Genomic DNA, 202,002 nt, shown 5'->3' with positions numbered 1-202,002 from the left:
GTAATATGTATTTGATGTATGTATTTGTGGTCTTTGGGAGGCTGGAATGTATCTGGGATTTGGGTTTAACGCACGTAATTCTAATTTTACTAAAGAATTTGACGTTGGCTTAAATTTTTTCCTTTCGGTGAGTGATAAAAGAATTTGGGCTAAATTGTGTCTAAGTGCTGTGCGAAGCAGGCCAGGACTACGCACCCAGGGTGTGAGGAGAGCGTTTGGAATCCAGAGTATGTGTTGTGACTCTAAGTTGATCCTGTGTCCTGGGTGGGGAAGGCGCAACAGCAATGCATCCTGGGAGCTCATTCTTGTACCGCTGTTCAGTGTTCATTCTTTGGGGCCATAAGGTTTTGCTTCCCAGCAGACAAACTTTGGGCTTGGAATAGAAACCACTGCCAGCCTCTGCTGAGGCTGTTGTTTCCAAGGGAGTGGAAAGGGGAATGCGACAGGCTGTGACCAAAACAAAGGCCTGGGAGAGCAGCTGTTGTCCTCACTGGCGCCTCCTGTTTGCCTGCCTCCTCTGTCCACGTGAGCCCTTACGTGTTTTTTCCTGAGACGCTGGAGTTAGGGGCCCACCAGCAAGCTGCCTGTCCAGGGCTCACAGCCCTGCCAAGAGTGGACACCGCTGTGCAGCTTCGAGGATCCTTCCCCTGCTCGCCACCCCACTCCTCAATTTCCCCAGAACCGTCTAGGCTTCCTTTCCTACCTTACCCTTGCTTTTTACCTCGTCCTCCTCCACCTGCCTTGCCCTGTTTTCAGAACTTGTTTCTCCTCTTGTTTTTATATGGTGATTACTAAACTCTTGCTTCCAGACTTGAGGGTAATTGCTACCAGCGCCTCTGGGTACTGTTTCTTAGCGACTGTGGTGGGCTGATAAAGAATTTCTCCACAGGGGTATAAGTGTTTGTCATTGGAAGGGGGTTGTAAAGTACAGGCGCACAGCAGGCAGCTGAAGGCTATGCCCTTGCCCTCCTGGCCTCTGCTCTGTCTGGGGCCCCTGGGCCTGTTCTTTACCCTTCACTACCCTCAGGCAGGGTGGGATAGGGCGCAGGTGTTGATGGCAGTGTTGGTGATCTTTGCTAATCAGCTTGCATCCTCGTATGTAGATCTGACCTCAGCCTTCCCTCTGAACTCTCAGAGGTGGTGGATCGTACAATGAAATTCAGTGAGTGGGCTTGTGGAAGTTAGGTAGAAAATGGTGATCTGATGCAAATTAAAAGTGATGGGGTATAAGAACAGCAAGAGTTGAATTCGGACGTTCTTTCAGAAAGGAATAGCCTGAGAGGAAGCATTGGTTGAGGCTCCTCTGTGGGCCCAGGTTGGACACACTGACTGCAGAAATGACCTGTGTTACCAAAGGGGTTGGATGGTAACTGCCCTTCCCCACCCCCCCACCTCACCCCGTTGTCTGCCCTTGGTTTGTCTTATGGCTGTGAAGGGACTCCTAGGACCTCTTAGGCATGCCAGGGCTAACCTCTCTGACTGTACTTTAGTTTCAGGAGGAAATGTTAACCTCTGGCCTTGAGCAGTACTTATTGTGCAGTGCTGACATTAAATGAAATGCCAAAACAGGCGTCAGGTATCTGTGGTATATTTTAAATGTTCACATTTAACACAAAAATACACTGATGCAGTTTGGAAATGGCAAGAGGAAGGTAGCAAAAATAAGAAAGATGTAAAGATGTGTGTCCCAGGGAGTGTGGCCTTGACCTTCCTCTGGGTGAGGAGGAAGCCCCCTCTACCACCTTGTCTCATGCGTAGGACACTGCCTGCTGGAGGCCTCTACCCTCCAGGGCCCCTCAGGGCTGCACCGACTTCCCTCTTCTTTTCTTTTAAATAACTCTTAGTTGAGTTTTCATGTTGTAAAAAGGGTTTATTATTGTAAGGTTTACAAATAAAATTGATATAAACAAAATCCTCAGTAATCTGTTGACAGTTGTTGGCATCTTTGCTTCTAGAGGTTTGTTCCCCTATGCATAGGATATATGCCTTTTTATACAGAAGTGGAATTATACTGTAAATTCTGTTGTGCAACTCTTTTCACTTAATATACAATGAACATCTTTTCCTGGCACTGGAAGCATCTTTTGTAGTGACATAATGTCTATTGTATGCCTCTATCAGTTTAATCTCATTTAGATGACATATGAGTTATTTTCCAGTTTTTCTTCTCTTAGGAAGTAATGGTGTGATGACCCCTGTAGCTCAAACTTTTATCACATCTGATATTTCTTTGGGATACATGAATACATTTCTACACGCGAATTGCCTATGTCAGACTTCTTAAGACTTTAGGTTCCTATTGCTAAATTGCCCTCCAGGGAGGGATTTTGTAAACTAGCATTCTCACTCTTGAGGTAAACCTAGCTGTCTCCCCTTTTTCTCAGAGTGGGTAGTGTCATACTAAAAACCTTTGCTTCCTGGGTGGATCCAGGCTGCTTTACCAGGGGGTGTGCGCACTGTTAGTGACACTGAATATCTGTGTGTCCATTGGCCACCTGCAGTGTTGTTATGTGCGTGCATGTGTGACTTTACACTTCCTAATGGTTCATTTTTCTATCGGTGGTTTTGTAAAAGCACTTACGTATTAATAATGCTTCGTATGTTTGATGCAAATATTTTTCCCAGTTTGTATGTTGCCTTTTCATCTGTTTGTTGTGTTTCAAACATACAAAAGTTACAGTTTTTCTGAGGTTGTCACTCTTTATGGTTTCTGTACTCGTGTTATGCCTAGATCTCTCCTACCCGGAAAGTATATACATATTAACCTGTATTATTTTGTGACAGTTGTGTGGTTTCATTTTTTACATTTAAACATCCAATCCAACCGGAGTTTACTGTGCAGTCTGTTGTGTGTGTGTAGTAGGGGAGGCTTGCTCCCTCCCAGTGCCCACGTCCCTGTGGCCAGATGATGGAGTGGCAGAGAGCGTGCCCTCAGCTGGGAGGCTTGTTGTCACAACGGGACGGTTCACCGAAGACCTGAGGGGCAGGTGGCTGCTGTGTTAACTGCGCCCAGCAGGCAACCCTGGGTGCAGGCGGGGTGCTCAAAAGCAGGTGCACACAGACAGATGTGGTTCTACTCCTGATTTGGGAGCTTTATGACTGGGAGCACATTACTGAGCCTCGCCGGGCCTGTTTTCCTCACCTGTGAAATGGGGGAAATGGGCGTCTATATTTCAGCCACTCCTCACTGAGCACGTACCGTGATTCCTTCTTGTCCTTCATTGCCCAGCCTCAGATCAATCTGCTTCCTCTGGTTCCCTCTCCTCGTCCTCTAGTTGCCTGCCTTGCTCTGGGCCCTTTATGTAGTGTAATCCGTGTGCGTGTTCTGGACTGTTCTGATATTACACTTAATTTTGTTTGCATCCACATTTCCATATATCAGCAGAGCCCACAAACTCATTGGAAGTGGTTTTTTCTCAGGATTGTTAAATTCTCCCACAGGAATTCCATGGAAGGCTTCTAGAGGTCTGTGAGTGCTCTGAAACTGTGTGTATTTTTCTATGGAAAGCATAAGCTTGCTGAAGGGGGCCATGACCTCAAAAAATATCATTCAGTTGCATCATTTTATCCTATTGTGCTTATGCTCTAGGATGTTGAGCCTGTCTCTTAAGTTGTAAACAGTGTTTTGACAATTTTCGATCGTGCTGCTATGGGCATCTCTGTAAGTTTTGTGAAAATACGTAAATATGTATTGGTACAAGTATATGCATACATTTCTGTTCTCTGGGGTGGCATTGCCTGGTCACTGAGTATGCATGGTTTTCTAACTCTTGCCACAGACTCTCGGATACTCTCCAGAAACCTTACACTTCTCTTGTGAGTTTATCCATTTCCCTTCATAATTGCTAACATCAGGTTTTTCTATGTTATTTATTGCTACTTTCTTAAAAGTGTGGTAAAGTATGCATAACATGAATTTCACCGTCTTAACCATATTCTACTGCCCAGTTCGGTAGTGTTAAGTATATTCACATTGTTGTGAATATAGCCAATCTCCAGAACGTTCTCATCTTGCAGAATTGAAGCTCTGTACCCATTAAACTCCTCATTCATTCCCTTCTCCCCCAGCGCCTGGCCACCACCATTCTACTTCTCTGTTCCTATGAGTGTGACACCGGGTGCCTCATATTAAGTGGAATCACAGTATTTGCCTTTTTGTGACTGGCTTAGTTTACTCCACATAATGTTCTCTAGGCTCATCTATGTTGTAGCATGTGTCAAGATTTTTTTTCCTTTTTAAAAGAGTATTCCATTGTATGTACGTACCGCATCTTGTTTCTCCATTCATCCGTGAACATTTGGGTTGCTTCTGCTTCTAAGTTATTGTGAATCATGCTGTTATGAACATGGGTGTACAGATACCTTTTTGAGACGCTGCTTTCAATTTTTCTGGATACACACCTAGAGGCAGTATTGCTGCATCATGGGGTGTTTCTATTTCTAATTTTTGGGGGAACTGCCATACTCTTCTCCGTAGCAGCTGCACCATTTTACCCTCCCACGGACGGTTTACAAAGTTCCACATCCTCACCAATACTTGCTGTTTTCGTAGCAGCCATGCTGATGGGTGTGAGAGGTCTCTCAGTGTGGTTTTGATTTGCACCTCCCTAGTGGTTAGTGGTGTTGAGCATCTTTTCATGTTATTTGGCCATTCGTATATCTTTGGAGAAATGTCTTTTCAAGTCCTTTGCCCATTTAAAAAAATGGTTTATTTTTTTGTTGCCGTTGATTTATGGGAGTTATTTATATATTTTGGATATTAACCCTTTATCAGATATGTGGTTTACAAATATGTTTTTCTGTTCCATAGGTTGCCTTTTCACTGTTGTGTCCTTTGCACAGAAGTTTCTGATTTTGATGTAATTCAATTTATCTATTTTTACTTTTGTTACCTGTGCTTCTGGTGTCACGTCCAAGAAATTGTTGCTAAATCCAATGTTATGAAGTATTTATTGCTACTTTAAAAAGTAGTTTAGTAGTCAGTCTGTACTTCTGTAATTACTGTCTGCTTTACCACCTGATTTACCATCTGCATTCTTCCTCTTGGACCATTTACCATATAAAATTTCTGTATTGATTTGTATAAAGATCTTGAAGATTTTGCCAGTAGTTGTCAAACTTAATCTCGTTTTTTCCTTTTGTATTTGTGCTCAAAAAGTATCTGTTATACAAAAACTTTTTAAAAATTGTTGTAACGAGTCTAATAATAACAAATGGGGTGTTGGGTTTGCTTCTGCTTACTTTTTCTGTAGTAGCTAAACATGTATGTACTGCCGCATTACGATAAGTGCTTTTCTCCATTTAAGGAGTTATGGATCCAGCCTATCGAGTGTATAATTAATTACACTGATAAAGTTGAACTATCAGACTTTTACTGAGTGAATACTGTCATTGCTCTTTTGTTCCAGGTCTTGTCAATAGCAGCTTCTTGTAATTATCTGCTTGAATCTGCCTCTCAAATTTTTAGTCTCTAGTTTTTGTTGTTTCTCATCAAATGCAATGAATTTTAATGACCGTTACTATTCATTAGGTTATAAAATCTAGTAACTGGAAGCTATGATACTCCTCTCAAGGCAAGAGTATTCCTTCTCCTTGTTGGAACTTGAGCACACAGAACTGGGTTAATCTTTGGTTCAAGACATAATATGGCTCTCTTTTATTTGGTTCCTTGATGTTTTTAATGTGGCAAGCATTTTTGAATCTTCTGTTCACTGTATAAACAGGACTTTAGACAGTAACTTCCTCTGCTTGTGTGGTCCTGGTCATCTCCCCCATCTCCCTCCCTGCCTCCCTCTAGGCCAAAGTAATCGTCCTCCTCAATGCTAGGTGTATCTTTTACTTGCTTTCTTCTGATATAACTTTGCAAAAAGAAAAAACTTACCTAAATGTGTTTTTTAAACTATAATTTTCATTTCAGTTGTTTCTAATTTTATAGAAAAGGTATTATGTTGTATATAAGCTTATGGAATTATTCTCATTTAATGATTTTAAGATTCATCCTTTACCTTGTGTGTAGTTCATTTGGAGTCTCTATGTGACTCTAACACAATTAATCGATTTTTCCCATTGCTTCTCTTACTCTGGTCAGTGTAATTGGGTAAGCGGTAGGTGGATGCTCTCATGTTATACAGAATGAAAGCCTGACTGACCGGGGCGGCACCACCAATATGCACCGCTGCCCTCACCCTGCCTGCTGCTTTTCCTGCCAGACCTTTTTCTGTATGTTTTTATCCACATCTAATATTCAAAGAACATAGGTGATAAGTGGGAAAATACTGTTTTATACTGTCTATCGTTATCAACGTGCTTTTCTCACTTAGCAGTAGGGCGAGTCACGTGAGTACATGTAGAACCGCCATCATTGTATAAGCTGCTGTGTAGTCTTCCTTCACCTGGACGTCGCACGAGTTATTTAGCCCTTCCGCTGCTGGAGGTTATTTACACTCTTTCCAGTCCTTTCGGTTGCTGTGTGATCATCGTCACGCGTGCTCAGTGTGCCCGCACATGAGTGCCCACACGTGAGAGTAGGTATCAAAAAGTGGAATGGCTGGGTCAGACATTTTGCTCCATTCTGCCCTGTCGTCCTCCGGAGTAGGCGTACCTGATCATGAAAGTATCTGTTTGTCCATATCCTCTTGGACACCCTGTATGGCAAGCTTTTAAATTTCTGCCAGTTGCCTTTGATCCGTCATGTATTCACAGTGACCCACTGAGTCTTTGATGGGCACAGGGGACTCTTGGCATCTGTGGACGTAACATCTGTGGGCTTGACGCTGATAGGGGTGCCAGAGTCCAAGGCACATGATCATTTGTGATTTTCTTGAGGTAATTTTTTAAATTGCTCATGTCGTGAGCGTCCCCAGCCAAACGGTCTGTTCCATGTCACACTATGGCTTTGTTCTCCACTTGTCTCTGCATTGCAGCAACTCTCAAAGGGACCAAAACTTTGCAGATTTGGGTAAGTTCATGGCTCATGTTACTATACTATGTACTGTGGTAATGGATGGGACTGTGGAGTGTATGTTTGTGGCAGAATTTATTTTAATCCCTTTATAAATTACTAACCTTGCATTTAAAATTTAAACACTATGGGAAAACAATGTAGAAGATAAAAGCTTCTCTCTAGTTCTTCTCCCAAGAATAATTAGTAATGGCAACTTACTTCATTTATATTCCTTCAGATATTTTCCCTCCATGGACATACAACAGTTTATCCTATTATTATTATGTGCTCTGAAATGGAGACGTACAGTATGTACTGTTCTGCAACTACTTTTTTTCATGACTCTGTAATATTTAATCTTGCACACGTTGGTAGAGTCACTTTAACCATTTTCCTGTTGATGGGCTTTTAAGGTTATCTCTAGGGTTTTCTGGCCATAGCAAACAGTGCTGCAGTGAGCTTCTTATACATACTTCTTCGTGCACATGCTATGCAAGCCCTCAGATCGTGATGCCTGCAGGAAACATGAGCTCCAGACATGCACACCTGCTCCGCACAGCCCCGCACTGCAGCTCTCCCACCCTGGTGCTGTCGGGGTCTGGGGCGCTCAGTCTTGTGAGGTGGGTTGCGAGTTTCTGCTGCCAAAGTAGAATAATGCTGGCCTTCTCCTAATGTGTCGGGGAATTCAGTTGAAACTGCTTGTCCATACCAGGTTTTAGCTTAAGATGGTGTCTGACTGACTTAGCACAAAATAAAAAGACCCAACAAACCTCAAAGTCCACTTCCCAGCCTTCTTCCCCTAAGCACGTTGAAAAACAAACTCTTCTAGGAAAGTAGTTGTGACATTTGCAAAAAGTAGCATTTAATTACGTTATTGTTTGTTTGTTTGGTCTCTTGAAGTCGTTTCACCTGGCATCTCTGTAGGCGTTTCTGGTCCTCGGGAAAGCAGTGCGTTCAGGTGGGGCACAGGCTGCTCCCTCCTGCCTTTCAGCACAGGCTTGGCTGCTAAGTACATGCTCCCTCTCTAAGAGGCCACCACGTGCCAGGAGCACAGGTGTGAACCCGCTCTCTCTGTCACTCACCTCTTAGGATCACGAGGGAACTAGAGGGCACAAGATCTATCCCAGCAGCCTTATTCTCTCCCCTCAGCTTCGGGGGTGATCCGTGCACTGTCCCCCATACCCTTCTGTCGATGAGACAACTGTGTGACCCGCCATCTGTATGTCAAATCAAGGCCCTGCCTCTGCCCTGAGCTGACCCCAAGGGCAAAGGCTCTTTTAAGTTGTTTAACTTAAAGGTGTAAAAAATGCTCAAAGTAATACCTGCAAGTGTTAAAGTTCAAACCCTGTAGAAGATACTGTGACGTCTTTCTCTAACCCCTGGCCTCCCTTCCCACAGAGGCAGCTATCGTGGCCAGTTAGTTGCTGGGGTTTCCTTCCAGAGAATTCTTGTACCTGTTTCGCTGTGAGGTCCTGGTATACCACATGCCCTGTCTTGCACTTTGGGTGGTTCAGTTAACAGTGCGTCGAGGAGCCCACTGTGTATCTGTATTCGTGGTCTGCCTTGGCTCTTCAGTGTCTGTGTGGTAGTGCGTGTTTGAATTATCCATTCCCCTTTTGAGGAACAATTAAGATTGTTTCTAGCAATTTTTGCTGTATATAATGTCTATCCTGAGTATCTGTCTCCATGTGTTTTTATGTACATGGCAACTATGTCTGTGGGGAACGTTTCCTTTGAGGGGAATTCTGGGCCACAGCCCATGTACTTTTCCAAACATGAGGGAGCTACCAGCTTACACTCTAGGGAGGCTGTTCAGGTTGACGGTTCCCTACACCTTGTGTTCTTGAACTAGATTATTTGTGTGTATGAAAAGTGAAAATAGTATTTCATTGTAATTTGATTTGCATTTCTATTGGGATGTGTACTTAGGGATTTTTAAGAGCTCTTAACATATTAAAAAAGTTAACCCTTTGTCATTTGTGCTGCAAATACCCTTTGTCATTGACCTTTAAATTTTATGCTTTAAAATTTTTTGCTGTTCAAGAGTTTTAAACATATTTATACTTATGTTTTCTCTCATGGCTTCTGGATTTTATGAGTAGTTCAGAAAGACTAATCCAGCTCAAGATTATTTTTTGTTAAACCTCGTGTTTTGCCCAGTTCTTTTAAGGTGTACGTGGAATGTCTAAGTGGAATCCTGGTCTAGTAACAAGCACCTGACCCTGAACTGCCTTTTTCTCCTGTCCACACCTGATGGACTGTTTACAAAATGTCTCGCTTGCTTTCCTGCCTTGTCAGAGAGATTACACAGACCAGAATTTGCCTTTTCTTTGGCGTCTCAAGGCCGCCATCCACATACCGTCGTCCAGTCCGGCACACGGCTGTGGCTTCAGGGGCTGCTGAGGTGGCCTGTTTGTCCCCTCACTGACTGTCCTCCCCAGCCCGGCCCTTCCTCGGGGTCAGCCCACCCCTCCTGTACTGGGGTCGCGGTGTCTGTACTTAGAGGCGAACCGAAGGTGCCTGGAGGTGAGGCAACAAAGCCTTCCCTTCGTTATTTTACTGTTTCACCCGTGTGTCAGTGGTGGCCTCTGTCTCTTCAGAGATGATCCGTATGGGCCTGTTTTTCAACCAAACACAATTCTGTTTTCTAACCATGATTTTTTCTGATTTACTGTTGGAACTTCACTAGGATGCTTTTTTCTCTGTTTTCTAAGACTGATTTTTTCCTTAAGGGAATTTCTTAACCGTGACATTACTGGCTCAGAGGACTTGGCCAGTGTGAAGGCTTTCGAGTCACGTTGCTAAGTGCCTTCCTCAAAGGCCAGCACAGCTCAGCCTGGCCCTGCCCTGTTTGTTTTTATCTTGGCCGACCGGAAAGTTTAGCAGTGTCTCGGTGTTCTAACGTGCACATTTTGACTCTGTACAGCTGAACGTGCGCTCTTCGTGTTTGCTAGCTGACCCGTGCGTCTGCTTTGTGCTTCACTTTTATTTTCATCGGTTCCTGAGAACCCATTTTTATGTGGAGGGCATTTACCCACAGATACTACGAAATGTTCTGCAAGTTTGTAGTTTACCTTTTAAGTTTACATCTTGGATCTTGCTGATGGTTTCTTGCCGATGGTTTAAAATTTTGTAGCCAAATCTGTCTAATTTTATTATTAGGGTTATGTACTTTGGTGTCATGTCTGGTTCTTTTGTGGTTTCATTTTTGACATTTAACTTTTTACTCCATCTAGAAGTTGTTTTGGTCTACAGTATGAGGTAAGAATCTAATTTAGTTCTTTCAAAATGGTAAACAAATTTTCCCACACTTTTACTGAATTGAAATGATTTGAAATGCTGCTTGTTAATTATGGGCTAAATACTCGAACTGAGTCTGTTTCTAAACTTTTCAGTCTGTTCCACTGGTATGTCTTTCCTCGTGCCAACCCAGTGCTTTAAGTATTTTAGCTTTATAATAACTGCTTTTAATAATATGGTAATACAGCCCCCTGCCATTCTTTTTAAAAGTATTTGGATTTTTATTGGGATTGAATTACATTTATAGATATGTTACTGAGACTGCCCATTTAGGAACTGGTCTCCCTGTTCATTCAGGATAGAATGATTTTCATGTCCCTCAGGAATTTTAGACCTCAAACAATTAAAGCACATTTACAAGGCTTGTTCCTGGAAATGCTGTGTTCTGTATTGTGGTTGAATAAGTTTTTCTATTAAAATTTCTGATTATGGTAGCCTATGGTAAGACTCGTTTTACATATGTATTTTATAAATAAATATGCTGTACTTCATTACCAGAGTCAGTTGAGAGGCAGTAATAGTATCTTGGCTAAGAGTGTATAGTCTTTCGAGTCAGATGACCCTGATTTCATGCTGGACCTGCCTCATTTCTGTGTGACCATCTCTCTGCCTCAGCTTCCCCATCTATAAGAGGGGATAATCTTATTATCTACTAAGAAGTGGTTGAGGAGTTCTCTGGCAGTCCAGTGGTTAGGACTCGGTGCTTTTCACTGCTGTGGCCCCGGGTTGAGTCCCTGGTCTGGGAATTAAGATCCTGCAAGCTGAGTGGTGTGGCCCAAAAAAAAAAAAAAAAAAGAAAGAAAAGAAAAGTGGGTGGGATAAGGGTTAATGAAGCAATGTAAGCATTGTACTTGGTGCTCTCCAGACATGGAGTGAGCACTGTTCTCTTGAGGTTTCCAAGTAACTAACATCAACTTTTTTAAAATTTAATTTATTATTATTTATTTTTGGCTGCGTTGGGTCTTCGTTGCTGCATGTGGGCTTTCTCCATTTGCCGCGAGCGGGGGCTACTCTTTGTTGCCCTGTGCAAGCCTCTCACTGCAGTGGCTTCTCTTGTTGTGGAGCACGGGCTCTAGGCACGCAGGCTTCAGTAGGTGTGGCACATGGGCTTCAGTAGTTGTGGCCTGCGGGCTCTAGAGAGCAGGCTCAGTAGTTGTGGCGCACGGGCTTAGTTGCTCCGTGGCATGTGGGATCTTCCCGGACCAGGGCTCGAACCTGTGTCCCCTACATTGGCAGGCAGATTCTTAACCACTGCGCCACCAGGGAAGTCCCAATGATTCTACTTTCCTGATATTGTCCTTTGAAATAAAATAAATTTATATTTTAAAAGTGAGTTGATTTAAGGAAAAAAATAGGACTGCTGAACTCAAAAGTGGCAAAAAAAAAATCTCAAGGTGTTGTGTGAATTAAGGTTTGGGAGAGTGTCTTCTGTGAACCACAGTTGTTTGGAGGCAGAGAAGAGAGTGCAAACCTTAAATCAGAAGCGCATGAGGAGTGCTGTCCCTTTGTGTGTGATGTCAGCTGGCATCACTGCAGACACGCTGGGGTCATTTGTTATTAGATTGTGAGGAAGTTTCTGTTTTATTTTTAAAATTTATTAAAATGTCTTTCCTGAATCTATGGAGATGAGCGTCACGTTTTTGTCCTTTCATCGTCTAATGACTAGTTGGATTGATGGAATATTAAGCCCTCCTGTGACTTCTGAAACAAACCTTTCCGGGACTGGAGCTCTATTTTGTCGACAGAGAAATGAACCAGAGGGTCCACTTTGACTCGGGGCCTTGCCAGGCAGGCAGGTGTCAGGATCTCAGGAGAGGTGGACACAGTCCAGGGCAGCAGCTCTGACCGCTGGTCCCTGTTCCCTGCTCTGCTGCTTATCAGCACATGCCTTTGGCCAAATTCCTCAAATTCTTGAAGCCAGTTTCCTCCGTGGTAAAATGGGGACAAAAACAGTGCTAGCACATCTCTCTCGATCTGTGTGAAGCTGAAATGTGGTGGCGCAGGCTCTGGGAGTGAGTGGGCCTCCACTGTTCCTGCCCCTGTTACGACAGGAACATGTTACGTTTCTGACGGGGCTGGCGGGACCACCGTGGGAATTCAGGATGGGACCCCCGGGGCACCTGAAGGCCTCCTGGCTGTATTTGGGAAAGAGTTCATTGTCCTTATTTCCTATATGCTTTGCGGTTTCAGTTCTGATGTATAATTTGACCATAGTTATTTAAGAGTATGCTTTAAAATGTCAAAAAAAAAAACTACTTAAAAAGGCAAAAGACTACTGCTTTTTTGAATCAATGTCTCCCTTTCTCCATTGCTTGAAGTGTGATTATTTTCATAAGTGTTCCATGGCAGTCGAGAAGGTATTCTCTGATACGTTCCATATTCTGGATTAGTCCCTTTGCGTGTTTTTTGGTCCAGTCCAAATCCACTGTATCCTTTTGTAGGTGAGAAGTGTGATTACATTCTCAGCACCACTTCTGGTTCTCTCCCCTCCCCCCAAGAGGGCTTGTCAGTTCTGTTCTCTGTCTCGCAGCAGCAGCATTGGAACGTTGAGATTCCGCCTGTGTGGACTGCTTTCTGCTTGGAATTCACTTTGTCTGATATAGGCAGGGCGGACCTGCACCTGCACCCCCCCACCGCCAGCCTGGCTGTGTCTTGTTTGCACTTGACTCACTTGACTGAAGTACCTGTCGAGAGTTATTTTCAACTGAAATTTGAAACTATCTACTTTTACATCTTTCTGCCCATGTATGTGTGTTTATTTTACACGGTTGTGATCGGTAGTTGCTTTGCTTTTTCCACTTCAGGTTATGTTTTGGGCGCGGTTACCCAGCTGAAATCATCCACCCGTTCTGGTTGAGGCCCTCTGGGGCATTCCGGGGTGTGAGCCTGTCACTGCTGCCTTGCAGGCCGAAGCGACCGACAGAGTCACAAACGTCTTGGGGCAAATCCCCTTGTATACCTCATGGCTGCTTCTGGTTTGCATTCCCCACTGGCCAACGGGAAGGGGCAGTTGCTTAGTCCTCCTTGCTCACTGCCCTGTGCCCTCCAGATGGCTCTAAGAAGCCAGCGACACACTTACCTTTGCTCATTGACTATGAGTGTGTGGTGGTTTCTTGAAGCCGTTTAATTTTTACTCTTTTAGCCAGTGCATATTTCCCTGTGTAGATAACTCTCTGCGTTTCCCAAGGTAAAAATTGCGAGGGCCTCGTCACTCACATGCTGAAGCGTAATGCTTTGCTCACCTTACAGAGTGTGTTTTGACTACCCCCACTTCTGAGGCCTTTTAATAAGGTCAGAGCTTTGTTGCTTCATCGTCAGGTTGGGACTTAGATGGTCGTGCACATCCCTCTCTCCTGCTGCAATAAGTAAGTGCCCGCCCTTTGTGGTGTGTTTGGGGGACGAAGCTGAAGGGAGGCTGTGAGGGGAGATGGGCTAGAAAGAGGGACCAGGGACGTGAGGGAGGTGGGCTGAGGGGGACGGAGGCCGGGCCCACGGGCCTGGCTCTGAGCCCACCTGATGGGCCCCAGACCTTGGGGTCGGGGTGTGTGTGTGAACGGGGCTCCACTCACGTTCCTCAGCCTGGCCTGATTGTTCTGTGTGACCCTGAGCAGGTGTCAGCCCTCTCTGGGCCTCAGCCTCTCATCTGGACCTTGCTGGGAAGAGGCTTCTGAACTCCTCAGGGCTGGCAGGAGGGGTGCAGGAGCGCTCCCGCTGTGAGAGGCCGGGACAGGACTCCTGGACGAGAACTACAGAGCTGGGAGCACGGAGGAGGGTAGCCCACTGGACCGTCGTGGGCCCAGGGGAGGCAGAGCCCGGCCCGGAAGCAGTGGGTACTGCGGGCCGTGGGCTGAGAGGGAGGCCTGGGGGCAGGTCCAGGGTGAGCTCCTCTGTAACCTCTCGGGGCCCTGGGGACTGCGACCTGCCCTCCCCGGAACTTCAGACTTCAGACTCCCGCAGAGAGTCGGTGAGAGGAGAGAAGGTGGCGGGGACGTTCCGGCCTCGTTTTCAAGTAACGGCAGTTCCCAGGAGGGGTCCACAGCTGACAGGGATGGAGAGATGGGGGCAGCAGGTGTGGCAGGTGGGCGCGTCTGCATGACCCCATGTGGCCGGGGCACGGCAGACCTGGAGGACCGCTGGCATTCAAGCTAGGCCTGAGTGCTCAAGTTTCCCCTAGTTCTCAGAGTTCCTGTTCTAACAAAGAATTTAAGATTTTTGCCTTTAATTATAAAAGTAATTTGCCTAGAGTTAAAAATTTAAGCCATGGAAAAAGTATAAAATGAAAGTAAAATTCCTTCCCCTGCCACCCCATCCCGGCCCTGCTACACAGAGGTGACCTCTCAGTGTCTCAGGATCTTGGAGGTTTCTGTACACATACGCATCTTGCCACTGCTGACACTGTCCTAGAACCAGCAGGACCGTAACTTGCGGTTCAGTCTGCCTGTCTGATTTCATGCGCTCCTGGGGCTGGGCTATGCAGCCAGCACGACAGGAGACGTGTGGCCATGCGGCTGAGGGGCCGTGTGTCCCCCGGCTGTGCCTTTGAAAGGGGCGTCAGGGGAGGGAGGAGTAAGCCTGGGGGGCGGGAGGCACGGAGCCGGCGCAGGTGTTTTTTTTCCTGGACGCGCTGGTGGCTGCGTCCAGGTTTTGCTTTTCACCTTTGAGTCTGTGAGAAAATGAGCAGGAAAAAAGCAAAAGGCACTGGTGGTGGCACGCCTGGTACTGCTGGGCCAGGGTTCAAGTCCCTGCAGTGTCCCTGCTTCCTTCCAGCTCCCTACTCCAGGCCCTTCCCACCCCGTCAGGGACATCATCGTCCCCAAGGAGAGAGGTGTCCGGGTGGGGTGCCCATGGCCTCTCTCCCAGGAGCCCTCACCCGCTGGAAGGGGGCCTGGCCGAGATGAGTAGACATGGATGGGGGGCTGGGCGCTCAAGGGCTCTTGGGGCTGCAGCCCCGCCCCCCAACCCCTGGGCCACATGTGGCTGGGGGGGGATGTGGGAAAGGGAGGACAGCCCGCCTAGAGGCTGTCCTAGAGGCCCCGCCTAGAGGCCACCCTTGTCAGGGTGTGCTCCGCACCCAGCCTTGTCCACCCAGGGCTCCCGGGATCAACTACCGCCCTCCTCTCTGCCTCTGAGGACCAGGAAGGGCTGGGCGGACGAGGTCTAAGAGGAGGAGGCCTGGCTGAACTGGGCAGGTCGTGGAGTGGCCCTGGGGAGCAGAAAGAGAGAGGCCGACAAGCAGGCGCTGGTGCAGGAAGTGCAAGAGGGGCCTGGGTGGCCCTGAGGGTGCTGAGCCTGCACTGTGCAGGTACCTGGGACCTGGAGGAAGGGACCGCAGGAGACCCCAGCTCAGGACCCAGCAGGGGCAGCTGTGATCCCAGGCAAGCTGACAGCGGCTGCCTTGTCTCTCAGCCTCTGAGCTTCCTCTGCCCCTCTCCTAGCTGTGGCCGGCCTCCTCCATTCCCCTCTCCCCAGAGGTCAGAGGATCACAAGCCATTTCGCTGGTCCTGATGCTGATAATGTCTGCACCTTGGAACAGGGCTGCTCAGGCTCCAGCCCGTCCCCATGATTCCCCAGGAGCACCTGCCCATCACTGCAATAGTCTTTTCCTTTAACAATCCACATCCCATAAGGAACAGCTGGAAGCAGGAGGGGAGGCGTGCAAAGTCGGCCAGGAGGCAGGGCTCTCAGAGCCCAGTTTGAACACCAGGCCCTGGTAGGTCTTCTCAGCCCAAACTCAAGTCACAGGATGGTACAGGTCCTCCCAGGAGAGCTGGGCTCCCATGGGGTGGAAGGGACACCACACCTGGACAAGCCCTGAGGGAGATGCAGGATGCCAGTCTGAGGGAGGGGAACTAGGAGACAGAAGAGGGCAGCAGCCGGTCAGCCTTGTCAAGAGAACCCCTTAATAAGAGGCGTGGCTTGGGCCTCATGAATGAGAGCAGTGGCTGCGCTGCCATCAACTGCAGTGCCTGAGCCCCTGGCAAGTTTTGGTGACAGAAAACCACCCTTTGGAGGTGATGTTTCTTGAGGGTGGTGAGAGGAGGCAGTGGAGGCCGTGGTCCCGCGAGCAGACTGTCCCAGCCTGGGTGGTGAAGTCGCGATGTCCACCAAGGTGCCTGTTTATCTGAAGTGCAGCAGCCACAAAGGCAAGAAAGAAGCTGCGGGAATTGCTGTCCTCAGACATGATCAGCCCGCTGGTGGGGGCTGACGGACTCATGCTCACGCATAAGCAAAGGCACTGAGGCACCGCAGTGCACTACAGAGAGGAGCCAACACATGGCAAAGACAGCAAAGGTCTCTGAGTCCAACCTAGCCTTGTGAGGCTCAGTTTCCCCATCTCTAAAATGCAGTCGGTGATACCTACCTAACAACCTTGCAGGGTTGTTAAGCAAGTCAGGGATAACGTTTATTAGCGTGCACATGGAAGGTATTCAAACATGGTTATGGTGTGAGACATAAAGGAACCCGGGGCTCGGGAAAGGCAGGACCGTGAAGCTGGAAAACTGGGTCGGAGTCGGCTTAGAACAGTTCTCCTTGCAAGGCTGAAGCTGAGGCCATGCGAGCTGCCGAAAGAGTTTAAGCAGGAGAGACGGGGGGTCAGACCCAGGTTTTAGAAGGGTCACCAGCCAGGCCGAGTGGGGAGACGGACCAAAGATCAAAGAGGAAGAAGCCGTTGCAGGAAGAGGGCTGGCTCCTCGTGGGGACAGTGAGGAGGGAGAGGAGGGGAAGGTGCTGGCGTGGGGCTTGGTGTCTGACTGGTACAGACCACGTGGGCAGCTGGAGGCCAATGCCGGCCTCGGTGACCCCTCTTCCATTCTCTGCTGGTTCTTTTCCATCCTTTTGATCCTGTGAATCCCAGAACCCCCCTCACCCCCAGCCTTTCCTGCTTCCAGTCCTTGCGAGATTTCATAGTGGAGGCTGAATTTCAGCAGAAGGCATTTTGCTTGGCCATGCAGGGTTTTCTTTTAATGTTTTTTAAAATTTTATTATATCAATAGATACACACACACACACGTATATGTATAACATAAAACTTGTCCTCTAATTTTTTATTTATTTATTTATTTTATTTATTTATTTTTGCTGTAGGCGGGCCTCTCACTGCTGTGGCATCTCCTGTTGCAGAGCACAGGCTCCGGACACACAGGCTCAGCGGCCATGGCTCACAGGCCCAGCCGCTCCGGGCATGTGGGATCTTCCCGGACCGGGGAACAAACCCGTGTCCCCTGCATCGGCAGGCGGACTCTCAACCACTGCACCACCAGGGAAGCCCTCCTCTAATTTTTTAAATTGAAATATAGGTGATGTACAATGTCAGTTTCAAGTGTGCTATCGATACATAATGATTTGACATTTGCATATATTATGAAAAGATCACCATGATAAGTTTCGTAACCATCAGTCCCCATACAAGGTTATTACAATATTATTGACCATATTCCTTATGCTGTATATTATATCCCCATAATTTATTTGATAATTGGAGGTTTATACTTAATTCACTTCACCTATTTCACCCCCCAGATATTTAATAATTTTTAAGTGTATTATTCAATGGCATTAATTACATTCAACCATCACCACTAATTCCAAAACCCTTTCATCACCCCAAACAGAAACCATATCCATTAAGCAGTTAATCCCATTCCCCCTTCCCTCCAACTCTAATCTGCTCTGTATGAATTTGCCATATTTTTTAATCCATCTATCTATTGACATTTAGGCTGTTGTCGCCTCTTGAACAGTGTGAACAATGCTGCTATCGACATGCACATACAAGCATCTGAGTCCCTAGTTTCAACCCCTTTCAGAAGGAGTGAAATCGCGGGGTCATGTAGTAACTCTATGGTTAACTTTTCGAGGAGCCCCCGCTGTTTCTCCCCAGCAGCTGCACCATTTTACATTCCCACCAACAGTTTGAAGCTTCCAATTTTTCCACATCCTGACCAACATTTATTTTCCTTTTTTAAAAAGATTATAGCCATCCTAGTAGGTATGAAGTGGTATCTCAGCTTCTTTTTTTTTTTTTTTTTTTTTTTTGCGGTACGCGGGCCTCTCACTGTTGTGGCGTCTCCCATTGCGGAGCACAGGCTCCGGACGCGCAGGCTCAGCGGCCATGGCTCACGGGCCCAGCCGCTCCGCGGCATGTGGGATCTTCCCGGACCGGGGCACGAACCCGTGTCCCCTGCATCGGCAGGCGGACTCTCAACCACTGCGCCACCAGGGAAGCCGTCAGCTTCTTATTTTTTAATCTGAAATTTCTGCCATCATTCAGAGACTAGGGGTTTTACTATCCGTAGTGGGATTTGAATCCAGGTCAGTGAGACCCCAAAGCCTGTACTTGATTGCAACCCTCTACTCCCACAGGGGTTCAGCTTCAGACCCTGGTAAAGTGTGAAGGCAAAGGGTGGGGAGCTGAAGGCCAGCACCGTCTTACCTGCAGGTTCCCCCTCAGGGCTTGGGTGACTTGTCCCCATCTGCCCAGGAGGGGAAGACAAGAAAAAGGACAGCTTCCTTATAGCTTCACCCAGCTGGAAGAAGGCACCACCTCACCCTGGACTTGAGGTGAGACCAGAGTGGCCATAAAGGAGGACATTCTTGTCCTGGTTCCCCTGGAACTGCTCCCCACCTGCCCTGCATCAGGCATCAGCCCAAGGGCCCTGGGAAATTGGTGGGCACACCATGGCTGGTCTCCCACCCTGGGGCCCTTCCACCCAGGGGCACTGTCCTCCAGGCCCATCTCTGGGCCAGCTCTGTAGGGCCCAACACCACCTGGCTGGGCACAGCGCAGGGGCTGAGCCATACTCACAGGAGATCACGGGGAGAAGGTCCTAGGAGGGGAAGGCCCACCCCCTCCCAGTACCACACCCACTTCCAGAGCTTAAATTTGCCTCCTGCTGGAGCTGGGTTAGGATATATACTCCCACCAGGCAGAAGAGCCAGTGGGCCTGCCCGTGAAGCAGGAGGGAACTGGACACGGGTGCCAGCAGCACCCCTTCTTGGCTGGTCCTGGTGAATCTCTACGAACACCCCTCCCCAAAGGCACCTAGTCACTGACCCCAGCCTGGTCTGCTCTCCTCCACTGTTGATCCCTCTGTGGGTTCCCACCCCCACCCTTTTCAGGGCAGGGCCTGGTCCCAAGGATCAGGCTCAATAGTTGTGGTGCACAGGCTTAGTTGCTCCATGGCATCTGCTTCCCGGACCAGGGATCGAACCCCTGTCCCCTGCATCGGCAGGCAGATTCTTAACCACTGCGCCACCAGGGAAGTCCTGTTTTTTGTTTTTTTGTTTTTCATTTTCTGTTTTTTGGTTTTGGTTTTTTTTTGGCCGAACAGCATGCAGGATCCCAGGTCTTGACCAGGGATTGAACCTGTGCCCCCTGCAGTGGAAGCGCAGAGTCCTAATCACTGGACTGCCAGGGAAGTCCCTATGTTCTTTATTATATCCTTTATAATAACGCAGTAAATGTGTTTCCCTGAGTTCTGTGACCCATTCTAGCAAATTATTGAACCCAAGGAGGGGGGTCATGGAAACCCCAACTTACAGCCAATTGGTCAGAAATCTAGGTGACAGCCTAGGACTTGAGATTGACATCCGAAGTGGGCGCAGTCTTATGGGACTAAGCCCTTAACTTGTGGGATCTGATGTAACTCCTGGCAGATAGGGCCAGGATTGAACTGAGTTATAGGACACCAGTTGGTGTTGAAGAATCACTTGATGTGTGGAAAACCCTAAAAAACTATTTTTCATTATTGATTTTCCAATCATTTGACTAATTGTCCACATTTAAATAAAATTTTTAAAATGAAGTGTCGAACATGAAGTGAAGTGTTGGGTGAGAAAAAAGGAAAACACAGGAGAGTTTTCCCCAGACACAGCCAAATACAGAAAGGCAATAGTGTAGTCATGTAAGATGTTACCATGGGGGAAACTGGGTGAAGGGGACTGACCTCTATTATTTTGGGAACTTCCTGCGTATCTATAATAATTTTATTTCCTGTTCACATAGAATGACAGCCCAAGGTACACGCAGGCTCAGTGGGCATGAGTGGGCTTCTCCTGCACTGTCCTGTCCGCTGGCAGACACTGCCATCCAGCACAGAAGGTCAGGGTCCTGCTGAAGACCTCCTGGTGGCCTCCTTATCACATCTCCTGTGGTCCACAGCCCACACCAGGGCTTTCCCACCACTGGAAGCCAGAAGCTCCCCAGAGTGGCCCGGCTTGAGGAAGCCCTGGTAATTCCAAGGGCTAATTGCAAGGGCTAATTGCAAGGGCTGGTAATTCCAAGGGCTAATTGCAAGGGCTAACCTTGCAGCCTCATCTCCTCCCCACCCCTTATGAGCTGACATTTTGCTTGACACAGGAATGTCCGGGAGCGAGATCCACAGGCTGCAGAGGTTCCTACGACCTGGAAGCAGACCCAGTAGAGGAGTGCATGCTCCAGCACCGACTCCACAACACACCATGAAATGTGTAGAGTCCCTCTAATTGAAAATGCCCAGCTCCTGGCAACGCCTGCCCAGGTAACTCTGTCTCCCAATGACATACAGAGGCCAGAAGGGTTCAGGAGCGCAGGAAAAGCTCAGCAGGGCTCATCAGGAAAGTGGAAACACACTAGAACCAGAGATACCATGCAGACACACGAGCAGAGCAAGCTGCAGAAAAGCCCGTTAGCCACACACTGGGTCCGCGCGCTGCAAGCCCTCCAGTTACAGAGCGTGGGAAATGAGTCAAGGTCATGCTGTCCCCATCTGTCGTGAGGGCTGAGTTGGGCAGAGAACCTGCTTGCTTGCCCTTCCCTCTCTCTTCAGCTCCTGTTTCCTAAACTCACACTGAACTTCAACATCTAGATTTTTGGAGCCTGTCTCTGTCCTTGTCCTCTGTTCCCCCTTTGCATTTCTTCTGGCCTGGTCTGACTCTGTTTTGCTTTGACCTTGACAACAGCTTTTCCCTTCCAGTCTAATGAATCTAGTGTTTGGACAACTTTGAAATACCGCCCAATGGTCCCTTCCAGTTGTAGCATTCCACAGCATGAGTAAATCACAGTAAACTGTCAACCTTTTAATCCTTGTTAAACCAGTTTAACAAGCATTTCCTGTTCCTTATGTACAATACAAACCACTTTACCTAAGTGATGTGAGAAGGCTTGTCTGAGAGGAAGCCAAGCGGAGGGTAGCAGGGCCTCATGGTGGGGAGCCATGGAGAGAGCTGGGGCCAGCTCTGGCGGAGACGAAGACCACCTTTGCGTTTTTCAATAACATAATACAATAAATATCCTTTTTGCTTAGGTCCTCTTGCGGTGGGGTGGGAGTTTCAGGTGAAACCGAAGGAGGTCTGGTAGACCTTGACCTGGTCCTAGTGCCCTAGTGCTGACTTGCCTTAGCTGTGCAACGACAGGCAACTAATAATGGGATGAGGGCATGTCTCTTGAGGGAAGAAAAAAGACCAGTCCTAGACCCGACCTACTCTGAGGGGCAGGAAATCTGAATTCTAGACTGGCTTCTTTCACTTCCGCACTGAGCCGTCTCTGGGCCTCTGCTTCCCAGTGGCTGTGGAGAGGCTGAGGGGTTGAATGTCCCGCCTCACTCTGGGAGCGGGTGTCTCCTGCCCAGGCTGCCAGCTGTACCACGGGCACCCGCTCCGCCGAGGGCAGTGTGCACTCCTCCACGGCACTCTCAGGGTCAGAACCAGGACTTGTGACTCAGAACAGATATATCCATTGCCAACTGATGAGATGGGAGAGACAGAGGAGGCCGGTGTACCTCCCCTACCAGCTGCCACTGATCTCTACAGCTGCCTGTCCCCAAGTGAGTGCCCAGCCCTGGCACAGTGGGAAGGCCCTTCAGGATTCAGACTTCCCCTCCGTGCAGCAAAGAGGGGCTCCTCCGTGGCCCCCACTCTAAGGGGCGCAGGAGGTTCACAGCCTGGACCCTGCTTGTTTCTTGGTCTGGAACTTGAGCCGCAGTCTGGCTCTGGCCACTGCCATCTAGTCTGGCTCCCCCCACCCCGGCCAACAGACACACACCCCGTGCTACTCTCCGTGGGCCTCTGTCTCACCGTTGTCGTGGTTCTGCTATTTAGAAATGATTATCCCCCTCCAGACCAAGTCCCCTGTCTGCAATGATGTCCTGCCCAACCTATCCACCAGCTCATCCTTCCTGGCCTAATTAAAGCACCACCCACTCTCAGAAGCCTCCTCTGAGCTCGTGATGGTGACTGTCTCCCTGACGCAGGTTCTTCCCAGCACCAGGTCCCTCAGCTACAGCGTTTGCAGGCCCACGCACGTCACAGCTATTTATAGATGTCTTCAACTCCCTGGAAGGAGGCTCTGACTCAACCCCCAAAAGCAAGTTCCAGAAATATGCTTAGGAAGGTAAAGAAGCAGCCTGGGAAAAAAACAATGCTGTTGCCGTGGGGCGGGGAGGGGGAGGGACACTTTTACTTTTTGCTTCATACATTTCATCACTTATAAAATTTATCAGTATTACAAGGTTGTAAACATTACATTATAACATTACAATGTTATAAAATAACATCTTCAGTAACTTTCTACATAAAATCTCACATATTTCTTTTTCTTTTTTTTTTTTTTTCGGTACACGGGCCTCTTACTGTTGTGGCCTCTCCCGTTGCGTAGCGCAGGCTCCGGATGTGCAGGCTCAGTGGCCATGGCTCACGGGCCCAGCCGCTCTGCGGCATGCAGGATCTTCCTGGACTGGGGAACAAACCCGTGTCCCCTGCATCGGCAGGCGGACTCTCAACCACTGCGCCACCAGGGAAGCCCTCACATATTTCTTAAATTTATTCCTAGGTATTTTATGGTTTGTGTTGCCACATTAGCACTTAAAAGAATAAGGTAGGTCTTATGTGCCAAAATAGAGCTCTAGCTCTATTTTTGAGAAAAAGCAAGCTGTAAAACAATATCTCCAGTATAATACCTTTTATAACTTTTTAAAAAAATAAAGTTATTTATTTATTTATTTTTGGCTGTATTAAGTCTTTGTCATTGGGTCTTTGTTGCTACATGCAGGCTTTCTCTAGTTGCGGCGAGCAGAGGCTACTCTTCGTTGCGGTGCGCAGGCTTCTCACTGCAGTGGCTTCTCTTGTTGCGGAGCACGGGCTCTAGGCGCACGGGCTTCAGTAGTTGTGGTGCGCGGGCTCTAGAGCGCAGCCTCAGTAGTTGTGGCGCACGGGCTTAGTTGCTCTGCGGCATCTGCTTCCCGGACCAGGGCTCGAACCCGTGTCCCCTGTATTGGTAAGCGGATTCTTAACCACTGTGCCACCAGGGATGTCCCTCCACTATAACACCTTTTATGGAAAAAAATCCCCAGCCACTAAAATGATAGTACATTTGTATATATGTGTATACTATATATACACATAGACCAAATAGTGTGTATATATATTTGTAAACATATACGTATGTATATATGTGTATATGTGTGTGGTGCGTATATATATATATATATATATATATACACACACAGCACATTATTTAATATATCTATGTTTTTGTATAAACATATATAAACTGGAGTATATATATATTCTACACACTGATATATATATCAATTAACAGGATAACAGTAGCCAACTTTAGGACAGGCCTAGGATGGGAAGCGATGGTCCAAGGGACTTTAACAGTGCTGTTTAAATTTTATAACAATAAAGTGTTATTTCTAAATAAATAATAATATAATAAAGACATCACAGGGTGGAATCAGTAAGTCTGAGGTGGGAGAGGCAGTGTTTCAGGTAAGCCCATGAAAACTTCAACAAAGTTTAATTGGCCCTGGCAGCTGAGTCCAATCGGACATCTTGGTGAGACAGTCTCCAGAAGTGTCACAGCATATAATTTTAAAAGCTAAAAGCATGACTCTCAGTATAGGGTATATGTCAAAGATTACTTAACGCCTTAAGGAAAGTACCAGTATGGTGGAAGAGCTAGTTCAAAGAGAACCGGGGAAACAGAAGTATTTAGAGGCACCAAAAAAAAGTGCTGGAATAAGATTGCTGGGTTACATACAAAGTGGCTAATGACCTACAGGGGTCACTATTACCTTGGGGGTCATGCTTTCTACCTGACAGTTATTTACAGCTTATCAATCTTCTTATCACCGAGTTGGGGCTGATAGCCACCCTTTTGCCTTTTCAAATTTCGAAAAATTTTTTCTTAACTGAAGAGTGTTGCTTAACCCCTTCTCCAAATCTTCTCTGCTGATCCCGAGGTTTCGCAGAGCTATTGATCTGAGTTGGGTGGAGAGTGGACTGTCCACACTTGGTGGCAGCGCTCTGAGCTACCCTGGTTCTGGGGCCATTGGTGCTCCTGTCTTGAGGGCTGAGCCGGGCCCCAGGGAGCAGGAATGAGTCTGCTCTCTTCCTAAGGTCAGGGAGCTCTGTGGCAGGACTCTTACTCCCATGTCTTCAAGGAGGCTGCAGGGCTGAGCTGAGACCTAAAGGCAAACTAGATTTCACCAGGATTGGGGACGGCGGTGGCTGGGGTGAGCCAGGAACACAAGGAGGATAAACCCAGAGGAGCCTGCGTTCACTCAGGGAGGCCTTGGATGGGATAGGACCAAAGACTGGTTTATCACAAGTTTCCTGAAGGCGATGATGTGCGGCTCAGGGCACAACGGAGAGAACGGCGAGAGGCCCTGGCCCGGGGGGAGGCCAGTCATGGGTGCAGGAAAGGGGGAAGTGGAGGAGTCAGAATCAGCAGGAGTTGAGGGCCACGTGAGGAAGCAGGGGATGAAAAGAGAACATCAGGCTGACACAGTGGGGACAGCGGCCCTGCTTCACCCACCTGCATCCCCGGGGCCTTTCCAGACCCCCCAGAATGAGGCCTAGCCACAGGGTCCTTCAACCCCCCTTCGGCCTCACCCCCTGCGGTCCTGCCCAGATCTCATCTCTGTGCCTTCGGGTCAGGGACCACAGTACCTGACCCACACTTTGAAAACACCAAGCTAGGGGACTTCCCTGGTGTGGCAGTGGATAAGACTCTACACTCCCAATGCAGGGGGCCCAGGTTCGATCCCTGGTCAGGGAAAGAGATCCCACATGCATGCCGCAACCAAGGAGGCCGCCCGCAACTAAGACCCATCACAACCAAATAAATAAATATTAAAAAAAAAAAAATCGAGCTGGGCCAATCCAGCAGGAAAAGCAGTTCTCAAAGGCTGACACAAACCCGGGAGTTCCCGCCCAAGGAGCCCCTCCTTTTCGGACGCCGCCCCAGCCTCCGGACATAGGCCACCCACAAGTGACAGACCAGGGAACCGCCCGGGCCGAGACGACCACGCAGTTCCGAGGCGGCCCACCCCGCCCCCGCCTCCCCGAGCCCCGGCGCGCAAGTCATGGGGAGGAGACGGGAGCGGGGAGAGGGAGGGAAGGCGATGGGTTTTGCCGAGCGGCTGTTTACTAGGACAGTCACGTGAGGCGCCTGGCTTACTGAGGCACCAGGAAGGATCTGGCGGGGCGCCAGCCTCCGGGCCTGGCCAACCTGCGGACCGTCTCTCCCGGCCCAGCGGACCCAGTGCGGGGTGGGGTAGGGGGGAGCCCAGGTCCGGTTCTCCTCTTCCCAGCGTCTCTGCCCTGGCCTTACATTTTTGGGAAACCCCAGGAGTTCCAGGCTGGGGAGGGGAATCTGGGGGCAGAAAGGGTATCTAGAAGGAGCCTGGAGTTGTCAGACCACGCCCCTCATAGCTGGGGTGCAGGACAGGTTTGGGGGGTCGTCAGGAGTCAGTGGAGGGAGAAGAGTGTCCCAGGTTTGGAGAAAGGGTGGGGGTAGCATCTTGGGAAGAACACTCTGGGAAAGACCCAGGATCATGCGCCGGAGAGGTGGAGAAGGGGAAATGTGCACCTATACACTCTACCTTCCCACTCACTCCGAGCAGCTTTCAAGCTCTTGCTGTGCCTCAGGGGACTCAGGCCTCGGCCTCTCCCACGTGGCCCTCCTCCCGTCCCATACACCTACAGGGCCAGCAGCCTCCCCTGGCACCCTGCTCCATCCACCGCGTGGCATCAGTCTCTTTCACATCCCAGCCAATGCGCTCTCAGGCCCTACCTTCTGCTCTGCGCACTCGCTTGCCTGTTCGACAGGGGCACTCTTACATGTCTCTGTGCCTTTGCACATGCTGTTCCCTGCACCCGGACTGCCCTGTCCCACAACCCCTCTTCTCTCGCTGGTGAACTCCGGAGCCAGACCCCATACCCACCATATCCAGCTACAGAGTAGTCCCTTCTGGAATGCCTTGTCTAGGAGCGTCTACCACCAGCTCCACTCAGCCCCACTTTTCGGCCTCCCTCAGACCAGGGGCCAAAGCGTGTGCGCGGGGCCTGTCACTTGCAGTGAAAGCGCTTTGAGACTGGGGAACCGCACAGGGCTGAGAGACTAGTGAGCAGGTCACTCGGCCTCTATGGGAATCAGGTGTCAAGGGACGCTGGGCGGGGTGCAGTGGGGACAGCTTCGGAAGGAAGGAGTGGTGTGGTGCTCCAGGGCTCTCCCAGCCCCAGGTTGGGAGGGGTTGTCCGGAACTGCGTACCATGCTGGTGCCCGCACCCCTCCCTTCCCCTCCTCCCCCAGCCGCCCGGGCGCGGGCGGTGGCCGCGGGCTGAGCTCACTCGGCTGCAGTGACTCGCTAGCTCCAATTGCGGCCCCCGCGGCCCCGCCTCGCCTCCCGGAACCGGAGCCGGCAGAGCACGCTCGCAGCTGCGTCAGCCCCGACGCCTGTCTTCTCCAGCCTGAGCCCCGCGAGCGGTAGACGCAGGGGAGGCCCTCCTCAGGTCTGGGGTTCTAGGAGGCATGACTGCGTGGACCAGGCTGACGGTTGCGGAGGCGCAGAGGGGTCTAGGGTTCAAAGCAGTTAAGCAGACAGTGTCAAGGAGTGTCAGTTGCTTTGTTTGGACTTGACCTCCCCACTCCAGGTTATTCAGAGTTAGCCTCACACCGCCCTGGGATGGAAGGCTCCCCTAGGCCCTCACCACTCCTTAAGGCAGGACCCCAGGCCAGTGGCCATCCAGCAGGTCCTTGGTTCCTCCCAGTAATAAGGAGCTCGCTACTAAGAACGATCTTAACACCCCCTGGCTCATTCATTCATTCAACAGATGTTTACCAGGCACTTACTATGTGGCAGAGACTGGGCACTGGTTTAGATAATGAGGATTTAGCTGTGACAAAACCAAGCCTTTTGGTCAATGTTCCAGGATTCTTCTGAGTGTGTGGATCACTTCCCCCTGGAAGCCCTCCTAGCTCTACCCTCTGAGTTAAGCCCCTCTTCTTTGCTCTAATAGTTCCCAGCCTTCCCCACCACCACCACACCTCCACTTCCTTAACCCAGAGAAGGCAGAGCCTCTTCTGGTTTGGACCTGACCAAGGTGTTTGGTGATGACTGATGCACCAATGCCCAGTGAAAGCTGAATCCTGAGCTTTGAGAAATCCCCACGGCTTTCAGCTCTGCCGTCTGGAGCTAGGCTGGTCCAGGGAAAACCTTGCTCCTGCCTTGTGGTACAGCCCCTAGAGCAGGTATCATGGACAAACATGTGGGGCAGGAAGCCAGGACTCCAGGAGCTGCCCGTCTGAAGTTAAGCCCAAGGGTCAGAAGGCCTGGGGCCCTCACCCACAAAGAAGGACATGGGCATGTGTTTTAACACAGGTGGTAGTTGAAATCTGGGGGCAGGAAGGCTAGCTGCATGTTTCACACCAAGGGCAGATGGCCATACTGGGAGACTTCCCCATGGTCTGAGGGGAAGGAACCCCCCTCTCCCCACTGGGGAACAGCCCACTTCCCAGAACAACATCTCTGTGACCCTGACTTCCTCTGTCCACTCCTGTTCTTTCTTCTGTCTGGAATCTCCCTATCTCTCCTCAAGGCCAGTTCATTCTCATCCTTCCACTTGCTGCTCAAATGTCACCTTCCTGGTCCACCCTATCTAAAATTCATCCCCTCCTCTGGTTCCCTTTATCCTACCACCTCACCTTCTTCAGAGCACTTACACGGCTGCTATTCACTGGGATTGTTGCCTGGCTTCCTCCACTAGAATACAAGCTCCATGAAGGCAGAAAACTTGCCTTTCACCTGCCTTATTTTTTTTTAATATTTATTTATATATGTGGCTGTACCAGGTCTTAGTTGCAGCATGTGGGATCTAGTTCCCTGGCCGGGGGTTGAACCCAGGCCCCCTGCATTGGGAACACAGAGTCTTAGCCACTGGGCCACCAGGGAAGTCCCTCACCTGCCTTATTTCCACAAGCTGTGCCCTGCGTGGAGGGTGTTTGTTGAATGAATGAAGTTTTGTTCCAGAATCACATAAAGAATGAAGCTAAAAGTCAGGAAAACCAAATCCTGGTCTGCTACTAATTTTTTTTTAAAATAAATTTATTTATTTTTGGCTGCATTGGGTGTTTGTTGCTGCGTGCGGGCTTTCTCTAGTTGCTGAGAGCGGGGGCTACTCTGTGTTGTGGTGCACAGGCTTCTCATTGCGGTGGCTTCTCTTGTTGCGGAGCACGGGCTTTAGGTGCATGGGCTTCAGTAGTTGTGGCACACGGGCTCAGTAGGTGTGGCTCGCAGGCTCTAGAGCACAGGCTCAGTAGCTGTGGCACACGGGCTTAGTTACTCCACGGCATGTGGGATCTTCCCCGACCAGGGCTTGAACCTGTGTCCCCTGCATTGGCAGGTGGATTCTTAACCACTACGCCACCAGGGAAGTCCCTCTGCTTCTAATTTTTAAATTTATCTCTTTATAGCTACCTTTTACACAAAGGATTGCCGTCAACTTTTAAATATACAGTAAGAGTGAAATAGGTAGGTAGCTAGATAAAAAAATCAGGCAAAGTTCAGGCAGGTTTAAAAGTAAAGGCCATAGAGTCATTTATCACTGCCAAATTTGTGCCTCAGTTATGGTTTTTAGCTTCCTGGGAGCTAAAGTAAAAGGGAACAGTATTTATTACATGATTCATCTTGTCTGTAAGGAAAAGCACCCCAGTTCCTCAGGGAAAGCAAACTTTTTTGCTGGTAGGTGACGTATAAGACATTTCTCACGCAGGCCTTCATATGGGGATGTGGTGGCTCTTGACAGCGACTCTCCCAACGAAAGGCCTGTGCACGGAGAATTGCGACATCAGCAGTGAGCAGGATGCCGAGAACGCCTCGGCACGCGCAGCTCTGCAGGGTGAGCAAAGGGGTTTTCTGGGGCTCTGGCTAGACCCAGGGCGTGAGGCCTAGAATCAAAGAGGGATGGAGGGACTGAATTCCTTTCAGAGCAGTGTGGCTCCCAGCTTTTGGGTTCACATAGCCAATAATTTTATTTTTAAGTTGGATATTTTCAATACCATCTATAAAATATTCCTGTAAAAAAAAAAAAAGGAACCCAAACTGGATCAAGATCTAATCGCCTCCTTATAAAAACTGCAGAGGGGGAGAGGGCTTCCCTGGTGGCGCAGTGGTTGAGAGTCCGCCTGCCGATGCAGGGGACATGGGTTCGTGCCCCGGTCCGGGAAGATCCCACATGCCGCGGAGCGGCTGGGCCCGTGAGCCATGGCCGCTGAGCCTGCGCGTCCGGAGCCTGTGCTCCGCAATGGGAGAGGCCACAACAGTGAGAGGCCCGCGTACCTCAAAAAAGAAAAAAAAAGTTGGATATATTGATATAAGGTTAGCCTTTTCTCAATTAGCCAACTTTTCCCAAATAAGAACGTGACAAAAACAACAACAAAAAGAACATGACAACAAAATAGCTACCATCTGCTGTCACCATCATTTCATAAGAAAAAGGACTTTATAACATCAAAGATGCAGTGAGGGCTGCAACTCTGATAAAGGCCAGTCAAAATGGAATGTATTTTGCTTTCTGGAAAAATCACAGCAGACAGTACCGTGGAGCAGTACTGGTGTGTGGGCCCCAGCTTCAAACAATCCTTCCCAAGCCTTGTGTTTTTCAAACACTAGCTGCCAGTCCACCAGGCTTTAAATCTAGACCTTGCCACTTGCTGGCTGTGTGACCTTGGACATTTACCTGACTTCTCAGGGCCTCAGTTTCCACATCTGTAAAATGAGTGGGAGCTGTAATAATGATCCTCACCTTCTAAGGTTGCTGTGAAGATTGAGCTGGTGCGTGGGCGGTGCCTGCCGCCTAGACAGTGCTCGGTGTACGGCAGTTGCCTGTATGTTTACCTCCCATGGGGATGATAAGGTCCACAGAGAGCAGGCAGGCCTTCAACTTAGGTTTATGGAATGTCAGAGCTGGAACGGGCCTTCTGAGATCATCTACAGAGGAATCCTCTTACAGAAAGAGAAAGGGAGTCCTTGGGGGGGGGGGCTATGTGAACAGCTGATGGTCCCAGTGACAGAACAGTAAGTGGACTTCAAAGGGGCCCCTGAGTCCTGGGGCTCCGGGCTTTGCTAAACAAGTTGGTAGGGCCCCCAACCCCACCTCATAGGGCCATTCCACTCTACGCTCATGTCAAAGCCGGTCAATTAAAGACACATGGCGAGTGCACAGAGCTTTAGTTTACAGTGAGCCTTTGCAAACTTACTCCAGCCCTAGAAGGTAGGGTGTCCTGGAATGAGTATCCCATTTCACAGAAGCCAGGGGTGGATTGGTAACCAAAGCCGTAAGCAGAGGCTCAGAAATTCAAAAGAAGAAGGTTAGGTCAGTATAAAATGGCTGCCACTCCCTCTGCCTTTGGAAAAGTACTTCAACTACAAAGAAGGCAACTACTAACTCCAAGGAGAGCAGAAAGGAAAGCAGTTGCTATGGCAACATCTCTGGCAGCCTATTTTCCATCTTCCTCTGGTTCAAAACAACAGCTTCCAGCAGGTTCTGGCTGGGGGGTAGGGAAGGTCTAACTCCAGCCCAGAAACAGCTCTTGGCCAATCTCCTGCTAGATTTCAGTGGCAAGAGAAGGTGGCAGCCAATGAAGAGGCCTGGAGCTTGTGTCATCGGCCTCTAGCCAGGTTGGAATAAGCAGAAGGCAGGCACACGTGACCGTTTCCATGGTGACCTCAGCAACCCGAATGGTCCTGTTTATGAGCACTGGAAAATTCCACCCAGCCTCTGGCCTGATTTTGTTACCTTCTCTGCCTCCTTCCTGCTCCAAGGCAAGGATGAAGTCACTGCCAATATTTAACCCCTTCCTAAGATGTGCCTGGCTCCAGTCAGATCTGGGGGTCTGGGAGGCAGCTGCATGCTTAGTATGCGAGGGGGGAGGGAAGGTAGTGACAGACACCATTTACAGGGCACATCATTTGAGCCAGGCACTGTAGTAAGCTCCTGTCGGCCTCACAACCTGAGAAGGGGGTACTACACGATTTCATTCCTATTTCCCTGAGGACTAAACTTGATTCAGAGAGGTTAAGTAACTTGCCACCATCACAGGGTACAGCCATTGAGGGAGGAACCAGGCTGAGACCAAGTGTGTGGGACTCTCAAGGCCGCTCTCTCCATGACCCCTCTATAAGGGTGGAAGAGTTGAAGAACCAGATGGGGTGGGCGACAGGGACAGGGTGTGGAGGGGGAGAGATCCATGGTCTTCTGGGGAGCTGAGAGAAGGCTGAGTGGAAGAACAAGGAGGAGATACCTGCTTGGCTCCCGGACACCCACATTGCCAGGCTGGGGCTGACGGCTGGTGGGCAAGGCCAGACAGGCCCCAGGGAAGGCTGTGGCCAGGACCCTGGGCTGAGTCCCCATCATTCATCCTCTCTGGGATCCTGGCTGGGGTGGGGAGAGAAGTCAAGCCTATAACCATTCCTGCCAAACTCCTGCTGGGGAAGTGCCAGCCTGGGCTGGGGATGGATCCTGGGGACCAGCAGCTGGAACCTGGGGTGAGCCTCTTAGCGTCCCCAGCACCAGCTGGAGGTCACACAGGACAGGCTGCGTAGATGCGGAATAAGCTGCGTGCATTGCTGGTCTGAGCCGAGGCGGGGCTGTGGGAAGACTGTGTTTGCAGGGATAAGTGACAACAACAATAAAAGTCATATACCATAGCTCAGGGTAACAACAGGTGAGTCACTGAGCGAAGGGCACGATCACAGGAGTGCTGGTGAGGTCACTGGATGATGACAGCCGCAGGCGCCTGTAGGAGGGACGGACCATTCAGCGGGGAGGGCTTCCTGCAAGGGGCCTCGATGTGGCTCCTAAAGAGGGGGCTCCCACTGGCCGGGAGGTTAGCCGTGTCCTTGGGGGATAGGTGGCAGGATATCTCATGAACTAGGGGTCTGAGAGCAAATGAGGCTGGAATAGACGGGACACAGCTGATTGAGGTTTATGGCCCGGGTTCAGGGTGGGGCAGTGGGTGACAAAGATCTGGGAGAACGAGGAAGGGTGACCCTTTGTGACCTGGATGGTTTCTAGCTCCCAGGTCTGTCTCTGCCTTGGGCTCAGCTGAAGCCTTTGCTTTGGCAGAACAGTCATGGAAATTTCCACCCAGGTTCTTTTCCCAGTGCTTTTCTTGTCTCCACCTTCTTCCCAGGCGCTGCTGAATCTAAACTTCTTTGGTTTGTGTGGGCTGCAGCTGAAGAGGCCTGAGGCAGCCTGAGACTGAGTGACACAGAAGGCACTTCTGGCGTGGACACGTCAGAACTTCAGTCATGCTGGGCATTGTGTTGCCATGGGACACGGGGGCTAGCCCCCCAACTGACGGTCCCAGGGGCCCCGGGATTCCTGCACCTGGGGAAGGCAAAGGGGAGGAATGAGAGCTTCTGCCACCATTTCACAATTCTTGAGCCAGGTCACTCTGCTGGGCCTGCTTCCCCGGAGTAAAGAGCAGAGGGGCTGGGAATGCAGGGACCGGAATGAGCTCTGGCCTTAGAGCAACAAGTTACCAAACGGAGCCAAGTGACATCTCTGCGGAGTTCTCACCCTTTGTCCACAGCTGGGACTCACCGCCGGGAGGGTGGCACAGACCCATCTCCAGTCTGTGCAGGAGAGTGAGCCCGAGGCCCCTCTGTCCCCAGTTTCAGCCTCCAGCAGTCGCACCCCATCCTCACTGCTGACCAGGCTGCAAACCCGGGAGTTGCCTTAACCCTCCGAAGAGTTAGGGGGACGTGTTAATGAACACGTATTCATCCAGGAAAACGTAGGCTGTGCTGTGACAGTGAGTAACTGTGGAGTGGTGATACGGGATGACTCTGGAAGTGCTGGGCAGAGAGGCCCTTGGCCCTTTCCCAGGCAGGGTGATGAGAATGAGTGTCATCTGAAGAGTGGGGGAGGTGCGTTCCGTGCAGATGTGTCATCGAGAGTAAAGAACATGAGTGTGGACTCACAGAGAACAAACTAGTGGTTACCAGTGGGGAGAGGGAAGTGGGGAGGGGCAAGATAGGGGTAGGAAAACAAAGGGTTATTACGGGATTATATGAAATCATGTGTGTTAAACTTTTTTTAATAAATTCATTTGTTTATTCATTTATCTTTGGCTGCATTGGGTCTTCGTTGCTGCACACAGGCTTTCTCTAGTTGCGGCGAGCAGGGGCTACTCTTCGTTGCAGTGCGTGGGCTTCTCATTGCCGTGGCTTCTCTTGTTGTGGAGCATGGGCTCTAGGCACGTGGGCTTCAGTAGTTGTGGCTCGCGGGCTCTAGAGTACAGGCTTCAGTAGTTGCGGCTCACGGGCTTAGTTGTTCTGCGGTATGTGGGATCTTCCTGGCCCAGGGATGGAACCTGAGTGCCCTGCATTGGCAGGCGGATTCTTAACTACTGTGCCACCAAGGAAGCCCCGTGAAACTTTTGAAAATTGTAAAACACTATAGAATTTAAAGGACCTTTCTTTTAATAAACATCTATTGAGTGCCTACAAACAAACAAACAAATAAATAAATAAAGATGAACATGAATGCTTAAAAAAAAAAGAAAAGGGGACTTCCCTGGCAGGGTCCAGTGGTTAAGACTCTGCACTTCCACTGCCAGGAGCACAGGTTCCATCCCTGGTCAGGGAACTAAGATCCCGCATGCCGCACAGCATGGCCAAAAGAAAAAAAAAAAAAAAAAAAGGAAGAAAGAAAAGAACATGAGTCTGGAAAGGGCTAGGTGCTCAGGAGACAGAGGAAGAGACCAGTGTGGGGAGCCTGGAGAGCCTCAGGCAGACCTCTACCTGTCTTCTTTCTCTTGTGCCATACCACCACCACCACCACCCCCACCACCCCCAAATCCAGGCCTCCACGACCTCTGGCCCGGGCTGTGAAGATGGACTCCAGGGCCCTCCCCTCTGCCGCCTCTCCCAGCTCAGCCACCTTGCAAAGAGCAGCTACACAATGCTTCCCAAAGCCAGGGCCTCTCCCAGCTCAGAAGCCATCCTTCTGTCCAAAGAACAGAGTCCAAACTCCCTCTTCAGGGAACTCCAGTCCTCCCAGACCTCACTCCAGTCTCCGCTGCTTTCTAGTGAGTTCCCATCACCTAAAGAGCTTTCAGGTCTATTCCACCGCAATCACTGCAAGCCTCTACTGTTACATCAGCCCCAGAGAAAGAGCCATAACGCCATGGGCTTCTGTTTCTACCTGGCATGTGCTGAGAAATACGCCTCAGGCAAAGATCCTAGAGCCGGGTGACCTCTACCCCTGTTCCATGAGACTTGTCTCTGTGGGATGTGGGCCACAGCTGGGCTGAGGAAGAATGAACGTGTGTGTGTGTGTGTGTGTGTGTGTGTGTGTGTGTGATCGGCCCGGGACCTCAGGTGGGTGACTGAACAGATCAGGGTTATAAGACTGTGGATACTGTGGATACGACCCACTGGGAAGCCTCACAGTTCCTTCAGGCTGTTCTGAAAGGTCCACTCACAGGCCCCGCGCAGTGCGGGTGAGACTGGACACAGCACCTCCTGCTTCCCGCGGTGAGGCCTCCAGCAGAGGGGCAGCAAGCCCTGAGTCCTGAGGGTGGGCTCACACCCCTGCGCTCTGGAGGCAGGAGCTCCACGGAGACCCAAGGCAGCCTTCCGGGCCACACCCTTCCCCACCTCTATGGGTCAGTCTGTCCACAAGTTCCGCAGTTTCTTACGCGGTACCGCTCAGTGCGGAGTTTACTCCATCCTGCCGGACGGTCGTGTTTGTGTCACATCTAAAAGCATTTTGTTCCTATCAAAGCACGTCAGCTTGTGCCTCTTCCTCACCACCGCGCTCCGGTACTTACACAGCGCAACACACAGCTGGAAACCTCAGAGAACCACTGAGCTCGCTTTACACAAGTGTCTCTGGACTGGACATTCCAGGATGGGGGACGCATTGTCCTTTCACAGCCCCTCCCGAGCTGGGTTACCAGTCACTCAGTCACTCTGCACTTATGGGGCATCTACTGCATGTGCTCTTTTCACTGTTCTGCCTGGTTTTTTAATTCCAAAAGAGATACTATTCCAATTTAGTCATTTAGTCATGATTCAGTAGGCACATTTTGAGCTCCTAATGTGTGCCAGGCACTAGTGATGCCAAGAGAGACAGCCCGGGCCTCAGTTTCCTCATCTGTCCAAGGGGTTAACAGCAGCACCTCCCTCACAGGGTGGCTGTGAGAACTGAAAAGAGATGGCTCATGGAACGCGTATGGCACAGTGCTCAATAAATGTTACAGAAAATAACGCTGCCACTGGATTTCCTGTCCTGCAGATGCACCAGGCACAATGCAGGGACTGAGGAAAGCGTGGTAGACTCTGTTCTCTGCCGGGGAGGGGGTCAGTAGACCATCTCCACCCCAGGTTAACCAGGACAAGAGGAAAGGCCGCAGGGAGGGTGGACGGCCTGGGGAAGGAAGGTCTGGAAATGCTGGGTGAAGCCAGTGAGGGGCCTTGCTGAGCTCTTAAGCTGGGGAGAAAGAGGCTGAGGCAGCTGGTCTGGAGAGCTGCATTCTGCCCCTTGTTGTCATTCTGTCCTCCCACACCCCACAGTGCTACAGCTGGGCTTCCACAGCCAGGCCTTCTGGAAAGATCCACAAACAGGCTGCAGAGCCCAGGGCCAAGGACATTACGTGGCGAATAAACTAAAGAAGGGAACTAGCAGCATGGAGTTCTCGAACTGGGGTTGAGAAATCTCTTTTTCAAGATGCTTTCTCCTGTGTTCTCCCCCAGAAAGAGAATTCTACCAACACAGAATCCTTCTGCTATGTCTTGGAGGAGGGTACACTTAAAAGACGGATGGTCTTCTCAGGAAGACAAGAGGAGAATGTTTCCTTTACTCTTCAGCCTAGAGATGTTCAGTGCTTGAGAGGGAGCGGCCCAGGCTGCCTCTCCCCAACAGCATTTTGGGGAAGGCTGATGACGCCGCTGTTTTTAGTTTCTGTAACTTGTTTTTGCTAGAATTGCCCTCAGCTCTCTGTGAGGTAATGGTGTGTCTGGTGGATTTCAGTGGTTGATTTTTAGACTTTCTCCGAGTACATTTTTAGTTGTCCAAAATCCCCTAGAAAACAATGACTTCTCTTCTGCATAATGGAGCTCTGAGCTGCGTCATCTCTGTGGGTTTTTCCTGCAGTGGGAGTTGGCTGCTGTCTAAGGAGGGAGCTGAACTTTTGTGCAGTCATTGTTCCAGAGATCAGCTCGGGGAATGTGGGCAGCAGGAGGGGGCTGGGAAATGCAAATTCCTTGAGTCTTTAGAAAACAAGAAAGTTGTTTATTGGGGACTCCCGTTGCCTTTTATTTCTGACCTGCATTTCCAAAACTGTCTCTGGCAATGAAGGATTATCTAAATAGCACAAGGTTAGGTAAAATGCAACAAAAGAGGCCTGGGGGGATGCCAGGTATCGCTGAAGACTCACCCAGACTGGCCTCTGAACCATAGACCGAGAAATGAAGGGCCTCAGAAACTTCTCTTGACTAAGCCTGACTGGCCTTTCTAAAAAGGGAAGGAGGTGGAGCAGATTCTGGCATTCTCTGGAAGTTTCGGGTCTGACGTGATTCAGGAGGGTTAGGTGACAGAAGGTCTGGAGGCCTGATTCTAAATTTTTGCTACTTTAGACCTTTTCAGGGCTCCACCTCCTCGAAGCCAGAGCCAGGAGGCCTAAAATCTTCCATGTTCCCTTCTCATCTCTGTTTACTGCATTTTATAGACTTAGCATCATCACTCCTTCCATCGAATCTCCTCATTTTACACATAAGAAAATGGCCAGTGAGAAGTTATTTGGGTTAGTGCCCAAGGTCACGCGCTGTTTGTCAGGGAAGTGATTGCCAGAAACCAGAACCAAGAGCCCCCTATTTTTAGCCTGGGCTTTTTTGAGGGTGGGGTGTGGGAACATGAGATGACCTGCCAGCTGAAATGGATTAGCCCTCCTATACCTGTGCCCTTAGGCCCAAATGAAGACCAGGTTTCAGACTGAGGTAGAGGGGAATATATAGGCTATTGAGAGCAGCTGCCTCAGGACGTTATGCAGTTAAAAGGAACATGGATTAGGAAAGGTGCCTTGAAGAAAATTTTGTTTTATGTTAAAGGGAGCCTTAGCTCAAAAGAATTGAGAGAAAGGCTCATAATCAAATGTATTATTTGTCTTCTCACCAAAGAACATGGCGATTTTAGGCCATCTTGTTTAAATATATCTTCCAGAAAAAAAGAGACTCACTACATCAAGAAGAGGAGGGAATTAGAATATTTTGGAGACAGCTAGTCAGTTTTGCGAAGCAAAAGCCAAGAGAGATGAAGGCAGTAAACCTTTGGGCCAAAATAGTAACAAGGGGATTAGTGTCCATAATCTCTAAAATATTTTTTACTTACCAGTTTGGGAAAAAAAAGGTAAGAATTTTCTCTCTGGCTTTGGCAAGCCATCTCTCCCACAAGAGAGATTCCTGAGTTCTGAGCTTCATTTAAATCTCTTTCCCCAAATTCAGGGAGAATTAGCCAAATACGACGCAGCCATTCTAACAGTATAAGGAAAATGCTACAATCTATGTGTAAGGGAACTGGAAATGACTAGTTAGCTACACTGACAATTATTTAAAGCACTTCAGGGCTCTTAACATTCACTTCGGCGGCTCCAGAATGGGAGAAAGGTCACAGATAAGAGGGGGACCTAGGTCCCCTCCCCGCCCAGCCCTGGAGAAAAGGGCAGTTGAGGAGGCCGACATAAGTACTGGGAGAGAGTGGGGGGAACAAAGGGAGGCACCATGAGGTTGTAATTCGCAGATTCAAGAATAGGTTCTGGTACTAATTATCTGTGTCTGATTTTAGGCAAATCACAAACTCCCCAGGCCCCCAAATCTCCATTTGTAAAATGAGGTGACCCAACTCAGGTTTTCCTCCTTCCAGCGCTAAAATTCTTCTAACTTTTCCAGTCCCAGAGCAAACATCAAGACTACGTTTGAAGGGAGCCATCTGCATCTCTGTAATATTCCACTCTTACAGGGAGAGGGAAAGAGTGATTAAACAAGAACAGCTTCACCAGGGTCACTTTAAAGTAGCTGCTCAAACTGGCCCTGCTTTATTGGGGGTGGAGGAGGTGGGAGGGTAGCATAGAAGACAGTACCCTAACTTGCTAGAGCCCCCCAGGCCTGCTCCTTTCACAACCACCGCCATTTATAGGAGCCAGAGGGGTTTTAAAAATACAGACTATGGACTTCTTACAACTCCTATGTCATTATTCAGTTGCCATCCTAACCTGTACCTTGCCAATAAACTCCGTCTTCCCCTCTTGGAATTTACTGCCTAAACACAAGGTATTGCAGAGATTCTAGAATTGAAAACCCTGGAGGTGAGAGGCGGCGAGAGGGTGGGTGTCGCCACCCTGTCCTGGGCTCTAGGCTTGAAACCACCATGTGCCCTGGAACGCTCCACGATCTCATCACCACCACTCCATTCTTTTCAAGGAAAACAACCCCGGCAGCTGCTAGGTCAGTTTCTGAGACCCCTTCCGCTTCGAGCATCCTAGACTAGTAAGATCTGGTGACATACAAACACTCAAGGGATGTTACAATAAACAGAACTAGATGACTACAAGGGGATGACGTACGAATTTTTAATAAACGGATGACTTTGCGATAATAAGGAAGCAATGACAAAGGACGGGGGAGGGGAAGGAAAGGCCGACACGGGCTGAGAAGAGAAGGAGGGCAGCAGCCCCTGGAAGGGAAGAGCAACCTAAACGTGGCGAAAGGTTGGAAGGGCGGTCAAACAGCCCCAACCGGCTCAGGGCCAGCTGCCACCCTCCCCCACGCCTTTCTCTTGGACAGGCACCGGCCCTGGGGGCGGGGCGCGCGTGCGCAATGGAACGCTGCGCCAACCGCCACCGCTCCCGGAGGCGGCTGGGACCGGCTGGAGCCGGTTAGAACAGGCGGAACCCGCCCGCGAGCCTACGACTCACAAAGGGAGCCGGCGGCTCACGACCAGCATATCCCTGCGCGAGGCGGGCGTGGGGTGGGGGGTGGAGGTGCGGGTGCGGTGGCCTTCGTGTCGCGCCCCTCCCCCCACTTCCTCAAAGGCCTCAGGCCGCGCCGGCCCGGAAACACACCCCTCCCCCGCCCGGGCAGCCCGAGGGTCCTGGAGGCCCAGCGGCCCCGGCGGGGCGTGCCCAGCCCGCTCGGCCTCTCCTCAGCATTTTCTTGCCGAGACCTCTTTAGTTGCGTGGAAGCCGGTGTCCGGGAAGTCCCCCCCAACCCCCAAGACTTTTAAAAGTCTCGAGAGTTAAACCGTAGATGACGCAAAATTTGTAAAACAGAAGAACGTGGGAAAGCAAACCCGCAAGTAAAGGTTCACAAAAATTTGAGAACTTGTTCCCTCGCGGAGTGCCTGCCCAAGGTCGCCTTGTCTTTGGAGGTGAAATCACTGACTTTTGTTATTGATACTTTATAAAGAGGACATGTAAACTTGGTTTTGACAACTTTAACGAGAGAGAAGCCTGGAAGCTTAGAAACGCTTCACGTTTGGAAAGAACAAGAAGTTAATCCCGGCTTGATTTAAAATGTCTAAGCAGGCAACCAAAAGTGTAGGGCTCTAGCTGACATTTAGTAAATACAGAATCGACAACAAAAGCATGTAGCATGTCAAGTAACAGGCCCACGCTGATGCCTCGATTTTAGTCAGCCTTTGAGATGAGTGGCCAGCACTGTTGCAGAAGACGACAATAAACTGTGGCTGTTGGAGACATTTTCGAGAAGTGGACTTATACATTTAGTAGAATTCTTAAGCAGATAACCTGGACCGATCGGATTTCATGAATAAAAGGGCAAACAGGCCGGTTGCTGTATAAACCTCAGAACCACCTCGCAGGACTTGAGGCCGTTGGGGGAAAAACTGCAACGCTTCGCTTCTAAAATGGCTGCGGTCTGTACTTGTGAGGCTGAAGCTCGGTTACATAATGGAAAGGCAGGCCGTCAGCAAACCTAGTTTAACCTTCCTTCAAAAAGCACTAAGTTGTACCCACTGTACTCCAAGGAAACACGAGAAGTATTTTAAAAGTTGCTAAAACATTCCCAAGTAATGGCTTTGAGTTTTTGTAAGCTGGTCTATTTAAATGTGATTTTCATTGTTTTTGCCCAAATTTTCAGCTCAAATCTACTTGTTAATAAGTTTTAAAAATCTGGGTACAGGGCTTGCGATCAAGTTGCACAAACTTAAGAGTCTAGAAAGTCTCGTCAACCAGATAATATTTTTACCCCTCCGGAGGAACTATTTTTGCTTCCCTCACAAAGGCGGCGGAAGGGTATTGAAATTCGGGGGTGTCAGCCGTCCTTCCTCTATAAATATGCCGCAGCGGGCGGGGTGGCAGGTATCGAGGCAGCGAGCGTAGAGGCTGCTGTGAGGGAGGAGGCGCTGCCTGAGGAGACCGCAGATAAGTTTTTCTGCTAAGATAGATAGGATTAGTATAATTCTGTAGGAATTATAAATAGAATACTGAGATACTGCTTTGCATTAAATTCTTAGAGTAACTTTGATAACTTAAGATTATTTTAGGGGAAATATGAAGACTTAAAGAGTAGGTTGGGAAAGGAAGAAAAATAATTTTAGAACATGGCGGAGGTTAGGAGCTGAAACTTCTTCATGGAGTGAAAAAAATAATTTTAAAAGGAATTGCTGAAAGAAATAGGACTGCACAGTACGGAATTTTCTTAAATGAAAGGCAGCCTTTTAGATTAACGTTAAAACGTAGGGTGACATAAACAGAACCTAACCGTCGTTTAAAAAAGTCAAGTTGTAGAGGATTAAAATTCTTTAAAGGCCGTCTTTTAAGAAAATTAACTGAAGGTGATTTAAGAAACATGCCTTCAAATTCATGGCGCAATAAAAATTGCGACATTTGAAGCCTACTTGATTATAAGGGCTTTATTTGCTAAAGCCGACGGAAATAATAATTAGGGATGGTAGGATAAAGATTTTGAGAAAGAAGAAATTTGAGGTGGAAAACTCGGAAGACAGAAGTACAGGAAGGCGAAGAAAAGACTAGAGAAGATAGGAAAAGTAGAAGATAAAAATATGCCTGTTAGAAGACAGAAAAACTAATTTTAGCCCAGAAGGTAGGAGGCGGAAGAAAAAGTAGACAAAACTAGAAGAGAGAAAGAAGGTTGAACATACGGTCGAGTATTTCAGATAGAAAATGAAAAACAAGCTATTGGACATAAGCATACCAGATAGACGTCAAAAAAAAATTAGAAGATGGGAAAGTTCAAAGCCAAAAAATTGGATAAAGTAAAGGAACAAAAACTAAGGAAAATAATTTTTTATAGTTAAAAGAATTATAAAAGCCCATCAACTTAATTCTGGTGGTGCAGAAGTTAGATTTGAGAAGATGAGGGCTTTTAAACTGCTGTAGGTCAGGACCAACTTAGAAGACTATCCCAAAACTAGAAGGGAAGTCAGTTTAAAATCACAGCAAAAAGCTACTAAAAGGACTGAAGTAATTTAAAAACTAAGAATGTTTTTGGAAGAGTTAAACATTTGAAAGGCTGTAAATACAGTAGCTTAGTTTCCTTTGGAAAATTTAAAGGACTTTGTAACTGAAGGAAATCCAAGAGCAAGAATAACCGTCAAGTTAACATTTTTGCATTGGACTTTGCGCTAAGATGAATTTTTAAATTCTGAGGACTAGGCGCTAATTAACAGCTGACCCAGGTGCTACACAGAAGTGGATTCAGTGAATCTAGGAAGACAGGAGCCGCAGACAGGATTCCAGGAGCCAGTGTTTGGTGAAACTAGGACTGAGGAGCAAGCGGCAGTTCGTGAATATAGGGAAGAGGAGCCCGGGAGCCAGTGCGATTTGGTGAAGGAAGCTAGGAAGAAGGAAGGAGCCCTAACGATTTGGAGGGGAAGCTAGGAGAGGATCCCAGGAAGGAGGAGGCCAGTGCGATGTGGTGATGAAGCTAGCGTGCGGCTTGGCTTGGCAACCACGCGGAGGAGGCGAGCAGGCGGTGTGGAGGATAGATAGAGGATCCTAGAGCGGCAGCCCAGTGTGCCAGGCCCGCAGGGAGAGCCAGTGGTGTGGTAAAAAAAAATCCGTGAGGTCGTCCGTATCGTGGGTGGTTTTTTTTCTCTTTAATTTTTTTTTTTTTGTAATTGAGTATGGTAATATCTTTGAATTTCCTAATGGTAATGGGGGAGTTGTGTACCTAAGCATAAAGGGTTTTATGGGGATATAGGCCGATTTTCGGGTGTCGTAGGTTTCTCTTTTGCAGGCCTATTTTCTCATGCATCTTTTCTGGAGCTTTTGAGGGCAGACTTCCAAGGCCCGGAGGAATGGTAGATGGCAAGTGTTTTTGTTTTTAACCAATATGAGGGAAAACAAATGGATTTGATAGAACGACTTTGAGAGGATTTCAGCAAGTTGTGTAAGCAGGTTTTATATTTAGCTTGGGGTAATGAAGCATTTCAATTTCGTGAATAGAGGACCTATTTTTCTTTCCTCACCCTGTATTATAAAAGTTTTCTGAATGTGTAGCTTGGGTGTGTAATTCTGGGGGGAAAGTTTTGGGGGGGCAAAATATGTTTTGAGTTTTTTTCCCTTTAGGTCTGTCTAGAATTCCAAAGGCAAATGACTCAAGGTAACAGGAAAAAAGAAAATCCAGTATCAGGACTATCAGAACACCACAGGTTTACAGTTTGTAGAAACGAGAGCACAAGCAGCTCTCATTTGAGGTCTGTGGCGGAGCTATCCATTGGAGAAATGGCTGGTAGTTATTCTATTTTTCCACCCCTTAATCAGATACTTTTTAAAGTACGTAACTGGTTATTTTTACTTGAAGTATTTTGGGGAAGAGGGCGGGGGAGAAAATGTTTCTCTGAGATTTTCCACAGATGCTATAGTACTATTGACAAACTGAGGTAGAGAAGGATTGTACTGCTACGCTGTTTGGCGCCAACACCTTCAGGGATTGGAGCAGCTTTTTCCCTGGAAGAGTATCTCTCCCCAGTGAAGCTGAAGGGCACACCAGCACAGTGCAGCTTTGGGTCATATTCAGTCATCTCAGCAGAACTTCAGAAGAGCTTGACTAGGCCAAATGTTGAAGTTAAGTTTTCAAATAATGTAACTTTTAAGATAACTTATTAAAGGGGAGGGGCACATTTTGGCAATTAGTCGGCAGTGGCTTATGGTTGGGATTGGGAGGGTTGGGTTTAGGTAATTGTTTAGTTTATGATTTCAGATAACTCATACCAGAGAACTTAAATACTTAGGATGGAAAACTAAAGAACTCTCAACTTCCAAGGTGGCAAGTAACTCCCAATTTTCTAGTTTCTGTTTTTCCCCAGTGTTTGAATTTAACAGCTGGGGAAGTTCATGAAGATTGACTGGATTTAAAGTGTAGGGCTTGGGGAAGGAAAATGGTGGACTGGGGGTTGGTCTAGCCCACTGGGCTGCCTTAGATTAAAAACTTGGGAATTTTTTAAATGCTTAAGTTGTTTGCATATGGTAGTGTGTGGTTCTCTTTTGGAATTTTTTTCAGGTGGTTTAATAAAACTTAATACTACTGTAGGAGCTTCAGAGCAAAGGAAGTGGCTTAATGATCCTGAAGGGATTTCTTCTGATGGTAGCTTTTATATTATCAAGTAAGATTCTATTTTCAGTTGTATGTAAGCAAGCATATTTTCTTAGTGTAGGAAAAACTTGTGTGTGTGACTGCAAAACAGGATGTTAAGGTATGATTCAAAATTATTGTAAACTGTCTCAAATTTGCATCTAAGTATTTGTAAATTATAACTGATAAGAGGGTGGGCTTTTGTTGATGAGGGAGGGGAAACCCTTTTTTTTTTCCTGTAGACTTTTTTCAGATAACATCTTCTGAGTCATAACCAGCCTGGCAGTATGATGGCCTAGATCGAGAGGGGAACAGCTCCTTGGTGAATGATAAGTAAAGGCAGAAAAGATTATATCTCATACCTACATGGGGGAAAAAGCATAACCCTGAGATCCTTAACTACTGATGAACACATTGTCTGCATATGCCAAAAAAAATTAAGCAAATGAAAGCTACCAATTTAAAGTTAATGGAGTCTACCACTTTAAAGTTTGGCTTATCAAGCTGTATCCACAAAAGTAATGATGAGAAATAATGAAATGATGAGAAATACAATGAAGATCAAATGTCCATCTCAATACTGCTTTTACAAAAGCAGAATAAAAAAGCGAAATGAAATGAAAATGCTACACATTAATCCTGGAATAAAAGAAGCTGAAATCATTGAAATGAGTGGGATCAAGTGGATTGAGGAGGAGGCTGTGCTGTTTGCCAATCTTTCGTTTGCCTCAGACAGGTTTCTCATTATCAGAAGAGTTGCTTCATTTCATCTGGGAGCAGAAAACAGCAGGCAGCTGTTAACAGATAAGTTTAACTTGTACCTCTGCAGTATTGCATGATAGGGATAAGTGCTTACCTTTGCTAAGAGCTGTGGAGGTCTTAGGTCCCTTACCTGAGGGATTTTCCTATCCAGCCTTTTAAAATGAGACAGGACTTGGTGTGCCTGTGGGCTTCCATGATGGGTTAGCACACTTCACTCAGAGGCTAGTAATGCCTTAAAGCCTCTTGAGATTAATAAAGGTAATGTGTATAATACTAAGAACATTTGTTTAGCACTGAGTCGCTGAAAAGCCTATTAAAGGGTAGCATAACGTGCTGTTAACCAGAATTCAGATTGTTAATCTTGCTAAAATTTAAATGTTATGATGTGTATTGTGCAGAAAACCGTTAAATTATTCAAAATAAAATACTTTATAGAGAATGTATGCTTTTAGAAAGCTGTCTCCTTATTTAAATAAAATTGTTTGTCTAGTTAGTGTTGGGCAATCTTGGGGGGATTCTTCTCATCTTTCAGAAACTTTGAACACTCTTTAACGGACAAGATCAGGAGTTGAGCGGAAGAACGAATTTAACTTAAGGCAGGAAAAACAAATTTTATCCTTCGTAAAAGTGATGAGCATTTAATAATTCCAGGCACATGGCAATAGAGGCCCTCTAAATAAGGAATAAATACCTCTTAGACAGGTGGGAGATTATGATCAGGAAAACAGGTAACACCTATGCTGTTTTCAGAAAGGAGTCCAGTGGTTAAACTAGAGTAATGAGAGATCTTACTGTCCACATTTCCAGTTTGCATGTTAACCTTAAATGCTTACAGTCGCGTTATCTAGTGGTAGCTGGTGTTTACACTGTTGGCCTTTTATATAGGCACTTGGTGTGGGGGAGGGCATGTGGGTTTTTTAAAGAATTTTCCTTTGCAGAGGCTTCATTTCATCCTTCATGAAGCTGTTCAGGATTTTGACTTGCATATAAGCACTTGGCTCTGCCTTCTGCTCTACTAGTGAGTGAGACCTTGCAGTGAGTTTATCAGCATACTCAATAAATGTTTCCCCCCTGATTTTGGAGGGAAGGGAGGAGAGGGTGGGGCTTACTTGTTTTAGTTTTTTTTTTGCAGACTACACAGAATGCAGTTGTCTTGATCTCAGGTCTGTCTGTTCTGTTGGCAAGTAATGCAGTACTGTTCTGATCCGCTGCTATTAGAATGCATTGTGAAACAACTGGAGTATGATTAAAAGTTGTGTTTTCCCCAGTGCTTGGAATAGTGATTGTTGAAGGAAAATCCAGCTGAGTAATAAAAGGCTGAGTGTTGAGGAAATTTCTGCAGCTTTAAGCATTCGTGTTTGTGATTGAAGCAAAGTCCCTTTTGCTGTGCTTTTAGGTAAAATGCTTTTTTGTTCACTTCTGGTAAGGGGGTGGGAGGGCACTGAAGCCTTTAGTCTTTTCCAGATGCAACTTTAAAATCAGTGACAAGAAATAAATTTCAAACGAACAACAGTCTTCACGAAATTTAACTGGCAAGTGGAAATGTTTAACAACAGTTCAGTGGTCTTAGTGCATTGTCTTTGTGCCGGGTTTCTCTCTCCCCTCCCTTGGTCTTAATTCTTATATACAGGAACATTCAAAACAACAGACGTATGCGAAGGGCCAGAGAAGCCAGACCCAGTAAGGAAAAATAGCTTATTTACTTTTAATAAACAAACCAAACATTGCATTTTAAATGTGGGGATTGGGAACCACTAGTTCTTTCAGATGGTATTCTTCAGACTATAGAAGGAGCTTCCAGTTGAATTCACCAGTGGACAAAATGAGGACAACAGGTGAACAAGCTTTTTCTATATTTACATACCAAGTCAGATCTGTTACGGGTAATTCAGTACTAAATGACCTTCCAGCTTTACGCTGGTGTCAACAGCACGAGCAAGTTGTTTGTTGGCCTGGGGGTGGAGGGGTGAGGTGGGCGCTAAGCCTTTTTTTAAGATTTTTCAGGTAACCCTCACTAAAAGCACCAAAGGCTTAAAGTAGGACAACCACGGAGCCTTCCTGTGGCAAGAGAGACAGCAAAGCGCTATTATACCAAGGTCAATCAGAATGGTGTCGGCCTCTCAACCCCATCTTCTGTTAGGAAATGAGGACTTGCCTCAACGACACCCTTTGCAGACAATGCATTGAGGCTGTCTTTTTGGGGAGTGAAGCATCCAAAGGAATGCTCGAGTACCTTGTATACCCCTGGGCTTGTCCTAACATACAACTCAGCTGTTTTTATAGCAGCTCTTAATAAAGCCCAAACCTCAAGAAGTGATGCTTGAAGGGGAGGGAAAGGGGGAAAGCGGGCAACCACTTTTCCCTAGCTTTTCCAGAAGCCTGTTAAAAAGCAAGGTCTCCCCACAAGTGACTTCTCTGCCACATCGCCACCCCCTGCCTTTGGCCTAGCGCAGACCCTTCACCCCTCACCTCGATGCTGCCGGTAGCTTGGATCCTTGTGGGCATGATCCATAATCGGTCTTAAGGTAATTGGTGCCAAGGTCTTCCGGTGGGTTGCACTACTAGAAATGACCATTGATTTGCCTGCAAATAGTTAATGATATTAAGACCACAACTAAAAAGCTCTAAGATGTTTCAGATGTGTGGCATTATTATCCAGTGATTAAAAGAAACAAACCAGTAAATGGAGAAATAACATTTAAGAACTGTCATGTTGGGTGGGAAGGTATAAACTGAAGTAGACAGGCACTTTAGCAGTTGAGAGGGGCTGTTGGGGGGGGGGGATTGCAAAAATTCTCTGCTAAGACTTTTTCAGGTGAACATAACAGACTTGGCCAAGCTAGCATCTTAGCTGAAGCAGATTCTCCAGTGCTCTTCAGTAGGGTTATTTATAAAGGTTTTTCTTTTCCTGAGAAAACAAAAGGTTTTGTTTTCTCAGGTTTTGCTTTTTGGCCTTTTCCTAGCTTTAAAAAAAAAGCAAAAGATGCTGGTGGTTGGCACTCCTGGTTTCCAGGACGGGGTTCAAGTCCCTGTGGCATCTTTGCTTGACTTTAACTAACTCTGCTCTCAAGACTCTATGTTTTTCTTCTTTTGCTTCGGGTGCTAGGCTCTAGAGTTAGGGGAGGTGGAAGATAAAAGTAGCTTCAAACTATATCTTTTCATTTGTCAGAAGCCTGAACTGGTTTGTATTTGTATTTACATAGGAACCTAATATAATTGCATTGTCTTTAATTTTCAGGTATTCCTCATGTATCTAGTGTTTGGAGAAGTCTCACTATTGAAAATTTTAATTACATATTAATAAAAATTAAAAAGCTTTTCATTGGTGTGATTCATTTGTGTACAAATCAAGCTGGTTTGGGTGGGTGTTTTCGTGGGTGTTCTACCTTGTTCCTGTTTAACTTGTCTAATAAGTTATACTGCAGTATCATGCAGTCTAATCTCCCAAGTAGAGCAGGGACCTGGAGGGGGGAAAGCGGTGCACTGGGTGAGCTGAAGGACCCAGCAACATCCCTACAGAAAAAAATGGACACTTCCTTTAAAGCAGCGTACTTTCTGCTGTTCAGCAGTTGGCTGTGAGCTGGGCTGGGATGGAGAAAAACAGCTGGGGGACATGGGGAGGAGCGGTATTACCATTTCTTCTATGAAAGTACTTAAAGCTGGTTAAAAAGCTCTCTGCTGTTCCCGCTGACGTATTAACTGACTCCGTTTTTTAATCAGTTGTCATTTCCCAAGCTACAAGCTGGTCATGTCACTTGTCCTGTGGAATGGCCTGTAAACCTGCAGATGATCCCTCTTGCTTGTAACTGGAAAACCCTCACGGTCCCACCCATCTTCTAAACCCCTGAGATGTCCTTGCTCCTCCCTGTATTCCCTGAACGAGTAGGAGAGTCTCCTTCCAGGAAACCTGGCCAGTGAAACCCAAGTGTGGGACACAGTTGTGAAGAAGATGCTCACCTAGCACCGGTCTCCCAGCCTGGCTACACCCTCAGCCCAGTGGAGGGGAGGGGCCTCAGCAAACAGCTTTGTCCTACATTACTGAACTCCTGTTAAGTTGCTCATGTGTTGCAAATGGGGAAGCAAGCTCTGACTGGGTCACTGGCAAGGCAGCAGGGCTGGAATTTGAACCCTGGTCCCCAACACTTGAATTCTCTGTTGCTTTTACTAAAGTGCATGAATGTGCATCAACTGTCCAACTACATAGAAAATAAACAAGGACCTACTGTATAGCACAGGAAACTATATTCAATATCTTGTAATAACCTATAATGGAAAAGAATCTGAAAAATATATATGTAATTATATGTATATTCACCTTGCTGTTCACCTGAAACCCAACGTTGTAAATCAACTATACTTCAATTAAAATAATAAAATCAACTGTCCAGACAGGTCAGCAGCAGACCAGCCCCCAACACAATGGTCCCTGGGCTTAAGTGCCTATTCTGAATTGATGCCCAGTTTCAGCATCTTTTGGAGAAGTCTCTGTTCTTGCAGAGCTGGAAGACTCCCAGGAAGCGCAAGGACTTCACTGGAGAGCAAAGGAGTAAGAGAGGAGAGGCTGGGGATTCACCAGGGGCTACATGTTTCCTGGTGCTGAGCAGGCTCAAAACTGGCCAGGATTGGAAAATGTCAAGGCCAGGGTCAGCGACAGGAAGGGGCAAAGAAGGAGGCCAGAAGTCATTTCCTCCTTCTGAGCACAAAAAGAGAGAAGGAGGCCACCATAAAATTCCTCTGAAGGTTATGTCCAAGGCAGGGGCCTAGATCTTTATAATATAAACGAACCCCAGGAAAGTCCTTTATTTACTCCTCCAGCTGTACAAAAGACTTTTTCACTCTGGGGTTTTTTTTCTTTTTTTTTGGATTTCATTATTCTGATAATTCCAGTACTGCAGTGGGTGACTAAAACAAACCTGAGTTAAGTGACAGCTCCACCATTTCCCAGCCTCTCCAAACTTGCCCTCAAGTCTCCCAGGCCCAGGGCTAGTTGGTTTGGATTTGGGAAGCAGATTTCTGACTTCAGTAAGGGTGCAACTAGGAAAATGAGAAGACTTGGAGGGAGGGGCAGGGTATTGGGGAAAGTGAGAAGTGGGAGTGTCTAGCAGGGTTTTTTTTGGGCTACGTTCGGTCTTTGTTGATGCGCACGGGCTTTTCTCTAGTTGTGGCGAGCCGGGGCTAGTCTTCGTTGCGGTGCGCGGGCTTCTCATTGTGGTGGCTTCTCTTGTTGCGGAGCACGGGCTCTAGGCATGCGGGCTTCCGTAGTTGTGGCTCGCGGGCTCTAGAGTGCAGGCTCAGTAGTTGTGGCGCACGGGCTTAGCTGCTCAGCGGTATGTGGGATCTTCCTGGGCCAGGGATTGAATCCATGTCCCCTGCATTGGCAAGCAGATTCTCAACCACTGCGCCACCAGGGAAGCCCTCTAGCAGGGTTGTTGATTCAGAAGCTCAGAAAATATAGGCGACATAGGTCAGATCCTGGCTCCTGGCTCTGACAAGTCGGCAAATGGAGTGTCACCTGCCCTTTCCAGGACTCTGTTTTTCCTGTTTAAATGGGAATGATGCCCTGTCTGCCTGCTGCAGTGAGAAGAGTAGCCACAGGAGATGCAAATGTATGGAACTGGAAATGAGTGGGCTTTTGACGCCATCTAGTGAACAAATGCAGTATTGCAAACCCTGTCCTTGGAATACTTCATAATACACTTGTTTGTTCAACAAACGTTTATTTTTATTGCTGAGTAGTATTCCATTGCATGGATATTATGATTTCAGTTACTTCCCATTTTTAGTAATTATGATGCATAGTTTTTAAGAAATTTCCAAGCTATTTCCCCAAGTGGTTGTACCATTTTGCATTCCCACCAACAGTGTATGAGAGTTCCAATTGCTCCATACTCACCATCATTTGGTATGATCATATCTTTATTTTATTTTTAAAAATAAATTTATTTATTTTATTTGTTTTTATTTCTGGCTGTGTTGTGTGTGTCTGTTGCTGTGCACTGGCTTTCTCTAGTTGCGGGGAGCAGGGGTTACTCTTGGTTGCTGTGCACGGACTTCTCATTGCGGTGGCTTATCTTGTTGTGGAGCACGGGCTCTAGGGCTTCAATTGTTGTGGCGTGCGGGCTCAGTAGTTGTGGCTCGCAGGCTATAGAGCTCAGGCTCAGTAGTTGTGGCACATGGGCTTAGTTGCTCCACGGCATGTGGGATCTTCCCGGACCAGGGCTCGAACCCGTGTCCCCTGCATTGGCAGGCGGATTCTTAACCACTGCGCCACCAGGTGATCATATCTTTAAATTTTAGCTATTCTAGTGAATATGTAGTTGTATCTCATTGTGATTTTAATTTGCATTTCTCTATGACCAGTAGTGCTGAGTATCTTTTCATGTGCTTACTTGCTATTTATATATCTTCTTAGGTGTAGTGTCTATTCAGGTTTTTTTTGGCCAATGTTGTTATTGGGATGTTTATCCTTTTATTGTTGAATTGTAACAGCTTTTTTTTTTTTTTTTTTGCGGTACGCGGGCCTCTCACTGCTGTGGCCTCTCCCGTTGCGGAGCACAGGCTCCGGACGCGCAGACCCAGCGGCCGTGGCTCACGGGCCCAGCCGCTCCGCGGCATGTGGGATCTTCCCGGACCGGGGCACGAACCCGTGTCCCCTGCATTGGCAGGCGGCCTCTCAACCACTGCGCCACCAGGGAAGTCCAGAAGTTTTAAATCTTGAACAAACCACTGATGTGCACAATAACATGGAGCAATTTCAAAATAATTATGTTGTGAGAAAGAAACCAGTTTTTTTTAAAGTACATACAGGGAATTCCCTGGCAGTCCAGTGGTTAGGACTCTTTGCTTTCACCGCTGACGGTGCAGGTTCAATCCCTGGTAGGGATTGGGAACTATGGTCCTGCAAGCTGCATGGTGCAGCCAAAAAACAAAAACAAAAAACTACACACTGTCTGGTTCCATTTATGCAAAATTGTCAAAAATAAAAACTAATCTAGGGCTTCCCTGGTGGTGCAGTGGTTGAGAGTCCGCCTGCTGATGCAGGGGACACGGGTTCGTGCCCTGGTCCGGGAAGATCCCACATGCCGCGGAGCGGCTGGGCCCGTGAGCCATGGCCGCTGAGCCTGTGCATCCGGAGCCTGTGCTCCGCAATGGGAGCGGCCACAGCAGTGAGAGGCCCACATACCGCAAAAAAAAAAAAAAAAAACCTAATCTAAAATAACAGCTGACTAGGAGTTACAAAGGGGCACTTGGGGGTGATGATCATGTTCATTGCCTTGATTGTTGGTTTCATGGATGTACACATGTCAACACTCATCAAATTATATACTTCAATTACTTGCAGTTTATTGTACATCGAGAAACTGTAAAATAAAGAATATACACACACATGAACAAGCATCTCTTGCACACTTACTGTGCGCCAAACGCTGGGAAGAGGCTGGGGATACAAAGAGAAACAGTGGGCTCTCTTCAGCAGCTCAAGTCTTGAAGCAGAGCCCTACATTCACCTCCCCAAGGCTATGGCGACAGGGTGTCTTCCAGGCCCTTCTCTGCTCCCTGCCCGTCCACCTCCACAGACTGCCTGTTAGGGTTCCTGTGCACATTCTGGCTGTGCCCACCTCACTGGCCTCTATCCACCCTCTGATACCCACACCCACTTGACCAGCAGTCCCTTCCTTCCCCTACAGGAACCACCCACACCCCACACACAGCCCCTCCTGTCCCGTCTCTGGCCTTCCCTCGTGCCTTTCCCCCTTGCTGGAATACTCTCTGCCCTCACCCATCTCCAGTGGAAATCCCACTCCTTCAATGTTCAGCTCAGAAGCTCCCTCAGCCCTTGCCTGGGCCGTCGTGCCTTGAGCCCCCTCCTGCGTGTTCCCCAGCCTCCTGGAACCTGTGTTCTGGTTTCCATCCAAGCCCTGCCTGGGCACTGACCCAGGGTCATGCTCTGGTTCACTCCACTAAAACAGGAGGACCACACCCTCCTGAACAGACATGTGTGTGCACAGCCCTGGTCACAGACCCTGGTGTTGCTACACACTTGCCAACTTTTCACCAGAGCCACTCTTACAAACGTATACCGCTTTTTAGACAGTGATTCCTTTTTTTTTTTTTTTTTGCGGTACACGGGCCTCTCACTGCTGTGGCCTCTCCCGTTGCGGAGCACAGGCTCCGGACACGCAGGCTCAGCGGCCATGGCTCACGGGCCCAGCCGCTCCGCAGCATGCAGGATCTTCCCGGACCGGAGCACGAACCCGCGTCCCCTGCATCGGCAGGTGGACTCTCAACCACTGCACCGCCAGGGAAGCCCAGTGATTCCTTTTTCAGTACAATTTCTCCCCTTCCCACACCGCTTTTCTTAGTTCCCCGGCAAGGGATCGAACCTGCGCCCCCAGCAGTGGAAGCGCGGAGTACTAACCACTGGACTGCGAGGGAATTCCCCCCCCCCCGCTTTCTTTTTTATTTTATTTTTAAAATTTTATTTATTTATTTATTTTTGGCTGCATTGCTGCGCGCAGGCTTTCTTTGGTTGCGGCGAGCAGGGGCTACTTTTCACTGTGGTGCGCAGGCTTCTCACTGCAGTGGCTTCTCTTGTTGAGGAGCAAGGGCTCTAGGCACACGGGCTTCAGTAGTTGTGGCACGTGGGCTCAGTAGTTATGGCGCACAGGCTTAGTTGCTCCGTGGCATGTGGGATCTTCCCGGACCAGGGCTCAAACCCGTGTCCCCTGCATTGGCAGGTGGATTCTTAACCACTGCGCCACCAGGAAAGTCCCATCTTTTTTATTTTAATAACCTTTTTATTTTATAATGATTTTAGACTTACAGAAAAGTTGCAAAAATGATACAGCAAGTTATAATGACTATTTTTTTTTATTTTTTTTTTTTTTTGGTACGCAGGCCTCTCACTGTTGTGGCCTCTCCCATTGCGGAGCACAGGCTCCGGACGCACAGGCTCAGAGGCCATGGCTCATTGGCCTAGCCGCTCCGCGGCATGTGGGATCTTCCCAGACCGGGGAACGAACCCGTGTCCCGTGCACCCGCAGGCGGACTCTCAACCACTGTGCCACCAGGGAAGCCCATGACTATTATTTTTTAACCGAGAAATGCACCAGATCAACTCACTATTACATGTGATACTTCAACTTTACGGTTTCAGGCAAAGAAACTCATCACTGAACTCAATGCAACAGTTTGGAACAATCTGGAACAAATGGAATCATGGACCAGATTTAGTAGAACCCAAAGTGTTTTACTTTGGACAGCAGTCCTGCCAAGCCCGAGAGTGGGCAAAGTGGAAACAGAACAGGTGGCCCTGGCCTCGCAGGCCAAGGTGGGGGGCGTCTGCCTTCACGCGAGTGAAGTGGGAGCTGTCGGAGGGTCTTGAGCAGTGGAGTCCGGTGACCTGCCTTACATTCTGTAAAGATCCCTCTGGTGGATGGAGGACAGGGGGGTGCAGGGGAGACCAGTGAGGCAGCTGCTACAGGGGCGCAGCAAGGGAGGCTGGTGGCCTGGCAGCTGGGGGAGGGGCAGCAGAGGTGGTGGTACCAGGTGATTGGAGCCCAGATCGCCTGCTGGTGGCCCTCGTGGGACAGGAGAGGAACCGCTGGGGTGAGCCTGGCTTCTGGCCCGGAAGGGTGGAGTTGCATTTGCTGCCGGGGGAGCCGGAGCCAGTTTGTGGGGGACTGAGAGCTGTCGGAGGGTCCGTTGCCTATCTGGGCTGGGCTCAGGGGATGGTCCCCACTGTGGTGGGGCAATGCAGAGGGCATGTGAAACCCCAGACTCCATGAGATGACCTGGGGTGACATGCCCTGGCCACACCAGCTGCCCGGCCTTAGACCTCAGCTTCCAAACCCTCCCCGGAAGCCACCCCCGTCCCTAGCCCACCTCAGCGCCTGTGTCCAGGGGTGGGAGCCCCAGAGGCACCACCGGGATTCAGCATCACAGACCGGCAACTGTGACACTGCCAATACCCAGCAAACGGTGTGGCCTCCCTTCCTTTTCCCACCGGGGAGGGAAGCCCATACCCAGCCCTCCTGGCAGCCCAGGTGCCCCCAGAAGGTGGAGTCAAAAGGGAGAGAAGTGAGGTGGTCCTGGCCTCCCCTGAGCCCTGGCCCCTCCCAGCTCCTGCCTGGAGCCTGGAACAATAGCAGAGGGAGTGTAGGGCAGTGGGGGGCCAACAAGCCTGGGAAGGAAGATGTGAGGACGTGGAGCAGGGGGGCAAGGCGGGGCGTGCTCTCACCCCCGCCTGACCTGGGCCACTTGCCCCAGAGAAGTGATTTTGGGGGAGGGAGAGGGGTGGTGGTGGAATTCGACCGGTTCCCAGGCCAGCCCACCTCAGAGCTGAAATGTCCCTGGGAACCAGACGTTCCTGGGCCCAGGCAACTGACAGACAAACAGGTGGCTCGAGCTGCACCCATTTCTGCCCAGGTGGAGCCAGGCCACTGGGAGACAATGCTGTCCCTTCATCCCTCTGCCTGACCAGACTGTCCCATCCTGCCTCCGCTCGCTCACTCGTAACACTCATCCATGTGCTCCCAGCAGTCACCGGGCTGAGATTTGAATCCAGGAAGCCTGGCACACACCCAACTTACATTCTCAACACACATTCGCCAGCCAGCTGTGCCTGGGTCCAGTGACAGAGCAACATGGGCCCTGTACTCAGGGAGCCCGCGCCATCAGCCCTGACATGCTCATGAATGCTGGGTGTATTGGCCCTTGTGGTCGGGCCAAGGGCCTCCGGGGCTGGGAGGAGGGTGGGCTTCCTGGAGTAGGAGGCATCTGAGTCGGACCTTGACAAAATGTTGGGACTCACTCATGTGAGGACAGGAGGAAAGTCACCCCAAGGGAGGGAAACAGCGTGAGCCAAGGCAGGAGGCTGGAAGGCTGTTTGTCCGTGGGGTTACACCCTCGATTCCGGGAGGTCTCTCTCCCCAGCCTACTCCTGAGCTTTGGGGACACCCCCCCCGGGCTCCCCACCCCACTCTCTTCCCCACTAGGGAAGCCCCTGGAGTAAGTTTTAAAATCAGAAAAGAGGGCTTCCTTGGTGGCGCAGTGGTTAAGAATCCGCCTGCCAATGCAGGGGACACGGGTTCGAGCTCTGGTCCGGGAAGATCCCACATGCCGCAGAGCAACTAAGCCCGTGCGCCACAACTACTGAGCCTGCGCTCTAGAGCCTGCGAGTCACAACTACTGAAGCCTGCACATGTAGAGCCCATGCTCCGCAACAAGAGAAGCCACCGCAGTGAGAAGCCCACACACTGCAACAAAGAGTAGCCCCCGCCTGCCTCAACTAGAGAAAGCCCCGCTCGCCACAACTAGAGAAATCCCGGGCACAGCAACAAAGACCCAACGCAGCCAAAAATAAATTAAAATAAAATAAGTAAATTTATTTTTAAAAAATCGGAAAAGAGTGAGTCCTCCAATTTTGTTCTTTTTCAAGATCGTTTTGGCTACTATGAATCCCTTGCAATTCCATGTGAATTTTAAAATCAGCTTGTTAATTTCTACAAAGAAGCCAGCTGGAATTCTGATAGGGATTGTGCTCAATCTGTAGATCAATCTGGGGAGTACTGCCATCTTAATAATATTAAGTTTTTGACCCATGAATGTGAGATGCTTTCCCACTGACTTAGATCTACGTTAGTGTTTCAACCATGTTTTTGTAATTTTCAGAGTATAAATTTTGCACTTCTTTAATCAAATTTATTCCCAAATATTTTATTCTTTTGATGCTATTGTAAATGGAATTGTTTTCTTAATTTCATTGCTAATGTATAGGACTTTTTAATATTGATCTTGTATCCTGCAAACTTGCTGAGCTCCTTTATTAATTTTAATAGCTTTTTCATGAACTCCTTAGGATTTTCTGTATAAAATATCATGTCATCTGCAAATAGAGATAGTTTTTTTTTTTAAATTTTTACTGGAGCATGGTTGATTTACAATGTTGTGTTAGTTTCAGGCGTACAGTAAAGAGAATCAGTTATAATATACATATATCCACTCTTCTTTAGATTCTTTTCCCATACAGGCCATTATAGAGTATTGAGCAGAGTTCCCTGTGCTATATAGTAGGTCCTTATTAGTTATATATCTTGTATATAGTAGTGTGTATATGTCAATTCCAATCTTCCGATTTATCTCTACCCCCCTTACCCCCGGTAACCATAAGTTTGCTTTCTACCTCTGTAAGTTTATTTCTGTTTTGTAGATAAGCTCATTTGTACCTTTTCTTTAGATTCCACATGTAAACACTATCATATGGTATTTGTCTTTCTGGTCTGACTTACTTCACTCAGTATGACAATCTCTAGGTCCACTCATGTTGCTGCAAATGGCATTATTCTGTTCCTATTTTATGGCTGAGTAATATTCCATTGCATATATGTACCACAACTTCTTTATCCATTCTTCTGTTGATGGACATTTAGGTTGCTTCCATGTCAAACAGAGACAGTTTTAATTCTTCCTTTCCAGCCTAGATGCTTTTTGTTTCTTCTTGTCTAATTGCCCTAGCTAGAACCTCCAGTATAATGTTGAATGGAGGTGGTAAGGTGGATATCCTTGTCTTATTCTTGACATTAGGAGAAAAACATCCAGTCTTTCACCATTAAGTATGATGTTAGCTGTGGGTTTTTCATAGCTGCCCTATCAGGTTAAGGATGTTCCATTCTTTTTTTAAGATTTTTTGATGTGGACCATTTTTTTTTTCTAAATTTACTTTTTAAAACTTTTCATACTTTTTAATGGCTGAGTATTTATTCCATTATATATATGAATAATAATTATATATAATTTATTCCATTATATATATAATGGATCTTTAAAAAAAAATAAATTTATTTATTTATTTTTGGCTGGGTTGGGTCTTTGTTGCTGCGTGTGGGCTTTCTCTATTTGCGGTGAGCCGGGGCAACTCTTCGTGTGGTATGCGTGCTTCTCATTGCGGTGGCTTCTCTTGTTGCAGAGCACAGGCTCTAGGCGCGCGGGCTTCAGCAGTTGTGGCGCACAGGCTCAGTAGTCGTGGCTCAAAGGCTCTAGAGCACAGGCTCCGTAGTTGTGGCGCATGGGCTTAGTTGCTCCACAGCATGTGGGACCTTCCCGGATCAGGGATAGAAACCATGCCCTCTGCACTGGCAGGCGGATTCTCTTTTTTTTTTTCTGGCAGGCAGATTCTTAACCACTGTGCCACCAGGGACGTCCTGATGTGGACCATTTTTAAAGTCTTTATTGAATTTGTTACAATACTGCTTCTGTTTTTATGTTTTGGTTTGTTGGCCCCGAGGTATGTGGGCTTTTACCCCCTGTGTTGGAAGGCAAAGTCTTAACCACTGGACCACCAGGGAAGTCCCAAGGAAGTTCCATTCTATTCCTAGTTTGTTGAGTATTTTTATCATGAAAGTGTGTTCGATTTTTATCAAATGCTTTTTCTGCATCTATTGAGAGGATCATTTTTTTTTGGTTTGTTTTTTTATTCCATTAATATGGTGCATTACATTAATTGATTATCAGATGTTAAACCAACTTTTCATTCTTAGGATAAATCCTACTTGATCATGGCATATAATTATATATATAATATATATTTATTATATTATATATATAATATATAATTATATATATAATTATATATATTATATATATATATAATATATGTTGCTGGATTTGGTTTACTGGTTTGGAGAGTTTTGCATCCATATTCATAAGAGATTTTGGTCTGTAGTTTTCTTGTGATGTTTTTTCCGGTTTGGGTATAGGGTAGTAGTGGCTATATAGAATGAGTTGGGAAGTGTTCCCTCTTCTATTTTTTGGAAGTGTTTGTAAAGAATTAACATTCTTTTTAAAATGTTTGGTAGAAGTCACCAGTGAAATCATCTGGGCCTGGACTTTTTTTTTTTTTTTTTGCGGTACGCGGGCCTCTCACTGTTGTGGCCTCTCCCGTTGCGGAGCACAGGCTCCAGACGTGCAGGCTCAGCGGCCGTGGCTCATGGGCCCAGCCTCTCCGCGGCATGTGGGATCTTCCCGGACTGGGGCACGAACCCGTGTCCCCTGCATCGGCAGGCGGACCCTCAACCACTGTGCCACCAGGGAAGCCCTGGACTTTTCTTTGCATGTAGTTTTTTGGGTTTTGTTTGTTTGTTTACTTTTTGGCCACACTGTGCAGCTTGTGGGATCTTAGTTCCCTGACCAGGGATCGAAGCCGCGTCCCCTGCATTGGAAGTATGGAGTCTTAACCACTGGACTACCAGGGAAGTCCCTGGTGTGTAGCTTTTTTTCTTCCTGTGTGGTGGCTTTTTTATTTATTTATTTTTTGATTGATTGCTAATTCAATCTCAACTTGTTATAGATCTATTCACATTGTTTCTTTCTTCTTGAGTCAATTTTGGGAGTTTGTATATTTCTAGAAATTTGTCCATTTCATCTAAGTTATCTAGTTTATTGGCATACAATTACTTATAGTGTTCCTTTATAATCCTTTTAATTGCTATGAAGTCATTAGTAAAGTCCCTTCTTTCACTCTGATTCTAGTAATTTGAGTCTTCTCTCATTTATTTTCTCAGTCAACCTAGCTAAAGGTTTGTCAAGTTTACTGATATTTTCAAAGAACTAGATTTTGGTTTCGTTATTTTTTCTCTATTGTTTTTCTATTTCATTAATTTCCACACTTTAAAAAAAATAATTGATTTTTTCCAGTTTTATTGAGAAATAGACTTAATTTTTTAAAGTTTCGGGTGTACAACATAATGATTCAATATTTGTATATATTGCAAAATGATCACCACAATAGTCCAGTTAACATCCATCACCATACATAGTTACAAAACATTATTTTCTTGTAATGAGCGCTTTCAAGATCCACTCCCCTAGCTACTTTCAAATATGCAAGACAGTATTAGAAGCTGTAGTCACCATGCTGTACATTAGCTCCCCATGTCTTATTCATTTTATAACTGGAAATTTGTACCTTTCAACCCCCTTCTACCAATTTGCCTACCCCACCCAATTTCCATTCTTAACTTTATTATTTCCTTCCTTCTACTTGCTGCAGGCTTAGTTTTCTCTTCTTTTTCTAGTGTTTTAAGATAGAAGTTTAGGTTATTGATTTGAGATGTTTCTTCTTTTTTAATATAGGCATTTATAGCAATAAATTTCCCTCTAAGCACTGCTTTGGCTGCATCCCATAAGTTTTGGTATGTTTTGTCTTCATTTTTATTTTATTAATTTATTTTTTAGTTTTGGCTGTGTTGGTTCTTCGTTTCTGTGCGAGGGCTTTCTCTAGTTGTGGCAAGTGGGGGCCACTCTTCATCGCGGTGCACGGGCCTCTCACTCTCGCGGCCTCTCTTGTTGCGGAGCACAGGCTCCAGACGCGCAGGCTCAGTAGTTGTGGCTCAAGGGCCTAGTCGCTCTGCGGCATGTGGGATCTTCCCAGACCAGGGCTCGAACCCATGTCCCCTGCATTAGCAGGCAGATTCTCAACTACTGCACCACCAGGGAAGCCCTGTCTTCATTTTTGTTCATCTCAAAATATTTTCTAGTTTCCCTTTTGATTCTTCCTTATTTAGGAGTTTGTTAGTTTTAATTTCCACATATTTAAGTTTCCAAAATTTCTTTCTGTAACTCATTTCTAATTTCATTTGATTGTGTTCAGAGAACACACTTTATTTTTTTTATTTTATTTTTTCAGAGAACACACTTTATATTATTTACATACTTTTAAATTTATCGAGGCTTATTTTTCAGCCTAGCATATACTTTATTCTGAACACTGTGCCATGTATATTTGAGAAGAATATATATTCTGCTGCATTGTATTTCTTTAATTTCAAGGACTCTTGTGATTACACTGGGCCCACCAGGAAAATCTAGCATGATCTATCTTTTTTTTTTTTTTTAACATCTTTATTGGGGTATAATTGCTTTACAATGGTGGGTTAGTTTCTGATTTATAGCAAAGTGAATCAGTTATACATATACATATGTTCCCATATCTCTTCCCTCTTGCGTCTCCCTCCCTCCCACCCTCCCTATCCCACCCCTCCAGGCGGTCACAAAACACCGAACCGATATCCCTGTGCCATGCAGCTGCTTCCCACTAGCTATCCACCTTACTAGCATAATCTATCTTAAGGTCAGGTGATTAGTAAGCTTAATTCCATCTACAACCTTAATTCCCCCTTTGTCAAGTAACATATTCACAGGTTTTGAGGATTAGGATATGGACATTTTTAGGGGGTCATTATTCTGCCTGCCACAACAGGCCAGAATCATGAACAGCTTCTTTTTTTAAGGCATTGTATTTACTAAACAAGCAAGCATAAAAACAAAACAAAAACCACAGAACAATTTTTTGAAATGTAATAGTAATGAAGGCAAAGTAACTTTTACCTTAAAGTTATTCTCATACAATTTTGCAGACTTTTAAATTTTTACTTTTTTTTTTTTTTTGACCACATCACGCAGCTTGCAGGATCTTTAGTTCCTCAACCAAGGATTGAACCCCAGCCCACAGCAGTGAAAGCGCCAAGTCCTAACCACTGGACCACCAGGGAATTCTCTAAATGTTTCTTTAATTATCAATTTTTAGACTTAGATTTAATTCTAAAATTAAATTTGGGTAACTGCCACATAAGATCCACCACTGTTTAATAGCAGTTTTTCTGTTTTCATGACTAAATCTCCTAAAATAAGTAGAAAAAACACAACTGATCATTTTATCCTGTGGTAAGTCATCAAGAAACAAAGCATGGACCACTAGCAAGTGGCTTTCAGAATCTTGCAGTGAGTTGAACAAGAAATATTTTCCCCTGAAGTCTTTGGAGCCCTGATAGCTAAACTTAAAGTTTTTATTTTATTGTAGGGAAATATACCTCAACAGGCAAAAGACAGGTGGAGGGGGGATTTTCCAAAGCATTCATACATGCATACATAATATGTACATTTATATTATATATATGTTTTTATAATGAAAAATATATAATTACACACATATAATGAAATTACACATATACATATGTATGTGTGTAAGTATATATATACATATATAGTTTCCTGTTTACAAAAGGAATTCACTTATTGTGAAAACTTCAAACATCACATCAAAGAAATAAATATTATGTTGAACTGTATGAATTTACCAATATTTCGCTATTTTTGACATATAAAGACAGCAATTTCATACTGTTCAATCTAATAATACAGCAAGGAGAACTCCCTGTAATCCCCATGTCCTGGAGGAAACCACTGCCGTTCGGTATGTATTCCTTCACGCTGGAGAGTATGTCTGTGCATATTTATGGTTGGTGGAGTTATTACCACAATGACATAACATGGATAATTTTGCAATCGGCTTTCTAAGCACTTTGTAGAGCAAAGCAAATCCTAGCACTGGTTGTGCTGCTTCCCCTCTACGGAGCCTCAGTTTTCTCACCTGCAAAAGTGAAACTAATGATTCTGTGCCAGTTATTAATTTATTGACTCTCAGCTCCAAATTCATCATGTTTGCCCGCTTTGTGAATATGAATCCGGGCCCTTTAAATAATTTTCCTTTGCCAGATGGCACAATGTTAAATTTTACCAGTAGAGGGCGCTAACAGACACTGCTTGATGAAGGTTTTACTTCCGGGTTTGAAGGCGTTCCTCTCGGCGGGCTTCTGCAGCGCGGCCAATTTCTCGACTCACCTCCCCAGGGCAGCTTTTCTAGCAACGGTTTCCTGCAGTGCAGGTGGCCAGCAGCCCTCAGCCCCCACCCTAGGAGAAGTGGACCGCTTCTAGTGAGTCACTTCCCCATGAACAGCTTTCCCCAGCACCCTAGAGGGTGGTTTTCCAGCAAGTTCCATGGGGTGTGCACAGCACTTGAGCAACTTCTCTACTATCCACTGAGCCCCAGCCATTCCCTCTCCAGCTAAATCTGGATCTCAGACTTGGGGCAGGAGGCGGGCTCTATCTCGGCCCTAGGGTTGGGGGCTGCTCCGTATACTTGTTATTCCTGTATTCTTTAGAGTTCTGTCTCTCTCTCTCTCTCTCTTTTTTTTTTTTTTATACATCTTTTTCTTTTCTTTTTTTAAAAATTTTTATTTATTTTTATACAGCAGGTTCTTATTCGTTATCTATTTTATACATACTGGTGTATATATGTCAGTCCCAATCTCCCAATCTTTTCCTTTTTCTTTTTTTTGTTTTTTCTCTTTTGGCCTCGCCATGGGGCATGCGGGACCTTAGTTCCCTGACCAGGGTTGAAATGCGTGCCCCCTGCAATGGAAGTGCAGAGTCTTAACCACTGGACCACCAGGGAAGTCCCTAGAGTTCTCTGTACTTCTTACTAGCCAATTCCTTGTTATTCCAATCCTGTTACAGTTAATAATTCTTTACATTAGACTTTCCTTGTTCAAATCACTTTGTGGTTTCTCTCTGACTGGCGCAGAGCCCCCATATTGTTATGAAGATCAGACAAGATCCTGTAGGGAGAGCACCTAGCTCAGTGCCTGCCATGCAGGGGGCACTCAGAAAACAGCTGTAGTATCTCTACCATAATCATCATTTCTCCATGTCAGAACCTGTAGAGAATCCTCTTTCTTACCAACTGTTGTTGTGGTTCCATGGTATGGATGGAATTTTGAATCACTCCATTCCTGATGGACATTTGGATTTTTCTAGTTTTCCATGATTACGAACAGCCCTATGATCCACAGAAGAGATGTCATTTATTGAACACTTGCTGCATCCTATGCACTGAAGCAATTACATATACTAACTCACGAATCCTCACAACATGCCTAGTGTATTAGCTCCTACGGCTGCTCTAACAAATTGCCACAAACTCTGTGGCTTAAAACAACACACATTTATTATCTTACAGTCTGGATGTCAGAAGTCTAAAATGAAGGTGACAGTAGGGCTGTGTCCTTCTGGAGGCTGCAGGGGAGAATCTGTTTCCTTGTCTTTTTCAGCTTCTAGAGGCCACCTGCATTCCTTGGCTCATGACCCCTTCCTCCCATCATTCCACCCTCTTGCTCCCATTGTCCACCTCCTACTACTCACTGTGATCTTCCTGCCTTCCTCTTACAAGGACCCTTGTAACTACATCAGGCCCATCCAGATAATCCAGGATAATCTCCCCATTTCAAGACCCTTAACTTAATCAAAACAGTAAAGACCCTTTTACTATGTAAGGTAACATATTCACAGGTTCCAGGGATTAGGATGTGGATATCTTTGATCATACCACACCTATGAACTAGATACTATTATTCCACCCATTTTACAGGTAAGAAAACTGAGGCACAAAGAGAGTAAGTAACTTGCCCAAAGTCACACAGCTCATAAGCAGAGAGCTAGGATACAGGAGGTCTGGCTTGATAATCCAGGCTCTAACAATTACATTGCTTTGTATAAATCTTTGCATACCTGAATGAGGGTTTGTGTAGGATACATTTCTAGAAGTGGAATGACTGGGGGAAACTGCTTAACAGGTATTGCCAACTTGTCCTTCACTACAGCTGTGCCAATTAATTCCCAGCAGCAGTGCCTGAAATCCCAAATTCTTCCTCATCCCAACTCTTGATGCTCTGAGGGCAGAATGTTACGTGAATACAAAGGATTTGTATTCAGAACCAAAGGATTTTTACTGCTTATCAACGTAGGAACTGAAAAATGTTTCTCTTCATGAAATGAGAGGAACATTACTTACCTAATAATAAAAAATTACAGTTGTAATAAAGAGCCATCAGTTTCCTGGAGAAAATAAAATCATTTCATTACCTTAATGTATTGCAAGACTGAAAACACTGGCCTGGCACTGACCGTGATTCCAGCTTCCTTTCCTCACCGAGACTTGTTATCGGAGGCAACACTTCTGAGAGTTTTATTGATATTTTCCACCTCCATGGGTTGTTTTCATCTCCCATGTCATCTCCTGAAGATCTCTGCTTAATAAATCACTTCCATCTTTAAGCCTTTCCAATCACCCTCTCTTCGTCTTGCATCCATGCCACAATTGTTGTTTACAGCTTCCTTTTCAAGGCTTTCCATTTCCCTTCCCAGTGTGCTATTTATATGGGGCCGAATACTTCTACTCACCACAGTGGCAAACACTTACATAGTTACTTTTATAATCTTCATTTTACACATGAGGAAAAGAAGTGAAGTGGCTGGCCCAAGATCTCACAGATATGGGATTCGAACTGAGGCATCTGCCTACAGGTTCTCCTGCTTGACATCCTACTGTATCTCCTCTGGAGCAACGGGCCTCCTGATGCACCCGTGAACCCCAGGCCTGCCTGCCCTGGGGCCTCCTAGGGTCATGGCAGGGCTGCAGGGCTGTGTGCGCTCATCCTGGCAGGTGAGGGAAGCAGCCAGCAGCACTCAGGCACTGCCACTTCCTACTGCGTAAGCCTTCAGAGCCTCAGTTTCCTCATCTGTAAGGTGCGAACAACATTGGTCCCCCACATAGGGCAGTGATGAGGAACTGGTATTATCCTCATTTTCTAGTTGATGAAATGGAGGGCTCACAATGTGAGGACAGGCTCAAAGTGAGAACTTGGGAAAGGGATGCTGTTCCTTCCTAGGCTGTTAGCCTCTCTGCACCAAGCTTTGCTGGAGAAGCAGGGTTACTTAGAGAATCTGGGAGGCAAATCCCTTTCTGGCTCTTCATTTGTAACTATGCTTCCTGGTGTCCTCTGCCCAGTCTGTTTTACCTCCTCGCTGCTCTGGGACTCCAAGATCTCCCCCCAGCCCAGTGGCCCTGCCCTTCCTGCACTGGTTTCCTCTCCAGATGAGGCGCCCTGCATGGCACAGGCCTAACATTTGGCAGGTGCATAGAGAATGTGCCACTAACTAAACACTACCACGTGAACCCTGTGTTCTTAAACCCTCCCCTCCAACTGTGATCTCTACCCCAAAACATCACCCCGCCCCAGCCTGCCATGTTCCATCATTCCACACTCACAAACTCATAGCTCAGCCTTCGGTAGGGTAAAGTTCCAGACTCTGGGACTTCCCTGGCGGCCCGGTGGTTAAGACTCCACGCTTCCAGTACGGGGGGCACGGGTTCAATCCCTGGTCGGCGAACTAAGATCCCACAGGCCACGTGGTGAGGCCAAAAAGTAAAAAAAAAACAAAAAATCAAACAGTTTCAGACTCTGTATTCTGGCATTCAAGCCCTCTGCTTGCCCCCCTCCCATGACAAGATGCTCCCCACGCTCCAACATTGCAAACTCCATATTCACAGTGCTGTCAGCATCCTCCTAGCGAAGCCGCAGAAGAATCTCTAGTTACCATTTCTGTTCGGCCCCGAGCAGCCAACGCTGTGTCTGATCCTCCCTCTGAGTGTCCTGCACAGGTACTTGGACAAGAAAAGGGAGACTAAGTCTCTGCTGAGCAGCTGTTTTATGTTAGGTGAGGCACCCCAATTTATAGACGGAGGAACTGAGGCTCCCAGGTAAGGTGAGTTCTCAGAGCTGGTGAGGGGGGCTGGGCTGGGATTCAAACCCAGCTCTACTGACTTTGGCATCCCTGCCCTTGAATCCACTCCCAAAGGCATCCCCACCAGACGTTTCATAATCAGTCCCAGAATCTATCCATGCTCCGTAGGGTGTGGTTGCGGGTCTGTCCCCAACCCTGGGTCCCCTGAGACCTTACCTGCAGAGGAGCCATTGCCAGCCCAGCCGCTTCTGGACAGTGGGCTCTGTCCAGCTGAGGGGCTGGGTCTCCATCAGTATGAATGGCATTTGAGCTTCTGACACCACTTTGCCACAGACAGCCCCTATCTGCACAGGCAACTGGGGGACCTGGAGGAGATTCTGGCCCTGAAGACCAGACAGCCAAGTCTGCTGGGCGCAGGAGAGCAGGGGCCCCTCCTGACCCCCTGGCTTCTTCTAGACTTGCTGGGCTGTTCCTCCTCTATCCTTCTCCTTTCCTGGGGTCACTGCCTTTTCCCTCCCCCAGGTCCCCTCCCCATCCCAGGGTTCCTAGACTTTCCCAGGGCCTTTGCTTCACTCTCTGCTCCCCAACCACGCTCATTTTCCGGGGCTCTGCTTCCTTGTGCCTCTCTCCCCTGGTCACTTCCTCATTCCACCAACACGATGCCTCATCGGATCCTGGAGGTGCCCACTGGCTGGTGGGACAGAGAGTCTGGCTTGGGTACAATCGCCCTCCCTAAGCCTTTTCCCCACTGAACACTGCTCCCCCTTCATGTCTGTCTGTCGACTTGTCTTCCAGCTGTCTCCCTATCTCTCAGCTTCCTTGCCTCGGTTTCCCCATCCTCAGCCCCTTCTCAAGCTCTAATCCTTATATAACGCTGGGAGGTGGACTCTATTACCACCCACATTTTAGATTTAAGGACACAGAGGCGCTGAGAGTTTGGGTGACCTGCCAGGGCGCCAAACCTGCTAATTGGCGGCTCCCAGCCAGCGCGCTCTATCTAGGCCCGGTGGCCAGCCGAGGGGTGGTCTCCCGGCTCCCCTCCGCCCATAGGCTCCGCCCCCACCGACCGTAGCCCCGCCCCCGATCCGGCCCCGCCCTCGCCCCGCCCCGCCCCGGCTCGGGCCGCCGGAGGACCAGGAGCTGAGGACCCCGATCCCGCGGCGGCGGCGGGGACGATGTGGTTCTTTGCCCGGGACCCGGTCCGGGATTTCCCGTTTGAGCTCAGCCCGGAACTCCCCGAGGGCGGCCCTCCCGGGCCCTGGGTCCTGCACCGCGGCCGTAAGAAGGTGAGAGCGACCCCGCTCCGCAGGCCGCAGCGGACCTCGGTCTCGCCTAGTCAGCGCCGCCGGCTCCGCCGCGTCGCGCCCGCCTGACGTGGCTGCGGAGCCTCTAGGGCTACGGGCCGGGGGAGGGGGACGGGCAGTGCCGACGTGGCGGGCGGAAGGACCGAGGGACCGACAGGCGGACCCAACCAGGGTTACGTGGGCCCGACTCAGTCCCCAAGGGTTGACTTGGGGAGAGACCAGGCCGGCGGCCCTTCCTTTCCGGCACTGAACCAGCTCCGGGGACCATCTCGGAGGTGGAGTGGTCTGCCCAGGACCCGGCCCACACACCTGAGGCCGCTCCGCCCTCCCACAGGCCACAGGCAGCCCGGTGTCCATCTTCGTGTATGACGTGAAGCCCGGCGTCGAAGAGCAGACCCAGGTGGCCAAAGCTGCCTTCAAGCGCCTCAAAACTCTCCGGCACCCCAACATCCTGGCCTACATCGATGGGCTGGAGGTACTTACCTGCTGCTCAGTCTGCCCCGTCTCTGCCCCTCACTTTTTCCCAGTCTCCCACTCCTGGCTTCTGCCTTCCTGCCAGTTTCCAGCCCTTCTACCCCAGCGCCCCCCAGATTTGACTTCCTCTTCTCCACCCCTCTCCCCATCATGTCTCTCATCTCGCCTTCCTCTCGCCCCATCCCTCCCTGATCCCCCGTGTCCCCTTCAGACAGACAGATGCCTCCACATAGTGACAGAGGCTGTGACCCCGCTGGGAGCGTACCTCAAGGCGCGAGCAGAGGCTGGTGACCTGAGGGAACTGGAGCTCTCCTGGGGGCTACACCAGATTGTGGTGAGGTGGGGGGCAGTGGTGATGAGAGCAGGGATGGGGGGCTGCAGCTACTGGGCTGTGATGGCTCCTTCTGTCCCCAGAAAGCCCTCAGCTTCCTGGTCAACGACTGCAGCCTCATCCACAACAATGTCTGCATGGCTGCTGTGTTCGTGGACCGCGCTGGCGAGTGGAAGCTTGGGGGCCTGGACTACATGTATTCCGCCCAGGGCAATGGCGGGGGACCTCCCCGCAAGGGGATCCCCGAGCTTGAGCAGTACGATCCCCCGGAGTTGGCCGATGGCAGTGGCAGAGCGGTCAGAGAGAAGTGGTGGGTGACTGTGGGGGGGTGGTGGTGGTGGCATGCCCCACCCTGCCCTATTCTGGAAGCCCCTGCAGCCTCAGGACCCCTAGATTAGCTGGTACTCCCCTATCCCCTGCCACCTGACTGAGGAGGAAACTAGGGTCCTCAGGGTGGGGCCCACTCCTTGCTCCCAGGATCCTCAGGGAGGTAGGGCAGGATAAACACAGGCTTTGGGGTCAGGTGGTTCTGAATTTTAAAGTTGTGTGACCTGGGGTGGATGTCCTTGCTCTTCTGAGCCTCAGTTTCCTTATCTGTCAAATGGGGCTAATGAAACGTGCTTCTCGGGGCTGATGGGAGGATTAGCTGAGGAACACAGCCCAGGGTTTGCCATGCAGTGAGTGCCTAGTGCCCAGGGTAGATTGGAGGCCTATGCTGGCAGGTGGCAGGGCCTTGAGCAGCTCTGGTCACTGCCTCAGGTCAGCTGACATGTGGCGCTTGGGCTGCCTCATCTGGGAAGTCTTCAATGGGCCCCTGCCTCGTGCAGCCGCCCTACGAAACCCTGGGAAGGTGAGTGTCTGACCCCACCCGGCCCCTCTCCACCAGCCAGCCAGCCCCTGCCCTGACCCTGACGCTTCTCCCACAGATCCCCAAGTCACTGGTGCCCCATTACTGTGAGCTGGTTGGAGCCAACCCCAAGGTACGTCCCAACCCAGCCCGCTTCCTGCAGAACTGCCGGGCACCTGGTGGCTTCATGAACAACCGCTTTGTGGAGACCAACCTCTTCCTGGAAGAGATTCAGGTGAGTCCCCTGCCCCCATCCTGGGCTCTGGCCCTACATTCCACACCCCTGTGTCCCGTCCCCACTTTATAGGCTCCCTGACCATTAGACCCCAGGAGACAAGCACAGACTGTGGAGCTAGGCTGTCTGGGTTCAAAGCTTGGCTCCAACTGTCATTTATGTGTGACTTCTCTTGGCTGAAGTTCAGTCCTAATAACAGCACCTACTTCAAAGGAGCAGGGTGAGGAGTCAGTGAGTTTGACTTGCATAGTGTAGTTCCTGGCACACAGTGGGTGCTTAGTGACTGCTCCTGGCACTCTGTTAACTGGCACTGGCCCTGAATGTTGGGCTGTGGTGTGGGTAGCAGGGTGGGGAGGGAGAGTCAGACCCAGATCCCTGCTCTCAAGGATCTAGTGGGGGGTAAATGGACCAGGCCCCCAGCCTTGGGGACTCTCACTGGGGGAAAGGGACAAAAAACCCATAAATGAGGAAAGCTGTGCTTCCTGGAATGTGGATAAGTGCCGGGAAGGAAAACAGTGAGGGTTGGGTGTTTAGGGAAGGGCTCTCTCAAGGGTGATGTTTGAGCTGTGACCTGAAGGGTGTGAAGGTGGGAGTCATGGGGATGGTAACTGGTGAAGAATGTTCCAGGCAGAAGGAACAGCAAATGGAAAGATGGTAAGGAGGGACCCCTCAGCTTAACCTCATTGAACCTCAGTTTCCATATCTGCCCAGTGAGAATAACTATAGTATCTGCTGACCCATAGCACTGTTGTAGGGAATGAAGGAGGGAGGCTCTACCCTGGACACCCGTTCTGACCCGGCCTTGTGTGGGGCACACAGAGAGGTGACTGAGAATCCGGAATGGGGGAGGAGTGACAGACACTTCCACAGACCTCGATGGTCTGTGGAATCTTGACTCAGATAGGGGCTGGGAGGCCTTCCGAGGATGGGAACATGAGCTGAAGGAGAAGGTGCTGGAAACGCTGAGCCCTGTTGCCTCCTGGGCAGTGTAGGGACAGCAGGAGCTCTGTTACGTGGAGTTCTTCTTCTCACGTGGCTGGCTCTGCCGGGCTGCCCTTCTCCGTAATATGTGCCCCACAGGAAATAGGCTTTCTGGCAGGTCCCGATGAGAGCGTGGGAGGGCAGTGCCCAGTGGCCCCTCTTCCCATCATTGAGCGCAGCGGTGGAGAGATCCCGGCTGTGACTCTCAGTGTGCGACCTTGGATGCGGTTTGGCCTCTCTCTGGGCCTTTGCTCCCCTGAACCCTGTCGTCAGAGCACCAAGCCTGCCTCCCACACTAGATTGAGCTGCTCAAGGGCCAACCAGGTCCTCCCCAACCCCAGTTAGAGATCACCTCTTCTGGCCCAGGCAGCAGCTCTGGCGGTGAGGGTACAGCAGAGAGCACAGGGACTTTGGAAGCATACAGGACAGGGTTATAATCCATGCCCTACCATTCCTGCCTGGTGACCTTGAGCCTCAGTCTCCTCCTTTGTAAATGGGGGAATGACAGCACTTCTTCACAGCCTGTAGCACAGCAGAGGTGCCACACCACCGGGTCATACCCTTCCTTGACGGCTTCTTAGCTGTGTAACTTTGGACAAGCTCCTTGCCCTCTCTGTGCCTCAGCTTCCTCATTGGATTATTTCATCTGTGTAAAGGTTTTAGCACATAACCTGCCTGGCACGTAGTTTGTGCTCAGGAAGTGTGAGTTGTGCGTATTACAGCCTCGGGGAGGTTAGGAGGACTGAAGGAGACCATCGAGCTGACAGCCTGGCCTGTTCGGGCCCAGTGGGAGGACGAGCTCTGGGGGTAAACTGCACCTCATCCCTGCCTTTCCACAGCCTGCCACGACCTCCACCCACGGAGCTGCAGGTGTGCCCAACCCAGCCAGGCCCAGGGTGCCAGAATGAGCCCCTTGGCCTCACTAAGCCTGTTTTCTCGTCTGTGCCATGGGGTTAATGGTACTCACACCTTGTGTTGTCCTGAGGAGCAGAGGCAACGCTGATAAAGGGCTTGATCCCCCTAGTGGCTGCTTTCACAGCAGCAGGCCAGGTGGCAGTGACAATAATGACGGTCACTGACTGAGCGCCTCCAGTGTGCCGGGCAGCTTTCATGTGCGTTTTCTGGTTGAATCCTCGGCACAGTTCTGTGAGACAGTACAGTTACTACCCCATTTTACAGGTGGGGGAACTCGCCTAAGGTCACACGGCTAATAAATGGGAGAGTTGGGATTTGAACCCAGCCCATCTGGCACCCCAAGCTTAAGTTTACCTTTGGGTTGGAGGTGACCCCCATCCTTGCCCGTGGCTGACAAGACCGTGACCAGGCTGATTTCCCGCTCCCTGCATCCTGTCCATGCTCCCCCAGATCAAAGAGCCAGCCGAGAAGCAAAAGTTCTTCCAAGAGCTGAGCAAGAGCCTAGACTCGTTCCCTGAGGATTTCTGCCGCCACAAGGTGCTGCCCCAGCTGTTGACCGCCTTCGAGTTTGGCAGCGCAGGGGCTGTTGTCCTCACGCCCCTGTTCAAGGTGAGTGGGGCCTGGAGCCTCAGGAACTGTGGGCCTAGAGACTGGCTGAGTAGGTTTGAAGGGCAGAAGAGAGGCCAAGGGCGTGGCCAGCCTCGCTGGTGTCCTGGCAGGGGCAGCCTGGTCAGGGAGATTCAAGCCCACGTGACGGGGAGCTGTTTTTTAATATATGTACTTTTTTTTTTTTTAATTTTATTTATTTATTTATTTTGGCCATGTTGGGTCTTTGCTGCTGCGCGCGGGCTTTCTCTAGTTGCGGCGAGCGGGGGCTACTCTTCGTTGCGGTGTGCGGGCTTCTCACTGTGGTGTCTTCTCTTGTTGCAGAGCATGCGCTCTAGGCACACAGGCTTCAGTGGTTGTGGCTCGCGGGCTCTAGAGCGCAGGCTCAGTAGTTGTGGTGCACACGGGCTCTAGAGTGCAGGCTCAGTAGTTGTGGCGCACGGGCTTAGTTGCTCTGCGGTATGTGGGATCCTCCCGGACAGGGCTCGAACCCATGTCCCCTGTATTGGCAGGCGGATTCTTAACTGCTTCCCACCAGGGAGGTCCGAGGAGGAGCTTTGACATCCAGTGGTTCAGCAAGTCAGGGTCACCTGACCAGCTGTCAGGGAGGTGGTGGGGACTTCTTGTCCCTGGGGAAGGGACACCCTGTGCCTCCAAAATTCTTTTTCCAAACACTCCTTCCTTCAGGCCCTATAGCCCTTCCTCCATTTCCTCAAGACAGCCTCCCTGGTCTGACCTGGGCACTCTGGTTCCCAGGGCCCAGGGGATCACCTGCTCACCACCTCACTTTCGTTCCTCCTTCCTGACCACTCGGCGCTTAGCTCTCTTGCCTTTTCGGGGCTGGATCCTCTCCCCCTCCTCAGACCCCAGCCCACTGTTACCGGGGCGCCTGCCATTTCCCGCTCGGTGGGAGAACCCTTTCCCCAAAGGAACTTGGCATGCGGGAAGCGGGGAAGACGGCAAGTAAATCTTGTGGAGCTGAGAACCCCCAGAAATTACAGGCAGAATTCTGTGTGCATGTGGTGTCTAGGTGCTTGATTATAGGGAAGGGCACAGAGCTTTTGTGAGCCTCCTAAGAAAGGCCTTGACTCAGAAGGGTTAAGGGCAGCGCTGACTGAGACGTACGGGCAGAGGGGCTGCTGAGGATGTGCCTGTCCCACCCCCCCGCCCTCACCCTGTTCCCACCCTGGGAAATCAGCAGGGAACCTGAGGGAGTTAAATGAGCCCAGTGAAGTCATCTCAGTCCTGTGGACGGAGCTGAGCCCCTCTTCCCACGCCTTCTCTCAGGTGGGTAAGTTCCTCGGCGCTGTGGAGTATCAGCGGAAGATCATCCCTGTCGTGGTCAAGATGTTCTCATCGACTGACCGGGCCATGCGTATCCGCCTCCTACAACAGGTAGGGGCCACGGCACACCCTGCCTGCTTCCACCCCACCCGGACCCCACCCTGGCTGCACGGGAGGCCCCCTCCTCACCTCCAGCCCCAGGCAGGTAGCTCAAGGCCCTGCGCCGGCTACACAGGGACCCCAGAAACCCCTCCCTGAAACATACACACCAGTGAGGAACCAGCGGGGCTGTGCTCTCAGGAAGTCAAGGTAATCACAGGGCTCATTGGCAGCTTTGGGAATGTCCCGCCCGCCCGGGCTGCAGGGCTTAAACGCCTCCCCCTGCGCCGCCCAATCTCCTGGCTCGGTCCCCTCTAGAGTGGGGATAATGTCTCTCTTGCCAACCCCAGGGCAGCTGGGAGCATCATACAGGACTGATGGGATCGAGGGTGGGGGCCACCCGTGCTTCCAGGCAACATTCCCTCTCCGGTGCTCAACACACCAGCCTTCCCCACAGCGCTTCTCTGGGCGGGGTTTGCACTCCTTTTTATAGACAGGCGGTGGAGGCTTTAAGAGGGGGTGTGACCAGTTAGCCTGCTGAGCAGGACCAGAGGCCAGGCCCTCCACCTCCCATTCCCAGGCTCTTCTCAGCACCCTCCTTGCAGCCTCACCAGTCCACATGGGCCTGAGGCCAGATGTGAGGTGGGGGCCTCAGGAGACTCCCCTGGCCAGCCAGTGCCTGCCAGGTGGAGAAACCGTGTTAAGGCTGGTCCCATGTCTCTGGTGAGGGGTAGAAGGGCTGACTGCCTTCTCATGCCCCAACCCGGACCACAGATGGAGCAGTTCATCCAGTACCTTGATGAGCCAACAGTCAACACCCAGATCTTTCCCCACGTCGTGCATGGCTTCCTGGATACCAACCCTGCCATCCGGGAGCAGACAGTCAAGGTGGGTGTAACCAGGCCCAGAGGGGCCACCCCTGGTTTTCTGAGGCTTAGAGGGGGCTCATCAGAGGACACACAGGCCTTGGTTTTGGCCTGTGGGTAGAGCAGGTTACAGGAGGGGCAAGCACTGTTCTGCATGTAGGTCCAGGCTGTGGGTACAGCTTGGCAGGTGGTGGGGGCAACAGGATGGGCATGACCAATAGTCCTCCGTTCAGCAGACACTCTTTGTGCCCGGCCCTGTGTCCCATGCTGGGATGCAGTATGCACAGGCAGACCAAGCTCCCTGCCTTCTTGGAGCTTCTTTTCGAGGAAAGGGGGAGGGGGCTTGGCAGACAATAAACAATTAGAAAAAAGTATATTATGTTAGAAAGCGATGGAGAGTGTGAAGAGTTTGCAGTTCTAAAAACAGTGATCAGGGAAGACCTTGCAGAGGAGATGTTGTTTAAGGAAAAAAGGTGAAAAGGGGTGAAGGAGGAGATTTGGAGGAAATATGTTGCCTGCAGAAGGAACAACATGTGTAAAGGTCCTGAGGCTGGCGTGTACCTGGAGTGTAGGAGTAGCAGCAAGAGGTTCAGCATGGCTGAAGGGGCATGATTGTGGGCAGTGTAGTCTGAGAGGTCATGGTGGGGCCAGGGCCTCGTAGGGCATGGCAGGAACCTGATGCATTCATGGGAGTGAGACAGGAACCCTGCGGGATCGAGCAGAGCACTGACCTCATCTGACCTGTTGCAAAACACTGTGTTGCTGTGTGGAGAACTAACTGTCAGGGCAAGGGTGGAAGCTGGGACACTGTTAAGTGCTATTACAGTGGCCCAAATGAGAGATGACAGTAGCTCAGACCTGAGTGGTAGCAGCAGGTGGAGAGAAGGGGCAGCATTGTGAAGGTGGAGCTGACAGTATTTGGTGATGGGTAGATATGGAGTCAAGGATGGCTCCAAGGTTTCTGGCCTGAGCAACTGGAAGGTTCAGTTGCCATTTACTGAGAAGACTGGGAGGAACAGTTTTTTTGTTTTGTTTCGTTTCGTTTTCTAAAATACTTATTTATTTGGCTGTGTCGGGTCTTAGTTGTAGCATGTGGGATCTTTCGTTGCGGCGCGTGGGCTTCTCTCTAGCTGTGGTGCGCGGGCTCCAGAGTTCACAGGCTCAGTAGTTGTGGCTTTCGGGCTTAGTTGCCCTGTGGCATGTGGGATCTTAGTTCTCTGACCAGTGATGGAACCCGCGTCCCCTGCATTGGAAGGCGGATTCTTAACCACTGGACCACCAGTGAAGTCCCTGGGAGGAACAGTTTTGCGGGAGGAGGTCAGGCCCAGTCTTGGCATGTCTGTTAGCCAGGTGGACATGCACTGGTTACGTGTGTGTGAGGTTTAGGGGAGAAGTCTGGGCTGCAGGTGCGCATCTGGGCACAGTCAGCTAACAAGGGCATTCGAAGCCGTGAGATGGGTGAGCTCGCCTAGGCTGAGGTGTAAAAGATACGAGGCTTGAGGAGTAGCTCTGGGGTGTCTGAACAGTAAGATCTCAGCAAAAGGAGACTGAGAAGCAGCAGTAGGTGAGGTCAGAGAACCAGGAGAGGGCGGTGTCCTGGAAGAACAAGAGACCAAAGTTGCGAGGAGGAGGGAGAATTCGGGGCTGTCAAAGCTGCTGAGGGGTCAAGTTTGGTGAGGATGGAGAATTGGCCTTTGGATTTAGCAACATGGAGATCATTGGTGACCTCAACCCAAGCTAACTGGTAGAGAGTGTATGTGGAGGTGTTTTTGTGAAAGTCTGAACAGAGAGCTGACGGAGAGGGATGGGAGACAGGAGGGCAAAGCAGTGGGGGTCACCTTCCTCAGCATTCTGGGTAGGGGCCAGGACCAGGTTGGGGGTCGGTTGGGGAGGGCTTTGGCGGGCTTTGTCTCCTCAGTGCCCAGGGCCACTGGTGGCCTCCAGAGTATGCCCGCTCCAGCCCACATTTTCCGCCGTCTCCCGCCCTGCAGTCCATGCTGCTCCTGGCCCCGAAGCTGAACGAGACCAACCTCAACGTGGAGCTGATGAAGCACTTCGCACGGCTGCAGGCTAAGGATGAGCAGGGCCCCATCCGCTGCAACACCACCGTCTGCCTGGGCAAAATCGGCTCCTACCTCAGTGCCGGCGTGAGTGCCCTGCACAAGTGCCGGGAGCTCTGTCACCGTCACGGGACCACAGCCAGGTCCCCCAGAGCCAGGTCTCCTTGTGTGGGGCCTGTCATCCTCCCAGAGACCTAGGCCCTGGGTGCTCCAGCCCAGTGTCTGAGGGTGGAGTGAGTTGAACCAGGTCACACCGCCAGTAGGTGGTGGGTCTGGGAACCAAACCCAGGCCTGCTTGCCTCCATGGCCTTGCATACCCTCCCCTCAGCCAGGGCCTGTGAATGCAGACGCCTGCAGCTCCCAAGCCCTTAAGAGGAATGAATGAGTCGGTCTGCAGTGCAGGTGGGGAGGGAGGCACTGGCCTCAGCCCTGAGGCAGCTGCTGCTCTGGCCCCTGTCACTCTGAGGCAACGTGAGCCCAGTGATTTGGGAGGAGAAGCCAAGATCTAGAGTTTTAAGTAAATTCTCCCCATTTGTTAGTGGTTAACTCACATTTCTTAGACTCTGGAGGCCCCGTGGATGGCATCTGTTCTGGGAAGTAAGGCCTGTCAGTTCTGGGCCCCGTACTGATCCTATACTCAGGAACCCTCTTCCCGCCCCACCCCAGACCAGACACAGGGTCCTCACCTCCGCCTTTAGCCGGGCCACTAAGGACCCGTTTGCACCATCCCGGGTCGCGGGTGTTCTGGGCTTCGCCGCCACCCACAACCTCTACTCAATGAATGATTGCGCCCACAAGATCCTGCCTGTGCTCTGCAGCCTCACCGTGGATCCTGAGAGATCCGTGCGGGACCAGGTAAGGCACAGCTGGGGCTGGGTCCTGGAGCTGGGGCTCTGGGGGATACCTGGGCCCTAGCTGGCCTGGCAGGCTCACGGGAACCTTGGAGGCCCCAGCTCTGCCCCTTGCTACCCCACAGGCCTTCAAGGCCATTCGAAGCTTCCTGTCCAAACTGGAGTCTGTGTCGGAGGACCCCACCCAGCTGGCCGAAGCGGGTGAGTGGCCCACACTCGTGTTCCCTGTGACTCTTGCCACATCCTTAACTGTCACCTGTCATGGCCCCCTTCTACCTCATTGGAGCATCGGAAAGCTGGAAGAACCCTAGAGGACAGACTGTACATCACTCCCCCACCCCCATCTCACAGTTGGGAGAACACAGTACCTGGAGAAGGGGGACGCCCACTGCAGGTTGCTCTGTTTCAGTTCTTGCCCTCCTACCACCCTCCCCATGGAAGCCTGAGGTGTCCATACCTGTCTCTCCTGTCACTGCCCAGAGAAGGACGTCCACGCAGCCTCCAGCCCTGGAATGGGAGGAGCCGCAGCCAGCTGGGCAGGCTGGGCCGTGACAGGGGTCTCCTCACTCACCTCTAAGCTGATCCGTGCACACCCCACGGCTGCCCCAGCTGAGACCAACGTTCCCCAGAGACCCGTGCCTGAGGGTGAGTGTCCCAGATCGGCTGTATCGGTGACTGAGAGGGCTTGGGGTTGCTGGCACCCAGGACCTGTTACTGATCGACTTCCCCCCGGGATGGTGATGGGGACATAGGAGACAGGGTACGGTCTAGTCCCCTTGTGAGCTTCCACTCTACACACCCCCAGCAACCTCGGCCCTGCTCTGAGACCTTCCTGGGGCCCAGTGTGTGGCAACTCAGTGAGCCTCTGCTCCCCAGGACTTCCTGCCCCAGCCCCAACCCCTGTCCCTGCCACACCCACGACCTCAGGCCACTGGGAGACACAAGAGGAGAGCAAGGACGCAGAAGAGGACAGCACTGCTGCCGACAGATGGGATGATGAAGACTGGGGTAGCTTGGAGGTGAGTGGGGCTGAGGAGGCCTACCGGGGGACCCCAGCTTCAAGGTCACAGGCTCCCCTGCCATTCAAGGAACTCATGTGGGCTTGGCTGGAGTCAGACCTGTCCTCACCTGCACAGCATCCTGGGCAAGTAGGTGTCATGGAGCAGCCCTTGCGGGTTAGAGCTGACAGCTGAGCCCCCACTCAACTCCAGAGGCCAGGCTGCTGGTGGTTGGCTCAGCCCACTGACCCTCCTTCCTCTCCTCCACTCCCCGTCCCTCCTATACCTGTTCTAGGGCCCACCCCGCCCTGTGACCAGCAAGGAGAGGTCACTCCCAGGCCTGCAACCAACCAGTCCTCCCTGGGGCTGGGCTCAGCATGGGCTGAGGTTGGAGTGGGGCTGTTCTGAAAGGAATGGGGGCAGAGCTCTGGGTGAGACCCCTGAGGCCACAGGCAGGGGTGTGGAACTCTAGATCTCATTCCCCAGCTTCATGGAGGAGTGACGACAGGCCAGGTTCAGCGTGTCCACTTTACTGAGGGAGACAGGGCCTGAGGAGAAAACGAGAGGGAAGGCAAAAGAAGAAAGGGTGGAGCCCATGGCTGGGCAGGGGTTAGGGGGCTTCCTTGCCCTTTTGGGTGGAGTACAGGGGGCCCTATGGTCATGTTCTCCTCCCCACACTGCAGCAGGAGGCCGAATCTGTGTTGGCCCAGCAGGACAACTGGAGTACTGGGGGCCAAGCCAGCTGGGCTGGGCAGGTGAGCTGGGTGGGACAGGGTACGTGTATGTGGGGTGGGGCCCTGCCCCTCCCTCCCTCCCTTTCTCTGGCACTATCTCCTCCTTCTCTTTGCAGACCAGCAACCCTGGCCACAAATCCCAGGAGTCAGACTGGAGCAGCTGGGAAGCCGAGGATGCATGGGAGCAGGGCTGGCAGGAGCCAAGCCCCCCGGAGCCACCCCCTGAGGGCACACGGCTGGCCAGCGAGTATAACTGGGGTGGACCGCAGCCTAGTGACAAAGGCGACCCCTTTGCTGCCCTGTCAGTGTGTCGGGAGGCTGGTGCCCAGGTACTTGGCACCTGTCCAGTGGGAGGGTGCAGGCCTGGGGTGGACCTCAACTGAGAGTAGGCCTCCACTCCAGCCCACGCTTCCCTTTCCAGCCGAGGCGGGACTCGTGGGGTGATGACAACTGGGAGGGCCTGGAGGCCGAGAGCCGTAAGTGCTTCCCCTGGGCTGGCTGGCTGATGGGCTAGGGCTACCCTCCTCTGGGGCAGGCATGGGCTGGGAAGCTGAGACTCAGGTTGTCCTGACGCCGTCAGCCCTCCTCCCCTTCTCATTCCCAGGACAGGCCAAGGCGGAGCTAGCCCGGAAGAAGCGCGAGGAGCGTAGGCGGGAGATGGAGGCGAAACGCGCTGAGAAAAAGACAGCCAAGGGCCCCATGAAGCTGGGAACCCGGAAGCTGGACTGAACCGCGGGTGTGGGCGCTTCCCAGCCTCGGAGAGCAGGCCCCGCAGATGTATTTATTGTACAAACCCTGGGAGCCCGGCCGGCCTGGCCAGGCACATTTCACATATACATAATCAGAGCCACAATAAATTCTATTTCGCACCCCCTGTGCTGGGCTCAGTCTAGCCCCTCCAAGTAGGCTGGGGTCTGGTGCTGCCCTTCGGAGACTGCGCCCACCACGGACATGAACATCAATTTACTTCGAAAACCCAGAGTAAAGAGGCACGATCTGATTTATCAGTTTCTGGGAAACGCCCTCTGGAAGGAAGGCCGGCAGCGCCAGAGAGACCCAACATCTGCCTATGAACCGGGTGGAGCTGGTATGGGCACCCTTGGAATATGGGGCTCGGGGAAGGGGTCTGCGGGCCCCGAAGGGTCCCTGGGTCCGAGCCCCGAGTCAGGGCACAAGCGAGAGGCGGAGCTCGCCCCAAGTGTCGGTCAGAAACTCCTCGGTGATTGCCGAGGTCCAGACCGAGGGTGGTGTCAGCGGCGGCGCTGGGGCACGCAAGCTCCATGCGGGCGGCTGCGCGCGAAGCCAGCTTTGCAGACGCAGCGGAAGGAACCGCTCGTGTTCACGCAGCGCTCGCTCTTGCATAGTAGCCCGCGCTGGTTCAGCTCTCGGCACTCGTCGATGTCTGGGTGTGGGGGTTAACAGGTGCGGACTTCGCGACGGAGCCGGAGCCGCGCGGCGCGCTGGGCTTCCGGTCCAGGCGGGGTTCTGCAGGGCCCCGCCCCGCCCGCCTGCCGCCCGCCCGCCTCTGGCCCCGCCCCTCCACTGCCCCGCCCCTCGGCCCTGCTCACCGACGCAGCGCGCGCGGGAGGCGTCTAGCTGGAAGCCACCAGGACACTCGCACACTGCGCCGCCCGGCCGAGGCACACAGCGGCCGCTCACGCAGCGGCACTCGTCTGAATCCTCCTCCGAGCTGTCCTCTTCTGCGCCGGGAGAATGCAGACGTCAACACCAATCCCAGCGATGGCCGCGGACCCCGCCTCTGTCCCTCCCTTTACACTCACCTCGCGGGGGCTTTCCCAGCAGCAGGGGACTCGCGTCCCAGAAGGAATTGCTCTCACTCTGCGACGTCGGGCAGTGGGACCCTGAGAGGGCAGGGGGCGGTCAGACGTCTGCGGCGTCGATTCACCCCGGCTCCCGCCCCAAACTCCCTACCGGGCAACCCCTCCCGGGCCGGCTCACCGGCGCCGCGCGGCGGGCACGGGCGGCACTGGGCTCCCCAACCTCGGCCCTGGCGACAGCAGCAGTCGTCGAAGGTGAGGGCGGGACCGGCCAGGGGGCCCGCACACATGCCGTCCTCTCCGCGCTGGCTCCAGCACACGTCCCGCCGCTCCGGGGCACGCTCTGCGGAGGGGGACCCGGCGTCAGGGAGGAGCGCCCTCCCCCGCTCCAACCCACCCTCGGGGGAACCGCGGCCCCGGGTCTCCAGGCGGCGGACAGGGCTCTGGAGAGCCCAAGATGACCCTTGCCCTCACCGGCCGGGCTCTCGGGGAGCTGGCAGTCGCGGCCAGAGGGCCCGGGCACCCAGGGCGGGCGGCACTCGCAGCGGTAGGAGCCCGGCAGGTTGACGCAGCGGCCAGGGCGGCAGGCTGCGGGGTCCTGGCACTCGTCCACGTCTACGGGCAGCGAGGGGATGATGGGTGGGTAGGGGTGGAAGTAACGGCTCGGCTCGGCCAGCCTCCCTCCTGTTTCCCCAGCTGGCCGACCCGAGCCTCACCCATCTCCTCTGGGCTCAGACACTGGCGCTGCGCCGGGCTGTACTCGGCCGGGGGCGTGCAGGCGCAGCGGTAGCCACCGCGCGTGTTCTCACACACTCCATTCCGGCAGTTAGACTCGTCCAAGCACTCGTCCACGTCTGAGGGGAGGAAAAGCGCGAGTGGTAGGAACCGGCCCCGAGTCGGGTGATTGTGCGTGTCTCCCGGCTGCTTTCCCGCGGCCACGGGGGCCGGCTGCACTCACCCACGCATTCCAGGAGGTTCCCGTCGTAGTAGAAGCCTTGCTTGCAATAGCACTCGTAGCCGGGCTGCGTGTTCACGCACTTGCCCTCCTTGCAGATCTCCGCCCCAAACAATATGCATTCGTCGATGTCTGCGGGGTGACAGGCCGTGGGCGCCCTCGCCCTCTACCTGCGGGGCCACTTAGGCCCCGCAGCAGAGAACGTGCGGTTGCGGCTTACGGTGGAAGGGACGAAAACTCTGGACGAGGGGCTTTTCCGAACGCTGACGTAAGAGTGATGGAGCGGGGCTTTGTGGAGGGGCGGGGCAGTCGGTGAGGGAGTGGGCGGGCCTTACCCCAGTACCCGCCACTGACAAGCACTGGCGGGATTGGGGCGGTCCAAACCTCGGCGGGCGGAGCAGGGCATGCCAGGTGGGCGGAGCCGTGTTGGGGCTTACCACGGTGGGTTGGGATGCCATAGTTGACAATGTTGTTGTCCTGGGTGTAGCCCTTACCGTCCGGGCAAAGGCTGTGGAACTCAGCTACAGCGAGATAGTGGCCGTGGGGAAGGAAGGAGGCAGGATTGAGCGCGTGTGTGCTGGCTGTCGGGCACAGGTCGGAGCTCTCGCCTCATTTCCCACCTACCCAGGGAGGGGCTCTCTCCCCCAGTCCGTTTCCAAATGAAGAAACTGAGGCTCTGAAAAAGGAAAGGGCCTGCCCGGCTCCTGACCTGAGCTGTAGACTGGGCAGGGATAGATCTCGCAGTGGTCTCCCCAGCCAGCCCCCAGGGAGCAGCAGCACTCCTGCTGGGTGACATTGGTGGCCAGTACACTGTCGCAGAACACGGTGTCATCGAAGTTAAGGTAGCACTCCTTCTTGTGATGGGGCTGCTCCACCTCTGAGGGGAGGGGAGAGCAGCTCAGGTTCCTGCAGAATGTCTTTGCCTGTCCACGCTGCCCACCAACCTCATCCCTCTATTTCCCCACATCCCCTGGCTCCCCTTAGCTGCACTGTGAAAGCCAAGCTCCATCCTCACTGTGGCATTCAGGGCCCTCCTGCGAGGTCTGGCCCCACCGGGCTCTCCCAGGCAAAAAGAGATTTCTTCCTGTTTGCCACATTCCAGAGGGTGGGACCAGGATACAACTCTGAGCCCCAGCTGCAGCTCAAGGGAGTTGTCTAGATTGAGGAGGAAGCCGAGAGGGCACTCACCCTCACAGCCGTGCTGGTCCTGGGTGGGCATGAAGCCTTCATCGCAGATGCAAACGTAGGAGCCCTGCAGGTTCTCACAGGCCCCATGGGGAAGGCACAGACCCGGGTCCTGGCTGCACTCATCTATGTCTTCAGGGAGTGAGGTGAGCAGAAAGAATCACTCAGAGGGAAATGAGCCCCTCTTTGCCCGGGAGTATGCCTCAAGGGCCTCACACAAGATCAGAACCTGAATTTCCACTGTGACTCCAAAGGACACACGACAGGAAATCCACTCGCGTCTGTCTGTGCATGTGGGTAGCTGTGTGCACACTCAATGTATTATTCTTCATAAAACCTAACAGAACGAAGTCCTAACTCTCAGCTCAGCATTTGGGGACTTTCAGTTTGGTCTCCCAATATCTTTAAGTCTCATCACCCTTTACTCTAAACCACCAACACCCTCAGCTCTGTGTTTAGGGCATAGGTGTCTACTCTCCCTTAAAACACAACTAGTTTCTTCCGGATCTCTGTGCTTTGCAAATACTGTTCTTTGGGCCTGGAATACCATCCCATGCTTTTCTCTGCTTAGGGAATCTATTTATGCTTCAGGGAACCCTATTTATGCTTCAAGTTCCAATTCAACTGTTGGAATAAATCACTAGTCCAGACCTCTTTTGGCACCCAGCACCCTGAACTGTAAGAATCAATTTACATGTCAGTCTCCCCCAGCTGGGAGCCCTGGGTCATTGCTCAGTATCTAGTATATAGCACAGAACCTGGCAAATATTAGATGCTCAGTAAACTCTTGTTGGATGAATGCATATAGGGGTGATTTGGCACACAGTAATAAGCACCGTTAATTACTGTCATTATCACTGTTGTTATTTTCAGTGAAAGAGTAGAAGGATGAGTGAGTGGATGGATGGATGGAAAGACAGATCAATAGTGTGTCTAGGAGATTACTGCTGCCTGCCATTGCTCCTTGGGAGCTCTCAGCCAATCCCCCCATACCTTGGCACTTCCGGCCGCCTACCAGCCGATGCCCCTGGGGACAGAGACATCGATAGGAGCCATTGGTGTTGATGCAATCACCCCCAATGCAGGCTGCGGGAAAGTCACACTCATCAATGTCTGTAGGGAATCAAAGAGGGGGAGAATCTCAGGGGCTAAGCCCAATCAAACACAGCCTGAGGCTTCCAAGGCTTCCCAAAGAGCCCTGGGTAGGGCCCACACCCCAGGCCTCATCTTGCATCTGGATGGGGGCTGGCCATGGGAGTGCCTGGCTTGTTTACAGGTAGCCCCTGGGCTTGGGGCCTGGGCAGTGGAGGTCTTGGGATAGGGAGGAACAGGTCAGCCCCCCAGCTCAAGGGCCCCCTCACCCTCACAGTGGCTCCGGTCCCTTGACAGATGGTAGCCAGAGAGGCACTGACACTGGAAGGAGCCTGGCGTGTTGGTGCAGATGCCGTTGTCACACACGTCCCCAGCCTCACACTCATCCACATCTATGGGGCACAGGGGCTGTCAGAGGGCCAGGATGGGATGGTCTTGGGCCTCTGCTACCCTTTTCCCACTCCTGCCCATGGCCTAGAGCACCAGAGCTGAGGTGAGTGGAGCTGGAGAAAAGCATGGGACCCTCACTCTGCTCCTGTGTGGCACACTATGCCCTAACGACCAGACCAGGTGCTGCCAGGAACCCTGGGCACGTATGATTCCAAAGAACTCAGGCCTCCCCATCCTTCATCTGTTCTCACCAAACAATCCCATTCTGCCCTGGGCTTCCTTTTGCCCCAACTGCTCTCACGGCTGCTCTTGCCCTTCTCCCACCTGCCGTGGCTGCCTTCCTTCCCATGTAAATAAGCTCCCCTATATCTTTGGTCTCACAGAATAAACTTGTTCTGCTTGTGCAGTAAAGGGACTTGGCTCTGAGAGCATGCTTCTCTGCAGTCCTTTCTGGTGGAAGCTGGTCGTTGCCCACACCCCAGACCCCTTTCAAACCACACTCTTCCTCTGAGGTGCACTTGGCCCCCACGCCAGCCTCTCTATTGCTGTCAGCACCCACCTTCCTAGCCCCTCTCCCTCTCTCTTCCTCCCCATCCTAGGAGTTTTCAACGTCCATTTGGACAGCCAGGCCCAGCCTCTGACCTTACAGTCCTTCATCCCTCAGTTTCTGTGACCTTCACCTCAATGCCAGCCACTCACTCTCGATACAAGGGGCTGGGATCTGCCCCCTCTTGGACATCTCAGATGCAGCTTCCTTCCCACTGCCTCCGCTGTTCTCAAGCCCCCAACTCTACCTCCTCTAGCAAGGGCCCATGAACACCTCTCCTTCCTCCTCACTGGTCTGGCAAAGTCAGAGCCCCAGCCTGCTTCTCAGGATCCTGGGTGCTGAGCGGAGCTGGAGCCAGCCACCAAGCTGAGCACCCTGGGCCACTCCACTCCCTCTGGCTTCCAGCCCAGCCAGATCCTCAGCATGGCTAGCGCTACCCTCTCCTCCTCCTCTCAAGCCTTGACACTCGAAAGCCCCTAGGTAGCCCCCGTGCTCTTGGGCATTTCCAAACCTCTACTGTGCCCCTCAGCCTACAGCCTACGCCCCACTCTGGTGATCCCAGGTCTCACTCCTCCTCACTTGCTGCCTGCATCTTCTGGCCTCCCGTCATGCCACGGAAGCTCCCCTGCCAAGGCCACCAAGGACCTTCTCGTCTCCCCAGCTAGTCCTTATTTTACAAGAAGCTCTCTGTTGCATTTACCTCATCCTCCTCTTCCCTGCATGCCTCCGCTCCCCAGCTTCTCAGCTAGTGCTCCCTGGGCCCTCCCACCACCTCTGCTCCGCCACCTCCTGCTCCGATTCCCCTGCCTTCTACCGACGTGGCAGTATCCACAAGGCTCTGCCAAGGCTCCCCTCACCGGACCCACCATCCTTGACTGCACCCCAAGGCTCCACATGCCCCCAGTTCACACCCCAAGACTCCACAGCTCTCCCCAGTGCCTACCCCGAGGCTCCATACACCCCCAGTGATGCCTCAAGTCTCCACAGCTCCTCCCAGGGCACACCCCCAAGGCTTCACACCCTCCCAGTGACACCCCAAGGATCCACACCCCCACAATACACAGTTCCAGTTGGGTGTGTCTGGCCCAAGGTTTCCAATCAGTATGGCCCACCCTCTGCTGGCATTGCCAGCTGAAAGGCCCACAGGGACCACCCGCTCAACTGTCCAACATGAAACTTAATGTCTTCCTTCTCAAACATGCCCCACCCCAGGGGACCCTATCCCAGTGAGCAGAACCCACTGACTCACCCAAACTGGAAACCTAAGGATCCCTTACTCCCCTCTCTCCTTCACCTTGACATCCAGTTAACAAGCAGCCCAGGTAACGCGTTCTAATATTTCTCTAATATCACATAACCTCATGACCATCCTTAGGCCTCTATTCTCATCAGGTCCACCACTGTCTCTGTCCTGAGTCCCCACCAGACCTCCAGCCACTCTCCACAATGGGCATCAGGGAACTTTCTAAAACAAATGGCCAGTCTTGCCATTCTTCCCCTTAAAATGCTTCAGGTGCCTCCTAATAACCTCAGGGTGAAGCTCAACCTCCTGGGCAGGGCTTAGGTGGGCCCTTCAGGGCGTGGGGACCTGCCCCTCACCGGCCAGCCTCAGCCCCCATCCCCTGCTTACACCTTACATTCCCTGTACACTCCGTGCTGGTGTTTGCCTCTGACTTCGCTGGCGCTGCGCCTGGCATGCTCTTCCCTCTCACCTTTCTTCGCTTGGTTAACTCCTGTTGATCCTTTAAGAGCACTCAGACCTCCCCTTCTCCCAGCCCCGCTGAGGTTTCCCAGGAACACCCAAACTCCATCCAGTCCTACAGCTCTGCGCTCTACAGTTGGTGTCTATTGTTCTCCAGTTTCTCTGAATCCCAGCCCTCAGCCTTCCTCCTGATACATAAGAAACATTAGTGTCGGGGGGACTACTAACATCCCCTTTCTTTTATATCTTTTTTCCCCGCTCAAATTTAAGTAACGTGCTTTGCAAACGCAGCTTCAAGCTTTGCCTCCTAAGATCCTTCCTACGTAGAAATTCTGGTCGCCCCCTCCTCCGCCAGGTCCGCTGACGAAAGTAGTGAGTGGATCAGTGAAGGGGCGGTGTCTGTGAATTAGCTACCTCCTGCCCACCCGTCCGACAGACGGGGTGACCCAGTCCCCAGCTTCGGCGCGTGAATGGGTGGCGGGTGGCAGGGCGGGGAGGGCTGGAGCTCACCCAGGCAACTGCGGCCGTCCGGCGCGGGCGCATAGCCCTGGGCGCACGTGCAGCGGAAGGAGCCCGGGAGGTTCTCGCACCAGCCGGGAGAGCAGGGGCTGCCCTCGGCGCACTCGTTCACGTCTGCAGCGGAGAAGGCTCGCCTCGGATTCCGCCCCACCGGATGATGCACTGTGAGGGGGTGGGAGCCCCCTCCGCCCGGGATGGGGGGATTCCTCTACTCCCGGGAAGGACGCCCAGTCTGGAGGTGACTTCCACCGCCATTAGCCCCGCTCCATCACAGGGGCGACTCCCGAAGGGCCCCGCCCATTTGCTTTCGAGGCCCCGCCCCCTACCCTACCCCGAACCCACGCCTCGCCCTTACCGCGGCAGGCCCCGCCCCCCTGGCTGCGGTAGCCAGGCAGACAGGCAATGCACTTGAAGCTCCCAGGCTTGTTCTCGCATTTGCCATCTGGGCAGGAGCTAGGGTCTCGGCACTCGTCGATGTCTGCACAGTAGGGAGGAAGACGACTCGTTTGGGGACAACGTGGCCGGCCAGGCGCTCAGCGTCCTCGGCAGGGCCTCCCTTCGTCACAAATCGACAAGGCGAAGCAGGCCCTCTGGGCTCCGGACCGAAACCTCTGAGAGGCCCAGAGCTGGGTTGAGACGGGGGTGAGGCCCTCCGCCCCCACCCCAGGCCAAGGGACCGCTGAGGATCCCCGGCGGTCTGGATGGGGTCTTCCCCACCTTCGCACACGGGCGGTCGAGAGGTTTTGAGCCGGTAACCGGAGTAGCAGTTGCACTTGTAGTGACCGGGAAAGTTGATGCAGAAGCCGCCGTCGCCGCACAGGTGGGGCTTGGCACACTCGTTCAGGTCTGAGCGGGAGGAAGGAGGCGCGAGGGGAGTGCAAGGCGGCGGAGGGGATTACATGCGGTCGGGAGAGCCCCCCGGGTCCACCTAGCCCCAGCGCCACCCCCGGCCCGGCCGTGCTCACCCACGCACGAGCGCCCCCCGGCGCCGACGTGCAGGCGGTAGCCGCGGTTGCAGTGGCAGTTGTAGGAGCCGCCGGTGTTCATGCAGATTCCCCTCCCGGCGCCGCACGGCTCCGCCTCGCACTCGTTCACGTCTGAGAAGGGCGCGCGGGCGGGGAGGCGTCAGAGGTCCGTCGGGAGCCAGGGCCGCCCCCGCGCCACTCACTCGCCACGCTCACCCACGCAGTAGCGGTGCTGCGGATGCGACCGGTAGCCCGGGTTACAATGGCAGGAATAGTCCGAGGGTCCCGGGACGCACTCCCCGTGGCCACAGATGTTCTGGTTCAGTCGGCACTCGTCCGTCTCTGCCGGGGTTGGGGGGTGGGGCGGTAGGTCAGGGGTCCAGGCAGGGAGCATTCACTTTCTGCCACGTCCCCAGGGAGGACCTGGATAGCCCATTACTAACGACCCGGATACCTGGGCCGGGCCGCACCCTAAGCTCGGGTGCTCCAATCCTAGGATTCCCTACACCTCCATCACAGATAACCCCAACATCACAACCTCCGGCAGCCCCAAACCATGACCCCAGGTCCCTGACATCCCTATCTCCTCAACTCCAGGAAACCTTGATACTTCTATCCCCACTTATGATACCCTGACCCCAGTAACCTCAATACCTCAAACCCTGCAGCCTCACCCACACAAACATCCTCTAGATCAGTGAACCAACACCCTTTGCCTTAGGGACCTGCCCCCCCCCATTCCAGAACAGTGGTTTTCCTCCCCCTCCCAAGGCAGACAGGAGCTGGTTTCCTGGGAATCCTGGCTCGCACATGGTTGTGCATAAGTGGTCAGATCCAGGAATCCTCCTCACCCTATTTCCTACGATTCCTAGTACTTCGTGCCTCCACCTCTCCCCGTTGTGGTCCCGCCCCTGAGCCCTGCCCCATGCAGCCCAGGCCTTGATGCTGAACTCTACCCTTTCCCAAACACACCTGGCCAGTGGGCTCTTGCAGGCTGTTCTCTTTGAGATGCCTCTCCCTAGGCATCCTTAACACCCCCTCCTCTGAGAAGCCTCAGCATGTGTCTCTTCCTCCACATTCCCACAGCCCCCAGACTGTCCCTGGGTGGTTCCTAGCCTGTGCAGACTTCCAGGGCAGTCACCTTCCACCAGGAGCTCATCTAACCTCCGGTTTTCAACCATGCTGGTGGCTTCCTTGTGGCTTTGGAGTCCACAGAGACATGGGCTTGAATCTGGCTCAGCTGTGTGACCTGGGACCAGTCCCTGAACCTCCCTTAACCGCAATTTTCTCATCTGGAAAGCGAGGCTAACAGTGCCCACTTCACAGAGTATGAGAAGGGTAAACGGTATTTAGTATGTAAAACTCTTCAGTCAGTGCCTGGCCCAGGGCAACTGTTCAGCCATAGCTAGCAATTATTACGATGCCCAAAACCCTGCAGACACTTCCCACAGCCTTTGGGATCAAACCCAAGCCTCTTAACAAGGCTCCCTGAGCCGGTCCTCCCCTAGTTCAGAAACACTGATCTGTGTGTGTGGTTTCTCCCCGCTCCATGAAACCAGGGTTTCATGTTTCCATGCCTTTGCCCAAACTTCTGCCCAAACTGGAATGTCCTTTTTCCCAACCCGCCCATTTCTTTCCCACTTCTCGTTGTTAATTTCTAACAATCTTTAAAGCCCTGCTCAGAAAGCCTTCTCTCATTGCCACCGTGCATCTTATCACCCCCCACCTCCTCCGCCCAGCCTTCCTTCCTTCTTCTCTATTTTTTTTTCATAGCATTTATGAGACATACCAGATTTAGACTCATTGATCTGTTTGTTGTCTGTCTACTCCACAAGGATAGGGAACTTTTGTCTGTTTTGCTTATTACTGTATCCCCAGCACTTAAACAGTGCCTACACATAGTAGGTGCTCAATAAATAGTTGTAGAATATATGAATAAATGCCTTTGGCCTGGGCTGACCACAATAATACCCGGATCAGTTGAGGGCAGAGTGGGATCTCTGCTGCACACCGAGGCTTCCACAGCGCCCAGCCCAGGGCCTGGCACACAGTAAACCCTGGATGTTTTAGTGCTCGGGAATGATTGAAGGGGGTAAGGGAGGAGGAAAACTGTTAGGGGCGTGGCTTACCTCGGGCGTGGCCTAGGTGGGCGGGTCTTACCTGTGACCTGAGTAGGGGCGATCTCTACCGCACTTCGGGACGGGGGCAAGTCGGGCAGGAACCAGGGTGGCGAGGGCCGGGAGATCAGCTCTGCGGGCAGCAGGGCACGCTCGTCAGCTGGTGAGGAAGCTGGGAGCGCCGCCCCTCTCTCCGCAGGTCACCGGCTGGGAACTTCACACCCAGCTTCACCGCCCCCTGGTGCCTAGACTGTGAACTTCCCTGGCAGTGACAGCCCTTGAGGACTGGTTCCTACGGTGCCCAGCTCACCAGGGTAGGGCCGGGCAGGAGATGTGGTGACAGGCGGGTGGCTCTGCTGCGAGGACTGCTCTTCGATCACTGGCTGCGGGTGACAGCAACATGAGCCCTCTGTGTCTCCTTGGCCTCCCTGCCCCTCCCACCTGGGCTCTCATACTCACTGAGTCTGTGCTCACCCCTAAAAGGGAAGAAGATGGGGCCATTAAGTGTTGGGCTGGGAGAAGGGAGTCAAATCTGGGATTGGCACTTGGGTATTTGTGGTCAGGGTCCCTAAGAGTTCAACGATCATGTCTGGATCAAGCATCAAGGGTTAGATCCTGAGGTCAGGGAGTGTTTCCATCACAGGTCAGTGAAGCAATGGTTGGACAAGGTCCTTGGCTTGGGAGGTTATAGCCAGGGTCAAATCCCTGGGTCAGCGGTCAGAAGGTCAGATCTAGGGGCAGCATTTGAGCTGCATTAGTGCCCTGGTCTGGAAATCAAAGGGGTCCTGGAGTCAGAAGATTGAATCTGGAGGGCAATAAATGGTCAAATTCTGTTGATCAGGGGTTAATTCTGGGGTTAGTTACAACATTGGTTAGGCGTCAGAGTATCAGCTCTGGGGGTCAGTGCTGGTCTGGGACTAGGAGTTAGAGGTTAGACTCAGGTCATATCCGTGGATCAAGGGTCAAGGTGTCAGACCTAGGGGTTCAGCAACTGTCAGGTAACAGGAGGGGTCAGGCCAGACCTCTCTCTTCCTCTGTGTCCTCAGGTGGTGGTGCCCGGCTGGGGCTCTCAGGGAGCTGCTGGGGCTTGGGTGGCCCATCAGGGTGCAGGAAAAGGGAGAAGTCACTTTCGCCCTGAATGGTGAGTGTCTGGTGGGAGGTGAGGATGTGGTACCCCTTCCCAGCTGGACAGATCTCCTTGAAGGCAGCTGCGGCCAGAGCAAGGGGCAGAGAAGTGAGCATTTCCTGGATAGGCACACAGACAGCCCCCCAGCCACAAATGCCCCAGGCTCACCAGTGCCATCAGCTGGGCAGCGCTGGCACCTGGTGCCCCAGGCCTTGCCAACACTGCAGCAGCAGAGTTGGCGGGTGAGGCGCGTGGTCAGCGGGTGCTGGCACTGGTGCTCAGGGCTGACCAGGCGGAAACATAGGCTCTTCTCCTCTGGCTTGTCCGCTGCAGAGGCCAGTGGTGGGCATGGGCATCTGGACCTGAACACTGCCCACATCCCCCTTCCCGTCTGCTCCAGACCTTGCCTCTCTGGCCCAGACAACGCTTAATCCTCATGTGGCCCCTGATCGCACGTGACCCTGAATTCATATGACCCCTGAAACCTGTGTTATTCTGACCTAATGTAACACCTGAAACTTCGGTGACCACTGACCCCATTGACCCCTGATTCTAGCTGCTCTAGACTTTATCCCTCCCACTCATCAAGCCCATGGTCTCATATGACCTTGACTCCATATAATCCCTGACCCCATGCGACCTCTAACCCCAGATCTCATGCAACTCCTGAACCCACTGATCCCTGACCCTATCTGCTCTGGGCCTTGTTTCACCTGCAGTCAACCCTTGACCTCACTCTGACTTCTGTGACCTCTGATCCTTACTGTTTGGAGGCTTAACCTCCCACCCATGCTTTGTGACCTCCAAGGATCCCCCAGTCTCACCAATGCACTGTGTGCGGGAGGGGCCCAAGCTATGGCCAGGTGGGCAGACACAGCGATAGGAGCCAGGGTTGTTGAGGCAGTCACCATGGCGACACATGCCTGGCATCGCGCACTCATTGATGTCTGTGGTAAGTGAGAGTTTGGTCCCTCCAGTCTGGGGCCATAGGGTGACAGCAAGCTGCTCCAAGAACCTCAGGGTTCTGCCCCTGCCCCACCGCCCCCCTTGTCCACCGTAGGACCTCCTCCAGTGACAACGGGCCTACCCCTCCAGCCCACAGAATCTCCAGCTGGCTGTACCCTGGCAGTGTGTGCTGTTGAGCCTCTTGTAGCCCTGGGGGCAGTCAGTGCCCACCTCCCCACGTACAGGCCCTGGCTTCTGCACCCCTGTGTCTGCAGAGAGAGGAGAGCATGGCAGGAGAGGACCTTGGGGGGCCTGCAGAGAGGGAAGGGAGGGCACTGGAGACAGGCAGGGTGGGACGCTGAGGGGAATTGGGTGGGCAGTGAGAGGCTCAGGCTGCTTGGACTGGAGTCTCCCACTGCAGGGCTGAGAGGGGTGTCGGCGGAACCACCCTGTGAGGAGTGGGAGGGAGGTCTCACTGAGCCGAGGCACTCACACTGCAGCTGGGGGCACTTGTGGCACTTGCTCTGGCCCCAGGCTGTGCCGATGCTTCCACAGCAGTCTTCCTGCTTGGTGAGGCCGGGGAGGGGATTGCTGCCACACTAGGGAGAGGAGTGTGGACAGGGGTTACAGGGTGCCCAGCCCCCACCTGGCCTCCCTCCTGAGGCCCTTTTCCTCCTCCACTCAACCTGCAGGACACCCCCAGTTTTGAGCAATCCGCGTGGGTTGGAACAGGGCAGCCCTGAGAGACTGAAGGGCCGGTCCAGCGGCGACTGTGGATTCACTCACGGGTTGCTTGGGCAGCGTGTCCTGGAAGCAGCGGCCCAGGGGCTTCTGGGTGGGTGGCCGAGGATGCGGGTGCTTGGGGTGCGGCAGCAGGTGCTGGGAGGGGGCCGGGCCCTCGGCGTTGGGCCCTTCGATGCGGTGCACTTGGACGGAGGCCTCGGGCGGGTGGTGGACGCGCACGTTCACCACAGGGGGTGGGGCCTGCACTGGGGGGCGGGGCACAGCGGCTTCAGGGCTGCCCCGCAGGGCAGGTTGGCAGTGTGGAGGTCCTCCAGGGCTGGCTTCCGCCCGGGACCTGCCACCCTACTGCCCACCCGCCTCGGCCTACCGGGGTCTGCCCGTTGCCTGGTACCTTCCGCTGAGATCTGTCCTGGCCCGAGGGGCACCAGGAAGGCTGCATGCTGGGCAGGGGGACCCTCCCCGGGCCCCGGCGGATCGGCGATCACCTGGACCGCGTAGATGGCGTGCTTGCTGGCCACAGACTCGCCTTCCGGAGCCAGGGGAGGCAGGGCGCCTGTGGACAGGGCCCCAGCCCGACCAAGCCCAGGGCCTGAGCCGCCAGTGCCCCCGCCAGTTCCTCCAGCGGGCACCTGGCAGAAGCGACCGGTGAAGTCCGGGGGACACAGGCACTGGTTTCGGGAGGAGCACTGGCCGCCGTTCATGCAGGGCAGAGGGCACACCACTGGGGAGGAAAGGTGGATCAGGGCCCAGGCAGACCCCTGTCCCAGCCCCCAGGCCCAGTCCCTCACCCACATCCTGTCTCTTCCCCTCCTCCCTGCTTCCTTGGGAAGTTCTGTCCTCCCTGGGAAGCTGGTTTTTGTAACACATCTCACACACACACACACTACCCTGTAAGTCCCCCAACATCCTTATACCCATGGGGCCACTGGAGTCTTAAGTCTTGGACTTAAATCCTAGCTAGGAGGCCATGTGCCAACTGTGTGGCCCTGAGCAACTTACTTCCCCTCTCTGTGCCTCAGTGTCCTCATCTGTAGGACTGGCCTGTCTATTAACTGGGGCAATGCCTGTACAAATGTTTAGCGTAGTGCCCAATACACAGTGGGTCCTTAATAAGTCGTAGCAAATGAGGAGGAGGAGGAGGACGGAATAGCCTTTCCCTCCCTTAGGCCTTTCCTGGAAATCCAATCTCTCTCTGGTGCTTCCTCCTCCTCACCCCTAAATTCTTCCCCTGATTCAGCCCTCTCTGGGCTGTCCCTCCCTCTCTTGGTCTTGCCATCCCAGGGCCCACACCTCACCATTGCCAACTTGAACTATCCCTCTCCGGGACCGCTCTTAAGCACCTCCACCCAGGGGACCCTGTCAGAAATCAGCATCTTGCCTCCCCACCTCCACTTGGCCTTGAACCACCACTGGGAATCCCCACCTGCCCAGTCACTCATAACTGAGCCTTGATACTCCATCTCTCCTGCTCCCACTCGGGCCAGTTCTGGCCTCTGTAATATCTCATAATCCATCTTCCCTCCTCCCCATGCCCTCTGCCACTCCCCTGCCTGTCAACATCCCAAGCGCCCCCAGAGAAACTTGCGTCAGGCAAAGCTCTGGCACAGTCACACCCCTGCTCACAGCTTGCTTCCTTGCTCTCCGTGGCCCAGAAGGAAACTTCTTTCAGCCCATCCCCCCCTGCTCTTTCCATGTGCACCCTATGCTCCAGGACTCATCTCCCATCCCCTACAAATGTACCACATCTTCTGCCTCCCTGACTTTAATCATGCCTTTCCCGCCCCCTCAGAGCCTTGTCCCCCATCTCTGCATATTCACATCTTATCCTTCCAGGCTCAGCTCCTCCCCCAGGAAGAGAGCCTTTCCTCAGATCCTACCCACCCTCTGCCTCAGCTCTGGGTGCCAGAGGAGGTGCTGGGGGAATGAATGAAGGAGTGGCTCAGTGAGAGGATGGGATCTCTGTCTTTCTGTCACACACTCATATCTGAAATCCAGCCTTGGGGACCTGAGCTCACACACCAGGCCCAGCCCCTCTCCTGCCTGCCACATAGCTGCCCTCACTTCCCAGGATGGGAAGGTGGGGCTGAGGCTCTCTGGACACCTGAAGGGCCTCAGAGGGATGGCCCACGTGCATGGCCATCGGGGCCTGGCTAAGAGCATCCCAGCCCAGCCCAGCCCATCCTGCCCGGCCCCTTGGGGCCAGTCTCTCAGGGCAGAAGGGGTGTGTCCTGGGCCGGGGGAGGCAGGATCCTCTCCTTCCTGCCTCCCAATGAGTCACCCATAGCGGTGAGGGTGACCTCCCTGTGACACCCGCCCACTGTGGCCTGGGCGCCGAGCCTGGGGGATGTGGGCAGCACGGATGCAGACAGCAGCCTGGGCAGGATGGCCAGGGGGCTTGGGAGGCCGGGCCCACGTATACTCACATGCACAGCCATCTCATCACACACACATGCACAGACTCATTCTGACACCAACAGAGGCTTACATAAACTCTCCCATAGTGATTGCAGACACGCACCCAAGACAGCACAAAGAAACAAGTACTTGATCCCAGTGCGCCACTCCAAAGCCGGGCATACCTCCGTGGGTGTGTCACGTGCAAGCACGCACGTGCACACTCGCACACAGACAGACACACATGCACGTCTCATGAGAACCCCACATCTGTGGGGTTCCTCAGGTCTGAGTGGGTACATGAGTATAGGAATGTGTAAGAGGGGCTGTTTTGCTGGTGCCATCCTCGACCTGGCCTAATTACCCTGTCCAGGAGGGTAATTACTGCTGGGACACCTCCCCCAGCCTGGCCCACAGGACCCTGAGGGAGGAGAGCTGAGCCCAGGCCTGGTCCTCTGCAGAGAGATGTTGGGGAAGGGGTGGACTCCAGGTGGAACTGGGAAGTTATCACGGCTTGTTGGGGGGAGACTCTGAGGCAGAGCTGTTAAGATTTATGGGGGAAGCATAGATGGGGCATCAGGAAGAGGAGAGGCTGAGGACCCAAACCAGCCCCTACCTCCAGGCCTGCTCCCCACTTGTTAGGCCTCAACACCCCTCCCCTCTAAGACCTTGCCAGTAACTAATTCCCTCACTCCCAGCCCTGACCTCAGCTCCTCCTCCCAGAGAATGCAGGTGTCTACCACTGGCAGGCCCTACTTCAGACAGTTTTTAAAGACTTTTCCTGTTTCTTCCAGCAAGACTGTTTCTTGGGGGAATACTTATCCCTTCTCTGAGACCTCCTGCCCCCGGCTCACATCCCTCAAAAGCCCCTGCTGCAGGCCCTGGCTCCCTCTCAGGACCCAGCACTTTCCTAGAGGCCTATGTCATCCAGGACCCCAGCATCACCCCACACCTTAGGCCTCAACGCCAACCCAAAGCTGTAAAGTCCAGGCTTCCATGCAGCCCTCCCAACTCTGGCCCCAGCACTCCAGCCTCCCAAGCCCCCTGAAGCCCCTGGGGCCCCAGGCCCTCAGGCTCTGCTCTCTCAACCCACGACCCCCAGGGTCACGTGGCCTACGTGGCTTACGCTGCCATGTACCCCGCATTTGTCCAGGTGCCTGCCTTCCCCGCTCCCCCTGCCCGTGTCCCCGGCCCTCACCCACGCGGAAGCCGGAGCCCGTGAGCGTATCGGTGCTGTGGCCGTTCTCTCCGATGAGCGTCATGTTGGAGCCCTGCTGACAACTGTCCCGACACTGGCCCTTGAGACAGGTTCGCTTGCAGATCACCGGCGCAAAGACCACCTTGAAGCGCTCGCGGGCCAGCGCCCCGCCCCCGCCAGCGCCCCTCTCGCCCGCCGGCCCCCCCTCGGCCCCGCCGCCCGGGCCCAGCAGCAGTAGCAGCAGCAGCAGCAGCAGCAGCGCCAGCAGCCCCGCCGCCCCGGCCCCACGCATCTCAGGGGCCAGGCCGCCAGCAGCCCCACGGGGACCGGGCATCCGGGGCCGCAGAGCCCGGGGGGCGCAACCGGGCAGGGGCGATGGTCCCGGCGCCCGAGGGGAACAGCAAGCCGGGAGCCCCGGGAGAGGAGTAGAGAGGGCAGCGAGGGAGAGGATGGGAGGAAGCGCGCGGGGAGGGGACAGCAGGCGCGGGCGCGGGCCCAGTGAGAGGCAAAGAGATGGAGGCTGGACTGCGGGGAGCCCAGAAACTTCCACCGCCCCGGGAAGGAGCCCAGCCACGAGCCGGGGCCGACGGCCTGCGGAGGCCCCAACCTGAGGCCGGAGCGAGGAGGCCGGAGCAAGTTGAAGCGGAGAGGAGGAGCGAGGGGAGAGGAAGGCCGGGCGGCCGGCCCGCTCCGCGCCTCCCCCGGCCAGGCTGGGCTCCCGCGGCCGCCGGGAAGCAGGGAGCGCGCGGGGCGGACTCAGGGAGAAGTGAGCAGTTGTTTTCCCTGGCTGGAGCACGGCGCGGCGGCGGCGAGGGGGGCTGGGATGCTGGCCCCGAGCCAGGGAGACAGTTTTTTTCTGTTTAAAGCGTCGTCGCTGCCGCCTGGGGGAGCGAGGGTGTGCGGGCGGGTGGAGGTTGGGGGGCGGTCCCCGCCCCAGATGCCCGCCCCGCCGGAACCCGCCGCCGCCGCCGCGCTGGGCCCGCTCCAGAGAGCCCTCACCTGGGACCGCTGGCCGCCCCGCCGGATTCCTCCGGGCGGGGCTGGAAGGCCCGCGCCCACCTCCGCCCGGCAGCATCAAAGTGGGAAACCGAGGCTGGAGTAGGAAGATGGGCCTTGCCCCAGGGTCGCGCGGATAGCGGGAGCAGGTGGGGCTGGAACCCACGCCCCTCAGCCCTGGCGCAGCCTCCCTTGCACATGTGGGGGTCTCACCACCCCGAAGTCACTTCTTATTAGTACTGGTCCACTCCCCCTGGAGGAGAGGACTCGAGGAGGGGGCACCCCTTAGCCAGGGCCCCAGCGGGGTCCCAGGAAGAAGCCCGCGGGGTCCAGAAAAGGAGCAGATGGAACAAAGCTTGAAATCCAGGTTCCCTGCCAACCCCCCTCTAAATGGCTTCCTGATGCCCACCCTGCCCCCGCCCCTTCGCCTTGTCTGGCCGGGCTGGTGGGGCTGGCTCTGGGCCTCAGACACTCTGGAATCGCCAAGGTCTGAGCTCAGGGCCTGGCCCCCTTCCCAGGCTAACAGCCGGGAGGAGGGGGGTGATGCTTGAGGGCCCCAGGGCTGGGGAGGGGCACAGCAGGGCCCCAGGGCAGGGGTTGGCAGGGGCTGGCGGGGGGGGCCTTGAGTTTGGTCAGGGCTGGAGAGGAGCCAGGCCTGTCCGCTAGTCTGGAAGGCAGGCCCTTGAGGGCTGCAGTGCCCTGGGGCCCAGGCCATATCCCGGGCACCTAGCCAGGAGACCCCAGGATTTGGTCTCTGACTCACAGAATTCAGCGGGGGTGGGTGTGACCAGGGCGCATCCAGAGTGGGACACAGACAAGTCAGGGTGACACTCTCTCTCCGAGGGGAACGGGGGCTGCAGGCTGACTGAGGGAAAGGGGCTTCAGGGACTTGCCTCCAGGCACACCCGTGCAAGGAACTCATGGTTTTCACTTTGAGGGTGGGCTCATTTGGGGGAACTGAGGGAGACTCTTTGGTGGACCCCTGCCCGAATTGCTCAGTGGGCTCAGACCCTGTTCACATAGACAGGTATTGCAGAGGTAGGATGGGGGCAATCCCATGTCCCCAGTGGGGCTGGGAGGGTGTGTAAGGGCTGCCCGCACACTCCCTCGGGGCTCTGGTCCCACACTGAGGCAGGGGGTAGTACTGAGTGCTCACCACTTGCCACGTGTAGGGCTGAGCATTTTCTAGTCATCTTTCCCCCATGCTCATCTGAACCTGGCCCTTGGAACACAGCATAAACAGACCAGGGTTAGAGTCCTAATCTCTCTGAGTCTCAGTTTTCTCACCTGTAAAATGGGGATCTATTCACTCAACAGACTAGGAACTTTCCGCGTGCTCCTGCTAACAAGTGGAACGAATCTCTGCCCTGCCGGGGCTTCTGTACTAGAGGAGACAGACATCTGACAAATCAATTCATACGTGGCTGAGGCTGGGACAGAGGCCGGTGCTGGGACAGAGACGACTAAGGAGCTGGGAACAAGAGAGGTGGTGGGACCTGGAGGTCCAGGAAGCCCTTCTGACAAAAGGACTTTTTTTTTTTTTTTTTTGCGGTACGCGGGCCTCTCACTGTTGTGGCCTCTCCTGTTGCAGAGCACAGGCTCTGGACGCGCAGGCTCAGAGGCCATGGCTCACGGGCCCAGCCGCTCTGCGGCATGTGGGATCCTCCCGGACCGTGGCACGAACCCGTGTCCCCTGCATCGGCAGGCGGACTCTCAACCACTGCGCCACCAGGGAAGCCCGAAGGGACTTTTGAGCCAGGAGCTGGAGAAGGAGCAGGAGTTAACAGCCAGGCGGTGGGGAGAGCCTGTAGGACGCCCGAGGAGTCGAGGGGCCTGTGTTGAGGAGACAATTTACACAGGGGCATGCGGAGTGAAGGGTAGGAAAGAGATTCATTTCTTCTAGGAGCTGAGAGAAGGCCAGCGGAGCAACGGGGTGGGGAGGTGGAGAGAGGGCATCCGGAGGCAGAGGCGGGAGGCCACGGTGAGGAATCTGAGTTTTATTTTCATTGCCATGGGGCTGTATCAGAGCAAGAGGGGGTGCTGATGCCATCGTCCCAGGAGAGAGGACTCGGCTTGGACGCAGTGGAGATGTGTTTGGGGAGTGGAATCTAGAGACTAGGTAAAGTGGAGGGTGCACAAGAGGCGGGTGGTGTGAATGGCTCCCAGGTGTTTGGCCTGAGCCCCTGGGTGGGTGAGGAAGGCGGCAGAAGAGAGGGAGACCTGGGGGAGAGTGTGGGGCTCTGTTTGCAACTTGCCAAGTTTGAGATGCTTGTGTCATCCACGTGGAGATGTCTCAATCCAGGGGTCTGGAGCTCAAACAGAATGTCTGCCCTGGAGACACAGACTTGGGGTCCTCCGCCTACAGGGGCATTTATGGCCATGGGAAAGGGTGGGCTCGCCTGGGGAGAGAAGAGGGCCCAAGGCGAACCAGGGAGGTCACGACTCCCAGATGAGAAAGAAGAGGCAGTGTCAGAAGTGACTTAGAAGGAGCAGCTGGAGGGAGCAGAGAGGAAAACCAGGAGTGTGATGCAGGAAGAGCCCAGAGGAGCGATTGGGAGGAGGGCACGGCCAAGGCTGTCTGATGCTGCTGAGAGTAGGATGGGGGGAAGGCAGCCCTTGTTGGGGGGCTGTTGAGGGGACTGAGCCACGGGGAGCCGTGAGGGCAAGCGGCACACAGTGAGTGCTCCATGAGTTTACCTACTGTCGGTGCCAAACTCCTCAGCTCATCAGGAACCCAGCAGTGGGCACCCTCCCGCGGGTGATGAACATTAACCTAAGTCTGCAGCCACCGGAGCTGGAGCCGGAAGGGGGGCTGCCCTGGGGAGCGGCGGCCTTCAGCACAATCCGGTGGGACCTGCCCTCGTGCAGCCTGTGGGGAGGGAGCTGCGGAAATAAATATTACCCCCGGTCTCTTCCTGTCCAGCTGGGCCCCCCAGGGGCCGAACCCCAAAGGAAGCCTGTGGGCAGGGGATGCTGGGGAGGGAACACAGCAGGCAAGGTGAGCCTCGAGGCATGAGGCAGGGCGGACAAGGATGCAGAGTGGATCTGCAGGGCTACTGCGACAGTCCAACGCAGGTAGTGTCCGTGGCCTGTGCAACTTTTCTCTCTGCATCTCCTGTGTCACCACACCCAGCCACCCCATCTTCCTTGAATCGACCAGCATGCCTCCTAGATGTGAGTTCTCCTGCAAGTCCAAGGAGACCATGACCTCTGTGGTCAGTCCAGATCACTTCTGTTGTCTAACGGGTCTCCCCACTGCCATTTCTGCCTGGCCCTGTCCCTCCTCCACCTGGTGCCAGAGTCACCTCTTAAAACCTAATTCCAGGGCTTCCCTGGTGGCGCAGGGGTTAGGAATCCACCTGCCAATGCAGGGGACACGGGTTTGAGCCCTGGTCCGGGAAGATCCCACATGCCGCAGAGCAACTAAGCCCGTGCGCCACAACTACTGAGCCTGCACACCTAGAGCCCGTGCTCCGCAGCAAGAGAAGCCACTGCAATGAGAAACCCGCGCAGCACAACGAAGGGTAGCCCCTGCTCGCTGCAACTAGAGAAAGCCTGCGCGCAGCAACAAAGACCCAATGCAGCCAAAAATAAAAACAAACAAACAAACAACCTCCCCTTAATTCCAGGGACTTCTCTGGTGGGGTAGTGGTTAAGACTCCGCACTCTCAATGCAGGGGGCCTGGGTTCGATCCCTGTTCAGGGAACTAGATTTCACATGCCACAACCAAGGAGCCCACCTGCTGCAACTACGAGCCAGCGCAACCAAATAAATTAATTAATTAATTAATTAATTTTAAAAAAACCAACAAAAACCTAATTCCAACCATGATCCTTCTTGGCTTAAAAAACCTCCAACAATTAATTTAAAAACAAAACAAAACAACAACAACAAAACTGTCCAGCAGCTTCTGTCTGCTCACCTGGGCCTGCAAGGTCCTCGGCGTGGCCTGATCCTTCATGTCTTGGGGTCCTGCCTCCAGAAGGCATTTCTCTAAAACAGCCATCCCCGGCCCTTTGGGTCACATCCCCGCTTTGTCTCCTGCTGGTCTTCAGCACAGCCTGAAACATTCTTCTTTGTGGGCTTGGTTACTTACGGTGCGTCTCACCGCCCTCTCAGGGAGGTACAACCTTGCCTCCAGATCCTAGTACAGGGCCTGGCAGGCAGAGGGTGCTGAAGTTGGCTGATTGACTGAATGGACTGAGACCACGGAACTCTGAAAGACGGAACAATTAGACTTGCATCATCTGGTGAGTAAGATGTGGGGATTGAACTTAAGCCGGCCTGATCCAAAACCTACACAGTGCTCCTGGGAGGGAGGAATGAGAGGGGTCCCACAAATGTCCTAAAGATAGGAGGGCAATGAGGGGCTTTGCTAGAATGTGGCAAGGAAGAGCCCTGGGACCCCAGCCCCGGGGAATGATCAGACTGCTTAAATGTTAGGGAAGGGTTCCTTTGTGCAGAGGGGTTCTTGAGGCTCAGAGATGGCAAGGGACTTGGCCAAGGTTTCATGGCTGGTTAACGGCAGAGCCAGAACCCAAACCCAGGGCTCCCAATGCCTCCTTAGGGGAACTGGCTGGACGAGGCAGCGGCAGCCTGCGTAAGGGAAGTTTCATTTCAGGAGGCAGCATAACACGGTGGTGGTTTTCTGGCATTCGATCTTCCTGCACCAGCTGTGTGCATTGGGGAAATTCTTCATCTCCCCTAGGCCTCCTTTCCTCATTTTTAGACAACGAAGCAAAGGAGCTGACATTCATGAAGCCTTGTTGGATGCTGGGCATATGGTAAGTCCTCAGTATATGTTAGCTCTTTTCATCATTATCTGGGTCTGGGGTCCACAGTGGGCTGTGGGTGGGAGCTGGCTGCCTGGGGGGAGGGGGAGAATAACATTGAAAGAGGGCTGACCATGCACCAGGCTCTGTGTCACCTCTCTGAGTTCTGAATGTCTTTGGGAAGCTTCTAGACTCTGAAGAAAGAAATGGCTCTAAGGGTTGTAGGTTCTAAAGATGACGGTTGGAAGTTTCAGAAGCCTGGAGGGGACCATTCTGCCCTGAAGCATGTCTCTCCAAAGACAATTTACTGAAAGTGACTGTCACTGAGCCCCTCTGTTGTGCCCCTACTGTGATGAAGGGCACTGAGAGATGGGATTGGAAAACACAATGAACCAGTCTTCATGCTTGATCAGTCAGAGAGGATCTTCAGCCCTGCCCCTCGTCTCCACCTTCCAAACCCAGGAAAAGTCCACTGGTGAGAATCCAGCTCTGGACGTGCGCTGACCAGATGGGGTCACAGCCCTGCCACATCCCAGCAGGGTGACTGTGACTAAATCTCTTAACCTGTCCAGGCTTCAGCTTCTCCATCTGCACATTGGGAGACATAACTCACAGACTTGTCCTGAGGATTAAAGGAGATAATTCAAGCTCTTAGTATAGTGCCCGGCCCCAAGAAAAAATACACCAAAAGTTGAGTATTATTATTTTTTTGTTGCTGTTTCTTTTTCTTTTTTTTTTTTTTTTGCGGTACGCGGGCCTCTCACTGTTGTGGCCTCTCCCGTTGCGGAGCAACAGGCTCCAGACGCGCAGGCTCAGCGGCCGTGGCTCACGGGCACAGCCGCTCCGCGGCATGTGGGATCTTCCCGGACCGGGGCACGAACCCGTGTCCCCTGCATCGGCAGGCGGACTCTCAACCACTGCGCCACCAGGGAAGCCCGAGTATTATTATTTTTGCTACTGTATCATCTAGTCCTTTCTTGTTTCCCAGAAACGTCAGGTCAATTCACATTGCAGTGAAAGACAAGAAGAAAAGTCGACCCCTTCCGGAGGCCTGTTGCCGTGATGATAAAATAATGCCAGTTACGATTTTCAGAGCCTCGGCTACACAGCATAGGCCACTCGTTGTCATGTGAACCTGACCCACCAGATGAGGCAGTCAAGTGGGACCTGTAACTGAGCTGTGTGTGAATATGCTGCTGTGGGGTGTGCTGTTACTCAGGGACAGGCCTAACTACTGCCACATCCACTGTGCCACAGGTAGGGACAGATGTTGGGCTGGCTCACATGAGGGTAGGGAAGGGTCCCACACTTCCCAAACAGCTAGTCTACCCATCATTACTGGTCTGAATGGGCTTTACCACCAGCACTTCTGAGACCTTCTATGTGCTTGCTCCCTTGTCAAGGACTATGATGGGTCTGAGGTTTTTTTGTTTAATTTTTTATATATTTATTTTATTTATTTGGTTGCGCCAGGTCTTAGTTGCAGCAGGCAGGCTCCTTAGTTGTGGCTTGTGGGCTCCTTAGTTGCAGCATGGGAACTCTTGGTTGCGACATGCATGTGGGATCTAGTTCCCCGACCAGCGATCGAACCCGGGCCCCCTGCATTAGGAGTGTGGAGTCTTTTTTTTTTTTTTAATTAATTTATTTTGGCTGCGTTGGATCTTCATTGCTGTGCACGGGCTTTCTCAGTTGCGGCAAGCGGGGACTACTCTTCGTTGCGGTGCGCTGACTTCTCATTGCAGTGGCTTCTCTTTGTTGCGGAGCACAGGCTCTAGGCACATAGGCTTCAGTAGTTGAGGCATACGGGCTCAGTAGTTGTGGCGCAGGGGCTTAGCTGCTCCGCGGCATGTGGGATCTTCCTGGACCAGGGCTCGAACCTGTATCCCCTGCATTGACAGGTGGATTCTTAACCACTGCGCCACCAGGGAAGTCCCGGGTCTGAGGTTTTACCTTACTTGCAAACACAAGTGAGCCTGCCACAGGTTCGTGCATGCTGGCAGAAGACAGGAGATTCCTAGGTCAGAGACAAAGGACCATTATTCATGGCACAGTAAATAGCATGATCATCAACATATTAACATCAGTCCTCTTGTCCCCAGGTCCCGTGGGGGTGGCACCAATGACCTAGATAGACTCCTGCACACAGTGGACTGTGGTATGGGAGAGGACGCTAAACTTAAGAACGCAAGTCTTTTCTAATGACTGCCCTTTGCACTGGAGGGAGATTCTGTCTCGATCTTCCATGGCTATTCACTGTACCAATATCCTTGAGAAGAGAGTCCAGGACAAAGGCAGTCACTTGCCTCGCTTGCAAAATGCGCAGAAACTCAAGAGGTCCCTGGAGAATTGTCTTACAGTAATATCCACCCCTCATTTCTACACTGTCTTGGCTTTGGGCGAATTTTCCCATGAGTTCACCACTCTGTTGGCAAATCTGATCGACAGAGGCTAGGACCAAATCTGTTCAATTTGTGTCATACAGCATTTAATTAAAGCTACTACCAACAGAACTACAAGCAGCAGGATGAAGCCAACTTGCAGTACTGACCTCATCCATGCCTCCCAGATGAACAAATCCATAAAGCATCATATCTACCTTAGAAAGCCAGGTGGCTCGCTCCTTAGTTCTCTGCATCAACCTTTCCACCTTGGCCCAGAAGGCATTCAGGAGAGCCTCAATTCACTGACCAAGGTTGCTATGGATGATGGATTTCTCCTGTACTTCTTCCTTGCAGACTAGAGTCTGTGCAATCAATATATCTGCTGTACCTGGATTAATGCTTCCAGCCATGAGCAAGAAGGTCCTTTTTCTCTGACCCAGGAGTCTCCTATCTTCTGCCAGCATGCATGAACCTGTGGCAGGCTAATGTGTTAGTTTGCAAGTAGGCTAAAGTCAAGGATAAATTTCAAGTCACTCTGTTTTCTGGAGAGAGACAAGTTAATGTGTGACTTCCACGTCAATCATGCAGTCTCAAGGGTACTAGTGGTGCTTCTGGGAAAAAACATGGCGCCCCCAAGTGGGACTTACATCAGCTAGAGGGGGCCCAGGTTGACAGTGCCTCCCTTCAAGTCCATAGGCCTTAGGGCTTCCAGCCCAATCCAAATAATTAAGTCTAGTCCTTGTTTTTGGAGGGCTTGGCTAAGGGCAGTTAGTCCTGTTTGCCCATGTCACCAGCCAGATGCCATTCATCTACTCCATGGCATGATTGAGTGGTGATAGCTCCAGGATTGGGCCTGGGATCTGTATCTGGAGGTGATGTTGTTGACAGGTATTTTATGTAGGAGGTACAGGAGCTGAGGCTACCCGCTGCTGCTTCCAATCTCTTGGTAAGGTTAAGCAGAATGGCAATCAAATCCAGGTCAGAACTGTCTAGTGGAGCATGGCAGACTCAGCAGTCAGTTAAATTTAAGTCACTTGAAATAGTTTGGGCGAGCTGGACCATGATGTTGTCCTCAGTGAAGAAGGCTCCAAGTGGTTTGGAAAGACAAAGACTGTAAGTGTCTTTCTTTCCCCCATTTCTCCCAGGGTCTGAGGTGTCCCTTCCCCAAGTGCCAAGGTTATTCTCCCTCCAGTGTCACAAAATCGATGTGTTCTATTCTAGTAGTTAGAACTTCACCTTTTTTCCAATCACCTCCTACTTACACTTTTCATCTGGAAGGGTCAGGTGCAAGAAGGACAAGGACATTTTTATAAAACATACAGGAGCCCACTATGTCCCCCACTCTACATGTAGGCCACTGTTCGGGGACTCAGAGAGAGAGGTGTGCGTGCCAAGCACTCCAGGTATTCTCATGATCTAGGACCGTGTCACTCAAATAAGAGAATCCAGGTGGTTGAGAATCCCCTAGGCCCCTTTCTGACTGGGCTATCTCCCGGAGTTGCACCAATCAGGCTGACCTGGGGTTGCTGTTAAGGGAAAGAGAGAAGCATTATGTCCAGGAATGGTGAACATGGAACCCTAAATTTTCAAAACCGGTCTATATAAACCCCACCCCTCTCATCTCAATCATTATGAAGGACATGGCCTAAATGAGATGGTCCCATCCTGGGGACAGCCACATTCAGTTACTGAACTGCTGTACTAAGGTGTGTGGACCAGGAGGGAGAGCCAGAAATCTCTTTGAGCTAATTTTTGAGGAGCTATTTCAGTGCTCAACAGTACCACATGCTTGTGGATGACAGGGAGGATAGAAGGATCACCAAATACCTAGACTATCAGCCCATTGTTGAGTGGCCTGAGATGAAAGGTGCACCATTGTTAGACTTCAATTGGTCCAGAAAGCCAAAAACAATTACACAGATTCGTCTCAAGAACCACAATGGGGTGACCAAAGTTGGCTGATTGGCCTGAAACAGTACCACTGTAACCTGAAAAAGTGTGAGACACCATCCATAGCCCCAGGAAGGAGTCAAAGGTCCCATGCATTCAATCTCTCAGGAGTGGGCAGGGGCAATGCCACATACACTGTAGCCTCCTCTTCACAGGACAAACAGATGAACTTTTGACCGGGATCACAAATCTGGCATGGAGTGGTGGCTTCTGCATCGGCAGCATAGAGTCCTTCACTTTGTGCCCACTCTGTGATGGTGGACATGTTGCCATATCTGGTATCATGATGGGTCCAGGCAGAAATGGAGACAATCTGGGCAGTGCAGGCTCGAACAACAGCTTGATTCATGTCGGTCTCATCAGAGAATGGGCCTTTAGCATGGGCATCTGCATAAGTGATCTAGAGAGTTTGATCAGCCACGATTTGTTTCCAGTTAGCTGAGAACATTGCCGTCCAAAGCCCTCTATTAGGCGGCAGGGTCCTGACATTATCTATCTCACATTTGGGGACTCCTTGACTCAGCAACCACAGCAACATTGCTTTCCAGCTGGAGCGGCAAGGTTCACACCCTTTGGCTGACCTGGGCTTGAGTTGGTCAGTCTTGCTAATGGTTTGGCAATTTTGTTGATCTTCTAAAGAACTAACTTTAAGGTGAGTTGATTTTCTCTAATCTATTCTAGTCTTCCTTCTGCTTGCTTTGGGTTTAGTTTGCTCTTTTTTCTAGTTTCTTAAGGTGGAAGATTAGGTTACTGAATCGAGACTTTTTTTTTTCTTTTAAATATAAGAATATACAACTATAAATTGCCCTCTAAGCACTGCTTTGGCTGTATCTCACAAGTTTTGTTATGCTGTGTTTTCATTAATCTCCAAGCAGTTTCTAATTTCCCATGTGTTTTCTTCTATGACCCATTAGTTATTTAAGAGGGTGTTGTCTAATTTCCACATATTTGTGAATTTCCCAAATTTTCTTCTTTTACTGATTGCTAATTTCATTCCACTGTGATCTGAGAACATACTTTGTATTATTTCAACCCTTTTAAGTGTATTGAGACTTGCTTTATGGTCTAACATATGGTCTGTCCTGGAGCATGTATATTTGAGAAGAATATGACCTGCTGTTGTTGGGTGGAGCGTTCTATAGATGTCTGTCAGGACTTGGGCTTGACTTGCACAGCCGTGACTTTTATTAAAAGGAGACTACCTTGATAGAGGGTATTTCTGTCCCCCTGTCATAATAATGTCTCATTTTCGCCTTGTTTTAACAGAAGAGCTAGGAGTGTTTTCTAGGGCAGTGGAGCTGATCACAAGAATTTATCTAGATTTCTTTGGGGCACCTGTAGCAGTACTGTAAACCTAAAGTAAGACAATAGGAGCCCAAAGAGTAATAAATGCCTCATCTATGGTTTCCTATGGGAGTTTGTCTCAAGGAAATTTCCCGGAAGAGGGATAAAGCTCCCTTATAGCAGCCAAGACCCATTAGGGGGGAAAAGCTGAGACCTTTTACTGTCATCTCAGAATAGATATAAGATTCGCATGATAGCCTGTAGAAAGGGCTGAGCTGTAAGATGACCCAGCTGTTGCCATTCTTCCTTACCAAGCATCACATGCCCTGCCCCTCCTCTCCCAAGTGAGCCAGCAAAGTTCTAATGATTCATCTATTTTTTTGTCCATACCAGTAATGAATTTCCCTCCATTCATGTTTAATATGTGTGTGCATCTCTGTAAATACTGCCTGAAAGGAGGTGGAAACTTCTGTACTCCCAGGATGAGTCTTTTTCTTTTTTCTTTTTTTGGCTGCATTGGGTCTTTGTTGCTGCACGTCAGGATGAGTCATTGGTTGTTACAATGGGGCAGACCTGGACTGTGAGGCGCTACCTTTCCACTCCCAAACCCCACCCAGAAGAGAGTAGTTGTCATGAGGAATAAATGAAAGGGAGTAAATGGGAGGATGAGTGTAAGGATCTTAGTTGGTGTCAGACAGGATAAGCTGCTGAGTGGATATGGGCCATTATGATGACACAGAAGGGTGCATCGAGGAATTCGGTGGGGGGTGGGGCGTGCTGGGAGCTGAAGATAGTAAGGACCCGAAGGGTCTGTGCATATAGGCTAGAGGCCAAGAGTGCCTAGTCATTTTGGCAGAACTGACCTGGTGTCAGGCCCTGAGTCAGGTACACTGCTGCCCAAGAGGCTGCTGGTAGATGGACAGAGTGACGTGGGGCACAGGGCTCTCCAAGGAAGCAGGAGGCAGGAAGAGTCAGAAAATGTAAGCTCCAGGGAGTCTATGTTGGAGGAAGATGGGGCAGAAGGAGGGTACTCTATCTTCAGGTAAAACTGAAAGCATGTGCTGCCAGTCAGAGAAGGAGATTGCCGATGAGATCACGGGAGTCTAAGTCCTAGCTCCTTCTCCACTGACCTGGTGTACTGCCTTGAGGCACTGCAGGCTGCACATCTGGGGACTGCTGCCTGCTCCACCTGGCTTCTTCAAACCTACAAAGAGAAGAGGTGTATGGAAAAAGAACAAAGAGGAAAAAAAAAACCCACCAAGGCCAATGGTCAGGGAGCACTAGTAATTTTAACAGCAACGCACTCAAGAAGAGCATAACGGTCACAGGCATGTGTAATAAACCCCTCATCCCCACCCTCCAGCATGTATCACTCAGTTGCGGCTGGAACCGAAACTGCGCATGCCCAGCACAGCGATTTCCACCCCCCCCCCCACCCGCGGTCAGCTGGCTTTCGCGGGTTCAAACTTCAACAAAACAAAATGTCTTCTTAGGGGCTGACTTTGAATCAGTCCCAGGCCTTTGGGTGGGGAAGATAGGGGGTGGGCAGACTGTAACACCGAACGTGCAGAAGGGGAGGGGTCTTGAAATAAGCTGAAAGGCAGCGAGAACGATCGCCGCCTGGCCTGCCTTGCCAGTTGAAGTGAGAAGGGAAGGACTGAGGCCCGAGGAGGCTCCACGCACGCGTAAAGGGCCGTTTGTTATCCAGGGTGTTGTGATGTTGCCACTGCCCCGCCTGTCCCGGGTCCTGCCAGTGCGGAAAGGGAAACTCCAGGGGAGGCGGAGGCCAGCGGAGATTTCTCAAGCCAACCACTCCCCTCCCTCCGCGGCGGGCAGGAAGAGCGACTCTGCGCAGCCACTTCCGGGCCCTGCGACTTTGAGCTGTATGATCACGGAGACGCCCCTCCTCAGGCCCGGCCAGTCGAAAGTTCTTGTCCACAGGCTCCCACCGAGGGGCACACCAATGGGACAGGGTCTAGTCTGCGGCAGACACGCCCCACTCTGGGCATCGCTACGTCGGAGCACACAGAGCGTCATTTCCGCCCTCATCCTCGGCCCCACACGGAGGGGGCGGAGCCAAGCGGAAGGCGCGCGGCTTGTGCGTCACTTCCGGTGAGTCTAGCGGCGACAACGGTAACATGGCCCTGAACGGCTCTGGTGAGGACTTGGGCTGCGGGGGTTTGTGGCTGCGGGTTGCGGGATGCAGCCTTCTTCGGCAAGACCCCCCGGCCCCTTGTGCCTCTCTTCCCCCAGAAGTCGACGACTTTTCCTGGGAGCCCCCGACCGAAGCGGAGACGAAGGTGCTGCAAGCGCGGCGGGAGCGGCAGGATCGCATCTCCCGGCTCATGGGCGACTACCTGCTGCGTGGTTACCGCATGCTGGGCGAGACGTGCGCGGACTGCGGGGTGAGGAGAGACTCGGGACGTGGGATCCAAGATGGGGCCGCGGACCAGGCCACACGGCCCTTGACCAGCGCTCCCCTCTGGACCCCATCGCCCGGCGTCTCACTCCTGCCCCGTGTGCTTTCTGGCCCCTAGACGATCCTCCTCCAAGACAAACAGCGGAAAATCTACTGCGTGGCTTGCCAGGAGCTCGACTCAGACGTGGACAAAGATAATCCGGGTGAGGTGTCGAGTGTGCTTGGTGAAGAAGTGTGGTGAGAGAGGCTCAGGAACAGTAGGTGGGAGGTGACAGTGGTATTTGTGGGTGAGGCGGGGGTGAGTTGCTTTTTCCTTTCAGCTCTGGAAAGAACCATTCATTCAGTAAGAGCACCAAGCACCTACCGTGTGCCAGAGATCATGGAGAGTCTGAGCTTATTAGGCATAGTTCTGATGAGAGAGATGAAGCAAGGGCATAAATAACTCTGATACAAAGAAGAAAATGGATAAATTGCCTTATACTGGGGCAGGGAAAACATCTCAACTAGAGAGAGAGCAGAACAGTAAAGAGTAGGGAAGTGGCTCAGGGCTGAGGTGAGCCAGGTATCCTGACCATTCCACCGGCTTTTTCCTCTTTTAGCTCTGAATGCCCAGGCTGCCCTCTCCCAAGCTCGGGAGCACCAGCTCGCCTCTGCTTCGGAGCCCCCCTTGGGCTCTCGGCCTGCCCCTCAGCCCCCAGTACCCCGTCCAGAGCACTGTGAGGGAGCTGCAGCAGGGCTCAAGGCAGTCCAGGGGCCGCCCCCTCCTGCTGTGCCTCCAAATGCAGATGTCGTGGTCTGCACACAAGAGGCTCTCCTGCAGAAACTGACCTGGGCCTCAGCTGAGCTGGGCTCTAGCACCTCCCTGGAGACTAGCATCCAGCTGTGTAGCCTTATCCAGGCTTGTGCTGAAGCTCTGCGCAGCCTGCAGCAGCTGCAACACTAAAGAACCCCTCCTGAGAAAATCCCTGTAGAAAAACAGCTGTTCCTCTTGTGTGATTTTTTCTTTTCTTGGTTCTGAGTGTGCATGTAAGCCCCAGCTCTGCTCGTCTTTTTCCTACTTTTGGCCTCTCATGCTATCACAGTCTGGTCTCCTTGATGCCCTGAGAGATGAGTTGGGCTTGTTTCTGCTCAGTTTCCCCACTCAAAGGATGAGGCGGGAGAGGACTATGTGATACTTTTATTCTGATGAGGAGGCCACAGCCTCCTCAAAAGCAGAAACAGGCGTCGATCTCTAAAGGAACCCTGCAACCTCCTCAGCCATCCAGTGCTCATTCCCCACCCTTGAGTGAGATTTGGGGTTCCAGTCCCCTTGGTAGCTTCCCCTCCTTACCCCGAGCATCCCGACGCCATCATCCTGTCCCACCTCAGGCCCAGACCAGGTACTCAGATACTGACAGGGTGTCAGTCAATTAGGGATCAATTATGGACTTATCCTCAGTCTCCTGACCACCCCCCCCTTTTAAGATCCTTGAGAGTTATAATAAGGCAGAATAAATAATTAAAGTGTTGTGTGTGGGGGTGGAGAACCGCGAAAGAACCGCACGCTCCGCTTTTGCCCTCTTCCCTCACCCCTTTTTCCTGCTCCCCTTCTATTGGTGGCCAATTGCCTGTTCTCTGCTCTCTGCGACCTGGGGCAACGTGGGCGCATCAGCCGTTGCCCTTTTAAGAGAGGCCCTGCCCACACGGAGGGGTGGGCAGGGGGCGGAGTCGGAGGAATCGGGTAGGAACAAAGCACTCCCTGCGGGCGGCGGCTGGGCTCGGCTGGCGGGGCCGCGGGGTGCGGGGCCTGCGGGCGGCGGCCCGGGCGGAGCGTTGGAGGGAAGGAGGCGGCATCCTCCTCTGCCGGTCCGGCCATGAATGGGCTGCCTTCGGCCGAGGCGCCAGGCGGCGCGGGCTGCGCCCTGACCGGTCTTCCGCCGTTACCGCGCGGCCTCAGCGGTCTTCTCAACGCGAGCGGAGGCTCGTGGAGGGAGCTGGAGCGCGTCTACAGCCAGCGCAGCCGCATCCACGATGAGCTGAGCCGGGCCGCCCGCGTACCGGACGGGCCCCGTAACGCCGCCGGCGCCGCCAACGCGGGAACTGCCGCGGGTCCCCCCGGCCCGCGTCGCCCTGTTAACCTCGACTCGGCGCTAGCGGCGCTGCGCAAGGAGATGGTGAGTAGCCTTGCCTCGGTCAGCTGGGCGTTGCGGGGTGATGGGGGCTGCCGCCGAGCTTGAGGGTCCTGGGGCGGGGCGGAGTACATAAGGCAGCGCGCTATCTGGGTCTAGAGGATTGGCAGAAGCCGGTTGGGTTAGAGGGGATATGGTAACAATAATTAGTTACCGTTTATGGTAATAGTTACTATGTATTTTTAAATGCCTTACTAGTGTTATTTCATTCTATTCTGCTAGATAAATGTCCCCATCTTGCAGATAAGGGTCAGTGGCTTGCCTAAAGATTCAAAGCTTGTAGATGGCATCTGATGTCCACAAAAGCCTGTGCTTGGGAAGACTGGCTAGGGGGGTGGCTTCGACCCCAACCCCAGCCCACTCTCAGTCTTTTGCAGGTGGGCCTGCGGCAGCTGGACATGTCCCTGCTGTGCCAGCTGTGGGGCCTGTATGAGTCGATCCAGGACTATAAGCACCTGTGCCAAGACTTGAGCCTGTGCCAGGACCTGTCATCCTCCCTGCATTCAGACAGTTCCTACCCACCTGATGCTGGCCTATCTGATGATGACGAGCCTCCTGATGCTAGCCTGCCCCCAGACCCGCCACCCCTCACTGTGCCCCAGACGCACAATGCCCGAGACCAGTGGCTGCAGGATGCCTTCCACATCAGCCTCTGAAGAGCTAGGGTGGTAGGGGGCATGTACCCATGCAAAAGGCTCAGAAACTCACCCCTCAGCAAGTATTCAGACTATAGTGCCTGCTTTCCCCCATACCACCTCACCTCACAGGAGGAGGGCAAGGCCTGGGCCCCTTGGGAGCAAAACGGCCTACCTTCTCTCTCCTGTCTTGGGTTAGCTGGCACTGGGGCAGGTACCTGGGCTACAGCCTCTGCCCATGGCACTGGACCTTCACTTCTCCCACATGTGTGTACTCCAGCTTGGCCGACCTTCAGTCTGGCGGTGGGGTCCAAAGCATCTAGCACTCCCCTTGGCATCTCTGTGACTGAGATGAGTGCCTGGCTCCTATCTCTTCACCTTTTGCTGCTATTGGCAGCTGCTGGCTCAGGGGCATCCCACCTCTGGTCCCTGGGTTCCACGGCCCTAGACAAGGGCTCTCCAGGACCCATTCCTGCACCACCCACGGCCGGGAGGGCCAAGGCTCCGCGCTGGATATTTAAGTTTAGGGGCCAGCCTCCTGGGCGCATAGATAAATAAATAACTGTCTCAGCATTGTTGTGTTCTGACTGCCTGGCTCAGGGGCGGGAAGATAAGCGGCGATTCTGTAAAGTGCTGCCCCGCGCTCCGCCAGCAGGTGGTGCCCGAGACCCCGAGTTGGAAGACGCTCGGCGGTGCCAGGGTGCGAACCCTCGCTCCCCGGGCAGAGTCGCCGATCTGCCGATCGTTCCAAGCTGCCCCAGCTTGGTCCCGTGGTTGGTTGTGTGAGTGCGGGCGAGTCACTTCCCCTCTCTGGCCGGAGGCCTGGAGCTCAACGCCCCTCCCCACTCGCTTTGGGCTTTCCTGGCCGGCCGGGAAGGAAAGAGAAGGAGCCGCCCTTCTCGAGGAGAGAAACTTTCCACCCCGAGTGGGGGCGGGGTTGGGGCGGCACAGGAAATGGGTGGGCCTGGGCTGGCGGGCCGGGCCGAGGGGCCCTAGGCGAGAGAGGGGAGGGCGCCTCCTGGAAGGGCCTGGGACGAATGAGTGACCTATAGGCGGGAGAAAAGAGTTGCAGAGGCAGAAGGGGCGTGAAGTCGCAGTGCTCCAGGCCTCCCCAGAGGCCAGACAAGCCCCGGAGGGGAGATGGGGGCAATCCTCTGGGCTTGGATGCATGAGACTCCCAGCGGCGTCAACACCCGCATTCTATGCCTGGCTTCACCTCAACAGCACCTGGGACTTTCAGGGTTGTATGTAAAAGGCTTTCTCTTACAGAGGAAACGGAGAACCGCGATGCTGGGTCTAGGAGCTAAACCCGGTGTCAGGTTCCCTTCCCTCCCCCAAAGAAGCCTGAACATTTGCGAATGGTGGGTGCTAAGGCTTCCACACACACGCACAATACCCCACAGCTTCCTGAAACGAAGAGAAGAGGAGAGGACCTCAAAGTTGCGCACTTAGGCTTACCGGCTGCTCATCCCCATGCCTCCTGGACACAACTCAACTGACACTCCTGGCAGATCAGACGTCCTGTTCAAACCGAGTATTTATCAAGGACCAGGCTTCTGTCCATTCGCAAACCTAGCAGAGCGTTCACACTGGCAGACGGAACAGGCTGATGTGCTGCCCTATGGCAGTTCTTGTAGCTCTGCGCCTGACACCTGCAGCGGCTCATTACCAAGCAGGCAGCCGGGCGGGCTGGCGATAAGGGCTCTAATCTAGGTGTGAACAGAGCGGTTAACGCCCCGGGGCAGGCTTCCCAGGGGAGGGAGAGTAAACACACACACACCCGTCCATGATAACGGATTTCATTTAATAAAACCGGCAAAATCAGCCAGGTTCTACACTAATGCTTTCCAAGGTTTCATTCTCAATGATGTTGTAAAAGATGGAACTGTAATTATCCCTATTTCACTGAGGTGAAAACTGAGGCTCAGAGCGTTAGTACTTTGCCCAAGGTCACACGCTTGTTGGAAGTCATCTGCTTGTGGGATGTTGGGACCACCTTCCCACTTGACAGCTGGAGAGTCAGGTTCTGAAACTGGCAAGTGGGTGCTGCCCACAGGTAGGGCTACCCGGGTTGGCCGCTGACCCTGCTCCTTCCTGCTCTGGTTAATTCGTGGGTGGCAGCAGGAGTCTGCCTCTCCCCAGTGTTGAGGCCAGTTGGTGGCTCAGCGCACTGTGATCCTTCACGTTTCTTCTCCTTTCTGGGTCTCTCCCCAGCCTGTGGAATGGGGCCACCAGTACGTACCTACCAGGGCTGCGGTCAGGAAGGGAGGCGGCCGGGGCAGCGCTCGCGAGGGCGGTACCAATTGCTGGTGGCTCCCTGCCCCGGCCCGCGCGCCCCCCACCCGGCCCGCGCCTCCACACCGCCTCGGCGCGCAACAAGCGGGCGCTGCGGTCCAGGCGCCCCCCTCGCCCCAGGCGCCCCCCTCGCCCCTCGCTCTCCCTCCCGCGCGAGGCCCCGGAAGCCGGGCCGCCCCGCCCCCGCTCTCTCGCCCCGGCCCCCGCCCCCCGCCGGAGCCCCGCCCGCCTTCCGACGGGGGTGCAGCTCCAGGAAACGGCGCGCTCGCCGCTCAGCGCTCCAGCGACACGACGCGCCCCGGACGACCCCGCCGACGCAGCCAGACCACCCAGCGGGCCCCAGCGGCGGCGGCGGCAAGAGCGGCTCCGGGTCCCGCGCCTCGGACCCCTCCCCACGGACGGGGCGGGCGGTGCCGATAGGAGCCCGGAGGCCATGGGGACCTGGGCCAGGCCAGCGATCGCGGGCCAGCGGGAGCCCCGGGTCTGAGGAACGGGCGGCGGAGGCGGCAGGGCCATGACCTCGGTGTGGAAGCGCTTGCAGCGCGTGGGCAAGCGGGCCGCCAAGTTCCAGTTTGTGGCCTGTTACCACGAGCTGGTGGTGGAGTGCACCAAGAAATGGTGAGTGGGAGGGAGGCCTGGGGCACTCCCCAGACTGGCTGGGACCCCATCCGGCCTTGGGGGCCTGAGAATCCTGCCCCCAGTCCAGTGACCAAAGGCGCCGCCTACCCCAGCCTCGGCCCTGGTGACCCGGGCACAGAGAAGTGCCACTGCAGGTTGTGGTATCCCCGGAGCTGAGAGTGTGGGCAGCCTTTGGGGAGCGGAGGGCAGGACTTGCGACCTGAGAATCTGTCTGGGCCCACACTTGCCTCAACTGCACTCAGGGCTGGGGGAAGGGAGGCCTCCTGGTTTTGGCCAGAGGGATGGTTCAAGGTGGCATCAGAAAAGGGAGCAAGTTTTGCCGGTCTTCGGGTGGAGGGGCTGGGACGGCAAACACCATGGCCCTAGTCCAGCTCAGAACAAGGATGTTGCCCCTTCCTCCGCTGCCCATTTGTTGAACCAGAGGAACCACCCGCCCCTTCAGCCGGAGTGGGCGCTGGGAGGCTGGATCCGTCTCCACAATATCCTTAAAAGGGGAAACTGAGCACTGGGAGGGATGAGGAGGGAGGCGGGGAGCAGCTTAAAAGGGCCTGAGGACTTAGGAGGTTGTGGGTCGTGGAGGAGAGAGCCTGGGGAAGGCAAGGTGGTGGGGTGCAGGGAGATAGGTAAGGGGGTGCAGGACCCCCCAGCCCAGACTGCCAAAGGACCCGGGGCATCTCGTTCACATTCCCCCACCCGCAGCTGCCTGGGCCCCTGCGTCACACCCTAAATATACGTGCTTGCTAGTGTCAGCTTCCCCTGGCTGGATTAGGGCACAGCTGTGGGGGCCTCAGCCGCCAGGCGGGGCTAAATTTAGGCTCCCAAGTGAAAGCACAGGAAGGGACCAGGGGGTCCACAGGGAGGGGAGTGAGCAGGAGGCCTGGGGTCCTTTGGGCAGCTGTCATATCCCTGATGTTGCCTGGGCCAGCCAGAGGGTGGTTCACACCACTCAGCAAGGCCCAGAAAGGACGGGCTGGCTGGGGTAACACAGCACAGGGCTGGAACTTGAACTCTGGCCTATGGCTTCTGCCTTCTGCCACAGCATCCTGGGTGAAGACAGGGGGACGCTGGGCACGGTCCGGAGAGCTGGCTGAGGGTGTGGGCACTGTCAACGTGTCTGAGTCACAGGCGGCAGGCAGGGCCTCCTGAGCTTTTTCGCCTGGAGCCCCAGCTAGGAAGCTGCCTCTGCCCAGGTCACGGCTCCCCAGGAGGGCGTGCCCAGCCTGAGTCAGGCTGCCTAGCCAGGCCCTGCCCTCCCTAGGCTCTCACTGTCTTCTTCCCCTTTCTGGGAAGTCCCCATGGCTGCCCTTAGCCATTGCCTGCAGTCTGGGGTCCAGGAGAGGCACTTGGCTCCAGGCTGGAGGGCTCTAGGCTCAGCTGTGTGCCCTTGCCTGGCCCCTAACCTCTCTGGGTCTCGGCATCCTCAGGGGCTGACAGGAGAGCCAGTTATCCTGGCTCAGCCTCCAGAGGGGCAGTGAGCTGGGTGAACCTGAGCGTCCTGGCAAGGGACAGGGTACAGGCAAGGAGGGCTCTTATGTTGCCATCTGCCTGATGATCCTCTAACCATCCCCACCCTCCTGGGCAGCAGTTGGCCCCTCCAACGCAAAGGGGCCCTCTCCCTTCCAGGCCCAGCCACGTGTCTGGGACTCGGCCCCGCGCAGCTGACACTCTCCTCTCGCTTTGTCTCTGTCTCCCCACATCTCTGCCTCTCCTCTGAGTCTGCCCTGGCATATGCTGTTTCGGCTTAGATGCCACCTTCTAGAAGTCTTCCCTGGTGCCCCTTGCGGGAATCGGGGGCCCTGCAAAGCAAAGGGCTGGGCATGGAAGGTCCTGGGAGGGTATCGAATGACAAGCTGACCCTATGCCTCTCTGCCTACTTCCCAACCTCTGCCCTCCCCTCCCGACCTTACACACACACCCCCATCCTGGGACCCTGGCACTTGCCATCCTCTCTGCCTGGAGCCTTCCTTCTCCAGACCCTCCTGACATGACCCATTCCCTGCCCCAGAAAGGTCTTGCCTCTCCTTTGCTTGGCTCTGCCCCCAAATTGGGCTATGCACTCTACAAATATTTGTGAGTGAATGGGCTTCTTTTACTCTGAGGCTGTCTCTCTGTGTCTCTGAGTCTGTGTTTCTTGCAGGGTATTTGTGTTTCTGTCTGTCTCTGTGTGTGCCTGTCTCTCTGTATGACTTTCTTCATACTTCCTGCTGACCCACAGGCCTTTGCCCTCTGGCCCAGGCCTCACCCTGCCTCAGCAACCCCACCCTACTCCCTGTGGCCCCAGATAAGGGGCTGTCGGGGCCCTGTCCTGGGGGAGGGGGATGTGGGCAGAAGGGAGACTGGAGGAGATAGAAAGGCCGGGTGGGCCTGACTGAGTAGCCCCCTCTCCCCGCTCCGCCCCCCAGGCAACCGGATAAGCTGGTGGTAGTGTGGACCCGGCGGAACCGACGCATCTGCTCCAAGGTGAGGGAGGATGTCAGCTGGGGGTCCGGGTTGGGGGTGGGGCCGATTGGGGGGGTAAGTGGGTCAGGGCTGAGGGGTGAGTGGAGTCAGGTTCAGGTTCAGATCAGAATCCATAGAAGGGAGAGAAAGATGGGGTCAAGGTTGGAGATAAGGGCAAGGGGTGAGGGGGAGGGTTAGGATTGGGGGGAGGACTCAGACTGCTCATTGTAGGCCCACAGCTGGCAGCCGGGCATCCAGAACCCATACCGGGGCACCGTGTTGTGGATGGTACCTGAGAATGTGGACATCTCTGTGACCCTATACAGGGTAAGTCTCTAGCCCTCCTGCACAGATGGGAATGAGCCGGTGATTGCAACCCTGGGCAGCCACAGGAGGCCCCTGGTGCGTTATCCATCCAAATAGAAAAGAACAGAGGGGTGAGACCAAGAATCATGGCAGGGGGCCTATTCAGTGTGAGTGGCCCAGGAGGTCTCCTTGGAGGAGTTAGCATTTAGCCACCACATGAAGAGAGCTGGGATCAGGAGAAGCCGGGGAGCATACCTGCCAGGAGGGCTCAACATGTGTGAAGGCCCCACACAATCACTTCCTGAGCCAGCACAGGCTCTTCTCCCTGCCCTGTCCCCACCGCAGCAGCCTCTGTACTCACCGGTGCCCCCTTTTCCCAGGACCCACACGTGGACCAGTATGAGGCCAAAGAGTGGACGTTTGTTATTGAGAATGTGAGTGGCTGGGGCGGGCTGGAACCTGGGGTCTCGGGGACTCTGGGGCAGCACTGATGCTCCTTCTTCCTGCCCCCAGGAGTCCAAGGGGCAGCGGAAGGTGCTGGCCACAGCCGAGGTGGACCTGGCCCGCCATGCAGGGCCTGTGCCTACCCAAGCCTCACTGCGGCTGCGGCTGAAGCCCAAGTCGGTGAAGGTGGTGCAGGCCGAGCTGAGCCTCACTCTCTCTGGGGTGCTGCTGCGGGAGGGCCGCGCCACGTGAGTGTCCAGCTGCCCTCCTGGGCCCTAGCTATAACCTCTGACCGTAGCCCTCACCCCTGATCTCTGACCCCCAGGGATGATGACATGCAGAGTCTCGCGAGCCTCATGAGCATGAAGCCTAGTGACGTGGGCAACTTGGAAGACTTTGCCGAGACTGATGAGGAGGACGCTAATGGTCCAGGGGGCCCGGAGGCGAGGGTTCGTGTCCTTCAGCCAGGTGGGCCACAGCTGTGGACTGAGATCGCCAAGACCTAGGGAGGGTGGAGGATGACCCGGGCCGAAATCCACTTGCTCTTTTGGGGCAGGGCCAGCTTGTGCACGCCCAGTGGTCAGAGCGCACTATTGCCAGGTGGTCCCAACCTGCCCAGCAGCCCTGATTGTCCTGCAGAATGGGTTTCCAGTACCTCCCTGTGCCCCTGGCCCTCTCCTCACCCCCTGAGTACCTGCCTGCCCACGTACCTGCCCCGAGACAGCTGGGCCAAAAGCGCAGAGAGGGGCTGCAGTCCAGGCTTGCCACCCCTCACTACCCAATCTCATCCCTCCCTTTTGCTTGTTAAGGCTTTTTTTTCCCATCTGTCCTTGTTGGTCCTGTCTCTCTTTTCCTCTGCACCTGTGGGCCTGTCTCTTCTCGTAGGCCGGGGCGGTTCCCTGAGGCTGGGGCGTTTCCCAGGTAGGCCCAGCATTCTAGTTGTGGGGAGGGGGTCAGACCTGCAGGGCCCTTTCCTGGGCTGACCTGCCCCCAACGCCCCACCCCCAGATACTTCTCGGGAGCTGAAGACACTCTGTGAGGAGGAGGAAGAGGGCCGATTTCGGCCCCGGCAGGCAGGTGAGGCCCAGGCTGGGGTTGGGACGGTGGCGACTGGACCTCCAGTCACAGGGCCCAGGCCTCAGCATCCCCCTTCCTTCCCCCCAGCTGCCAGCCCTTCTAGTGCCGAGGATACCAGCCCAGCCCCTGTGAGTGCCCCTGCGCCCCCAGCCAGGGCCTGCCGGGGCCAGGGGTCAGAACCAGCTCCTGTAGTAGGGGGCCAGGTGGGGCCCAAGGCCCCAAGGCCCCCCGGAACCCCACCAGAGACAAGGTGAGCTTTGGAGTCAGCCCCAGCCCCCCCTCCCCTGTCTACTCTTAAGTAGTTGCACACCCCTAGCCAACCTGCCTTTCCAGGGTCCCAGCAATCTGAGAGGTGGGGGGCGCTGAGAGCGGGGGGCCAAACGAGCCCCTGCAACGCACCGTCCTGCTCTCTCCTCAGGTCCTCAAGACAGCCAGGCCAGGACGCGGCCCCCAGCCTGGCCCCTCGGCTCCGGAAAGGCTCTGATGCCCCCTGGCCCCAAGTCCCCCAAGGGGGAGATGAGGCCCCCAACGCTTCAGGGGCTCCCCCAGCAGGCGTGAATTCTGCTGTGGAGACCCAGGCCTGGGCAAGCCCTCAGAAAGGGACAGAGGCCCAGGGAACCGGGCTGGGCCCAGGCATTGAGGACAGAGATTCCAGCAACTCTTTGGAAGGGCAGAAACCCAAGGTTGAGGAGGGGGGCATTGGGGACAGGCCAGAGGCTAGTGGGGTGGACATTGAGCATGGGTCAGGAGTCAGAGAGGTGAACAGTAAGAGGTCAGAGGTCAGAGCTGGGGAGGCTGAAGAGAGTTTAGAAGTTGGTCAGGTGGATGCTGAGCAGAGGTCAAAGCTGAGACATGTGGACACTAAGGGACCAGAGGCTACAGGGGTGACATCTGAGGCAAGATTCAAGGGAACTCCTGAGGCTCCTCCAAGGGGCTCTCAGGGGAGGACAGGGGTCAGGACCAGGGAAGAGGCTCCCACCATCCTGAGCCCACCCCCAGCAGAGCCGGCAGGGCAATCCAGGCATCTCAGTGACCTCAAGGGGGCCAGGGCTGCTGCGGGCCAGGAGAGAGAGGGTGCAGAGGTGAGGGGTGGAGCCCCTGGTGTTGGGGGGACAGGCCTGGAGCAGGGCCCCTCTGCTGGAGCAGCAAGCGCCAGGCCCCAGGTGAGCCAGTACCAGGGGGCCCCACCAGCAGCTGACCAGGGGGTGATGTCCAGGGATATGAGGGTCTGGGAAGTAGAAACTGGGGATTTGAGGGATCTGGGAACAGAAGCTGGTGTGACAGAATCAGAGTTATCGGGGACCCAGAGAACAGAAGTGGGTGGGTCAGGGTTCCCCGAGATAGAGGCTGAGACAGCAGAAGTGGAGATATTGGGGACCCAGGAGACAGAGGCAGTGAGATCAGGGGTCCTGGAGTCAGAGGCTGCTGAGATGGCAGAGTCTGAGGAACTAGGGACCCAGAAAACAGAAGTCAGCGTTTTAGTGAGATCAGGGGTCCCAGGGGCAGAGGCCGGGATGGCAGAATGTGAGGTACTGGGGACCCAGGAAACAGAGGCTGTGGGTACAGGAGTTCTGGGGACGAAGACTAGGATATCAGAGATTGAGATACTAGGGATCCAGGAGATATCTGGGGGTTCACGGGTACTGAAGATAGAAGCTGATACAGCAGAATCTGAAATATTGGGGGCCCAGGAGACAGAGATGGGGTGTTCAGGGGTCTCAGAGATAAAATCTAAGATAACAGGGATGCAGGAGACAGAGTTACGGGGTTCTGAGGTCCCAGGGATCGAGACTGAGATGGCAGAAGCTGAGATACTGGAGACCCAGGAGATGGCAGCTGGGGGTTCACGGGTCCCAGGGATGGAGACTGAGACACTGGGGACCCAGGAGACAGAGGTTGGGGGTTCAGGGGCCCCAGGGACAGAGACTAAGACATTGGGGACCCAGGAGACAGAGGTAGGGGGTTCAGGGGCCCCAGGGACAGAGACTGAGACATTGGGGACCCAGGAGACAGAGGTGGAAGATTCACAGTTCTCAGGGCCAGAGGCTAGAATGGCAAAGGCTCAGGGTCTGGGGACTCAACAGACAGAAATTACAGTTTTAGAGGCTGAGAAGGCAAAGGCTCAGACTTCTGGGGCCCAGAGGGCAGAGACTGGACTCTGGGAGACCCTCAAATATGAGGCTTTAGGGGCCCCAGTCACAAAGCATGGAATTTTAGGGTCCCAGGGAGCAGAGGCAGAAACTACAGTTTTGAGGGGCCAGGAGGTGGAGGCTGTGACTTTGGGAGTTTCAGAGGCCATGTCTCGGGTTTGGGGGGCCGAGGAAGCAGAGACAGAGGTTTCAGGGGCTTCAGAGAACCAATCTGGTATTTTTGAGGCCCAGGAAGCAGAGGCTGGGGTCTCAGGAACCGAGAAGGGAAAAGAAGCTGAGGGAAACCTCCCAGAGGCCAGCTTGATGGAGGCGCAGGTGGCCAGTGGGGCAGGGGCTGGGGTGCCCAGGCCCTCGGGGGCCTCTTCCCCAGAGGAGCCTGAAGAGGACAGGAGGCTGCCGGGCAGCCAGGTAGGGATGGGGGCCGCCAAGGGCCCAGTCTGCTGCTTCCCACTAACCTGGGCTGAGCTAATGGCGGCTCTGCATGGACCCACCTGGCCGACTGGGGTGGGGTGGGACAGGAGCTCAGCTTCAAGGAGCCCCTCACCCCCTCCCCTCTGAGGGTGCCCTGGCTCCCCCGCCCTGTCTTCCCTGGGTTGCATGGAGCGGGATGCCCCGAAAGCTGATTTTCTGGGCTGACCTTGAGGTGTGGCTGCTGGGGGCCTCTGATATTGCCTGGGGGCCACTGACCTTTTAGGTGACCTTGGTAGATAACACTGGAGCTGGAAACCCTTTTGCCTGACCCTAAGGCCCTGGCCAGTGGTCCGTGGTGACTCCTGCAAACCCAGAGCTGGAGCTGTTTTGTGCCCAAGGGGCAGAGGGCACAAGTCCCACGTCCACATTCCCTAAGCCCATCCCTGTGTCCCCAGGCACCACCCACCCCGGTCAGCTTCAGTCAGTCCCTGCTGGAGTGGTGCCAGGAAGTCACCGCCGGCTACCGTGGCGTCCGCATCACCAACTTCACGACATCCTGGCGCAACGGCTTGGCCTTCTGTGCCATCCTGCACCGATTCTACCCGGACAAGATGTGAGCTGCCAGAGGGAGTGGAAATGAATGGGGGAGGCTGCCAGGAGGGGAGGGTGGTGTGAATCCAGCCTCTGATCAGCGCTCTCTCTGCAGCGACTTTGCCTCCCTGGACCCACTCAACATCAAACAGAACAACAAGCAGGTGAGACAGGGTGGGAGTGGTGCCTGGAGGGAAGGAGGATCCAGAGCCAGGCCTAAGCTAAGATTTAGGTTCCTTGTCCGTCTGTGTGTAGGAGAGGAATCTGTGGGCTTCATGGCCCCAGCTGTGGCTTTTGGAAGTTCTGCCACTTAGTTACCCTTTTGGTCTTTATATTTTTCGTTTTCCTGAGTTTAGCTTTGTTTTTTTTAAGCATATTTCCACCAGATGGTTTTTCCCAAAAGCACCCCCGTTTGGTGTGCAGTTGCTGGGTAACGCAGGGGCGGGCCATGTTGCTAGATTTTCCCCAATAGGAAGGTGAAGGCGTTGTTGGCAAACCCAGGCGTGCCAGTCGCAGGGACCTCCTCGTTGTTCCGGGGCGGGGTGGCAGGGTCGCTGGCTGACCCACCGCCGATGACCCGAACGAACGCACCGTCCCTAGGCCTTTGATGGCTTCGCGGCCCTAGGCGTGTCGCGGCTTCTGGAGCCAGCGGACATGGTGCTGCTGTCGGTGCCCGACAAGCTCATCGTCATGACGTACCTGTGCCAGATCCGCGCCTTCTGCACGGGGCAGGAGCTGCAGCTGGTGCAGCTGGAGGGCGGCGGCGGCGCCGGCACGTACCGCGTGGCCAGCTCCCAGTCGAGCCCGCCCGACGAACTGGACACCGGCGGCCTGGCGCAGCGGCTGCGCGAGCACTGGGCCCAGGAGCCCCAGGAGCCCCAGGAGGCCGCGACCCGCGCGGACGGGACGGCCCCCGAGGCGGCCTCCAAGGACCGCGGGGCCGAGGCCGCCCAGGAGGCGCGCTCCGTGGAGGCCCCGGCAGACGGCCCTGGAGCCCGGGCATCCGTGCCCCCGACAGAGGGGCTGGTGAACGGGATGGAGGCGCCGGGCGCCGCGGGCGGCGTGAGGCTGCGGCGGCCGTCGGTCAACGCGGAGGCCGGGCCCGTGCCCCCGCCCCGCGCGCACGGCTCCTTCTCCCACGTGCGCGACGCTGACTTGCTGAAGAAGAGGCGCTCGCGGCTGCGGAACAGCAGCTCCTTCTCGGGGGACGACCCGGACTCGGGAGCCGCGGGAGCTGCCGGAGCGGCGGCGGTGAGTGCCCTCCAGCGGCGCGGGGGTCGGGGGAGCAGGGCAGAGCAGGGGCGGGTCTTGAGGGACCCCAAGGGCAGGGCTGGCGCGGGGCGGGGGGCGGTGGCTTCAGGGCGGCCGGCCTCTGCAAGATGCGGGGAGGCGTCTGATTTGAGGCACCGGTGCTGCGGAAGTCCCTCTCGAGGACGAGGTGGCTCCGCCAACTCCTCAGCGGGGGCGCCAGTGCCCAGGCCGGCGGCCAGGCGCCAATTTTTTTTTTTTAATGAATTTATCTATTTATTTATTTTTGGCTGAGTTGGGTCTTTGTTGCTGCGCGTGGGAGCAGTGCGCGGGCTTCTCATTGCGGTGGCTTCTCTTGCTGCGGAGCACGGGCTTCAGTAGTTGTGGCTCGCGCGCTCTAGAGCGCAGGCTCAGTAGTTGTGGCGCACGGGCTTAGTTGCTACGTGGCACGTGGGATCTTCCTGGACCTGGGCTCGAACCTGTGTGCCCTACCTTGGCAGGCGGATTCTTAACCACTGCGCCACCAGGGAAGTCCTGCCGCTGGCTTTTGCTGCCAGGCTTGGCCAAGATGCAGGCTAGTGATTTTTAACGCTCGGCAACCAGTTAGTGGAATCAGGCTGTAGCAGGAAGTTCCCAGAAGGTTCCGTGTAGTCAGCGCTCTTCATGGACTGTTAAGTGGGTTGGGGCGTTTCTTTCCCTGCTGGTGGCGCGGGGTCTACCGGCAGCCACCACTTTCCTGTAAGCTGGGAACAGGGTTTCTATACTCAAGGGAGCTCTCCAGGGCCTTCCAACCCCAAGATACTCTGACTTGGATCCTTAACTCCAGACACTGGAAACCAGTTTCCTCTCTTCTCTGATAATGTAAAGTTGGAGATGGGAGACTCTGCTGGGTGCCCATGTTCCCCCATCCCTTGCAGGTCTCAGGTCAGCCTCCCAGGGTGTCTCATGGTCAATACACTAAAGAGGAGATGGTTCCAGAGAGGGCAGGGATTTGCTCAAGGACTCACAGCCACTGAAGTCCCGGCCATGGGCTTTCCAGCAGCACCGTCCTGGACAGCAGGGGCAGCTCTGTCAGGCTGCTTCAAGCCTTCAGCTGTCCAGGCATGACCCCTAAGTTCTAAGGAAAAGAGGGAATAAATTGGGAGAGGCTTTTTGGAAGAAGCAGCCACTTGAGCCAGGCTGATAAGACGGGCAGCTTTTCCCAGGTGAAGAATCGGAGGGCTGGTTCTCAAGAGGTGGGACCTCACAAGTAAAAATGTGGCAGCAGGAAAGCTCAGGTCTCATTTAGGGAACTGCCAGCCACCTCCCTTAAGGTCCACAGGCGGTGATGAGGCTGGCCTGGAGAGCAGGACCCCTGAGTGCAGGGTCACAGGTGCAGCATTGAGCCTATGAATGAGAAACAGGAAGGGCATTAGAGGCACCCATAGGAACTGTGCTATCCTGGCCTGTGTTGGCCTCTGGCCAAAGCTGCCTTAATGTGTCTCAATGGCTCTTTATATCTTAAAACAGGAGGCTCCATCTTTCTGGGCCCAAGTCCCAGTGTCTGGTCCTTCCAAGCCAGGCCCCCCTCCAACCCTTGTCCCACAGGAGATATATGACCCATGGGGCTGGAGGGGATGCTTCCTCATTGGCCGCTCCCATCCCCCATCCTCCATGCGTACAGTAGGAGGACGTAGGGCCTGCCCCTGGCCTGCGAGCTCCCAGAGACCTGGATGGGATGAAGTCAGTCGCCTTGAAGCTGGGGCAGGGCTGAAGCAATGCCATGAGGAGGGCAGGGTGCCTCTGCTGTGGCCCAGCAAGGCTTCCTGGAGGAGGGGCCACACATGAGGGTGTAGAAAGGGGAATTTGGGTCAGACATGAGGAAGCGTTGGAATTCCCATCAAGGCTGCCATGAGTAAGCTTAGTTGCTGCTGAGGTTGGGGCTTCTCCACTCCTGCATCTGCCTGCCCTATTGGTTGAGCACTTGCTTCATGCCTGGTCTGCCCCCTCAACCCCTCAGCAACTGCTCCTTCTAGGAAGGAACAGTTACCCCCTTTTGCAGGTGGGAATGTTGAGGCTCAGGGATATGAAAAGATAAAGGGAGTTGATACTGGTGTGAACCCCGGTTCTGACACTGAACTCTAAAATGGCGCCCTCTACTGGGCCCAGCACTATGAACTGGCTGTGTGACCTTGGACGAGCCACTTAATCTCTCTGTGCTCTTTTCCTGAGGATGAGAAGTAAAGACATGAAAGCTTTTTGCAAAGTGCCATTGAGGTACTCCTGCAGGGTGTCGTCAAAAGAGGGGAACTGTGAGGGACTTCCCTGGCAGTCCAGTGGTTAAGAATCCGCACTTCCACTGCAGGGGCCCCGGGTTCGATCCCTGATTGGGGAACTAAGATCCCACATGCCGCACGGTGCAGCCGAAACAAACAGACAAACAAACAAGCAAACAACAAAAAAGAGGGGTACCCCAACCTGAGTGTACTCTGTTAAAAAATTTTCTTTTCAAAAGGGGGGGACTGTGTTTTTCCCCAGATATCTTTCTGGAGCCCTGCAACCCCCAGGGGCTTGTATGTCCTTTACGTACAAGGACACAGGCCCAGTGGGTGTGACTGGGCCAGAGGCAAACAGCAAATTGGTGGCCAAGCTTGGGAACAAACTTTTGGATTAGACAGCCCTAGGCCTGGGCCGGCCCTGTTTGAGTGTCATTTCTGACCCTCTGTTTCCTCATCCATAAAGTGGGGATGGTAACCTTCCCCGCCTCACAGTGTTCTTGGGAAAACTAAATGAGTCGATGCACATACAGCACCCAACACACAAATAGATGCTTAATGCATATCAGCCATTACAGTCAACCGATGCGCCCTGAGCGCATTCTCTGGACCCCAACCTGTCTGCAGGGGCTGCTGCTGCTTAGGGAGACAGGCGTAACCAACAGCTGTGACGAGGGAGGCCCTGGGGGCTAGGGTGGGAGTCGGGGAGGCTTCAGGAGGCCTGAAAGTTAGGGAGGGAGGAAGAAAGCCCTGTGAAGGGGCCCCTGGAGGAGGTGGGGCCAAGCTGGGTCAGGAGGGTCGAGTTGGCGTCCAGCTGCCCAAGACAGAGGCCGCTCCAGGCTGAGGAAACAATTTGGGGAAGCGAAAGTCCACCACTGGGGCCGGAGGGTGGCATCTGGGTGGGGCCCGGGGCAGTAGGAGTTGAGGCTGGGTCTGCCACCAGGCCGTGGCAGTGAGGCTGGGGGCTGAGAGGGGGTGTGAAGAGAGTGACATCATCGGGGGCGAAGGTTTAGGGAGACCCTTTAGTTGTGGCTTGAAGGTAAAGTCAGCAGGCAGGGCATGGGGGGAGGCTGGTGAAGAGGCTGCCACCTACCCAGGCCAGAGAGGAGGGCCCCTGAGTAGGGGACGTCCAGGGCTGCCTCTCAGAGTTGCAGGGTGGGGGTGGCTCAACACTTTCTCCCCACCTCGTGACCTGGAAAGGTGGCCAGAGCAGGAGCCATCAAGGGGGCCTGGCTATTAGCTGAGCTGAAACTTGGGGGCCCCCAGGGCTGACAGTGCCAGCAAGTTGCCAGGGGCGGGGCACATGAGGGGCCAGCGCTGCCCTTCCCGGCTGAAATTGGTAGGTGCAGCTGCCTGTTCTGTTCCAAGCGTTATTCGGCGAGCACAGCATTCTCTAGGTGTGGGGACTGAGAAGTGGGAGGGTGCCCCGTTTGGCCAGGAGACGGAGGTACTGGTTGCCACGCCAGCTCAGCTCAGTGTCACTGTGCAGGGCCCTGGCCATGATGGAGATGCTAGCACTAGGTAACAGAGTCTGAGGTGACCTGAGGGAGATTCATGGGGGAGGGGGCAGAAGGGGGAAGGAGAGGTCCCAGCTGGGCCCCTCACAGCCTTTCACCCCCGACTCACAAAAGCCCTGTGAGGCCCCAGGAACGAGGACTGCGAGGCTCGGCCAGTGGGAGGGGACTGGCCCAGGACCACAGGGCCAGGGGTGGTGAAGGCCTTTGCTCTAGGAGGTGCTTCCCCAGAAGGGATGGGGGTGGAGTTCTGTGCGTGCAGGACCTCGAAGCTGCAGGGCCTGGAACTGAGGTCCCCCCCTCCCCTGTGTGAGTGGGGCTCCGGCTGGCCCCAGGGCGGGCTGTTGGGGAGCCCCTCCAAGCCCTTACTGGCCTCCTCCTCCACAGGAAGTCGTGAGCCCTGACCCCAGCTCTGCCCCACAGCAGGCCCCTGGTGAGTAGTTTTGAAGGGGTGGCGACTCAGCTGAACTCAGGCTGCTCACAGATCCTGAGCTGGGGACCTTCTGGGGACAGATGTCAGTTGGGGGTGCCTTAGCCTGGTATCTGTCCACAGGTGGGAGTCCCCCATCGGAGGAGCCACCCCCAAGCCCAGCGGAGGAGGCTGGGCTGGTAAGGGGGGCTGAGGTGGGAGGAGTGATGGGTGGGCTTCCTAGGCAGGGCTTGGGCTCAGCCCACCCTGTCCCTTGCCCCCGCTTTCCACCCCAGCAACGGTTCCAGGACACAAGTCAGTATGTGTGCGCGGAGCTACAGGCCCTGGAGCAGGAACAGAGGCAGATAGATGGGCGGGCGGCCGAGGTGGAGACGCAGCTGAGGAGCCTCATGGAATCAGGTGGGGCGGGCATCTGGAGTCCACACCCCAGCACGTGCCACCACGGCTACCCCACCCTGCAGCTCTTTCTGACCCTGGGAGGAGTGGGAGGAGACAAGCCTGGGGTCATCTCCCCACTTACAGCCAGGCACCCTGAGGCCCCCCGGCCGGGAAGCAGCTTGCTGGAGGCGGACAGCTCAGGCTTCTGAGATGCCACAAGGGAGCAGACACCATCCCCCCACCCCCAGCCCCCCTGCTGCTGACACAGGGGTCAGTGGCAGGCCTGGTGACTGCCCTGGCCCCGATTCAGGTGCCAACAGGCTGCAGGAGGAGGTACTGATCCAGGAGTGGTTCACGCTGGTCAACAAGAAGAACGCTCTCATCCGGAGGCAGGACCAGCTGCTGCTGCTGTGAGTCCTGTGCTTCCCTGTCCGGGCCCCACCCCTGCCCAGCCAGGGCCGGCAGAGCGGATGGAACCTTAACCACTCTAATTACAACTGTTCACTGCTCTCTTCTTTCTCTGAATTTTCTTTTTTGAAGAAATTGCTCAACCATCTTAATTTTTCTCCTAATTTCCTGTATAAAGTGTATACTTCTTAAATCGGTACTATTTTTATGAATGAGAAAATCGAGGCCCAAAGAAAAATGTGGCAGGTCAGTGCTGAGTGCCCCAGTTGGACCCTGTTCCTTTACAGGAAGGAACACTGAGCCTGAGAGACAGCTGAGCTGCTTTCCTGAGTGGGCTCAGGAGCAATTCTGGGCTTCATGGCCTTTATAGCCCTGCATGGTGGAGGTGGTTTTGCCTTCCTTTTACATCCTGGGTCATTTTTCAGAATAATTTTAGTCCAATACTTGCTGCTTATGAATAATATCCATCTGAATAATCCTTCTGGGTTGTTTCTTATTTGTTAAAAAGGGGGTGGGATGAGGGGAGGAGACAATATAAACCCCCAGCAGCTGGGGAACAGTTGAAACAAGAGGGACTTCCCTAGCGGTCCGGTGGTTAGGACTCCGTGCTTCCACTGCAGCGGGCCGGGCCGGGGTCTGATCCCGCATGCTGCCCCAAAACCAAAAACAGAAGAGATGATTCCAAGCTGGGACTAGGGTATAGCTCTGACCTCCGTCCAGCCATCTATGGGAACTGGCGGTGAGGTGGGGGGCGGGGGTGCCAGGGAGCAGTCCGAACCCTGGACGCTCCCTGCCATTCCTCTCTCCCTGACCTGGCACCGCCCCCCCCCCCCCCCCCAGCATCGAAGAGCAGGACTTGGAGCGGAGGTTCGAGCTGCTGAGCCGGGAGCTACGGGCCATGTTGGCCATTGAAGGTGGGAGATGGGGCCCGGAGGCTGGGGACCAGGACCGGGCAGGGGCTGGCGCCTCCTGATCCTCAGCCTCCTCTGCCCTCAGACTGGTTGAAAACGGCCGCGCAGCAGCACCGAGAGCAGCTCCTGCTGGAGGAGCTGGTGTCGCTGGTGAACCAGCGCGACGAGCTGGTCCGGAACCTGGACCAGAAGGAGCGGACGTGAGTGGGGCCGGGATGCGCTGGGAGCTGGGAGGCTCCAGAGGGGCTCTCGGAGGCGTGCTCTGTCTGGACCCCGGGGGCGGCCTGCCTGTGGGGCCCGACGCTGGGGCTGACTTGAACCCGTTCCCTCCCAGCGCCCTGGAGGAGGACGAGCGCCTGGAGCGCGGCCTGGAGCAGCGGCGCCGCAAGCTGAGCCGGCAGCTGAGCCGGCGCGAACGCTGTGTGCTGAGCTGAGGCCGCGAGGGCCCGGACGTTTTCGCCCCTCCCGGTCCGTCCAGACCGCAGCTTTTCTCCCCGTCGCGCCCGGTCGCCGCTTCGGGCCTGCGCTCCGGAGGACCGGACCCTCCCCGATGCCGCGCGTGGCCGGTAGGGGCCGTCGTCACCCTTTACCAGGAGGGGACGCGCGGCCCTTCAGGCCCCGACGGACAGGGGCGGCTGGGCGGCCGTGACGCCCGGGCGTATTTATTAGTCCGTTTGAGTGTGTGTGCGTGTGCTCGTGGTGGGCTGGGGGGGTCCCAGGCACGCCCCCCAGAACCCCTCCCCGAGGGCAGGACCCGGCCGGCCAGCACCGAGGGAGAGGGACGGCTCTTGAACTGCCGCATCCCCGCCCTCCCCCTTCTTCCTGTTCCTCGCGAGCAATAAAGTTAGAAAAGGCCAAGCCAGTGCTCCGGGGCTTTCTCAGGACGACTGGGGCTTTCAATAGACGGAAGGGGGTGGGGTCTCGGCGGATAAGATTGTCTGCGATCCTTACTGGGGCTGTGTGGAGTTGAGGTTCTCAGATGCCGGCGGAGGCGAGACCAGAGGCTTGAACTCTGCCTTCGAAGGATGATGGGGTTTGGGTTGTTGATCGCTGTAGGGAAGTCCCATTTCGAAAGGAGACGAAAATAGTCGGCGGTGTTGCCCGTTTTATTTTTTATTAACACATTCCCTGAGGTCCTCACATCCATCCCTTCCCCTCCCACCCCCAGAGGCTTCCCCAGCCACTCCCGATGGCTTCCTCCTCAGGCTTCTCCACCTGAAAGGAGCTCAACTCCATCACTGACATCTGTCAGCAAGCTGGGGCCCGTTCTGGGGCTGCTGCTGAGGGTGGCAGGGTGCTCAGAGCCAGTTCATCCTGGCCTAGGATGCCACCTTCGTCCTCAGCGTTCAGAGGGCCCCCGGACCTGAAGAACTTCACCATGGCACGGACCTGGGGCAGCTCCAAGAACGTCTCCACGGTCAGCAGCATGGCCAGGAGCCCCAGGAGCAAGTACCCTGGGGAGGAGAGGTTACTAGGGCAGCGCTCAGGGTGCTGACGATGCTCCCCACTCCCTTCCCAGCAAGTGACCAGCCCTCACAATTCTCTTAGCACTTCGGACTAAACCTCCCACACCCTGCCCTGGGGCAGGGTCCTTCCAACCCGTGAGGCTCAGCCTCCCCAGTGGCTTATGGGAGTTGTAGTCCAGGCTCCTCTTCCCTCCTCTCCTCCCTGTCACGCTCCTTGGCAGCTGGACTCACCCAGAAGTGCGAACTGGCCAAGGTAGTAAAGCACTGGATGCAGGCCATGGTCGTGGCCAGGCAGCAGGTCCCCCAGGCCGATGGTGCTGAGTGAGCTGAAGCAGAAGTAGATGGCCTCCAGCAGGCTGCAGTCGCCCTGGAGACCCCACAGCACCAGTGCTGGCAGCAGCACAAAGATTCCAGCCACTAGCAGGCCCAGTCCAGATGCCTGCAGTAGCGCAGCCGTGGCCGGCGTCAGCTGCCAATGGGTGGCTACCCAGGCACCCGGGTGGCTGAGCAGAGGCAGCAGGCAGTGGCGCAGTGCAGCCACAAGTGCTAAGGAGGCTGGCAGCCCCAGGGCCGTGTAGACCACACAGAAGGCCTTTCCACCTGCCGTTAGTGGGGCCATGTGGCCATAACCTGGAGAGGAGAGAGACAAGGGTAATGAGCACCTGAGTGGGATGCCTGCCGGGTACCCACTTCCTCCAGCCTCCCTCCGGTAGAAGGCTGCCCTCTGGTGGCCGAGATTGCTGGAACTGTTCAGGCAGGGGCTCTGTCTGGCTCTGCTCTTCATTCACTTGGGGCCTTACTCAAGTCCCTTAACCTCTCCGGGCCACTCTTTTATTTTCTGGAACAAGAAAGGATTAAAAGAGACAGTCCCCTCAGGCCTCTTGTAGCTGGGACAGTTCTGAGAGCTGCTGTCCTACCCCAAGGCAGCCTGGCTTCCTGAGAGATACCTCAGCTCTGCCCTTGACTCCCACTTCCAAACCCACCAGGTGAAATGTTACCCCTTCCTTCATTCCCCAAAGGTATATCAAGTTATCCTGGGTGCCAGGCCTTGTGCTGGAATCAGAGTCTGCCCAGGCTCCAGTGGGGAAGGCAGGCAGGAAAAACAGTCAGGACATCTGACACGAAGGGCTGCAAAAGAGGCAGCGCACATGAGAGAAGGCATTCAAGGCTGGAAAAGTGTGTGCAAAGGCAGGGAGAGGTGAAAGAGCAGGGCATGCTGGGGGAACAGGGTCGGCTGGTCCAGGGCTGTAAACACAAATACCTAGAGGAGTCAGAAGTAAGACAAAAGGGAGTGGTGGGGACTGGGGTGGGCTGGAGAGCATGTGCTCTGTCCCCAAGGCAGGCCCTGTTCTACTCCACAAGGATTCTGGCTCAGTGCAAATAGGTTTCCAAATTTTTCCAAAAGAAGATAGAAAATGGGGCTTCCCTGGTGGCTCAATGGTTAAGAGTCCTCCTGCCAATGCAGGGGACACAGGTTTGAGCCCTGGCCTGGGAAGATCCCACATGCTGCGGAGCAACTAAGCCCATGCACCACAACTACTGAGCCTGTGCTCTAGAGCCCGTGAGCCACAACTACTGAAGCCCACGTGCCACAACTACTGAAGCTCACACACCTAGAGCCCGTGCTCTGCAGCAAGAGAAGCCACCGCAATGAGAAGCCTGCGCACCCCACTTGCTGCAATTAGAGAAAGCCTGCGCACGGCCAACGAAGATCCAACGCAGCCAAAAATAAATAAATTTTTTAAAAAGATGGAAAATGGCCTTTAAAAAATATTCAGACACTTTACAGGACAAATCCCCCCAGGGCTGTGGGTCCCATTGCTTTATTCCTCTGGGCCTTCACACATGCTGTTCCCTCTGCCAGGAATTCCTTCGTGTCTATCTCTGTGCCCTCTTGCCTTGGCTACCATCTCATGGGGACTTCCTCCCCCGGGAGCCTTCCCTCACACTCCTTCTGGGATGGTGGTCCTGTATTCCCTGGGTTCACTCCATTTCCCTCCATCCAAGAATCCATCCCATAATTCATGTTCCCAGTCTTGCCTCAGGCCCGCAGGGTCTGGGCACCTCTCCTGGGTCTCAAAGGGTGCCTGGGGGTGGGACTGAGGAGCCCACACCCCTCCTGGCAGTTGAAGTTGAGGCACTAGTTGGGGTGTGTTGGTGTGGGGAGCCCCAGCTGTGATGACAGGCCTAATAAGGCCTGGGCTCTGTCTAGCACTTTGGGGCTGGGGGAAGGGCTGCACCCCCAGGGACCCCAGGTAGCGATGGCCTCAAGTGCCCCTTCTTGCCCGGCCTCCTGGCGGCCTTACCTGTGGTGGTGAGGAGGCTGGCAGTGAAGAGTAGGGCTGAGGGCAGATCCCAGTTCCTGGCCTGGGAGCCATTGCCCAGGCTGGAAACCCCGTAGGCCTGGGCTGCCAGGGCGGTGCCCAGCAGCTCTTCCAGTGCCCTGGGTGGCAGGCAGGCCCTGTACTCCGCCTGGAAAGTGGCCAGCTCGGCCCTGAGGTTGGCCTGGAGCTGGAGTGCTGGAGGCCCCTCCAGGGCCTGGAGCACTGCAGCCCCAAGCCCCAGGGCTAGCAGGTGGGCCACAACCAGTAGCCCGTATCGGGCCCAGGGCCTCAGAGCCCCCATGGTGTGCCGCCCAGAGTCCATCAGAGGTGCCCTGGGAGCCGACTGCTCCACCACAGGCACCTGGGAGGGGCCGGGCAGGGTGGGGCTGGGAGGAGGTGCAGCGTGGGTGGCTGGCGAGGGAGGGAAGCCTGGGACAGCAGCTGGGGTGAGTAGGGCTGGCAGGGTGAGGCAAGGAGGTGAGCTGGATAACTCCTCCCCATTTCTGGGGCAAGAAGTTTTTTGCCCAGTTCGCCAAAGCTGGGTGGTCGGGTGATGGGTGGTCCGGGGCGGGATGGAGGAAGGCGAGACCCCGAGAGGTAACTTGACCGGCTCCCAGTCACACTGTGGTTGTTTATTCAGGGATGAGCTCACTCAGTCACAGACCCCATTCACCTGCTCAGCAGGTGCCCGGACCCAGAGGACGTTAGGGGAGAGGACAGACCGGGGACGCAGGACAAGTTCACATCATCACAAGCTCCCTGAAGGAAACGCCCCGGGTGATGGGGGAGAGTTCCGGGGGAGCATCACCTGGAAAGCTCCTCTGAGGAGCGGCATTTCAGCTGGGGAAGAGAAGAGGCCAGGCCAGGTGGGAAAGAGCTAGGGTGGTGAGAAAAACAGGGGCCTGCTGGGGTGGGGCGGAGTTGGGGGTCAGGACACAGGGCCTTGAGGACATGTGGCTCAGGGGACCTATGGAGGGGGCTAGTGCAGGCATCCCGGATGGAAAGGTGGCGGCCTGGGCTGTGGAGTAGGAGAGGGCAGGTGGGGCAGGGCGGCGAGGCGAGGACAGGAGTGGAGGATGCCCGGAGCTCCCCGGACAGATGATGCTCCCTCCACTCTCAGTGCTTCCTGAGAACCCTTCACACCCAGCCCTCCTGAGTCCCCACCCTGGTGAACACTGGAGTCACAGTAGGTCTGGCTGCCATGGAGTGCGCAGGGGACGGGAGAGGGAGCCTGGACCCCGCCTCCCATAAACCATGGAGGGGCTGAGCCCAGGGTCCCCTGCCCTACGGCGTGGTGTGGGAGGGGTAGTCCGCAGAACCCCATGGCATTAAGAGAAGCCTGAGTGGAGCCAGGTGTCAGGGTGGGGGCCCCCTCTTGTATCCAGACCACGGGATAGAAACAAACCCAGGACAAACCACCAAGATGCCACCCAGAGGGCTGTGGGCTCCTGAGTTCAGCGAGCTGCCTGGGGTGGGAGCAGCATGGCCGGGAGGGCATCCCAGGGGAGGTGATGTTGTTGCTGGGCCTTAAGGATGAGCCGGGACCACCCAGCAACAGGAAGAATCAGAGCAAACACAGTTGCTTGAAATGGTGGGAAAGGCTTAGTGAGGGTGGGAGAAGATGGGTGAGGCCCGAGCGTGTGGGTGCCAGGGAGGCTGAGAAGGGCCTTGAATGCCTGGTGATGAAGCGGACTTGATCCCAGGAGAGGGATGTGGTGCAGAGCATCCCAGCCTAGGCCCATGCTGAGGGCATGAGGTCCCCAGGGTCATGTGATGGTTTGGATCCCCTAGTTACCTCCAAGAAAGTGACAGGCTGTGCTTGGGGAGACAGCTTGGGGAGTTTATTTGGCTTCATTGGATCCCGAGGCCATGGCCCCAACCCTGGCCGGGGCAGCAGGAAGGCACCCAGAGAGCCCCGGCCCCAAATGGCCCCCGGGGCAGGGGGGCCCAGGCACGAAGCCCTGGGGCAGGGGCCACAGTAGCAGGACTTGGTCAAAAGTGCTGGTGACAGCTAAGGCCGGCCCCTCTCCCCTGCACCTCCCCTCCTCCCTGCACCACCCCCGGGGGCAATTCCCTGAGTCAGGCTCTGGTCCTCCCAACCAGCTGGGCACAGTGCTGGGCCCCAGTGGGGCAGGTAAGTCGGGGGACCTGCGCGTTGCGGGTGTGGGGGGTGCAGGCCCCCCGTCCAGTGTGAAGGCTTCCTGTGCAGTGTAGTGTTCCTGACCCCCAGAGGGGGCGGGGTCCCTGGGCGAGACCAAGGCAGCTACAGAGGCATGACCGGCTCCTATTCCAGTGTATGCTGAGGCTCCTGGAGGGCGGTGGGCACGTGGGGAGCAGCCCGGCCCACTCAGGGCCCTGCCTCTGGCGCCCACGGGGCCTGGGCACCCACGTCTTTGGTCTGTGCCCTGCAGTCCTGAGGGCCCCCTCGGAAGGGGTTGGCGGGTGGAGAGTCCCAGAAGGGGTCTGAGTCTGGGAACAAGGTCCAGGGTGCCCGGCGGGGTGCAGGCTGTGGTGAGGGCAGGGGTGAAGGCCGTGGCCCGGCTGACACAAAGCTCCACGGGTCGATGCGGCTGCGAAGGGGTGAGGGCCGAGGTCGACTGATGAGGCCCAGAGGCGGCGAGCGTGGGGTACCTGGGGTGCCAGGAGCGGAGCGTGATATCCCTGGTGGGGGCGAGACGGCGCTTCCTATGAAGGGATGGGGAGAGGGCCGAGGTCAGGCAGTCACCAACTCCTGGGTGTCCCCAGGAGGCACTGCCCTACTCTGGGCCTCAGTTTCCTCATCTGTACAGTGAGTTACGGGACTCATAGCTTCCATGGCCCTTCATGCTTGGTGGCGCATCTGTTTACTATGTAGCAGTTAAGAGTGAGGAGCCGTCTGGAGCAGAGGGGCCTGGGCTTGGACCCCAGCTCGGCCACTTACTAGTGGGAGCCTGGAGTCCCTTGATATTTCATCTGAAAAATAGGTATAACCAGAGTACCTGGTTCACAGCCTTGTTTCCATAACTGAATGAGGCAACCTCTGTAAAGCACTAGGAACAGTGCCCGGCACAAGTAAGCAACCTGTAGGAGTTCGCTAGCGTCATCACCTTCATTATTTCTATTATCTCACAACTGGCCTGGCCTGGCCCCTGCCCACCCCCCCGCAATGGATGGCTGAACGGGGAACTCAGTTCCCTATGGGGCATCCTCATCGCCCTGAGGGGGCGGTCTGGGGTCCAGCAGACAGCTGTGGCCCCGGCTGTACTGCCCTGCACGTCCCCACCAGCCCCTCCTCCCCTCTGTCACCAGGCAGAGGCCACTCACCGCGCCTCTCCTCTTCGCGCCGGGGACTCTTGGCTGATGGCTGGCCGGCGGGGACACCCAGTTCCAGCAGCAGGGGCGCGGGGGAGGGCGAGCCGGGGGCGTCGGGGCTCAGCGGGGAGGCCTGGGCGTCCGGCATCTCGGGGGAGAAGCGGATGAGCGGGGAGGTGGGCGGCTCGGCGGAGGACGGCGTGGGCAGCGGGGCGCGGGGCGTTGGCGGGGGCTCCCCGCGCTCGCGGCCCGGTCCCCCCGGGGGCTGCAGGTCGCGGCCGAGGCCCAGCGAGGCGAGCAGGGCGGTGCCGCGCAGCAACGCGCGCTGGATCAGCTTGGGCGTCCCGGAGCCGCTGCCGCGCTCCGCCGGGCCCGGCCGCCGCGGCTCCTCGGGCTCCGGGCTTGGCCGCGGGGGGTTACCTGGTGCCGGGTACACAGGTTAGGCCGACTTCGGGGGTACCCCTCGGCGGCCCTGGAGCAAGGACTGGCTTCTGCTCCCCTCTGACAGCCAGCCCAACTCCTCCCAGGCCGCCGCGCCTCCCCCAGCAGACACACTTTCTGGCCTTTCAGAAGGGGCGGGGCGGGGCAGGGTGGGGTGGGCATCGCAGTCTGAGGAACCAGCAGGAGCAAAGCCTGGGAGGCAACCAGGTGCCCTGGAGCCCAGAGATGGAGGGTGGGCTGGAGGGCAGGCAGGGGATCCACCAGCAAGCAAGCTGAGGCCAGATCGGGGCCTCAGTGGCCTCAGTGGATATCCGGAGGGGTCCGGGGACAGGTCTGGGACCCGTGCTCTGTGCCCACCTCCTTCCTGGCTGGACAGCCCTGGTCCTTCTGCTCGCCCACCCCCCTCCAGCGGTAGCACACAGGTCAATTCCAATGTACACAACAGCCCTGAGAGGCACGCATCACTGTCCCTATTCCAGAAATGAGGAAGTTGAGGCTCAGAGAGATGAGCTGTTTGCGTCAGGCCTGAGCTGAATGATTTAGGGGCATTATGTTGTCTGATCCTCATGGCCCAGGCTTGGAGAGGTTAAGGGCTCAGCTAAGCCTGAACTGCCCTGGATTTCAGGATATCTGTGTCCTAACCTGTGGGCCTAGGGTTGGCCCGACTCCACGGGTGGGTCTGGGGAACCTGTCATTGAGGACGTAGGGCAGTCTGTGATGGCCTCCCACAAACCCCAATTTTGTCAGGTCCTCCTTAGCTCTAGAACCTGCCATGGCTTTCCACTGCCACTAGAAGAAAGTCTAAGCTCCTTGTCTGGGTTTCAAAACCTTCTCTCTCTTCCTTGGGCCTGCCTGGAGTGGAGCGCTGGGCTGGGTGTCCAGAGGAAGAAATGCAAAGCTGGGAAAAGTGAGTTTCTGCTATGAACCAGGACTTTGCTTGGGGTCCCTGTCCTCAGCCACAACCCTTACCCCATCTTTCTCTTTTTTTTTGGCCACACCATGCGGTTTGCGGGATCTTGGTTCCCTAACCAGGGACTGAACCCGCGCCCTTGCCAGTTAGAGCACAGGGGTCCTAACCACTGGACCGCCAGGGAATTCCCCCCATCTCTCTGACTCTTATCCCCCCACCCCACCCCACCCCTGCAGTGACCACTGCCTTCTAAAATGCAAATCTGCTAAAGACACGTCTGCTTCAAAAGTCCCCCATCAATTTCCAGGCCCTTCCTGAACTGGCTCCTGCCTGCCTTTCCAGCTTCACTCATTCATTCAACAAACATCTGCTGGCCCATGTGCTGGGGCTGCACTGGGCTCCACAGACCGAGGGAATGCAGGCCTGAACCCCACTTGCTGCTTCAGGCCTGTGAGTCCCTGGCTCTCAACTCTCCCTCTGAGTTCCAACCAGGATTCCTCTTACTCAGGTGTGGTGGGCCCCACGGCTGTACACACACTATTCCCTCCGCTCAGCACGCCTTCCCCACCTCGGCTCTCAGTGATCCCTTATTTACCATTCAAGACCCAGCTGAGATGTCACATCCTCTGTGAAGCTGTGACATTCTGATTTATAAAAAAGTATATATTTTGTCTTCATCTCATACCTGGTACAGAACTCCCCAAACCCTTGGAACTTCCTAAGTGTTAGAATGATAAAGGCGAAAGGAGCGCCTTTTGTTATTCATAAGGAGCTCTTTTAACCACATCTGAGTTCATATTGATGCAGCCATTTTTGGAAAGCTCCTAAGGATGGGGTCTGGTTGCCAAGGGAACGAACTATATGATTAGAAGGTTGGAACTTTCAGCCTCCACCTGCACTGGGGAGGGGAGGAGCTGGAGATTGAATCCCATCACCAATGGCCAAGAATTTAAGCAATCAATCAGGTCCATGTAATGAAGCCTCCATAAAAACCCAGCCAAGGGGTTCCAAGAACTTCTGGGTTGGTGAACCAGTGGAGGTGCTGGGAAAGTAGCGTGCCTGGAGAGGGCGTGGAAACTCTGTGTCCTCCCACATACTCTGCCCTACACATCTCTTCCATCTGGTTGTTCTTGACCTGTAACCTTTTTAATAAACTGGTAATCTAGTAAGTAAATGGCTTTCCTGAGCTTTGTGAGCCGTTCTAGCAAATTATCAGATCTGAGGAGGGGGTCGTGGGGATCTCTGATTTATAGCTGGTTGGTGGGGAGCACAGGTGACAACCCGAACTTACAACTGGTGTCTGAAGTGGGGAGGAGCAGTCCTGTGAGCCTGAACCCTTAACCTGTGGGGTCTGACACAAACTAACTCCAGGTAGGCAGTGTTAGAATTGGATTGGATTGTAGGACCCCCAGCTGCTGTCCCAGAACTGGTTGGTGTGGGGAAAATCCCCAGGCATCTGGTGTCAGAAGTGAAGTGAGTAGAATGGAGAGGAAAACAAGAGGTTTTTCCTCGTTTAGAAGCTTTGCCAGAATCCCCTGTAACCTGTGCGGTTCTTACTCACATTATGCCTTGTACAGCCCTCGCCCCACCACGTACTACTCCCTACTGTCCTTGTTTATTTCTGAGTCTGCTTTTCCACCAGACTAGGCCCTCCCCAAGGTCAGGGCAGTGTTGATCTCTAGCACATTGATGCCTGGCTCATAATATATGTCAATACATGTTTGATGGAAGAGTCCATTCTTACAATCCTTGTGACAACCATGTAAGGTGACCGCTGTTACGCTACTTTACAGGTGAGGAAACTGATCATTTACAGTGAGTTTAAACAGAACAGGGGAAAAACATGTTTAAAACAGGCAAGAAAAATGGAACAAAGTGAAGTGAAGCTGGAGGTCAGCACACAAACTAAGAATGGAAAGAAGTTCCTGAGGCCGATATTCTGAGAAACCGAGGTTCCCAAAAGTAAGCGACTTGCCCCAGGTAACTCGGCAAGGATTTTAATTTGCCTCTAAGCTCCCTGGCAGTAAGAGTTGGCAACCCTGTTGTTAAGGAGAAAGAGAAAAAACATGCTTGACCCCGAGATGAAGGTGAATCGCTTCTGTGGGGCCTCACAGAGAGGACACGGGCCACGTGGTAGTTAGCGGCTCCAAGGCAACAAGCTTCATGCGGCAGTTGCTGTCAGTGCAGGCTGACGGCGCCCACCAATCTGCCCCTCATTGCAACCAGTTCCCCAGGGGCCAGAACACCCAGGTGCGGACAAGGGGTGGGAGCTGGGGCTCCCCGGTGGTGTGGCTAATGCCTGGGACAATCTCACAGGGTCTTTGATTCTTAGCCAGGTTTTTCACTCTGTGGGTGGTTGGGAGGTCAAGGTCATGCACTCGTGGGTGGGCCCAAGATGGCTGGAGGGTGGGCTTGCACGAGGGGAACCAAGTGCTCAGCCAGCAGCTGGGCTGGGACAGGTGATATCCTTTTAGGTAAGAGGGCAAGCCAGAGAAAGATGGGGTCCAGGCCATTGTGTCCCTGCTCCTGGGAGCTCAGGGAGAGTAAGGCCAAATGGATCTGCAGAATATGGTCAGGGGCTCCTTCAGACTACACACCCAGGTTGACAGGACCTCAAGTTCTCCATTGACCCTTCTGGCCTGGGGCGTTCTAGAGCAGGTGACTACAAGCAGCCCCCTTGGCCTTCCAATTCTCAGTTCAGTGCCTGCAGCACAGCTAGCTTGGGGCAATGCAACTGCTGGAGCAGAAAATGGTGTGGCAGACGGGGCTCCAGGGCCCTGCCTCTGGAGTCAGACCTGGGCTCAAATCCCTGTTCTGCTGTATGCCCTATTTCAAACCACTTAACCTCTCTGTGCCTCAGTTTCCTCCTCTATAAAATGGCACATAGGAAGGACCCAATAAACGTTTGCTGTTATTGTTACTGTGAAATGTAGCTCAGGTAATGGTGGAGGTGACATGCTGGGTGGGGTGAGAGGAGTGAGTCTAACTTGTTTGCTGAATAGGACCCTGGTCTGATAACAGTTAAGCCAGGTCCTATATTCTGGCTGCGAGAAGCAGGTACAGCTGGGGGCTCTAAAGGGACCCACGGGCAAGGGAGGCTGCAACTTTCTAGTCCCTGCCAATGCTGGGCAGTGCTGAGCTGAGCCCTTGTCCCTCTGACACAGGAGTCCCAGTTTCTGCTAACCTCCTAGCTTCCCAAGTAGTTTGTATGTGGGAAACCCTTTCTTCAAGTGAAAGTTTCTGGGAAAGCTCACTACGAGCATGAGAGTCAAAGTCTCCCTGGGTTCAAATCCCTAGCTGGGGGATTTAGGCAGATTACTTTACCTCGCAGAGCCTCTGTTTTCTCATCTCTCAAATGGGTATAATAATCCCTCATGAGATTGTTGCTTGGATGGAATGCCTGACACACAGTAAGTGCTATTGCCATTATGGAAAACAGAAAAGTCCAGAACTGCCCCAGATGCAGTGAGTCGGCCCTAGATCCCCACCCGTTCAGATTTCTTATCCTCTTCTCCACCTACAGGCTCCCCAGAAGGGACTCTGAGAAGCACAGTGTGGCAGCCACTTTTCTAGCTCCACCCCACATGCACAGTTTCCTTCTCTTCTCTCGGCCCAGCTTCCCCTGGGTCCCAAATGCGGGGCACCGTTCCTTGTTTTCCTGTCTTCCCTAGAGCTTGCTGAGGGCACAGCAGCTGCCACAGGGCCAGGGGAGAGCCCTCTTGCAGGCCAGCCCTGAATAGGGTCCCTGAGGCCTAGGCTGGATCCAGCTCAGCTGTGGGCTGATGGGTCAGACCTGGGTTCTAGGAATGGCCTGCCTTGCAGGCTGGCTTCTTGTAGCCTGCCCACAGGACCAAAAGGAGTGCAGCAACAGTCTGCTGGGGGGAGACAAGGCCACTCACCATTGAGCATGGGGGGTGTGGAAGGAGATCCTAAGGGGGATGAGTCATCTGAATCCAGGTACCACGTGGCTTCGTCCATGCGGGACCTTCTCCTGGTGAGGGGACGAGAGGGGAGTTGTGCTTCGTGAATCTCAGGACTGTTGGGAGGCAGAAGACACTCGGTGGGTGGCACTCAGGCACTCACCTCCCGTTCTGGGCTTCTCCGGGCTTGGGGGAACTGGGCCCCCAGGCCCAGCATGCTCGCCGCTCTCCATTGCTTGAATCCTCTAGACGTCTTGGGGACTGTCGGCCCCATGCCTGGCCTGGTTCTGCAGGCTCCACTGTGGCGGGCAGGGGGAGGGGGGAATGGAAGGAGTCTGAGCTGAGGTCAAGGACCCTGATCCTTGTCCTCCCATCATGAGAATCAAGCTCCAGGGGCAACTTCTTGGAGGACTGGGGTGGGGTGTGGGTCAGGCTGGGCCCCATCCCATTCCCGGGCCACAGAGAATCTGAACAGAACTGGGGTAGGTGGGTGTGGGGTCCTGGGACTGGCAGCGAGGCATCTCATCTAGTCCTTCTTCACCCGGCATTTGCTGCCTGGTAGCTAGTACAGCCACTACAGCAAACTGCGTGGGTTTGAATTCTGACTCTGCCACTTGCTAGCTGTGCAACGTTAGGCAGTTACTTTTCTCACTTTTCTCATCAGTAAAACTTATATAATAACAAGGACATCTACCTCACAGGGTCTTCGTGAGAAATTAATATTAGCAAAGTGTTTAGGAAAATGAATGGGACATAGTGTCATACAATTGCTAGACTGAAAAAAGTTGTAAAATGCATGCTGCTTGGGGAACTTAGAGGTACCAGTTTAGACAGATGGGGGGGGCGCCTGGGAGCAGGGGGGAAGAGGAGGAGACAGTGTGTGGGATCTACTTCCAAGGATAAGGTTTGACTGACAAAAGGATAAGGTCTGGGGGTAAGGGCATGGGCAAGGGGAGGCGAAGTTTCTTACACTGGATGGCCCGGAACCGGGGGAAGGTGGGCGAGTCCCCAGCCCCCACCTCGAAGACGTTTCTCCTCCTGTCCAGGCCGGGAGAGGCCTGCACGGTGATGCGGTGTTTGAAGTCTGGGGTTGGGGGGGAAGCAGGGCGCAGGTTTGTGGTGAAGGAGAGACTGGATCCTAACCCGCAGGGCCCCTCGGCAGTTCCCAGGCCACGCAGGCAGTGCTGGAACAGGGCCTGGCACAGTGGCTGGGTGACTGGGGTCGGCCTCACTGCCTTCCTGGGCCCCAGGCTCTCCGTAAGGAAAGCAGACCTCTTACGCGGAGAAGCGCAGCGGAGTCGGAGATTCCCAGGAGGCGGCCCACCCCACTCCCTCGGCTTTCTCAGAACTTTCATGAGCCCCGCCCCTTCCCGGCCGTAGCCATTCCCAGGCCGACATGCAAATATTCCCGCCAAAACCCGCCCACAAACGAAAACACACTCCTGGCCCCTCCCCTTCCAGCCTCGTCTTACAGGCCCACCCACCAACGCCCTAGACCAATCCCGGTGTGGCCAGCACACCCGCCTGACCCCACCCCTCCGCCCACGAAGCCAATGGCGGGCGGCGTGCTGGGGCCCGCCCCTTACCGAGTGGCATGCTGATGCGCTCGCCGCCGTCGCGCGCTCGGAGTTTGCTGCGCTTGAAGGTTCCGCGGCGGCGGCGAACGTGTGGCCGTTCGCGATCAACTTGCTGCAATAGAAGTGTCAACTCGCGCTCGAACACCTCCAGCTCCCACTGGGCCAGCAGGTGCTCGCGCCGCCGCAGCTGCTCTGCCTGTGACCGCTGCTCACGCGCCGCGCGGGTCAGTTCCTCCTCGCGGCTCAGTAGTTCCTGTGCCCGGGACAATGGAGGCGGTGGAGTCAGTCGGGTACGGTCTCAGACGCTCACCCCCACCTTCTGCCCCATGGAAACCGGGGAGACATTCCTTCCCGGCGTCCCCTTCCAACCCTGGGACCCCGACTCCTCCCACCTTTTCTTTGGCCCGCAGCTCGTCAAAGAGGCCTTGGATCTCGCGCTTCCAGCCTTCCTGCATGGAATGGAAGGAGTCCCGAGGCATTTCCCGCAGGACCTGCGCCTCTAGTGCCTCCAACTGCTGAAGGATGGAGGCGAAGTCGGGCCTGCGGTGGGGATCCTGCGCCCAGCAATCTGGGGAAACGGAGTGGGGGGGGGACAGGATAAGAAGGGGTCTGTGAGTGGATATGTCCTGGGCCAAGGAGCTCTGCCCCTCACCCTCCTGCCCCATCCCCTTACCGGCCATGAGCTGTGCGAAGGGCTCGGGGCAGGTGGATGGGATGGGCAGTGTGAGCTTGTTAACGGCCACTCCATAGGCTACAGCAAGGCAGTCGATGCCACGGTAGGGCACCTCCCCAGTCAGCAGTTCCCACAGGAGCACCCCAAAACTGTGGGTGAGACAAAGGGTCTATGTCCCCTCCTCTACTTATTCGTTGCCATTTCATCCCAAGGCAACCAAGAGCTCAGTGGTCTGTGTCCCTCCCTCTGGGCTCTGCTTGTCTGCCCAGCCCTGGATTTTGGCAGCCACCTCTGCCCTCTGCAGCCCCATATCTGTCCAGCCTCCGCCCAGCCGCACCTCCAGACATCGCTGCCCTTAGAGAAGGTGGAGGCCTTGATAACCTCAGGAGCCATCCAGGCATAGGTGCCTGCAGCACTCATTTGCGTGGTTTTGTGCCACTCGCGGGCCAGGCCGAAGTCAGTGATCTTCAGGGTCTTGTGCTCCATGTCGTCACCTTCAATGGGCTGCAGCAGCAGAACTGGGGAAGAGAGGAAGGGCTGTGGTGCTCCAGGCTCAGGTGGTGGGGACAAGGGAGGAGCTGGGAGCAAACTGTCATCTGACAGACATCCTGGCTGGGTACTGGGGGCACCGAGGTGAACTGGTCTCAATCTTGCCCTGCAGAGCTCATAGCTGGGGTTGGGGTAGAATCAGACAATAAGCACAAGGCTGGGAAACATTTACCAAGGGGTTACCAGAGGCCAGGCGTTTTACACTCAGCATTAGCACTCACAAAAAAAAAAAGTCTATGAGGTAGACATCATTATCCCCATTTTGCAGAAAAGGAAACTGAGCAATAATTTGATTTAACCTAGGGCATATGCAAATAAAGCAGATGCCACGACCTGGTCTGTGTGCTTCCAAAGCCAGTGCTCTAACTTTCTCCTAACACTGCACGGAATAGAAATGGGCAATATGGGGACCTTCCTGGTGGTCCAGTGGTTAAGACTCCACGCTTCCACTGCAGAAGGCACGGTTCAATCCCTGGTTGGGGAACTAATATCCCGCATGCCACGGTGTGGCCAAAAAAAAAAAAAAAAAAGAAAGAAGTGGGCAATATGGCAGCCTCTCAGCATTTGTAACTTTGATTTCAAGAGAAACCTGTGTCTTGTCATTTTGCTGAGGCAGGAGTGTGAATCAGAACCTGCCTCGGGGTGGGGAGCAGGAGGGAACCCCCTCGTGAGAAAGGAAGCCCAGCAGGCACTACAGACCCCTGGTGTCCATGTCCCATTGTGGCTAGCGCAGCCGCCCCCAGGGGAAAGATTCCAAAAGATATCCACTGATGCAGCTGGATGTGAAGAGAGAGAAAGGGGTCTAAGAAAGTGGTGGTTCTTGGCTAGAAAGGAGTTTGGGACAAATGTAGTAGTGGATAGACGTGGCAAGGGCTGATGGCTTTGTCCCAAATGGGGCCACCATACTCTGTACAGAGAGGAGAAGCAGCAGCTTGCAAATCTCTCACCAGGAAAAGCATGGCTCAAAGGAGAGAAGTTTTAGAGGAATAAAAAGAGGACAAAATTATAGAATTTTCAAGGTTCTGAAGAGGCCTCTCTACTTTTCTGGTTATAGCCAACTGCATTGTAGAGAAGTGACATCCAAGCCAATGACATTTCTGAACACACGTCCTTTCAGGGCACACCTCTCAGCAATCCTGCCCAGAGTGACAGCACCATAGTGGGGGCAGAGGACACGGGCACCTAATACAGCCCGGCGAGTCAGGGAAGACTTCTCAGAGGAGGTGACAGAAGCAGGGTATTCGCTTTTCTAGGTCTAAAGCCACAACTCCTGATCCTGCTGCTGGCCGAGCTCTCTGGGCCTCCTGGGGGCATCTGGCACTGCTGCTCAACCCCTCCCTGCTGTCCTTGGCTCCCAGGACCTCTGGCTGCTTTGGCTGTTTCCTTCAGGGCCTCCCCACCCTTAGCCTTTTCAATGCTGGCGTTCCTCAGAGCCTGGCTTCCCCTTGACCTTGGCCCACTGCCCCCAGGCTGTCCTGGACTCTCCCAGGTGCCAGCTGCCCCCTCCTCACTGGCATCTCCCACATTGGGAGCTCCAGTTCAGAAGTCGATCCGGCTGCCTATCAGCTGCCCTACCTGATGTCTTTATACCCTCAACAACCATCTTCATCCTTCCACCGTGCCTGGCAAATCTTCCCACAATTTCTCAAAATTCAGAGAATGATCCTGCAATCTACCTTCTCCTCTTAGCCAAACTGGGGCTGAGTACTGAACAGTTAAAGCTAGGCATGACGACAAAACCCACCTCAGAGGGTCATCATGAGTATTAAACAAGATCACCTTTTTTTTTTTTTTGGTGGCACCAAGCGGCACGTGGGAACCTAGTTCCCCAGCCAGGGATGGAACCCGTGCCACCTGTAGAGAGGAAGCGCAGAGTCTTAACCACTGAGCCGCCAGGCAAGTCCAGCGAGATCACGCTTCTTAAAGCTGTAGCGCAGGATCTGACAGTTGTCCTAAAGATTCTGCTGCTAATCTCTCTCAGATTGACTTTCTCCTCCAACCTCTAACATCTTACTCCCAGCTTCACAACAGCCTCTGGCCCGGCTGCTGAAGACTCAGAACTGGACCATTCAGTAAGCTCTGCGAGAGTTCATTCCAGAGAAGAGCTGCAGCAGGCTGGGGCAGGCAGCTGGAGAGGGACCAGGCAAAGGGATCCATGTACTGGGGCTGGGGGGAGGGACTCCCGCCTCCTCTGGTGCCAGGACCCACCCATCCTCTTGACGGCTGCTTCTCAGTCGGGTCTCTAGCCACTTGTGGTACCTCACAGACGGATGAACCACCTTCTGCGCCAGTATCTCAAGCTGGAAGGCCAGCCTCCCTTTTTTGGTCAGGTAATCTGAAGTCCAGAGAGGGGCAGCAACTCACTCAAAGTCTCAGGACTTCTATTGGTGGCCTTCCTGCCGCCTCCTACCCCCCAGCTTGACCTGACACCTGTGAAGCCTTATCCTCACCTCCGTGTCCCCTGCTTTTCTCCAAGTGCCTTGAATTTGTTCCAACCCAAGTTGCTCTTCTGGTGTCTGATGTAGACCTTGGGGATGGGGCGGTCAGGGGTCACTCAGAGGAGAAGGGGCTAGAGATCCCCCTCCCAGCATCCCCTTAGGGCTCCCTGGCCTCTGAAAGGGACCTGGCCCCCAGCCCCCTTCCTGGGCTGCCTCTGTGAAGCTTGGGAGTGGCCTAGGCAGCTTACGCCTCTTCCGCTTCCCTCCCATGGTCCCTACTTCTCCTTTCTGGGAGGCCTGGCTCAGGTCTCCAATGGGGGCGGGGGTCCTTTGGTGGAGAATTGGGAGAGGTCAGGCCCAGGCTGGGCTGGCTGGTCAGTCCTGTGACTCGTGGGCCTAGAGAATTCCCCCTCCTCTCCCTGCCAGGCTTCCTCACAAGGCCCCCATTGTCCAGGAAAATCACGCCATTGTTTCCTGCCTGCGCCCCCCCCATCCCAGGGACTCCCCCCGCCAATGCCGCAGACAGCAGCCTGGGCCTAGAACTGGGGTCTGCGAGGTGGGAGGCCAGGCTCAGCAAGGCTAAGGGCACCCTGCCTGCCTTTCACCACCACCCAGACTCTGGGAGGGAACTGGGGGGGAGTAGGGGCGCAATCCCTGGCTCCTTCCTCTCCCACAAACCCCCTACCCCCAGCTCTTTCCTCCCCTGCAGGCAGCTGGGCTGAGGAGAGAGCAGAGGCTGGAGCAGGGGCAGGAAGCCGGCCCAGGGGCACCAGGAAACGCAGGAAGCGGTGGGGAGGGTGGGGAGCAGGAGCCTGGGCTATTGTTCCATTTTTTCTGGAAAGAAAACTGGAGGAAAAACAGAAGACGGGAGTCCCCTCCCCCCAGGCCTTCGGGGAATCCCCCTCAGGCTGGGGCAGGGAGTGGGGGTCCCTAGATGGCTAGGGCCCAGGAGGGAGGCTGAGAGGTGGGATCTGCCCCCTTCTGTGGACGAGAGGAGTGGGTGGGGTCGCTGGCAGGCCTCCCCAGGCCCCTCTGGCCCTGGCAAGGACTTGGATATCACTGGGCCCTGGTGTTCTGCTCCCCACAAGCCGCTTATCCATGCTCAGCCCAGGCCAGGGGGCTCAAAATATCCATGCTCACCCCTCCAAGAGCCACCCGTGCCTCTCCAGTGACCTCACCGGCCCTTCCTTTTGCTCTACAGCTGCACCTCAGCCCCCAGCAGGCCCAGCCCAGGTACCCACTACCGTGCTGCGGCCTGCCTCCTTGCCTTTGCTCTTGTCAGGCCCTGCATCCAACTGGGTACCTTTCTGAACACTCCCTGCTTTGGGCTTGGTGTGAAGCTCGTCTGCTTCAGAAAGCCCTCCAAACCTGCCACTTGCTTGTCTTGGGCCCAGGCTGGGCAGTGTGTAGGACCTGAAATGGCTGGAGATGGAGTGCCTTACCGCTTGAGTCTTTCTTAGCCCCGCCACGCCCACTCCCAAGTGCTGATTCCAGGCAAAGCCCTCTTGGTGATCCAGCCTTCAAACATCCACACCCGTGGCTGAGGACCCACTGTGTGCCGGGCATCGGATGCCCAGCCTGTTAAGCCGTTTCACCCTCCCGATCACTCCCTTTTTACAGAATCTGAAATCGAGGTTCTGAGTTGAAATAACCAGCTAGAGATCATGCAGCCAGGGGGGAAGGGGTGGGGCCAGAATTCCATCCCTGGCCCCAGCTTTGACCACCACGGGGCAGGGGAAGAGGGTGGTTTCTCCCCCTTTGAGATTTCTGTTCTGGAGGAGCTGCCCACCACAAGTGGAGGGGGGAGGAGGCACCAACAGGACAACGGTGAACTTCAGGGGAGTTCCCTGAAGATGAGGGGGTGCCAGCATCCAGCACTCCTCCTTCCTTGAGGTAGTGGCCACGGTTAGGCAAGCTGCTTATGGTCCATGTGAGAGGTTCCAATTTTTTTAACTTGGCAGCTGTGAGCTGGGATCAAGGACTCTTTTTGGGGATGGGGCATGAAGGACTCTGTTGGGCGCCTGGAACTCCTGCTTTGGGGCTAGTGTGAGCCCACGGGCACCCCTGGTCAACTCAGATTCCCCTAGGGGAGGAACTCCTGCCTCCAGTAGATCCCCAGGTAGGCTCAGCTAAGCGTTGTTAGTAGGTGTGTACTTGGGCCATGCCAACCTCCACCCATGCTCCCCAAAACTCACTGTTGTTGGACTTGAGGTCTCGGTGGATGACAGGCACCAGGGCCTCGCAGTGCAGGTAGTGCATCCCACGAGCAATTTGCACGGCCCAGTTGACGAGCACATGGGGGGGCACACGCCGCCCAGCCAGGGCACGGCTGAGGGGCCCGCCGGCAGCATACTCCATCACCAGGCACAGGTTGGGCTCCTCCAGGCACACGGCCTTGAGGGCAATGATGTTGGGGTGTGCCAGCATGGCGAAAAGCCGGGCCTCCTGTCGCACGCTCTCAGCTGTCACGCTGATGTCTTCATCGGGGTCCTGGCGAGCTGCCTTCACAGCCACCAGCTCGCCGCGCCAGCTGCCGCGGTAGACCTTGCCGAAGCCACCGATGCCGATCACCTCCTCCAGCCGCAGCTCCTGGAAGCTGGCCATCTCGCAGGGGGGCGGACCGCCGCCCCGAGACACATAGTTGGACGGAAAGATGCCCACCTGGCCTCCCACCTGGCCCGCCCACCAGCCCTCATCGCCTGAGATAGCTGCATCCCGGGACAGCACCTCCACACGGTCGCCCTTCCGCAGGGCCAGCTCGTCCTGCCCATTGGGCTCGTAGTCAAACAGGGCTGTCCACACAGGGTTGGCATAAGCTGCCGCCTTCGGGGATCCCTCTGGCCAACCTCCGCCGCCGCCCCCACTGCCCCCACTGCCACCGCTGTTCCATGACCCCAGCGGGCTCTTGAGGAAGAGGTTCTTCAAGGGCTCCATGGCTGGGAGCTGGCGTTGGTGGGTGTGGGGGACCTTCCCTGGGTGCCCCTGGTCCCCACCCTTGCTGACTGCCGAGGCCCTAGTCCCGGAACCTGGGCATCCGGGCCCTGGCCCTCAGCCCCAGACCCACGCCTCTCTGGGGAGCCAGGAGTGTCGCCTCCCGGCCCCCCGCATCTCGGGCTTCCGGGGGAAGGCGACCTAGGGCAGTGTGGTCAGGCTCGGGGGGTGGGCCCCCGGGGCCTCCGGCGTCTCACCATGGCTGGCACAGAGGGGCCCGGGCGTCCCTCAGTCTGGAGCAGTCCTGGGAGTCTGGCTCCGGCACCCGCCAAGTGTAAGGTGGGGCCAGCAAGGGGCAGCGCCTGGACTCCGGTTGGGTCTCTTTGCGCAGGGGGTGGCTGGAGTGTCTCTAGCTGGGCCAACCTGCCTCTTCCCGGCTGGGCTCTCTCAACCCGATGGCTCCAACCCCGTTCCCTTCTTCCTCCTCCCTTTGTACTTTGGCCCCGGGGGCGGGAGGCAGAGGTGGAGGGTGGAGTTTCACTTTTTTCCGCTGTTCTCCCTCCTGCAGGAAACAGCATCAGATGACGCGGGCGGGTAGCACCGCTCCCCTCCCAGAGGCTGCGGGGCGACTGGGCCTGGGAGTTCCCGGGTAGGCGGGCAATGAGAGGCAGAAGGTGGGGAAGGGTGGCCCCGATCCCTTACGACAGCAGGTTTAGGGTCCAAGTTGGTTTCTGCTAAGGACGGGCCATCCCCACTCTCTACATCCGCATCAGCAAAATTGGGGCAAAGAACCGGGCTTGGGAGAGGGGCAAACCCGAGTTTGGTCTTCGCTCCGAAGTTGCAGGGCTGTGTGACCCATCCTCTCTGCGCCTCATTCTCTTCGTATGTGAAACTGGGGCCTGAAGCTCAGCTTTGCAGAGCTAGTGGGATGGGGGTGCGTAAGACAAGGAGGACGGAACTGGCTGCACCTCGAGCTCTTGGAACGAGTTGTCTAAGGCTCTCCTCTTTCCCTCACCTGGGAAACAATCCACTTATTCATGCCTCTTCCCCATGAAGGGGCGGAAACCTGAAACTGCGGTCAAGAAATTTGCTCAGTGATTGGATTCAGAATAGCTAAACCGCCCTCGTAACTGCTGGATTGACCCCAATTGCCTTGAGCCTGTCACTTTAAGAAAAACGACGCTATCCTACTTCGACTATTCCTGCCTGTTCTTGGAGGATCGCTCTCTACAATCTTAAGTCTGAGCTCCGACCTGGAAGTAGAGGTAGCACGTGAGGTTTCAGGTCCATCGCTAAAAAGGGCGGACTTAGAGGGGCGTGCTCCCGTAGCGAACTGTCGCTTTAGCCAAGGGAGATCCGCGCCTCCATCCTTTTCCCCGCCTCTTGTAACTCACTGGGAGAATTTTGCGCCAGTTAACTCCGCCGTTACTCGATGGCCCCTCAACTATCCCTTGGGTTCCGCCCAGTGGTCTCCGCTAGATTGGCAACGTTTAGGTGTGCGCATGCGCACAAGCGCTTCTGCCTTTCGGACCGTCCCTTCCCTTAGACCTGAACTTTGCGCACGCCCAAAGGACTCTCCCGCTTCTTAGCGCTCCACCACTTCCCTGCGCTTGCGCATTCAAGCCGCCAGATTTTCCTTTTCCGGGTCCCAACTGGGCTCGTTGGGCGCATGCGCCACTGCAGGTTGGCGGCTCGCGGCTCCTTTTTCCGGCCTCCCCCTTGGGCCGGCTCCCGCAGAAGCGGGGCGAGCGCGGAGCCCAAAACGAGTGACCTGTGACCCCGGAAGTGGACCTCAGGGTACCAGGGCTTTCCCCGGGCCGGAACCGAGGGAGCCGTCGCCTGCACCCCCAGAGCATCCACCCCACGCCCACCTCTGGATGCCGCCGACGGGTGCCCGGCCCGTGCCCTGCGCCTGCCTGCCGGCCCGGCCCTTGGGAGCAGATCTGGGCCGGGGGTGGGGGCCCGGACCCCGCCTCTGATGCGTCTCCACCCCCGCGCCTGGGTCTCGCACCGCTGACTGCCCGGGCCGGCCCCGCCCCCTGCTCGCACCCTAGCCCCACCGACCTCTCTCCTCCGCTGGGGGAGGCCATGGCGTGAGCGCGAGGCCGGGCCCCGGGGCCCTCGGGCGCCACGCGGGGCATGGGCCGGGGGCCGCCCCCATGAGGGTCCCGGGAGGAGGGCGCGCGCAGCAGCGGCGGGGCCATGGGGTCGCAGGTATTGCAGATCCTGCGCCAGGGGGTGTGGGCTTCGCTCACCGGCGGTTGGTTCTTCGACCCGCACCAGAGCACCTTCTCCAACTGCTTCCACCTCTATGTCTGGATATTCCTGCTCACCTTTCCTTTCTTGCTGTACATGGTGAGACGCTGCCGCCACCTGTAACTCCCGCCGGGGAAAGGGAGGGCAGATGTCACGGAGGGGTGCAACCTGGCTGGGATTCTGGGCTGTGGCTTGGGCGCTAGGATGTAGGAAGAGGACTCAGTGCAAAGTTTGGAGTGTGTGGAGGAGAGGCCAAAATTTTCTGGCCTGGGTGACCTTGAGACCCTCACTTCGTTTCTCTCCAGTTAGAAAGAAGACAGGGCCCTCCGCCAGGGCCTTCTTACTAGCTGTATGCAGGGGCGATGAAGTCCTGTTGTGAATTTGTGAATCCTAGCTTTGAGTGTGGCGTTAGGTCCACCCCACGGGGCCAGGGCTGTGTGAAGAGGGACCTGACTTGCTGCCACCTCCAGGTCCTGCCCCCCAGCTTGATGGTGGCTGGTGTGTACTGCCTTGTGGTGGCTGTCATCTTCGCTGCCATCAAGACTGTGAACTATCGGCTGCATGCTATGTTCGACCAGGGCGAGATTGTGGAGAAGCGCAGCTCTACCATGGGGGAACCAGAGGAAGAGCCTGCCCAGGGGGACGGCAGTCTGCCCAGGTGGGGCGAGGCAGGGCCTGTGTTGGAAATGGAGGGTCCTTGGTGCCTGGGCCTGAGCGCTGGAGGATGGAGAAGGGGCTTAGGGAACATTGGGTCCAAGAACGGTTGAATGTTCTATGGTTGGCCCTGGATTTATCAGGGGGATCTGTGCGGAGAGTAGAGTGATGGGGATGTTGGGAGAAGTACTGTATGAAGAGAGAGGGTTAGCTGAAAGCTACTGTTCTTTTCCACTGCTAGGGATTCTGGAGTGGAGATGACAGTATTTCGAAAAGTGAGTTCCACACCCCCCGTACGCTGTAGTTCTCAGCATTCCGTGTTTGGCTTCAACCAGGTCTCGGTGAGTGGTCCTGGCCCTCTCTCTTCCCCACTCCTCTCCTGAGAGCCTGTCCCCAACATGGGTATGTCCTGAACCTACTTTTTGCCCTGTTTGCTCCTTCGTACTTTTTTTTTCTATTGCTCAGGAGTTGCTGCCCCGGATGGAGGACTCTGGGCCCCTCAGAGGTAGGTGGCTGCTGTTCAGAGCTGAAGGTGGTGGTGTGGAGTAGGGGATGGCGCGTGGAGGCCTTGAGGTCCTGCTGACGCCTCTGGGGCTGTGGTTGCAGACATCAAGGAGCTGGTGCGGGAGCAGGGCAGCAACAACGTGATCATGACCTCTGCCGATCGAGAGATGCTGAAGCTAAGCTCACAGGAGAAGCTGAGTGAGTGGGCATGTTGGCAAGAGCCTGGGGAGAAGACTAGCTGTCTTGTCTTTGAGTCACCCCAACTTTTACTTCCCTGGGCTCTCTGTGTTCTCTCAGATTGGACCTCCTCTGTGTCCTGCCCCACCGGGTTCTCAGAAAGTGGGGCCATAGGACCCCCTCAGCCACCAGTCTCTTTTGTAGAATGCCATTCTGTCGTCTTCTGTCTTCTTGTGTTCTGATAGTTGGAGACCTCCCCCAGACGCCTCCAGGGGCTGCCCCAGACCCATCTCTCCCCAGCACGGACTCCTCAGAACGTTCTCCCCTGGCTGGAGATGGCGCCCCCTGGAGTGGGAGCAGCGTGGCTGACACTCCCATGAGCCCCCTGCTGAAGGGGAGCCTCAGCCAGGAGCTGAGCAAGAGCTTCCTGACGCTGACCCGGCCCGACCGGGCCCTGGTGAGGACCAGCAGTCGACGGGAACACCGCCGCGGAGCGAGCGGCTACCAGCCCCTGGACCGGAGGGGCTCGGGTGAGCCCACACCCCAGAAAGCCGGCTCCTCAGATTCCTGCTTCAGTGGCACTGACAGGGAAACGTTGAGCAGCTTCAAGAGCGAGAAGACCAACTCGACCCACCTGGACAGCCCCCCCGGTGGGCAAGCCCCCGAGGGCAGCGACACAGACCCACCCTCGGAGGCAGAGCTGCCCGCTTCACCAGATGCTGGGGTCCCGTCAGATGACACACTGCGTTCCTTTGACACAGTCGTAGGAGCAGGGACGCCTCCGGGCCCGGCTGAGCCGCTCCTGGTTGTACGGCCCAAGGACTTGGCCCTGCTGCGGCCTAGCAAACGGCGGCCACCTGTGAGAAGACACTCCCCCGCTGGCCGTGCCCCTCGGCGGCCGCTGCTGGAAGGCGGGGGCTTCTTCGAGGACGATGACACCAGCGAGGGCAGTGAACTGAGCCCGGCCTCCAGCCTCCGGTCCCAGCGCCGCTACAGCACCGACAGCTCCTCGTCCACTTCCTGCTATTCCCCTGAGAGTTCTCGGGGTGCGGCGGGGGGGCCCCGGAAACGACGGGCCCCGCACGGGGCTGAGGAGGGGACGGCTGTGCCTCCCAAGCGGCCCTATGGGACCCAGCGGACGCCTAGTACCGCCAGCGCCAAAACGCACGCCCGCGTGCTGAGCATGGACGGGGCAGGGGGTGATGGCCTGAGGGGCCCCCTGGCTGGCTCCAAGGCTGAGCTGGAGGTCCAGGCGGGGGTGGAGCTGGCAGCTGGTGAGCCCGCCGTGCTGCCCGCCGAGGCCCGCCGGGGACCTGCGGCCAACCAGCCTGGCTGGCGGGGGGAGCTGCAGGAGGATGGTGCTGTGGGGGGAGGTGAGTGCCGGCTCCAGAGCTGGGGGGAGGCGAGCTCGGTAGGGACGTGGGTTTGGGCCAGGGGCAGCTGGAGTGGACCTGGTCAGCCTCTGTCTCAGGCAGCAGATGGACAAGGACGCAGCGACCTAGTGACGTTGGCTGCCAGGCGTCTCAGATGAGCAAGGCTGGAGTGGTGAGGAGACCGAGGCAGAGACCTCAGGCACCTGACTCCAGGTCCTGCAGGTAGCACCTGGGCCTCTGCTCTTTGAGGACTCTGAGTAGCCACGCTCATCCTCCTGGGTCGCCAGTGGGGCAGAGCAGATCACGTCCTTGTTTCCACATGTGGAAACTGAGGCCCACGTGGTTAGGTGACCTGGCTGGGCCACAGAGGCGGGATACGGTTGGACTAGGCCTGACCTTTAGCTCCATCCATGCAGGGGCATCTGTCTCCCCCCCTCCCCCAACCCTCCCTCAGGCTCTGTCCAAGCCTCTGTCACTTAAGCTCGGGGGGCCTCTCTCTCTGGTCAGCTGCCGAGGAGACTGGCAAGCGGGACCGCTCAAGCAGCGTGAGGCGGGCACAGGCCATCCGGAGGCGTCACAATGCCGGCAGCAACCCTACCCCCCCCGCCTCGCTCATGGGCTCGCCGCCCAGGTGAGCACCTGCTGGCTGCTTGGACGGGAGTGGGGGCCGGCTGGCTCTAAGGGGTGCTGACCATGAGCCGACCCCTCCCCAGCAGCCTGCAGGAAGCTCAGCGGGGCCGGGCTGCCTCCCATTCCCGGGCGCTGACGCTGCCCTCTGCCCTGCACTTCGCCTCCTCGCTGCTGCTCACTCGGGCCGGCGCCAACGTGCACGAGGCTTGCACCTTTGACGACACTTCCGAGGGTGCCGTGCACTACTTCTATGACGAGAGCGGTGAGCCCCTCCCCCGGTCCGTGGCCAAGCCTCTTTCTCTCCCGCTGAGGGTCATGGTCCCAGCAGCTGTGCTCTTGGTGCCCAGGGGCTGGGCTGCCATCCAGGGGAACCCAGCAGAGGGTTTTCCTCACTTGATGGCCCTGGTGCCCACGTGGGGTGGGCCTCGGTGCTCCTGTCCCTGACAGGCTGCCTTGTGTCCCACACTTGTGCCCCAGGCGTGCGGCGTTCCTACACCTTTGGCCTGGCTGGAGGCGGCTACGAGAACCCTGTAGGGCAGCAGGGGGAGCAGGCAGCCAATGGTGCCTGGTGAGTCTCCAAGCTTGGGCTCTCCCGACCCAGCAGCCGATGGGCTGCCATTTCTGGGGAATTTTCTGTCTTCCTTCTTTGGGCTGGGCAGGGGCAGCTCAGACCTCTAGGAGGAGAGGAGGGTGGGCGGCGGTGAAGGGTGGACCTGCAGGGATCCCTTAGGTCTCTGGTTCCGCGGCATTTCCAAGCAGGAGGCTTCCAGGGTCTTCCAGGAGGCCCAGGACCTGGGAGGGAGGCACTTCTGCCACCTGACTCCTCTGGACACCCCTGTGCTCCTGGGTATTGGAGCAGCTCCCTTGGGCCCCCAGTCATGGCCTGGCCTTGGCCTCGACCCCATTCCTTTCCCAGCCTCACCCACAGCCCCGACCCTCACGGCTGCTGTTCCCACAGGGACCGCCACTCGCATTCCTCCAGCTTCCACTCGGCTGATGTCCCAGAGGCGACAGGTGGCTTGAACCTGCTACAGCCGCGGCCCGTGGTCCTGCAGGGCATGCAGGTGCGCCGAGTGCCCCTGGAGATCCCAGAGGTGAGGAGCCAGCATCGGGGAAGGAGCTGCAGGGGGCGGGGTGCAGACCACCAAGCATCCACCCAGGCACCAGGAGGGACATGTCACCCTGAGTGAGGGCTCCAGGGGCCTTGAGATAGCTGTCTTGACCTTTGATGGCAGGGTGCACAGGTCCTGGACCTGAATGGCTCAAGGAGTCGCTTATTTATTTACTCGTTCAACGAACATGTCTGGAATAGTTTTGTTTGCCCTGGAGGGGCCACAGTTAGTGGGGATGGTGGATGTTAGCAGTGGCACTTGGAGAAGGGGCAGTTGAGCTCGCCTGGCAGTGGCAGTGCTGCCTCCTGTGCTGGGCGCCTGACGTGGGGTGTCTTGAGGCATGCTGTTCGAGCTTGTCCGTCTCAGCAGAGCTAGCAAGAGCGCCACCTTTCGTTCCTGAAAGCGTCCTGACGTGGGCAATAACTGATGTGGTTGGCCAGGGAATAACAGAAGTACTAGGGACGTATGAGACACAGACTCAGAGTTAAACGACAGTCGTGAAAGTAGCACCCACACACCCAGGGCCACAGAGAGGCCACGGGCAGCGCCCAGAAGCCCCACGTGCCCCTTCCTGACGCGATTATTCTCTTGACGGTCACGTGGGATAGCAGTGTTATCCTTCCACAGCCGAGGGTCTCCACCAGCGGCAGGGGCTGTGCTGCTGGGCTCTCCAGAGCCCAGCACAGGGACAGGCTCGTAGTTGTATCCCGTAAACACTTGTTGAATTAAAGACACGAGAAGCCCAAAGAGATTAAGTAGTTGGTCCAGGGCCTCGCAGTGCTGGCACCGGCACCGAGGCCCCGTCCTCAGGGCTGGCGCTCCGTGTGCTCCAGGGTAGGGGGGTCTGAGTGACCCTGAGGGCTCTGTCTGGGAGGAGGGTAGTGTTTGTGCTGGCTCCTGAAGGATAAGGTGGATTTCCCTGAGCCCAGGAAGAGACGGGAGATGCTGCCTGAGTGGGGAAGACAGACGCAGGAGCTAGTAATCCTGGCGTCCAGCAGCCCTGGAAGCCCCCACGGCCACTGAGCCCCGTCCTGGGAAGCTGGAGGAAGGAGTAGGCCCTTGGATGAAGGGTCAGGGCAGGCCGCGGGGCTGCTACATGGTGGGGACTTTCTGTGTTGACCAGCCAGTGTGTGCCGGGGGGTGGCAGTGGACCACGGGGGCGGGGGGTGCGGGGCTGATGGCCGCGGCCATGGGGACCGCAGTTTGACCTGCTGGACCAGGACTCCCTGCACGAATCCCAGGAGCAGACACTGATGGAGGAGGCGCCGCCCCGGGCCCAGCACAGCTACAAGTACTGGCTTCTTCCCGGCCGCTGGACCTCTGTGCGCTACGAGCGGCTCGCCCTGCTGGCCCTGCTGGACCGGTGAGCACCCACCCCCTCATCCCCCAGTCCTTGATCGTCCCTGGCCCCTGGCCTTCCAGACTCTGAACGTGTGGAGGCTGTCATGGCAACAGAGAACCTACCTGCTGGGGTCGCTGAGGGTGCGTGGAGAGCTGGAGTCTGCAGTGGGGTTTCTTCAGGTGCTTCTGGGTGCAGAGGGGCGGCCGAGGGGGTGGTGCTCTGGTCACTCCTCTCCCAGAGCTTTGCTGGAGATGTTGTTCCTGTTCAGTGTGTTGTTTTTTATTTGCTTCTGGGTGAGTGTCAAGTAAATTGAATCCTGTACCCTGAAAAAGCTAACGAACCATCTGTCTTAGCTTTCCATGTTTTCGGGAGGAAACTGAGGCCCAGAAAGTGAGAGAGATCAGATGACGTTTGTTGTCCGGGTGAATGATTTGGGCCTGGAACCTGTGTCCTGCCTTCCTGTGTTCTGGATTTCTCCCGGCGCTGTGACCGGTGTTTTGGGGGCATTGTCTGTGTGCGTAGCATAGCGAGTGGGAGCCGGAGATGGGCAGATGCCAGAGTGGTGGCACCTGAGGCCTCAGGGTCTAGAGGGGGCAAAGACTGGCATCGGGATGCAGGGTAGCAGTGGAGTGGCTTCCTGGAGCGGGTGCCACCTGGCCCTGGCCCTGAGAGGGCATAGCTTCACATAGGATGATGGCTGGCGTGGAAACCGGCCTGGACATGGGCCTTTGTGGCTAGCTCCTGTTTCCCCCATCCCCTAACCCCTTGCCCCACTAGCAGGTGAGGAGGTGGGTGTGCTCTGACCCTGCTCTCTCTCCAGGACACGGGGGCTGGTGGAGAACATTCTCGGTGTCGGCCTGAGCAGCCTCGTCGCCTTCCTGGGCTACTTACTTTTGCTCAAGGGCTTCTTCACCGACATCTGGGTCTTCCAGTTCTGCCTGGTCATCGCCTCCTGCCAGTACTCCCTGCTGAAGGTCAGGCTTGGCTTCCTGGGTCTCTTCCCTCCCGTCTCTTCCCAGATGCACCCCCCTTCCCAGGACCCCTCTTGAGCGGGTTGAGCTCGAAACCCGCTCGAAAGCAGTTAAGATGCTTCAGATCCCCTGTAGCCACCCCCCATCCTACAAATGAGAGAACTGAAGCTCAGGACAATTCAGGGGCCTGCCCTGCTCATTCATAAGGGCCCAGAAGTGGAATCAAACAGATCCTGGGGCCTCTGACCCTCCCGTGGGCGCTGGCTCTCATCACCAGTGTAGCTCTTGTCTCTTCCAGAGTGTCCAGCCTGATGCAGCATCCCCCATGCACGTGAGTACCAGCAGAGCAGCACCTTTCCCCGCGAGACTCAGGCCTGGGTCCTGGGCAGGACTGAGACCAGGTGGGGAAGGGGTCGGATGGGGGAGAGGCAGGGCTCCCTCAACCACCCCCATCACCCCTAGCTCCTTGGTCCTTCTGTCCCCAGCATGCCAAGCTTTCTATCTTGGACCCAGGGCCAGGCACGGGACATGTGAGCGTGTGTGTGTGCACGTACAAGTAGGGTGTTCAGTAGGGGAGGCCTGGCTCCTCACAGGCCCCCCTCCCCAGGGCCACAACTGGGTGATCGCATACAGCCGGCCTGTCTACTTCTGTATCTGCTGTCTGCTCATCTGGCTGCTGGACGCCCTGGGCTCAGCTCAGCCTTTCCCGCCCGTCTCCCTCTACGGCCTCACGCTCTTCTCCGCCTCCTTCTTCTTCTGCGCCCGTGATGTAGCCACTGGTAAGGCCGGGCAGGGTTGAGGTTGCCCAGGGAGCGAGGCCCCAAGGGTGGGCCGAGGGGCAGCCTGCAGGCTGACCGGGCCTCCGCTTCCCCTCCCCGCCAGTGTTCACCTTGTGCTTCCCGTTCGTATTCCTCCTGGGCCTCCTGCCCCAGGTGAACACCTGTCTCATGTACCTGCTGGAGCAGATAGATATGCACGGCTTTGGGGGCACAGGTATGGGGCCCACGGGTGGCTCGGGGGTGTGGGGGCCGTGCGGGGCCCAGGAGGGGCTGTGGGTTATGGCTGCGGCTCTGGCTGCTCACTGAGCCTTCTCCCGCGGTGACCTGGTGGATTCTGAGAGCCCATCTCTTCCCCTCCCCTCCCTTCCCCTCCTGTCTCCTCCGCAGGCAAGTGGTTTAAACCCAAGAATGCCAGGGGTTCCGAAGGCCTCTCCGGGCTCGGGGGAGCCGAGAACAGTGGGCTGGGGACGGGGTCTGGGGGAGTTGAGAGGCAGTGGGGGGCGGTGGGGTGGGCGGCCGGCAGGTGGGAGCTGGGCTTTACTAAAGGCTGTTGCTCACCTCGCAGCCGCCACCAGCCCACTCACTGCGGTCTTCAGCCTCTTGCGCAGCTTGCTGGCTGCTGCCCTGCTCTACGGCTTCTGCCTCGGAGCCATCAAGGTAGGGATGACCTGTCGGTGGCGGGCATACTGAAGCCCAGGGGGTTGTTGGGACAGGGCTGTGAATTGGGCTCAGCAGTGGCTTCTCCCACGGTTGGGGGACCGCCCCCCGCCGCCATGCTTATCCTCATCCCCTCTGACCAGCATGGGTTCTCTCCCCAGACTCCTTGGCCAGAACAGCACGTCCCCGTCCTTTTCTCTGTCTTCTGTGGCCTCCTGGTGGCGCTGTCCTACCACCTAAGCCGGCAGAGCAGTGACCCCACCGTGCTCTGGTGGGTGCCCGCATGTACCTGTCCGTGTGCGCACGTGTATACGTGTTTGCGTGTGTCTGTCACCACCTGACATGGCAGAGGTTGGGGGGGTGTCTGTGGGAGGAGGGGCAGCCTCCCCAGACCCAGGCCCCTGACTCTTCTCATGCCCCCCAGGTCTCTGATTCGGAGCAGGCTCTTCCCTGAGCTGGAGGAGCGGAGCTTGGAGACGGCCCGCGCCGAGCCCCCAGACCCACTGCCAGACAAGATGCGTCAGTCAGTGGTGAGGACCGGCAGTGTCAGGGTCTAGTCTTGGGGTGCGGGGGTGTGGTCAGCCACTGGGTGGCGGGGACACCCAAGCTGGTGTTTCCTGACCCTGCAGCGCGAGGTCCTGCACTCTGACCTGGTGATGTGTGTGGTGATTGCTGTGCTCACCTTTGCCATCAGTGCCAGCACCGTCTTCATTGCCCTGAAGGTTCGTGTGGCGCAGGCCACCCCTCCCCCTCCCCCCACCTCAGTTTCCGCCGGAGCCCGATTGCCCTGAGGGCCTGGGCAGCCATGGCCTCACGTCCTTCTCTGCCCCTGGCTGACCTGTACCAGGTGGCTCCGTGGCCCTGTGGCCTGTGTCCCTTGGCTGAGCCTCCCGCCTCTCCCTCTTGCAGTCCGTGCTGGGTTTTGTGTTGTATGCGCTGGCTGGGGCCGTGGGCTTCTTCACCCATTACCTGCTGCCGCAACTCCGCAAACAGCTGCCCTGGTTCTGCCTGTCACAGCCCGTGCTGAAGCCGCTGGAGTACAGCCAGTATGAAGTGCGCGGTGAGTGCCCCCCGCCCCGGGCTGGGACCCCTCCACCCCTCCTGCCCTGATTTCCAAGCGGACCTGCAGCCTGATGGGAGCACAGGCCTCGCAGCTCAGAGTGCCAGCAGGGGGCAGCCTCTGCCCACACCTCCCCGTCCGCTCTGGCACTGGCCCTGCGGCCCCTTCACTGCCCTCTGTACCCGCTCCTGCGCCCGCTTCAGCCCATGCCTCACTTTCACCCTGCCTGCTTTGCCCTTTTCCTACCTGCCTCGCAGTCTCTGAGGAGATGGGAGAAGTAGAACTCCAGGACCTTAAAGGGACGCGTTGTCGAGAATTACAAGTTGGCTACCAACGAACTACATCAGCCTGGCATGCGTTTTTACTTGGATTCTGCAACACAAACACCCCTGAGCCTATATTTAAACACCTGGATTTGTTTACTCTTTTCTTTTTTTCTTTAATATTTATTTGTTTATTATTTTGGCTGCTCCGGGTCTTAGTTGCGGCGCACGGGATCTTCATTGCGGCTTGTGGGATCTTTAGTTGCAGCATGCAGACTCTTAGTTGCGGCATGCATGTGGGATCTAGTTACCCGACCAGGGATCAAACCTGGGCCCTCTGCATTGGGAGCGCAGAGTCTTACCCACTGGACCGACAGGGAAGGCCATAAACATCTGGATTTGTTATGCAAAGGTCCACATGCCTTTGTTTTCATAGACGATGAAGGATTTTGCCCACTGGGCCAGCATCTCCATGTGGCTGAAGTCAGCTCGAGCCAAGTGGCAGGGGCCCCTTCAGAAGGGCCCTGAGGCTGAGGATCACTGTGTGCTTGGGCCTCACCCTGCCCGCCCTGGCTCCGGTGGGCACCTGGGGCGTTGTCATCAGCCTTTATTTCACAGACAGCCGACTGGGCAGAGCACCTGCCCTAATCCCCCAACACACCCGACCTGGGCCTCATCGGCCTCATTGCCCTCATCTGGGCTGCCAGAGATCAACCACCTGGCCCGCAACCGCTCAGAGTCTCTAGGGACCCAGAATGCCACATCCCCACGTCCTGGGGTTTGCCGTCTGTCCAGGTTCCTTTGGAGAGCACACCTATCCTGCCCCGTGGTTGGAGGGGAATGCGGAGGACCCGGTGCTAGACAGCAGTCCCACCTTTCCACCTTTCGTTGCAGGTGCTGCCCAGGTGATGTGGTTTGAGAAGCTGTACGCCGGCCTGCAGTGTGCGGAGAAGTACCTCATCTACCCTGCTGTGGTGCTCAACGCCCTCACAGTGGACGCCCACACGGTTGTCAGCCACCCGGACAAGTTCTGTCTCTAGTGAGGACCGACAGCCCCCTGCCATCCCACCGTCTACATCTCCGTGTGACACAGGGGGAAACTGAGGCCCAGAGAGGGAAGGACACCTGCCTCAGTTGCCCAGCAAGCTTAAGTAGGCCCCCAGCTCCTGACACCCTTTCCGGTGCAGCAGCTGTCCCTTCAAGAGCAGACGTGTCTCTCCAGTGTGCCTGAAGGGGGTGACCTCTTTAGAGAGCAGAGACGAAGAGGCACCGGGCCAGAAGAGCAGGGGCCTGCCCAGCAGAGCCCAGGCCAGGGCCAGCAAGGGATGGGCACCCACACCCACTGTGCCGAGTCTCCGCCCAGTGCCTAACGCCCACCCCTCGCCCACAGCTGCCGGGCGCTGCTGATGACCGTGGCTGGGCTGAAGCTGCTGCGCTCGGCTTTCTGCTGCCCACCCCAGCAGTACCTGACCCTGGCCTTCACCGTCCTGCTGTTCCACTTCGACTACCCGCGCCTCTCCCAGGGCTTCCTGCTCGACTACTTCCTCATGTCCCTGCTCTGCAGCAAGGTGAGACTGTGCAGGAAGACTCCAGGCTGTGCAGCGGGAGCAGGCCTCTCGTGCCTTGGTGCGGGAGACCTTCCCCAGTCCACGTTAGCCACACTGGGGGCCTTCGCAGCGGCTCCTGGCGGGGCAGCGAGCATGCTGAGGTTTAAAGTGGGTAAGTGATTTGCCTCAGGTCTCCTGGAGCATTGGTGATCAGCTGGGATTTGAAAAGGACCGTTCCCCGGCTCTGTGCTGGAGTCTGCAGTGGTGCCTGCAGGGCGACCCCAGTGCAGGCCTGAGCTTTCAGCTCACTCATGTGGGCATTCTAGTCTGGTTTCTGGCCTGGCCCAGGATGGTGGCGATCCAGACTGTGTCCCCCTCTGAGGGCAGGGCCTGTGACTGTCTCTTAACTCTTGGTACCACAGTTGAGGCCCAGCCTCATCACTGAGAGTGGCATGGCCTGAGCAAGTCTGCTCTACCTTCTCGAACTTCAGTTTTCCCATCTGAGAAATGGGACAGCAGTAGGAGGCTCCCGGAGTGGTTCTACGAATTAAATGGCTAACGCCCCCTTGGTTGCTTTGTCTGGAGCTGCTGATGGTATCGGGGGCTTCGAGGCAGGTCCAGAGTGTAAGAGCTGGGAGTGATCTTGAGCTTGACTCCCATGTAGGCAGCAAGTGGCGTAGCCCCAAGGCTCTGAGTGGGTACTTGGTGGACCCCCCCTCTCTGTGAGTGATCTGCGTATCTTTTACCTTCCCCCCTTCCAACCCTGCAGCTGTGGGACCTGCTGTACAAGCTGCGTTTTGTGCTGACCTACATCGCGCCCTGGCAGATCACGTGGGGCTCGGCTTTCCACGCTTTTGCCCAGCCATTCGCCGTGCCACGTACCCAGCCTGCCGCCTGCTGCCTGGGCGCGGGTGTGCAGGGAGGACCGTGGCCTGGATGGGGCTGGGGGCCGCCAGGCGGGTTGGCACGGGGTGGGGGGCTAGTGAGGGAGGCCGGGGAGGGTCCTGCGTGCCTGCCACCTCCTTGACTCGTGCCCAGACTCGGCCATGCTGTTCGTTCAGGCCCTGCTCTCCGCGCTCTTCTCCACGCCGCTCAACCCCCTGCTGGGTAGCGCCGTCTTCATCATGTCCTACGCGCGGCCCCTCAAGTTCTGGGAGCGCGACTACAAGTGAGTCTCGTGGGACACAGAAGCAAGTTCCGGGGGCGTCCCTGAGAGGGATTTGGCAGAGGAGCGGGATGGCTGCACCGGGGGGCAGGTTGCGGGGAGACGGGAAGGAGTTTGGAGCCCAGGCTGGGTGGGGCACTGTGGGCTTCGGTGAGGTGGCTGACCCAAACGAGGCAAAACTCGAGCCAGGCCGAGGCCTCGGCTCACACCCTGGGCTTCCTGGCTGTGTGGTCCCGGGTGAGTCCCCTCATGTCCCTGAGCCTCAGCCTCCCCCTCTGTCACGGGGCTGTTGTGGCGTCTGCCTCAGAGTGCAGGGGTGCGGGTTCGGAGGGGAGGTGCTTGGGGCTGGCGGGAGCAGTCGTTAAGCCCTGGGCAGCGTTGCCCTCTTGGCCACCTGTGTTGTCGCTCTCTCTCTGAACAGCACTAAACGTGTGGATCATTCCAACACCCGCCTGGTCACACAGCTGGACCGGAACCCTGGTGTGTACCTGGCCATCGGGGGCTTTCGGGTGGGGCCTTTCTGGAGGGAGCCTTGCTCACGTGTCACGTTGTCCATCTGTCCGTCCATCCTGGGTTCCAGGAGCTGATGACAATAACCTCAACTCGATCTTCTACGAGCACTTGACTCGCTCGCTGCAGCACACGCTGTGTGGGGACCTGGTGCTGGGCCGCTGGGGCAACTATGGCCCCGGCGACTGCTTTGTTCTGGCCTCCGACTACCTCAACGCCCTGGTGCACCTCATCGAGGTCGGCAATGGCCTCGTCACCTTCCAGCTGCGTGGCCTCGAGTTCCGGGGTGAGTCGCGGGGCCGAGTTTGACGGTGTGTCGGGGCTGGACTCTAGCCCTGCTCTGCTCCGGTTTGCTGGGGCCCTTGAGCAAGGGGCTCTGTCCGCCGGGCCTGGGTTTCCTAGTCCGAGCAGTGAGGCGGCAGGCTCTCTCCAGCCCAGCCCCGTCCCTGCCCTGACTGCGGCAGGTCTGTAGCGACCAGGCTGCTCTGATGAAAGCTCGGACCTGGAGCTTCCGCTGGCCTGCTCTGCGGTCTCAGGCCAGGACCAGGTGGGCGGCCACACATAAGCCCTGGTGAGTGAGCCGTTTCCTTGCCCTCAGGAAGCTGTGCCTGGAAGATGCCAGCTTCAGAGGGGCTCACAGATGCACAGGGGCTCTAGGCACAGCTCGGGAGCAACACGAGCCTGAGCTTCAGTCTTTGCGTCTATAGATGAGGGACCAGACCCTGTCCCCTCCCCCCAACCCTCAACGACCCAGTTACACCCATCGCGGCCACTGGGAGTCGGGAGAAAGGGGCTTGTTTGTTAATCGGTTCACTTAATAATGGTTACTTGCGTCGCATCTCGGGGAGGTGCCTGGGCACTGTCTGGGGAGGAGGTAGGCTGGGGTGTCCCTGTGGCCCCCTGACTGGAGCCCCCCCTTCCCCGCAGGTACGTACTGCCAGCAGCGTGAGGTGGAGGCCATCACAGAGGGTGTGGAGGAGGATGAGGGCTGCTGCTGCTGCGAGCCTGGCCACCTGCCGAGGGTCCTGTCCTTCAATGCCGCCTTCGGGCAGCGCTGGCTGGCCTGGGAAGTGACAGCCAGCAAGTACGTGCTGGAGGGCTACAGCATCAGTGACAACAACGCTGCCTCCATGCTGCAGGTCTTCGACCTCCGCAAGATCCTCATCACCTACTACGTCAGGGTATGAGGGGCAGGTGGCTGGGGGCAGGGGTCCCCGCCGGTGACTGCTCACTGGCCAGGAGCATCCCGAAGGCCATCCTCTGGATCCTTGGGGGCCTGTTTTGCCCAAGGGAAGCAGAGGCCTCAGAGAGTTTAATCAGCCTCCAAAGTGTCAGTGTTGGACAGCGGGCCTCAGAGGCCCATGTGACTCTCTGACGGTGGGGAGCCCGGGGCGGCGGGCTCCCTGTCACCCTCCTCCAGGAGGCTCACGTGGGGTGGTGAGTCCTGGGGGCCGGTGGGCAGCACGTGCACAGATCCTCTCTCTGGGAGGGGCGTTGCTGATACCAGCCTTCTAGACCACCAGCCCCGCCCCACGACCCCCCAGTACAGAGTGACGGTAATAGGAACAGTGGTGGCAGGAACGACAGTCTTAGGAGCAGCTGCCAAGCAGCGGTGCTCACTGAGGGCTGGGCTCTGCCAGGTACCCCTCCTGAGCTGGGTGAAGCCCGCCACACCCTCCGGGAGAGGTCCCGCTGCCTCAGATGCGGACAGTGACTTGCCCGAGGCCCTAGAATCAGGAGAAGTGCCAGAGCTAGGCTTAGCCCAGGCCTGGTCCTCACTGTCTCAGCCTGGGCACGCCAAGCCAGGCCTGAGGGTGTCGAGGCCTATGGTGACGTGGCAGGGGGTTGGTGAGGCACGGTGTGGGGTCCGAAGGGAGCTGTGGATTGGGTTCTGGGAAGCTTAAGGTATCGCCTTCTTTGCTGTGCCTGTCAACCCCCTTGAGAAGTGGGGATTCTCGCAGTTCTGTAAGGTGGCAGGGATGATGAGGGCGTACAGGAGCGGGGTGAGTAGGGGCTCACAGGTCCTCTCACGCTCTCTTAGCATCTTCCCTGGGGCTTGTCGTGGGCCCAGAAGGGGTGGCCTGTTGGAGTCCAGGTGAGCCTGCCCACCTGAGGTTCTCTCTAGGGCAGTCCTGTGCATCCCCTAGCTGTCCTTCACTGCCAGTGGGCACCCCATCTGTGTCGCTTGTCAGAGAAACTGCACTTTCTCTGCTGTGGATGTTTCCACCCGTCCACTCCTAGGGAAGGGCTTGTGAGCCTGCCCCATACTTATCGTCACCAAGAAAGAGGCTGTGGTCCAGAAAAAGGACCAGCCGCAGGTCACCCAGGGGTTACGGTCCTGTCCACCTTCCTCTCCCCGTCTCCTGAGAGGTGCTCCTGCCCAGGTCTCCCCACTTCCTCCCTCTCGGCCAGTGTAGGCTTCTCGTGACGGTGTAGCAGACCCCAGCCAGGCCCCCGGCTAGCAGGCTGAGATGAGCGCCGCCCCTGTCCAGCTTCTTGAGGGGAAGCTGACTTGCCACAGCTGCCTCAAAGGCTGGGCAGAATCACGGCCGTGTGGAGGCGCCTGGAGGACCCAGGGAAGGCTCTGCCCAGGATGGAGTGTGGGCTGAAGTTTGGAAGGATGAATGGGGGCTGCTGAGGCAGGCCCTGGGGGGAGGCAGGTGTGCAGGGCAGCCCCACAAGCCTGGGGCAGTTCAGGGATGTGTCCCATCCAGCCCTGGGCTTGGCAGACCAGGCGGAGCCTTCCTGTGCAGATTTAGCCCCCCTTGGCGCCTCCTACCCCTTGTCCTTCGTGGAAGTCACTGAGTGCAGTTGCTTGAGAGATTCAGTGCAACTCTCGTGGCCACGGAGACACTGGCCCTCACATCCACCTGCAGCCAAGCCTTGGGGTGCTCTTAGCATTTCCAAGCTCAGGCACATTCATTCTGCTGTTTGATTCTTTTTTTTTTTTTTTTTTTTTTGCGGTACGCGGGCCTCTCACTGTTGTGGCCTCTCCCGTTGCGGAGCACAGGCTCCGGACGCACAGGCTCAGCGACCATGGCTCACGGGCCCAGCCGCTCCGCGGCATGTGGGATCTTCCCGGACCGGGGCATGAACCCGTGTCCCCTGCATCGGCAGGCGGACTCCCAACCACTGCGCCACCAGGGAAGCCCCTGTTTGATTCTTTTAGTAATTCTTGGAAGAGGCAAGGTCAGTGTAATAGGCCCCTTTCACAGTTGAGAAAACTGAGACTCACAGACCCGTCCTTGCAGTTAGGTGGGATGAAGGCAGAAAAGGTGCCGCAGTTGTGATGCTTATGAGGATTCAGTGAGCTGCCCCACGTGAAACATGGAGCAGAGCCACTGAGCTGCCAGCAAGTGCTTGCAGGCGGGCGCTGTTACTCCTGAGAACCACTCTCAGGGCTGGGCCCCAGGATTGCTGGTTCCGTAGAACACCATGTGGTTGTGCAAGTTAGTGGAGCACTTCTGTGTGCCAGGCCAGCTCCTCCCCCAGTCCCCAAAGTTTTTTTTTCTGGTTCTTCTTGGGGGCTGCGGAGATGCCCTCTGAGCAAGAAGGTCAGTCTGGAGCCAGTCTGCCTGGAGCCCAAGCTGCCCCACAGCCCTCCTGCCCCCATTCACCCCATTAGGCTCCTGGTGCCCCTTCCTCTTGGTAAGGGGGCCACCCAGCCTTCCCCAGACTGCCCACTCACCTGCCACAGCCGAGGCAATGCTGGGGCCAGGCTCCCAGCTACCAGGCAAGCTGCTGTATGCCGGGAACCGAACTGACGAGGCTCCACCTATAGCCATGGCCTCCAGGCGTCCCCACCATCACCACCCAGGGAGCTAGCTGAGGCCCTTGGCTCTTCCTGGCTTGTACTGTGGCCATTTTGCCCTGGCTCTTAGCCTTTCCACGTCCTACCAGAGCCACCCTGCTGGACTCCCCTACTGCCTAGGTGCCCTCTGTTCATGGCCAGCTGCGCCAGCCTCCCCAGCTCTGGACTTCCCACCCTTTCCCCAGGCAGAAGCCCATCTCGTTGGCTTCATCCCAGGGCAGCACACAGAATCCCAGTAACCTCACTGGCTGCCAGCTGCCGGCCTCACACTGCCCATCCATGCTGGCTGTGTCAGCTGCCTACTTCCAAGAGCTCCTCTGCATTTGCCCAAACCCCTGCTTAGAAGCCAGCAGAATCTCTTAAAGGGTCCAGGAGCCCCGGACTTTGGGCACAGATGCCGTGCCTCTGGCTTTTTTCTGAGGGGAAGCCCTGTGGCCGTCACACTTCAGCTGCCTCAAGGGGCCCAAGACCTAGGGGCACTTAGGCCCCACTGGCCTGCAGGCAGCCCCACGACCTTAGTCTGACCTTCTGGGGCCTCTGAGGTCTGGATGCCACAGCATCGTGGTATTGTGGTGCTGGCCAGCTCACCCTGCCCTGCTGTGTAATTGCGGGCAAGTCTGTCGTCTGTCTGGGCCTCAGTTCCCCTTACAAACAGGGCAGGAGGGAAGGGCAAGCATCCGAGCACTTGCCACAGTGCACCACCCTCCAGGGGATGCTCCGTGAGGAGGACTGCTTCCTGTCAGCTTTCCCCTTCCCCCTCCCTGGCCGAGAGAAGGGCAGCAGACTTGCCTGTGGGTCTTCAGGGAGCTGAGATGGGACACATGATGGGCGTCCCGGGAAGCTGACTTCAGCTCAGTCTGAGGGAGAAACCTCTTTTTTTTTTTTTGGCCACTCCGCATGCCTTCTGGGGTCCTGATTCCCTGACCCGAGATCGAACCCCTGGCTTTGGCAGCAAAAGCATGGAGCCCTAATCACTGGACCGCCAGGGAATTCCCACGGAGAAGCCTCTTCACCCTGACGCTGTCTCCTTCAGTGGCCAGGGCAAGGGCGCTCCCCCAGTCACTGACCCCAGCCCTCTCCTCCCAGAGCATCATCTACTATGTGAGCCGCTCTCCAAAGCTGGAGGCCTGGCTGAGCCACGAGGGCATCGCAACAGCCCTGCGTCCTGTGCGGGCACCTGGCTATGCTGACTCAGACCCCACCTTCTCACTGAGTGTGGATGAGGACTACGACCTTCGCCTCTCTGGCCTCTCGCTGCCCTCCTTCTGCGCCGTGCACCTGGAGTGGATCCAGTACTGCGCTTCCCGGCGCGGCCAGGTCCGGCCACCGCTACCCTGGGGCTGCCTTCTCCCTTCGGCCTACCCTCTCCCCGTGCAGGTTCTTCTCACCCTCAGCCTCCCTTGGCCTGGGCCCCAGCCCCCACCCCAAGTTCCCTGTCCCAGGTCTGAGCTGGGCTCTGGGGACGGGGGTCCTTGTGCCGCAGCCTGTGGACCAGGATTGGAACTCGCCGCTGGTCACGCTGTGTTTTGGCCTGTGTGTGCTGGGCCGCCGGGCCCTGGGGACAGCTTCGCACAGCATGTCGGCCAGGTGAGTGCCCGCAAGTCCAGCCGGGCCTGTCACTCTCCCCTCCTCTACCTCCATGAAGAGCTCTGGGCCTCTGGCCTCAGCCCCCAGGGGCCGCGTCAGTCCTTCCTTCAGTGGCTCTTTTACCCATGGTGACTTCGCCTGCTCCTCACCGCCCTGTGAGGGACATGGGCAGAGGTTGACCTCGTCAAGATGGCAAAACCAAGGCCCAGCATAAAGAGCCGTCTCTGCTCTGACCACTGCACATAGAGGCAGAGCTCAGGAAGCCAGGAGCCCCCTGTGCATTCACCTCCCCCCCTCCTCTTCCCCAGCCTGGAGCCCTTCCTCTATGGCCTGCACGCCCTGTTTAAGGGGGACTTCCGTATCACCTCCCCGCGCGACGAGTGGGTCTTTGCCGACATGGACCTGCTTCACCGCGTGGTGGCACCTGGGGTTCGCATGGCCCTCAAGCTTCACCAGGTAGGGAGAGGTGTGCCCAGGCAGGGTGGGGCGAGGTCTCTGCCCAGGCCAGGGGCCGCCGGCCTCAGCCCTCCGTCCTTCCCGCAGGACCACTTCACGTCCCCAGATGAGTATGAGGAGCCGGCCGCTCTGTATGACGCCATCGCAGCCAACGAGGAGCGGCTGGTCATCTCACACGAAGGCGACCCGGCCTGGCGCAGCGCCATCCTCAGCAACACGCCCTCGCTCTTGGCGCTGCGGCACGTCTTGGACGACGCCTCCGACGAGTACAAGATCATCATGCTCAACCGGCGCCACCTCAGCTTCCGTGTCATCAAGGTGGGGACGGCCGCTCGCCCGACCCGGCCCCCTTCCTGGCGCGGCCTCCTGACCCCTGCGTGTGGCCTCCGCAGGTGAACCGCGAGTGCGTGCGCGGCCTGTGGGCTGGGCAGCAGCAGGAGCTGGTGTTCCTGCGCAACCGCAACCCCGAGCGAGGCAGCATCCAGAACGCCAAGCAGGCGCTCCGCAACATGATCAACTCCTCCTGTGACCAGCCGCTGGGCTACCCCATCTACGTGTCGCCCCTCACCACCTCGCTGGCCGGCAGCCACCCCCAGCTGCGGGCATTGTGGGGCGGCCCCATCAGCCTGGGCGCCATCGCCCGCTGGCTTTTGCGCAGCTGGGAGAGGTGAGCTCCGACCCCCCGCCTCTAGCCCGCAAGGCTGGGGTCACGGGGCAGGAAGCCGGGGCTCGGAGAGAGGAAGCGGCTCTCTCCGGGGTCTGACTGAGGAAGTGCTGGAGCCAGGATTGAGCCCCGAGAGCTGACCCCTTCCCCGAGCTGACCCCTTCCCTGAGCTGACCCAACCGCATACCCCGCCCCCTCAGCCACAGCTGAATGTGGCCTTTAGCCTGAAGCACCGTTGATGATGCTTCCCTTTTTTTTTTTTTTTTTAAGGTTTATTTATTATTTATTTTATTTGTCTTTGGCTGTGTCGGGTCTTAGTTGTGGCACGTGCGATCTTCGTTGAGGAATGCGGGATCTTTTGTTGCAGTGTGTGGGCTTCTCTCTAGTTGTGACGAGCGGGTTTTCTTCTCTAGTTATGGCGCGCAGGCTCGGGGCCCATGGGCTCTGTAGTTTGCGGCACTCGGGCTCTAGTTGAGGCGCGCGAGCTCAGTAGTTGTGGCACATGGGCTTAGTCGCCCTGCGGCATGTGGGATCTTAGTTCCCTGACCAGGGATCGAACCCGTGTCCCCTGCGTTGTAAGGTGGAATCTTTACTACTGGACCACCAGGGGAGTCCCCGATAAGCCCTCCCTTAAAAGCCCTGTAGGGACTTCCCTGGTGGTTCAGTGGTTAAGACTCTGTGCTTCCGCTGCAGGCGGTGCGGGTTTGATCCCTGGTCAGGGAATTAAGATCCCACATGCCACGCAGTACGGCCTTAAGGGGAAAAAAAAAAAGCCCTGTAAAGTAGATGGCAAAAACCTTTTAGAAATAGGACTCTGGGTTCTGATATGGTAGGTGACCTGTCTTGGGTTGGGGACTTGTGCTTGTGAGGTCTTTGTATCTCCCACCCCCTACCAACCTCTTGTCCGCCTCCCATCCCCCAGGCTTCATAAGGGCTGTGGTGCCGGCTGCAACAGCGGCGGGAACGTGGATGACTCGGACTGTGGTGGAGGCGGAGGCTTGACCTCCCTCAGCAATAACCCCCCCTTGGCACACCCCACACCTGAGAACACAGCAGGTGAGCAGGCAGGGCCGCGCTGAACCGCTGAGTGGAGAGGGCAGCCTAGCCGACTGAAGTCTCTGCCCTCTTATCTGTCTCCCACAGGCGGTGGTGACCAGCCCCTCCCACCAGGCCCTGCCTGGGGCCCGAGGCCCTCCCTGAGTGGCTCTGGTGATGGGCGCCCCCCTCCTCTGCTGCAGTGGCCACCCCCTCGGCTCCCTGGACCATCCCCCGCTTCTCCTGCCCCCACTGAGGGTCCCAGGCCCTCAAGGCCCCCTGGCCCTGGCCTCCTTAGTTCTGAGGGTCCCAGTGGGAAGTGGAGCCTGGGGGGTCGGAAGGGGCTAGGGGGATCCGAGGGGGAGCCAGCCTCAGGGAGCCCTAAAGGAAGCACCCCCAAATCTCAGGTAAGGTTCTTTTGGGAAGGTCAGGTCCTGGGCAGCTCAGGTCTGCTCTCCTACCAACCTATCTCCCCTCCTTCAGGTGCCCCTAGACCTCAGCCTCAGCCCGGACATCAGCACCGATGCCTCGCCCCCCAGAGCAGTGCAGGATATTCCGTGCTTGGACAGCAGCGCTCCTGAGAGTGGCACGCCCACTGGGGCCCTGGGTGACTGGCCTGCCCCCGCTGAAGAGCGTGAGAGCCCAGCTGCCCAGCCCCTGCTGGAGCATCAGTACTGAGTGGCCTGGTGCCCTCTGGGTCCCAGCCCAGGATTCAGAAACTTGGACCCCCAGCCTTTGGCCCTTTCTGCTGGACCACAGAACTGAGTGGCTTTGGCTCCCACATGTGAACCCTGACCTCTGGCTGCCTTAGCCAGAGCACCAGAACTGAGTATCCCAGACCTCTGACCTTGGCCCCTGATCTCTCATCCTAATTCAGGGCCTGGGCTCCCCCAAACTGAGGCAGGCAGCCTCCCAGCTGGGCCCTAAGAGCCAAACCCGTGGGCTGGTCCTGCTTCAAGCCCATGGCCAGAACTGACTTGGCCCCTCGGCCTGCACTGCCTGCTGGGGTAGCCCCTTGGCCTTGGACTTGGGGCTGAAATGTGGGGAGGGGGGTTTCTTTTTCTTTTTTTTTCTTTTTTTTTTTTTTTCGTGCTTCGGAGACACCAGAATTAATAACACTATTTTTGATTTTGGTTGGTAGTTTCTTCTTCCATCTGGGGGTGTTTGGGTGGAGGGTAGATGAGCACAGAGAGGGGAATGGGCTATGATGAAGATCAAGGTTAGACCAGGGTGGGGTTCAAGTAGGACTGGATCCTCTTCCTCACAAGCCTGTTGCCTTTTCTAGCCTTGATCTGAGGTTTGCAGTTGTTCCGTTTCTCACACCCAAGTGTTCAAAGACTTCTAGCTCCAGTGGCAGGTTCCTACAATTGTTAGCCTTGACCTTGGCCAAAGCCTTTCTCTGAACCTCAGTTTCTCCAGTTATAAGTAAGAGATACCTGTCTAAGGTGTTTTAAGAATACACGAGAGCGTGTGTAGGGCAGGTCCCAGTGCTTACGAGCAGAGTGCTTGTAAATAGCGGCACTTCCTGAGCACTTGCTCTGTTCCGGGATGGAGCTGAACACTAGTTGTCCCGGTCTAGCCCTCCCAGTTGGTTTGGAAGGCAGGTACATTTGTTCCTGTTTCTCAGCCAAGGACTGGAGGCCCGACAGTTTACTGGGCTGGGCCGGGCCTGTCGTGGGGCAGCCGTTCAGACTGCCCGCCGCCAGGCTTCCAGTCCCCGCCCGCTGCGCTTCCCGCCGACGGAGACTCCTGGGCCGGCCACGCCCCCTCCGCTGCAGTTCCGCCCCCGGCATGGCCCCGCCCCCAGGCGGAGCCGGCGCCCAGAGCTGTAGCGGGAGAGCAGGCAGCTGGACCCCATCGCGGGAGGAGGCGGCAGAGGTACCGGCGGGAGACGGGGGAGCGGAGGCACCGCGGTCGGGCGGAACAGGGAAGAAAGTGGCCTGGCGTGGGCCCGGGTGGTGTGTGGGTGGGAGGGGTCCTCGCCGCGTTCGCCGTCTGCACGCTCCCAACCTCCCGTTGGGCTTCAATCTCAAGTCAGCACGTCCAGTCCCCTGCCTCTGGCCGGTGCTGCCCCCTACCTCCTTTGCGGGACGGCCTGGCCCACCCAGTGTGCGGGTGAGCGGATGCGGTGCCTCCCGACTCCTCTCAGCGGCACTGGCGACTGCCCTTCTGCCTGTCGGCTGTGTGCTCCCCTTATTCTGGGTCTCCCCTTCTCCCTGGGCGGCCTCCAACCCAGCCTTTGCACACCGCCCCCTGGTCCCGGGCCTGGCCTGGGAGGAAACATCTGTCGCGCCCCCTGGCAGCAGAAACGGGGTCATGACCTCCAGATGTGCTGGGAAGCGTCCAGCGCCTCCTCCTGGGGCAGCCAGGCCTTCCGGATCTGTGGGAGCGGGCCGGCCCCCTCCTCCCCAGTGACACAGGCCGTGAGGAATGTCCCGGCCTCAATGGACCCTGTGTGAAGCTGCCGGGTGGGGGGCAGAGCCCAAGAACATCCCCCAAGGCAGGCCAGAGCCCGGCACTGGGCCAGAGCAAGAGGCAGCCCATGGGCTGTGCACGCACAGATACACAGAGCTCAACCCACACGGAGCAGGGGTCTGCGCAGACCCCTTCCCTCATGTCCCCTGTCACCCCCATCACACACACTTCACACACACCACAGCCGAGGCCCTGGAGCTTGGCACGTGGAGCCAGGGCCTGCATCTGACACCACACACTTAACACAAGGCCAGCTTCGCTGGCTTCACCTTCCTTTCGGTCTTCCAGCAGTGTTGGGAGGGGACAGGGATGGTTAACCCCATTTTAGAGGTGAGAGAACAGAGACTCAGGGTCAGTGTCACGAACTTGTCTTAGGAGAAACCAAGGGAGGAGGCACTCTGAGCCTTACTTGGTCCTGGAGCTTTAGCTGAGGGGTGCAGAGCCTCTGCCTCCATCCCCTCCTAGCCCAGCCCTACACAGTGTCACTGGATGATGCACAAAGACTCACCAGCAGGTGCCTGCACCCCTAGTGGGTCACCCACATCCCTGTCCCAGCCACCCACTCCATCCTGGGTTCACCTGAGGGTGACTCCCCCTCACGTTCTCATACCACCCTTTGCACCTGCCCCTGGTCTCGACACATTTTTCGCACTTAAGCAGGTCCCTGGGGCCTTGGGTGTCTCACTCTTACATCCTGTGAGACCTCGAGCCTTAGCCCAACCCCCCACCTGCCCCACACCTACTCACACAGTGTTAGGAGTGGGGAGGTACAGCACTGTTTAGGCCCTGGAGATTGGCAGGCCCAGGTTCAAATCCTAGCTGATATGGAATTGCTTCAGTCAAGAGCATCCCCTTATCTGGACCTCGGTTTGTTTGTCATATGGGGTTCAGATTCTCCTTTCAGCATCAGTGAGGCCAGGTAGGCAGAAGTCCCCATGGGTCCCAGTTCCAGCAAAGTCCCCATGGGTCCCAGTTCCAGCAAAGGGGCCTGGTCAGCATGACTCCCTCCCGTACCCCCAGGTATGGCTACAGAGGCCTGCAAGAGGGTGAGCCCAGGCCTGTCCTTCAGGTTAGGTTGACTTAGGTCCCATGACTGAGCTAATGTGATCCCAGCACCTTCCTCAGGATGTGGGGCCGGGCAGGGGGCTGGGCCCAGAGTTGGGGCCACTTCCCGTGCTGAAGGACATGCTCTTGCTGTTCCTGCTGCCCCGCCAGTGCCCCCTGGGAACCCCTGTGTCCTTGAGGTACTGAGGCCGTGAGGGCCAGGGCATTGAGACCCAGCCTCTGGGTGCTCAGCTCCTCTGGGATCCTGGAGGAAGTGGGAGGAGCAGGGAGGAAGGTCTCTGGGGACAGGACGTCCTCCCTTTGTCAAGTGGACAGGACCCAGACACCAGTAGCCCCATGGGTTTTCCGTCGGAGTGGAGACAAACCATCTGTCCGGTTGGGCCAGGTCTTGGTGGGGACTGTCGCTCTGGGCCCAGACCAAAGCCAAGGTGTGTGAGTGGGGACTGGGGAGCCCTGGCAGTCCCAGGGCCGCCCAGGCTCCAAGACCCTCAGGGCCAAGGCCCCGACAGCCCTGCCCAGCACTAAGCTGGAGGAGGGGGCTGGAAACTTCAGCCCCAGGCAGACGAGGAAGTGGCCAGGAAAGCGGAAGCGGCTTTGATGGTCGTGGAGGGGGCCGGAAGTCAACCCGCATGGTGGACCAGGCTGGGGGCCCGGGTTCCTGTTTTCTCCCCAGGCTCCTCTGAGCAGACCCCTCCTCCCTCAGGGCAGGAACCGGCCTGCCGGCTGGGCACCAACCACCCGTGCCTGCCAATGCGGCCCGGCACCCGGAGAGCCAAGTCCCCAGGTCCGAGGCACGCCCATGTGGGCCGGCGGCGTGGGGAGTCCTCGGCGGGGCCCAGCCCCTGAGCCCACCGATGACCTCTTCGCCCGCAAGCTGCGCCAGCCGGCACGGCCCCCGCTGACGCCACACACCTTCGAGCCCAGGCCAGCCCGCAGCCCGCTCCTGCGCAGCGGCAGCGATGCGGGCGAGGCCCGGCCCCCGACACCGGCCAGCCCTCGCGCCCGCGCCCACAGCCACGAGGAGACCAGCCGCCCTGCCGCGCCCCCCGCCCGCTTCTTCTCCGACCCGCTGGCGCTGCTGGGGCTGCCGGTCGAGGAGCCGGAGCCCGAGTTCCCGCCCGTGCCCGAGCCCCGCTGGTTTGCCCACTATGACGTGCAGAGCCTGCTCTTTGACTGGGCTCCGAGGCCCCGGGGGACGGGGGGCCACGCAGAGGTGGGCTCTGGGACCCCCGCCTCGTCTCAGGACCAGACTGCCCGCTCCGACCTGCTGCTTGAGGCGCCTGGCTTCGTGAGTGAGATCGGGGGTGAGGGCGAGCTGGGACTGGGTGGACTGGTGTCTCCACCTGTGCCCCCCTCACTGCCCAACGCGGCCGTGTCCGTCCTGGAGGAGCCACAGAACCGAACCTCGGCCTACAACCTGGAGCATGCAGACCTGGGCGCTGGCTACTACCGCAAGTACTTCTACGGCAAAGGTGAGGGGAGGGCCGCTGGGGAGGGGCCAAGGTCCCTGTCACCTGTGGTGAGCTGTCCTTTCCCTGTCAAGTCCCTGGCCACGTGAAGGGTCAGGCTCTGTCTCTGGGCTGAGGCTGCCCAGCTTTAACCACCTCCCTAAGACCAAGCCCAGCCTCCACCCAGCCAGGCATGCTCCACTGCCCCCATCTGGTTCATCCTTTTGCTCCTCCCGGCTGGGGAGAGATTTCCTATGGACATTTCTGTGAGGTGAAAACTGAACCCCTGCACCCGGGAACCTTGTTCTCATCAGTGCCCACAAGGGAGGGCCCCAGACATCCTGGGGAAGAATATGGGCATGGTGGGCGAGGCCATGCAGGATCTAGGTTTTGGAGCAGGCAGGCATGGCCCCCCTGGGTCTGGGGCAAGATATATCATCGGTGAGGCTGCAGAAGGGGTGAGGCCTAGGGCCAAGTGTATAGGTGCCGACAGGAGTCAGGATCTGGGTTGGTAGAACGTGGGCAGGGCTGACGAGGGGACTGGACTTAATCTAGGATCTGAACTAGTGTTGTGGTGGGACCTGGAGCGGGGACTTTGGTGGACGTGGTCGAGCGAGGGTGGGACTGCTCAGGGGGCGGATCTGGTCATCCACCACCTGCTTCCCCCAGAACACCAGAACTTCTTCGGACTGGATGAGGTGCTGGGCCCGGTGGCAGTGAGCCTGCGGCGGGAGGAGAAGGAGAGCAGCGGAGGGGGCACTCTGCACAGCTACCGCATCATCGTGCGGACCACGCAGGTAGGCCGAGGTCATGGGAATTAGACCGTAGATTGCCTTCTGAACGGCCTGCACATATCCTGAGCGCCCCTATATCCCCTCCTTAGCTCCGGACCCTCCGCGGCACCATCTCGGAGGACGCGCTGCCGCCAGGGCCCCCGAGAGGCCTGTCCCCAAGGAAGCTTCTAGAGCACGTGGCATCGCGGCTGAGCCCGACCTGCCTGCGCCTGGGCTCAGCTTCACCGAAGGTGCCCCGCACGCTGCTTACGCTGGACGAGCAAGTGGTAAGTGGGTGGGACAGCCCAGCCCTACGGCTAGACCTGGCCTGAACCCAGCCTGCCCAGCTCCTAGCCACCTAGCCTTGACCCTGATCCTGGGCTGGACGGGGACCCCAGGAGAGCTGCCTTTTCAAAAGGAGGGCATCAGAGGTCATCTGGAGCCTTGCCTCTCAAAGTAAGGTCTGTAGACCAGCAACGTCCGTATCATCTGGGAGCTTGTTAGAAATGCAGATTCTCGGTCTCCACCCCAGACCTACTGAATCTCAGAGCCCACACTTTAAGAAGATCCCAAGGTAATTCCTATGTGCATTTCAGCTGAGGAGCGCTGATCTGACTGCCACCCCCTCTTCCTGCAAGTCCCTCTCCTTCCCTGTCAGTTTTCCCTGCAACGCCCTGCTTGGTCTCCTGCCAGTCTGGGGTGCTCACTCCTTCCTGGGGCTGCCCATTCCACTGTGGGACCACTCAAGCCCGCTGAAGGTCCTTCCCTACCCTGTGCTGAAAGCTGCCTATTGGCCCCGATTTTCCTCCTCTGTCATTCAGTCTGTTAGTCATTCAACAAACATTTCCTCATACCTCGGTACCACGCCCCAGACTGGATGCTGGAGACCTGTCTAGACCAGATGCTGTCCTTGAGTAGCTCACAGACAGGTGTGGGAGAGAGACTGCAGAGAATCATGGATAATGATGGAGCAGGATAACAGGGACAGGGCAATGTTGAGAGCTCTATGGGGCACCAAGGTAGGGCTGACAGCCCTTCCTTGGTTCAGCATCATGGAGGAAATGCAAGAGCCCAAACCAGGAAGAGCAGGCATTTTCTGGACAGAAGGAACAACTTGGGTGAAGCTTAGAGACTAAAAACTGTCACGTCAGGGTCCTGTGGGCAGTTCAGCATGACTGGAGTAGGACTTGGGGGGAAGGGGTGGGAAAGGCTGGCCTTTGGTCCTGAGGGCACCGTGGAGCTGTGGAAGATCTGAGAGGTTGAGCAGCCCTCTGGCTGCAGTGTGGGGGCTAGACTGGAGGCCAGGCTGAAGTCTGTCGCAGTGATCCCAGCCAGACGTGGTGGTGACGATGGCAGAGGTGAAGAGGAGGTGACAGTCCAGGGACAGAGTGGATAGCCTTCGTGGCCGACTGGAACGGTGGGGGTGTTGTGAGATTGCCCTGCTTCTCGGCCGCTGGGAGCGGTAGTTTATGGAGGCAGGGACCCTGGAGGACGATTGGTGTGGGGGGGGAGTCATAGTGAGGAGGTGAGGTGCCAGGGGCTGGAAGGACATCTGGGCAGCTGGAGCTCGGGAGAGGGGTCTGGGCTGGAGGCAGAGTTGGGGGTATCATTCCATGGAGATGGCTGCTGTGGCCACTGAAGGTGAAGAGCGTGGGTGGGGAAGAGGCCCAGACATGAGAGGGTGAGGTCCCTGGGGTCTCAGGCAGAGTGAAGTTCCAGTTGTCCCAAGTGCCAACTAAGGTGAGAGGGTGCCAGGATGAGGCCGTGCCCGTGGCTGTAAGAGGGGCTTGGGGTTTAGGAGCTGGGGTGGAAGTGGGGCTGTAGTGTGAGGAGGGACGAAATGAAAGTGGGGACTCTGGGTGTAGACGTGCTTAGCAGGAAGACGGGAGGCCAGAGCTGGAGGGGCCCTGGGCTTGTTTGCGTGGTGTCAGAGCGCCCTGAGCTGTGCACAGTTAACCCCAGATGCAAAGGAGCCATAGGAGCCGGGGGCAGAGAGTAAGCAGAGGTGGTGCAGGGCTCCAGGCCTCCAGAGGCTGGGCTCAGGGTGCCTGGCATTTGAGGGAGGGGAGGACAGGCTGGCCTTGAGATAAGGAGGATGACAATGTGGCCATTAATTGGGATCGAGCGCACTCTGTGCAGGGTCCTTTCTGTGAATCACGTTCTCTATGGTCATATGACAACCAGCCCCCTCCCAGTTCCTTCTCACCTTGGTCTCCTCTGCCCTCCTGAGCGCTGGGAGCAGGAGAGACAGAACCCGCTTGATAAGCGAGGACACAGAAGTGGCTTAGAGAGGGCAGGGCTCAGGCCACACACGGAGGCAGTTCTGCCCCCAGGCCAGTGTCCCGGTCCATTCCCCAAGGCCCAGGGGTGCTGCTGGGCGACTGAGGCCTGTGCCTTCTGCCTGTGCCCTCCCCCGCAGCTGAGCTTCCAGCGCAAGGTGGGCATCCTGTACTGCCGGGCGGGCCAGGGCTCGGAGGAGGAGATGTACAACAACCAGGACGCAGGACCCTCCTTCATGCAGTTCCTCACCCTGCTGGGCGATGTGGTGCGGCTCAAAGGCTTTGAGAGCTACAGGGCCCAGCTGGACACCAAAAGTGAGGCCCAGGGGGCCCAGGGTGGGGGCAGACCCATGCTGAGGGGCAGGCTGCCTTGGTGAAAACCAGCTGCCTGCTCACTTTTCTGTCCCATCTTGTCCTGGGTCTGGGGCCGGGGGTGGAGAGTTCTTTGGGTAGGCTGAGGACGTGGGTCTGGGGCTGCAAAGGCCAAGCCATGGCTGGGAGGAGGGGCTGGGACTATCCCCCAAGGCCCCCGTGCCCTACTGCCTAAGCTGGGTCAAGGGGGTTTGTAGGCACCACCCTCGCCATCAAACACACATATTCCACCAGCCCAGACCCTGCCTCCCTGGTTGGAAAGGTCCCAGGGTCCCTGGAAGGTGTTTTTATCCAGCACCTCCTGCCTGCCTTCCACTCTCTCAGCTGCTCCACACATGCTGGTGCCTGGGCCAACATCTGTCTTCTCCTGGGACATCCGCCCCCGACTCCCTGTTAGCAGGCCATTTCTCATTTCTGTCTTCATTCTATCTCAACATCCCCCCGTCCCAGTCCCAGGCTGGAGGCTGGATTCTGTGGGGGGAGGGGAAGGGGAGCAGCCAAGGCTGAGGCCCTTGGACCTCATGGCCTGGACCTTGGCTGGTGGCGGAAAGGGGTTGTCCACCTGCTGGCTGGGGGTACAGAGGCTCCAGACTGCAAGCAGGATGGCAGGTTCAAGCCGTCCAGATTTCCCTTGCTCTCCCTCGGTGTCCCCAATTAACTGGCCACAGCGGATTCCACGGGCACGCACTCTCTCTACACCACGTACCAGGACCATGAGATCATGTTCCACGTGTCCACGATGCTGCCTTACACCCCCAATAACCAGCAGCAGGTGTGAGGGAGCCCTGGGGATGGGGGCTGGCTATGGGCTTCTGGGGACCATGGAGGGGTGCTTTGTGGGTGGCAGTGTTTGAACCTTGGTCTGAACTCTGCTGACCCCTAACTACTCTCCAGGCTAGTGTACCTCCCCAAGACAAACACCCCAGGCCTTCACCAGGGGCAGGTGGGGGGAGCCACTGGTGCCCAGGCTCTTAGGTCTCACTCGCATCCCCCACCTTCTAACCCCCAGCTCCTGCGGAAGCGCCACATTGGCAACAACATTGTGACCATAGTGTTCCAGGAACCCGGCAGCAAGCCCTTCTGCCCCACCACCATACGCTCGCACTTCCAGCACGTATTCCTAGTCGTGCGGGCCCACGCGCCCTGCACTCCGCACACCTCCTACAGGTGGGCGCCCGGAGTTCCAGTTCTGCCAAGGGTAGGTCTTCCTGGGCCCTCCCTTTGCCCCTGACTACCGCCTCCTTCCCCATAGGGTGGCTGTGAGCCGCACCCAGGACACCCCGGCCTTTGGGCCAGCTCTGCCCCCTGGCGGAGGTCCCTTTGCGGCCAACGCCGACTTCCGGGCCCTCCTGTTGGCCAAGGCGCTCAATGGCGAGCAGGCGGCGGGCCACGCACGCCAGTTCCACGCCATGGCCACGCGTACGCGCCAGCAGTATCTGCAGGACCTGGCCACCAACGAGGTGACCACCACGTCGCTGGACTCCGCTTCCCGTTTCGGCCTGCCTTCCCTGGGCGGGAGGCGGCGGACGTCCCCCCGGGGCCCGGGCGCTGAGCTGCAGGCGGCAGGGGCGCTGGTGTGGGGCGTACGCGCGGCGCCCGGGGCGCGGGGCGCGACCGGAGCCGAGGAGGGCGGCCCTGACGGCGCAGAGGTGCCATGCCTGCTGGGCATCTCGGCCGAGGCGCTGGTACTGGTGGCGCCGCGCGACGGCCGTGTAGTCTTCAACTGCGCCTGTCGCGACGTGCTGGCCTGGACCTTCTCCGAGCAGCAGCTCGACCTGTACCACGGCCGCGGGGAGGCGATCATGCTGCGGTTCGACGGGCCCCCCGGCCAAGCTGTTGGCGAGGTCGTGACGCGCCTGCAGGTGAGGCGCGGGAGTAAGGTTGGGGTGCAAGGTCCCTGCGCGTGCGCGCGCAGCGGGGAAGGAGCCTGCTTTGGAACTCCTCGTTCCCGCCGCCTCTCCTGCGAAAGGGGAGGTCGGGGTGGTGGGGCACACCGGGAGCCTCGCAGGGATGGAACTGGGCGTCCCCAGGCCCTCTTTTGCGGGGTGGGTGGCTAATACCCTCCTTGGGCGTGTGGAAGGGCCCATGTGACCTGGGACGGTCCCCGGGGCTGGCGCTGGGGCGGCCCCTCCTCCGTTAGCCCCCCCCCCCCGGCTCACTCCCCGCCCCGCCCCGCTCCGCCCCAGCTGGTGAGCCGCGGCTGCGAGACCCGCGAGCTGGCGCTGCCCCGCGACGGCCAAGGCCGCCTGGGCTTCGAGGTGGACGCCGAGGGCTTCGTCACGCACGTGGAGCGCTTCACGTTCGCGGAGACGACGGGGCTGCGGCCCGGGGCGCGCCTGCTGCGCGTGTGCGGTCAGACGCTTCCCACTCTCGGCCCCGAGGCCGCTGCCCAGCTGCTGCGCTCGGCGCCCAAGGTCTGCGTCACCGTCCTGACCCCCGACGAGAGCGGCCGGCCCCGCAGGTTAGGACGTTGGGACGCAGGGAGGTGGGAGGACCGGGCAGCTGGCCACCGCCTAGCCCGTGCCTCCCGTGTGGCCATTAGCGACAGGAACCTCGCGGGGAGGCCTTTCCTTCTTGAGAGAATCCCGCGTCTCTTAATCTCTCTGAACTGCACTATCCTTATGGGTAGAATGAAGACTATTAAGCTCGCGTCTTCACCGCCCAAAAGATCCAAGAGCAGCCCCTGTTGTATTTCTCACAGACACCCAATACACACTATTGGTTACTTACTGCATTAAACCAGGGATATGCGGACTTTTTATGTAAAGAGCCAGAGAGTAAATATTTCAGGTTTTCTGGGCTATCTGGTCTCTGATGCAGCCACTCGGCTCCGTCACGGTAGCACAAGAGCATCCAGAGGTGACATTTAAATGATGAGTATGGCCTCGTGCCATGAAAACTAGTTATGGACCCTGCAACGTGAAGTTTATGTGACTTTCACATGTCATAAAATAGTCTTTTTATTTCTTTCAACTGTTTAAGACTGTAAAAGCCAACCTTAGCTTTCAGTAGTACAAAAACAGGCACATCTGCTAAAAAAGAAGACAAAGGCAGAGGCTGGATTTGCCCCCAGGCAGTACTTTTTGGATCTCTATGCTAAGTGGTTTTCCCACGTTATTTAAATCCTCACAGCAAACTAGGAGATCAGTACTATTATCCCCATTTCACAGATGGAGAAACTGACATTCAGTGTGATTTGCTTAGGATTCACAAGGGCAGCACTGCGATTTGAACTGAGGTCTGGACAAATGGCCAGTAGCCAGGCAAATATTTTTCAGTGTTGTCAGAGAGTTTGGAGAGCTCTCCTCCTCCTGGAAGCGAGCCTCGGGCACAGCTGGGAGTGGGGCTGGTGATGCTGGTGTTCCTGCCTGACCTACTCCTTCCTCCCCACAGGAGCTTTTCGGAGCTGTACATGCTGTCTCTGCAGGAGCCCAGCCGGCGGGGGGCTCCCGAGCCAGTGCAGGATGAGGCCCCAGCAGTGGCCCTACTGGCCACCACGAAGCAGCTGTTGCAAGTGTGCCTGAACGATGGCAGTGGTCCTCCAGGGCCCGGGGGCCTGGCCGAGGAGAGAACCGAGTTCCTGCACAGCCAGAACCCTCCATCACCCTGCAGGTGCGCCCTCTCGGCCTTCCCTCTCCTCTGGCCTCTGCAAGCAGGGTCCACGGGTGGGGGCAGCTTGCAGTGCTGAGCCGTCCCTGCTCTCCCCAGCTCCCTGTCCGACGAGGCCCCAGTCCTGCCCAACACCACCCCGGACCTCCTCCTTGCCACCACAGCCAAGCCGGCAGCACCCGGTGCTGGCAGGGAGACACCCCCCACCCAGGTGAGCAGAAGCAACGCTCTGGAGCCCAACGAGCAGGGGTGGGCACCGTGGTGATGGTGGGCATCACTGCATCTATACCCACTTCTGCCCCCCAGGACGGGCCAGGCAGCCCCAGTGGCTGTGAGGACAGGGGTGACCCAGCCCCGGAACTGAGGGCCTCCTTCTTGCCACGAACCTTGTCTCTGAGGAACTCCATCAGCAAAAGTGAGTCTGGAGCAAGGTGGGGGTCTAGGAGCGGGGCAGGAGGAGGCCTGGCCTGCGCTTCCCTAGCTGAGCCCAGCTCCGGTGCCCACAGTCATGTCAGAGGCGGGCAGCGAGACCCTGGAAGATGAGTGGCAGTCCATCTCAGAGATCGCCTCCACCTGCAACACCATCCTGGAGTCGCTCTCCCGGGAGGGTGAGGCCACCAGGGCACTGCGGGCGGAGCCAGGGTGGGGCTTTCTCCCTTTACCTCCCTGCCCAGACGGTCCCTCTGTCCCCACAGGGCCACCCATCCCAGAGAGCAGAGATGCCAAGGGAACTCCAAAATCTGACGCTGAGTAAGCCTCACATCCGATCTACCCCTTCACCCCATGCCCAGTGTTCGTGCCCACCCATTGGAGTGAAGCTCTGTCCCAGGGCTCTGCTGTAATGTACACCCAAGTCAGAAGACAGGGGTTGGGCCCCTCTCAGGCGGGTGGGTCTGGGAACCAGCCCATGGTGCCGTCCCCTGCCCTGGTCTCACTGAGTTCTGAATCCCATGTTCTCAGGCCAGAACCCGGGAGCCTGTCTGAGAAGGTCTCTCACCTGGAGTCTATGCTCAGGAAGCTGCAGGATGACCTGCAGAAGGTGACACGGTGGCTGCGGGTCATGGGGAGTCACAGGGCTGCCCCAGGAGAGGGGCCAGGGGCTGGCCACGCTGACTCCCGCCTCGCTCCACCTCCCCCCAGGAGAAGGCAGACAGGGCGGCCCTGGAGGAGGAGGTGCGGAGCCTGCGACACAACAACCGGCGGCTGCAGGCCGAGTCCGAGAGCGCGGCCACCCGCCTGCTCCTGGCCTCCAAGCAGCTGGGCTCCCCCACCAGCGACCTGGCCTGAAGCTGTCGGGTCCAGCCTCAGCCTGGCTGCGGACCTGCTGGAACTGCCCGGTCGCTCGCTCGGGGCACCTGGGCCATACCAGGCCCTGGGCCCTCCTCAGGGACTATCCCTGCGCGAGGCGCATCTTAGCACTGCCCCCGCTCCCCGGCCCATTATTTGGTGGCATTTTGGTGGCAAAGTTGCTCCTCTACCCCATCCCCGTTTGTAAATATTCTGTGGAGAAAAGGGGACTTCAGGGAATAAAGAAGCCACCGTTATTTGTGTCCACACAGGTGTTCATGACGTGATGGGGGAAGGGGCTTTGCCCCCTCAGGCCCCGGCCAAGCTCCCGGGACAGTGGCTCAGGGTTGGGTTGGCACAAACTGAGGGGTTCTCTGAGGCTAGGCCACCCTTGGCTTCTGTCCCACAAACATTGGTTTGGTCTGTTGGAAAGCAGGTGGCCACACCCTGTACCTATTCTGCTTAATCGTTGGAGCCAGGCCCCTGCCCTAGAACCAGACCTGCGGGGCTGAGATCAGAGGCAGAGCCCCTCTGGGCAGGAGAGGAAAGGCGCTTAGGGGCCAAGGGGCACCTGCCCATGCCCTCTTTAAAGGCCCTGTCCCCAGTGCAGGCCCCGTTCTCCTCTCTGTAGACACTGAGCCCCCAAGCCTGGCACTCCCTCAGTCACCTGGCCAGATCTGGCAGGCCCCAATTCCAGAGGTAGTAGCTTCTCTGCCTTAGTTGCTTGAGAGATGTTTCCATGTCCCAGAGGAAATCAGCCCTTGACCCACTTCTCTCCTCACCAGCCCATGACCCCTTGTTCCTCAGCAGGCTGGGCCCTTTCCTGTGAGTGGCATCAGCAGGTCCAAACTTGAATCGTGTCTAAACTGTTTTCTGGATCTGAGGCCCAGACAGGGCACTGACTTGCCCAGCATCACATGCCTAGTTCAGCCCTGCTGAGACTCAGGCCCTGGGGTCCATAAACTCAGGCTTTGGCAGGATGAGCTTGGCTCTGAGAAACAGAGCTTCAGGGGCTCAAGCTTCATGGAGGAGGTAATGTGAGGGCTCTTTTGTTTTTTATTTATTTGTCTGCCCTGGGTCTTAGTTGAGGCACGCGGGATCTTCATTGTGGTGTGTGGGATCTTTAGTTGCGGCATGCAGGATCTCGTTCCCTGACCAGGGATCGAACCCGGGCCCCCTGCATTGGGAACATGGAGTTTTAAACCACTGGACCACCAGTGAAGTCCTGGGGCTGAGTTTTAAAGGTTCAATGTGGGGACATTCGATCCCTGGTCAGGGAACTAAGATCCCATGTGCCGCAAGGTGTGGCCAAAATGTAAAAATAAAATCAAGGCTCAGTGTCCTGTTCACCAGGTAGAGAAGGCAAAGGGATCCTGGGTAGAACCAGTCTGGGGGGCCTGTTGGACTGGAGTCAGCCTACGTAGGGACCCAGGGTCAAGGAGGCTGGAGCTGAATCAGAAAGGGCTGTGAATGGGTGCACTAGAGCTCCTGGACTAGCAGTTCCCAGCACTGTGTCCCAGCTTTCACCTGGTGGACTGTAGTGAGGAGCCCTCACAGTGCAGGGTGGAAGGCTCTGGTGTGATAGATGTTCAAAGGGAGGGTGATGTGATTTGGGTGTCAGAGCCCTTCGGCTACAGGGAAGGCAAGGCCAGGGAGGAGGCTGTAGTAGCAGGCCCAGTGGAAGAGGTGGTGGTTGAAACTAGGTGACAGCAGTGGAGATGGGGAGAACTGGGCACATTTGCCAGGACCCAGTGAGGAGGTGGACTCGAGTTGCTAGGGGAGAAGATGCAGAATCCACGGTGGTGGCCAGGTTTCTGGCTGGAGCCCCTGAAGGATGGTAAGGCCATGGCTGAGATGGGGAGGGGGAAGGGCAGCCTGGGGCTGGCTGGAACACGGAGAGTTTGAGAGGCCTGAGGGATGTCAGTGTGAGATGTCCAGTGTGCTGGCGCACTGGAGAGAGAAGTCTGGGCTGGAGACAAGGATTTGGGACTGGTGAGCCATGAGCATGATGAGGTCACTCAGGGAGTGTGGGAAGGACCGTGAGAGGGCTTCTGGGGGTCACGGGATGTCACTTCAGGACACTGGGAAAGCCAAGAGCGAGGCACAGCCTGGGCTGGAGGACCTGGGCTCGCTCATTCCCCTCTGGGTCTCAGGTTGGCCACACTGCGGGCAGCTCTGCCATCAGTTTCCTCTGGTTAGCCTTCTCACCCTGCCAGGTCCCTCCTGGCGCTCGCCCTCGCCCCATTTACAGCGCCGTTGCTCCATCAAGCCCCACCTCTCCAAGCACCGCCCCCCCCACCCCCCACCCCCCCCACAGGTTCGCCGGGGTCCTGACCTGGCCACCATGCTCGGGTTCCGCCCCTCGCGCTTAAGTACAGCTTGGCCTGGTCCCAGAGTGGTCCACCTGCTTCAGACCCTGCCCCCCGACCAAGAGCCTGGAGCGAAGCACGATTCGCTCGATGCTTTCCGGTTCGCCAACATTCCGCCGCCAGCTGGCATCTTTCCTCGTAGACACCGTCCATCGGAGTCTGCACCCCGGGCCTACTGTGTTCCCAGGGGACTCGGTAGATTTGCAGCACGTCCCACTGAAACCCGGTTGCTCCTGCCTTCACCCTCCCGCAAAACCCTGCGACGCCACCGGCCTCAGGATGGGTTTTCCTGAAGCGCATTAGCCGGCATCCCTATTGTAGACTGCTATCCTTGCGCATGCGCACTACCGACGGCGGGCCCTAGCGGGCCACTGCCTCTGGCGACCCTGCTTTACTGCGCGTGCGTCGGGCCAAGCCGGAAGTACGTCCAGTTCTAGTCCCTCTGGAAGTCGATTTGTTTTTGTTGAGGACTCCTGGGCGCGCGCGGTGGTGGAACGGCGGCTTCGGATTTAAGATTTCCTCGGTGCTCCCAGGGCAGGGTGTCAAAGCATAGACCTTTACCTGGCACCTCCCCTTCCCCAACACATGCAAACACTCCCTCATCCATTTAAGGGATGAAATCCAAACCTCTTAGCCCCGCGTTCTTGATCTTTCACAGACTGACCCCATCGAAACTTTCAACGTCGTCTCTCTTACCCCGCTCACCTACAAACGCTGGCTAGTCCCTCTGCGAAATCCACCCTCCTCTGTTGATGTAAGACCTGAAGCTAGCGTGGCCTCTGTGAAACCCTTCCTGAAAATGCTCCATCCCCACAGCTGCTGGGCCCTACCGGGCTCTCACTAGGCTGGGACCTCCACCCACTCCCACCCCCTGGCTGACTGCTCTCATCCACCGGCTGGTATCCAGGGGTTTCCACAGGCATCCTTGGACTGCAGGCTCCCGGATGGCAACGTATTCTTCCAACTCTGTATCACCAACGTCCAGCCTGAAATGACCAGCAAAGAGTGTGCTGTTTGCTGAAAGAAGGCAAATCTCTGGCCAGCTTGGCAATGAATTTATTAGTTCAGAGTAGAAAAAGCAATAGTCTATAAACGCTTTGATTCTTCACTAAAAACTGAGCCTTTTGACTGGAGAGCAGTCAGCCTGCTCTCCCCCTGACCCTCCAAACAACTTGCCCTACTACTAAGGCACTTGAGAAAAGGGGGAACAGAGCAGTCTCAGAGAGAACCTCCTTGGATCCTGGAGAAGGCCAGTGCTATCCCACCAGTTCCCTTCAACCACAGCCCAGCAAGGAAAGAGCTGGCAGACCCCTGTGCAGGGTAGGAAGGCCAGCCCCTCAAATGCTGGTGGTTAGGCACAAAGAACGCCAGCACCACACAGGGGCTGGTAACAGGGGCATTATTTTGGCTCAAGATGTAAGTGAACCCACGATTTGAGGCAGACACTTGGTAATAAGGCTTTGTGGCCTCAAAGGCCATAGCTCCAGCCTGTCCCTCTCTCTAGGAGAGTACTAGAAGCTGGAGGGTGGGGTTGAGGGACCCCAGAATTCCCTATAGAGACTGGAGCTGAATATCAGGATAAGGGAAGGAAGAATTTGAGTTTTCCCAGCTCTCCCCTTTCCAGAGAAGTTAATGCTTCTGCTTAAGCACCTCCAAAAAGAGAGAGATAGCTACTGCCAATGGAAGAATAAAATGCACCCCCCTCCCCAGAAAGACATCACCCAAAGAAGTAGGGGGCAGCTGGAGAACACCCCCCCCCCCAGAATCCGTAAGTGCTTGCTTTGGGAGGGCTTGCAACCCAGTGCTCTGGGCAGGGCAGGGCAGGTCCCTGCCCTTTAGGAGCTGATCTGACTCAGAAGGGCTGAGAAGTCCATGTCCGCAATGGAGGAGAAGTCTTCATCCCCTGAGAGGAGGCCGTTGGTGAGGCCAGAGGCTCCCAGGGGAGTGGGAGCTGGGTCAGGGGGCCTCTGGGACCCTGTCACCAGACGAGTTATAGCCTCAGGGTACTCCATCAGCATGGGCTCAGCTGTATGGGGGGCCAGGGGCACACCCTGGTTCAGCAGCTGCTGGAACTCAGAGTTGTCGACGGATGCCAGGTCCGTGAACACGGCTGGATCTGTGCTACTGCCGAGCAGGGCCCCCAGGTCTTCATCAGCATCAAACTGCAGCTGCAGCAGAGCCTCTGTCAGCGTCCCTTCCCCAGCTGGGTTAGTCTTGGGGGCAGGTGGGGTCACAGCCTGAGCAAGGCCTGGGGCTAGGACTGGGCCAGGGGCTGGGGCCTGGGCCAGGGCTGATGCCATGGCTGGGGCAGGGGCTGGGGCCTGGGCCAGGACTAGGGCAGGGGCCGGTGCCAAGGCCGAGGTCTGGCTTGGGATCTGCCCAGAAGGAAAGACCATGGGGGAGAACTCCTCAAAGTTGATGGTGCTGAGAGATGGTGTAAAGGGATAGGGCTGGGGAGCTGGAAAGAGAAACAGAGAGGCAGGGGTCACAGAAAGCCTCAGAGGCCCACCCCAGCCTCTGGACCCCAGCTGCTGTCAAGACTGCTTAGGATCAGTCCTTCTCTGTGCGGTCACGGCCAGCACCCTAGCACCCTCCTCCTAATCGAATCTGACCTCGCCTGTAAGGTCCAGTTCTAGCCTCAACTCCTTGGAGCGTTCCCTGTCTACCCTAGCCCACAAAACTCTCACAGCCTTTCAGAGGAAGAGACGCTTTCAGAGCTGGCGAAACCTCATCATACAGCTGAAAGACCAAGCACTAAGTGGGCCTGGGCCCAAGCAACACCCAGTAAGCAGGGGGTCGTCATTCTTCTTTGAGCCACATTTTGCTACTTCAGAGGTGATTTTTTTTGTTGCCCCACTTCAATGGAGAGCTGAGGGCAGAGACTGTGCATTTTTGAAACTTCTGTATCTCAAGGTCTCCTGGGGTTTAACTGGCATAGGGGTTCTCATCCCCAAGAGATTGCTGGTTCCTGGGCCACACCTCCAGAGCCTCTGATTCCACACGTCTGTTAGGGGCCCAGGAATCTGCATCTTCACTGCTTCCCTGATGGCTGTGACACAGGCAACTAGGCCTCAGGCCCTGAGAAATAGGAGCCCAACAGAGAGCAGCCTTCAGACGTCTGCTGCTGAGACTGACTGCTCATCTCCCTCCCAGAATGGGTCTAAACCACGCACTGAACAGATTTGAGCCTATAGTTCTGGTGGGGCAACCTTAAGGAAATCCTTACGTGGCTTGGGGACGGAAGTTGAGCTGCGGGAAGGCACAGCGATGCGCCGGGTCGGAGGCCGGTGGTCGGTGGGTCCTGTGAGGCGAAGCCTGGGTCAGTTCATGGCGCCCAAGGTCCCCCTTCCCCCGCCTTCTCTCTAATTCTCCCACTGCCCCTCTTACCATTGAAAGGGCTCTTTTTCATGATGCTCTTAAAGGTCTCATATGTCCTTTTGCGTTTCTCCTCAATCCGGTGACGATCATCTGGGAAAGTAATGGAGAAAAGCGGGTCTTACTCTCCCCAGCTGGACCCCCAAAGCTCTCAAAGGACCCTTGGGAGGTAGGTGACGGGACAAACTTCCCGAAGACCCTTTCTCCAAACCTTCTCAGCCAATGAGAAGAGCTGTGTGACTCTGTGACACTCAACAATTATAAGAATGGGGACTTCCCTGGAGGCGCAGTGGTTAAGAACCCGCCTGCCAATGCAGGGGACACGGGTTTGATCCCAGGTCCGGGAAGATCCCACGTGCTGCGGAGCAACTAAGTGCGTGCCCCACAACTACTGAGCCTGCGCTCCAGAGCCCGTAAGCCACAACTACTGAACCCATGTGCCACAACTACTGAAGCCAGCGTGCTGCCTAGAGCCTGTGCTCCGCAACAAGAGAAGCCACCACAGTGAGAAGCCCGCGCACCGCAATGAAGAGTAGCCCCGGGCTTCCCTGGTGGCGCAGTGGTTGAGTCCGCCTGCTGATGCAGGGGATGCGGGTTCGTGCCCTGGTCCGGGAAGATCCCACACAGGAAGATCCCACATGCCGTGGAGCGGCTGGGCCCATGAGCCATGGCCACTGAGGCTGCGCGTCTGGAGCCTGTGCTCCGCAACGGGAGAGACCACAACAGTGAGAGGCCTGCGTACCGCAAAAAAAAAAGCAAAAAAAAAGAGTAGCCCCTGCTCGCTGCAACTAGAGAAAGCCCGCGCGCAGCAACGAAGACCCAACGCCGCCAAAACAAAACAAAACAATTTTAAGAATGCCATGGCTTTGTGAGAAGACCTCTGTTAGCTCAATCTGCCCTCTGAAGGCCACACAGGTACTCCCAAGTCAGGGGCACAGCTGACATCCCTGTTCCCCTCCAGCCTTGATCAGGCCTGGCACTGTGCCCTCTGCTCTCTGGGGCAGCCCAGGCATGACAGACCAGCTTAAGACTTCAACAGACTCTTAATCTTCTCTCTGATGGTTTCAGAGTTCAGTCTGGAGCTTTCAGAACTTTCTAACTACTGCTGCACTTGGATAACCCCAAAGGACTCGACGCCAACAGTCCAAAGCCAACCTCACCATCTCACCTCAAACACCTGGTTCTGGTTCTTTCTCCTTCCGTGTTCCCTCCCTACCTCTCTGCCCTGTCCCCAAACCTTGGACACATCCTCAGCATCTTCCTCTTTCTCACTCCCTACCATTCAGCCCCTAGACACATATTTACCAAGCACCTACTGCGTGCCAGCCTCCGTTTGAGCCACTGGGATATGGCCCTGAGTAAGCAGACAAGGTTCCTGCTCCCAAAGTTGACATCCTGATGACAGAGGGGCGAAGACACAACCACATACAAGTGATAGGAGCTCTGAGGGAGAGGCACAGGGTGATGTAACACCACCAGAAGATCAAGGAATCTAGTTTAAAGGTGTCCAGGGAAGCACTGGTGTGAGCCCATCGCGTGAAGATCTGGGGGCCGAGCATTCCAAGCAGAGGCAACAGCTAGAACACTGGTCCTGAGGGGGACTGGGCTTGCTGTGTGTTGTACGCAAAGGGCCCGTGGGGCTGAGAGTCCCCGAGGAGGCCAGCAGTAGGTGAGATCATCTCGCTTTGCACTCCCTCTGCAAGGTTCATATGGCACCTCCTCTCCCAGGATGACCAAAACATCTTCCAAAATGGCCTCCCCACCCCGAGTCTCCCCATCTCAGATCCTCTGCACGCTGCTGCCAAAGCGAGCTTCCAGATCTGCTCATGTCACTTCTCTGCTCAGAAACCTTTGGTGGCTCCCCACTGCCTTAGGATGCAACCGTGGATGAATGCCTAGAGTCTAACCTTCAAGGCCCTTCTGGGGCTTCCCTGGCAATCCAGTGGTTAAGACTCTGCACCTCCACTGCAGGGGGCGAGGGTTTGATCCCTGGTCGGGAACTAAGATCCCACATGCCACGTGGCACAGCCAAAAACAAAACAAAACAAACAAAGAAAACCAGCCCTCCTGCCGGGGCCTGCTCACCACCCACATCAGCTCCCACCTCGAAGCTGTCCCCAGACGTGCTGTGCCGGGCACCCTCCAACACCCGTGCCCTTCCAGATGGTGCGCCACCTGCCTAGAAAATGCACTTCTGGGTCTTTCTCCAACTCAAATGGCAACTCCTCCATGCAGCCGGCTCCAGCTCCCACGGTATTTTGCACACACCTCCATTTCGCACGTTACTCTGTAACTTAAGGCTCTGTTTTGCATGTGTGTCCTCCTCATGTGCCTGAGCTTCCAAAGAGCAGGGCACATGTCTTATTCATTTTTGTATTCAGATTACCTGGCACCAAGTGGACACTCAGTGATTATGTGTGGAATGAACTGATGGCCGTTTTGGGGGTTGTTTTCTAGACTCTATTAGACAGTTCCCAGGGCAGGAAACACTCTCAGGCTGGATGACGGACTTTGAATAAAGGATCACTCCGGCTATTCCTATTTGATCAGATACCCGAAAGCCTTGACCAAACCATGGCTGTGTGGTAGTGATAAGAGAGATCCGGTGTGGCAACAGGACCCTGGAGCCAGATGGCTTGGGTTCAAATGAGGTCTGGGTCTGCCGACTCACTGAGTATGTGACCTCAGGCAGGTTAGATGCTTACTCCCACCTCAAAAGGTTCATTAGAGAATAAAATCAGGTAATTCGCTGATATGCCTGGAATAGGGCCATGCCTATAATAAGAGCTCAGTAAGTCTTGGGTATCGTTACTATTAAATGAGGCAAGAAAGATAATCTGATTACTGTGTAAATCCCCGCCCGACTCCAGCTTCTGACCCTCACCTACAGCTGCCACATCCAGGCCTGGCCTCACTCCCATTGGCTGGAGCCCAACAGCCCTGCTGCTACCCTCCCCAGCTGGGTACCTGTGTCTGGCAAGTACTGGAATTCCATGGGTTCGCTGAGCTCCCGATCGGAAGGCCGCCGCAGCTGCATGGAGACGCGCACGGGGGCCTGCAGGCTGGGGTCCGCGTAGGGGGGCGTCCGGAACACAATGGCCACTTGCCGGTGCACATCAGCTTGTGAAAAGGAGCCTCGGGCCTCCCAGCCTGGTCCCGTGAAATACACCTCGATATCCTCTGCCAGAGATGGGGTGGCTTCGTGGGTCACCGTGCTCAGCTCACCCAGCCCGCCACCCCCTACAACTGCTGCTACTTATCTCTGGACATACATCGCCCTACTGTCCCCAAGGTGTTGGGGGAGTGTCTACACCAGTTCCCTGACACTCACCCCATGTCTGCTCAGCCCTGCCCTTCACCTGCTGATCCAAAGAGCACAGCCCTCCTCCCAGGTATGTACCTTTCTGCACCTTGTCACACAGCAGGAAGATCTCATCCCCCCCAAGGCAGCTCCCAGAGTTCCGATTCACTCGGCAGATCTTGAGCTCGGCAGTGTTGGGGGCGCCTGAGGGTGTGGGAATAAGGACGGAAGCCCTGAACCACCGGAGGTCTCCTGGGCTGACCTGCAGGAAATGCAAGGCTCCTGCCCAGCCCAGAGCCAAGGCTGTCCGGAGCTTGCTGACTGTACCTCTGCAGCCAAGGTCCGACCATTCCCACTGGCTCCTCACCCCAACCAATTTAGCAACTGTTTATCTACTAGCACCTACTCTGTCCCCAGCTCTGTTCTAGGCCTGAAGAATATAACCACGCACAAAACCTAAACGTCTCTGCCCTCACGGAGCTCACAGTCCAATGTGAACCAAGGGGATCACAACTCCTCTTTCTCCACCTGACCCAAGTAATCTTCAAGGCCCATTCATACCCACCCTGGCAATGAACCCTTCCCTCCTGACCCCCCGGTTCATCCTGGTTTCCGGGCCTCGGGGCTCCAAAGGCCTTTTATTTTCACTCATCCTGCTGGCTACTTAATTAAAGACTGCAGTTGATCTACGTCGGCCCAATTCATCTGTGAACTTCCTGTGAGCTTTCATCATTGAATTATTACTCTCTAACATGATCTCATTTCTGGGAGTTCATTTCCTGGAGTCATTAGTACAGTTCTGGGCATACCACCCTCTCATCACGTATTGGAAATGCCTGTCTCCCATCTGACTCCCTGCCAGCCTGGAAGCTGCACCTCGAGGGCAGCTCTGGGTCTTCTTTGCCTCGTCTCTCCAGCCAGCACAGTTCTGGGCACAGAGGAGATGACGAATCCGCTGGATGACCGGACGAAGCCAGAGCAACTTTTGCAGGCCCCCGTGCCCGCCCCCACTTCCTCCTCACAGGTCCACCCCTCCTCCCTGCCTGCAGCTCCCTGGCCACTCACGGTTGTCAAAGATGGGATGAGAGAGGGCAGGCGACAGGCGTAGGGGCCTGCCTGCTGGGTCCCGCACTGTCACCTGGAAGCAGAGCCGGACAGCATTCAGGTCGTAGTCCCCACGCTGCTCTTCTACGGGAACTGCCAGAAAAAGAGATGGTCAGGCGAGCCTGGGCAGGGGATGGAGCGGGACGTGTGTGTGTGTGCAGGGGTGAGCTCTGGGTTGGGAGGGCTGTTTGAGGGCATGTGAAATGGTAGGAGCCCTAGAAGAGGAGGAAGAGAAGGTTCTAGACCCATCACTGACTCCACTTGTGACCCTGGATGCCACGTTCCCTATGTCCCCTCTCCGGGTCTCTTTCCCCAGTGGTAAACAGCAAGATTCCATCTGTACTGTGGGTCTTGGCCAGCGAGGGACAGATGAGGGGAAGGTGGCCTCAGGGGGCGACAGAGGCTGGAGGTGCTCCAGGCAGGCCCAGGCCTTTGCCGCCGCCGCCCTCACCTTGGAAGGGGTTGTTGTTGGTCTGGATGCGCTGACTGATGGCCTGCTCCAGGTCCCGCTTCTTTACACACTGGATCCCCAGGTTCTGGAAGCTGAGGCCCCCCCCGGGCATCAGTCCCACTGTCTCCAGAAGAGCATGGGCCCTCCTGCCTTGCCCACTCTGCCCGTTCTCCCCCACCCACTCGCCAGGTGAGCACTTCGTGCTTAAGCCCCTTGAATGGTCCCCAACCATATGCCACCGTGAAAGCCACTCCCTACTCTGGCTGACAAGGCCCTGTGCCCTGGCACCTGGCCCCAGCTGCAGTCCCTGCCGGCTCCCTACCCTCTGCCACAGGGGCTTCTTTCCCTTCTCCAAACACATGAAACTCATTCCCACTTCAAAGGCTTTTGTACCCGTTCATTCTGCTGGGCGTGTTCCTTCGGTGCTTCTCTGCTTTCCCACATTTAGGTCTTACCTGCGAGAGGCCCTTCTGACCTCCCAATCCAAAGGAATGAGACTGGCTCCTTCGCCTCCCCCACCTCAGGCTCTTCTTCCAAACTATTACTGCTTTATTTTCATCACTGAAATGGTGACTCCCTAACAGTATCTTGTTTAGTTATTTGTATATTTATTTATGGCCTGCCTCTGTCAACTAGTATGTAAGCTTCAGGGGAGACTGGTGGTTCAGTGGTTTTCTTTCTCGCTATGAGAGATGTGACACTGAGCGACTCGCCTTTCCAGCCACAGGGGTTAGGGGTTCAGAGGTGAGCAGGGACCCATTCCTTTTCCATGGAGCTCACAAGGAGCTCCTCTCCGCTTGAGAGAGGAGACACAGACACTTTCAAGACAAAGGAATCTGCTTGCAGAGCTGGGGACAGAGCAAGGAGTGAGGAATTCTGCCCTCCCGCCAGAAAGGAGTAACACTGTAACAGCTACACAACTGCCCCGCCTCTCCGCCTTCCGTCTCACCACCACCCCTGCCACCCATGACAAGCTCACCTGTGGATGCAGCGGTCCGGGCAGAGCTCAGCCTCATAGAAGCCATCCCGGCAGTCTTTCCCCACAAGCTCATGGGGGTGAGGCCGGTGAGGGGGGTCCTTGGTCACCAGGGAAATGCGGACTGTCCCTGGCCCCGTGTAACCATTGATCTGTCCAAAGTACAGAGAGAACCCTAGAGGCTCAGAAATTCCAGACTCATCTCCCAGACACAGACTGTGTGGGCCTGAACGCAAGTCCCTCCCATACTGACTCTATGTCCCCCACCCGGGCGCTGTGCTGACCTTGATGGTAGGGTGGGTCTTGGTGGTATCTGTGCTCCTCTCGCCTGGGATACTGCCTGCTGAGCGGCCCTCACACTTGTAGCGAAAGCGCATGCCCCGCTGCTTGGGCTGCTCGATGATCTCCACGTAGGGGCCGGAGGCCTGGGCCGGCTCTGTGGGGGACACGCGGGCCAACCCCCATCAGATGGCTGACCCCATTGCCCCTGGCCCTGGGGAGCTCGTCCCAACCCACTGAGAAAGGATGGCCCACTTACCCGCGGGGAAGATGAGGGGGAAGAGGTCTGAAAGGAGAAGGAGACAAGGGTCAGCACAAGCCCACATCCTGTCCTCACCAGAGAAGGTCTGCTTCCCCACAGCGAGGAGATGGAGCCAGGCCCCTTCCCAGGGACACGGAGTCGGGGCCTGACACCTGGAACCTGCAGGGAAACTAAGGGGCAGGGGTAAAGGAGCCAGAAGCACCTGCTTCCTGAGGGAAGCCGGGGATGGGGGCCTCCCTCCACCAGGGGAAACTGAGTCAGGGTCTTTTCTATTTTCATAAGTTAAACCAAGGGAGGGCACCCTCACCCCCCATCCCGAGAGGAAACTGAGTCAGATACATTCCCCCCTAACGAGGAAACTAAGTCGGAACTGCCCCCCCGGACCCCGGGGGGAAACCGAGTCAACGCTCCCCCCACACCCCACACCCAGAGGGGAAACTGAGTCAGACCCCAGAACACCCAACCCCGCCCCGCGCCACCATCCGGCCGGCCGCTCCCTGCGCAGCGCCCATCGGCGTAGGAAGGGTCGGAAGGCGACGCAGGGGCTCCCGCCGCGGTCCCGGCGGCCCCAGCGCCGCCACCCCGCGGGGTCAGAGGTCGCCCTCACCGTCCATGGCCGGGGTCCCGGGGGCGGGGCCGGGGTCGCAGCTGGGCCCGCGGCGCGCGCTACAGCAGAGCCATTCGCCAGAGGCGGAAATGCGCTGCGCGCGCCCGCCGCCGCGTCACTGCCGGGAATCCGACCGCGCTTGCGCGCTGGGTCGTCGCCGCCGCCGCCGCCGCCGCCCCCGCCGCCACTGGCGAGGGTAAGGGGCGAGTGAGCGCCACGCGGAGGCCCGGGAGGCCGTGCGTGCCGGCGCTGTTGTGGACCGGGAGCCAGTGCGCGCTGCGCGGGGCACCGAGAGGCTGCTTGCTTGGGGGCCGCTCCCGGGGCTGGCGGGGCGGCTGGGCTCGTCCCCGAGTTCGGGCCCCGCCTGGAGGGCGGGGCCGGCGATTACTCACAATGTTTTTAGGGGATTTCGGGGCCCCCTTCCTCCGATCCGAGGAGTTTGGTGATGTCACCCCGAGCCGGGTCTGGAGTAAAGCCAGGGCTGCCGGGCTTCGACCGCCCGCCTTGCGCAGGGAAGGTCTCGGGCCTGCTTTGCCCTCAAAGGCCAGGTGGCTGAACTCCTCACGGTTTCCTAGTCGATAAAAGTGCTGCTCGGTGCTTCTCGGTGGTTGTTGCCGCAGAAGCACTTTTTAATTTCCCGTCCTCCCCAATCTGGCTGCAAGGAGGGGAAAGGGAAATGCCCGGACCTCTCCACCTGGCAGTGCTTGGATCGTGGGCTTCGCGGAGCCTGCTGCACGCTAGGGTGGCCCGAGGCTCCGCGCCGCGTCCGCCCCCACAGGCGAGCCGGGCCCAGGCTCATCTGTTTAAGATCATCCACACTGCCGGCCCTCGGGGGCAATGGGAGGGCAGGGGGCACCCAGAGGTAAATCTCTGGAGCCTCGTCTCTGCAACCTGCCGCCTCTGTTTTAGAAGGTCCGGGACCCCCAGGGGCCGCTTGAACTCGCAGGGTCACGTCCCCCCCCTGTCTCCCCAGGGCTTCCTCCTGGGGTCCAGCCGTCTCCCAAAGCATTCCCACTAATTAAACGTCCTGTAACTCCTCGCCAGGGGTGCAGCGGTCCGGGCAGAGCTCAGCCTCCCCCAAGGCCAAGCCCAAGGCACATTCGAGCGGGGTGAGGGTGGGCCTGGAACACCGCGCCCCCCCACCCCCCAAGGCGGCTTCCTCATCCCAGAATGAGGATGCTCCATGGCAGGCGGCAGAGTCTTCCCCAGATGGAGGAAGCCTTTTTATTTTCTCTAAGTTCGTTCTAAATTAGGGAATCATGTGGGAATTGGAAAAGATTGGAAATTCTGACTTTCTTTCCCAGGCTCTAAAAAAACAGGAAGAGAAAAGTGAAAACAGTTACCACCCCTCCCACTCATTTCAGTTTCTCATGTGGCTGCCCGGATTAGAAAAGTCACCTTACTTTTTATGAGGAGGCAGACGTCAGGACGACAGAATGGATTAATTATAATCCTTTTAAAATTATTTATTTATTTATTTATTTTTGGCTGCGCTGGGTCTTCCGTTGCTGCGCGGGCTTTCTCTAGTTGCGGCTAGCAGGGGCTACTCTTTGTTGCGGTGCTCAGGCTTCTCATTGCAGTGGCTTCTCTTGTTGCAGAGCACAGGCTCTAGGTGCGAGGCTTCAGTAGTTGCAGCACTTGGGCTCAGTAGTTGTGGCTCTTGGGCTCTAGAGCGCAGACTCAGTAGTTGTGGCACACGGGCTTAGTTGCTCCAGGGCATGTGGGATCTTCCCGGACGAGGGTTCGAACGCTTGTCACCTGCATTAGCAGGTGGATTCTTAACCACTGTGCCACCAGGGAAACCTATAACCTCTGATTAATGATCATTGATCATTGATCAATGATCATTGATCCTGGCATGATCCTCTTTTAAAAATTTATACATGTATAACTTTTAAATTAATATGTTGAATTCCAGTGTACCCACTGCAAAACTCAAGAGGCTGGATAGAGCACCAACAGGACTTAACATCTACCCACGTGCTCCTCACCTGTTCATCCCCTCCTTATCCCTGTGTCTAGCGTGCCATCATCCAGAATTCTATATTTGTTATTCCTTTGATTTTTCTAAAGAAAAAAAAAATTTAAGAAAAACATTGTACTCACGTGTACATGCCTACACAATGTCATGTTTGGTTTTGCTTAGTTTTGAACTTCCATGAAGAGAGTATCATGTTATTTGTTGTCCTTTGTTATTTGCATATTTCACTCAACACCTTACTAATATTTGTCTGTTTCATA

At 55.5% G+C, this 202,002-nt stretch overlaps 10 protein-coding genes and 1 long non-coding RNA gene across 41 annotated transcripts; 6 read left to right on the top strand and 5 right to left on the bottom strand.

Annotated features, from left to right (window-relative positions):
• Positions 1–67,395: 67,395 nt before the first annotated feature.
• SCYL1 (SCY1 like pseudokinase 1) lies at positions 67,396–79,766 on the top strand. Of its 5 annotated transcripts, none has more exons than XM_022591490.3 (18): positions 67,396–67,598; positions 67,951–68,091; positions 68,302–68,424; positions 68,505–68,731; positions 69,181–69,271; positions 69,348–69,503; positions 71,850–72,008; positions 73,293–73,400; positions 74,163–74,276; positions 76,246–76,401; positions 76,981–77,169; positions 77,291–77,366; positions 77,646–77,810; positions 78,093–78,184; positions 78,850–78,918; positions 79,014–79,226; positions 79,319–79,373; positions 79,502–79,766. In XM_022591490.3, exons 1-18 carry the CDS (start codon positions 67,488–67,490, stop codon positions 79,624–79,626), a joined length of 2,370 nt encoding a protein of 789 aa, XP_022447198.2. In that variant the 5' UTR covers positions 67,396–67,487; the 3' UTR covers positions 79,627–79,766. The 5 variants fall into 5 exon arrangements, with proteins under 5 accessions (XP_022447198.2, XP_022447197.2, XP_022447196.2 ...); XM_022591489.3 differs by having other exon boundaries at positions 78,847–78,918; XM_022591488.3 differs by having other exon boundaries at positions 78,042–78,184.
• On the bottom strand, positions 79,619–97,503 carry LTBP3 (latent transforming growth factor beta binding protein 3). Of its 2 annotated transcripts, XM_022591484.3 has the most exons (28): positions 96,555–97,501; positions 93,354–93,683; positions 93,005–93,207; positions 92,712–92,817; positions 92,395–92,487; positions 92,098–92,220; positions 91,442–91,600; positions 91,170–91,355; positions 90,607–90,623; positions 90,458–90,530; positions 90,191–90,280; positions 88,247–88,372; positions 88,031–88,162; positions 87,783–87,911; positions 87,421–87,543; positions 87,057–87,179; positions 84,177–84,299; positions 83,809–83,928; positions 82,819–82,947; positions 82,340–82,507; positions 82,068–82,151; positions 81,634–81,762; positions 81,392–81,529; positions 81,150–81,290; positions 80,857–81,018; positions 80,679–80,759; positions 80,466–80,597; positions 79,619–80,299 (listed from the first exon to the last, which is right to left on the bottom strand). In XM_022591484.3, exons 1-28 carry the CDS (start codon positions 96,886–96,888, stop codon positions 80,148–80,150), a joined length of 3,906 nt encoding a protein of 1,301 aa, XP_022447192.2. In that variant the 5' UTR covers positions 96,889–97,501; the 3' UTR covers positions 79,619–80,147. The 2 variants fall into 2 exon arrangements, with proteins under 2 accessions (XP_022447192.2, XP_022447194.2); XM_022591486.3 differs by lacking the exon at positions 81,150–81,290 and having other exon boundaries at positions 96,555–97,503.
• A 5,538-nt stretch (positions 97,504–103,041) lies between these two features.
• Positions 103,042–114,821, bottom strand: LOC111184040 (uncharacterized). 3 transcript variants are annotated; one of them, XR_004024523.2, is made up of 3 exons: positions 114,619–114,821; positions 109,069–109,142; positions 103,042–104,337 (listed from the first exon to the last, which is right to left on the bottom strand). It is a non-coding gene; the product is annotated as an uncharacterized LOC111184040 (long non-coding RNA). The 3 variants fall into 3 exon arrangements; XR_016393761.1 differs by lacking the exon at positions 114,619–114,821 and adding an exon at positions 109,568–110,732; XR_016393762.1 differs by lacking the exon at positions 114,619–114,821 and adding an exon at positions 109,622–110,732.
• Positions 109,673–111,303, top strand: ZNRD2 (zinc ribbon domain containing 2). 2 transcript variants are annotated; one of them, XM_022591481.3, is made up of 4 exons: positions 109,673–110,095; positions 110,192–110,343; positions 110,476–110,560; positions 110,957–111,303. In XM_022591481.3, the coding sequence occupies exons 1-4, from the start codon at positions 110,077–110,079 to the stop codon at positions 111,298–111,300; spliced, it is 600 nt and encodes a 199-aa protein (XP_022447189.2). In that variant the 5' UTR covers positions 109,673–110,076; the 3' UTR covers positions 111,301–111,303. The 2 variants fall into 2 exon arrangements, with proteins under 2 accessions (XP_022447189.2, XP_022447188.2); XM_022591480.2 differs by having other exon boundaries at positions 109,676–110,050.
• Positions 112,206–113,733, top strand: FAM89B (family with sequence similarity 89 member B). Its single transcript, XM_022591482.3, has 2 exons — positions 112,206–112,510; positions 112,903–113,733. Exons 1-2 carry the CDS (start codon positions 112,211–112,213, stop codon positions 113,179–113,181), a joined length of 579 nt encoding a protein of 192 aa, XP_022447190.1. The 5' UTR covers positions 112,206–112,210; the 3' UTR covers positions 113,182–113,733.
• Positions 114,822–115,671: 850 nt separating the features above from the next.
• On the top strand, positions 115,672–131,514 carry EHBP1L1 (EH domain binding protein 1 like 1). 10 transcript variants are annotated; one of them, XM_022591472.3, is made up of 20 exons: positions 115,675–116,073; positions 118,497–118,554; positions 118,765–118,860; positions 119,220–119,273; positions 119,353–119,531; positions 119,609–119,751; positions 120,292–120,360; positions 120,448–120,610; positions 120,779–121,523; positions 122,742–122,918; positions 123,377–123,534; positions 123,628–123,676; positions 124,113–124,763; positions 128,917–128,962; positions 129,083–129,138; positions 129,235–129,358; positions 129,648–129,747; positions 130,586–130,659; positions 130,742–130,856; positions 130,991–131,514. In XM_022591472.3, the coding sequence occupies exons 1-20, from the start codon at positions 115,970–115,972 to the stop codon at positions 131,088–131,090; spliced, it is 3,261 nt and encodes a 1,086-aa protein (XP_022447180.3). In that variant the 5' UTR covers positions 115,675–115,969; the 3' UTR covers positions 131,091–131,514. The 10 variants fall into 10 exon arrangements, with proteins under 10 accessions (XP_022447178.3, XP_022447180.3, XP_022447179.3 ...); XM_022591471.3 differs by having other exon boundaries at positions 122,736–122,918; XM_022591474.3 differs by having other exon boundaries at positions 115,676–116,073; positions 120,779–121,043.
• A 227-nt stretch (positions 131,515–131,741) lies between these two features.
• On the bottom strand, positions 131,742–134,837 carry KCNK7 (potassium two pore domain channel subfamily K member 7). The gene is made up of 3 exons (XM_030763580.2): positions 134,429–134,837; positions 132,354–132,752; positions 131,742–132,110 (listed from the first exon to the last, which is right to left on the bottom strand). The coding sequence occupies exons 1-3, from the start codon at positions 134,766–134,768 to the stop codon at positions 131,905–131,907; spliced, it is 945 nt and encodes a 314-aa protein (XP_030619440.1). The 5' UTR covers positions 134,769–134,837; the 3' UTR covers positions 131,742–131,904.
• Positions 134,838–136,265: 1,428 nt separating this feature from the next.
• On the bottom strand, positions 136,266–152,208 carry MAP3K11 (mitogen-activated protein kinase kinase kinase 11). Of its 2 annotated transcripts, none has more exons than XM_089914522.1 (10): positions 150,441–152,208; positions 145,596–145,776; positions 145,259–145,407; positions 144,978–145,153; positions 144,595–144,838; positions 143,979–144,092; positions 143,172–143,307; positions 142,988–143,079; positions 137,750–137,885; positions 136,266–137,131 (listed from the first exon to the last, which is right to left on the bottom strand). In XM_089914522.1, exons 1-10 carry the CDS (start codon positions 151,177–151,179, stop codon positions 136,288–136,290), a joined length of 2,811 nt encoding a protein of 936 aa, XP_089770648.1. In that variant the 5' UTR covers positions 151,180–152,208; the 3' UTR covers positions 136,266–136,287. The 2 variants fall into 2 exon arrangements, with proteins under 2 accessions (XP_089770648.1, XP_022447177.1); XM_022591469.2 differs by having other exon boundaries at positions 136,684–137,131; positions 137,750–138,157; positions 150,441–152,206.
• PCNX3 (pecanex 3) lies at positions 151,881–174,862 on the top strand. 12 transcript variants are annotated; one of them, XM_022591467.3, is made up of 35 exons: positions 151,881–152,441; positions 153,903–154,090; positions 154,328–154,427; positions 154,552–154,591; positions 154,693–154,788; positions 155,013–156,140; positions 156,648–156,771; positions 156,854–157,032; positions 157,248–157,338; positions 157,729–157,864; positions 159,085–159,245; positions 160,045–160,198; positions 160,494–160,526; positions 160,803–160,974; positions 161,078–161,188; positions 161,540–161,631; positions 161,793–161,902; positions 162,056–162,161; positions 162,261–162,353; positions 162,541–162,691; positions 163,849–163,993; positions 164,345–164,522; positions 165,271–165,379; positions 165,540–165,669; positions 166,088–166,146; positions 166,247–166,462; positions 167,104–167,357; positions 171,074–171,304; positions 171,471–171,574; positions 171,883–172,030; positions 172,118–172,348; positions 172,423–172,697; positions 173,617–173,750; positions 173,838–174,136; positions 174,213–174,862. In XM_022591467.3, the coding sequence occupies exons 2-35, from the start codon at positions 153,921–153,923 to the stop codon at positions 174,405–174,407; spliced, it is 5,955 nt and encodes a 1,984-aa protein (XP_022447175.2). In that variant the 5' UTR covers positions 151,881–152,441; positions 153,903–153,920; the 3' UTR covers positions 174,408–174,862. The 12 variants fall into 12 exon arrangements, with proteins under 12 accessions (XP_022447175.2, XP_022447169.2, XP_022447170.2 ...); XM_022591461.3 differs by lacking the exon at positions 151,881–152,441 and adding an exon at positions 152,452–153,531 and having other exon boundaries at positions 156,857–157,032; XM_022591462.3 differs by lacking the exon at positions 151,881–152,441 and adding an exon at positions 152,452–153,531 and having other exon boundaries at positions 159,103–159,245.
• A 676-nt stretch (positions 174,863–175,538) lies between these two features.
• SIPA1 (signal-induced proliferation-associated 1) lies at positions 175,539–187,304 on the top strand. Its single transcript, XM_022591468.3, has 16 exons — positions 175,539–175,607; positions 177,973–178,741; positions 179,387–179,514; positions 179,601–179,777; positions 181,910–182,084; positions 182,810–182,913; positions 183,151–183,308; positions 183,394–184,003; positions 184,328–184,602; positions 185,535–185,753; positions 185,850–185,961; positions 186,057–186,165; positions 186,257–186,358; positions 186,446–186,500; positions 186,711–186,789; positions 186,891–187,304. The coding sequence occupies exons 2-16, from the start codon at positions 178,069–178,071 to the stop codon at positions 187,035–187,037; spliced, it is 3,123 nt and encodes a 1,040-aa protein (XP_022447176.3). The 5' UTR covers positions 175,539–175,607; positions 177,973–178,068; the 3' UTR covers positions 187,038–187,304.
• Positions 187,305–190,444: 3,140 nt separating this feature from the next.
• On the bottom strand, positions 190,445–200,277 carry RELA (RELA proto-oncogene, NF-kB subunit). 2 transcript variants are annotated; one of them, XM_022591459.2, is made up of 11 exons: positions 199,762–200,277; positions 199,152–199,178; positions 198,898–199,049; positions 198,617–198,765; positions 197,638–197,729; positions 197,148–197,279; positions 196,182–196,286; positions 195,749–195,961; positions 192,794–192,874; positions 192,633–192,707; positions 190,445–191,864 (listed from the first exon to the last, which is right to left on the bottom strand). In XM_022591459.2, exons 1-11 carry the CDS (start codon positions 199,766–199,768, stop codon positions 191,242–191,244), a joined length of 1,656 nt encoding a protein of 551 aa, XP_022447167.1. In that variant the 5' UTR covers positions 199,769–200,277; the 3' UTR covers positions 190,445–191,241. The 2 variants fall into 2 exon arrangements, with proteins under 2 accessions (XP_022447167.1, XP_089770651.1); XM_089914525.1 differs by lacking the exons at positions 197,638–197,729; positions 198,898–199,049; positions 199,152–199,178; positions 199,762–200,277 and having other exon boundaries at positions 198,617–198,662.
• Positions 200,278–202,002: the final 1,725 nt, after the last annotated feature.

This window comes from Delphinapterus leucas, chromosome 7 (assembly GCF_059928025.1).
Source record: "Delphinapterus leucas isolate spDelLeu-1000000601 "Yukka" chromosome 7, BTC_Dleu_Yukka2, whole genome shotgun sequence".
In the NCBI taxonomy this organism is placed as follows: domain Eukaryota; kingdom Metazoa; phylum Chordata; class Mammalia; order Artiodactyla; family Monodontidae; genus Delphinapterus; species Delphinapterus leucas.
The sequence above is the reverse complement of the archived record's forward strand: the minus strand, read 5'-3'. Positions and strand labels throughout refer to the sequence as shown.

What these genes read in the sequence shown, in the direction of transcription:
- SCYL1 (XM_022591487.3), top strand. Translation starts at nt 67,488, where the DNA reads ATGTGGTTCTTTGCCCGGGACCCGGTCCGGGATTTCCCGTTTGAGCTC. An exon ending in TCTTCCTGGAAGAGATTCAG is followed by an intron (nt 69,504 to 71,849) that starts GTGAGTCCCCTG and finishes ATGCTCCCCCAG; the next exon opens with ATCAAAGAGCCAGCCGAGAA. An exon ending in AGAGATCCGTGCGGGACCAG is followed by an intron (nt 77,170 to 77,290) that starts GTAAGGCACAGC and finishes GCTACCCCACAG; the next exon opens with GCCTTCAAGGCCATTCGAAG.
- LTBP3 (XM_022591484.3), bottom strand. Translation starts at nt 96,888, where the DNA reads ATGCCCGGTCCCCGTGGGGCTGCTGGCGGCCTGGCCCCTGAGATGCGT. An exon ending in ACACGCTGCCCAAGCAACCC is followed by an intron (nt 92,818 to 93,004) that starts GTGAGTGAATCC and finishes TCCTCTCCCTAG; the next exon opens with TGTGGCAGCAATCCCCTCCC. An exon ending in GGACCGGAGCCACTGTGAGG is followed by an intron (nt 83,929 to 84,176) that starts GTGAGGGGGCCC and finishes GATTCCCTACAG; the next exon opens with ACATTGATGAGTGTGACTTT.
- ZNRD2 (XM_022591481.3), top strand. An exon ending in AGACGTGCGCGGACTGCGGG is followed by an intron (nt 110,344 to 110,475) that starts GTGAGGAGAGAC and finishes TCTGGCCCCTAG; the next exon opens with ACGATCCTCCTCCAAGACAA. An exon ending in CGTGGACAAAGATAATCCGG is followed by an intron (nt 110,561 to 110,956) that starts GTGAGGTGTCGA and finishes TTCCTCTTTTAG; the next exon opens with CTCTGAATGCCCAGGCTGCC.
- FAM89B (XM_022591482.3), top strand. Translation starts at nt 112,211, where the DNA reads ATGAATGGGCTGCCTTCGGCCGAGGCGCCAGGCGGCGCGGGCTGCGCC. An exon ending in CGGCGCTGCGCAAGGAGATG is followed by an intron (nt 112,511 to 112,902) that starts GTGAGTAGCCTT and finishes AGTCTTTTGCAG; the next exon opens with GTGGGCCTGCGGCAGCTGGA.
- EHBP1L1 (XM_022591470.3), top strand. Translation starts at nt 115,970, where the DNA reads ATGACCTCGGTGTGGAAGCGCTTGCAGCGCGTGGGCAAGCGGGCCGCC. An exon ending in TGCCCCACAGCAGGCCCCTG is followed by an intron (nt 128,963 to 129,082) that starts GTGAGTAGTTTT and finishes ATCTGTCCACAG; the next exon opens with GTGGGAGTCCCCCATCGGAG. An exon ending in CTGGACCAGAAGGAGCGGAC is followed by an intron (nt 130,857 to 130,990) that starts GTGAGTGGGGCC and finishes GTTCCCTCCCAG; the next exon opens with CGCCCTGGAGGAGGACGAGC.
- KCNK7 (XM_030763580.2), bottom strand. Translation starts at nt 134,768, where the DNA reads ATGGACTCTGGGCGGCACACCATGGGGGCTCTGAGGCCCTGGGCCCGA. An exon ending in CAGCCTCCTCACCACCACAG is followed by an intron (nt 132,753 to 134,428) that starts GTAAGGCCGCCA and finishes TCTCCTCTCCAG; the next exon opens with GTTATGGCCACATGGCCCCA. An exon ending in TGGCCAGTTCGCACTTCTGG is followed by an intron (nt 132,111 to 132,353) that starts GTGAGTCCAGCT and finishes TCTCCTCCCCAG; the next exon opens with GGTACTTGCTCCTGGGGCTC.
- MAP3K11 (XM_089914522.1), bottom strand. Translation starts at nt 151,179, where the DNA reads ATGGAGCCCTTGAAGAACCTCTTCCTCAAGAGCCCGCTGGGGTCATGG. An exon ending in AGACCTCAAGTCCAACAACA is followed by an intron (nt 145,777 to 150,440) that starts GTGAGTTTTGGG and finishes TCTCTTCCCCAG; the next exon opens with TTCTGCTGCTGCAGCCCATT. An exon ending in CCGGTTCCGGGCCATCCAGT is followed by an intron (nt 143,308 to 143,978) that starts GTAAGAAACTTC and finishes TGCCCGCCACAG; the next exon opens with TGGAGCCTGCAGAACCAGGC.
- PCNX3 (XM_022591460.3), top strand. Translation starts at nt 153,379, where the DNA reads ATGGGGTCGCAGGTATTGCAGATCCTGCGCCAGGGGGTGTGGGCTTCG. An exon ending in CAGGCAGCCAATGGTGCCTG is followed by an intron (nt 157,339 to 157,728) that starts GTGAGTCTCCAA and finishes CTGTTCCCACAG; the next exon opens with GGACCGCCACTCGCATTCCT. An exon ending in GCACGGCTTTGGGGGCACAG is followed by an intron (nt 161,189 to 161,539) that starts GTATGGGGCCCA and finishes CTCACCTCGCAG; the next exon opens with CCGCCACCAGCCCACTCACT.
- SIPA1 (XM_022591468.3), top strand. Translation starts at nt 178,069, where the DNA reads ATGTGGGCCGGCGGCGTGGGGAGTCCTCGGCGGGGCCCAGCCCCTGAG. An exon ending in GAGAGCGGCCGGCCCCGCAG is followed by an intron (nt 184,603 to 185,534) that starts GTTAGGACGTTG and finishes TCCTCCCCACAG; the next exon opens with GAGCTTTTCGGAGCTGTACA. An exon ending in TGCAGGATGACCTGCAGAAG is followed by an intron (nt 186,790 to 186,890) that starts GTGACACGGTGG and finishes ACCTCCCCCCAG; the next exon opens with GAGAAGGCAGACAGGGCGGC.
- RELA (XM_022591459.2), bottom strand. An exon ending in CCGGACCGCTGCATCCACAG is followed by an intron (nt 197,730 to 198,616) that starts GTGAGCTTGTCA and finishes GGGGGGCCTCAG; the next exon opens with CTTCCAGAACCTGGGGATCC. An exon ending in CAACAACAACCCCTTCCAAG is followed by an intron (nt 197,280 to 197,637) that starts GTGAGGGCGGCG and finishes TTTTTCTGGCAG; the next exon opens with TTCCCGTAGAAGAGCAGCGT.